Genomic DNA, 288,358 nt, shown 5'->3' on the forward strand with positions numbered 1-288,358 from the left:
AGCGTGCCCCAGATCACTCAGCTCTGAAGAAGTGGAGTTGGGATTGAAGCCCATGCAGGCCAGCTCCAGAGCCTGGGACCTCAATTTACTGTCCACATAAGGAAAGTGTCTGTTTCTTTCCACCTCTACATGAAATCCTGAGCTCTTGTTAATGGCATTGCATCTTCCTTATGAAGCTGTATATTCCTGATGAAAAGAAAAAACGGGTGATTTCATCCACTTATTTTTCATCTGACCACTTTACTGACCTTACATATTAGGTCAATTAGCTTTTTAGCTGACTCTTACTATTTGGAGGTGATGGTGGTTGTGAACACACCTTTCCTGCGATGGTGTATAATTTTGCTTCCCCTTTTTCTACAGCTATGACTCCCATTTCTGTTTGTTGCCTTACCACATTGAGTGTAATTTATGGAATAGTAAGAATGGGATTAAGTTTTAGAGTGGCTGTTGGAAGGATAAATATGAGATCAGAGTATATGGTTCAGAGTGAGCAGTTAAGAAGCTCCTGCAGTAATTTAGGTGTGACGTCATTATACCTTAGTCTAGGATAGTTGCTAGGGATGTATAAGGAAGGATATACAGGCACGATATTTTAGACAAAGAATTTACTGGACTTAGTGATGTGGGTGAACAATTAAATAAACAAACCCTACCTGAAATCTAGTATTCTACCTGATGGTGACAATCTGTAACAGATGTTGGTATTGATTGAAAACATATGTCTGGTCATCTAAAAGGGGTAAGAGGAAGGGAATGAATCACAAGTCTCAGTTTATGACAGCATTAGCAGAGATAGAGAGAGAGATTCTAGTCTATCTTTATCTATGCATCCATCCATCCATCCATTTATGTGTGGATCTGTCCACCTATCAATCTATCTAATTTTAAAAAATCAGATCTCTGTGGTTCAGTCTTCAGTCCCTGAACTATCCAGCCCCATTGCTTGTCTGACTGCTCCAGAACCACCAGCATCCTTCCCCCTCATGTCTTCTACACATTCTATTCCCTCTCCTTCCTCCCATCTTAGTTTAAATGGCACTTGCTGCGGGAGCCCTGCCCTGATCGCCCCAGCCCTCCAGCCAATACCACCACATATCCTGCACTTTTCTTTCCAAAGTACTTGCCCTGATTGCAATGCAATAGGTATTTGTGTGACTGTGAAGTCTGTTGCCCTCACTAGACCATAAGCTCCGTGAAGGCATGCACCAAGGCTGTATCTGTTCCTGCCAAATCCCTAGTGCCCAGCACAGTGCCTGGAATATAGTTCATAATCCATAATCCTCTTGCATGGATTTATGTATGACTATCAACAACATATCTTTTTTTTTTTTTTTTTTTTTTTTTGCGGTACGCGGGCCTCTCACTGTTGTGGCCTCTCCCGTTGTGGAGCACAGGCTCCGGACGCGCAGGCTCAGCGGCCATGGCTCACGGGCCTAGCCGCTCCACAGCATGTGGGATCTTCCCGGACCGGGGCACGAACCCGTGTCCCCTGCATCAGCAGGCGGACTCCCAACCATTGCACCACCAGGGAAGCCCATCAAAAACATATCTTAAATAATTTGCCCTTGTGTAGAGCTTTTCTAGTTTCTAGAGTGACATTTTGTCTGTTGTGCACCATCTGGTCTTCACACCAACCCTGTGAGACATGGGACGTTTAGCTGGCACCTTACAGGTGGACTGTATTTTCACCTGCATCATCTCATTCCGTGCTCACTTATATGCTCATCATTTACACACAAGCAGAACTGGGCTCTGAACGCAACATAATTTTTGTTTGTTTGTTTGGGGATTTTTTGGCCGTGCTGCATGGCTTGCGGGATCTTAGCTCCCCACCCAGGGGTTGAACCTGGGCCCTCAGCAGTGAAAGCTCAGACTCCTAACCACTGGACCGCCAGGGAAGCCCCCCACAATATATTCTTGACACACACAGGTCCTTCTCTCTGCTGAGCACGTCCACCCATTGTGGACTCCATTGTGCCCCACCCAGACCCCCTCTACCAGCTTGTGCTCCCCTCTCCCAGCGCTGGGAGTGTCAGCTCCTCTCTAGAGAGTTGCCTTCCTCCTAACCTGAGACAGAACCCCACACATCCAGTGACTGACCGACACGGGGGTGCAAAAGGCTACCCCCTTCCTCAAAGGGGTGCAGTTATATGCCAGAGTTCCCTGGTGGGACCAGGCTGGAGCCAGTCTCCTGTGGCCTCACCATGCCTCACTCCCCTGCTCCCCTCACTCTTTCAGAAACCACTGTCATGGGACTGCCCATCTCAGGCTTTGCTTCTGGGGAGCCCAAATCAAAACACAACTGCCTTGGACTTCCCTGGTGGCAGTGGATAAGTCTCCATGCTCCCAATGCAGGGGCCTGGGTTCGATCCCTGGTCAGGGAACTAGATCCCACATGCATGCTGCAACTAAGAGTTCACATGCCACAACTAAGGAGCCCTGGAGCCGCAACTAAGGAGCCCATGTGCTGCAACTTAGGAGCCCACCTGCCACAACTAAGACGCTGTGCAACCAAATAAATAAATATTAAAAAAAATAGACACAGCTGCCTTGTCCACCTTACACACCTCTCTTCATCCTACAAAGCATTTCCACCAGAGACAACCTTCTTCTGCCTGGAGGTGGTAAAACAGGTGAGTGCAGGCAGCGTGGTCCTCAGAGAGGCTACACCCAAGCACCGGGTGGTCCCAGCAGGCTAGCAGGTGTGGCGGGATCTCCACAGAGTCGGCATTTCTGGAAGCCACCCTGCCAGAGTCCAGGGATGAGGAAGCCAGGAAGGACCTTCCCTGTGTCACTGAGGTGCACGGTGAGTTGGCCCCCCTGGTGGGAGAGAAGCAATATCCGCTCCTCAGCCCCCCTTCCCTCACTCCTAATGCCTGAACATGGAGGAAGGGGAGTGGGTTATACACAGGAGCTTGCATTCGTGCAGCCCTGCTATCTCGAGCCCTACCACCACTGGACCCCTTGATGTCCAAGATTCCAAGCAGAGAGACTCAGCGAGAAGCTGGAGCCTTCTCCAACCTGCCTGAGGCCTGCCTCCCTCCTGGGGGTGCTGTCAGTGGAGACCCCATGCCTCTCCCACAAGGACATGGCTTTACTCTGTGAACACTGCAATTCCACTCCTCTGAAGCCCCTAATTCAGTTATTTTCCAGGTCTCTGTTTCTCTCCTAGATGGCAAACTCCAGGAAGGCAGGCACCGTGCCTTGCTTATCTTAGTAGCTCCTGTGGTAGCAAGAATATAAATGTTATTTTTGAGTTGAAAGCGTTCTTAGAGTTACATGGTATCGTTTCCTAGGACAGAGTCTTGTGATCAATCTAATTAAATGAGGGAATAAATATTTTCCTTTGATTAGGATATTCCAATAACTCAATCAAAAGTATATTATGGGGGCCTCCCTGGTGGCGCAGTGGTTGAGAGTCCGCCTGCCGATGCAGGGGATACGGGTTCGTGCCCCGGTCTGGGAGGATCCCATATGCCGCGGAGCGGCTGGGCCCGTGAGCCATGGCCGCTGGGCCTGCGCATCCGGAGCCTGTGCTCCGCAACGGGAGAGGCCACAACAGTGAGAGGCCCGCATACCGCAATAAGAAAAAAAAAAAAAAAAAAAAAAAGTATATTATGGTAGGACTTCCCTGGTGGTCCAGTGGTTAAGACTTCACCTTCCACTACAGGGGGTGTGGGGTCAATCCCTGATTGGGGAAGTTCTGCATGCCTCATGGTGTGGCAAAAAAAAAAAAAAACCAGAAGTATATTAAGGTAGATTTGCTAGTTAAGACCAATTTTTATTTATATTTTAGGGCAGGGAAGCCTATAGGTGTCCTCACTCTTTTAATTAATTATTTATTTTTTTAGGCTTTTTTTTTTTTTTTGATGTGGACCATTTTTAAAGTTTTTCTTGAATTTGTTACAGTATTGCTTTTGTTTCATGTTTTGATTTCTTGACCCTGAGGCATGTGGGATCTTAGCTCCCCAACCAGGAATGGAACCCTCACCCGCCACCCCCTCATTGGAAGGCTTCGTAACCACTGGGCCGCCAGGGGAGTCCCTCCAACTCTTTTAAATAGGAAGATGTCTTTTGTTTTTTAAGTCGATTCCTCAGGCTTACTTGACATTTTGAAAATAGGAAGAGAGTAGGCTGTGATGAGAGTCCTCCAGGCAGAATAAGAACCTTTCACACAGCAATTTGTTTTGTCCCACACGTGGAAAATCCCCAAACCATTTCTATTTCTTTTTGGAATAAAGTGAGCCAGTCTCAGGGTGCTTCTCTCTCTCTCTCTCTGGTCCTGATCCTCCTCACTTTCTGACTGCATTCTGCTCACAGATGGAGACTGCAGATAGGCACAGAGTGCATGACCCACTTTCAGATGAAAGAGAGTGAAACGTAGTCATTTTCTCAACTATACACATATTTAAAAATAAGTAAACCTCCCTCCCTCCTTCCCTCCCTTCCTCCCTGCTTCCTGTCTCCTTCCCTCCCTCGTTGTGGTAGTAAATGGCCTCCGTGTGTCCATACCTTAGTCAGCTCGGACTGCCATAACCAAACGCCACAGACTTGGGGGCTTAAACAACAAAAACTGACTTTCTCACAGTTCTGGAGGCTGGGGGGCGTCTAAGATCAATGTTCCGTCAGGGTCCGGTTGTGGTCAGAACTCTCCTTCTGGCTGCAGATGGTCACCTTCTCACTGTGTCCTCACATGGTAGAGAGAGAGAGATTTCTCTCTTCCTCTTCTTACAAGGCCACAGTCCTATCAGATTAGGACCCCACTCTTATAACCTCATTTAACCTTAATTACCTTCCCAAAGGCCCTATCTCCAGATACGGTCACATTGGAGGCTAAGGTTTCAATATATGAATTTAGGGGGACACGATTCAGTCCGTATTTACAGCCTTGCCCTGCAGCTTTGCAGTCCTCTCTCACTCTGTCTCTGGTCTCAGTCATGTGGCTTGACTTGAAGTGTGAGGCAAGCAGAGGCTTGAAAAGTACACGCACATTTGCACCTAATCTCTTACATAGCTGGGCTTGCTCACGCTACCTCGCCGTGAGAACATGCCTGGGCTGGCTTCCTGGGGTGATGGAGAGAAGTGGAGGGAAGCTTCGACCATCTTAGAACACGCTGACAGCCAGCTGATCCCCCAAATTGGGAGAGAGCCCAGCCAAGTCAGCAGAACTGTCCAGAGACTGACTCATAGACTGGAGAGACATAATCTGCAGTTGTTATTTCAGGCCACTGCAAATGAGACCCAAAGGCTGAAACTATCCATACAATCTCCATTCGGTAAGAAGGGCTATCTGTTTGGCTCTGCTATACAGTGAAGCCAAAGGGGGAGGAACAGAGAGCCCATGGAGAGAGTGATGAGTCTCTCCCATTCTATCCCTGGATTTGTATCTCACTGGTGTTTCTAACTGGGCTTAGAACTCTTCTTTCATCTGATCACTCCCCACTTAAAAACTTCCAGTGATTTCCCACTGTCAGCTGAATGCCACCCAGACACCACCACCTGTGGTCCAAGGCTCTCAGTAATCTGGCATAAACACACTTTTCCAATTTTAGTCCCCAGATGTGTCCATTCAAGTTTGCACTTCTTGTTCCCTGAAGGTACAAGTGCTTGCATGCCTGGTATTTCTGTCACTTTCAGTAGGAAGTCTGCCTCTGTACACATTTTAGGGTTTGATTTATGTTGCCCTCCCAGAAAAATTATACACATCTACCCTCCTGCCAGTAGGATAAGAGAAGGTTGCCTTCTTTGTATTCATTACAGCATTGGGTGTTATCATTCTTTGTAATTGTTGCCAGTTTAGTAGGCATTCTTTTGGTTACTAATAAGGCTGAATAGTTTTTCATGTATTTGAGGGTAATTTGTAATTCTTTTGTTTATTGGGTTTTTATTGCTCTCGGCTAGTTTTTCTATTGTGCATTACAACTGTCATATTGATTTGTAAGAATTCTTTATTAAAGATATCGACTCTGTCATATATGTTGCAAAAACCTTCCTTAGCAGGTTGTGTTATTTTATTATTGCATATGATTTTTGATGTATAAGATTTTATATTTTTATGAAGTTTAGTATGTTTCTTTTTTCCTTTGATAGTAGCCATCTTAAGGTTTTTTTCGTTGTTTGTTTAGAATGACTATTTCTCTTTTAATCTCTTTATATCTTGTCTCCCAGTTAGACTGAAGCTCTTTGAGAGAAGGGTCTCTTTCCAAAGTTGTACTCCTTGACTCTACTCTCTGCCCTATTTCAGTGTAAGTGACAAATAAGTGATGGTTAATTCATTTATTGTTGTGACAGGCAGCCTTCTAAGATGGTCCCCAATGATCCATGCCTCCTGTTATTCACACCTAAGTGTAATTCCCTCCTTTTGAAAGCATGCAGGACCTAGTGACTTACTTCTAATCAAGGAAGTATGCAAAAATGATTGGATGAGATTAAGCTATGAAAGACTGTCATTTTGGTCTTGTTTCCTCTCTCTCACTTGCTCTGATGACGTCCACTGCTCTTGAGAGGCTCACATGACAAAGAACTGAGGGTAGCCTCTGGCCAACAACCAGTGAGGAATGGGATCCTGCCAAAAAACACAAGACTGATCAGGAAATGGATCCTTCCCCAGTCTGAGCCTTGAGATGGTTGCAGCCCTGGCTGCATGAGAGAGGAAACTTGGGCCACAGGACTCAGCTAAGTGATGCCCAATTCCTGGCCCACTGTGAAATAACAAATGTTGTTTTAAGCCAGTAGGTGTGGGGGTAATTTGTTACGCAGCAGTAGATAACTAATACCATTGTTGAAAAAAAAAATGCTCTAGTCTTTGTGTACTTTTCTCTGACCTCTGTTGAACAAAACCTCATCTTATTTACTGTTTCAAAAAGTAAAGGAGAATCTCTATAGGGAACCACATCAACCTTGGAATTCACAGTCTTTATTTAACATATTTACAAGGAATTGATTTGCCAAGGATGCTGCTGTATTTCTCCACTGTGGGCAATAGGAAACGTGTTTTTATTTATTCTCCTTTCCCACAGTGTCTGAGGAGGATGGAGCTGCTGACTAGAGGAGCCCCCTGTGTTTTTCTGAGCACAGTGATAAGTTAGAGGCTGAAAGCCTGGGCCGGAGGTGGAATGCCACAGACTGATTCTGCATCAGGGAAGAACAGTGCAGGAAATGTCAGGACCTGGAGAGAGGAGTCACATGGGATGTTGGGATGGAAAAGGACCCTCTGTGATGTATGATGGAGATGGGAATTTGGAGACATGAAGTCTGTCTATTATTTATCTAGTAGTGATTTTTAAATAGTTCACTGTGGGGTGTGCAATAGAAATCCCTCATCTGGGATTCCTGTTACATTTTTAGTAAAGTTTACATTACTTCCTAAGCTTTCCTGAGAGTGGATTTTTAGAGGAACTAACAATGTTGAATTCTGTCTCCAAGTAGGGCCTGGATGAAGTTAGGCATAGTTACTGAAAGATGAGGGTGTCGTTGACATTCAGATCACACTAGGATTGGGCTGTCAGCCCGGGGAAGGGCAGAGGTGCCCATGCCTCTCACCTCCTGCATCTCAGCTCCTAACTGGGCCTGGTGCCTGGTACCTGGTTGCCAGAGCTCATTCACAGGTGGGCCCCTACCTCTTCCCCCAAGACACAAGAGTTTGGCTTTTCTCTCTCCTCTGCTCTCCCTCCTTAGACTCAGTGGTTCTCCATTGTATTTGTATTGAGCCCTGGATTTTTTTCTGCAAGAATTAATACTAAAGATTTCTAAAGATTTAATCTAGTAAAATGAATCTCAGTTGATGTGTCAGCTCCCCTAGAGAGAACAGGCTTTCTCCTTCAGATCAGCTAATGTCATGTTAAAAGGAAGTGATAGTCTTTGCTTCTTCCCCACTGAGCTGGGTTATCTGGGCCTCTTGAGGTGCTAAATTTTAAAAGACACCCTGATTTTCCATTCCATGGCAATAGGCTATTTTTTCAAGTTTTTTTTTTTTTTTTTGCAAGTTTTAAAGGGATTTTTCGACACTTTAAAAAACATTTTCACCTGTTCATTTGGTTTTTAATCTTCACTAGGGCCAGATATTTGTTGTACTTACAGGAATGGAGCTGGGCCCAGACCATCAGAAATGATTAAACCCACACGGGAACCTGCAGACCCCAGGGTTTGAGTTAACTGACTATCCCAGTGACTGCCAAAGATGGGGAGCTGATGTGAAAATTGAAGCAATTACCTAGATCACTCAGGCAGAAGGATTTCTGAGCCTTCTTTTCCTTGAACAATCCAGATAATTGCTTCAATTTACACTTCTCACTAGCAGTAGAGACTGGGATAGAAGCCGTTCTCCAGGACTGAGTGAATAGAGAAGCAGAGTGCTCCGAAAATGATTCTGATCACGCCAGAGAGAAGGGGGGATGGGGTGGGATTCACATGCCTCGATTTCTATTGGGCTCAAGCTAGTCAAAGGGAGACTGTTTATTGTTGCCTGAATGATCCAGATAATTCCTTATTCATTTTCTGCCCCATCTCAACATTGACTTTTGGGGGCCAAGCCCGTGTTGCTGGTGGAGGCGTCGGAAGAAACTGTGGCTGGGGAACTTGGAGGCTGTTTGAGGCCCTTACCCTGTGCTAGTGCGTGAATTCCTCAGTTCATTAACTGCCCTCAAAGGACCTATAAATTCCAGCTTCAAGAAGGCTTTGCTGGGTCAGGAAGGAGGGGAGTGGAGTAGGCGCTGTCCTGGAAGAGCATAGCACACCTCTTAACTTAACCATGAGCAAAAGTCAGGGCAGCAGGACTTGACCAATCCCAGAAGCAGATGATTCCTTTACTAGGACACTCAGGGATTCATTGCTGCAATGGGAAATGCACATTTGTTGAATGAATGAGTGATGCATGAACACATGAAAGACATTTATTGAGTTGCTACTTTGTGTCTAGCATTATGCCGGGCCTTGGAATAAGTCACTTTATATTATTACATACTTTTCTTTCTTCTCATGTTTTCTTGGAAGGGGTGATTCCCTCAATCTCTTCACAACCTCTCCCAGACCTTATTTCCAAGCATTTTGGCACATATTTCTCTTTCAATTCTCACTTATCCAGAAGAGATATTATTTTTAGAACCATTTCAACAGATGGTGTAAAAAAATCATTCAGAGAAGTTGAATATATTTTCTAAAGTCACAGAACTTGTTAGCAGCAGAATGAATGAAAAATGCAGGTCCAGTGGTTAGGACTCCACATTTCCAATGCAGGGGACAGGGGTTCTATCCCTGGTCAGGTAACTAAGATCCCACATGCTTGTGGTGCGGGCAAAAAAAATAAATAAAATGAAATAAAATGAACTACAAACTTCTATTTAAAAATGCATGTCCTGGGGCTTCCCTGGTGGCGCAGTGGTTGAAAGTCCACCTGCCGATGCAGGGGACACAGGTTCGTGCTCCGGTCCAGGAGGATCCCACATGCCGCGGAGCGGCTGGGCCCATGAGCCATGGCCGCTGAGCCTGCACGTGCGGAGCCTGTGCTCCGCAACGGGAGAGGCCACAACAGTGAGAGGCCCGCGTACCGCAAAAAAAAAAAAAAAAAAAAAAAAGCATGTCCGGAGCCCAAGGCTCCATCTACAATGCAAGATCATCATTTCCAGGTTCATGTATTCATTCATTTGTCCTTGCCATTATCATGATCATGATGGACACAGGCTGATCATCCAGAAAATATTTTTATCAAGCATGTAAATAATACATGATCCCCACAACATAGATAAGGGAGCAAGATGTACACACAAGACATTTAACAGAAAGAAAAATACTGTGAAGAGGAAAGAACTAGAGAACAGAACCAGGAATGTCACTGAAAGACAGCAAGTGCTCAAGTGCCAAATCAAGGGGACCGACGGCCTGAGACAGCAGAGAGCTCTGTGGACTAGAGCTGTTCAGGAAGGTTTTCTAAAAATCAATTTCTTTTTCCTTCACTGTTAATATATTTTTAAAAACTGAGATATAATTGATATATAGCATTGTATTCATATATATGTATATTGTGAAATGATCACCACAGTAAATTTAGTTAACATCCATCCCCATACATAGTTACAGTTTCTTTTTTCATGACGAGAACTTTTGAGATTTTCTCTTAGCAACTTTCAAATGTGCAATGCGGTATTATTAACTATAGTCACCATGCTGTACATGACATCTCCAGGACTTATTTATCTTATAACTAGAAGTTTGTACCATTTGACGCCCCTCTCCCTCACCCCCTACTCTGGCAACCACCAGTCTGTTCTCTGTATCTACGAGTTCGGTTTGTTTTTCTTAGATTCCACATATAAGTGAGATCATACGGTATTTGTCTTTCTCTGGCTTGTTTCACTTAGACTCTTGACATAATCTCTCATTAATTTCACTCTGGTCGCATAGGTTTTCTCGCTGTCCTGGGTATGTAAGCTTCATCTGACCTCCAGACTGTGTCACTTGCTCTCTTGCTCCCTAGATATCTTCTGGTATCACTCAATACCCTTTCAGCTGCAAGTCACAGAAAGTTGACTTGAAGAATAGGCAAGTTTACTGGCTCAAGAAAGAAATCTAGAGAAGGGTGGGTTTTGAGTTGTTGAATCTCAGTAGCTCGATGATGTGATCAAAGACCCAGGATTTTTGGTCTCTTGACTCTGTTGCCCACAGCTTGGCTTCATCCTAAGCCTTGTTCTCCATGCAGTCACAGAATGTGTCAGTAACAATTGGTGTTGAATGTCATCCTTTAGCCAAGGAGGGAAAGGTTGGGAAATAGAATCCTTTTCCAAAAATTTGGTGAACTTTTCTTTTATCTCCTTGGCTTCATCCTGCCCACCCCTGAGGATGGGATGACCTTGTTTGTTTGAGACTAACCAAAGCCCATCTCCGGAGTTGGGGATGGTTCTTCACAGCATGTTCTGGCTTCACAGAAGGGAGTGGTGGGATGGATGTCAAGGAATTAACCCCAATGACCCAATCACCTCCCTTTCCCTTTTTACTCCTTCCCCCCAACCGGGGAAATCTATTATTAATTTGTTTGTTTCTCCAGCTTTATTGTGATGTAATTGACCTATAATGTTGTATAAGTTTAAGGTATATAAACTTGTTAATTTGATACACTTATATTTTGCAAGATGATTATCACTATAGTGATAGCTAACACCTGCATCATGTCACATAATTACCATTTCTTTTTGGTAGTGAGAACATTTAAGATCTATTCTCTGAGCAACTTTCAAGTACTTGGTACAGTATCGTTAACTATAGTCACTATGCTGTAGACTACAGCCCCAGGACTTATTCATTCTGTAAGTGGAAGTTTGTACTCCTTGACCAACATCCGCCATTCCCCCCAACCAGCAGCCCTGGTAATTCTATTTTTCTTTATCTTTTAAAAAATTGAGATAAAATTGACATATGACACTGTATCAGTTTTAAGTGTACCACATTATGATTTGATATATGTATGTTGTGAAATGATTACCAGAATAAGTTTGGTTAACATCCATCACTGTACACAGTGATGAGAACTTTTAAGGTCTACTCTCTTAGCAACTTACAGATATGCAGTATGGTAGTGTTAACTATAGTCACCATGCTGTACATGACATCTCCAGGACTTGTTTATCTTATAACTAGAAGTTTGTACCTTTGACCACCTTCATTCAGTTCTCCACTCCCCCACCCCCTGCTTCTAGTAACCACAAATCTGATCTCTATATCTATGAGTTTGCTTTTTTTCAGATTCTACATATAAGTGAGGTAATACAGTATCTGTCTTTCTCTGACTTATTTCACTTAGCATAATGCCCTCAAGCTCCATCCATGTTGCTGCAGATGCAGGATTTCCTTCTTTATTATGGCTTAATAATACCCTATTGTATATATACCACATCTTCTTTATCCATTTGTCTGCAGATGGACACAACTCTTTCCATGTCTTGGCTATTGTAAATAATGCTACAGTGAACACAAGGGTACAAATATCTTTTCAAGATAGGGATTTTGTTTCCTTTGGGTAAATATCCAGAAGTGGAATTGCTAGATCATATGATAGTTCTGCTCTTATTTTTTTGAGGAAACTCCATGCTGATTTTTTTTTCTTTTTTTAATAGTGGCTGCACGAATTTACATCCCTACCAAGAGTGCACAAAGGTTTCTTTAAAAAACTGTGGTAAAATAGAGACTTCCCTGGCAGTCCAGTGGTTAAGACTCTGTGCTTCCACTGCAGGGGGCACGGGTTCAATCCCTGTTGGGGAACTAAGATCCCACATGTGGCATGGTCCAAAAAAACAGAAAACAAAAAAAACCCCAAAACAAATGGAGCTGAGTGAGCCAACCCGTGATGTCAGAAACATACCCCAAATATAGGAATCACTTAAAAAAAATTGTAGTAAAATATACTACAATAACATAAAATTCATATTATATTTTATAGCATAAAATTTACTATTTAAACCATTATTTCAGTATACAGTTCAGTGGTATTAATTACATCCACATTGTTGTGCAATCATCACCACCATCTATCTCCATTTTTCATCTTCACAAACTAAAACTCCATACCTATTAAATAATAACTCCCCATTCTCCCCTCCCCCAAGCCACTGGCAACTACCATTCTACTTTCTGTCTTTAGGAATTTGACTACTCTAAGCACCTCATTTAGATGGAATTGATGCTGTATTTGTCCTCTTGTGATTGGCTTATCTCACTTAATGTCCCCAAGGTTCATACATGTTGTAGCACGTGTCTAAATTTCCTTCCTTTTTAAGGCTGAATAATATTTCATTGTATGTATATACCACATTTTGTTTACGTATTCCCCATAGATGACTTGGACACTTGGGTTGCTTCCACGTTTCAGCTATTGAGAATAAGGCTGCTATGAACATGGGTATACACATATCTGTTTGAGCCTCTGATTTCAATTGTTTGAGGTATATACCCAGAAATGGAATTGCTGGATCATATGGTAATCTATTTCTAACCTTTTGAGGAATGGCCATATTGTTTTCCATGACAGCCACACCATTTTACATTTCAACCAACAGTGTACAGTAGTTTCAATTTTTCCATATCTTCCTGAACACTTATTTTCTTTTTTTTGATAAAAGCCTTCCTAATGGGTATGAAGTGGTATCTCATTGTGATTTTTTAAAAATTTATTTATTTTATTATTTATTTATTTTTGGCAGTGTTGGGTTTTCGTTGCTGCGTGTGGGCTTTCTCTAGTTGTGGAGATCGGGGGCTACTCTTCATTGCGATGCACAGGCTTCTCAATGCTGTGGCTTCTCTCATTGCGGCACACGGGCTCTAGGTGCACGGGCTTCAGTAGTTGTAGCGCATGGGCTCAGTAGTTGTGGCCTGCGGGCTCTAGAGTGCAGGCTCAGTAGTTGTGGTGCACGGGCTTAGTTGCTCCGCGGCATGTGGGATCTTCCCGAACCAGGGCTCAAACCCGTGTCCCCTGCATTGGCAGGCGGATTCTTAACCACTGCGCCACCAGGGAAGTCCCCTCTCGTTGTGATTTGCATTTCCCTAATGATGAGTGATGTTGAGCATCTTTTCATGTGCTTATTAGCCATTTGTGCATCTTTTTCAAAGAAAGTTCTTTTCAGGTCCTTTGCCCATTTTTAAATCATAGTTTAAAATATAGTTGATTCGTAGGAGTTCTTTATATATTCTGGATATCAATCTCTTATCAGATATATGATTTGAAAATATTTTCTCCCATCCTGTGAGTTGCCTTTTTACTCTGTGGATAGTATTGTTTGATGCATAAAAGTTTATCATTTTGATATTGTTCAGTTTATCTATTTTCTCTTTTGTTGTCTGTGCTTTGGTGTTTCTTTTTAATTTTTTTAAATCCTACCTAATCCCTCTCCTTGATTAAGCCTTCTCAGCACCACTGAGCATTGTACCTCAGTACTGACTTGTTTCTAAGTTGCCTGAGGGTGATGACTTATTTTGCAATTTCCCCTCAAGTGGGGGACCATAGTCCCCTTGAGTTCACTTAATAAACCTAAATGTATATAGTGACAGCAAATGTCATTTGTTCAATCAGTAGTTGATGGATGGATAGGTGGATGAATAAATGAAGAGTGAACCCAGGGACACACAGTCAGTTCTCTCTCACCACCCCAGGTTATCCATGTTCTGACCTTTTCAGACAAACAAGTGCGTGTGAGCTTCTAGGCATCCTCTGGTGGGCTCAGGGAAACTGGGGATTGGACTGCCCTCTCCAGTATATTGTGAAGTTGACAACTGAAGATTGTGGGTGTCTGAGCCAGAGAACTACTAAGGTGAAAATAGATGAACATGTAGCATTTGGCCTTTTAAAACCTACTTTCACTGTATCTGAGGACAGGAAGTAAAATTGGTACTGCTCACAATAGCTGACAAAAGTTTATTTCAGTAGGTGTGTCTTCTCAGCTAGGTGGAGAACCTCTATTCCCAGGTACACCTGCATTTAATCAACAGATGTGTTCCTAAAATTAACTGAGTAAATTACTTGTTTTACACTCATTTGTTCATAACTTCATCATCATCATCATCATCATCATATCTAACTTTCAGAGGTTTATATCATACATGTGTCAGGCAGCATGCTAGGTGCTTTAAAAGTATTATTTCTTCTAATTCCCTCAAAAACTCTATGAGATGGTATCATTACTCCAATGATAGAGATGAGGAAACTGAGTCTTAAGGAAATTAAATACCTTGCCATGCGTCCTACATCTGTGCTGTTTATTATGTGCTAAATGCTAGAGACATTAAGATGAGGCAGATATCATTGCCTGTGGAACTGCAGTGACAGAGGTGGACACAGGAGATAATGAGACAACAAGGAGGACCACCTACTCTCTGTCAGTGTTTAGTGAGTCAGGGAAAGCTTCCTAAGGAGGGAGGGCTCACTTAGGGCTCCTTCCTAAGGAGGGAGGGCTGAGCTGAGTCTTAGAGGAAAAGATAGCACTGGAAAGGGAGAGTGGACATCTAATTGTTCTGCCAGCCCTGCAAAATGCTCTTCTTCTGGGACTGATGTCCCTCTTCTTTCGTGTAGCTTCCGACCGTGAGATTCCTGCAGGATCTCACAAAGTCCTTGACTCTGATCGAGTTGTCTAGAGGTAGACACCAACCGAAGCCCAGGCCAATCACAGACTTGCCCTAGGGGTTTTCAAACCAAATCTCTGAACAAACATCTATCCTTATCTAATGGTAGAAATTGAAGAATGAACGCAGGGGCTGTTGGCAGCTGGGTTTCTTGACATGTTGAAGGGATGATCTAGAGGGAGAGTAAGGCCAATAAAAAGAGAGAACAGGGACCAGTGGTAGAGAGAGAGCCTTGGTAGTCTGCCTGTTCCCTGGCTTGGTTTTTCATCATTCCTTTAATAAGCCAGATCAATCTGTCTTCTTCTTTTTTTCTGTTTGTTTATTTATTTTTTCTTTTTTAATTCATCTTTATTGGAGTATAGTTGCTTCACAATACTGTGTTAGCTTCTGTTGTACAACAGAGTGAATCAACCATATGCATACATATATCCCCACATCCCCTCCCTCTTGAATCTCCCTCCCACCCTCCCTCCTTTAACTCAGTGGCTCCAGGTGGATTTCTATCACTTTCCATGGTAAGAGCCCTAATATACATACTTACTAATAGGCATGAATGCTTGACTCTGGGAGAGTAAATGCTTAAACAAAATACCAGAAGCAAGCAGAGCAAGAGGTGAATTTAAACGGAGGAAGCCACAAGTAGTTTGGTGTTTGTCAGAGTGTAAACATCAAGACAAGAAGTGGCAAGAGATGAGGCTAATAAGTAGACAGAATCTGATCACGGGACCTGGATATATTTTGCAAAGTACTTTGGACTTGATCCTGTATATATTCTGTTCATTCTACAGGGTTATAAGTAGGCATTTGGCAGAGGTTCTGTAAACTGTACAATAATTAGTAGTAATTAAGAGGCTCTTAACCTGGGAGTCACAGACAGGCTTCAGCTGTCTCCAATCCCTCTCAAATAGCATGAAAAATCTGTGGGTGTGTACAGGTTTATTTGTCTTTGTTTTTGTTATGGAAGAGGTCCCTGACTTTCATCAGATATTAAAGGAGTCCCTGACCCAAAATATGTATGAACTGCTATCTATGTACAGGCATTTTCAGGAGTTACTGACTTCAAATATTCATGCAAATCTCATTGCCCCCCTCCCTCCGATTTCCTCACGACGCTTAAAAACTGTTGAGCACAGAGAATATGCTTCATAACTGTTTGGTTGGACATTGTCTTAAGAGGGGATTTTCCTTTGGGATCATGAAACGATGTAAAGAGATGATATAGACCTGGTTATTTATAGAGATTTTAACCGGGAACACTGGATGTGACATCCATCCTGTATTGACTTGGGCAGCCAGCCAAGACCTGCAGGCTCTCGGAGGTGTCACCCGGGGCACCAACGTTGTCTCCGAAAGCCAACTCCAAGTATCCTTGTCCTTCCACCCACAGGTGCAACGACTACAAGTCCCAGGACGCTTCGCTCTTGGAGCCTGGGCGAGGGCGGGGCGGATCTCCGCAGTGACGTCACCGTCCCGGGGCGGACCGAGGGAGGGCGGGGCGAAGGGGCGGGGTGGGGAGGCGCCGGAGCGCGCTGGTGCTGATGCAGGATGGCTGAGCTCGCAGGAGCCCGGGAGGTCTGAGCCGGGAGAGGCTTGCTCCCTGCGCATCGCCTCGTCCGCCCGCCGCGTGGTCCTGGGCAGGTGGGCCCGGGACGCAGCGCAGGGCTAGGGCAAGGCCAGGGAAGGCAGGTGTGCAGCCGGACGGGCCAAAGGTTGATAGACTGCCCACCTACCGGGTCTCGGAGCGGCCAGAGCTGCCCAGCCCGCCGAGTTCGCGATGACCTGCTGAGAAGCTTCGTCGGAGGCTGCGGGAGGCGGCCTCGTTGCGGGCGGTGCGGTTCTCGACCACCTCCCTAGTTGTGCGGAACCCCGTCCCCCCGCCCATCCCCGCGCCCCTTCCCTCTGCCGCCGGCAGAGATGGCGGATCCAGCCGAATGCAGCATCAAAGTGATGTGCAGGTTCCGGCCACTCAACGAAGCTGAGATCCTCCGCGGGGACAAATTCATCCCCAAATTTAAAGGCGATGAGACCGTGGTGATCGGGGTAAGTGGCTGGGAAGTCTGGCCTCCCCTGCTGCTTCGCGCCGCAGCCCTGACGCCCCAGATCAGGCAGAGATGCTCGGGCTACCCCTTCGGACATCCCCTCGGGGCTGCCCTCTAGGGTGGACTTGACGAGAAGTCCCCTCCCCCCCCGTAGTTCCCCCCTGGGCCGGTGGAGGGTCGACTGGGGACCATGGGGCGGGCCCCAGGCGGCGGGGGTCGGGGTGGGGGGCGAGGAAGGGTTCGGCGCCGCCATTGTTATTGGGGTGCGGGCCCGAGTGGGCCCATTGTTCCCCGCCCTGGCCACACCGCGTGGGTAGTGTGTTCAGGTTACCCTCAAGCCCACGTGTAACCCACAAATGATTCCAGGCATTGGTTCAATTTATCGAACACTTGGCCTCTTCTCACGAGCTTGGTGAAAGAAAAAAGGTACTGGAAAAATCCTAGCCTCGGCGCGGAGCTCCCACAGCTGTGCAGAATTGGCTCCCCGCGGCGTTCCTCCTTGCTCTGCACGCGGAAGGCGGGGGATGGGGGAATACTGGTGGCCTTGGTGTCTCCTGCTTCCTCTCAACCCAGGCTGCCCTGGCTTGAACCTCGGTTCTGACCCTTCCGCAACAGGGCGACCCCCACCTGGTGTCCGCAGACCCTCGGGTGTGCTTCACGTTGGGTGGAGAGAAGGCTGTGCGCCCACGTCTGTGGGGCTGGGGGTCCGGAGCGCAACCAAATAGCCTCTGTGCCCAAAGAAGTTACTTTGTGTGGCTGGGGTCCCCCTCCCTCTTGGTCTCCCTTCCCACGTTACCCCTCCCCCCTTCCCTCACCTCCGCAGGCTTGGCTCTATTTCTGCAGCGGGGCTGCTGGTGGGGGGAGGGAATACCACTGGGTTTTAGTTCTTAAAGGAATATGTCAAATAAAACAAGCCAGCCTCCCCCCGCTCCACCGCCCTTCCCCCTCCGCTGTCCCCAGCGTGTGTAGCTGATGGTGCCCTCTTTGTATGCGAGTCGCGTGGGGAGGGACCGAGTTAATGGGAGCCTCCCGATCCCTGCTGACACGTTCCTGGCAGCCTGCTCGAGGCTGCTGATGCAGCCTTCCCGGCCTCAGCATTGATTAAGTGATGTCATCCCGTTTACTGAGCATGCTCCGACTAACCCCCTCCCTCCTATTTCCCCCAGTGGCTGGTGTATTTAGGTCAAGTGATTGACAGGTGACAATTTACTTAGGGTCTCTGCCTGAGTCAGCCCGGCCTTTCTTAAGCACCAGAGGCCGATATTTGCCGGCCCAAGCAGTCCCAGCATCTTCGCCAAGGTTGTGCCGCAGTCCCTGGTAAGGGACCTGGGCACTGGCAGGTGCTGGCTGAACTGGAAGACAGGCGCTCTCCGCGCGAGGGAAACAGAGGCAAGGCTCTGGCCTCAGGGCTTCATCTTGAACCTCCCCTTAGGAAGGCAGCTCCTCTTGACGCCCTCTTCTCTCCTCCCAGTTTTCACAGCCATCAGAAAACCGTGACTTCCAAATGCTACGGGGATGGTCGTTCACCCTGAGAGCTGACCTAAGAGGGCAGGAAAGAGGGGTGTTCTATCTGCTTAGTGTTAAATTGAAGAAAAGTTGTATGCTACAGTTATTGATGAGGAGGAAGATTCTATACTTAATGGCAGACATGGGATAGTGACATATCTATGACCGGTACATGGGGCAGAGGTGTTGGGATACACCTCTAAGCTAGGGTCAGCCTATAGTCTGATTTGCTATTTCCTGAGCCACGCTATGGTTTAGATAGAGTGGGAGTTACTGGGGACATCTAGTCCCTGCCTCTTGTCTTGTAACAATTTTTTAACAAGTAATTGTGTAGCCCTAGAACATGGTCTGATGGCCCTAGTTTTTCAGAGGTTTTAAAGAAAAGCTGAAGTTGTTTCTTCCCTTTTTCCTCCTTCTCCTTTTCCTTCCTCTTCCTCCTCTTCCTCCATCTTCTAAGGGTGATATACCAGGACTAATGAAGTGGAGTAATAAATCATCCCTTTGATCTGTGTGCAAGGCAGAGATCCTTAATCTTATTCCTCTTTCACTTTGACACTACTATGAGTATATATTTAATTCCCATCTACATATTCATGTTATTGAGTGAATAAAGTAAAAACAAAGTCACCATATAAAATAAGTATATTAAACAAAAGATTGTAGATGTGAATACACATGTAGCTCTTCAACTGTAAATTAGCATTTTTGATATTCTTACTATAATCCTTTTTTTAAAATTTTTTATTTATCTTTGTCTGCATTGGGTCTTCGTTGCTGCACACAGGCTTTCTCTGGTTGTGGCGAGCGGGGACTACTCTTTGTTGTGGTGCGCGGGCTTCTCATTGCGGTGGCTTCTCTTGTTGCGGAGCACGGGCTCTAGCCACGCGGGCTTCAGTAGTTGTGGCGCACGGGCTTTGTTGCTCTGTGGCATGTGGGATCTTCCCGGACCAGGGTTCAAACCCTTGTTCCCTGCATTGGCAGGCGGATGCTTAACCACTGCGCCACCAGGGAAGTTCCTTACTATAATCCTTTAATACAGCAGAGTTTTCAGTTTTCTTTAAGATAAATTTTTCTTTGAAATAAAGCATTCATATAGAAAAGTGTTTTCATAAGTGTACAGCCTGATGATTTTTTTTTTTTTATAAACACTCCCTCGTAACCACCTCTTAGACTAAGAAACAGACATTTTCAGGACTGCAGAATTCTCCCTAGCGTCCCTCCCAGTCACTGACTCCCTCTGCCTCAGGGTAACTACTATTCTGACTTCTAATGCCATAGATTAGTTTAATTTAGTTTTTTTCTAAGCTTTATCTACATAAAACCATACAGTATGTTCACTTCTGTGTGAGTTCTTGCGCTCAACATTACTCTTGTCAAATTCATCCATGTTGCGGTGCGTAGCTGCAGTTTGTTCATCCTCATTGTTCTGTAGTATCTCATTATATGAATATACCACAATTTCTTTATCTAGTAACTGTTTGGTAGTAACTGTTTCGATAGTTTCCACTTTGGGGCTCTTATGGATGGAGCTGCTATAAACACTGTTTTACACATCTTTCAGTGAGTGTGGTACAGAACAGAAGACTGCCAGATGCTGAAGGGTGCTGGGACTTCTGTTGGCATGTGCTCGGACCCTTCCCATTCCTAATTAATAATGTGTAACTAAAGGAAGTGACAGTTCTGGCAGCCTGTATCCCACTTTGTACACCAAGTAGAATGGCTCCCAAGTCAGTTCACTAGGAACCATCCCACATGGCTCAGTTGCAGGTGGAAACTGCCTTAGGTGGGCATTCCCTTCCTTGCTTGCAGGGACAGAGATTGTGGGGATGACCAAAGAAGCCCAGGGCCATCCAGAAATGTCACCTTCACTCCCAAGAGAGATGAGTGAAGAATGAATTTCTGTGCAGTTATCTGTGAGTCCAAATTCAGAATCCCAGACATTCTATTTGTTTTTGAAACTGGGGTGATTTTATTTCCTTTAAAGTCTTGTTCATTTCTTATGGAGATGTATGCTAAGAGGGAGATTTTGCAGGTGGAGTTCCTAGATTTTTCTTTTTTAAGAAATGTCCTGTCTAGGAGGGATTATCTCTACCATTCTTGCTTTTTTTTTTTCCCCCGGATCCTGTGCAGAGCTTTCTTTCCCTGACTGCTCCAGCCACAGTCTCTTCCCACTATGAACTCTTGTAGCATTTATTTTGTATATGATCTCCTGATTTTTTTGCCTTAGATTATTATTAATTTTGGTCATATGTTTAATGACATTGTAAGGCATGTGTAGAGACAAGGCCCATCCATGTTTTGCTTCTTTGTACTTCCCAGGGCCTTGCCCATAGAAGGCACTTAATAAATATTTATTGATCTCTTTGTTGAGTCTAGAAATCTTAACTCTGATGTATTTAACTGATTTCATGGACTTTTAATTGACTGTAGGCTGTCGGGGGTAGTTAAAAAATAAGTTTAAAGAGATATGCTTTTCCTTTGAGCAGGCCTGGTAAGAGAGCATATAATACACTTAAATGTTATAAGAAAATTGGGAAAGAACTGTATCCAGCTTTGTTAAAAATTAGGAGTGCTAATGACACTCACGGTGAGCTAGAAGTGGAGGGCAGGGCTAGGGACTCCACATTAATTCTTCAAAGAAAAATATTGGATTTACAGCATTTCTCAGAATACTCCTCCATTAGCTGCTAAAATTCCGCGTGAGTCAACCATTACTTTGAGCTCTGTCTATTGGTTTTGATGCATCTGTATTGATGGAACTCTGTCTTAGAGAGTTCTCAGTGAGGTTCTTTGAAATGGACTTATACCCTTCAGTTTTGGGCTTTCCTCTTGTTGGCAATCCTGGGAAAGCAGGTGTTGTTAACCATGGGTGCTTTCCTTGGGGCAATGTAAGTTTTGACTTGTTTGGAAGCCAAAGCAAAATATTAGCTATAAACCCTGAGCTGGCCTTCAGGTGGAAAGTGGCCTCAGGTTGTAGGAGCTTAGATTAGTTCTGGACAGTGGATGGGCAGGGAAGGCAGGGGCCAGGACAGAGACCAAATTCCAAGCCTGAGTTATCTTTGTGGAGATTATGGGCTGAAGATGTGAAGAAATATGGCTAGAACTTTTCTTTTTGTCCATAGCAATGGTCTTTTAAAGCAAGAGTATTTTCTTTTAAAAGTTATACAGAGTAAAGTCACTCTTTTTGGTGTATAGTTCTATTATAGGGGTGTGAAAAATACATAGAGTTGTGTAGCTATGCTCTATTAGTTTTCTGTTGCTGCTGTAACAAATTACAACAAATTTAAAGGCTTAAAATGATACAAGTTTATTATCACACAGCTTCCATAGGTCATGTGGACAAAGGATGTCGCCTGCCATTGATGGTGCACCCTGAGGGGAATTCAGGACATAGAAAAACAGAATACTGGCCCTAGATAGTTAAGATGCATATCAAAGGAATGTTTTCCTTAGCCCAGACTCTTTCATCTTCCCATACATAGAAAAGCACTAAAATCATTAACTTGAGATGTCTATTGTGATTAGCAGTAATCTTTTGATGTTCCACTACATAGTTTTGTTTTGTTTTGTGCCCCCCCACCACCGTGCAAAAACTCCTGTATATCCCGACTCCACCCTTACTTCTTTGGAACAGTCCCTCAGAGCTATCTGAGAGGCTGTCATCCCAGGCTATAGTCCTCAGTAAATGCCCTAAATAAAACATGTTTCTCAGCTTTTAGATTGTGCTTTTTTTTTTTCAGTCAACAATCAGAAGTCCATCAAGTCAGCTGGTTTCTCTGTTTAGAGTCTCACAAGGTCAAGACCAAGGTGTTGGCAGGGCCATGTTCTTTTCTGGAGGGTCTGGGAGGAAATTCATTTCTTTGCTCATTCAGGTTGTTGGCAGAATTCAGTTCCTTATGGTTTTGGACTGAGGTCCCCATTCCCTCGCTGGCTGTCAGCCTGGGCTGTTCTTAGCTTCTAGAGGCCACTCGCAGGTCCTGGCCACATGGCCCCCTTCCTCTACCTTAGGAGCCAGCAGTGGGTTGATTCCCTCTCATGCTTCCAATTTCTCCTGCCTCTTCTTCCATGGCTTGTCTCTCTCACTGACTCCTCTGCCTCCCTCTTTCACTTTTCAGGGCCCACTTGGTTACAGTGAACCCAGTCAGATAATCTGGGCTAATCTCCCTGATACAAGGGCAGCTGATTAGCAATCTTAATTCCATCTGCAAAGTTCCTTTTATCCTGTAACTTTCACATATTCACAGATTCCAGGGATTAGTGTGGACATCTTTTGAGCCATTATTCTGCCTCCACATACCATACTCAAGATACAAAGCAAAAAAAAAAAGATACAAAGCAATTTCATCACTCCAAAAAAAAAAAAAAAAGTCCTCATGCCCCCCACTCTGTAATCAAACCTTCTCCCCTCTCTTAACCCCTGGCAACCATTTATCTGTTCTTCCTCTGTATAATTTTTGCCTTTTCCAAATTGTATATATAAAAATGGAATCATAAATTTAAGTATCTTTTTGAGCTTGGGTCCTTTGAGGTTTAGGTTGTTGTTGCATATATCAATAGTTCATTCCTTTTTATTGCTTAGTGGTATTCCTTTATACAAGTTTGTCACAGTTTGTTTATCCATTCACCTGTTGAAGGACATTTGTGTTGTTTCCAATCTGGCATGATTATGAAAAAAGCTGTTATAAACCTTTGAATATAGGTTCTTGTGTGAGTATAAATTTTTTATTTCTCTTGGGTAAACACCCAGGAGTGGGATTACTACAGTAGATCATATTGCAACTATATGTTTAACTCTAAGAAATTGCCAGTTTTCCAAAGTGGTTGTACCATTTTGTGTTCCCACCTAAAAGCGGTAACGTTTTAAGCCAGACTTTTTTTTTTTTTTTTTTTTTCCCGTACGCAGGCCTCTCACTGTTGTGGCCTCTCCCGTTGCGGAGCACAGGCTCCGCGGCCATGGCTCATGGGCCCAGCTCCGTGGCATGTGGGATCCTCCCTGACCGGGGCATGAACCCGTGTCCCCTGCATCAGCAGGCAGACTCTCAACCACTGCGCCACCAGGGAAGCCCTAAGCCAGACTTTTAAAGAATGTATTCAGTCGTGTGTCTAGTGAATACTAACAGTAGTGTTCAGTAGTGTCAAGATATATCAGTCCTTCATTCTCTTGTGCCCTAAGTTCAGAGATGTTTACATGAGATGTTACATGTTTAGATGACTTAGTGGTTTCCTGTAAACCTACCCTCTGAAACCCTGGAATGAGTGAACACAGGAGAGTAGCTATAATCTGGCATGTGTCACTGGAGGCCACTCATGTTGGTGGTGAGCACACAGTCGATGCTATGTAAATGACTGGGGTTGGTAGAGGCAGTGGGGAGGGTCAGAACGGAGTGTGGATTCACTAGCTCTCTGTGGGGCCTTTTTCAAGTTGCTTAGCTTTCCTGGGCCTCAGTTTGGTCAGATTTAAGGTGGAGATAATTACTTATCTCACAGGGTCGTTGGGATGAAATGAAGTGGTCAAAACAGGGTCTAGCACAGAGAAAATGCTCAATAAATGCTAATTATCTCCCATGTTTCCTATTCCCCTTTTAATTTTCCTCATTTTCAGAATTAGTCTTGCCCCCCAAAATTACTGCCCTTAACTCTGGCTAGGCCCTGAAAGCCCTTCTTGCATCCTCATTTCCTAGGGACTGGTTCACCCCATTCTCCTGCTTGGAATAGCCACTCTTTTCCTCTTACCTGTGGAATTCCTAACCATTGGAAGGCAGAGCTCAGGTTCCATTTACTCATAGACTATATCAGCTGTTCCTATTTTCTGCAATGATCACTCATAGGTGTGTGCATGCGCATGCGCGTGTATATTCTCCTCATGTAAGTTGCAAGCTTCTGAGAAGCAGGAGCTGTTTTTTTACGTCTTTGTCCCCTTTTCTGTCATTTTCTTGTTGCTTAGTAAGTGTATCTTGATTGACAGTTCTGTCTTCCCCTGTTCCCTGCCTGGAATCAAGTCTCCCTAAATGCCAATTTCTGCATTTCCTTAAATAACTTGGGCATCACTGGGGATTTCCCTCTGCTTCCACCTGTGCTTGTCTGGCCTAACTCCCCTGTTTAATGACAGTGTTGTGCATCCTTGGCTTTTCTCCTCCCTTCAGAATAGGAAACCTCCCCCACCCTTGGGTTCTCTTTAGTACCGGCCTCAGGTTTCTCACCCGTGTCTACGTGTTACACAAGAAAAAACAAAACTACATCCTCCCTAATGGTTTCTCTTGAGTTTAAAAAAAAAAAAAAAGCTCCCTGACAGATCCAATTTCACCTGATTTCTCTCAGGTTTTCCATAGAGTCCTATTTTTGTGGCTGAGAAAGCTCCTCCCTTAACCCATTTGCTGCACATCAACCAAGTTCCTTTTAGTAGGAAGAGAGATGTTGAGTTTGTGGTTATTTGCAAATATTGCAGAGCTTGGGAGAAAATAGAGTTTTAGATTCATCTTACTATCCCCAGCACCAAACTTGGACATGAGGCAGACAGCCCAGGACCATCATTTCCCAGCTCTGCGACTTCTTAGCTTTAAGAACTTGGACAAATTGCTACACCACGCTGTTTCAGTTTCCTGGCCTGTGAAATGGGGATAATAACACTCTCCACCTTGTGACAGTTACATGAGCTAATGTGTGTAGATTGCCAAGTACAGTGCCTGGTTCAGAAAATGTACACTGTTATAAGACCCACGATGGTTATTTCTCTGCACACTTGTCAGACTGACTAATCTGGGGAAAGCCCTAGACCCTTCACAGGTGCCCTGGTACCTTCAGGCTGTGTTAAAGAAAAAATTATTCTCACACTTGTAAAGATAGTAGGGAAGACTATTGAAGTAGGGGGTCGATAGTACTGCAATAGGGAAGAGAAATCAGGCTCAATTTCAAGTACAAGTGGAGCAGGTTGGTGGGTGGGTAGGTGGATGGACAGTCACTAAGAGGGGACATGAAAGGTAAGGGGGATTCTTGCTGAACTGACCTAATAGGATTCTTGCTGCAGGCAGGCCAGATATCAACATTTTAAGATACAATTGCGGTATCGAGGGTGATTAGTTACTGACGGTGGGGGGGATTCTCTCTAAACTGCCTTAGCAGGAGTCTTGCTCAAATTGGACTCTGCAGGGACAGACATGGAAGTCCAAGGTCAAGGCCCAGTTGAGAAGAGGGCTCAGAGGAGCCTGACTAAAGTTTGATCAAGGAGAGAGTCTTGGGACTTCCCTGGTGGTCCAGCGGTTAAGACTCCACGCTTCCACTGCAGGGTTCAGTCCCTGGTTGGGGAACTAAGATCCTGCATGCCACGTGGCACGGCCAAAAAAAAAGAGAGAGAGTCTTGCTCATTTGGAACCCAGATGCTTCAGTGGGGGCATTTGAGACCTCCATCCCTCAGGCCTACCTACCTTCCTAACCTCACCCCCGACCCCATGTTACATCTGGGCTTCTGTTCCCCTAAAATATTAGGCTTCTCAGTGTCTTCCCTTCGCTGCCACAGCTGCCCACATCCCACATGCCTGGGATGACCGTCCTCAGTGTACCTGCATGGCAACATCCACTTGCCTTTAGAATCTCATCCCATGGTGCCTTTTCTGAACGCTTTTTTGACCAGCTCCTCTCCCCCTCCACCCCACCACCCTGGCCAGGTTAGATGCTTCTTCCCTGCACCCCTTGTACCACGCAGGACTCCTGTCAGACTTCCTCCACTACTGCATTTCATTTATTTGGGTATAAGTGTCCTTTCCCCAATTAGACTAAACCCCTTAGAGGGCAGGAAGTGTGTGCCATTCGTTTCCACCTGCAAGTTCTGGACTAGTAGCTGGAATAGAGTAGTTGCTCAGTACAAGATGTCTTTTGAAAGAAGTGAAAGAATGCTGACCCGCCTAGGCTGTCAGATGTCCGAGCCTGGGGGTTATTTGCTTGGATTTTTACCTTTGACCTCTGTCTAGCTCTGGTAACTTCTTTCCTGCTTTGGATATCTTCATGGTTTTGTTGTTGTTGTCTTAAAAGAAATAGCTTTTGGGCTTCCCTGGTGGCACAGCGGTTGAGAGTCCGCCTGCTGATGCAGGAGACACGGGTTCGTGACCCGGTCCAGGAAGATCCCACATGCCGCAGAGCGGCTGGGCCCGTGAGCCATGGCCGCTGAGCCTGCGCGTCCGGAGCCTGTGCTCCGCAACGGGAGAGGCCACAACAGTGAGAGGCCCGCGTACCGCAAAGAAAAAAAAAAAAAAGAAATAGCTTTTTCAGGCGTCCTGATATATGCTTACTGAAAAAACCTCAGACCATGCAGAAAAACATGAAGGAGAAGGTAAAAATCACTTTTAATTTTATGAACCAGAAAACATCATTGTTAACATCTTATTGTTTATTCCAGCTCTTTCCTATTCTATAGGAAACATACTTTGTTTTAAAATGAAGATATGACTTTATAAATCTGTTTTGAAACCCAGCATTTTACTTAACGGTATACCTCAGACATCAGCATTTTTAAAGGTTGTATATAATTCCATATGTGTCTAATCAGTACTTTAACCATTTTCTACAATGGCCATTTGTTTTTTTTCTGTTTTATTTTTCAGTTATAAACAAAGGTGTTGTAAACATCAGTGTATGCATCTCTTTGTGCTCTTGCCCAATTTTTTGTTAGAATACGTTCTTAGAATTGGGATTGCTGGGTAAAAGGATATAGATGATTTTAAGGTATCCACAGTTTTTGAGGGGGAGCAATTTAGAGATGGTGAATTGTCTTCTGTTTTATATTCTCACTTCTTTGCCCCATGGCAAACTCCATGGGGTTGGTGCCAATTTGTCTCATAAGACATCCTTTCATATCTCAGCTAAATTAAATTCTTACCAAGAGCGTGTGCTTCGTCATGCACTGTTAACCCATAGATCCAGAACATGGCAATGTCTTCAGATTTTTAATGTAAACCATAGGATTTTGTAGGCTGTCTCTTGTCAGTTTCAATATCCTAAAGGATGTTGTTTCTTGGAGGTGATCAAAAGCTAAATCTGTCTCTTGAGACAGCGAGAGATAGAGGTCAAGATTGTAGTCTTAAAGAAAACTAGGATGGATGTGTCCTTTCTTCTTGGAGCTAACAGTGAATGGCCTGTGATATCTTCCAGGCAATGGTAAGTTGAGAAGGGATATAATAGCCCTCCCAAAAAAGCCCTAGAAAGAGCTTTTTTTTTTTTTTCCTTTTCCTTTGATTACTAGGTACTCTTAAAAAAAACTTATATAAAATTTCAAGCATACACCAAAGTGGAAAGAATATCAAAATATACCCCCATGAATCTGTCAACCAGTTTTAGCTATCATCAACAAATGGGCTAATCTTATTTTTTCTATACACCCCTAACCTTATCTCCCCAAATCACTCAATTATTTTAAAGTGAAATCTCATGTCTCACATTACTCTATCCCTAAACTTTAACAGATATCTCTACAAGATCAGGACTCTTAAAACCACAATAACATTATCACAGCTAACATGTGCACAATTCCTTACTGTCAAATACCCAGACAAATTCCTCCCATTGCCTTATAAGTTTCTTCTCCAGTTGGTTTGCTCAAATCAGAATACTGGGTACTATTGATTACAAGTGTGGAGGAAAAGAAATGCTCATACGTACCAACCTTGAAACAAGAGGGAGGGAGGCTTTTGCTATAGAGTCACGTGTGGCAGTAGAAACACACACAGAGCAATCAGGGCTAATCGAGATTTCCAGCGCATCTCCCTTAACAGTAGTTATGTCCTAGTTATCCTTTTTAATAAACCAATGCCAGCATTGCAGTATCACCCACAAAAGCTCTTTAAAGAGCTATATGCTTTATAGCTTCCCTCACCACTGCATCTCCCCTTGCTTTAGTTGGCTTGCATGGACGTCAGCAAAGCAGGACATGTCACTCATTTGTCTTCTAAGCTCAGTACCCACCCTTATAAAATCGGTACCAACTACATTTAGAGCAGTTCTTTTAGGTGTGTCTTGGTGTGTTAGTATTTATTATCTTTTCAGTCAGTGCATACTCATCCTTGGTGTGAATTGAATACTGGAAAACAAATCCACAGAGCTGAAGGGAAAACATGCAGGTGAGAAGGTGAGAAGAGAATTCAGTGCAACACAATACTTTAAGGAAAAAGGTTTGTAGTTCTCTTTTTATGCATTTTCTCATAAAAAAAAAGAACCTTTGGAAGGGAGTTGAGGTTAGAAAAAAAGTGCAAATAAAAACCAAATCCCACATGATTGATGCTTTAACTTCTTTGACTGCAGAGTATCGTCGTGACAGGTGCTGGTCAGTAATGTTATTTTAGGAGCATTTTGTTTGAAGAGCTTGGTCACACAATTCCGGGCTAGCAAATCCCAGGGACTCTTCCCAGGCTCTCTCACAGAGCCGTCTCCCCACTCCCAGGTCTCATTTGTTCTCAAGGGGAAATGAAGAACAGCCTGCTTCAGTTCTCCGAGGAGGTTATATCATAGTTTTTTACTGAATGAATGGTCGGGTACCTCACTCCACAGAGATTACTGATGTTCATCTGGGAACCTGGCTAGACAACAGCTCCGTCTGACATCAGAAACTTGGGGTAGCCTTGGGAGAACGGACTTCTGCTCCTCTTTCATGGCACCTCTTGCTCCATAGAGAGGAACAAATGCCAATCTGATTGGTCAGTGTCCAAACCTCTATTGGTCCAGTAGGTGGGCAGGATCCCTTGGGAGGCGGTCAGTTCCTTCCTCTATCTGGCCTCTGTGGTAAGCTGACCCCTGCAGGGTCTGGCTTCCTGGGGTGGCTCCCGGGGGCTGGCTGTTTTTCCATCTCAGCATCATCCACTGCTGAGTGGATAAGTTCATCTGGGCCCACAGATGCGGGCCCCTGTGGGCTGGTCTTAAGGTTCAGAACAGGCTGGGCTGTAGGACGGTGGGGTGGTGAGGTGAAGAAAACAGGAAGACCACACAAGCCTCCTTGCCCAAGCCTTGGCCAATTTTGATATTGGGATAATGGGTGCTAGTGTCCTACCCAGGTGGTGCTTGGACACCTGCTGTATCCCTGTTCCTGTGTAGAGCAAACTCGCCCGCCCCGGGGGGAGAAGGGGGCTGACTGTTAGGGGAGGCTTCTGGCATTCCAGGGCCCCTGGTACTAATGTCATCACGATAGCATCGAAACTGTCTTCAAACTACTAATAGTTTGTTTACCTAATATTTGTGAAAGTAGACTTTAGAAGAGAAGTGTTTAGCTCTTCAGTAATAATTACTACACAACATAGCCTACTAATTATCTGCTCAAACAAGTGGGAAAAAAAACCCCACCTGAAGTACTGTATCCTAGAGTAACACTTGCTTGCTCATGTGTGTTGTTAAATTTTCCTTAATGAATATGCCTCTTGGAAAAGACTGGCTTGAGGATTTTTTTTGAAGTATAGTTGATTTACAATGTTGTGTTAATTTCTGCTGTACAGCAAAGTGATTCAGTTATACATATATAGACATTCTTTTTTATATTCTTTTCCATATGGTTTATCACAGGATATTGAATATAGTTCCCTGTGGAGGATGTATTTTAAACAATATTTTCTGATCTAGACATTTATCTAAACAAGTTGGTAAAGGGGAAAATATACACCTATCTAATACTCACTTCCTTCGTTCTATTAAAAACAAATATAAAGAGGTAACATATAGGTTAATGTAAAACTTTAAATGAGTTCTTTATTACTGTGAAAAATGTTTCCCTTTATAAAGAGGTGTTTTCCTGCACTGTGGACTTTTTGGAGCTTCACTGTAATACTATGCTGTCCAAAATGGTAGCCACCAGCCTCATGTGACTATTAAGCACTTGCAGTGTGATTGTCCAAATTGGGGTGTTCAGGAGACGTAAAATGTAAACTGGCTTTCAAAGGCTCTGTACCAAAAAAAAAAAAAAAAAGAATGTAAAAATATTAATTTATTCATTAATTCTTTTGGTATTCATTACATGTTGAAATGATAACATTTTGGATGTATCGGGTTAAATAACATTGATGAAATAAATTCCCCCCTTTTCTTTTCACTTTTTAAAATGTGACTACTAGAAAATTTAAAGTTACATGTGTGGCTTGCATTTTTGTCTGACATTATGTATATGCATACATATATATATATATCTTTTTTTTTTTTCTTCTTATTCTTTGGTGGTGGCATGTGGGACCTTAGTTCCCTGAGGAGGGATCGAACCCCGCCCCCTGCATTGGAAGCGAGGAGTCTTAACCACTGGACCGCCAGGGAAGTCCTGGCATTATATTTCTATTGGCAATATATTTCTGTATGACAGTGCTGCTCTAACATTTAGATGCTAGCATTCTGATTGTTTTTGCATTTATTAATTTTGGTTCCAGTTTGGCATATTGAGGGCTTATTGTATGCTAAGGTCAGTGCTAAGCACTGTGGACTTCCTGTGATAAGTAAGACCAGATCCCTGCCATCAATAACCGTGTATATAATTAATTCAATGGGCGGAAGCAAGTGAAAAAAAAAGTAGTGTGCTATGAGTGTCCGAAGAGAAGAGGAAGCACAACCTTGATGGAGTTAAAAAGAGAGAGAAAGCACATCCAGTGGTGTCCTGGGAAACCTCAGGCAGGGGGACCGTTTGATCCTCACCTCGAAGCTGGGGTAGGAATCTGCTCTGCAAATGTAAAATTTGCTTCTTTATCCTCAGTTACTTTGCAGTTCTGCGTAGCCGCTTTAGAGATTTCTGTTTTAAATATGGTTGAGAAAAAGACCTGAGAAGGGATGTGTGCTGTAGCTGGGCGTCACTCTCCTCTCGCTCTCCTCCACCCCGCCCCCCCCCCTGCACCCGCCAGGATTGTGCTCCCCCCGCATCCTGTAATTAAGTACCAGCCATTTGCAGCGGGTTTGTGATGCAGATTGTGATGCCTTTGCGTGGGTGACATTGAGAACACCAAAAGGTGACAGGGAGTCTCGTCTTGGAAAAACTGCACGATGCCCTCCTGCCGCCAGGCTCCAGCCGAAGCCTCCCTGGGGGCGGGACTCCAGCCCGCGGGCCTCGCCCTACCCCCCCGCGCTGGGTGCTGGGTCGACCTCCCCAGCCGGCGGATTTTAATTTCCAGGCAAGGAGCGCCAGGGTGATGGCAAATTTGCTGCTTACCTTGTCTCCATTCTGTCGCTAATGCTGGGAATGATGAGACCTCTTGTCCTGAAAATACATTCCCCTTTAGCGCAGGCACCTTCTAATGAGGTCCCTCCCCGCAGCGGAACAAAAGCTCCCATTACGAGGACGTCAGGGGGAGGCCGCGCTGCTGTGGGAAACCTAGGCAACGCCGCCTTTGTCGCTCACAGGTGCCTCTTCTTTGTCCTAGCATCTGGGGGAGAGGTCACCTTGCAGGTGAAGGCCACACAGCTTTCTGGAGAAGGAGCTGGAAACTTTTCCACCCGCACTTATGTCCCTGTTTGTCTGGGTTGGCACAGAATTGATTTTTCCTCCTTTGTAAATGGCAGAAAGGCTCATTCACATGATGGTAACATGAAAGAACAGCAACGGCAAAATCAGCCATAAACTTACCATCGTACATCATCCATGTTAATTATTTTGTATCCTCCTTTTTCCTCTCTTGGTTGACACTTAACATTTTGGAAAATAAATGTATACCATAGATATACAATTCTGCCTTTTTTGAAAAAACCAAATCCCGCTCCATAAATGGTTTTCCATGTTGTATAATATCTTCATGGTTATAATTTTCAGTGATGACTGAAGTGTGCTTCAGCTGATAGATCACAGTTTGCTCATTTGGATCTCGTCTCCCCTTGCTGAGGGTGATGCTTTAGCGATCATATGCGTGCACAGAGCTGTTTTCTTTTGCTGAGTTATTTCTAGACGATACATTCTCCAGAAGTTGATTTACTGGACCCAATGCTGTGAATATTTAAATTGACCCTATTCAGTATTATCCTGTTGCTTTCTATAGGGGTCTACCCATCCCTATGGCCTCTGTGGATATATGAGTATCCCATTTGGCAGGGAATTAATTTTTAAGGTAAAGGAGATAATCATTTGAGAGGGTAATTTATAGAGCAGTGGCCTGGGATTCATGTGTCTTGGGTTTTGTTCCAGGCATTTCCTCTGATTTTATATGAATTTTAAACTAAAAGTATAACTATTCAGTGATCTGTTTTACTTTGGAGTGTTGTTGTCATTGGGCACTTCTGGGGTCAGGCTGGTGAATGGGGAGCCTCCTGGGCTTTAAAGACGAAGGAAGGACTTGGAAGTGTTGGTCCACCTCCCAACATTCGTCAGAGGAATTGCTCGGAGGTGGTGATCTACACTTACGTTTAACTCAAGGCACTTCTCACATGCTTACAGATATAATTATTCATGCTATGGCATTGGATGAACTTCAGGCCTTCTGTAACCTAACAGCAGCTCACGTAGGGATACATCTTGCTGGATGACCTGGGGCATCTTGTAGGAGTCCATCCTTCCAGGAGGTATGGTGGCACCATGCAAAAGGCATGACTTCATGCTTTAGTGGTTCTATACATCCAGGCACCAGCATTCTCTTTAGTCCTGGGGTAGCCCACCAACCAGGCTTATCGTCCTGTGGGCATCACTGGCAAACCCAGCGCTGGGACACGAGAACCCAGGTAAGGTAAACAAAAAGAAAAGCAAGATGGAGGAACTCGGGCCAGGCTGAAAATGAGAGGAAAAGAGTGCTGTGGACCCCCTTACTGGGTGTCTCTATTCTCTGATCTTACTAGAGAAGACAGGACACATTTCTTTTCTTACAAAATTGCCTTTGAATACAAAGTATTGCTCTCTATTGAATAGGTTTAGTCACTTTTTTTAAAAGTTATTTATTTATTTATTGGCTGTGTTGGGTCTTCCTTGCTGCACGGGGGCTACTCTTCATTGCAGTGCATGGGCTTCTCATTGCGGTGGCTTCTCTTGTTGCATAGCACGGGCTCTAGGCGCACGGGCTTCAGTAGTTGTGGCTCACAGGCTCAGTAGTTGTGGCGCACGGGCTTCGTTGCTCCGTGGCACGTGGGATCTTCCCGGACCAGGGATGGAACCCATGTCCCCTGCATTGGCAGGCAGATTCTTAACCACTGTGCCACCAGGGAAGCCCAGGTTTAGTCACTTTTTTGGGGTGCCTTGATTATCGTGTCAAATACCACTTATTTAAGAAACTATTTCATGTGTGAAAATTTTACCTATTACTCTGATTAAATTTTAGGTTTTATAAAAGTGATAAATTAAGGCATACTCCTGGTATAAAGCTCAAAGAACACAGAAGGAGATAAAGAGAAAAGGAAGGATGAGGTAAGAATTTTTACAGGGGAGGAAAGGTATTCAATGTGATCACTGTGTGTTCAAGGACTGGAGGAAGCCTGCAAGCCACATTCAAGAGGCCTGAGGACAGAGGAGCAGCAAGGTGGTCAGATTAGAATAAAGAGGAAGGAATGAGATGTAGAGGGTCCTGAAAGGGGGCTAGAGGAATTGAAACTTGGTTTGGTTAACTGGTAACTCTTCTCTAGCCTGTAGCTGGCTCAGAAATACACAAAACATTTCTCCTTAAATCATGTATCCCTTGGCCTCAAACAACCTTTTCAGGTTCCCATGAAGCCAGGTACTGTTGGGGTTTGCTCTTCACAGCTTTATGCCTGGTGGTACAATGCAAAACATGCATGTTCTCATCTATCCCAGACGAAGTTCAACAGTTATGGTCCCTTGATCTGTCATCTAAAAGGATTAATATATCTTGTTTAACCCCAATAGTTAGGGGATGAAGGTTTTTTTCATGTGTGGATCACCAAATTTCAAGGAATTGACACACAGTAAAGTATACATAACTTAAGCCACATTTAACATAATGTTTTTCTGATGATCTAGACGTTTCCTGGAAGAATTTTGCATTGTTGGTAAGAATGGTCTAATTTGGGATATTGTGTATGTCAAAGGCTCCTTATTGTACAACAGTAGTTTCATGTCTGTTGATGTCTGTTGATCTTGCTTATTTTAAGGGAAGAGATGATAGAAAACAACCCTCTAAAGTGGCTTAATTCTGGCAGGATTTCTTCAGCACTAAATTGCATTTCAGAAGATGGAGCTTACTCTGGAAAGTGAGTGTGGGAGGTCAGAGAGAAAGTGCCTTTCAACTTGGATGCTTGGGAGAACCATATTTAGAGAAAACTTCTCAATCTTTTAAAAGTTAAGAATAGCCTGTTTTTTTATTTTCTATTTGCCTCACCCCACCCCAAACACAACTCTAGTGTTCAGTAGAAATATCAGTTGATAAGAGTGTCTCAATTACAGAACTACAGACAATCTCTGTGTTACTGCTCTTCTCAGAGACCTTTATGAACCTGTTTGACGACCAGTAATTTTCTTCTTACACCAATGAGGTTATATTCTTCCCTGCTTGCTTGCGAAATATTGTAATTCTAACAGAGTAGTGACAGCGTATCACAAAATCTGCTTGACTTAACAAACACGTAAATGCTTTACGTTTATTCAGTCATTTATTTTAATCTGCAGTACTACTCTATAAGGTAGCCACTATTGTCCTAACCCATCTCCCCATTTCCACAGATGAGAAATTTGGGACACAGGTTAAGTAACTTGCCTAAGGTCACACAAGAGTAAGTTGTAGATCTGGGATTCAAACCCAGGCACACTGGCCTCAGAGTCCTTGCTTTAAACTGTTTGCTATGTTGATTTTGCTATTTTGGTTCATACCAGGAATTGAGAATATTTGGGTGCACAGCATTTTCTAAATTCAAGTTTCTCTAGGTCACTAGTTCCTTGAGTTATTCCCTGATAAAAGGGTTTGATATCAATTAAACGTAAGAAGAGTTACCCACATTCTCTGCCTCTTGGAGATCCGAGCCCCCCAGCCCCCTCAAGCAGTCCTGCCATAAATCAGCATGCTTAGCTTTGTTTAACTTGGTGTTTTTGAGCTGAGGCATACGTTTGGGACTGCTGTAGGAGAAGGTAGCTGTAAACTAGGGCTACCCTTGAAAATGGAGGATTTTTTCTCTCTCTCTTTCTTGTCTTTGCATTGATATCAAATTATGTATGATGGTCAGAATCAGCTTCTCTGTTATTGCTGTGATTTCCATCTGAAAGGCTGTTTAGGGTATTCCATAGACTACAGTGCCACTGTTCTCAGGGTGTGGTATATTTGTTAGGAAGCCTTGTAAGCTAGACTTCTGAATGTTTCAGTCTGCTGTTAATCTACATGGATCTGTCCACAGAGGAAAGAATTATGATGCTTTTCTTATAAAACATATGTTCACCCTTCTCTTCTGTGTCTTAAAAGTGGAGAGATTTGTGACTGCTTCTTGGATTTCTAAGTCCATCTGTGTTCAACCATATTACTAAACTCTCTTTTAAAAATTGTCAGTAAATTTAAAAAGATATATCATGAAGATAATTTTTTGTCATCTTCAAATAATGTCAGTTTTGTTTCTTTCTTTCCAAAACATATACTTTTAAGTTCTTTTTTCTTGTCTTACTGTGTTGGATAGGACCTCCTTGACAGTCTGAAATAAAAACAATAATAGCAGGAATCCTTGTCTCGGTCTTGATCTTAAAGCAATGTTTGATGTAGGTTTTTAGTAGATGTCCATTATCAAGGTAAGGAAGTACCACCTATTCCTTGTTTGTTTTGTTTTGTTTTTAGTCATGAACAGGTCTTGAAGACCTTGATTGCTTCTTACTTGGATTGTAATAGTCTTGGAAAACAATCCCCTGCTTGCTCTTCCCTTCCTCTAGTCTCCTGAATATTTTTGCTAAAATATTTCTGAAGTTCCATCCAGAATGTCAATTCTCTGCTCAAAACATTTAAGGACTCTCCTTTGCTTACTAAAATAAATGTGAACTCCTCAACTTGTTCCTGCTATTCAGCAAACCCCTCCACAATATGTTCCCTTCAGCCTTTCTCAAACCTAACTGTACACTGTATGCCAAACTCAGTCTGGGCTTTCACTCTTTCAGGCCTTTGTTGATGAGGTTGCCATCTCGTGGAGTGCCATTCCCATCCTTCTGTCCTCCTGAACTTCTTGCTCACGCTAGAAACTCACAGGAGGCATTTCCTCTTGTCCTTAGTCTCTCCCTTCTTGGAATTACCCCACTTAGATGTGAGCTCCTCTCCAGGTTAGGGTTTGTATGATTAATTTTCTTTCTTTTTTTTTTTTAAACAGTTTTATTGAGGTATGATTGATATACATTGTTGGATTTATTTTCATCCTCTCAGCATATGATTCATAATGGGTGTGCAATACACAATGGGATGTATGAATGACTAACTGAAAAAAAGTATTTCTTGTGGTGTTAATGCTCATTGTTAGGATTATTTTTTGTTTCATTATGCCTCTCTTCCTCTCTCCATCAGTCCTACCTGAGGACTAAACATGCCCACATGTTTCTTTTGTGGAATTCACCATAATTGGGCCAAACTGAGAACAGGCATTCCTTAGGGTGCACGATCCATTCATCCCACCCGCAACCAACTCACTGTCTAGTAAGAGAGATAGACAGACAGACGCACACACACACACAAGTAATGGCAATGAGACTGATAAGTGATTGAATAGTACTCAAGGTGTATTGAGCATGAAACGCCTTTAAGGTTGGGGCAAATTTTGCAAAGTGGTTCCATTTTCCAAAGGAAAAAATTGTTTGTATTGAATATCCAAACTCCTTTACGTTCTGTTCATCTATTCAGTTGGTAGAGCCAAAAAGGAAAGAAATTAGAGATTCATTAAGTACAGAAAATGATTTGCTTTCAAATGATTTCCTCTTCTTCTAAAACGTAGAAGCCACACACAAAACACTCTTCTCTTGCGACTTAACTAGTCTTAAAAAATTATTTTAATATGAACTGAAAACTAGCATCATAAAGAAAGAAGGGTCCAGGAAATTGTAAATTGAAGACTTTAATATAAATGAGCCATACTTAAAATTCTATCGATAGTCCTCAGCTCTGAAAGGGAAATGTCTGTAATTTACCTAAATTGGCTTGAAAGGAAAAGAAATGAGACTTCCTTCCTTGGATGTCTGTTTCCTGGCATTTTCCTAATAACCAGGCTACAGAGTGATTGAATTATTATTATAACCCCATAGCTATTATTTTCATTTCAAAAGACTATGGGTTAATTCCAGCTGAAGCTTACCTTTCAAGTAAGTGTGTGTGTAACATATTTAATAAATCAATATGAGCCATATGGTCTGGGGATCAGAATTACTTGAGATCAACCAAGGCATTTTTCTTAAAGATGATCAGTTGTTCATCCTAGCATATTATTCGGGAAAATGGAAGCGGGGGAGGGAAGATTAAAGAAACTATGAAAGTAATTACAAGTGTTCAGTAGTTCCTTTTTACTTCTTTTAATTTTCTTGACGTTTTATTCCAAATATAAATATAATATGAATATTTCAGGACAATTGAAGAGATTCAGGGAGGTAAAATTTGTAAGGTAGAAATGCCCCCTATTCCCCTCTCCAGAATAATTACTGTTAAATGATGGGTGTTATATTATTCCAACATCTTACTTTTATAAAGTCAATTGTAAAATATTTAATATGTATAAAAAATAACAAAAATGAACTATGAGACATTCGAATAAAGTTAACACCCATGAGGTCACTGTGTACTTAATAGCATGTTACCAATGTGTGACTCTCCCTAGGTCCCAGCTGTTATCCCCTCATCCCAGAAGCAACCACTCTCCTGAATTTTGCTTTTATCACCTCCATAATATTCTTTATAGTTTTATGGCAAACATTTTTTAAAGCCCTAAATGATATATTATTTACCTTTGCTTGGCCTTCTATGTGTAAAATATTTACTACTGTGTATATTTTTCTGTGACTTGCTTTTTTCTCTTAACATTTATGTTTCAAGGTAGCTACTTAAAGTCACCATGAATTCTGATGGTAGGAAAACATAGCCTGTCCAAATCCAGTTCAGTCTAGGTGATAATAGTCTGCTTGCACTGCCATCATATAATACCACAGTCCGGGTGGTTTAAACAACAGACATTTATTTTATCACAGTCTGGAGGCTGGAAGTCCAAGATCAAGGTGCCAGCAGAGTTGGTTTCTGGGGAGATCTATCTTCCTGGTAAAGGTGACACCTTCTCACTGTGTCCTCACATGACCTCTTCCCTGTGTGTGTACGGAAAGAGAGAGATCTCTGTTGTCTCTCTTCTTCTTATATGGACACCAGTCCTGTTGGATTAGGGTCCCACCCTTGTGACCTCATTTAACCTTAATTACCTCCTTAAAGGCCCTGTCTCCAAACACAGTCACATCGGACATTAGTGCTTCAACATACGAATTTTGTGGGGACACAGTTTAGTCTGTACAGGTGGTACACACTACGGCTCTGTGACACCCCGCAGGGGGTTCAGAGATGATAAAACTCAAGCATTTCCTCTAGAGGTTATAGCCCATGGGGCGTTTCCTGGCTTTTTTCCTAATAAAACGGCTAAGGTTCCCCAGAGGAGAGCTCTTGGGGAGCCCTCCCAGAGAGTGACTTATGTGAGCATGAAAACTGTGCTGAGCTGAGCCTCCAAACAAGAGAATAGAGGGGCCAAGTAAGAGGCATGCCAGCTTCCCCAATGGGGTGCATGGTTGCACTTTGAACCCTGAGCACTGGAAGTGGCTTCCCTGAAAGCCAGATGCCTGCTGTCATAAGGGGCTCGATGACTGCGTTAGAAAAAGTCTTCTGCAGCAGTCAGACCATTTTTATAGACTTCTTCCCTTTGGGAGCATCATGATACTGACGACTCTCCTGTTTTAGTTGATGACAAAGGAGGATCCTGGACAAATGTTTTGGTAAGGGATTGAGAGTGCCCCGGAAGAGAGAATAAGGAGGTGATTCTCTTAGCATCATTTGTTATCTTGTCTTGCTGGAACTGTCTGGGACTCCGGGTGCGTGCATATGGTCAGGAGAAAAGACAATAGGAACTTGAGAAGCTAAAAATTAACAGCCATTTGGGACTAAGTTATTGTTAATTCTCACCCTATGAAAGGCTGGCCTATTCTAAAATTTTGTGATGACTAGAGCAGCAGTTTTCAATTTTTTGATCAATAGACCATGATCCATTTTACCAGGAAATCCAGAAATACATTTGATGTCACAGCTTAGCACACAGACACAAAAGCACACATCTGAAGTAAGTATTATGAAACAATACTATTAGTCCGTGTGCTGTACTGACCTTTTCTAGTCCACTCTATTTCCTTTTATGTTTTTAGATGCTAGTTATGATCTGATAAATGTGATTCTGAACCAGCACATAGTAGACTAGTGTTTCTCTACTGAGGAGGTTTTTTTTTTTTTACGAGTTTACAGTCCCCAAATCAAATTCCTTGTGTTACTTTGGAAAGGCTGGAGGACATCGAAATTTCACTCTTCACCATTTTCATGTCCTGATCAGCTCAACACTCCACCTGACAGGTATTACAAAAGTATGTGATTATTTGTGCAGCAGGTATTTTTCAAGCCCCAGCTCTGGGCCAGACACTATGTGAGGAACTAGTGAAATACATTTTCCAAACTGGTGGCATGTTTGTTAAGAGTTAGAGAATGGAATTTAAAATTGCTGTTTTTAACTTAGGTTAACTCTGTGATGTGAATGTCTGACCTTGGTGCCCCGTAAGTCACCCTAGGCCTGCTGTCCCGGTGCTCCAGGGAGAGGTGTGGCTGGTGGGGAAAGCCTGGGGTTTGGGTCCGTAGAGATGAACTGGGCCCTGGCTTTATTTCTCTGAGGGCATCATCTCGGGCAAATTGACCAGTTTAACATGTCTGCAGTGAAATGGAGATGCTGAGAAACCTGGTGGATGTGAGTGAAGAAGAGCTGATCCTGTAAGTGAAAGGAGTTTGTACAATGTACTGGCAGCGCCCGCTCCCAGCACCTTCTGCATGTGGCCCATTGTGTGAAGTCCCGCCTCTTTCCTAGGCCTCTCTTCCTACCAGACATCCTGTCCAGTCCACATAGGAATGGCGACCTTCAGGCATCTAGGCGGTGGAAAGTCCTGGACTGAGCAGCTCTTTGCAGTCAGAAGCAGCCAAAGTTTGTCAATTCCCCTGCAACGAGTAGGCAGGCTCACCTTGAAAGTCCCTATTTCTGTGGTGACTTCAGTGCATGTTGTTAAGATCACCACTAAACCATTTATTAGATACACAAGGTCCCAGGACCCTGAAATGAGTATCTCCTGAGACAATTCCCATCCCATCCGAGGAAGGCAGAATAATGGCCCCCACAGGTGTCCACTTCCTAATCCCTGGAACCTAAATCTGTTATGTTATATGACAAGGCGGGGTAAGGTTGCAGATGGAATTGAGGTTGCTAATCAGTTGACCTTAAGATAAGGAGGTTCTGGATTTTCCCTGAGAACCCAGTCTAACCACAAGGGTCCTTAAATGGGGAAGAAGGGTGCAGATGAGTCAGAACCAGACAGATGATGACGTCTTGAGAAAGACAGGACTGGACTCAGCTGGTCGTGGCTGCTTTGAAGATGGAAGGAGGGCATGAGCCAGGGAATGCGGGCGGCCTCTGAAACCTAGAAAAGTCAAGGACACGGATTCTCCCCCAGAGCCTCTAGGAAAGAAATGCAGCACTAACCTTCACGTTCGCCCAGTGAGGCCCACTGTAGACTTCTGACCCATAGAGCTGTTAAGATGATAAAGCTGTGTTGTTTTAAACCACTAAATTTGTGGTGATTTGTTACAGCAGCAATAGGAAACTAATATACCATTCCATGATTATTTAATTTTTTACAAAGAAAACTTACGTATATTTGCCAGAAATGAATTAAGATGAGAAAAACAGTAATATTTGAAGGGCCCATTTTCATATTTACAACAAAATGTTCAATATTCAAAAGGAAATTTTATATGAAATGGAGATGTGTACAATCCTTGCTTCTAAAATAAAAGAATTGTTTTAGATGCTTGCTGTATACAATATTAGTTAAATAGTATATTTTTCAGAATTCACAATTATTGACCTATATAATTCTTTTGGCAGAGAAGACTTTTTAATCTTTTTAAAAAAGATTCAGTGACAAAGCATGTATAGCTATAGCCTACTGTTCCCTTTTATTTATGTTTCAAAACTAATTGTTGCTTTTATTGTTAAAAACTCTTGGCAGTTTCAGCTTTTGGATAATAAAAAATGGAAACCAGCTGAAGTAAAGCAAATTAAAAGGGATTTCTTTTATTCTCTGAAATGAGAACATCCTAGACACACTTGGGCTTCGCATTAAAAAAGAAATGTATAATTAACACTCCACTTACCTACAGGCTCCTTAAAAGCTAGTTCAGCAGATTTCCTCAGCCAGGTCTTGGAATTTCTTCTTCCTGACTTCCTTGCGGTTGGGTCTCCCCATCTCCCCGGTAGCCTCATGTACAGCTCCTGCTTTCATGGCCAAACGTAGGACTGTCCTGGGGCACTGAGGCAGCAGGATGACTTCAGATCCTGTGGAAAACAAGTGGGCTCACAGCCACTTCATCCTGCCCTGCTTCAAGCTTTGCTCAGCCCAAGAAAATCAGCCTCTGATTTGTTTTCAACACCTTGGAAATCAACTCTGAAATGTCCGTCATTCTTTCCATCATCAGCAAAGCAGACAACTGACACAGAGACCCCTCCCTGTCTGCCTGCAGAATCCCGTGAGTGGCCCTTCCCCATCACAGGGCTGACCCACCGTTGCCTCTTTACAAGCTATCTGCCTCCTCTCTGACAGTTAACCTTAATTGTGAAGCGAAGTTTGCATTTAGCCATTTCCATAGCAACACTGGTCAGGGAATCGATATTTTTACTTTGTAATTACAACCTGCCTTGGGGAAAGGGTTTAACAAATATCTAGTTGGTGCTTTCTTAGTAGACACTGGAGAGGCATTGGTGACAAAGAATGGAGCTCATGCTTACAGACCAGGGGGAGAAAAGATCATTTTAGAGGCTATGATGGTACAGAGTTGGAGGGCAAGTACAGGTGTGGGAGCACAAGGAGGGCACCTGCTCTAGACTGGGGCAGGTGTGTGGGGCAGGGAGCTGTGTTGGAGGAGCCTTCACAGAGGGGTGAACTAGCTCATGACATTAATTTCTGGTCTCTAACAGGAACAGGATATCTTACGATCATTATGACATGCATAAAAAAGCATTGCATCATGGCAACAGAAATCAAAACTGGTGGTTATGAGGTGGGGTTGACTAAAAAGGAACACAATGGAAGTGTTGTATTATTTTGTTTTAGGTGATGGTTACACGAGGGTTCATGATTGTCAGAATCAATAGTGGAATACTTCAGATCTATGCATTTATTATATGTAAATTAAAAATAAAATTTATTGCAAGAAGGCTGTCTATGTACTAATATATGGAAAGATCTTCAATATATACTAAGTGAAAAAAACAAGGTGGACTAGTACATTTTATGACACCTGGAAGGTATAAACATGGCCATAAATTAAAAAAAAATAAGCAAGGTGGAGACAGGTGTAGATCACACACCACCTTACCACCTTTTAGGGCATAAAGAGGGAAGACTAACAATCCATGTTTGTCTGCTTCTGTATGAACAGAGAACTCAGGAAGCCAGGTGGGGAGCCGGTAGCAGTGGCTGGCCTGGGAGATGGGGAGATGGGGAGCAGCTGGCATCTGAGGGGATGGAGGGCAGGGTTGTGAGGGAGATTCTCACTGTATACCTTTTTTTATGCTTTTTGGCGTTGGAACCATGTAAACATTTTTCTTATTTGAAAAATTAAAAAGAAAACACATCGAAACGGAAGTAAGGAGGTTTTAAACAGATATAAATGGTTTTCTTATTCTTTTTTTTTTGTATTTTGAATTTTATTTATTTTTTTATACAGCAGTTTCTTATTAGTTATCCATTTTATACACATCAGTATATACATGTCAAGCCCAATCGCCAAATTCATCCCACCCCCACCCTCTGCCGCTTTCCCCCCTTGGTGTCCATACGTTTGTTCTCTACATCTGTGTCTCTATTTCTGCCCTGCAAACCGGTTCATCTGTACCATTTTTCTAAGTTCCACATATATGCGTTAATATACGAGATTTGTTTTTCTCTTTCTGACTTACTTCACTCTGTATGACAGTCTCTAGGTCCATCCACATCTCTACAAATGACCCAATTTCATTACTATTTATGGCTGAGTAATATTCCATTCTGTATATGTACCACATCTTCTTTATCCATTCGTCTGTCGATGGGCATTTAGGTTGCTTCCATGACCTGGCTGTTGTAAATAGTGCTGCAGTGAACATTAGGGTGCATGTGTCTTTTTGAATTATGGTTTTCTCTGGGTATATGCCCAGTAGTGGGATTGCTGGGTCATATGGTAATTCTATTTTTAGTTTTTTAAGGAACCTCCATACTCTTCTCCATAGTGGCTGTATCAATTCACATTCCCACCAACAGTGCAAGAGGGTTCCCTTTCCTCTAAACCCTCTCCAGCATTTGTTGTTTGTAGATTGTCTGATGATGCCCATTCTAACTGCTGTGAGGTGATACCTCATTGTAGTTTTGATATGCACTTCTCTAATAATTAGTGATGTTGAGCAGCTTTTCATGTGCTTCTTGGCCATCTGTATGTCTTCTTTGGAGAAATGTCTATTTAGGTCTTCTGCCCATTTTTGGATTAGGTTGTTTGTTTTTTTAATATTGAGCTGCATGAGCTGTTTATATATTTTGGAGATTAATCCTTTGTCCATTGATTTGTTTGCAACTATTTTCTCCCATTCTGAGGGTTGTCTTTTTGTCTTGTTTGTAGTTTCCTTTGCTTTGCAAAAGCTTTTAAGTTTCATTAGGTCCCATTTGTTTATTTTTATTTCCATTACTCTAGGAGGTGGATCAAAAAAATCTTGCTGTGATTTATGTCAGTGTTCTTCCTATGTTTTCCTCTAAGAGTTTTATAGGGTCCTGTATTACATTTAGGTCTCTAATCAATTTTTTTTTTTTTTTTTTTTTTTTTTGCAGTATGCGGGCCTCTCACTGCTGTGGCCTCTCTCGTTGCGGAGCACAGGCTCCAGACGTGCAGGCTCAGCGGCCATGGCTCACGGGCCCAGCCGCTTCGCGGTATGTGGGATCTTCCCTGACCGGGGCATGAACCCGTGTCCCCTGCATCGGCAGGCGGACTCTCAACCACTGCGCCACCAGGGAAGCCCCTCTAATCAATTTTGAGTTTATTGTTGTGTATGGTGTTAGGGAGTGTTCTAATTTCATTATTTTACATATAGTTATCCAGTTTTCCCAGCACCACTTATTGAAAAGACTGTCTTTTCTCCATTGTAGATCTTTGCCTCCTTCGTCATAGATTAGTTGACCATAGTTGTGTGGGTTTATCTCTGGGCTTTCTGTCCTGTTCCATTGAGCTATATTTCTGTCTTTGTGCCAGCACCATATTGTCTTGATTACTGTACCTTTGTAGTATAGTCTGAGGTCAGGGAGTCTGATTCCTCCACCTCCAGTTTTTTCCCTCAAGACTCCTTTGGCTATTCGGGGTCTTTTGTGTCTCCATACAAATTTTAAGATTTTTTGTTCTAGTTCTGTAAAAATGCCACTGGTAATTTGATAGGGATTGCATTGAATCTGTAGATTGCTTTGGGTAGTAGAGTCATTTTTACAATATTGATTCTTCCAATCCAAGAATATGGTGTATCTCTCCAACTGTTTGTATCATCTTTAATATCTTTCATCAGTGTTTTATAGTTTTCTGCATACAGGTCTTTTGTCTCCCTAGGTAGGTTTATTCCTAGGTATTTTATTCCTTCTGTTGCAGTGGTAAATGGGAGTGTTTCCTTAATTTCTCTTTCAGATTTTTCATCATTAGTGTATAAGAATGCAAGAGATTTCTGTCCATTAATTTTGTATACTGCAGCTTTCCCAAATTCATTGATTAGCTCTAGTAGTTTTCTGGTGGCATCTTTAGGATTCTGTATGTATAGAGGCGTGTCATCTGCAAATAGTGACAGTTTTACTTCTTCTTTTCCAATTTGTATTCACTTTAATTCTTTTTCTTCTCTGATTGCCGTGGCTAGGACTTCCAAAACTATGTTGAATAATAGTGGTAAGAGTGGACATCCTTGTCTTGTTCCTGATCTTAGAGGAAATGCTTACAGTTTTTCACCATTGAGAATGATGTTTGCTGTGGGTTTGTCATATATGGCATTTATTATGTTGAGTTAGGTTCCCTCTATGCCCACTTTCTGGAGAGTTTTTATCATAAATGGGTGTTGAATTTTGTCAAAAGCTTTTTCTGCATCTATTGAGGTGATCATATGGTTTTTATTCTTCAATTTGTTAATATGGTGTATCACATTGATTGATTTGTGTATATTGAAGAATCCTTGCCTCCATGGAATAAATCCCACTTGATCATGGTTTATGATCCTTTTCATGTGTTGTTGGATTCTGTTTGCTAGTATTTTGTTGAGGATTTTTGCATCTATGTTCATTAGTGATATTGGTCTGTAATGTTTTTTTTTGTAGTATCTTTGTCTGGTTTTGGTATCAGGGTGATAGTGGCCTCTTAGAATGAATTTGGGAGTGTTCCTTACTCTGCAGTTTTTTGGAAGCATTTGAGAAGGATGGGTGTTAGCTCTTCTCTAAATGTTTGATAGAATTCGCCTGTGAAGCCATCTGGTCCTGGAGTTTTGTTTGTTGGAAGATTTTTACTCACATTTTCAATTTCCTTACTTGAGACTGGTCTGTTCATATTTTCTATTTCTTCCTGGTTCAGTCTTGGAAGGTTATACCTTTCTAAGAATATGTCCATTTCTTCCAGGTTGTCCATTTTATTGGCATAGAGTTGCTTGTAGTAGTCTCTTAGGATGCTTTGTATTTCTGTAGTGTTTGTTGTAACTTCTCCTTTTTCTTTTCTAATTTTATGGATTTGAGACCTCTCCCTCTTTTTCTTGATGAGTCTGGCTAATGGTTTATCAATTTTGTTTATCTTCTCAAAGAACCGGCTTTTTGTTTTGTTGATCTGTGCTATTGTTTTCTTTGTTTTTATTTCATTTATTTCTGCTTTGATCTTTATGATTTCTTTCCTTCTGCTAACTTTGGGTTTTGTTTGTTCTTCTTTATCTAGTTCCTTTAGGTGTAAGGCTAGTTTGTTTATTTGAGATTTTTCTTGTTTCTTGAGGTAGGCTTGTATAGCTATAAACTTCCCTCTTAGAATTGCTTTTGCTGCATCTCATAGGTTTTGGATCGTTGTGTTTTCATTGTCATTTGTCTCAGGTATTTTTTGATTTCCTCTTTGATTTCTTCAGTGATCTCTTGGTTATTTAGTAACGTATTGTTTAGCCTCCATGTGTTTGTGTTTTCTATGTTTTTTCCCCTATAATTCATTTCTTATCTCATAGCGTTGTGGTCAGAAAAGATGCTTGATATGATTTCAATTTTCTTAAATTTACTGAGGCTTGATTTGTGACCCAAGATGTGATCTATCCTGGAGAATGTTCCGTGCGCACTTGAGAAGAAAGCGTAATCTGCTGTTTTTGGATGGAATGTCCTAAAAATATCAATTAAATCTATCTGGTCTATTGTGTCATTTAAAGTTTGTGTTTCCTTAGTAATTTTCTGTTTGGATGATCTGTCCATTAGTGTAAGTGAGGTGTTAAAATCCCCCACTATTATTGTGTTGCTGTCGATTTCCTCTTTTATAGCTGTTAGCAGTTGCCTTATGTATTGAGGTGCTCCTATGTTGGGTGCATATATATTTATAATTGTTATATCTTCTTCTTGGATTGATCCCTTGATCATTGTGTAGCATCCTTCCTTGTCTCTTGTAACATTTTTTATTTTAAAGTCTATTTTATCTGATACGAGTATTGCTACTCCAGCTTTCTTGTGATTTCCATTTGCATGGAATATCTTTTTCCATCCTCTCACTTTCCGTCTGAATGTGTCCGTAGGTCTGAAGTGGGTCTCTTGTTAGACAGTGGGCCTTGTTTTTGTATCCATTCAGCAAGCCTGTGTCTTTTGGTTGGAGCATTTAATCCATTCATGTTTAAGGTAATTATCGATATGTATGTTCCTATTACCATTTTCTTAATTGTTTTCAGATTGTTTTTGTACGTCCTTTTCTTCTTTTGTGTTTCCCACTTAGAGAAGTTCCTTTAGCATTTGTTGTAGAACTGGTTTGGTAGTGCTGAATTCTCTTAGCTTTTGCTTGTCTGTAAAGCTTTTGATTTCTCCATCGAATCTGAAGGAGATTCTTGCCTGGTAGAGTAATCTTGGTTGTAGGTTCTTCCCTTTCATCAGTTTAAATATGTCATGCCACTCCCTTCTGGCTTGTAGAGTTTCTGCTGAGAAATCAGCTGTTAACTTTATGGGAGTTCCCTTGTATGTTATTTGTCATTTTTCCCTTGCTCCTTTCAATAATTTTTCTCTGTCCTTAATTTTTGCCAATTTGATTACTGTGTGTATCGGTGTGTTTCTCCTTGGGTTTATCCTGTATGGAACTCTCTGTGCTTCCTGGACTTGGGTGGCTGTTTCCTTTCCCATGTTAGGCAAGTTTTCGACTATAATCTCTTCAAATATTTTTTTGGGTCCTTCCTCTCTCCCTTCTCCTTCTGGGACCCCCTATAATGAGAATGTTGTGTTTAATGTTGTCCCAGAGGTCTCTTAGGCTGTCTTCATTTCTTTTCATTCTTTTTTCTTTATTCTGTTCCACAGCAGTGAATTCCACCATTCTGTCTTCCAGGTCACTTATCCGTTCTTCTTTCTCAGTTACTCTGCTATTGATTTCTTCTAGTGTATTTTTCATTTCAGTTTTTGTATTGTTTTTCTCTGTTTGTTTGTTCTTTAATTCTTCTAGGTCTTTGTTAAACATTTCTTGCATCTTCTCGATCTTTGCTTCCATTCTTTTTCCGAGGTCCTGGATCATCTTCACTATCATTATTCTGAATTCTTTTTCTGGAAGGTTGCCTATCTCCACTTCATTTAGTTGTTTTTCGGGGGGTTTATCTTGTTCCTTCATCTGGTACATAGCCCTCTGCCTTTTCATCTTGTCTCTCTTTCTCTGAATGTGGTTTTTGTTCCACAGGCTGCAGGATTATAGTTCTTGTTTCTGCTGTCTGCCCTCTGGTGGAAGAGGCTACCTAAGAGGCTTGTGCAAGCTTCCTGATGGGAGGGACTGATGGTGGGTAGAGCTGGGTGTTGCTCTGGTGGGCAGAGCTCAGTGAAACTTTAATCCACTTGTCTGCTGATGGGTGGGGCTGGGTTCCCTCCCTGTTGGTTGTTTGGTCTTAGGCGACTGAGCACTGGAGACTACAGGCTCTTTAGTGGGGCTAATGGTGGACTCTGGGAGGGCTCATGCCAAGGAGTACTTCCCAGAACTTCTGCAGTCAGTGTCCTTGTCCTCACAGTGAGTCACAGCCACCCGCTGCCTCTGCAGGAGACCCTCCAACACCAGGAGGCATATCTGGTTCAGTCTCCTATGGGGTCACTGCTCCTTCCCCTGGGTCCCGATGCGCACACTACTTTGTGTGTGTCCTCCAAGAGTGGAGTCTCTGTTTCCCCCAGTCCTGTTGAAGTCCTGCAATCAAATCCTGCTAACCTTCAAAGTCTGATTCTCTAGGAATTCCTCCTCCTGTTGCCAGACCCCCAGGTTGGGAAGCCTGACGTGGGGCTCAGAGCCTTCACTCCACTGGGTGGACTTCTGTGGTATAAGTGTTCTCCAGCTTGTGAGTGACCCGTCCAGTGTTTTTGGGATTTGATTTTATTGTGATTGCTCCCCTCCTACCGTCTCATTGTGGCTTCTCCTTTGTCCTTGGATGTGGGGTATCTTTTTTGGTGAGTTCCAATGTCTTCCTGTCAATGATTGTTCAGCAGTTAGTTGTGATTTCGGTGCTCTCGCATGAGGGAGTCTGGTTTTCTTATTCTTTATAGCAGATTATTTACCAGTTGAATGTTTTAAAGCAACTTTCTCTCAGCACTGCTTGGCAAGTAGCTGGGGCATATATGCCACCCCCACGCCAGGCACACCCGTAGCAGGCTCTTATCTGCATAGTGCTCCATCCCAGCACTGCACTCCCAGGAACCTCTCCCCATCAGTCTCTTTGGCACTAAAGAGGAAACATTATTTACCATCTGGATAATGGCTTATGTGAGACTGGCCTCAGTTACAGCCTTTTTTTTTTTTTTTTAACATTTACAGAGTCAGTATGCTCTACAATATTCCATTTCTACTTTGAACAAATGTAAGCAAGGTATACTTTTTAAACAGGGTTTCTGGCTTGAATTAGGTAGGGTCTGTACTTCTTGCCTCTTGTGGGGGTGCTGTGCATGGAGGCGGCCTCTTCACTGAGCTCACTGGCTCTTTCTAACAGTCAGGATTGGACCTAGACAGAACAAAAATCCTTTCCCTCTTTCCTCTCACTTCAATGCTTCCTTTCTATATGTGGAGCCTGGGCAACACCTTTGGTTGACAGACCAGCGGAAGCCCCACTCACATTCCTGGATTCCCCTTCCTCTGGTTTGTTTCATTTATCTGGATCCTGAGCTCTCCTCCCACTGTTCCTACAGGGGACAAGGCCCAGATGGCTGCTAACTGCCAGGATATCTTTAACAAGAACCTTGCAGTCTCTGTTCCTTCACGTTTCTTACCTTTCAAATGAAGATGCTGCTAGGTCTTCTTCTGGGAGGTTGGGGAGAATGAAAACATTTCTGGAGTGCTTGTGTATTCCTATAAAAACCTTATAAAAAAGAGCATCTCATATTGCTTTTACTTCTGGGAGGTTGGGGAGAATGAAAACATTTCTGGAGTGCTTGTGTATTCCTATAAAAACCTTATAAAAAAGAGCATCTCATATTGCTTTTACCTATTATTGTTTGGATGCTCTGCATCTTTTCCCTGAAACACATACAAGATGAATTTTGTATTCTTAGCTGTTTTAAATGTAAATGTCTTATCCAAAGAACCCAAGTAAAAATAATCCTTGGACCCTGCTGAGTTTTAGTCCCATGCCTCATTCTTGGGTTGCCTGCTTATACTGTCATCCCCTAAAACTCAACGCTTATGGACTGGCAGTGGAGCACTGGTTTGAGAAGAATTGTAAGACTGTACTTGAGCTGTATTGGGCTCTGTGGGCAAGTGTGCTGTGATTGATTAGTGATGTCTGCTGTGGAACATGAGAAAGAAATGGGGCATAGGTCTAGGGACAGGCATACCTCCTAATATTGTGCTTTGTGATAAAGCACTTCACACCTTTGCATTTTTTGCAGATTGAAGGTTTGTGGCAACCTTATGTCAAGCAAGTCTATCAGTGCCATTTTTCCAACAGCATTTGTATCTGTTACATTTTGGTACTTCTAATATTTCAACCTTTTTCATTATTATTATATTTGTTATGGTGACCTGTGATCAGTGACCTTTGATGTTACTATTGCAAAAAGATTATGACTGGGCTTCCCTGGTGGCGCAGTGGTAAAGAGTCCGCCTGCCGATGCAGGGGACACGGGTTCATGCCCTGGTCTGGGAAGATCCCACATGCTGCGAAGTGGCTAGGCCCATGAGCCATGGCCGCTGAGCCTGCGCGTCTGGAGCCTGTGCTCCGCAACGGGAGAGACCACAACAGTGAGAGGCCTGCGTACCGCAAAAAAAAAAAAAAAGATTATGACTCATTGAAGGCTCAGTTGATGGTTAGCATTTTTAGCAATAAAGCGTTTTTTAATTAAGGTATATACATTGACTTTTTTAGACACAATGTTACTGCACAGTTGGAAGACTTTATGGTAGCGTAAACATAACTTTTATATGCACTGAGAAACCAAAAAATTCGTGTGACTCACTTAATTGTGATATTTGCTTTATTGCAGTGGTGTGGAACCCAACCCGTAGTATCTCCGAGGTACACCTGTATTTGCCAAGCTTGCTTTAGATGACACTATCCTAATTTTTTTTGTATCTTATATAGTGCCTAGTGGTTTTTTACTAAGTATATGTTCAATTAATATTTGCTCACATTACTTTTGTTTTTGAGTTTGCTCTTCTAGAAACATGATCACCCAAATAAACAAGTCTACCCACGAGATCATGGCAACTGACACTGATGCTCACTCCTGCAGAGTTCAAGTAGCATAATACAAGGGACGAAGGTCTGGTTTCCGTGCCCTTCTCCCTCCTTAAATGAACCTTGGCTAAACTCCTTTGCTTCATAGTTTGAGCTCCGTGTAATGGATGTTGGCCATCTCCTCTAAGAGCTCCTCAGCACATAATGCATACTTATTGCTGTTCATAGCAGCCCTGATGAGAACTTTAAAGTATTTCCAAGGCCTGTCATCCCCATGTAGCTTACTGTTTAAAGCAGTAGTATGAATGGCTAAAGGTATTGATCAGGTGTCATGTGCCCAGGTAGCATTCCAAGTATTTACATATATTAGCTCATTTAATCCTCACAAAACCCTATGAAATAGTTACTCTTATTATCTTCCCAACTCGAGCTCAGAGAGGTTAAGTAACCTGCTCAAGGTCACACAGCTGCTAAGTGAAGTCAGGTTTTTAGCTTTAGGTGGTCTGACATAAACCTGTCTAATCAGTGAGGTCTGCTGAGCACTTGACCAGGAGGCAGAGACCTGCATGTTCTTGGGAAGTTTTTTCTCTGGGCCCTGATTTCCCCATGTATAAAATGCAGGGTTGGATGGGGTGGCTAAGATCCCTCCAAGCCCTACCTTATCTGATTCTAAGTTACATATTGAAGGTATCGTTGAGCCACCCTAGTACTCACCGTGAAATCTGACCAGTGATCTATGCATGTGCTGGAGATTCACAGATCGAAGCAAAGACTTGAACATTCTCTCAGCACACACCAGAATTATAGCTTGTCAACTGCGAGAAATTTATTTTCCCAAACAATTAGAGGACACCAGTAATTATGTTTAATTACATATTGAACAGTTTTCCTGTTGTGTCAACCCATTGTCTTAATTGTGCTTAAGAGCAGCAGCAGGCTATCATTTTGAGGTTTGTGAGGTTTAAAGTTGCTTCGTGTCTGAGCATCAGGGGAGCAGAGGAGGTAAGAGCCAGGGCTCTGGAGTCAGACACACTCGGTGCAAAGCTGGGTCTGCCGCGTACTGGAAATCCTGGGCAAGTTCCTTAACATCTTTAAATGTTGGTTTCCTCACATCGGGACTAATAATGGCATCAGCTTCATAAGGGTGTTGTGAAGATCAAAGAACATATGTAGGAGGTGCGTGGTGCAGCATTTGGCATGTAAACCTTTCAGATGCTGGCTGTAGTATTGTTTCTTATGGATTGATTAGATGTTGATGACGGGCAGTCTCTGGACACATTCCAGCCTCCCGCGCTGATGGATGGCCCCGTCTGGGGTGGATCTGGGCTCTAGCCTGGATGGATTGCCGCTCTTCGGCACCAGTTCTGACATTTAAGGTGTTTGCTCTCTCTCTTGTTTCAATTTTATGTCTGTAATTTCATTTTCTAAGGACATGCAGAATGGAGCTAAGAAATATGGTCAACCGTTGAAGAAGTCACAATTGTAAGTCCCCTGGAGAGAACCATGGGGGAATAAGAGCTAATCCTAGTATTGAGTAGGGGTATTATCTTGGTAGTTGATAATTTTAAACGGTACGCAGACGTGGCCTTAGATGACATTGAATCACATGGTGAGAAGTTATTTCCTTTTCATTCCTCTTTTAATCCTTCTGATTGTGTCTGTGAGAAAGCCTCAGTGTTGTCCTAGCCTTTAATCTAGAATACTTTGGGGTTTCCCTTTTAAAGAAAGGAAAGAGCAGGTCTTAGGTTTGGAGCCCTTGGGAGGCAATGGTATCTGGCTAGAATTCATTAATATGGCATTGTGTTTTTTAATGCCTTTTATTTACAGCACTTAATACTAATGTTTCACTTATAATAGTAATATGAGAGTTTCATTGAAAGTGTATTTAAGGAAAGATGACTTGATTTAAAGAAAAACGCTAAATTAAAAGTGAGTGGGTGGTACATGGCTGCAGCAAAAATTGTGATGGTAGCGCGCAGATCTCTGAGTTGGGAAAAGATGGTTTAGAGAGGGAAGGGAGCCAAAAACCTTATCCTAGGGAAGGCCAGTGTGAAAGAAGAGAAGTCAGAGAAGTCAGAGGAGTGCCAAGAGAATGCAGAGCTGCAGGAGAAATCCTTTTGGGAGCAGGTGGTGGGCACGGGGGCAGACGCCGCAGAGAGGGCTCTACAGTGATGACAGAGGAGATGCAGCTGGGTTTGCTGATGGGACCACTGAGAGGCCTTTGCTGGTGCCTGTTTAGCACAGGGACCATCATAGACTGAGGAGTGAGTTAGAGGCAGGAAGCAGGCAGTGTTTTCTACTTTTTTCTAAGAAGCTTGGTGTGTGATGATGGCACAGAAAGTTAAGGTAGAAACAAGGTGGATGGGAGTGTTTGTTTGTTTGTTTGAGAATAGTAAAGACATGGGCATGTTCTTAGCTAATGGAGGAGGAGCCGTCAGAGACGCATGTGGGAGGGCATAGACGGAGCCAGGGCCAGGGATGCAGGAGGATGGCTTTACCTAGGAGGGAGGGAGGAAGAGCAAGACTTCCCCTGGGCCAGAGAGAAGCAGAGAGACAGAGGAGAGAGGTGGCAAGTGGCTTCTTCTCCTATCAGTAAATTCTGCAAGTAAATGGTGTAGCCAATTCTTGATGTTTCAATTATTCATTAGGAGAGGAGGGAGGAGAGCAAGCAGGAGTGCCTAAAGGGAAGGAGGTGGCTGTGAAAGTGGAGACTGAGGAGATCTAGTCAAATACCCACTCATTGATCTTTTGGAAACGCAGGGAGGGAGGTGCTTTCCCGCAGGAAGTCTTGGCGCTTAGGGCACGATGTTGCTAGAAAACTGAGGGCAGAGACTTCCGGGTAAGATGGCGGAAGAGTAAGACGTGGAGATCACCTTCCTCCCCACGGATACACCAGAGATACAGCTACACGTGGAACAACTCCTACAGAACACCTACTGAACGCTGGCAGAAGACCCCAGACCTCCCAAAAGGCAAGAAACTCCCCACATACCTGGGTAGGGCAAAGCGGAGAGATCCGCACACAGAGGATCGGTGCCGAGCGGCACTCACCAGCCCGAGAGGCTTGTCTGCTCGCCCGCCGGGGCACGCAGCGCTGGAAGCTGAGGCTCGGGCTTCGGTCAGAGCGCAGGGAGAGGACTGGGGCTGGTGGCGAGAACTCAGCCTGAAGGGGGCTAATGTGCCACAGCTAGCCGGGAGGGAGTCCGGGAAAACTCTGGAGCTGCCGAAGAGGCAAGAGACTTTTTCTTCCCTCTTGGTTTCCTGGTGCGCGAGGAGAGGGGATTAAGAGCGCTGCTTAAAGGGGCTCCACGGACGGGCGCGAGTCGCGACTGAAAGCGCGGAGCCCAGTGACAGGCGTGGGACGCTGGGGCTGCTGCTGCCGCCGCCAAGAAGCCTGTGTGCGAGCGCAGGTCACTGCCCACACCGCCCTTCCGGGAGCCTGTGCAGCCCGCCACTGCCGGGGTCCTGGGATCCAGGGGCGGCTTCCCTGGGAGAACGCACGGCGCGCCTCGGGCTGGTGCAACGTCACGCCGACCTTTGCCGCTGCAGGCTCGCCCCGCACTCCGTGCCCCTCCCTCCCTCCCGGCCTGAGTGAGCCAGAGTCCCCGAAGAGGCTGCTCCTTTAACCCTGTCCTATCTGAGCGAAGAACAGACGCCCTCCGGCGACCTACACGCAGAGGCGGGGCCAAATCCAAAGCTGAGACCTAGGAGCTGTGAGAACAAAGAAGAGAAAGGGAAACCTCTCCCAGCAGCCTCAGAAGCAGCGGATTAAAGCTCCACAATCAACTTGATGTACCCTGCATCTGTGGAATACATGAATAGACAACACATCATCCCAAATTGAGGAGCCCGGAGTCAGTGCTGTGCCTCTGAGGTGGGAGAGCCAACTTCAGGACACTGGTCCACAAGAGACCTCCCAGCTCCACATAATATCAAACGGCGAAAATCTTCCAGAGATCTCCATCTCAACACCAGCACCCAGCTTCACTCAACGACCAGCAGGCTACAGTGCTGGACACCCTAAGCCAAACAACTAGCAAGACAGGAACACAACACCACCCATTAGCAGAGAGGTGGCCTAAAATCATAAAAAGTCCACAGACACCCCAAAACACACCACCAGACGTGGACCTGCCCACCAGAAAGACAAGATCCAGCCTCATCCACCAGAACACAGGCACTAGTCCCCTCCACCAGGAAGCCTACACAACCCACTAAACCAACCTTAGCCACTGGGGACAGACACCAAAAACAACAGGAACTACGAACCTGCAGCCTGCAAAAAGGAGACCCCAAACACAGTAACATAAGCAAAATGAGAAGACAGAAAAACACACAGCAGGAGAAGGAGCAAGATAAAAACCCACCAGACCTAACAAATGAAGAGGTAATAGGCACTCTACCTGAAAAAGAATTCAGAATAATGATGGTAAAGATGATCCAAGATTCTATTTCCCAGATACAAAATCTTGGAAATAGAATAGACAAAATGCAAGAAACAGTTAACAAGGACCTAGAAGAACTAAAGATGAATCAAGCATCGATTAAAAACACAATACATGAAATAAAAAATACTCTAGATGGGATCAATAGCAGAATAACTGAGGCAGAAGAACGGATAAGTGAGGTGGAAGATAAAATAGTGGAAATAACTGCTGCAGAGCAAAATAAAAAAGAATGAAAAGAACAGAGGACAGTCTCAGAGACCTCTGGGACAACATTAAACGCACCAACATTCGAATTATAGGGGTTCCAGAAGAAGAAGAGAAAAAGAAAGGGACTGAGAAAATATTTGAAGAGATTATAGTTGAAAACTTCCCTAATATGGGAAAGGAAATAGTTAATCAAGTCCAGGAGGCACAGAGAGTCCCATACAGAATAAATCCAAGGAGAAATACGCCAAGACACATATTAATCAAACTGTCAAAAATTAAACACAAAGAAATCATATTAAAAGCAGCAAGGCAAAAACAACAAATAACACACAAGGGAATCCCCATCAGGATAACAGCTGATCTCTCAGCAGAAACTCTACAAGCCAGAAGGGAGTGGCAGGACATACTTAAAGTGATGAAGGAGAAAAACCTGCAACCAAGATTACTCTACCCAGCAAGGATCTCATTCAGATTTGATGGAGAAATTAAAACCTTTACAGACAAGCAAAAGCTGAGAGAGTTCAGCACCACCAAACCAGCTTTACAACAAATGCTAAAGGAACTTCTCTAGGCAAGAAACACAACAGAAGGAAAAGACCTACAATAATGAACCCAAAACAATTAAGAAAATGGGAATAGGAACATACATATCGATAATTACCTTAAATGTAAATGGACTAAATGCTCCCACCAAAAGACACAGAGTGGCTGAATGGATACAAAAACAAGACCCATCTATATGCTGTCTACAAGAGACCCACTTCAGACCTAGAGACACATACAGACTGAAAGTAAGGGGATGGAAAAAGATATTCCATGCAAATGGAAACCAAAAGAAAGCTGGAGTAGCAATTCTCATATCAGACAAAATAGACTTTAAAATAAAGACTACTAGAAGAGACAAAGAAGGACACTACATAATGATCAAGGGATCGATCCAAGAAGAAGATATAACAATTGTAAATATTTATGCACCCAACATAGGAGCCCCTCAATACATAAGGCAAATACTAACAGCCATAAAAGGAGAAATCGACAGTAACACACTCATAGTAGGGGACTTTAACACCCCACTTTCACCAATGGACAGATCATCCAAAATGAAAATAAATAAGGAAACACAAGCTTTAAATGATACATTAAACAAGATGGACTTAATTGATATTTATAGGACATTCCATCCAAAAACAACAGAATACACATTTTTCTCAAGTGCTCATGGAACATTCTCCAGGATAGATCATATCTTGGGTCACAAATCAAGCCTTGGTAAATTTAAGAAAATTGAAATTGTATCAAGTATCTTTTCCGACCACAATGCTATGAGACTAGATATCAATTATAGGAAAAGAGCTGTAAAAAATACAAACACATGGAGGCTAAACAATACACTACTTAATAACGAAGTGATCACTGAAGAAATCAAAGAGGAAATTAAAAAATACCTAGAAACAAATGACAATGGAGACACGACGACCCAAAACCTATGGGATGCAGCAAAAGCAGTTCTAAGAGGGAAGTTTATAGCAATACAATCCCACCTTAAGAAACAGGAAACATCTCGAATAAACAACCTAACCTTGCACCTAAAGCAATTAGAGAAAGAAGAACAAAAACATCCCAAAGTTAGCAGAAGGAAAGAAATCATAAAAATCAGATCAGAAATAAATGAAAAAGAAGGAAACGATAGCAAAGATCAATAAAACTAAAAGCTGGTTCTTTGAGAAGATAAACAAAATTGATAAACCATTAGCCAGACTCACCAAGAAAAAAAGGGAGAAGACTCAAATCAATAGAATTAGAAATGAAAAAGGAGAAGTAACAACTGACACTGCAGAAATACAAAAGATCATGAGAGATTACTATAAGCAACTCTATGCCAATAAAATGGACAACCTGGAAGAAATGGACAAATTCTTAGAAATGCACAACCTGCCAAGACTGAATCAGGAAGAAATAGAAAATATGAACAGACCAATCACAAGCACTGAAATTGAAACTGTGATAAAAAATCTTCCAACAAACAAAAGCCCAGGACCAGATGGCTTCACAGGCGAATTCTATCAAGCATTTAGAGAAGAGCTAACACCTATCCTTCTGAAACTCTTCCAAAATATAGCAGAGGGAGGAACACTCCCAAACTCATTCTACGAGGCCACCATCACCTTGATACCAAAACCAGGCAAGGATGTCACAAAGAAAGAAAACTACAGGCCAATATCACTGATGAACATAGATGCAAAAATCCTCAACAAAATACTAGCAAACAGAATCCAACAGCACATTAAAAGGATCATACACCATGATCAAGTGGGGTTTATTCCAGGAATGCAAGGATTCTTCAATATACGCAAATCAATCAACGTGATACACCATATTAACAAATTGAAGGAGAAAAACCATATGATCATCTCAATAGATGCAGAGAAAGCTTTCGACAAAATTCAACACCCATTTATGGTAAAAACCCTGCAGAAAGTAGGCATAGAGGGAACTTTCCTCAACATAATAAAGGCCATATATGACAAACCCACAGCCAGCATCGTCCTCAATGGTGAAAAACTGAAACCATTTCCACTAAGATCAGGAACTAGACAAGATTGCCCACTTTCACCACTCTTATTCAACCTAGTTTTGGAAGTTTTAGCCACAGCAATCAGAGAAGAAAAGGAAATAAAAGGAATCCAAATTGGAAAAGAAGAAGTAAAGCTGTCACTGTTTGCAGATGACATGATACTATACATAGAGAATCCTAAAGATGCTACCAGAAAACTACTAGAGTTAATCAATGAATTTGGTAAAGTTGCAGGATACAAAATTAATGCACAGAAATCTCTGGCATTCCTATATACTGATGATGAAAAATCTGAAAGTGAAATCAAGGAAACACTCCCATTTACCATTGCAACAAAAAGAATAAAATATCTAGGAATAAACCTACCTAAGGAGACAAAAGACCTGTATGCAGAAAATTATAAGACTGATGAAAGAAATTAAAGATGATACAAATAGATGGAGAGATGTACCATGTTCTTGGATTGGAAGAATCAACATTGTGAAAATGACTCTACTATCCAAAGCAATCTACAGGTTCAATGCAATCCCTATCAAACTACCACTGGCATTTTTCACAGAACTAGAACAAAAAATTTCACAATTTGTATGGAAACACAAAAGACCCCGAATAGCCAAAGCAATCTTGAGAACAAAAAATGGAGCTGGAGGAATCAGGCTCCCTGACTTCAGACTATACTACAAAGCTACAGTAATCAAGACAGTATGGTACTGGCACAAAAACAGAAAGATAGATCAATGGAACAGGATAGAAAGCCCAGAGTTAAACCCAGGGACATATGGTCACCTTATCTTTGATAAAGGAGGCAGGAATGTACAGTGGAGAAAGGACAGTCTCTTCAGTAAGTGGTGCTGGGAAAACTGGATAGGGACATGTAAAAGTATGAGATTAGATCACTCCCTAACACCATACACAAAAATAAGCTCAAAATGGATTAAAGACCTAAATGTAAGGCCAGACACTATCAAACTCTTAGAGGAAAACATAGGCAGAACACTCTATGACATAAATCACAGCAAGATCCTTTTTGACCCACCTCCTAGGGAAATGGAAATAAAGACAAAAATAAACACATGGGACCTAATGAAACTTAAAAGCTTTTGCACAGCAAAGGAAACCATAAACAAGACCAAAAGACAACCCTCAGAATGGGAGAAAATATTTGCAAATGAAGTAACTGACAAAGGATTAATCTCCAAAATTTATAAGCAGCTCATGCAGCTCAATAACAAAAAAACAAACAACCCAATCCAAAAATGGGCAGAAGACCTAAATAGACATTTCTCCACAGAAGATATACAGACTGCCAACAAACACATGAAAGGATGCTCAACATCTTTACTCATTAGAGAAATGCAAATCAAAACTACAATGAGATATCATCTCACACCAGTCAGAATGGCCATCATCAAAAAATCTAGAAACAATAAATGCTGGAGAGGGTGTGGAAAAAAGGGAACACTCTTGCACTGCTGGTGGGAATGTGAATTGGTACAGCCACTATGGAGAACGGTATGGAGGTTCCTTAAAAAACTACAAATAGAACTACCATATGACCCAGCAATCCCACTACTGGGCATATACCCTGAGAAAACCATAATTCAAAAAGAGACATGTACCAAAATGTTCATAGCAGCCCTATTTACAATAGCCCGGAGATGGAAACAACCTAAGTGTCCATCATCAGATGAATGGATAAAGAAGATGTGGCACATATATACAATGGAATATTACTCAGCCATAAAAAAAATGAAATTGAGCTATTTGTAATGAGGTGGATAGACCTAGAGTCTGTCATACAGAGTGAAGTAAGTCAGAAAGAGAAAGACAAATACTGTATGCTAACACATATATATGGAATTTAAGAAAAAAAAATGTCATGAAGAACATAGGGGTAAGACAGGAATAAAGACACAGACCTACTAGAGAATGGACTTGAGGATATGGGGAGGGGGAAGGGTAAGCTGTGACAAAGTGAAAGAGCGGCATGGACATATATACACTACCAAATGTGAGGTAGATAGCTAGTGGGAAGCAGCCGCATAGCACAGGGAGATCAGCTCGGTACTTTGTGACCGCCTGGAGGGGTGGGATAGGGAGGGTGGGAGGGAGACGCAAAAGGGAGGGGATATGGAAACATATGTATATGTATAACTGATTAAATTTGTTATAAAGCAAAAAACTTAAAAAAAAAAAAAAAACTGAGGGCAAAGAACGTTGCAGCTGCTTTCCAGACCCATCAAAGGGGGGATTAATCTAAAAGCCCTTTGGGGCCCTCTGGTGCTGCGTCTTGTGAGGCTTCTTGAATTAAGGAAGCTCGGTAGAGAGGCCTGGGACGTTTGTCCAACTGGGGCCTCTCAGCGGGCTCTCTTAGAGTAAAAGCAATGATTTCCTGTCATTTGGGTCACCTGGAGATTCAGCCCATAGACTCCAGGCCGGAAGTCCCTTCCCCGTCTCAGATCTTTCCAACCTACTCAAATGCTGTTGCTAATCATTTACATTGAAAGTTTTGGCTGGCCTGGCTTTTCTTTCATTACAGCATTGCCCTCAATCCCAGATATGGAATTGATGTGGAAAGGGCATTCTGGGGTTCAACAGCGTGGAAAGTAGACCTTTCCAGGCAGCTCAGATGGCAACTTTTAGAGCCACTATCCCCATTTGCCTTTTCCAGAGAAATGCATCAGAGACCTAGGGGGCTGGGTAAGGCCTGGCTCCTTCCCTCCAGAGAGTTGCTATTCAATTAGGGAGAAGACATAGATTCTCAAAAGAAAAAGAAAATAACCAGAGAAAAAGACTTCTCAGCAGGTGGGATGTGAAATGGTCCTTGAAGAAAGAGTAGGATTAAGAGGAAGCATTTGTGGTTTGGCAAACAATTAGAGAGGACACCAGAGCTTGTCCGGGTCCAGCAAGACCCCATTGTCTGGACATTCTTTATCTACTTCACCTGTCAGGCTGAGCGTGAGAGTCTTTTCTTTTACCCTCACAGGAGATGGGGAGCAGCTGTCTCAGTTTGTTTAAAAACGAACCTGAATTTGCTATCATGAATCACCCTCCAAGATTTCTCTCCTCCAGACAAAATAAAGCTAGGTCCATCAGTCCAGTCTCATATTTCTAATCCCTTAGTCATTGCAAAGTCCCACCCTGGCCTTAGCAGAACAGAAGGTGGGCTGAGAACACGGCCCATGTTCCATCCCACGCTTACTTACTGGGCAACCTTGTGCAGGTCCTTCCCACCCTAAGCCTCAGTTTCTCGAACTGTAAATCAGGCATCCTAATATTCTGTACTCCATGGGGCTGTCTTGGGATCCAAGGAGATGATTTCTGCTCCCCATGGTGGCTGGTTCCAGCAGCTGACCAGCAGTCTGTCTTACTACCCTTCCCAGCATTGTGCTCACCTGTCTGGTGAGGTGCTGTTCGCCCTGCTCTCATTCTGAAGGCTGCTTAAAATAGAAAAGAGTTACTTTGTCTGAGACTTTGCATTTTATAAGCTGACGCATTTTTTATTAGACAGAACTCCTACAGAATAATAAAATGGAATGAGAAGTTATCTACATAATGAGGCCAGTGTGGCACCAAAGCAGTGAAGTCCCTGAAAATATCAGCCAGCTCTCCAGTATCAGTTTAACCTTACCATTCATGGAGTTTAAAGAACCTGGGAGAGAAAAACCACCTTCCTTTCCTGCTTCTTTGCCTCCCCCATCAGACCCTGGACTGTTGGTCCTTAGGAACTGTGTCCTTCTCACTACTGACCTAGCAGGTTGCCTGACACAAGAGAACATCAATAATTATATGTTAAATAAATGGAAATATTTTTACCTAGAAAATTTTGAAAAAAATGGAGGAAACAGAAGTTAAGGAGGAGAACCCAGAGTAGTTTCAGGGGTGGGTGTTATCAACTCACAGTCGCTCCAGATACTCTGAAATTCATTGTCCCTACAGTGAAGTCTCTGGATTCTGTACGTGGTGTGGTTGGAGGAGTGTGGGCAATGGGGCCAGACAGACCTGGGCTCAATTATGGATGTGCCATGTCCCAACTGAGTGATGTTGAGGACTCTGCTGTCCCTGTCATATGGGGGGGTGTATGATAGCACCTCTTCCATGGGATCGTTGTGGGCATGAAAGATGTTGACTTGAGGTACTTGGTACCTCGGGCTCTCTCTTCACCTTGATTTCTGGACTATTTGGATGACTCTCCCGTTGGCATGCTTGAACCTGGAAGCTGAAGGAGGAGAGGCAATCTCTGAAGAGTGTTTTGAGATAAGGATGAGTGAAGCCTTCCTGGCCTGGTCAGCCTTGATGTCGAGCTGACTTGAAGTGATCTGAGGCCTGTGACTCTTGCATGGCGATCATCGTATCTGACTCATGGACATTTGCAAGAGTCCATCGTGTGGTTCTTTGTCATCCACGTTTGCAGCATGCCTCCCCACCCCTGTACCCACCCTCTTTCCACCTCCATTGCCCACTCCACCCAAGCTGCCCCCTTTCTTTGTGGACTTCTAAATGGCCTCTTAAGTGGTCTTCATGTTTCTTTTACTTCATGTTCCCTCCGCAAACACTAAGTCCCCACAGAGCATACAGAGTAATATTTTTAAAAGCAGAAGCCAAATCAGGCCATTCCTTTGCTTAAGAGTACATTACAAGGTATGATCATCTCTAGTTGCATTCGTGTTACTACAAATAGCATGATTTTGATCTTTTTTATGGCTGAGTAATATTCCATTGTATACATGGACCACATCTTCTTTATCCATTCATCTGTCAATGGACTTTTAGGTTGTTTCCATGTTTGGCTATTGTGAATAGTGCTGCTATGAACATAGGTTTGAATTAAACCACAATGGAAAAGAATATTAAGAAAATATATATGTGTATAACTGAGTCACTTTGCTGTACAGCAGAAATTAGCACAACATTGTAAATTAACTATACTTCAATAAAAAAAAAAGAGTACATTACAAGGATGTACTACAGGGCTTTCTAGCTTCTGCCTGGCTCTTCCCCTATCGTCTCATACTACCCTGCTCCTTGCTCTCCAAACACATCAACACTTTCCAGCAAACTGAGTGCCTGCTAACTCAAGCCTGCACTGTCTTGGTTGCCTCTATCCGGAGTACCCTGCCCCTCATCCTTCCCGTGGCTCACAAGCCTCCAAGCCTCCACTCTGATGTCACATGCTCTGAGCCGTCCTCCTGACCCTCTGTATTTCCATCACGTCAGAACACTAGCAGAAAGGATCTCTGTTAGGACTTCATTGCTTATTGCCTGTCTCCTCCCACTCCATTCAAATAAAAGCCCCATAAAGGCAGGGAACTCATATCTCATCACCACTACATTCCCAGTGTCTAGAACAGTGCCTGGCACATGAAGGAGTCTGTTAATATTTGTTGAATAAAGCAGTGAGAAGAGAAACTCTGAATCTGTGACTATATGAAATACGTCCAGCTGTGTGGTAATATTGAGGGGAATCTGAGAGGGGGCTCTCAGTGCTTGTGGGTATAAGAGAGAAAAAATGTTTCTGTGCTCCTAAGGGATGGGAATCATCTCTGATGCAGAAACATTGGTGGATTGTGTTGGTGTTTAGGTGAACTGGATCTTTGTGATTGGGAGTCTGGAATGGGGGGAATCGTGAGCTTTGAAATCTGACCCTCCTTCTTCTGCTCCTTTATAGTTGTGTGATTGTTCCTGATTGTCTCTAAACTCTGATTTCCCCACCTGTTAAATGGGACAGTAATACCAGCCTTCCAGCCTTGCTGTGGAGATTAGAGATGGTCTATGTCTGGCACACACACCTGCTCAATAAATGGCAACTTTTATTTTGGAGTGAAAACTTTCAAAATACTGTTAATTCAAGACATGGCACCTGAAATCCCATTTAATTAAGCAAATATTTAAGCACTTTTAATAATTATTATAAATATTGCCAGGAATCCAAAGATGGGTAAGATAGAAAACGTGCCCTTAAATAATTAAAAGTCTATAGAAGGGTAATATAGGTTATAACGCTGATAACAAATATGTGTACAATACTTTGCAATTTGTAAAGTGATTTTGTATGCTTTTTATTAGTTGGTTCTTACTGATACCATGTGAAGCAAATATAATACAGGCTTTGTGACCCTGTGCAAGTCAGGGACCTCTCTGAACCTGACCTTGTCACTTGTAAAATGAAAGGAGTGATAGTTACATTAGAGAGTAATTGTGAGAAATCTATGTGATGGCCCAGGCGAAGCATAGGGTTTGGCAGGTGAGAGTCACTCAAATAAGTTCTCTCTCTCTCACCCTAATCTCAGACCCTGGATCCTGCTTTCTTATAACATAGTGCTTCTGGGTGACTATAATATGAAGTAGCTTGTGATCTGAGATCAGAGTCCTCCTGGAAGCATATGAAAGTGCCATGGAAGTTCAAAGGAGAGAGAAAGAGAGAGAGAGAGGGAGGGAAAAGGAGAGATATGAAGTGTGAGAGAGAGCGAGCATCTACTTGAGAGGCTCAAGAAAAGGCTTCATCTTGGGAGAGATAACATTTGAATCTTAGAGAACAGGTAGTGCTTTGACAGATAACAAGGTAAAGGTATCAGGTTGTTATTCCAGTTAAAGGGAACAGTTGCAGCAGTGAGGTGGATGCAGGGAAGTTGCTGTGAGCACGTCACTGGAGTGTTGGGTAGGGAAGGACCCACCTCTGAGTTGGTCCCGCATTGTGGAAAGCATCAACCTTATGTATAGTAGGTCATCCTAGCAAGTAATTGAGTGTCATCTTTTAGGAGCTGGGCCAAAGGTAGATGGATTTGGCAAAGGATGTAGAATGCACTGTAGGGAGGTGAGACAAGTAGACCACCTAGAAGGCTCTTGCACAAGTGTAGGCAAAAAGTAATAAGGATAGCTGAGATGCAAAGCAAGAGATAGGCCAAAGAAATGAACCACTGCTCTGTGGCAATGGTCTGGTGCCAGTGGTGAGGGAGAGCTGTGGGCAAGATGACTCTGAGCTTTTCAGTTTAGATAATTGGGGACAGTGGTAGAAAAGGGGGTGGGGAGAAGATGAGGAGGAAGAAGGCAATGAATTCTCTCGTCAGCATCCATTGTATAGGGTATTTGGGGACCTCTAGTTGGAGGTTTTAATCAAACAGTTGGTAACATGGGTGAGAGGCTCAGAGTTAGGAGGGGACTTTTGTGAGGCTTTTGCACACAACTTATGGTTGAAACTATGGAAGTGATTGAGCTCTCCCATGGGAGAGAGTACAGAAGAGGAGGGTGCAAAGGAGAAGGGAAGAGGTCCAGTGAGAGAGCTGGGGACATTTTTTTTTTTTTTTTTTGCGGTACGCGGGCCTCTCACTGCTGTGGCCTCTCCCGTTGCGGAGCACAGGCTCCGGACGCGCAGGCTCAGCGGCCATGGCTCACGGGCCCAGCCACTCCGCGGCATGTGGGATCTTCCCGGACCGGGGCACGAACCCGTGTCCCCTGCATCGGCAGGCGGACTCTCAACCACTGCGCCACAAGGGAAGCCCCTAAAAAGCTATTTCTAACAGCCTTCTGGAACCATACTGGTTTCTCTTGTTGTCTGATCCATTAATGGTTCACATGGTGGAACTTCAAGTCAGGAGGAGCGGCGTGGGCAGGCAGAAGGAAGTGTTGGGAGACTTTGCTCTTTAAATCCCAACTTGTTTGTGGTCACCCAGACCTTCCAGTGCCTTAAGTGCTGACAAATATGGTGCCCTATCCTCCAAGTAAAATTTAAATTTTTTAAAAGATGCAAGCCTTCTGTGTCCACTGCACTTAAAACAGCTTTCTTTTAGGCTTGCTGAATACAAAATTGTGGCTGAATTCAGTAACACTGAATCTTTAAAACAACAAAACTTTTTTTTTTTTTTTTTTGGTGTGTCCCAAGTACCTCATTTGCTAACTGGGTAAGTCTGCTTCCATGGGTCAAACTTCTGTTCTCCTAGATGAGGATATAGTTTCATTAGACTGGGATGCATGAGCCTTATGCATCCTGAGTTCCAGCCCATCCATTCTAGGCTTTGCTGGATGTGGAAGATCTAATGAGCTTGCGTGGAGCAGCTCGCCTTTATAGTGCTAATGCTCTCTGATCCAATGGGGCTGGCGCCCTAGATGCCCACTGTGACATAGCTACCCCAAACTTAATGACTGGTGCTGGTTTTGGTTAATGTAAGCATTCTATTTTGTGGGACATTTTTTTCTGTAATGTATGGGAGTCGTTTTTTCAGTAATATGTAAAAGCAAGCCTTATACTGCATTAAAAGCAAGGTTAAAACCTTAAAAGCAAGGTTACACTGCGTTCTAAACTCAAATGTGTGGAATTCTTAGAAAATCTGTAGCTGGAGACTCACTATGTTCTTGGAGGATCAATGACGAGATGCAATATGGTGTTATGGGAAGAAGGCTTGGCTGGGAACCAGGAATTCTGGATCCCAGTCTCAGCTCAAATTGTTGCTTTGCATATGGTCATGGGAAGTTATTCTTCAGAAAGGGAAGCTAATATTCCTGCCCAGCCACCAAAATCATGTGGAAGAAATGGAGATGAGGGACCTGAATATACCGTAAAAGCAAAATTGCTGTCCAATGCATGGGAAAATTACAATTATGTAAGCTGTTTCTGAAGAGTGAAAAATTAGTAGAATATTAGTTCTATTTGTAGTAAATATTTGCCGTGCACGTTTACCAGAAGTCCCTGTGCGCCCCATACCTAGTCAAGCGCAGGTCTGGGGAAAAGTTTTTGTATTTCATTTTTTAACTAGAGGGACAAGAACATGTATGTGTTAACCATGTGGCTTCCATGTTATTGGAGCTGCCACCGGGAGCCTTGGCATCACTGGGAGAGGTTTGCAGAGTGGCAGTTGGACTGGATTGCCCAGTGCCTCACGAGGAAGCTGCCACCAGGGCAGCGTGCCCCAGAAAGAAGACTCAGAGTCATTTTTGCTCTCTTTCATTTGGCAAAATAAACCCTCCCTTCAATGAAATAGCTTTTCACCTTCTCTCCAGTGAGAAAGGTTTGATTTTTTTTTCTTCCGAATTGACCTGGCAGAAAACCAGATCTCCTGAAACAACTACAGCAGCCACTTTTATTCATTTCTCCAAGTATATATAGAACATTGAGCTCACTCCAGTTTAAAGATTACCTCCTCTCATGCCCTATGTGGTCAAGACAGAAGCCACTCTTACAGGGAAAAATTCCAGAACCCCTGTGGTCCTTATTACTATTAAAACATGTTAGAGCTGGAAACAGCCAATCTTTCACTTGTCAGAGAGGAAGAGACCCAGAAAATATAGGTAAATTGTTTAAGGTCACAAAGTATGTGTGGGACGAGGTCCTAGAGTAGAATCAATTCCTCTGACTCTCTCCTAATCTCTACGTCTTGATAGATTAGGGTACAAAACAGCTGAAGGGCAAAGACTGGGGGGAGTTCATTGTATTTTGATAAGAACTGAAAATCACATACAAATAAGAACCTTATTTTTCAAACACATATCCCATTAATTTCTCTCACAAAAGTAACGCTTCTGTCTTCATTTTGTCCATTAGCCAGGCATTAATTCGGAATTTCTTCATTGCCACTTGGGCAGTTTGCCTTCCCAGGGTGTTTTTCATAGCTGTCTGCGACCTTGACAGTGCTTGTGTGTCCATGCAGCAGGACTTTTGGCAGAAAGGAAAGAATTTGAGGCTGGTTCCCTACAGGAAGAAGGCTTACAAGATTCATGCTTGTGTGTTGCCTTTGTTCATTCTCAAGACGTGCAGAGGTTGGCATTGCCTTGGCAACTCCAGTGGAAACCAATTGCTTCCACTGGCTTCATGGACGTCAGTTTTATTGCAGGCTCTCCTGGGAACAGCCTTGGCTTTGGCCAGAACTGGCACCAAGCTCCTTCCCTGGGGCACAGAGCCAGTGTGGGGCGGGAGATGGGAATGTCTGGGCCCAGCTCTGGCTTAGCATTTCTATCCCTGGTCACAGAGTCATCCCAGCGTAGATGGGGACAGGCAATGGAGTGGCGACGAGAAGATGGAGCTGGAGGGTTCAGCGGATGGGAACAATCAGGCTGATTGGCCTCAGGGTCTCCTTGTGAGGCTACATTTGCAGATTGGTGGACCCAGGAGAGGATGTAACAGTGATGGGAAAGAGCTGGTCACTGCTGGGTATGGGATGCTTTGGCACAGTGAGGTTTCCTTTCTGCTTTGGGAATTTGCAGGCCAGTTCCAGATACACGGGAAGGTAGGTGATGGGGTAAAGAGGAGTAAAGGGATGCAGAAAAAGATAGGGCAGCTCCATGACTGCTAAAATCTTGGAGGTGGGGGACGAGTATGGTCAGTAACAACTGATGTTTCTGATACTCTGGAGAGAGACAATGAGTATGGATTCCGTCCCTCCCTCCAGCACCCCGGCACCATTTCATGGTGTCCTGGCACCCTGCATGCTCATCTGCAGGCAATAGTCATCATCATCAGCAGCAGAATTTTATTGAGCACCTACCCTGTACCGCTATGTACAAGACACTCTGCTAGGTCAGGACCTTCAGGAGCCTGGAGCCCTCATTTGTGTAGGCAAGAAATTGGTAATCCTCTGGGCAGATGTGGCCCCATGGACCCAAGGCTTGGCAAGTGACCAGCACCTTTTGATGAAGAAAAAGTCACCTCCTTTTCTAGGACAGTGTCCCATACTCACACCCTGTTAAATTTTAATAAGGATTTCAATTTCCACTTACCCACCACCCCCTCCCTGGTCTGGACATCAACAAAATGTGATGGCTCCATATTTGACAGTGATTCAACAAACCCCAAATCTCTTAGGACCTACTTACTGATTGAAAGAGCAAAAATGTCTGGGATTTTGCCTTACTTTGAACCTTCCCAGAAGCAGACACTGAGAAGGGATTCAAATTCAAGTTTCTTTGGGAAGTGATTCCTGGACACACTGATGAAGAGTGGAGAAGTGAGACAGGGAAGAGAAGGAAACCAACAGAGAGCGTGTCATCACGCGGGTTACCACCACGTGCAATGGGAGTTCCATCCCAGTGGGGAACCCTGGGAGCCAGTTTGGAATACCTGCCTCAGAGTCACTCTCCCCTCCCCTTCCACCCCTGGGTGAGGGAGCTGAAGTGTTTACCTCAACTCCTGTCAGTCATTGGTTGAACACTGCTGGGCTGGTGCTGGGGAGGTCCTTCTGGCCTCAAGTCACTCTCCCCTCCCCTTCCACCCCTGGGTGAGGGAGCTGAAGTGTTTACCTCAACTCCTGTCAGTCATTGGTTGAACACCGCTGGGCTGGTGCTGGGGAGGTCCTTCTGGCCTGCTGCGGGTGACAGAGAGGGCTACAGCGCCAGAAAAGCCCTCAGGCAGAGATGCAGATGCCAGTGTGCGTGGAAATAGTGAAGATTGAGGGGATATGGTCAGGACCCTGGAAGCATCTGCTTTAGGTTTGCCGTTGGTATAATCACAGATGTTTCCAGGAGGGTCCACATCTGTAATAGCAAAGCTGGCGAGTCTACAGGTGCCTGTACCAGACACAGCTCCTCTGCTTTCCTGAACAAGCGTTAGGACTGAACATGGAACTTCTATTTAGTTTTAAAGAGTGTAGGAGATGGCCTTAGAACAGAGTAATGTTTTCGAGGACCCCTGGAAATTAAGTAGCCCCCCTGCTCTGTGGAGCAGAGCTCACGAGTCGCAGACCTGGGGGCCTGATGCCTGAGGTGTGATTTGGCACTTGGGTGTGGTACGGGCACCGGCATGCCAAGTCTCGGAGCTGGTACATTATGAATGATTATCACTTATTAGCATCCCTTCCTTTAAAGGGTCACTGCTGAGTAAGTTTGCAATACAAATGCCCGGTGAAAGTTGGCTCAAATGTTTCGTAACAGAATAACACTGACCATGTCTTGAGCATCTTCTATAACACCAGGCACTGCCCTAGATCCTTTACTTGCGTGAGCACATCTAATCCTCACAGGAGGCCTGAATTGTGGATAATATTGTCTCTGTTTTACAGACAAGGAAACTGAGCCTCAGAGAAATGGGAATTATACCCAAGTGTACTTGGGTTCATTTCCACCATATTTTGGTAGGCAGCCTTCTTTGGGCAACATTAAGTATTGGCTACTGGAGTGAGGAGTACAGAAACACTACTATAAATCCCTTTATAAGTCCCCTCTTCCTGGTCCACTGTTCTCTTTCTTAAAGCATGTGGATGTGTATAACTTATAGTTTTCATAAGATGATTCATTCTGGGCCATTTTATAAATGTTTACATAACAGCACAACAATGTGTTACAATGCCTGGGAACACCTCTGTGTCCATAATATATATTAATATAAATTTTATGACGTAAGTGTCAATTTAAAAACTTCTCCCGATATCACCAAGAAATGCCACTGCCTGCCCACTAGGATGGCTATAATAAAGAAAACAGATAATTACAAGTGTTGACAAGGATGTGGAGAAATTAGAACCCTGATATGCTGCTGGTGGGAATGTAAAATGGTATAGCCACTTTGGAAAACAATTTGTCAGTTCTTCAAAAAGTTAAACATAGACTTACTATATCACCCAGAAATTCCACTCCTAGTTACATAACCAGGAGAAACGAAAATATATGTCTACATAAAAACTTCTACATGAATGTTCATAGCAGGACTCATAATAGCCAAAAACTGGAAACAACCCAAATGTCCATCAATTGGTGAATGGATACATGAAATGTGGTAAATGCATACAGTGGAATTTTATTCAGTCATGAAAGTGAATGAAGTGGTTCATTCTACAGCATGGATGAACCTCGAAAACATTATAAGTAAAAGAAGCCTGTCACAAAAAGCTACATATCATATGATTCCAGGACAGGCAAATCTGTAAAGACAGGAAGTAGATTAGTGGTTGCCCAGGGCAGGGGGAATTGAGAGGCTGGGGAGTGACTGTTAATGTGTACAGAGTTTCTCTTTAGGGGGATGAAAATGCTCTGGAATTAGACAGAGGTGATGGTTGCACAACCTTGTGGATGTTCTGACAACCACTGAATTGTACTTTCTTATTAAAGGGGTGAATTTCATGGTATGTGAGTTGTATTTCAATAAACAACACAAAACAAAACTTCTTCTGGCAGAATGTTTGTGTCAATAAAAAAATGAGTATCAACATTAACCCAAAGGCTTCCTGCTTTTTAGTTAATGTTTTAGAAACATTCTTTCAGATTGTTTGCCAAGCCCTGGACAGTTTATGAGTTTATCTTATTTGATTTATTCTTGTGCAAACTAATATAACGTTTTACTGATGTCTTAACCTTGGACATCTTTGGAGTCCTTCAATTCAAGACAAATCCATACACCTTTCTGGAAGGAAGCACATCTGCCTTTCTCTCTCAGAGAATAGAGATTTGGATGTTGAACACTTAGCTCCCAAAGTGAAAAAAAACTGCCATGTAAATGTAGGCCAAGAGCCTTGGTCTGTCTTGTTCTGGAGGACAGCGCCAGGTCTAATGCTTCAGGGAGGCCGATTTTAAATCAATACAAGAACACAACTTTCTAACAATTGGAGCTAGTTGAGTTTCGAGCAGGTTCCCTGCTGCTTCGCAGGGCTGTGGAGATGAGAGCTGTGCATTGAGAGGGCATTGGATGGGCTGACTCTCAAGTTCCTGTTAACTCTGAGAGGCCATGATGCTAATTCTCCTGCTGTACTGCTCTAGCTCTCATAGCAAGAACTCTTTGTTGAACTAATCAATTGTATATTTGGAAATAATTTAGAATTGATGGGGAAGAAAGCAGGGGAAAAAAGGACCAGAGGCTCATGCTTGTTTCCTTGATGTTCAGAGAGAGCAATTGATTCTAAAGCCAGAACTCTCAGGGCATGAGACAGGGAGCCAGGAGGTCTGGCTTCTAGGCACAGACCTGCTAGCCGCCTAATTGGCTGGGTGACTTTCTGCAGGTCATCTACCCTCTCCCAATCTCGTTTGTTTGTTTGTAAAACACAATGCTGGGTTTGGACCAAGGACGTTTTGGCTCTGAAAAATTTTAGAATTTTTCTTAATAACTCCTTTTCATAACACGTCGTACATCTGCCTTTTCCTTGCCTCTGGTTGGCTTTCGCCTGTTTCTAATTCCTTCTGTTGCCAGGAAGCCTTGCCGTGTGCTGCCCACCGTGTTTCTCGCCGGTCTTGTCCTTCTTTCCTGATCTTAAGCCCTTCTTTCCTCATTGGGTTCCTGTCAATCCCCACTTCATGGTTACCACTGTCTCGACTTCTGTAGGCTATGGTAGGGCTCTCTGTCTTTTGTTGCCTCATTAATCGCTTGGCTTCAATCTTTCATGTTAGTCCTAACATCTGCTGTTCCATGTGTCTCCTACTTTTCCAATAAATCATTAGCTACCTAGGAAAACAGCATGATGTAAAGGAAGAACACTTGAAATTAGAGACTTAATTTCCCCAAAGTAATAGAGCTGATGATGTGACTGGGCCTTAGTTTTCCAGTTTGTGAAATGGAGATAATAATACCTACCTCATGGAGTTACTGTGAGAATTAAAAGAGATAAAATATAAAAGGATTTGGATCACAGTGGTTGGTGGTGGTGTTGGTGGACAGTAGTGAGAAGGTGGTCAGCACAGGAAGAACTTGTCATATTCTGTACTTTCAGGAGTGAAGTCACACAAACAGCTGGGATGGAGAGGTTAGTGATATTCTCAGTAATCACTTCCTCTACTCAGTGTCTGAAGATAATCCCACAGAGTGAGTTTAAATCTTGTTGTGGAAATTTAAGTCTTTTTTTCCTGTTTCTTTCTTTCTTAATAAAGATAGAAGAAAAATCATTTAAATCATTGGCCCCCTTTGGTCACAACACTTGGTTGGTCTCAGAGACTGTTATTAGATTACCTCTTGATTATCTCTCCTTGGGCATAATTAATTTCAATTTCCTTAACCTCTCTCCTGGTGCCCATTTTCTAAAACTTTAAGTGGGTCTTTTGCTTTCTTCTGTCTCCCAGAGTAATATTCCTTCCAGGATGGGGAACAGTTGTTGGGTAACAGGTCAAATGTATTAACAGACAGGCCATATGGTTCACAGACACTTTGCTCTCAATAACTTGATAGGAATTCTGGTGGTTTGACTTTTTTTTTTTAAATTTTAACTATAAACATGTAAGAACCACCTACTGTTATTTTTTTGTATGTGATCCTGGTAAGTTATTTAGCTACACCGCTCTCATGCAATTAGCACTGCTCTGCAAGAGACTTTCATGGCAAAGCTGGGTTACCTTATTTTCAGTTGTAATGTATGTGGAGTGTGTGTCCCATCCAGATTCCTTTCATAAATTGCAGCAGGTTTGCATAACATGCAATTAGGTCTTGGCATTTATATGGCTTCTGTCTTAGCCGGTTAGATGCTTTAATAGTAGTGGTCCATTTGATTGGTTGAGAATGGGTCACATAGTAATTTCTGTGGAGCAAACCAAATAGGGTAATGTAATAGAAAGTGATGTCAGGGTGGGGTGGGGCTGCTTTAGTTTAGGGTCACGGAAGCCCTCAAAGGAGGAGAAGTTGGAGTTGACATCTGGCAGGGGATGCAGAGACAGCCAAATGAAGACCTGTGGTGAGCCAAGTGAAGATCTGCAATGAGAGAATTCCAAGAAGGTGGAAGCGTTAAGAGCAAAGGCTCTGAGCCAAAGAATAAGTACGGTACTGAAGGAAGTCCAGTGGGCTACGCTGTAGTAAGATGGAGGAGAATGCAGGGAGCTGAGGGTGGAGAGGGTCTAGTCTAAGTATAATAGGAGCCACTGGAGAATTTTAAGAGGAATGATATCATTTGATTTATAGTTCTAGAAAGCTCACTCTGACTGCTAAGTGAAGATTGGATTGTTAGGAGCAAGAATGGAGGCAGGGAGACCAGTCAGGAGACTGTAGCTGTTGTCTTGATGAGAAACGATGGTGGCTTGGACTGGGGTTATGTGGTGTAGATGGTGAGAAGTGATAGAATTTGGGATATATTTTGGATTTGGAATCTATGGGACATGATGAATGATCTTGGCCTGAGTACTAGGTGATTGGTGGTACAATTCTTACTCAGACATAGAGGGCTTGATGGTTCTTTTTTGTCCAGTCAAGTTTGAGACGGCTAATGGACATCCAAGTGGAAATGTCTAGCAGGCGATTGAGTATTTGAATCTGGAGCTTGGGTGAGATTTGAAGGCTGACATGTTCATTTGAATGACAGAGAGGAGGCTGAGGTCTGAGGACACACTGTCACTCAGAAGTCTGGAAGAGACATCAGCAAAGGTCACGGAGAGAGTGGCCAGAGAGGTCTCAGAGGACCATGTGCTGAATAGGTGCCTGGAAAGGAAAGTGTCTCCGGAAGGAGTAACTGGTGACCTCATCATTCAGTTTCAAATGTTAGCCGCCAGCACCCATATTAAAATGTAAATCCAAACATTTATTCTGCAGCTGCAAATGTAGTGACAACTAGAGCAAGCTGGGCCCATTGCCTGCCCACAGAAACCCTCAGCCACAGTGGGATCAGAAACAGGGAGACTCTTGTCTCCTGGGGGGTCTTTGCTGCAGTCTCGACCAGGATTTGTGAGATTCGCATTTCTTTACCAAAACAGCAGAGAGTGATGAGTTCGTTGTTGTTATTTTTGCTTAAATGGCAGTTGTATATACAGCTGGCACACTATGCCACAAGTCAGTTCTTGAAAATAAAAGCCTATGACCGCCTCAGTGCATGAAAAGACACATAAAAATGCTTACATTTTTAACTAATTTATGTTCTAATCCTGACAAGATAAGTCTCATAACAAATCATTTTCTAAATTTTTCTTTTCTCGAAGGCAGTTTCTGTTTGGGAATTAACTTCAGCGTATGGAAAATTGTTGTATTATGCGTTTGTCACTTGGTAAATGTGATATTATTGAAATGAAGAGTAGAGAGTTCTTGGTTTCTACGTCTCTTAAAGTGAAAGCAGGGCTTCCCTGGTGGCGCAGTGGTTGAGAGTCCACCTGCCGATGCAGGGGACACGGGTTCGTGTCCCAGTCCGGGAAGATCTCACATGCTGCAGAGCGGCTGGGCCCGTGAGCCATGACTGCTGAGCCTGCGCGTCCGGAGCCTGTGCTCCACACGGGAGAGGCCACAGCAGTGAGAGGCCCGCGTACCGCAAAAAAAAAAAAGAAAGAAAGAAAAAAAAAAAAAGTGAAAGCATAGCACACTCCAACAAACATTTTAAATTAAAGGGCAAAATTGGGGAGTCCTATTTTTTGTACCATATACTATAATTTAATAGGTCCTTTCCCCTGCTGTGTCAAGTGCATTTTCTCTAAAACCTAAAGCAGGATCATGCTGTACACAAGACGGTTTATTTTGGTGATTCTCATCAAGTTTGGAGAAATAATGGATTTGTTTTAAATTAAGCAAAGCTGCATTTTCTTTCCAGAAGGTTCAGTGGACGACAAATACTTAGGCAAACTCTGTAAATGTTTATTCTAACCTTTTACACTACTGACATTTAGTTGAATTTTACAAATAGATAAAGCTGCTAAGAATATGGTGGGCTGATCATTGGCAATAGACTGCAGTGAGGAGTATAATCGTGGTTATTCAGCCAAATACTAGATTTACTGATTGAATGAGACTTGCTGGGAACAAAACATCAGGAAATAATCCCTTTCCAGAATTTTAACAGAATGAATGGTTCTGCTGCTTTGTATAAAAACAAAATTTGATCGTACCTGAAAATTCTCCATTTTTTTCTAAAACCAAGCTGGAAGTAGCTTGTTTACCTGGTTGACGCAATCTTGTTTTTTAAAGACTAAAGCTCGAGAGCACAGCCCTAACGCGTAGCCTCACCTACGTGTGGCTTTACCATAGACATAGAGGAGTGAAACGTTAAGCCGGTCTGACAGCTGTGTGCTTCCTTTTGTGTGAAGGTTATAGGATGTAACAAGCCTTGTCCTTGGATCCCCCATGAGCGGTTATCTTTTTGAGGTGTCAGACTGTCCTTGGGTGGTTCCCCGTGTCCAGAGCCACGTGCAGGAGGTGCAGGGTGGGAGGGAAGGAGGCTCTGGGCTCTCTCCTCTCCTCCCTTCTCTTCTCCTGCCCTCCCCTCTGCACTTGGGGAAAATGAAGGTGAAGGGGCCGGGGGAGGACCACCCCTTGCCTGGGTGGTAATCGGTGGGGAAGAGGTGCTGTGATGGGGGGTTCTACCGGGGAAGAGGCTGTGTCTGTCTTCCCTACCCGCTTCCCCAGTATGCAGCACCGGGCACGGAAACGCCCAGTAACTGCTTGTTGAACGCTGAGTGGTGGAGTGTCAGGGCTCTGCACCTCAGGAGTCAGTAGCACCTCAGCAGAACCTCTTCCCTTCCCTCCGGCAGTTCCCTCCTCCAATCGCACACAGCCCAGTGTCGGGCCAAATCCCCAGAGCCCACACCTGGGGAGAGCACTTGATTTATATATTTATGAATATATTTATGTAGAGGCCCCCCTTTATCTCCAAAGCCGCCACCCAGTTAAGACACCACTTATGCATGTGAAGAAAACACTAGAGTAATCTAGGACACAGAGCAATAATATCTGGCTATTAAGAGCAGCTTCTTAAATCAGATCATGGCATCTTCCCATTGAATAAAATCCAAGTGCGTTACCTTGGCTAATTTCCTTTCCCATCTCCTCTTGTACACCCTCTAGTTCCTTGAGCACCCTAGACCCCTTCCTGTCTGCTCCACCCTTTGCCTGGAATGTTCTTCCACGGTTCTTCACATGCCTCAACCCTTCTGATCTTTTAAAGATCCACTTAACTGGTACTGCTTCACGGAGGTCTTCTTTGGCCTTCTCTCATCCCCTCTGTCCCTTTACGGTATACCTAGGCACGTTGCATTTTCCTGCGTGTTTGCTTTCTCGCTCATTATAGCTGTCACACTTGATTGACTGCTCTCCAGGCAGGACTGTCTTCTGATTTGGTTATCATCTAGTCTATGCCTGGCTCAGAAGAAACTCTCAGTGACTAAATATTTGTTTAAATGCGTGAATGACGTGTCAACCTACATTTCCTCAGAAAAGGTGCTTCAAGTAGAAAAAAAAATGTTTTTCTTCTTTCTCCTTTCCGATTCTCAACATAGAGCACACACACACAAACAGTATATTCTCAACATACAGTACACACACACAAACGTGGTTTATGTTAGAAAATTTCCCTAGCCTTGGGCTTCCCTGGTGGCACAGTGGTTAAGAATCCGCCTGCCAATGCAGGGGACATGGGTTTGTGCCCTGGTCCGGGAAGATCCCACATGCTGCAGAGCAACTAAGCCCGTGTGCCACAACTACTGAGCCTGGGCTCTAGAGCCCGTGAGCCACAACTACTGAGCCCGAGTGCTACAACTACTGAAGCCCGCGTGCCTAGAGCCCGTGCTCTGCAACAAGGGAAGCCACCGCAATGAGAAGCCTGCACACTGCAACAAAGAGTAGTCCCCGCTCACCGCGCTTAGCCTGCGCACAGCAACGAAGACCCAATGCAGCCAAAAAAAAAATAATAATAAATAAATTTATTTTAAAAAACAAGAAAGAAAATTTCCCTAGTCTTGGCAAGGAACTGCCTTAAAGAGTGGGCTTGGGCTTCCCTGGTGGCGCAGTGGGTGAGAGTCCGCCTGCCGATGCAGGGGACGCGGGTTCGTTCTCCGGTCTGGGAGGATCCCACATGCCGCGGAGCGGCTGGGTCCGTGCGCCATGGCCGCTGAGCCTGCGCATCCGGAGCCTGTGCTCCGCAACGGGAGAGGCCACAGCAGTGAGAAGCCCGCGTACCGCCAAAAAAAAAAAAAAAAAAAAAAGAGTGGGCTTGGTGACTTGGTGCCCACCGTCTGACTAGTGCTCTTAGTGCCTTTTCTTCCCAAGCGTCTAATGTGCTTTGCCGTTTCCTTCTAGCAAGGAAAGCCATATGTGTTCGACAGAGTGCTGCCTCCCACCACGACCCAAGAACAGGTTTACAACGCGTGTGCAAAGCAAATTGTCAGAGGTAAGTGCTAACTCTTCATTTCCTCGGGGCGCTTCAGAGTAATGGAGGACAGTAAGTGGTATTCGCAGCCTAGGAATCAATACCCCTTGACCATAAGCAGAGGCCTGCTAATTGGAAACACTGAATTATAGCGAGTTCTGGCCCCGATTTGCTGTGATGTCAGGCAAGTTATTTAACGCCTCAATACCTCCTTTCCAAGGAGATTTCTTTATTTCTTTTGCCACCTTTTGGACAGAGTTATTCTGTCTCCCAGAAGCTTAAAAGCAAGGTAAGCTATAGTCACGCTATTTCTGTAATGGTTCTAAAATATTGCTGAAGGTATAGTACCTCCTCAGGAGAAAAATATCTATGCTGAGACTCCAGCTGTGTATTTTTGGTTGATTTATTTTGTGCATCTGTCTCTTCAGAAAGAAGCTTTTTTTTTCTTTTTTAATTTTAAATTTTTTTATTGGGGTATAATTGATTTACAATGTTGTGTTAGTTTCAGGTGTACAGCAAAGTGAATCTGTTATACATATATCTACATCTACTCATTTTTAGCTTCTTTTCCCATATAGGCCACTACAGAGTACTGAGTAGAGTTCTCTGTGCTATACAGCTATCTATTTATATATAGTAGTACGTATGTGTCAGTAGAAATGATCCCTGAAAGTATAGTCTTCAGGAAGAAGCTTTAAATGTGGAAAATTCTTGGGCGTCAAGGAATTGTCTACAGCATCCTGAGATCACATTACCTTGCTGGTTGGTGAGTTGTTCTTGCTGGTCAGCATTCCTCAATTATACTTTCATCTAACCCACTTTCAAGCGTGCCACCCAGATCCTGACATTTGTTCTTCCACATAGGCAGCCTGAAGCCTGAATTTGTGTCTTAGAGATCCATCCTATTCTCTGGGACTGGCCTTGGTCCTGAAGGATCTGTGTCAAAATAACAGCAGGGAGACAAAGCAATTTACACGTTGCTCTACCTTGCCCTTTTAAATCAGGGACAGGATGGAGCTTGCCTTTGGGGAGCTCGCCATCTGGACAGAGCTGAGGGGCCTCTCCTGCTACTTCGCTTTTCATCATTAAATCCTTGCCTTCAAATTTGAATCTGCAGCAATTGTGCTTTCAAATGTCTCGATGCTACCCCTGTTATAGGCAGTGCTAGATTCAAAGAGTGAAAAGTAAAAAAAAAAAAACAAAAAAAACCCAAACACCTTGTCATATGAGATCCACTTATTTTTAGAAGCTGAGCTGACTCACCTACCTACTTGAAATGCGTGAAAATCAGCCCTGGGTACATCTGTTAGATTCATTCTGACCCTGGACACCTGCGTGGGAGATGCCCATCAGTATGTAATGTTCCTTGCTGAGGTGTATGGTTATTCACATTCTTGTTGCAGACATCAATTAAATTAGACGGTCTTCACAGTAAGACTATTATAGAAAATTGAAGAGAAAAAAAAAGCCTGAATATGAGCTTTTTTTGAATTAATAGTTTAGGCCTGTATCTGGTGGCAATTTTTGTCTTCTTTCTACTTCTACTCTTTTGCTTCTCTTTCTATCTAAACATATTTGCTCTTTCTTTCTGGAATATGTAGTTCTAGTTTGCTTCTAGTCAGCCCTCCTTCCCCTCTATTATCAGACTCTTTCATATTTTTATTAAAGTAAGATTAATCACATATGAGCCAGAATTTCCTTCTTTTTCTCTCCTCCTTCATTATCAGATCTAAATAGCATTTACCACGTGCTATGCTAAGCGTTAGGGCCATTTAAACACATACCTGCCCTAAGTTGACATTGTAATTAGAGATGGATATGCTCTGTTTTTCAAAAATCCTGTGATGAACAAACAATAATAATAATCTTTGAGTCTTTATTTACTAGATACGTTTGGGTCCTTTCAGTGCTTGGAATTCTCTATAATATATGAAATGTCAGAAATGGGCAATCCCTGGGGGGTTCCTGTGGACACCCTAATTACGGATAACTTGAGGCCCAAATATATAGTGAGCCACAAAGAAAACTATTTAGAATAAAATCGGGACTTCCCTGGTGGCGCAGTGATTGGGAATCTGCCTGCCAATGCAGGGGACACAGGTTCGATCCCTGGTCCGGGAGGATTGGATCCCACATGCCGCGGAGCAACTGGGCCCGTGTGTCACAACTGCTGGGCCTGTGCTCTGGAGTCTGTGTGCCACAACTGGTGAGCCCGCGTGCCACAGCTACTGAAGCCCGCATGCCTGGAGCCCATGCTCTGCAACAAGAGAGGCCACCGCAGTGAGAGGCCTGCGCGTCGCAGTGAGGAGTGGCTCCCGCACTCTGCAGCTAGAGAGAGCCCACGCGCAGCAATGAAGGCCCAACGCAGCCAATAATTAATTAGTTAATTAATTAAAAAAAAATAATAATAATAGAATAAAATCAGGCTCTGACATGATATAGTAAACAGACATTTCTTGGGCACCATACATATAACACGAACATACTAATTTTGTAGCAATAAAGAGTATCTTATTCTCCCTTGAAAGAAAATTATTAGGGGCATAATGAAGACGAAATTCAACTTTTTTTAATATCCACTGAGGCTAGTGTGAGGGGAAGTGGCTGTGTATTTCTGCATCAGCAAGATAAAATGTAGGTATATAAGAAGGAACTGCTTGGAATAGATTGCCAGGTACAGCTGAGGCATCTGTGGCCATGACAAGCCCTATTTACATCAAGAATGGAAGGTGGTGCAGTGGGGGTCTTTTTTTTCTAGAGGCCAAGCATTGAATCAAATGACTTCTAAAGGAAGTTTAAATCACAGTCTCTGTGATTCATGGTAATGTAGTGGACTGGTGAGCTTTCCTTTCAAGTCTATCTAAACCCTTAATGCTTTTGAGATCAGGAAGACTCCTTTTAACTGGACAGCTTTATTCTCTCTCAGTCTTTTTATTCCCTTCAACTTCACTGAATTAAAAAAAAATATTTCGAACATTTGATTGTAGAATCCTGGCATCTCCCACGCTCCCCTTGTTATCTGGTGTGTATTTCTCAAAACATCATCTGAAAGAGTCTGTAGAATCTCTTGCAATTCTTCTAGAAGAGGTTATAGGGTTTGTGAGTACCAACGTGGTAAATAGAAAGGTTCCTGTGGATGCCCTAGGAATTAAAAACCATGGTTACTGGACACTATTACTGAAATAAGAATAACTGCGTCCCAGCCTACAGAAGCCACCCCTGGCATTTGCCTTCCAAATTAACTGGATGTAGACCATCCAGTGCTAGAGGAGATGGTTTCTTGTTTTCCAGTTCTAATTTCTTTAAATTGCATTCATTTGGTTCTTTCTTTCATTCATATTTTTATGAAAGTATATTAGGTATTTGCCATGTAGTAAGTACTGCTAGGGACTGGAGTCACCAAGATACATAAGACTGTGAGGATCTTTGAGTATAGGGAAAGAGACAGATGCATGCCCAATTATCATACACGTGGGGATTATGTGCTTTAGGATGGGTGTGTGCAAAATGCTATGGGAGCACAGAAGAAAGTCACTACTGGTTTTGGTGGGTAGAGAGGAGGATTGGAGAATTAAGGCTTCTTGAAAAGGTTGGGTTCTGAGGAGCATAGAAAATGCAGGGTGGTACAAGCAGAAGGAATAGCAAAAGCAAAAGCATAAAGACCCAAATTATATGGGCAGCTTAGAATGGTACAGGGTGCATGGCTATGAGACCTAAAAAGTTAGACTGGACCAGAATTTGATAGAAATTGAAGGGCTTTATCTTATAGGTGATGTGGACCCGTTGAAGAGTTACAAGCTTAGGATATTATCAGATCTATTTTATTATTCTATTATATATGACTCTTAAGAAGAATTATATTTATTTAGCTGCTGTTATCTGTCAGGCACCCTCTATGCATTTTACATAGGTTATTGCATTTTAAATCTTTATAACTTTATGAGGTGTGAGCCTTATTATTCCCTTTGTACTAAAGAGGAAATTGAGGTGAAGTAACTTGGCCAGGTCATTTAGGGAGTAGTGAAGCGAGACTGGGCCTTGAATCTGAGTTCATCGGACTTAGTTGAATTTTACTATCCTGCCCCCACTTTTCTGGTGGGCCCATAATGAGCATCTGATAATTATTTTATGAGTTGTTCCTTTTCCATCAGGCCATATGGACCACATTGCAAAATGACAGGGGTAGGAATGGTGGTGGGGAAGGGGAGAGAGGAGAGAACGGAGACTGGGTTCCAGAGCTGAAGGGTGGTGCTGGCTGTCTGCCGATAGTGAGATATACTTCCATTCTGAAGACGCTGCACGCCCTCACCTGGGCACAGTGGCTGTCCTCGACTGGTGGGGCCAGTATCCTGGTTGGCCTCTGGCATTCGGCAGAACAGTCTCTGCATTCTCTGGGCACTGTCTGCCTGAGTAGTGTGGTTGGCTGGCAAGAGCCTTAGGATTCCAAGCCAGGGATGAGTTGCAGCCACTATTGCCAGGGGCTCTGGTGCCACGACCAGGCCACTGTTTCACCTGGAGGGTCGATAGGAGGCCCCAGCAGCCTCCTTAGGCACCCTGGTGTGTAGGTGTGATTATGTCTTCCCCAGATTCCTACCTGATAATGGAACTAACTCTTCTGCTGCAGCAAGACCTAGACTCAGAACTAATAAAACCTAGGATGGAAAGCTTGGGTCTGAAGGCTGCACCGGGAAGCAGCAAGTATTTTCAAGGACCCCGTTCCACTCCTCCCTCCCAGGGCTCTTCCCACCCGCTGTGGACTCTCTCTTTTGGGTTTGCTTGGCCGCTGGATGGATGTGTGCTGTGCTCGTGGGGCGCCACTGGCTGTGTGGTGTGAGCTGAGGTCACATCACGCCAGACCCCATCACAAAGAAAGGTTCTGTCCAGCTTGGCTGGTTCCTGGCTCTGTGGCTGTTGTATAGAAACAGTCATTCTGTTATGGTGGAGACTCTGAAACAAATGCTCTCCTCGGCCCCAGGACCTGTCCCTCAGCGTGATGAAAGTGCCTTTCTGTGGGCTGTTTCTGTGAGAGGCAGGTGGGTTGGTTGTGTGTCTCAGTGGCACCGAGCACAGGCCTGTTCCCTCATCTCTCTGTTTGGCGGGTGTCCATCTCCCCGCATCTCAGTGGTCCAGCCCCAGATGCACTTCTGTGCTGCTCCCCCCTCCTGGCCTCTCCTCTCCTCTCATAAGCAAATACAGACTCAACACAAACAAACTCCCCCAGACCTGGAGTTTGGAAGAAAGTAGAGAACACTGGGTTTGAAGAGTTTTCTGTTTTCTTTTAAAATTACCTTCTGATTCAGAATCCAGTTGATAGAGGGTGGCATCAGCCCTGTTCAACCTTGAGCACCAGAGGTAGGTTCTCCAACAACAAATTAATTGTAACATGATTCTGAACACTTTGCAGGCCACACGGGGGAGGGGGAAGGGTAAGCTGGGACGAAGTGAGAGAGTGGCATGGACATATATACACTACCAAATGTAAAACAGATAGCTAGTGGGAAGCAGCCGCATAGCACAGGGAGATCAGCTCGGTGCTTTGGGACCACCTAGAGGGGTGGGAGAGGGAGGGAGGTGCAAGAGGGAGGGGATATGGGGATATATGTGTACGTATAGCTGATTCACTTTGTTATACAGCAGAAACTAGCACAGCATTGTAAAGCAACTATACTCCAATAAAGATGTTTAAAAAAAAAAAAAAAAAGGCCACACGAAGTTTGTCCTAATGGTCTTCTCTTATGTGTTCTCTTCTTCTTAAAAAAAAAGAAACTAAGAAATTGCCCACAGTGTTGAAATAGCAGCAGCAAAGAATCAGGGATTCTCCAAGTAAGAGTCTCATGTGCCTCTCAGCTCTCTACCCCAAACAAGCGATGCTGTCCATGAGCTCTTGTTTGCATATATGTGCCCCAGTGCTTAACCTGAGGGAGTTTGGTGAGCAGTGACTCACTAGGAGTTAGGAGGATTGTGCATTCTCTTAGTGAGGGTGGATTTAGAGGGGTGGACTGAGCCTGGGGGTTGTCTACGGGGCAGAATTCAGATGCCTTGGTCCCATTGCTTCCTGGCGGAGGAAGAAGCAAGTTCTGGGTTTCCTCCCGTCTGCAGAGCTGGGTTCTGAGCTGAGGTTTCTTCAGGGTGGGGCAGTTGTTCAGGGCCGCCTCTGTGTGCAGGTGAATGAGTAGGGTGGCCAGCGGCTGCGATGAGGAACCGAGGGAGCTGGACCCCTGGCCTTGGCTGCTTTCTTCCTGTCCCAGCACCTGAGGTAAGGGGTCGGTCCCAGGCTACTTCCTCCACAGGGACTTAAGATAAGAAAGAAAGCCCTTTCAGTGTGGGGGGAGAGGTTTAGTCTCTAATAAAAAGGAGCTTTAGCGCTGGGATTGTGGCTGGCATTCTCATTGTCTGGAGTTGTTTGTGCCGTGGATATGTAGAATTTTAAAACAACAACCAAGGGTGGAGACCACTTTCTTTGGGTCCCTGAAAGCCTGTCACATTTGTGGTTGTGTAGAAGCTCTCCACTCCGGCCACCATTTTCAGACTGTAGAAATCCTTTCTCTGGGCAAGTTGGCATTTTTGAGAAAACTGAAGCTTGAACCTCCAACCCTTACCCTGTAGTCTTCAAGTTTTTGCTTCCCCCGTTACCAGGGAAACCATTACCAGAAGTTGGATATACGTGTGAACATTTTCTCTCTCTCAATATAGCTTGACACAAACTCTTGAGGGCTGCCAGGATTAAAAAAAAAAAATCCTGCCACTTAGGTTTTCTTTTTTTAGCTACCCGAGGAAAAATCCTGCTTTCTTTTCTGATCCCAGTTCACACTCCAAAACCTCAGACCAGTACAATGTGTATTAAAATTTTTTTAAAAGAACCAACAAAACAACAGAAACTAACCAGTGTCATAAAGTTGAGAGAGACCAAAAAAGCAAACAAACCAACCTAATCAGGGCCTGAAATAGATGGAGCTGATTGCCTGGCTTGATTTTTCTGTAAATGGCCTTGGAGAGAACACCCCCTTATGGGGCTCCTGTCCCCACCCCTCTGTGCTTTTAGGAATGAGGACTTCCTCCCTTTATATAGAGATGGTGGGTCAGGGAATATTAATTATGCATCATTCCGCTTTCAGTGATGTTTATGTGGATGAAGTAGGATCGAGGGAAATGAGCACTAAATATATTTTAATCACCTTTGCTGCTTTGAAAGAGTTCCCACAGATAGACGTCAGCTCATAGCAGCGTCAGTCCATCTGTCCACACGCCTCCCCTCATCCCTGGGTGAGAGAGAGGGAAGTGGCCTGCAGCGTGTGGCACAGTCTGATTCTTGTGTAACTAAAAGAAATTCCCGATGCTCTGGGGCCAGGGTCATCTTGCTAGCACAGTCACTGAAAAAACAGAGGCCCTAAATTCTAGTCAGGGCCCAGTTGGTTTCTGGGCTGATCGGATTGTCACCATGTGTCTCAGTTTACAGAGTGGGACCCTGTTGCCCCAGCTGTGGCGTAGCTCTGCTCTGAAGGGGCTTAGCGCGGCCTTCTCAAGAAACCTCCCCAAGGAGCCCGACTGGGCCAGGGTTTAAACCGACCCAAATCAGATCTTCAGGAGAGAAATCCTATTCTACACCTCACTCCAGAGACTCAGGGCACGATAATGTTTTGGGTTTTTTTTTCCCACCTCAACTGATCTGAAGAGATCAACGTGGAGAAGAAAACTCAAGTACCTTTCTACTAAAAAGAAAGTATACTGCTCGATACGTGTTTCGATTTTGATATTACCAGCAGAAAGTGTGTCTGCCTCCTTCTTCATTAATATATTCTGTAGCCATGTGAGTCCATTTCTTTTTATTTTGTGGAGTAGTGGAGGCCCTCATTCCTGCTTTTATCTCACAATTCTACTTAAAGTGCAAATGGAGTTGAAATACATAATTTGTGTGAAAAATGAGATGGGCCATTTGGAAAATGTAATTCGAAAACAGGCAACCAGCACTAGCATGCAATCAAAGTAATGAGTTAATCTTAATTTTTTTTCTTGCTCACAGATGTCCTTGAGGGTTATAATGGGACGATTTTTGCGTATGGACAGACATCATCAGGAAAAACGCACACCATGGAGGTAAGGTTGCAGCGTGCTGTTTACACACGTCGTCTCTGAGATGACTGAACGGAACTGGTGCTTTCAGCAAAATGCAAGGTGCATGCGGCGTTTTGACTGGGTAGTAGATGGTTAAGGGATGGTTATGTTTGTGTCACAATTGTTTATGTCTTTGAGAGTTTTAAAAAATATTGTTGAGTAATAAAATCTCAGTAGTTCAGTATTTTAAAAAATCCTTTGTTGATAGCTCTGACAAAATAGGAATAATAAATTCTATTTAAAATAATCATCGATAAGCTAAACAGTGGTGTGAGTATCCCTGTGGACTGCCGCCCCAATCTTACTGAGAAAGTCTGCTGTGAAAACCACTTAGTCTAAGAAGGGCCTCTGGGGAGGCGAGTCTCTTCTGAATAAATAAAAAATGGTAGGTCAGAGGTTGAGAGAAGTTGGCTTGTGGACCAAATGCAGCCCACAGACATATTTTTGTTTGATCTGCACAGTGTTTTTTGGGGGGGTTTTTTGTTTGTTTGTTTGTTTTTAATTGCAGGCAGTATTTAAAATGGGATGGTTTCAAACAATTCTAAGTGTCCAACTTTGGTTGAAAATGCTGAAGATCTAGCAACTCTGGGTGAAATTTCACCATAATATCAAGTATAAGCTTCACTGGAGCAGTGCTGTTCATTGTCTTGTTCACCTTTATACTCACATTGCTATTGTGTGGGACCGTGGTCGTCACCTAGGAAGGCTTCAATCAAGTATTTGTGAAAATGATAGCCTCATGGTGACCCTGGCTGACCCATGTTTGTGGGGCTGGGCCCTCCAGTGTACCCTAGTCCCCTCCACACACATTGTGAGCAAGTGTTCAGCATCCTTCCTCGCAGACTTACACACCTGGCTTCTCTGTGCACTTGGGGGTGTGACACCAGCTCTAACTGTTAGCCCCGGAGCTCTGTGGCTCCAGGCTGTCTTCCAGACAAGGCGCGCCTGCAGACAGAATTGGTCCCCTTTCCCTCTTCTTTTCCTGCTTTTTGCCATGGATCGGACTCCTATATGGCCTTTGGGGCTGGATAATTCTTCTGAAGGCTGGGCCCACCTGACAGGTGAGGAGAGGTGAAGAGCAGTTATTATAAGAAACGACACAGAGGAAGTTTGGGGAATTCAGCTTACAAGCAGCAGGGTAAGATGAATCCTTAATCCTTCAAGCTTATGTTTTTCATTTACCGTCCCCTCTTGGGAATGTCACTGAGACGCTGCTGCAGAATTGGTTTAGCTTATGAATCATTGCTATTGAAGAAGAGATTTCAAAGGCTCGAGGCTAAAATCCTCAGGGCTCTGATGTTCTGCTCACACCGATTTCAAGTGTGGGGTGTGCCTCTGGGGATCTCATTCCTGTTGTGTTGACTCGCTTCCCCCCACCCCCACCATTTTGCTGGAGACAGAGTGGTTCAGAGATTGTGTGGATTAAAAGAAGAACGAGGTTTATTTGCCACCTTTTCTAGACGGAGCAGGACTGTTTCCTAACACCTGAGCCTTTCCGTCTCTCTTCTCGGCATCTCACATCATACTGCAGTACTCCTTGGAAATGGTGGTACAGGCACGGCCGTCCCCACTCTCCGGCTCTGGCCCCTCGCCTGCCTCTCCTCCTGGGCCCCAGACCCTTAACCTTCTAGGCGCTAGAAAAGCCGCAGTGATATACATTTCCTAAGTTCCACCCACTTCAGTAACCATGGACAGAACCTTCTTCATGGGTCATAAGGCATGGGACAGAGAGAGAGAGAGAGAGAGGGAGAGGGAGAGGGAGAGAGAGAGAGAGATTAAGAGATGGCTTCTCATGAGGAAATCATTCCTTAGTTCTTTGGAAAATTACCAAACAATATACAATACAAAAAATGCAATATTTAAAATCCCCCCACATCTTACAAAATTGCCTCTACGAGTGACCTTTTAAGCTTTGGGATTAATTCGTCTTTGGGAAATACAAAGTGTTTGCTAAATGTCAGAAATTTAAATTGTAAACTATCAAAGGAGAGACCTGTCCCCAGAGTAAAACCTTAGTTTGTGTTTTGTGTGTATGGCAGGGATAGGTGGGTGTGAGGAGATGGCAAAGAGGTATGCCAGCTCTTTCACACTAAAATTGGAGATGTCTTATTAAAAGAGGGCATCGCCAGCCCTCTGTGACTCACGGTGTCAGCCACGCAACTCCTGGAGCAGTGCTGTGGGTCCAGAGGGAACCACGGGACCTAAAGGGAATGGGATTCTGTGCGGGCCACTCTAAAAGTTGCCTAAATTCTGTCTCCTTTCCATCCTTGTCAGTTTTAAAAGGTTGCTAGTAATGAGCTGCTTTTCTTTATCGTGACTTTGAAGGATCACATGCTTAGGCCCACAGGAGGAAGGAGAGGGGTGGCTGTGGGTCCTTTCCAGCACCTTCTCACCCCCTACACACACTTCATCTGGCTCTTTCTGTTGGGTGATTTTAGGTTGGAGAAAAGGTAGGGGATATTTTAGAGGAAAACAGAGGAAAGGAGGAACCCCAAGCTGAAATCCAGAGACTGTAGGAGACCAGGAAACCCAAGATCCTGAAATGCAATTAAATTAAAAAAAACCCCGCAGGGCTCTCACCATCTGAAAGGAGGATTTTCTGTATTCGGCATTACACATTGTGATCCTTTAAAGGCTTTTTGCAAGGGGCTGTTAACTCCCTGAATGGACAGCGCTGTCACATTTAAAAGCTGTTTTTCATTTTAATCCCCTCCGTTTTGGGTCTGACATCTAATGGTGATTCCATACCTTCTCCTGAGGGGAACAAACAGATGAGCCGACATAAAATTGGAAACATTAGCTTCTGAAAATGGCGCGTTTCAGGCGGATTTTCACTGCAAAGAGGAAATACTTGGCAGTGTTGGTGCTAAGCTCCATAGGACCCTTGGTGCACTGGGCCCTGGCTGGGCTCTGGTGGGCAGCGCTCAGGGGAGGGTTGGAAGAGAGGTCCCTGGGTGCCGGCTGCCCGGGGAAGAGAGGGCTGGGCCTTTGTTCAGCGCGGGAGGCTGGGAAGGGCTTCTCTCGGCCCCGTGCCTCACTTTGTGGCCCTCTTCTGCACACGGATTTAGATGGATGGAGACACGCAGTGTTTTTCCTTCTGCCCAAAGGGACACCTGGAGGCCCTGGAAGGGTGCAGGCTGCCCTGGTGCGAGGAGTTGCCAAGTGATTTTTAATGAGCCTGTCTGAGTGCATTGGTGCTCTTGCGCTGACAGGCCCCCTGCTCTCCCATCTTAAGTGTTTCAGGAAACCCTGTCCTGCTTGGGAGGCTGAGGCGGCCACTGGGGCTGGAACAAAGGGAGTCTTGTTCCATGGCCAGTGGCCTGGGTCTGCTTTCTGCTTTCACATGTGCTCCGAGAAGGCCACCTTCAGAAGTGGGAAAAGTTGGTTTTTTTGTTTTTTTGTTTTTGCAGTACGTGGGCCTCTCACTGTTGTGGCCTCTTCCGTTGAGGAGCACAGGCTCCGGACGCGCAGGCTCAGCGGCCATGGCTCACGGGCCCAGCCGCTCCGCGGCATGTGGGATCTTCCCAGACCGGGACACGAACCCGCGTCCCCTGCATCGGCAGGCAGACTCTCAACCACTGCGCCACCAGGGAAGCCTGGGGAAAGTTTTTGAAGAGGATTATACAGGATGCAGGCATTAAAATGTCTCTTCTTTTTGCTTTATGGGAGAAACAAGATGATGGAGTTGGACATTCCACTTGAGTCCATCCCTGATCCTCCAGCTGACTAAACCTGTCGTTGTTCTCTCAGTTCCTACCTTTGTTCTGTTACTCCCATCTCCTCTCCTCTACCCACATCCTCTTTGTCCATCCTTAATCTTACTCATCCCTCAGGATTTGGTGTCTCTCAAGGAAGCCATCCGTACGTATCACCCCAGCTGGAAGGGACTTTTCTGTTCTCTGAGTTTCTATAGCTCTTTGCCTCCTGACCACCTTTTATTGCCTGAGGTGACTGTTTATTGTATGTGTACATGTGCATTTCATTTGCAAAGCAGTCAACATAGATGCAGTGAAGACCTTTCTGGAATACCTCTCTGTCCCATACACACACCACACACATCCGTCCTCACCACACACATACCCCACACCCCTCCACGCCACACACCCACCACACATCGACAGCCCTGCACACACATCCACATGCCACTCACACCCACACACTGCACACACCACGTATACTGCAGATACACACACTACATGAACACACAGCCACAGCACACCCAAACTACATATATCACCACCACAGAAATCAGCACTACACACACCTACATGACACACATCCACACCACACACCACACATCCACACACTACACACCATGTACATTAACCCTCCCCCCCCCACACACACAGATTGTTTTGGCAGCCTTGGTTTACTGAGCATAAAGGCCCTCACCACTCTTGGGGTTATGAGCTAGAGCAAGCATCCCAGCCCCTAAACCTGGGGTAGACTTGGGCGTCACTCTGTCACTGCGGGGATGGGGTATTATTAGGTGTTCTCCAAATGAACGTGTGCTCCTTCTCACGTGATTTTCGGGTTGGGTCTTCAGGGCAACAAAACAGGAAGTGTCCAGATTCATCCTGGCTCTGCCTTGATTCTTACCCTGCCAGAGGCAAACAAGGGATGTCAATACTTGTGTACACCCAGAATCAATTGGAAGATAAATCCGTTGAAAGGGAAAGCATCTAGGGAAACAGATTTGAGTCAATTATAAATGATTTTTAGATTATTGATCATTCTTCTTTGGCTGTGGGCCACTGAAGAGAAGCTAAAGGATTATGATGAATTATTAAAGAGCTCTGGGTGGCAGTGTAGAGGGCACACTTTGGACCCTCTTGAGTCAGATTGGCCCAGTCATGTCGCATTTGACTGTTTTCACTGTAGGTACCATTTCTGCCAGCAAATTCCATAGTCCAGAGCAGGTGGGGTCCAATATTTGATTTGTTACTTTTTTTTTTTTTTTTTGCGCTACGCGGGCCTCTCAGTGTTGTGGCCTCTCCCGTTGTGGAGCACAGGCTCCGGACGTGCAGGCTTAGTGGACATGGCTCACGGGCCCAGCCGTTCCGCGGCATGTGGGAGCTTCCCAGACCGGGGCACGAACCCGTGTCCCCTGCATCGGCAGGCGGACTCTCAACCACTGCGCCACCAGGGAAGCTCCATTAGAGATATATATTAATGGTTTGGGGTGGAAACATGTTTTCAGACTCTTCAAGTCAAGTAAACCCCAGCAGCTTCTTGCGAGAATGTATCATGAGCTGAATAATAACATTTATTGTCACTAAGCACATTATATATACTGTGTAATTTAAATTCTACAGTAATTCTATGCAGTAGATACTATACCAAGTATCATAAGCAGTGGGAGGAAATACATATGCACTGGCCACCCTGCCTTTAGGGATTGTACAGTTAAACTAAAAAACAATAGAAACACATCAAATGATTTAGGGTCCTTAGCAGATGAGGCATTCCAGAAGAGTACCTGTTTTCTGAGTAAGAGCCAGAGGCCAGATGTGTCTGAATTCGGCTTTTCTCTTGCTTTGAACAGAGTGGAAGGTCGGGAATCAGGTGCGTGAAGGAGGACTCATAATGGAAAGTGCTTTGTGGCCTGTAGTCAGTGCCAGGGTTCATGCAACTTCTTGCTTTTGGTGACTCAAATGTTGGCTCAGAAGTCATCTTGTTAGAGAAGCACCAGGCAGTGAACCTCTGAAAGAAAAAGAGGACTTGATTGAGGAAAACAAAGCAGATCTTGCAGGTATTGGGCAGATTTTGAACAAAGATGTATGAGTCAAAGTTGTAAAGGCTGTTGAGCATCCCTGGAAAACTAAAGAGCAGACTGGCTTTGCTTCCAGTTCCATTTCTTCCTAGAGTTTTAGAACTTCTGAAAGGCATGTGTAATTCTCTGGGGAGACAGTTGCTGGCAATCACTTTAGACGTGTGTTTGTATGCCAACGGGTTGTTTAACCTGTGATGGAACTTCTAAGTGTTCCTTTGGTGTGGGCATGAAGAAGGGTCTCTGAGAGTTGTGCACCGAGGTCCTTGCTAAGCCTGTTGCTTGAAACACTTCTAGAACTCTTCTTTAGGAATTGCTTTCAGGTCCTATGCTGTCTCTTTTTGAAGCTCTTCAGAGGTGGCAAATTCTGGATCTTGAAAATGGATTTAGTGATAGTCCAAATAACAGAAACATTCACCTATCCATCCACACCTTAGGTAAAATGAATAGAAATGGAAAAAGGCAGGGAAAGAATAAGAGAATATTTTATAAGCAGATTTATGTATTAGAAACAGTCAAAAATTATTTGGAACAGTTTGGGCTGGGAATTACAGATTTTAAAAAGAAATTGATAAAATGGATTTTCTTGATTGGTGTGTAAAGTGCTACTGAAGGTATTTCCAGAATAAGTTTCTTAGAAATTTTTGAGCAATGATGATGTGAATGAAACTGTATTTATCAGCTCTCAAGGTGATTTCATTAAGGCAGATTAACTTGGATTTGTAGGTTCTGGTCAGTTTGTAAAATTTCCAAAACAAAGCCCACATTTAGTATGTTACAGTCACACATGTAACCTCATTCTTTCTCCCTTTCTCTCCTTCCTACCCTCCTTCCTACCCACACACTCGCCCACATACACACTGATCTGCTGCCCGCAGTGACAGCACGAGGGGATATTGGGGGACTTCAAGGCCAGCAGGACATGCTCTCCCCTGCCTGGTTGAGTTACGCTAACTGTTGGTCTGTTGGCAGGTCGGGTAGATCTCCTAGGGAGCAGGCAGTCCTGCGTGGTGCTCCCTGTTCCACGGAGTCCTGTTTAAGAAGCCCAGGTTCGGTCCCTTCTCTCTCTCTCACGTGTCGCCCAGCACTCTTTAGCTCCCTGTGTTTGTCTTTTTCACTCACTAGGGGAAGCTACATGACCCTCAACTCATGGGCATCATCCCAAGGATCGCACACGACATCTTTGACCATATCTATTCCATGGACGAAAACCTGGAGTTCCACATCAAGGTAAGTGCTATTATTGAGTCCCAAGAGAAGAAACTGAGCCCCAAATCATGTTTCTTTGCTTTTCTCTTTTATGTATACATAGAAGATTTTATCTAATTTAAATGACATTCCTGTGATCAGCAGAACCATATTTATTAGTTAATGACTCAGGCTAATACTGAGGAAATACTGAGATAAGTAAAAGCCCTTTTTAGGATGGGATCATCTTGGTAGTTGTCTGAATTCTACCCTTTACCCTGTGGATTTCTGTAGGTCTGACTGGCCTGTGTCCATGATTGGGTGAGGACAGCATTTCTCAAAGTGTGTTCCATGGAATACAATCCCTCATGTTATTACTCAGTGGGCTACAATGGAAAAGGCGTATGTGGTCAAATTAGCTGGGAAAATGCTTTGTTGAACAATGTTAAACTTAGCCCAAGCTTAAATATGCTAATGTGTACTGCAGTTCTGCAAAGTGGACATGTACTATATTACATTTCCTATCTCATTTGACTGTGGACATACTTTACCCTTCTTGGAGGATGACAGACTAGTATTTTGAGGAGCGCATTCTGAGAAATGTTAGGAAAGGGAATTCTTTTCCTCCTTGTTTTTGTTTTTCAAACCTATGTTCTGGCTTAAATTTGAATTGAAAGAGATTTCTACTCTCAACTATAGCTGTGAATTCATAACATTTGGTAGAAGGGGTATATTCATTGGAACGCCTTTGTTTGCAAGTGACTGAAAGCTACTTGTTTAAGCAAATAGAGGAAGTTGTTATAAGATACAGAATCTGACAGCAGGCATGGGGGCGGGGAGTTGTGGAGAAGTAAGAAATCCAGGCTCTGCTTTTCCTATTTTTTTTTAACTTAAAAAAAATTGCGATATAGTTCACATACCATAAATTTAACCTTTTTAAAGTGTACAGTTTGATGGTTTTTAGTATATTTTCAAAATTGTACAACCATGATCACTATTTACTTCCAGAACATTTTCATTACCCCCAAAAGAAACTCCATCTCCATTACAGTCCCCACGTTTCTTAATTTCTTTAATCCCCACCCTCTTGCTTAATTTCTTTCCCTTGTTCCAGACCATCTTTCTCTTTTCTGTGTATGGGAAAGAGGGTGCATGGCAGCTTCTGCTCTACATTCCCTTATTTCCAATTCCTCATTCCCCTGGGGAGGGGCCCATTGGCCCAGCCTCCAGTAGGTACCCCCCGCCCCCAGCTCCGATGAGCTGTGTCCAGGATGCACGTGGCTGGTAGGGTCCCCGCCACAGTGACTGGGGACGGGGTTCACAAGGAGGTGGAGGAGAAAGGGGCAGTTAGCAGACTTGGAGGTGAGCAGATCAACCAAGAGGCTGATCATCCTTGAAGGCTGGGACCCAAGTGCCTAGGCCCATCATTTTAGAGGTGAGAAACTAAAGTTCAAAGATATAGAGCCAGATGGCCAGAGTGACATGTCCTCGGCAGAGTTGAGATTTATTGATTTAATTAATTAATTTTTGGCTGCGTTGGGTCTCCGTTGCTGTGCGCGGGCTTTCTCTAGTTGCGGTGAGCGGGGCTACTCTTTGTTGCAGTGCGCGGGCTTCTCACTGCGGTGGCTTCTCTTGTTGCAGAGCACGGGCTCTAAGCGCACGGGCTTCAGTAGTTGTGGCTCGCGGGCTCTAGAGCGCAGGCTCAGTAGTTGTGGCACGTGGGCTGTGTTGCTCTGTGGCATGTGGGATCTTCCCGGACCAGGGCTTGAACCCGTGTCCCCTGCATTGGCAGGTGGATTCTTAACCACTGCGCCACCAGGGAAGCCCCAGAGTTGAGATTTAGATTCTTGATCTGACCAACCCCACGTGCAGTACCTGTTCCATTATATTAAATTTCCACCTTTACTTATTTCTGCTGTGTACCTTCCCCAAATTATATTTAAACAAGTCAGAAACTGTTTGCCCAATTATAAAGTACATCCAGCAAATCTTTTTCTTTACAGCTCCTTTTGTTGGCTGAAGCCAGCTTCTCCTCCTTGCTAGAGTTTTTTATATCTGAGGATACAGACACTTGTTGCTTTGATGGGATCAAGATTTAGGAGCTTAGTGCATCTTTAAGGCTGTTTGCATAGAAATACCTTAAACCACTATAGGGCTCTTATGGGATAATCCTGGAGTAAGATGTTAAACCAATTATTGCCCTCAAAATAAGGTCTCATATTAGAATCTTATTAAGATAAAAATAGCCCCAGCATGAAGGGGAAGGAGAGGAGGAACAATACTGACGTCTAGGGTTGAATTTTACAGTCCAGTTTCCTGTCCTGCATTTGTAGTTAGGCTGTCTTATTTCACAAATAATAATTGTAAATGAGCAAGTTAGTTATTGACTGCTTCTTATTTTGAACTGAGTAGTGACAGGCTTAATCAAGAAAAAGAGGTTTGATTAAGGCAATATTGAAAATCTGTTCCTTAAAGTGAGTCTCACAGAGGCTTTATTTATTTATACATATTTATTGGAGTATAATTGATTTACAGTGTTGTGTTAGTTTCTGCTGTACAACAAAGTGAATCAGCTATATGCATACATATATCCCCATATCCCCTCCCTCTTGCATCTCCCTCCCACCCTCCATATCCCACCCCTCTAGGAGGTCACAAAGCACCAAGCTAATCTCCTGTGCTATGCAGCAGCTTCCCACTAGCTATCTGTTTTACATTTGGTAGTGTATATATGTCCATGCCACTCTCTCACTTCGTCCCAGCTTACCCTTTCCCCCACCCTTACCCCTGCACCACCCCCCGCCCCCATGCCGTGTTCTCAAGTCCATTCTCTATGTCTGCGTCTTTATTCCTGTCCTGCCCCTAGGTTCTTCATAACCATTTTTTTTAAGATTCCATATATATGTTAGCATACAGTATTTGTTTTTCTCTTTCTGACTTACTTCTCTCTGTATGACAGTCTCTAGGTCCATCCACCTCACTACAAATAACTCAATTTCATTTCTTTTTATGGCTGAGTAATATTCCGTTGTATATACGTGCCACATCTTCTTTATCCATTCATCTGTCGATGGACACTTAGGTTGCTTCCATGTCCTGGCTATTGTAAATAATGCTGCAATGAACACTGTGGTACATGACTCTTTGAATTATGGTTTTCTCAGGGTATATGCCCAGTAGTGGGATTGCTGGGTTATATGGTGGCTCTGTTTGTAGTTTTTTAAGGAGCCTCCATACTGTTCTCCATAGTGGCTGTATCAATTTACATTCCCACCAACAGTGCAAAAGGGTTCCCTTTTCTTCACACCCTCTCCAGCATGTATTGTTTGTAGATTTTTTGATGATGGCCATTCTGAGCGGTCTCACCGAGGTTTTAAATATTATTTCTGAACATGCTTTCTCCTAGTGCCAAACAATGCTTATTTATTTTTCTTCCATCTAGTTTTACAAAGTACTTGAGGTGATAAAAATAACAAAATTCAACCCCCCACCCCAAAGCAACCACTATCTGCTATGGTAAAAAGAAACTAATAAATCAGAATTCTCTTTCTACTTATATTAGATTATAGATTATTAGATTCTAATTGCCAGATTTCCTAATATCTAGTTCACAACCGGTCTTTGGATGTCATTAATTTTCTCTGTAACCTATGGAAATAAGGGCACAAGCTTAAGATCTCAAAGATAACAGGAAAGTCTTAATGAAGACCAGACAATTCTGAAATACATAGAATGGGTTGGAACCAGGGTTGAGTGGGCTGCAGAAGGGCTGGGTTAGAAATGTCTAAGGTTAGAGGCCAAGCAGACCCTAGGATTCCAGCCACAGGGAGAGGTTTCCAGAGCAGTAGGTCTTGCAAAGGTCAGGTAGTTGTATCTATGACAGAGAGGGTCAGTGACAGGGCTGTTTGACAGACATTCAAGGATGCAGAGGTTGTTAGGGAGAGGATGCTCAGCTACAGATTCCAGGGTTTGAAGCCAGGACCCCAGATCTCAGAGAAACGAGGCACCAGGATGTTCCAGGCTGAGACACGGACAAAAGATAATGAAACAGGGCTGAGCAGGGTTGGGACTAGTGCTGGGTTAGGGAGTGTTCACCTTCCCCTGCCTCGAGGCAGGGCTGGTCCAGAGCTGGGATGTAGGGGTGAGATTTCACAGGTAGAGTTACATCCCAACTTTACAACTACTTTTCAACTTTTAAAACACCTTTTTGGCTCAATCCTCTGTTTACATTTCAAAAAAAAAACAAAAACCCATGAACTCGAGGGAGAGGACAGTTGATCTGGTCTGCAGAAGGCAAGTGTAGACAGTACAGAATCCTAGAGGGAATTTTTGATATCATCACATTGAATGGCTTCATTTGACAGATGGGAACGTTGAGGTCTAGGGTCTTGGTTACTTGTGAATTAAATCTCCAAGATCACGTATCCAGTTAAAGTTGTTCTCAGATATCAGGCTGAGATAAGATAAGAATCACCTGGGGAGTTTAGAAGCGGATTCCTAAATCCTATTCTTGGAGATTCTGATTCAGGAGGATTGCAGTAGGGTTCAGGGCAATTTAAACAGACGCTATGGGAGATGCTGATATAGGCAGTGCTGGGACTGAAGTTTGAGAATAACTAATTGGAAGGCGTCCTTTCCCTCTCACAGTCTAGTTGTGTTTCATTAAATTGCGTTTTGTTCAAATCCTTCCTGGACTCCCCAAAGCTGGCCACTATCACCAGCTCTCTCCCTGTTACTGTTCTGTAGTTCCAAGCAAACTGCCCTTATCCCCCTCCCCACCTTCTTCATGTGAATGTTTGGAACATGCTCCCTCCCTGGTCTGAAGAGGCTGTTAATGTCATGCCTGAGGTGAGGTCTACTGATTTTTGACAGTTACTTGCAAAGGACATGTTCTGTTCTAGCTGTTGTCATACCTAGAAGTTTGCTTGGTGCTCATCTAAGGTCAAAAGGTAGAGTCTTCCTATAAGGCTGTCTAGCACAGGATGTAAATAACACCTGGCTGGAAGTGAAGGGAACTCTGATGTGGGGATGGAGAGTGGCCCATTGAGCAGGGACTTGTAGAGCAAGCTGACAAGCAGGAAGCAGGAGGCCAGGGGAGTGGGCTGGAGCTCTGCCCTCTAGACTCTGAATCTTCACTTTGTAGACCTCTTCTTACTCTTCGTGGCATAACAAAAAGCTTTTACAAGTTCTAATAATGATGTTTTTGAAATACAGGGTGGCATTTCTGTTTCAAAATCAATTTGTTTTTAATCAGGTTTCCTATTTTGAAATCTACCTGGACAAAATCAGGGACTTACTCGATGGTGAGTAACCCGAATTCTTGTCTTTTATTTGTTCTGTAACTAAAGTCCAGAAAGGTTGGCATGATTTACAGCACTTCTGCTTAAGGAATTTATAGGGATGTTCTATTGCCTTCAGGCTATCTGCTTATTCTCAGCCAAAGCTTTAACTTGAGTCATTGCAAAGTGATTAGATTTACCTATCTTCTCTAACAATTTCTATTTTTTCTCCAATACAGGGTCTTTAACTTTTGTTTTCTTCTTTGCATGTCATCATCATGATCTCTGTAGTATCCAAGACAAACTTGGCTGTTCATGAAGATAAAAACAGAGTCCCGTACGTAAAGGTATGAGGAAAACTTGATTGATGATGCAATTGATTTCTCTCCAGTCACTGTCATAATTATTACATAAGATGCCCAGAATATTACCTAAAAAGTGCATATAGATATTTAATCATGTTCCTTATATTTAATATTCATCTGGTTAAAAAAACTGACTTTTAATTTCTTCAGTTATTTCTATGTAAGTATATCACAGATGTCAAATCACATGAGGTAAGAACTGGAGAACTGAACATTTATTATTCACATTTAAAGAGGCTCTGGCATTGAGTACATTTGTTCATACTTTGCACTTAGGAGAAACCTGTCATAGCGTTATGTCTACGACTTCAGTATCTAATTAAAGTTGGTGGCTAGATTGAAAGGCAAAGCAAGATTTCATCCATTTCTTTTTCCGTCATTGGTTTCCTTCTTTATTTTCTGTCTCCACTGCTGATGAGTATGGATATGTACTTAAAATCTGGCATTTATTTTATGGTTTACTTCTGTGTTTCCTAGCGTTTGCTCAGACTTCTTTTTAATGTACACTGCAAAGCCTAGGTGAGGAGGAAAAGTTGTTGGGTCTACAGTGCAGCCTTTCTCTGGATTGACAGCTCTAGAAGAGAAGTGGGAAAATGTCTAGCTGTTTCAAAGTCATGTTGCTTTTCAGTTTTTCCATGACCAACCTGATCTGGCTGTCTTGCAGGGGTGCACCGAGCGGTTTGTGTCAAGCCCGGAGGAGGTCATGGACGTGATAGATGAAGGCAAAGCAAACCGCCACGTGGCTGTAACGAGTAAGCCTGGGGTGCTGTTTCCTCCCCTCTAACTTAGGACACAAACGTCTGCCAACCAACCAGGTTGGGTGGGGGTAATGAGGTCCAAATGGAATAATGCAGGGGAAGGCGGTTGTAAAGCAGTTTCTGGCACTCAAAACACAGGGGTGTAAGCAGTACCAGCGGGCCTGGGCAGGTCCTGGGAAACAGCGCCTCCTGCTGTCCAGGGGCCTGTTGGAAATGTCTGGTGACACTCACTGACTGGGCCCTGGTAACAGCCTAAGCCTGAACACTGGGGTAAACAACCAACCAACCAACTAAAGGGGGAAGAAAGTAAGCTTCTAAGTTCATTTATTTTAACTATGTTATTGTTTAAAAAAATCCAAACCAACAGATTCTATAGGCCAGTCATACGCATGGAAAGAAACCATGTTAGATTTCTGCCCTTTGTAAACAAGGAAAAGAAAGACATGGAGGAACGGGAGCTTGACTGTAAACTTTGTGATGCCTTGTTGGTAACAAACATAGGTCAGCTGGTTTACCTTGCGATGTCTTCCTCGGCCCGTCTCAGGGAAGCAGGTCACATGGTGTTAGAGCAGCAGAGTTTCCATGAAAAGATGGGGGCTATCTGTCTTTTTCAGATGAGATGTGCACAGATGAGAGTGAGTTCATGTGAAGAGGACTTGAAAGAATGAAGGATTTCTAACTTTTTTTTTTAATACTTATTTATTTGGCTGCGCCGGGTCTTAGTTGCGGCAGGTGAGATCTTTTAGTTGCGGCATGCAGGCTCTCAGTTGCAGCACGCGGGATCTAGTTCCCTGACCAGGGATCGAACCCAGGCCTCCTGCATTGGGAGCACGGAGTCTTAGCCACTGGACCACCAGGGAAGTCCCTGAAGGATTTCTAGCTTTGAAGAGAGAAAAATGTCTGGGGAGGGCATGTGGGCAATGCAGTGTTTCTTAACATATTTTTCATAATATCTTCAAGGTGCTGACATTAAGAAAGAGAGTCAGCTTGCTTTGTTTGATCTGAATGAGTAGACCACCCAAGATTGTTGAAGCTACATGGAGGCAGATTTTAACCTTTCACAAGAAGAACTCTAGTCCCTAATGCTGCCCCAAGTAAAGCCTGCTACCTGGGGAGGTAGTGAGTTCCCCGCATGGTGTAGAAGAGATTCAAGCTTTGCTTGGTTGACTGGTGCTATGATCCTTTGATCCAGAACTGTAATTCTCAACTGTTTCCCTACCCCCACAAATGTATCAGATGATATTCATATACATGGCAAGTTTCATAGGTGAGCCTAGACCTGTATACAGTGTAGGTTAAACTCTACTTCTTTCTCTTCTGCTTATGCGCATATAGGAAAGAATGTAAGACTGATATTCTTATACTAATAGCATCTCTCATTTGTAAAGAAGTTTTTCACTGTTTCTTAAGTTACTGTTAGTTATGAATTATTCATGACATACCTGAAAGTCCATCTTGGCCCCCTGGTTCAGAACTGTTGGTCCAGAACATTACTATCTTTCTTATCATTCTGGTAAGTTTTTTTTTTTATTTTGTTACATTATGCATAACATAAAATTTACCATTTTAACCACTTTTAAGTGTACAATTTAGTGGCATTAAGTACATTCACAATATTTGCAACCATCACCACTTCCTATTTCCAGAATTTTTTTTCCAGAATTTTTAATTATCCCAAAGCAAAACTCCATATCCATTGAATAATAACCCTCCATACTCCCTCCTCCCAACCCCTGGTAACTACCACCCTACTTCCTGTCTCAGTGAATTTGACAACTCTAGGTACTTCATATAAGTGGAATGATACAAGTCCTTTTGTGACGTGCATGTTTCACTCAGCATAATGTCCTAAAGATTCATCCATGTAGCATATGTCAGAATTTCCTTCCTTTTTAAGGCTGAATAATGTTCCATTGTATACATAGACCACATTTTGTTTTCCATTCATCCACAGATAGACATTGTGTTGCTTCTACCTTTTGGCTATTGTGAATGATGTTGCTATGAACATGGAGGTATTTATAAATATCTGTTCAAGTTCCTGCTTTCAGTTCTTTTGGGTAAATACCCAGAAGTAGAAGTAGAATTGCTGGATCATACGGTAATTCTCCTTTTAATTTTTTAAGGAACAGCCAGACTGTTTTCCATAGCAGGTGCACCATTTTATATTCCCACCAACAGTGTGCAAGAGTTTTAATTTCTCCATATCCTTGCCAACACTTCTTATTTTCTGGTTTTTTTTTTTTCTTTTTAATCATCATACTAATGGGTGTGAAGTGCTATCTCATTGAGATTTTGATTTGCATTTCCCTAATGATTAGTGATGTTTAGCATTTTTTCATATGCTTATTGGCCATTTGTGCATCTTCCTTGTAGAAGTGCTATTCAAGTCCTTGGCCCATTTTTTAAAAATTGGGTTGTTTGGCTTTTTGCTGTTTTTTATTTGTAGGAGTTCTTTATATATTCTGGATCTCAATCCCTTATCAGATATATGATGTACAAATATTTTCTATTCTGTGGGTTACCTTTTCACTGTTGATAGTGTCCTTTCACACACAAAAGTTTTTATTTATATATATATATATATATTTGTGTGTGTGTGTGTGTGCGTGTGTGTGTGTGTGTGTGTGTGTGGTACGCGGGCCTCTCACTGCTGTGGCCTCTCCCGTTGTGGAGCATAGGCTCCGGACGCGCAGGCTCAGCGGCCATGGCTCAACGGGCCCAGCCGCTCCGCGGCACGTGGGATCTTCCCGGACCGGGGCACGAACCCGTGTCCCCTGCATCGGCAGGCGGACTCTCAACCACTGCGCCACCAGGGAAGCCCAGGCTCTGTTCTTTTTAAGGATTGTTTTGGCTATTCAGGGACCCTTGAGATTCATCTGAATTTTAGGATGGACTTTTCTATTTCTGCAAAAAACGTCATTGTGATTTTGATAGAGATGACATTGAATCTGTTGGTAGTATGGACATCTTAATAATATTAAGTCTTTTAATCCAAGAACAAGGATTATTCTTCCATTTATTTGTGTATTCTTTAACTTCTTTTAGCAACATTTTATAGTTTTCAGTGTATGCCTCTCACTTCCTTGGTTAAGTTTATTCCTAAGTATCTTATTCTTTTTGTTCTTATTTTAAATGGAATTGTTTTCTTAATTTCCTTTTTGGATTGTTCATTATTGTTATATATAATGCAACTGATTTTTTTTTTTTTTTTTTTTTGCGGTATGCGGGCCTCTCACTGCTGTGGCCTCTCCCGTTGCGGAGCACAGGCTCTGGACGCGCAGACTCAGTGGCCATGGCCCACGGGCCCAGCCGCTCTGCGGCATGTGGGATCTTCCCGGACCGGGGCACGAACCCGTGCCCCCTGCATCAGCAGGCGGACTCTCAACCACTGTGCCACCAGGGAAGCCCAATGCAACTGATTTTTATGTATTGCATTTGTATCCTGCAACTTTGCCAAATTCACTAGTTCTAACATTTTTGTGGAATCTTTTAGGGTTTTTTCCCACATAATCCGGTTAGATAGTTTTGAGAAATAATTGCTAGTGGGGTTGAGTAAAACAGTCACTGGGGTCTCTGCCTGCCTGGTGAGCAAAGACCAGGGTCCAAGAAGATTTTTATTTTTGGTGCTTGGTCCTAATGAAGCATATTTCATCTTTGAGAACTTCTCTTTGCCTAGCATGGGTTATAGAAGAAATGTATGTCTTAATCCTTCCTTAAGAAAGTCATAATTCTTCCTTAAGAAAGCTTATGATATCACTGATAAGGCAAGGCTTACACACATGAAGAAGATGGAATACATCAGGTACTAGTCAAAATGATAAAGGCTGAGGGACTTAAAATGAGGCAGGGGAGGAAGGCTTGAGCTCTTCAAGGAGAGAGGTAGGCTGGATTGGCGTGTTGGAGGATGGCGGCTTCAGGCAGAGCTCGAGACTCTGTTGTCTTAAACCACTGACCACGATTTTTAGATTAATTTCTTTGCCACGTGAAAATATTTTAAATCTTTCATTTCTAGAGTGAGCATTGTTTTGCAGGAGAAGAGGTCTCAGGTAATTTTTTAAATTGAGTGGACTTACAAAAAAAGGAGCTATTAGGCATGATTTGTTGTGTTTTTTATTGAGATGCTTGCAACCTAAATTTATATGTTCATTGTAGAGCAGTAAACTGTTTTCCTTTTCAGACATGAATGAACACAGCTCTAGAAGTCACAGTATCTTCCTGATTAATATTAAACAAGAGAATGTAGAGACTGAAAAAAAACTCAGTGGGAAGCTTTATCTAGTTGATTTGGCTGGGAGCGAAAAGGTAATTGGTTCTTTATTTGTATTATCCACAGTTTCCCCGTTATTTGCTTCAGTGTGCAATGGGATAATTTTTATGTCTTTCTATTCCCTGGTTTTAAAGAGCTTTTAAAGTTTCTGATGTTGTGCTAAGGTGTTATTAAATTTAACCTTCATTTCTCTGCTCTTTCTTTTCTGGCCCTGAAGTCCCCTACTCATGTCACAGGAGGTGTTTTGAATGCCAACCTGATTTATGCCTAATAGACCCTGATGATGACATGAGGCAAGTGTTGGTGTGAACTTAGCCTGGCAAAGGCAGCGGCACAAATGCTGGAGGGACGTGAACTTCTGAGAACAGGAAAGATCTCTGTGTTTTGACAGATTCAAATAGGCCAGGAAGGGGCTCTGACGCTGGAATGTGGCAGGCCTGCCTCTGCAGGTTTGTTTGCTGATAGAAGATCTGGAAAGTGGGGCTCTCCCTGCCTTCCTGGCTTCTCTCTGCAGGAGGCGTGAACTGACCGTGTTCTGTGTGGGCAGCCTCACTCCATTCAGTCTACGAGGTCTGGAGCCAGTGTTTTAGCCACAAGCCCTGACCCTTCTCTGATTTTGTGAGGGTTTTCTTTTGGCATCTGTACCCTGTCTATGCTCTCCCAGGCACTGGCTGAGGCCATACTCCAGACTGAATAGGCTTCCCAGAAACTCCCCTCTGCCCTCCCAGCCTCACTTCCATAGCACCACCAGAGGCTCCTGCTGCCAGACCCCGGATGGGGGCACTGCCCACCTCGGACGACGTCACAGAGCAAGTCTCTGTGCACAATGCCATGTGGCCTCCCTCATCTCTGATGTCGTGCTGACTGTCCCCATCAGGGCCGGCCCTGAAGCTCAGTCAGTCTCCCAAACCGTGTCATTGATCCCCACTTACTGCTTCCACCACTGAGTTGCTGGACGCCAAGTTACGGCCACTGACATCCGTGTGATTAATGGCTACTTGGATTGTCCTCCTGTCCGCGTTTGTCCAGCCTTGAGCAGATCACATGTATCTTCCTAGTTGGCAGTCAAAAATCGAACTGGTCCAGGCTTGTAACTTTAAACAGATGCCCACCAGAATGGGAGTAGAGAGCAGCACTGCTCACTTCTAGACCGGCCATTAGCAACTAGCATCTGCTTTGCTGCCGCACCTGTTGTATGGGTCCAGACAAAGCTCCTAGTGACCCCTTCCCTCTTCCCAAGCTTGCCCCCTTTCGCTTTAGAGCACAGAGATGAGTACTTAAGGCCTAAATGCAGCTGAAAAGTGCTTAATGCAGGCAGTTGAGAGTGGAGGCCTGCACAGCGTCAGTGGTTATTACTTATGATATGTATGAGGCATTTTAAAGTTGTGGTCCTGCACGTCATTTCCTGTGCTAACATCTGTTTTCCTTGCCCTGGATGTGTCCGCATGAATGTAGCAGTGTGATCTAGTAGAACAGAGCTCTGGGTCTTAGTCCTGTCTTTCTTAAATGGTGTTCCTCCCTTGGGTGGGCAATTTGACATCCCTGGAGCTCAAAATTTTCTTGTCTGTAAAAGGAAGCTGATTGTACTTGTCGCGCATATTTCATGGAGCTAAGATGCTCAAGTGTGAAAGCACCTTAAACAACACCTTGTGAATAGACTGTTACTATTAATACTTGTGACACAGCAGCTCTGTGATTTCTTCATCTGTAAGCAGGGGACCCACACATGATTTCCAGAGAAATCTTTGAATTTTTCTTTGGAAAAAACCTCCCCTTGGACATGCATTCATCTCTATTATCGGGAGTTTCTCCTTTATACAGAATTGAAATCCATCTTCGCACAGTTTAAAATCATTTCCCTGCTTTTCTTTCTTTCTTCAGAGCGCAGCCGCTCCCCGCCGTGTCGTTTGTCCAGTCAGCAGAGCTATGAATCATGTTGAGTTCCCTTTTTTCTAGCATCTGTGAACTGCTTTCTACCTAGAGCAAATGCTGTAAATAGGAAATTACCAGTAATAACACAGCCGAGGAGGAATGGTGCATGGTCCCTCTAACTGCAGAGGAAAAAAGACAAATTCACTATGTAATATATATTTTCTTGCCTTACATGCCTTGTCGAGTATTCTTCCTTTTAGATGATTGTTCCTTTTTCTTTTCTTGCTATGGGAATAAGTAGGGAAGGAGCAGAGAGTCCGGATAACCATCCCTGCCACTTCTTGTCCTTTGCTTGAAGTTGGAGCTTGTAATCTACACTTTCCCAATAGTGCATTCATTGTGGCTGGAACCGTGTTTTCTCTTAATGCTTCCTGGGCATGGAGACTGTGGTTCAGTCTCGCAGGACCCCAGCCTTTCTGTAGTGACAGCATTTTTGGAGCCTGGTGTCCCTGGACAGATGTCCCCTGGGAAGCATCCTCAGCTCTACACTTGAGGCATCTCAGCTGTTCCCCCTAAAACCTAGTTGAGAGGAAAATGACAACAAGAGAGAACAAATCCCCAGCCTCAGGCACAAGGGAAGGTTCTATCACCGTGATTCTTACTTACTTTTATTTCCCCCTGCGTTCTAGGAGGATTCACATCAGTCCCTTCCTCCCCGCTTGCCCTCCTGTGAATTGGAATTTTCTCCTCTGTGCTTTTGCTGTCCTGTGCAGCTCACTGTTTTCTCTTCTCTCTGGTAGGTCAGCAAAACTGGTGCTGAGGGAGCTGTTCTCGATGAAGCTAAAAATATCAATAAGTCTTTGTCTGCTCTTGGAAACGTGATCTCTGCCTTGGCAGAAGGGACAGTAAGTGACCCTGTCCCCATCTAGTAAATGATATTATGAGAAGTCACCTTTTGGGTTCGTGTACTCTCTTTGCCACACACCCCAGAGATTCATTTGTTTTTGTTCAGAAAGGGACAGGGGGAATCCTGGCTTTGGACACCCTGCTTGCTAGGAAATCTAGCCCATTAAAATGTGTGAATGGTGATGCTAATTTCATATGACCCGGGTGGTCCCAGAATGGGCATTCCAAACTTTGGCAAGATCCAAAGACCAGGCAACAGATTTTTATTTCACATGTTTCTAAGCCCAGTTCCCATCACTAACTTGCTTGCCTCTGTATTTTCTCTTTGAATGGGCTGTAACAGCCAATATTTTTTCTTTTCCTAAACAGAAAACACACGTGCCATACCGGGACAGCAAGATGACTCGGATTCTTCAGGACTCTCTGGGTGGGAACTGTAGAACCACCATCGTGATTTGCTGTTCTCCCTCGGTATTCAATGAAGCTGAGACCAAGTCAACGCTAATGTTTGGACAAAGGTGGGCATGGCCTCTCGTAACCTACGCTCTGAGCTGGGTCTTAGGTGTTAGGAGTGAGTGGTGAGGGGCTAGGGTCAGAGAGGGAACAGAGCGAGGAAGCAAGCAGCCTGTTAGTAAATTGCATCTAGCAGGTGACCTGTAAACTTGAGGCATCATTTATTGAGGCCAAAGGAACAATTATGTTTTAAAATAATGGGTAGGAATATGCTTATCAAAGGTATGATGCTGAAAAAAACAACTCAAGCTTATTATAGATGTGATTGTTGGTTATTCAGTGGAGTGTTACTTTTGTTCGTCATGGAATTAAGTCTCTCAGGTTCACAGGATTTCAAGTGTCTATAACTCGACTGGTAACTACCAGTCTTAGTAGTATGGTTAGTGGTACCACTGCTACCAGTAATTACTTCAGTATTTGGGATCCACTGCAAATTTGCTGATAGAATAACTGAAACGTAGGTGATTGTAGAGCAGTTGCATAAATATAAAAGGGTGGGGAGAAGAAATACTGATACTCACCCTGGGGGTAGGAGATGCAGCATGTATGTTGAGGAAAGGGGAGGATGGCAGCCCTCTTCTCACCTTCAAAAATGTCCAAAGGGGCTTCCCTGGTGGCGCAGTGGTTGAGAGTCCGCCTGCCGATGCAGGGGACACAGGTTCGTGCCCCGGTCCGGGAAGATCCCACATGCCGCGGAGCGGCTGGGCCCGTGAGCCATGGCCGCTGAGCCTGTGCGTCCGGAGCCTGTGCTCCACAACGGGAGAGGCCACAGCAGTGAGAGGCCCGCGTACCGCAAAAAAAAAAAAAAAAAAAAAAAAAATGTCCGAAGGAGATTTCCTAGATGTCTGAGAATTTTACTAGGTAGGTAGCAAGGACAGTCAGTAATCCTACAACAACGTTCTTGGGTATGGGTTAGTTCATCCCTTCCTTTCTTGATCTTCAGTAATGGCCTGTCAGTTTCAGGTGTTGAGCCCCATCCTCCCTGCATGGCTGCCTCAGGTGCTAGTTCCCAGAGTGCTGGGGTGTTGTGGCTTGGGGCAATCTGAGCATCTTCCATGCTCAATGGGCTGAGCCTGAACCTGAGGTTGGGAGTTGTGGATTCTACTGCTGGCATTCCCTTCAAACAACTGTGTGATCTTTAGACAAGTTACCAGTTCTCTGCGGGCTCCAGCTGCCTTTTGCACGGAGCACTCCCTCTGCCTTCCTCCTGGGAGTGTGTTGTGTGGTTATGCCTGAGAAATCGTTTAAGATGCCTAGCGGAAGGCCAGATGGTGGTCGGCATTCTGAATGGGAGATCGTTACGGCTTGTTTAAACTTCATTAAACCCCAGTCATTTCCTGAACCCTCAACAGAACATAGAATTACCCAGTCATGGCACCTGTGGGATGTCTAAATAAATAATAATTACACTGAACGGTTGTAGAACTAATATATCTTTTAAATTGGATTTGGGTCCTTTACTTCCTCTCAGATCACTTCCTTGATTAGCACAATGCTTAGGTCAATGGATTGCAGTAGGATAACACCTACTTTTTCTTAAGGGTACCGAATACCTATAAACCTGTATCTGTTTATGGGAAACATAGAGTACTGTGGTGATCATCCTGCTTGCCCCATCTCTCCTGGTTTCTTAAACTTGAGCTTTAACAGTTTCCTCTGAAGACATGTTTGAGGAAACCAGCACTGAATGCGTTTATAAAGGGAACATCTCTTAAAAAAAATTCTCATCCACAAAGCAAAGATAATCTGAATCTTTGCAAGCCAGAGTCTTCCTGGGGCATGGGCTTTGTCTCAAGGCTGCTGCTCTTGGTAGGCATTTGCAGCTGTCTATAGGAAGAGTTTTAGGTGTAAGTCTGAACGATGATTATCTTTCTTCTGATCTCAGTGAAGCCATCATCAGTATCATCATTATCATCAGCACTTTTTTAAAGGAACTACTGTGTGCCAGGCATGTCAAAATCCTTATAGAAATTCTATCAGGTAGGCATCTCTCCCCTTTGTGCAGAGGATGAAATTGAGGCTTTGGCTCCAAGCCATTAGGTCCTGCCCCTGAGACCACACAGCCAGTAAATAACTAAATGTGCGGGATGTTATAGGACCGAGACTATATCATTTGACCCACAGCCTCTTCCATGTGGGCTGCTTGATCAGGGACCTTGATGAGCACAGCCCTCTGGGGTCAGTTACTCCAGCTTTGAAGCTAAGCTCTGCTTCTCACCCATTTTTTTCTCTCATTTCCTTCTCTTGGAGCCTGAATCTCCTTGCCTATAGGAAGAAATATAATAACACCTACTTCTGATAATTATTGGGAGGATTAAATGAGTTGCTTCAGTTTTTACGTAGCACAAGGGCTGGCACAGAATAAGGTGTCCAGTGATTGCAAGTCCCCCCTTTCCTCCATCTTTCAACAGGCTTGAGAAGTCATGGCCATGCATGGGACTGGACTGAACGTGACATAATGTACAAGGATATGGGTGTAATATAAGGATCAGGACTGAATGAAGTAGGAGTAGAATTAAATTTCTGGAATGAATGATTAAAGAAATGCTGCTGAAGAAAACCTAAATAGACATTTCTCCAAAGAAGATAAACAGATGGCCAACAAACACATGAAAGGATGCTCAACATCACTAATCATTAGAGAAATGCAAATCAAAACTACAGTGAGGTATCACCTCACACCAGTCAGAATGGCCATCATCAAAAATCTACAAACAGTAAATGCTGGAGAGGGTGTAGAGAAAGGGAACCCTCTTGCACTGTTGGTGGGAATGTAAATTGATACAGCCACTATAGAGAGAACAGTGTGGAGGTTCCTTAAAAAACTAAAAATAGAACTACCATACGACCCAGCAATCCCACTACTGGGCATATATCCTGAGAAAACCATAATTCCAAGAGTCATGTACCACAATGTTCATTGCAACACTGTTTACAATAGCCAGGGCATGGAAGCAACCTAAGTGTCCATCGACAGATGAATGGATCAAAAGGATGTGACACGTATATACAATAAAAGAAACGAAACTGAGTTATTTGTAGTGAGGTGGATGGACCTAGAATCCGTCATACAGACTGAAGTAAGTCAGAAAGAGAAAAATAAATACTGTATTTATGGTATCTATATATAGATATATGGAGTCTAAAAAAATAAAAAAGGTTCTGATGAACCTAGGGGCAGCACAGGAATAAAGACGCAGATGTAGAGAATGGACTTGAGGACACAGGGAGGGGGAAGGGTAAGCTGGGACAAAGTGAGAGAGTAGCATTGACATATACACTGCCACATGTAAAATAGATAGCTAGTGGGAAGCAGCTGCATGGCACAGGGAGATCAGCTCGGTGCTTTGTGTCTACCTAGAAGGGTGGGATAGGGAGGGTGGGAGGGAGACGCAAGAGGAAGTGGATATGGGGATATATGTATACATATAGCTGATTCACTTTGTTATACAGCAGAAACTAACACAACATTGTAAAGCAGTTATACTCCAATAAAGATGTTAATAAAAATAAAAAATAAAAAGACCCTTAGTATGCATATTAAAAAAATAAGAAATCCTGCTGATAATTTAGGATTCCAGGAAATAAATAGTATGTCAATTATATTTTCAAATGAAATAGGTTGGTCTATAATCTTTAGTCAGAGTCATCTGGGTACTAGGCTCCATGAGGACAAGGACTAGTTTATTACCAGCCTCAGTTGTCCCAACAAGCACCTAGGACAACTAGGACAGCGTAGGTGGTCAACAGACAAATGTTATCAAGATGAATGAACAGAGGAACCTAATGCTTATTATGTAGGAATCCCGAGAACATTAGAGCGGGTGCTGAACTATGACACCATTATGTCCAGAAATTTGGTTGGGTTTCGATCTGGTTTGTTTTCCTGCCCTTAATTAGAAATGTGTGAAATTTTGTTCCCTTTCCTCCATCTTCGAGTTAGTTAATGGGTTCTCCAAAGACATCTAACTTCTCTGTGGGGCCAGTACCCGCTTTATTGTTAACTTCACACATTGAACCCAATGACATGCAGACATGAGTCTGAACATCAGATTAGACATGGTATCTGATAGCTAATGAGATTAAGCAGTATGAACTCAGAAGAGACTGCCGGGAGTCTCCCAAATTCAGTATGACGAGTGTTCATGATATTCTTGTTGCAGGGGTGGCCAAACCTAAGGGCAGCATGAAGTTACTTAGTTCTTGCCACGTGGTTCTTTCAAGGACACGAAGAAAGTCCATGTTTGTTGCTAGGCTATACTGTATTGATGTTCTGAATAAAACAGTAGTAGGTCCTTTGATGCAGTAGAAACATGACAGAGTATATAGATGCCTGAGGGCAGCAGAGAGTCAAAAAGCCGTCCTCTGTCAGGAAGCTGAACACTTCCTGCTTTAAGGGATGGGGACTCAAATTAGAGCACTTTCACTAATTTTTCTTTTTCATCTGGCTCCCAGAGTTTCATTTTTTAGTCTTTAATTACTCTTCCGAAGTACTTTTTTTTTTTTTTTTTGCGGTATACGGGCCTCTCACTTTTGGGGCCTGTCCCGCCGCGGACCACAGGCTCCGGACATGCAGGCCCAGCGGCCACGGCCCACGGGCCCAGCCGCTCCACGGCACGTGGGACCCTCCCGGACCGGGGCACGAACCCACGTCCCCTGCATCAGCAGGCGGACGTTCAACCACTGCGCCATCAGGGAAGCCCCGAAGTACTTTTTAAAAAAATAAATAAATTTATTTATTTATTTATTTATTTTTATTTGCGTTGGGTCTTCGTTTCTGTGTGAGGGCTTTCTCTAGTTGTGGCGAGTGGGGGCCACTCTTCATTGCGGTGCGCAGGGCCTCTCACTATCGTGGCCTCCCTTGTTGCGGAGCACAAGCTCCAGACGCACAGGCTCAGTAGTTGTGGCTCACGGGCCCAGTTGCTCCGTGGCATGTGGGATCTTCCTAGACCAGGGCTCAAACCCGTGTCCCCTGCATTGGCAGGCAGATTCTCAACCAATGCGCCACCAGAGAAGCCCCCTTTTTTTTTCTTTTAAATGAAGTGCTGTCAGGCATACTGAAACCTTTGGAGGAAAGGTAATGCGTTCTTTTTTTTTTTAATCTTAATAAATTTATTTATTTATTTATTTATTTGGTGCATTGGGTCTTCATTTCTGCGCTCAGGCTTTCTCTAGTTGTAGTGAGCAGGGGCTACTCTTTGTTGTGGTGCATGGCCTTCTCATTGCAGTGGTGTCTCTTGATCCGGAACACGGGCTCTAGGCACGTGGGCTTCAGTAGTTGTGGCGCACGGGCTCAGTAGTTGTGGCTTGTGGGCTCTAGAGCACAGGCTCAGCAGTCGTGGTGCACGGGCTTAGTTGCTCCGTGGCATGTGGGATCTTCCCGGACCAGGGCTTGAACCTGTATCTCCTGCATTGGCAGGTGGATTCTTAACCACTGTGCCCAGGGAAGTCCCCAAAGTACTTTTATAGCACTATTCAAAAAGGTTATTTTTAAGTTTTAGAAGTGTGAAAAGCACCCAGTTATCAATTATCAAATCACCCAATCATGGAAGCCTATTTAATGTACCTTGATTTGTTATGGTAATGAGGGAAAGGTGGGTCCCCAGGGGGCAGACCAATCAGTTTAGAAAAAGCCTGAATCAGCACATTGTTGACACCAAGAATTTGATTGATCCAGCATGAATAATTTAAAGGCTTTATTTATATGTTAAATGTGAAAGGAGAATGGATAGTTTAGGAAAAGTAATATTCTTTTTTCTTTTTCCAATATGCACTTTTTGAAAAAAAATGGTGCCATTCACGCTCGATTTAATGGCAGCTGGATTAGGCAGAGCCTGAGTGGTGTGTGTGCAAAATGCATGTCCCCAGAGCATAAGAACAAGTTCCCTGCGGGACTAGAGCAAGCACTTTGGCCAAGGGAGATGCTTGGCTGCATGTTTGACATAGGATGGAGAAAGAATCAAATCACTCCCTGTTGGAGGGCTTGTTGCCAAACACCAGTAGGGTTAATTCTTGCTCTTGGAGGAGGAAACGCTGTGGATGACAGTTAGTTTAACCAGATGCCAAATCTTTATCCAAGCTGGTCATTTCTTGTTTTTTTGCGGTACGCGGGCCTCTCACTGCTGTGGCCTCTCCTGTTGTGGAGCACAGGCTCCAGACACGCAGGCCCAGCAGCCATGGCTCATGGGCCCAGCTGCTCCGCGGCATGTAGGATCTTCCCGGACCGGAACACGAACCCACGTCCTTTGCATCGGCAGGCAGACTCTCAACCACTGTGCCACCAGGGAAGCCCCCAAAGCTGGTCATTTCTTAATGTTTCTCCGGAGATTAAAATTTTTCAAAAGACAAAATTTAAAGCTTTTAATTCCTCCTTCCCTACATCCCCGACTCATGGGCAGGGAAATGGCCTTACCGGGAAATGGGAAGGTGCTTTGCGGCAATCATGTGTCCAGAAGAAGGTTAGGTGTTTTATATGGGAACTAGGACCCAGAGCAGATAGAAGGTGTGATCGTTTTATGACCAGGCTGTAGTAGCCAATTATTTAATCAAACACTAACCTAGGTGTTGCTGTGAAATTTTTTTGTGGATGTGGTTACCATCTACCATCAGTTGACTTTAAGTAAAACACATTATCCTCCATAATACGGGTGAGCCTCATCCAATCAGATGAAGGCGTTAAGAGCAAAAACTGAGGTTTTCTGGAGAAGAAACTCTGCCTCAAGACTATAGCATCGATTTCTGCCTGAGTTTCCAGTGAGCCAATTTCAATAGATGATAGATAGATAGATAGATATCCTCTCTGATATATGATATCAGATATATAAGATCTCCCTCTCTCTCCCTCTCTCCCTCCCTCCTCCCTCTCCCTCTCCCCCTCCCTCCCCTGTTGGTTCTGTTTCTCTGGAGAACCCTGACTGATAGAGAGGGATGCTGGGCTACCCTCTTTCACCCCACAATGAGAGGATCTCAGTCTCTTTATCTCTCTCTCATGCACACCATTCACCATGTGGAATCATACATTATAGATTTATTCTATGCATCGAAGGTGTGGGTTTATCTAGAGCTCCTTGTTCAAATGCCACTACTATCCTAGAGAGGGAAAGAAAATGCTGAAAACAAGAGATAGGAAGGTACCAAGAACAAACATCTTCCTGGCTGTTCCAGGGGAGGCCGAGGTAATTTGAAGAAACTCCAACAGTATGTAGTTTCTCTATCATTTAGAACTGATCTTGGCCAGAAAGTACAAATATAGGCAATTATTCAGGAAATAGGTGGGGATGGGATTTAACAGGACATAGAGTGATGTGAACCAGTGGTTCTACGACTTCCTCTCTTCAACAAGGGTTTGATGCAAGTGCCAAATAATGGTGACATCACATATGGGGGCTTAATGCAGGTGGTAGAAATGCACATGATCAGTAATCTTGGAAGCCTGGGCATGTGGTTCTGAACAAGTAAATTGCGAGTTCAGCGACAGAGTAACTTAGAGGTGCTGAGGAGGACATAACAGAACACGTGGGGACAGAGGGGTGGAATCTTCCTCTTTCCACCCTTCAGTGGAATATGTCAGTGTATCCTTTTCTGACGGAACTGTCTTTGTACGGAGATCTAGGTGGAATATGTACTGTGGCCTCTGCTCTCTGTCTGCTATGCTTGGTCTGCCTTCTCCAAAAATGGTTAACATTCGTTAGCTTTGAGATCTTTTAAAAACCGGATCCTGGTTCCCTCCCTATGGGGAGAAGAGATATTATATCTGGTGCAGGCCTAGATCATATTATTTAAGTGGTGCTTAACTCTCTAAAGAAAGCTGAAGCAAAGAAAAACTGCAAAACAGAAACCCTGATCATTGTACCTTTAAGATTTGGCTCATTCCTGCTAAGTAGGTCTTGCTATTAAGTTGTAAACTTAATATTAATTAAGCTTCTTCCCCTAACTAGCCTTTGGTTAGGATTTTGCTCAGTGTCTGCTATGGTCATAGCTTGTGGAACAGGCATTTATTTCTGTATACAGCTTAGGGGATCTGGTTGAAAAACCAAACTGAGGATCTTTGAAAGTGAAGACCCAAGATACTTTTGTGCTCCCTTGTGAGTGATGAGGTCACACTGGATCAATCATATGTTAGCAGAGTGAGATTGACCCATAAAGATGATGAATGAGCAGTAAGTTCATGGCTATGGTAAGGCTCCCATGGATTACTGGGGTTTTTTCCTGTATCAAGGAGGTGATGTCCCAAAACTATAGGGCTGGGTGGTATTGCTATTGCTATATAGCTTCAGCTAGAAAAAATGATAAAACCTGCCTTAAGAGCATTTCTTAATTTCTGCTATCCCATCAATTTTATGTTTCCTTGTTAGCTACCTGAAATTCTTTTGCAAACCAGGCTGAGCAGGAAATGCTCATGGGTCCTGGCACTGTGTCCTGAGTGCCCAGGATCCGTGTTTATTCACTGTGTTTGAACAGAGGGTCCAGATGTAACACTGCTTAGTGTGATTGACAGCTAGCACGTATGTGGAAAATACCAAAATAAAAGAGCAAAGAGTATGAGAGCTGGAAGACACTTGGACATGCTCTACAGTGAACAAGGCAAAAACAAAACAAAACAAAACAAAACTCATCAGACCACTAGCTAATCCACACTGGCGGCAAAATTAGATAGAACCTAATCATTAGGCCCTTTTACTCTGTAGATTTTCCTAAAGTTCATGGTAAGAAGCAAAAAGAGATTATAGATGTTCATCATTCTTTTATTCTAGGTCTCTTGTGGGAACAAGGGACCAAGACACTCTTTATTTCCATTTTGCAAGGTTGGTTTCAACCTCCTAGATAGGAGAATATTTGTTCTATTAAAAAGAAATAAATCCAGGCACAGAAGTTCAGTATCTCTCTTAGTAACTCTTGTTTCTTCCACAATCTAGAAATTCTTGTATCTGACTTGATTTCTTTCCACATCAGTTTATTTTTCTTAACTTATTTTTGTTGAATATAACATACATATAGTAAAATACATTTAAGTATGCAACTCAGTAAAAATTTAAATATACATGTATATTCACATGTAACCACCACCTGGCATCTTAGAAGCCTCTCTTTGAACCTTCCCAGTTGGTACCCAACTCTCATGGGTAAGTGTCATCCTGACTTCTGTCAACTTAGATTACTGTTTGCTGTCTTTGAACTTGATACAAATAAAAACATGCAGTATTATTTTGTATCTGGCTTCTTTTATGCAACATTGTATCTTTGAAGTACACTACATTGTTAGGTGTAGGAGTAGTTTAGTTTTCATAGTTATAATATTTTGTTGTATGAATATAGCATGTATGTATCCATTCTACTGTTGATGGTTATTTGGATTGTTTTCATCTTGCGGCTATTATAAATGAAGTTGCTATGACATTGGTTGTCATGTCTTTAGGTGAATGTATGTCCTCATTTCTGTCGGTTATATTCCTATGAGTGGAATTGCTAGCTCATAGGATATAAGATATTTAGTTTTAATAGATAGTACCGGGCTTCCCTGGTGGCGCAGTGGTTGAGAGTCCACCTGCCGATGCAGGGGACGTGCGTTCGTGCCCCGGTCCGGGAAGATCCCACATGCCGCAGAGCGGCTGGGCCCGTGAGCCATGGCCGCTGAGCCTGCGTGTCCGGAGACTGTGCCCCGCAACGGGAGAGGCCGCAACAGTGAGAGGCCCACGTACCGCAAAAAAAAAAAAAAAAGATAGTACCAAAAAGTTTTCTAAAATGATTGGAATAGCTTATACTCCCTCTAGTAGCAATTGAGTATTATAGTCACTGCACATCCTCATCAACACTTGGTATTATCAGTTTAACAATTTTTAACCATCCTATTGGGTGTGTAAAAGTATCTTACTGTCATTTTATTTTGCATTTCCCTGAAGGCTAATGTTGTTTGGCACCCTTTGTGGGTGGTATTTATTGGCACTTCTTTTGTGAAGTTCCTACTCAGATCTTTGCCCAGTGTTTGCACCAGTTGTCTGCTTTTTTCTGATTGATTTATAGGGATTATTCTGGATAAGTCCTTTGGCAGATATATGGATTGTTTATATCTTCTCTCACTTTGCAGCTTATGTTTTAATGCTTTTAATGGTGACTTTTAATGAAGAGAGGGTTTTACATTTTTATGAAGTCAAATTTATCTTTTCTTTCTATTCTATTTAAGAAATTAATTTTTGCCTACCCCAAGGTCTTAAAGATACTCTCTTTTCTTCTAGCAGCTTTATTGTTTTACCTTTCACATTTATGCATGTGATTACCTGAAATAGAATTTTTTATATGTTATTGGGGGAGTTGATAAAGATCGTCACCTCCACCCCGGCCCCAGCACCGGGTACTGAAAGGAGCATCCCTTCCCTCTGTGCTATATGTACACCTTTGTTGTAAACCAAATGGCTACATAGCTGAGTGTCTGTTTCTGGATAATCTGTTCTGTTTCTATTCTAAAGTTTCTGGACTATTTAATCAGTTTTAATTACTGTGGCTTTATAATGTGTTGATATTCCATCCTCCAGCTTTGTCCTTCAAAACTGTCTTTGCTCTTCTTGGCCCTCTTTATTTTTATTATAAATCTTAGAATCAGGTTGTCAATTTCTACAGACACATGCAAAACTCCTGAGATTTTATTTCAGATTGTTTTAAATCTGTAGAACACTTTTGGGATAATTAATCTCTCTCCCAATCAGTGTTAGCTGATTTCTTCATGTTCTACCTTTAGCGGATGGAGAGGCATGATGTTTTTGCCTCATTGGGGACTGAATGGAGTCTGTCTAGGACAGCAGGAGCCATGGTTTCCCCCCATTGTTCTCAGTTCCAAATGGATTTGGGTTGTATATCTTCCATCTGCTCCTCTGGATTGTTTCTGTACCATCTCTGCTCTGCTCTGTGCCCTGGGACAGTGACCAGTCTGGACAGCTACAATGGGCTCCCTTGCCTCTGGCTTCCAGTTAGTTTCCACCATGGGGAAGGAACATGGGCATGCAGTCATAAGGAGAGAAGAGAGTGAGGTCAGTGTATTAATTTCTTGACTCCTTCCCTGAAGGGTCACTTTGGGTTGGCTGTGTTCTTAGACCAAAGGCTGTTACACCTTCTACTGGGAAGCCTTCTTCTTTTTTATAAGGGTTAAAAATTTTTTTTAATTTGTACTCTTTTTTAAAAATTGAAGTATAGTTGATGTACAATATTATATAATTACAGGTGTACAATACAGTGCTTCACAATTTTTAAAGGTTATACTCCATTTATAGTTATTATAAAATATGAACTATATTCCCTGTGCTATACAATATATCCTTGTAGCATATTTATTTTATGCATTGTGGTTTGTACCTCTTAATCCCCTACCTCTATCTTGCCCCTCCCCACTTCCCTCTCCCCACTGGTAACCACTAGTTCATCCTCTGTATCTGTGAGTATGGACAACCTTCTTCTTATAGCTCCCTCCCTCTGGGACCCCTTTAGCCTAAGGGTGGTAATGGCACCCCCATCACTAATGTGGGGTACCCATTATGCCTTGTTATTTCCCATCACCCATCCCATACCTTTGTTAAGCTCTTCCCAATTTGAGTAGACTATCTCTTGCCAGGACTCAGATTACTACAGAAGTGGGAGAAAAAGAATTTTCTCAACAACTTAAAAGAACTTTGAGAATGAGGTTCAGCTATACGAGGGATAACCTTGTTGGATCTGCTCACAAAATTGGACTTCTGGCTAAACCTGCCTGAGTATAGCATAAAGGCTCTACTCTTCTCTTTCTAGTATCACTGGAAATCAAGAGACTCTTTATGATGTAAAAAGTAAGATTAGTAGCCTTGGACTTCCCTGGTGGTGCAGTGGTTAAGAATCTGCCCGCCAATGCAGGGGACACAGGTTTGAGCCCTGGTCCGGGAAGATCCCACATGCTGCGGAGCAACTAAGCCCGTGCACCACAACTACTGAACCTGCGCTCTAGATCCCGCAAGCCACAACTACTGAAGCTGCGTGCCACAACTACTGAAGCCCGCACACCTGGAGCCCGTGCTCCACAACAAGAGAAGCCACCGCAGTGAGAAGCCTGCGCACCACAACAAAGAGCAGCCCCTGCCCGCCACAACTAGAGAAAGCCCGTGTGCAGCAGCAGACCCAACGCAGAAATAAAGGAAGAGAGGGAGGGAGGGAGGGAGGGAGGAAGGAAGGAAGGAAGGAAGAAAGAAATGTTAAAAAAAAAAAAGATTAGTAGCCTCAAAGTATACCCTTAAATGTCCACAAGCATTTCAGCCATAGGTTATTGTTCACTTTCTTACTAAACTAAGTTGATAATGGATGCTGCAGTGTTTGTGCTTGTATCTGAGAAACACCCACGACACTGCCTGAGGATGTTAGAAGGTGAGGTGAAAGTGTCAAATTGGCCTAGACTTTAAAGTAGCAGTAAGATTGCTGTTATTTGAAAAATTAGAGTTGAAGCACTTCTGGGGACAGCAGCCTTAAGCTACAGTGAGTGAGGGAGAATTACACTGAAATGATTACATTGAAATCACTTAACTCCTCTTTTGACAGTTGGGTTATTTAGTTGTCTGCTTTAGGAATTAATTTTTGGAATGACGTCTGCAGCACTGGTGAGGACTGCTGACTTTCTTTCACTGAAATAGAAATCATGTCCAAAATGTCATTTCATGACAACAGTAATTAACCTGAATCACACATCAGATAGTGCCAGCAAATGTGACAGGACAAGAACTGGTGGGAGTTTAAAATGAAAAAGTCGATAGCAAATAAAACAGGATATCACATATTTTTAAATGAAGTTTTTACTTCAGAAGTATGCAATAAGTGGAATTCTGCCATCGTCAATTTACTTTTTTTTTTTTTTCGGTACGCGGGCCTCTCACTGTTGTGGCCTCTGCCGTTGCGGAGCACAGGCTCCGGACGCGCAGGCTCAGCGGCCATGGCTCACGGGCCCAGCCGCTCCGCGGCATGTGGGATCTTCCCAGACCGGGGCACAAACCCGTATCCCCTGCATCGGCAGGTGGACTCTCAACCACTGCACCACCAGGGAAGCCCTACATTTATTTTTTTTTTAAACATCTTTATTGGAGTATAATTGCTTTACAATGGTGTGTTAGTTTCTGCTTTATAACAAAGTGAATCAGTTATACATATACATATATCCCCATATCCCCTCCCTCTTGCATCTCCCTCCGTCAATTTACTTTTTAATTGGACAAATCTGCTTATGTGTTCATTTTTGTACATAAGTCGGTGAATCATGTATTTGATTTTCATTACTGGCTGGAGCCCCCAGTGCCTTAGCTCTCACCTCTTGCTCCCTTGAGATACTGTCCAAAAATCCACTGTGGCATCACACTCCCCCCAGGCCATCCATTCTAGGAGGCCACTCCATCTCTTATACCCCAAGTGGCAAAATGGTGTCCATTAGACATGTTTGTTTGTCCCACACATCATTCTGAAGGATTGTCTTAAACTGGGAGATACAAATAAAAATCTTAATTTCTGACTTTTCTTGAGAAAAGTGGGCCCTCCACTCGTACTTAGTGACAGTTGCCTGGGTGGTGGGGAAGGATGTGCCCGGCAGGGAGCCACGGTCTCACCTGGCCAGGCTGAGTTCATAAAGTGACCCACCTGTCTCGGGTGTCATGTGTTGGCATGTGTTAAAACACATCAGGGATGATTCTAGGTACCACATATGAGTAAGAGAAACAGCTATATTTATTGGTATATTTATTGGTATGAGAAACTGTAAGCTCCAAGGTCAGAGACCTTGTCTCGTTTGTCTTGGTATATCCCCAGTGTTTCATAGTTAACTGAATTGAAAGAAAGCTCTACTTGGGCAGATGAATCTGGCAGTGGTATGTAAGATGCTTAAAGGAGGATGCTGAATGTTTGAAAAAGGCTATAACCATAAGTTGTTACTGAGAACATAGACCAAGATGGTGGCAGAGGGAATAGAGAAAGACCCCAAGAGATAATTTGAATGAAAATCCTGGGACTTCCCTGATGGCGCAGTGGTTAAGAATCTGCCTGCCAGTGCAGGGGACACGGGTTTGAGCCCAGGTCCGGGAAGATATCCCACATGCCGTGGAGCAACTAAGCCCGTGCGCCACAACTACTGAAGCCCGCGCACCTAGAGCCTGTGCTCCGCAACAAGAGAAGCCACCGCAATGAGAAGCCCGCGTACCACAACGAAGAGCAGCCCCCGCTCGCCGCAACTAGAGAGAGCCCGTGTGCCGCAACTAGAGAAAACCCGTGTGCAGCAACGAAGACCCAACGTAGCCATAAATAAATAAATAAATTCATTTAAAAAAAAAAGAAAGAAAAATATAAAAATAAAAAAAATAAAGAAAATCCCATTGGATCTAGAGACTGGCAGGAAGTAAAGGAGAAGTAAAAACGGAAAGGTGAGTTTAGAGCCTTAGGAATAGTGGTGCCATTAATACAGCTAGGAGGGTGATAGGTAAAAGTTCTAGGGTCCCTCATGCTCCCCAAGTCCCAATCTTCTGGCGTGAAAGGAATTTGAGGCTTAATTATATTCATGATTTAACGAATGCTAGTAGCTATGCTCAGAATTTTTCCCTTATGTTTTTCACCCCAGGGCTAAGACCATCAAGAATACAGTCTCTGTGAACCTGGAGCTGACAGCAGAAGAATGGAAGAAGAAGTATGAAAAAGAGAAAGAGAAAAACAAGACTTTGAAGAATGTTCTCCAGCATCTGGAGATGGAGCTAAACAGGTGGAGAAATGGTAAGGACGAATGAGGCACGAGCGTGTGCTTTTTTTCCCCCTACAACTGTTGGCATCCTGGGGCACTTGGGAAAGAGTGGATGATGGTGGAGCTTGGTCCTGCCTTGCAACCACCCATGTGAACAAGCAGATGTTGTCTTATTCCCTAGCACTCATCCCCACCCCACCCCATCACTTGGCTGACATACATTCTTTTTTTTTTTTTTTTTTTTTTTTTGACCCAAACTCCCTGATGGCTTTCGGGGGGAAGGGTTTTTTAAATTTTTTTAATTTTTAAAATTTATTTTTAATAAATAAATTTTGGGTGCGTTGGGTCTTCGTTGCTGCACGTGGGCTTTCTCTATTTGTGGTGAGCGGGGGCTACTCTTCGTTGCGGTGCGCAGGCTGCTCGTTGCGGTGGCTTCTCTTGTTGCAGAGCACGGGCTCTAGGTGTGCGGGCTTCAGTAGTTGTGGCTCGCGGGCTCTAGAGCGCAGGCTCAGTAGTCGTGGCGCATGGGCTTAGTTGATCCACGGCATGTGGGATCTTCCCGGGGGACTCGAACCCGTGTCCCCTGCATTGGAAGGCAGATTCTTAACCACTGCACCACCAGGGAAGCCCCTGACATATACATTCTTAGTGTGGGCAAGTGACTGTTTACAAGGTTCCCTTAATCTATTTGCAATGAGATACGCCTCTGTCTATTACTGTAATTCACTCCCTGGTAGTCATATTTGAGGTTTAGAGGGCAGTGCCCAAGACTTTGGGGGCTCTGATTCCTTTTGATTAAATGAAAAATATCATTCTCTCCTATGTGAGTCTTATAATCGATTTGGGGTTAAAAGTCACCGCTGGCAAATATTTGCATTTTTATTTGCCCAATTCATCTTCATGCTCTGCTTCTTCAGAGCCAGAAATAGAGGATTCTGAAGAAACTCTGTCCTAAAATGGAGCCTTAAAGGCTTGTTTCGTGACTCATTTTTCTTTTTCCCTGAAACATTCTCTTTGGTTTGTTCTGCTCAAAGAAAACATCTCGGAGGGCTGACATGCAGTGGTGGGTGGGTTGTGGGCGAGGTGCTGAAGAAGGGTTTCCAGATCCAGGCTCAGACAGATTATTTTAATGGTTTTCGCTTGGTGACGAAGGTTAGAAGGTAGAAGGCCCCCTTTTTTTTTTCACTGAAACAAGGCAGCTTGGTGTGTGTGTAGGGGAATAGTGGATAGTTGGAGGTTGTTCTTCAGATTCTCTGCTGCCGCATTTGGTACTTACTTCAGGTGCTGCATCAGATCTCAGTCTTGGGTAAGTGCGGGAGCCTAGGGACGGCTGTGCAGGTTTGGCAGGTAACCTGCCTGCTTATAACTGCAGAGTTAGCAGCAGATCGTCTTGTGATTATATGTTTGCCACTGTTTTTGCTAGGAAGGGTAGGGTGTCCATGAGCTACTGTTCAATTGAAAAAACAATTACGTGACCAACCAGGATTCAAGAGAGGTTCAAGAAATGACCTAGTAGCCTAAATAACACGATTCTTTTCTTTTGGGGAGATTTTCTAGCTGCACAAGTGTTTTGAAAGCTGCTAGAATTATTGAATAATTCAGCACCTGCGGCTGGTGGATGATTCCTTTCAATTTGGCAGGAGTAGGAGAGTGGGGAGGAGTGCTTGGCAAGGCAGGGAGTGGCTGTATGGAATTTTGTTCTATTTCTGGGATTCTCTTGGGTCACTTCTCTGCTGGGCAACTGGAACATTCAGTAAAGCCTTTTGACAAGGGGGGAGGAACTGGCCTTAGAAACACTGTGATGTGGGCAACTAACCTTGTTTTTTTCTTTTCTTTCCTGTCCTTTGCAAAGCTCCAACCCTCCAATTCTCCATCCCTCAGTCAGCTGTCCTCTGGGGTCTGCTCACTGCACTGTTTGCCTAACCCACGCTCATGCCTTGCATCTCTTTTGGTCGCTCTCCCCTGCTCTTGGATTTTTCACTTGGCATCATTTTAATTCTTTGTCCCACCTTGCAGATCCACTCAGAAATTTACTGTTTTCCATGCCCTATAGGGTGAGATCCTACCTAAGCCCTTAACTTACATAATTCAGGAGAACTAATGTATGGTTTCTGACACGTGATAGACTTTCATAAACGTCTGTTAAGTAAGCATGTGTTTAATGCAGTGCTGGAGGTTAAAGGGTGAGCGGTTAGGCATGGTCTCTGCCCTCACGGAGCTTACAGGCTGGTGGGGGAGATAGGCTTCAACCGCGATGAATAACCGTGTGAAGCTAGTCTGTGCTGTCCATCAAGAAGGGAAAGTATAAGGTGCTAAGAGTTATTACAGCAGAGGGCTCTGAGCTTGACACAAGTCAGCAAAGATTTCCCCCAATAAGTGACCTAAGGAATAAGGTCTGAGAGAAACAGAGCAGTTAGCTGAGCAAAATAGGTGAGGGTGGAAGTGCGGGTAGGGTGGGAGGAGCCAGGTTTACAGTGACCCTGACGGGCGGGAGCGAAGGCCAGTGTGGAGATCTGGGGCTGGGTGAGACCGGCTGAGATGGATGAGAGAAGGACAGGCAGGCCCGTACAGGGCTTTGTAGTCCTTGTTCAGGATTTTGGTCATTATCTTGGAAGCAGTGAGAAGCCATTCAAGGTTATTCAGCTGCGGATCGTATGATGAGATTTGCTTTTTTTTTTTTTACGGTACGCGGGCCTCTCACTGTTGTGGCCTCTCCCGTTGCGGAGCACAGGCTCCGGACGTGCAGGCTCAGCGGCCATGGCTCACGGGCCCAGCGGCTCTGCGGCATGTGGGATCTTCCCGGACCGGGGCACGAACCCGTGTCCCCTGCATTGGCAGGCGGACTCTCAACCACTGCGCCACCAGGGAAGCCCCGGACCGGGGCATGAACCCGTGTCCCCTGCATTGGCAGGCGGACTCTCAACCACTGCGCCACCAGGGAAGCCCTGAGATTTGCATTTTTGAAGATACATTGGTTGTGTTGGAGGATGGACTGGAGGGTGTGGGAGGAGGGCTAGGACCTGGGGTGGTCTTCCAGGGATGAGATTATAGTCGTTGAATTGAGAGACAGGGCAGTGGAAAGGGAGAGAGATGGACGGACCGGAGACGTATTTAGGAGGTGAAATCAGCAGGGCTTGATGAGGAGTAGGCCGTAGGGAGAGAGAGTGTCAGGTTTTCTAGCTTGCTGAGTTGGATGGAGGGCAGAAGTGCTCCCTGAGACAAGAAACACAGGAGAACCAGAAGGGAGGCAAGGGAGGTGAGGAGGGGAGTTTGAGGTGCCCACGCAACATCCAGGTGAAAATGCCAAATAAGAAGCTAGGTCTGGGGCTTCCCTGGTGGTGCAGTGGTTGAGAGTCCACCTGCCGATGCAGGGGACACGGGTTCGTGCCCCGGTCCGGGAGGATCCCACATGTCGCGGAGCGGCTGGGCCCGTGAGCCACGGCTGCTGAGCCTGCGCGTCCGGAGCCTGTGCTCCACAACGGGAGAAGCCACAGCACTGAGAGGCCCGCGTACCAGCAAAAAAAAAAAAAAAAAAAAAAAAAAGAAGTTAGGTCTGGAGCTCAGGGGAGCTGCCATGGATCTTTTGGAGGTAATTGAAGGCATAGGTAGGGGTGAGGTCCTCTATAGACTCCTGAAGAGAGGAGAGGGAAGAGAAGAGGGAGGGTCTTGAGAGACCCCTCCACTCACCCCCACCATTACCATGTAATCACTGAGTGATTAAGAGTAGGGAGATCGATGGAGCTCTCCTGTCCGGCAAGCTAACACTTTTTTTTTCTGGAAGCAAAAGTTTTCAAATCTAGAGAACCTACTGTAGTGGTATAAAAATGTCAGGCAGGAAAGGAGACAGGTGGAGGCATGGTGGAGTGGTCCTTTGACCAGGTATGAATGAAGAACTATTTTAAGGATTAACTGCACATCCAACAAAACCCAGAGGCTTTCTGTCCTGTTCCGAGACTAGGCGTTTAATCCTCCAGCAGCCCTTGAGGCAGGATAGGAGACTCGCCCAAGGTGACTCCACAGGGCACCTGACTCCTGAATTCATTCTCTTTCCCTTGTGGGTGCAGCCTGAGTGCAGCCCTGGTGGTTTGTGTTTAGGCCACGGAGATGAGTGTGAAAAGAAGGGACTGGAATTCCTTCTGTGGTGTCCCGTGCACCCTGATTCCTCACGGTCACGAGGGCACGGCTGGGATGTGTCAGCTAGAGAGCAGGGATTTTGAAAGGTGGAGTGGAGAGAAGAGGCAGTGCCCTCCACTACAACCCAAGTGGCAGGATATTTCCAACTTTCTTCTGAAATTTGGTACGCACATTTGTTCTAAACTTGTGGGAGGGCAGCCGCTGAGTTCACTGCAGTGACGGCTGCACATGGATATTCCCAGGTTGCAGTCAGAACGTGATAAAGGAGCGTTGTCAGCTGTGTGCACCCTCCCTAGGGAAAGAGATTTCTTTCCTCGCACAGTGTTTATAATTTAAAAATTTGGCTGCTCCACCCCAGCAGTAAGAGAGCAGGAGAGGAGGAGTGTAGCAGGGAAAAGCATGCATATGTGTGCATGCCTGTGCTTTTGCCTGTTTGCTGTTATACAGAATGAGGTAGGAATACAAAGGAGTAGGAAAGGCAAAATAATATGATGTCTCATTGGCCAGTTGGGCCCAGGCAGATACTGTAAATAAGTGAAGAGCGGTACGTCTGATACAGTTGGCCACAGGAGAGAGCGTTCCCTGCCCAAAGTCATTCAAAAGCCATGAAATACTATCCTATTACGTGCCTAGGCTGGTCCTCAACCCATCCCCACCTATATTCTTATAGCTTAATGGGCTACTTCCGATGCGAGCCTGGCGGTTTTCTCCACTGGGTGTAGTAGAACATTGATTCTCAGAACATGGCCTGGGACTCGTAGTAATGCACATACCACACCAAACCTTAATTCATTTCTGTCACTGCCATTCAGGCAGCGTGGCCCAGGGCATGTGCGTGGGAGCTTAAGGGGGGTGGTGTCACACCTTGTTTTTACAAAGCAGGAGTGGGGAGAACCCTCCACTCTCCTGGCTCCATTCCCCACTGGGCCAGTGAAGGTCCTGCCAGCTTAAACAAAAAGAGGAAGCAGGGAACTACATTCAGTATCTTGTAATAACCTATAATGGAAAAGAATCTGAAAAAGAATAGACGTGTATGTATAACTGAATCACTTTGGTGTATGCCTGAAACTAACACAACGTTGTAAATCAGCTATTCTTCAATTAAAAAAAAAAAAAGAAGGCTATGAGTGACTCACAGAACCGAAAGAACAGCTGAGGAACTGGGCTTATAAGGGGCCACGCCTGGAGTGGATCCCCTCTAAATGTGTTTCCATCCTTGTCTCGTGCGTTGGAGACTCAGAGGCCCTGGAGAGACGGAGGATACTGCGCTGGGTGGTGTGCTTTGTCTGGGGCAGGACAGGACACCCTGAAGTGTTGTCTGACCAAGACTACATGCACTGGAGGGGGCAGTTCCTCACAAGGCAGTCAAGGTGCTGTTGTGAGAATGGCTGTTGAGTGTCTGAAAAACAACACATGTCCACCACAATCTCCTAGTGACATCTTGTGGGCTAAAATCAACAGGCGGTCTTTCTGCAAATCTGGAGGCTCTGTTGGCAACTTTAGCCTCATGGAAATTTGTTCAGCCTACTTGCTTAAGGACAGATAGAGGGAGTGGGCAGCTGTCAGAAATAGGATCTTTCTTTTTTTCCAGCTCTGTTGCTTGTTGATCATATGTACAGAAAGGATTCGAACCATCCTGTAAGTGGGGATAGATTTAGGTGGTTCAGCTTCCAGTTCACCGCTGCCCCCTCCTCCTCAATCCATCAAAAAGACTCTAGACAAGAGGATGGGGAAGGAGGGCTGAAGGCCCAGGGGCATGATGCTTAGAGAGGGGTTGAGTCCATAGTTCCCAGTCTCTGCCAGGTCAGTCTTTACACATGTCCTCTTCTCTGGTACTTCTTTGAATTTTGTTCTTTAAAAAAATGATAACTTTTTACAAGGGCTTCAGTCAGAAAAAGAGGCCCTGAATATCCAGGTGTCAGAAGTGCAGGGAAATGACCTGATGAAACTGCATATCTGCAGCATCTCTTGCATAATATAATATTTTCTAACAGAGGATGGAGATTTACCCCATCTGCTGAAGTCATGCAAAGAAATTATTTCATCACAATCTGAGAAGCTGTGGAAAAATCAGCAATCTCTAGAGCAGATTTGTTCTCCAGACTTAAAACCTGCCAGGCCAGCAGGCTTGGTTCTCTAAGTAGCTAAATCTGTAAACTTGAGGCTGATGGAGGCTCTGTGGAACTGTGCAGCCTCCGTAGTTCGGACACATTTTGCTTTTTTGGCATTAAATATGTAGAAGATGCTGGCCCCCCTCTCAGACTCATGATTATTGTAGAACTTCAGAAGTTAGCATTTCATTTGAGAGGTCTAATTTGTTAGGCCCTCTTCCTTATTTTGAGAGCACAACGAAACACTAATAGAAATACTGATCGCTAGGAGAATGGTGTGGCCTGTTTAAGAAGAATGTAAAGAGGATGCTGAGTCCTGGGTGACCAGTTTATTAGAAAATTACTGTAGAAAGGATTAGAGAATGTCTTAAGCTTCTTACAATATTTTGAGGAAATAGGGTAAAAGATGCTCTTTGAGTGCAAAATAATCCCATAAAGGAATGGTTTTTTTTAAACCTCCCATTTATATAATGACATCTTGTATCCAGCTGCTTTTACCCATCTGGCAACTTAAAGATTTCCTTTTCGTTTCTTTGATATAGAAATTACCTGCCATTAGGTCTGCCACTGGGCCTGTTTAATTGGTATTAAAAGAGAGTGCCTCCTTTGCCAGATCTGATCTGGTTTCTGGCGGAAGCTGTGAGTGACCAGCCAGTCTTTGCCCTGGAGCTGCAGAGAGAAGCCAATTACCTTACTATATGTTCTCCAGAGGCTTTAGGGACTCAACTTATGAAAAGGATAACTAGCTTGTTGCTACTTCATGTGTGAAATTTTAATGAATTACTGGCAGCCTAGTGGTTTTCTTTCTTTCCTTCTTTCTTTTTTTTTTTTGAAAAAACAAAACCCCAAAAAGCCTGTTTTAGCACTTTTTAACTAATAGCACTAACAAGAATTTTTGATTAGTCTGTCATTCTTGTTTATTGCAATTGATGGATTTCTGCTTTTTGTGGAAATGTTATTTATGCCCTCTGGGGGGGTCTTCATTTTATAATTAAAGTGCTCCGCAACCTTATAGGTATACTCCAACTGAATGCTCCTGTCTACACACAAATCCTTTTAGTCCTTAAAGATAATTACATCTGACAATAGGAAATTAGGAAATGCCAGAATGCTTATGTAAAAAAGGGAAATGTTTCTTGGGGGGGTGGGAGGTGGAGTTTTCATTCTAAAATATCAGATGCTTTACAATATTATAAGCTCTTTCCTTATAGACAGCAGGTATAAATTCTCAAGGGATAAACTAAGAGAAATTTGCTCTTCATGCAAAGGAGAATAAAAATAAAAATAGATGCTAATCTTCATTTGTGATCCTTTTCTTGTTCTCCTACCTCCAGATTTTAGGGCATTATTTCTCCAGGGTTTGTTTGCAGCTGTCTTCTGTGTTACAATCAGTTATTCCGTGATCACCTCATGGGGGCTTCTCCGGAGACCCCATCCACTGCATTGCAGGGAGTATTCTCCATTAATGCTGTGAGATTGCCATGGAGACAGATTGCCTAGTGTCAGGTCCTGCATGGTGCTGGGAATTTACAATCCCCAGACGTGTCTGTGAGCTGGACAGTGTACTTACCAGGGACACTTCTGGAAGTCATTTCCTCGGTCCTTGGAAGGGCAGCGGTGTTTGGGAAAACCTGTTCTTCGTTCCTCTGTGGGCAGGAGCTGTGCTGTCCCCCAGACACCCTCTGCTTTTGTTCCTGCGTGTTACTGCTTTGTTCTTCTCGGCCTGAACGGCTGCTGCAAAAAATAATCCTGACTGCCTGACCTTTAGAATAAAAACTGGGATGGGCTCGCTGTTTAGATGTAGTTTTGTGGGGGACATGTTGATGCTTCGCTTCAGAGAATTGTTCAAGGGAAACCAGAAAACCTGCTATAGGTTTCAAATACTGTTTTCACAATAATAAAAATAAACCCGAGCTAGTGGGAAGCAGCGGCACAGCACAGTGAGATCAGCTTGGTGCTTTGTGACCACCTAGAGGGGTGGGATAGGGAGGGTGGGAGGGAGATGCAAGAGAGAGGGGATATGGGGATATATGTGTACGTATAGCTGATTCACTGTGTTATGCAGCAGAAACTAACACAACATTGTAAAGCAGTTATACTCCAATAAAGATGTTAAGAATAAAAATAAATCCTAAAGGCACTCGTATGGCTGTATTGTATTTTTTGGGGGAACTGAGCTCTAACTACCAAAGGTATTGTGAAGACCCCAGAAACACTAACCTCAGGATAAGTAAAAATGATATTTTATCTGCAAAACCTAAAAAGTTGACAATTCGTCAGGAAGAGGAGGGGATAAGAGATGGACTTTTGTGTTTTTTACATATACTAGTTTAATTAATCTTTAGAACAGTGCTGTGTTAAAGGCATTGTTATTTCCTCGCCTTTACAAAAAGCAAGAAGTTAAGCAGGAAATGGCTTGATAGTAGCTAGATCTGTAGAAGGTGCAGGGGGTGCTTAGTGTCCCGCTTTGGCACTGACCATGTTTATGCAGTGTCTGTTGGTCACTTTCAGGTGCCTCAGAGCAGTGTTGGCTAGCTTGTCGAACCTCTCTAAACTGGGACAACTCTGGAACTTTGTAATGCTATAACTTCTCAGTGGAAGAAGAGGGCAGCTTTAGGGGTAGTCAAGCCTGTGACTTTTGGTTAGAGCAGGTCACCCACTGCTAGGTTGTGGGATTCATCCCTGACTCCTGCCCACCCAGACAAATGGAAATACGCACTGGGCAACTCCTTAGCTCACCCCAACCTCACGATATCACTGCCTCTGTGGCCGTTTGGAACCAAAGAATGCAGGGAATATGTCCTTTTCAGATGTTTTTGTATCTTACCTCTGGACTTGGGCTGAATTGGCCTGTGGGCAATCTGACTATATTCTGGCTGGTTTCTGGTCTAGTGCAGTTATGAATTTCATCTTCATTATGCTTTAGCTGGAAGATCAATTCATACTGCACTGGATTGCCCTGTTCACAAATTTCAGAAGCTAGGATTGAAAAATTAGAGATACAGTCATGATCCAAGTGGGGGAAGGACATTTACCAAAGTGTTAGTGGTGAAATTCTGTAGAGAAGGAACAGAGTTGGGAGGTAGAGGAGAAGGAGGGCTTTCAAGTTTTAGTATATACTCTATGGTTAAAAAAAGATATTTACATATATATTTTTATAATTTTATATATATATATATATATATAATGTTTTGAAGCACACACACACACACACAAATCCTTAGGAACTAGAACACGGTACTGCTTTTATAGCCCATGGACATAGCAGGCTCTAGATAATATAGATCCTTTAATTGGATGAAATCCAGTCTTCACACTAAGGTTGTTGATGGATGCTTCAAACCAGGAATTGGAACTGAATGAGATAATGATTTGGTTCAGATTCAATTCAAAGGCTACTCAGCTATTCTGGTTTTGTTTCAGGTCAATAATTTTAGAAAAAGGCTTAGGTACAGTACAGTGTAGTTGAGCTTCAGAAGAAAAAAAGGTTGGCTCAGTTTTTTATTCAGCAAAGTAATCATTTATTTCAGGCTTTGCTTCAAGTTGCTGCTTCAAATGGAGCTGTGATACCAAGGTGAAATCAGTGAATGTTAATTATATTTGACATGGAGGCCTATGGTACCGTTTTGTGATTATCAAGTGAGTTAATGGAGTCTTAAGCAGCAAAGCTAACCCATCACAAAGTGCTTTGTTTACATTGAGATAAATGTACACAATCAGTGTTCAGGTGGGTTTCTTGAGACTTGATATATACTGTTCATGAAGCCATGGATTAGTTCAGTTCTCTCCTTTGTTTTGGGGTGTCTTTTTTTTTTTTTTTTTGTGAGAAATTCCCTCTGGCTCAGGACAGTTTTCCTGGGGAATTTCCACAGAATGCATTTTACGGGCTGAGAACTGGGTGAGGCTTGGAACGTTGCAGACACTCACTGATTGTAGCAAACTGAGTGTGAAACTGATGGTAAACATTGTGATGGAAAAGTATGTTTGGTTTTGGTTTGCTTTCCAAGAAGATATTTAAAAGACACAGTTGAGCCACACGGTTTTCATAGACTCCTTTTTATGCAGTCTGTCTTTGCAAGGTGGTTTTCTTGTTGGGGATAGCCCTTGACCAGCTTTCACCTTTTCCTTCAATTTGCGTGGTCACATTTGGTACTACTTCCTTCGAAGGCCCCATAAATGTTCCTCTGCAGACCGAGAAGCAGTATGCGGAGTGTCTGCATGATATTCTAGATGGGCTGCTTTTTCTTTCCTGGGTTTACCTGGTATCACAAGAAATTATTCTATTTGAACTCTCCAGTTGAGACAATTAATTCTGACTTCCTGGGGGAGAGAGTGGTAGTGGGATGTGTGTTTGTGTGATGTCAGTCAGAGTTCCCGGGTCCAGGGCTACCCTGACTTCCTGTTTCAGAGTGAGGAGATTCTCAGAGTCTGAGGATTTGGGCCCTACGGTGTTCTATTAACAATGGCGAATTTGTTCCTTGATTTGGCTGTTTCTATTAATGAAACAGTAACCTAATTAATTGTAATTAGGATGCCTCAGAGGTCTGTTTCCCTTTGAATCAATCGCTAGAGAGAATATGATTCTAGTAAAGCCCTAGCATATTCCTCAACAAAGAAAATTGTGTGCAAAATTTCTGGGTATCGCTGCAAAGTTGGAGACCTTGTGTGGTTGATGGAACCAGTTTACTTCAGTGATGCATCATGGGGGAGGGAGCGTTACATAGGCTCCTTCTTCCTTAGGCCCATTTTGGTCAATTCACTGCGACCTTTCTTGTCAAATAGAAAGAACACAGGCTATAACTCTATGCAACAACTCCTTATTGTGTCCTCTGTGTCTTTTTCAAGGGAGTGACTATTTCTGGACCTCTTCCTGGAGGGCTGCATGCTGAATTTCTTCAGTCCCTAACTCCTCTCGGCTGTGCTTTGCAGGAGAAGCTGTGCCCGAGGATGAACAGATCAGTGCTAAGGACCAGAAGCCCCTGGAGCCCTGTGATAACACCCCCATCATAGACAACATTGTTCCTGTGGTTGCTGGCATCTCTGCAGAGGAAAAGGAGAAGTATGATGAGGAGATCTCCAGTCTCTACCGACAACTGGATGATAAGGTCTGTAGTACAAAAACTAAAAGTAGCAGGTCCTAGATTTACTGGCTGGAAGCAGCTCAAGCCCCACAGAACTGATGTAGGGCTGCAGCCTGATGTTTGTGCCTGTCTTCCTGGTATTTACCCTAGCTCTTCATTGGGCAGACTCAAGGAACTGGATTCATGTGGAATGGAAACTTGATTGGAAGAGTGGAGCGTTGACCTGGGTAGACAGAGTCTTCACGTCTAGAAATTGGATGGGGCCTTATCACTGCATGAGAGTGGAGGCTGCGTGATCTTTCTTTAATTGTCCCTTGTTTTCTTCTCTGGGCCTGTCCATCACCTCTTGGAAATTCCAGCAGTGTCCCAGCTATAGGGGCAAAGGTGGTAGCTCCCAAAACTCAGGTGTGTACTTTAATTATGTAGCTCTAAGACCCTGGAATGAGGAGCCAGTGGTAGCAGCAGCAGTGAGGCTGTTTTCAGGGGCATCCTCTTGAACGAAGTAGTTTGGACTTGCTGGGATGTCTAACTTCATGGCAAACTTTTGGCACTCAAAAGAACCATGTCAGTGCACAAATTGGAATAAAGGAAAAGAGACCTTGGAGAGCACTGTATCATTCATTCCCAAAGAAGGCCGGGTTAGGAATCCCAGAGGCAAAGGAAATTAAATGGATGTTTCACGTGATCTTGGCATATCGCCCCTGGAATATCTAAATCCTTTCCGTTCATTTCATCAAGGTTGCTGATATTTTTAGTCTGATTTAATCTTTTCTGCTGTGGCTCAGCTCAGAGTGCTTGGGGACACCTCTGGCTTGGATGAAACAGCTTTGTTATGTTAACGTTGTCATTAATCTTACAGGCCTGTCTCTTCTGAATAAAGCTCAGAGTCTGGTATCACCTTCACAAGGGAAATGTGACTGGTTGCCATAAGGAAGCTGGTTCTCTTTGTGCTCATGACTCTGGGGGTTTGCATTATAACTGCAGTGTTAAACCGGGGTCACCCTACCCTTTGGGTAACATTTAATAAGATATTCACACCGTGAGAGCTGGGTTAATTACTCTTTAGGCACTAGACATAGTTACCCTTCCATTTCTACCCAGGTGTTTTATGTAAAACCTCAAACAGAATGAGAGAAAAGGGAGATCAGTAAGTTAGTGAATAGTGTCTGTGGATTTCTCGATTTCTCCAAAGAAATGCTATTGTTTAATAGCATTTAGAATTGATGGTTCATTTTTAGTATCCCCAAAAGAATCCTGGATGCGGGGTGATAACCTGATGCTGCTCTCTATTCTCTAGGAATAGAAGCCCGCAGTGATTGGAATGGGGATCTTTTACCTTGGCAGCATGAGGATTTCTCTTTGCTCTGAGGGAGACTTTAGGGTCTTGAATCCAGCTCCTGAAGTGTAGGAAATGCCAGGCCTTGGCAGTTCTCAGTTGGTAGCTGGCAGAGCTGACTCTAGAGCCTCTGCCCCCTGATGACCAACCTAGGACACTTTCTGTTACATCATTTTCCTTTAGCGTGTCTTTTGAAAACCCTGTGAAGCACACATTTTGAGATTAGCATGTGTGGTCCATCACAGGGTGATGCTGAGAGATCTGGGAGAGGACTGAGCCCCAGAGCCTCAGCCTGGGGAGGGGGGCCCCAAAGCTAGTGGTTTGACCTTCATATCTCTACCCATGGATGGCCTGATCATGACTTGTCAGCTGTCATTCTTATTTGTCCTCCTCTTAAAGGTCCTAGGAGCTATTTCGTGCTTCTGATGAGGTAGGTGGTGTGATACTTTTGAGAATGCATGAGTCGGGATAGGGCACCTTCATAGATTTTTAGTGGCAGCGCTGAAAGTATCTAAGTCTAGGTGAGAGGCTAGCCCAGGGTGGTTAGATGACTTACGTCACCTGTAGTTGGCAGAGCTGCAGTGAGATTACACATCTTCTGACTCCCAGTCCAGTGCTCACCCCATTTTGGCCTTAGCCCTTGAAGTGAGGAACTTTTCAGCACTAATGAATTTGTCTAGAATGCGGTGGGAGAAAGACTATGTGGTCTCCTCCCGCTGCCCCCTCTGTCCCTCCGTGCTGCCCCTCCAGGGGTCTAAGGACAGGTGCTCTTCCAGGGCAGCTCTGTGTGATGGAAAAGCATGCACTTTATTATTTTTTTTTAATACTTAATTTTTTTTTTTTTACAGAAGTATAGCTGATTTACAGTGTAGTGCCAATCTCTGCTGTACAGCAAAGTGACTCAGTTATACATGTATAGACATTCTTTTTTTTTTTTTTTTTTTTTTTTTTGTGGTACGCGGGCCTCTCACTGTTGTGGCCTCTCCCGTTGAGGAGCACAGGCTCCAGACACGCAGGCTCAGCGGCCATGGCTCACGGGCCCAGCCGCTCTGTGGCATGTGGGATCCTCCCGGACCGGGGCACGAACCCGTGTCCCCTGCATCGGCAGGTGGACTCTCAACCACTGCACCACCAGGGAAGCCCTAGACATTCTTTTTTTTTTTCTCCTTTTCCATTATGGTTTATCACAGGATATTGAATATAGTTCCCTGTGCTATACAGTAGGACCTTGTTGTTTACCCATCCTATATATAATAGTTTATATCTGCTAATCCCAAACTTCCAGTCCTTCCCCCACCCCCACCTTGGCAACCACAAGTCTGTTCTCTATGTCTGTGAGTCTATTTCTGTTTTGTAGATAGGTTTATCTGTGCCATATTTTAGATTCCACATACAAGTGATATCATATGGTATTTGTCTTTCTCTTTCTGACTTACTTCACTTAGTATGATAATCTCTAGTTGCATCCACATTGCTGCAAATGGCATTATTTCATTCTTTTTGTGGCTGAGTAGTATTCCACTGCATATATACGTATCACATCTTCTTTATCCATTCATCTGTCGATGGACATTTAGGTTGTTTCCAAAAAGCATGTACTTTAGAGTCAGACCTGTGAATTAACAATGCTGAGACCTGGGCCGATGACCCACCTGCTGAAGATGTTTTTCTCATCTGCAACATGGAGTTCGCATCTGTTACTTTATTTGTTTTATTTTATTTAATTTATTTTTTTTTGCTGAACGCGGGCCTCTCACTGTTGAGGCCTCTCCCCTTGTGGAGCACAGGCTCCGGACGTGCAGGCTCAGTGGCCATGGCTCACGGGCCCAGCCGCTCTGTGGCATGTGGGATCTTCCCGGACCGGGGCACGAACCCGTGTCCCCTGCATCGGCAGGCGGAGACTCTACCACTGCGCCATCAGGGAAGCCCCGCATCTGTTACTTTAAAAGGTTTCATTGGGGAGTAAAAGTTTCTAAGACATAGCAGATGCTCAATAAATATTGGTTTCTTTCTTTCTTTTCTGTCTTCTCCCTTTGTTTGCTTAAGGGAGAAGCCACATTATATATGGTATCAGAGGGGTGGTGGTGCAGAGGTGGGCTGAAAGCAGAGTTGTAAGATAGGCAGCTCAGCACTGGCACTGTCTCTCTTATTCCCCATCACCTCTCCAGAGCGTCTGTACTGTTGGAGTTGTAAGAGAGGAATCAAGTGTAAATAGAAGTAGAAGTTGAACCTCATTTCACTGATTACCACTGCAACAAAAACATCTTTATAATTAAAGGTGACCAGTGACCTGTTGATGGCTCACTTATTTTATTTCAAATACCAGAATATTTTTTGTAAGGTGCATGGAAAACCATTATCCATAGACAGATCTTAACAGTTGGCTTCAGAGTGAGCCTGTGTAAACATTTTCTAAGAAATGCACTTGAATGTATAGATATAGACTGCACAGCACATCTTACTCTGAAAGCTTTGTAAATTAAAAAAAAAATCACAGTAGACTGTGCTAATTCCTTAGAGAAGTTTCCTTAAGAAAGGGTAAGTGTAGTTTTGGAAATGTCTCTGATATAAGTGATTCGTGATTCGTCTCCTTATAATGTAATCCTTGTTCTTCATCCTTCCCAGATGGGCTAAGGGCCCTTAGTTTCTCACGGTACCTCAAAAATCACTGCATCGCAGCCCTTCACCTGTCAGGAGCAAGCCTGCGTCTCAGGCTTTGGAATGAACACAGTATAAGAACAAAGCACTTGCACTACTGTTTTGCTTCTCTTGTGATTTATATCACTTGTAGCTGTTGCTCATACGTCCCAGGGGAAGAGATGGTAGCTCCCCCATGTTAAAGTTCTTGAGTTTTTTATGTTAAGATGTTTAATATTTATGTGCGGAGGGACATAAGCACAAAATTGTTCCTGGTAAATGACATTCTAAGTTTATAAAGTAGAAGAGAAAATATACCCAACATACAGTCTTCTCACTGTGGAAGTACCATTTTTGGGGGGAGGTTTCACTCTGCTATAACTTCCCTAATTCTTCTGCCAGAAATCTGACTTGAAGTATGTTTTAGAAGCATTAAAGAATTTTAACTTGTAAAACAATTTTCAAAACTTCAGAGTAAGATGTGCTGTGCAGTCTATATCTGCACATTCAAGTGCATCTCTTAGAACATGTTTACACAGGCTTGATGCCAGCTGTTAAGATCTAGTCCGTGGATAATAGGTTTCTGAGCACTTTTCAGAAAATATTCTGGTATTTGAATTTTCTTATACATAAAATAGGTGAGTTGGTGTAAAAAGTTCAGTAGAAACAGGATCTCCCTGAGCAGAGAAATAAGCCCCAAAGATGTTCTACACAAAGGAAAAGGAGATGCAGATCTCATAATATTGATGTTAGAATTTTCTTGCTCCATGGAAAGCATCAAGTTGTGATTTAATAGATCTTTACCTTTAATCTGATTTAAATGGATGCACAGACACGACCAAACAGGCAGGAAAATATCCCGTGGGAAACTGAGGTTCTGCCACCTAGGCCCTTGAGTTTACCCTCTTCCCTCCCCGCCCCGGAAAAGGCAGAAAGCACAGTGCAGGTTTCTTATGGGCTGCACGTGGAAACATCTGGGCAGCTCCTGGCACGAGGACAGACACAGTAACACTGAACTGGATCCGACTCTGCTTGGGATTTAGACCCCAGAAGCGTCACCACAGAGGATTTCCTCCTGTTCCTAAGGGACATGTGAAGCCAAGCTGTCACAGGCTGTGCTTCACAATTTCGTTTGAACTCATGAAAATCTTCGTAACCAAGACCGAGCCTCGTGTGGTTAGGCGCCGTCTGCCTGCTGCTTTCCGCACTGGGTGGACCGCATCTAGGGAGGGGAGAGGCAGAGATGCCTGCACGGGGCGCGAGAGGCCGCAGTTCTGGCTTTTGGGCAGCAACACCTAGTGGCAGAAGTTGAGAGTGAGAAGAGTGAACTTGCCTGTGGGGAGATCCTTTCCCACTTCAGTGGCCAGAAAGGAAGCAATCGTGTTTCTGCACACCAGCTTCCTTGAGGTTTTTTCAGACTGGTAAGAAAATTAGCTCCTAATCAAAGGGAGCTCTGTAATGCCAAAGATTAATGCTCTAGTAACTGTTTTCCAGTTTCTCCAAGTAAGAGGTTTGAAGTGGAAATACTGGTCTCTTCTACCTATCAAATGGCAGTGTTCCCGGTCACAGATGTGTTTAACAAGATTTGGGACATGTATGTATTACAGTGCAGGTGGTTAGAAATTCACTTCCTTATTTTTTGAGCTAGGAGTTCACTGTTAACATCTTTAAGCTGGAGGGATAGCTCCAAAGTTCCTTTCGGTTCCCAAGCCCTTCATCACCGATTTCTGGATGAGCAGGAATTGAGTTGAATGTGTAGATATTGTATTTCCCAGAATATCCAGATGTTTCATTGGCCGAGCAAGGTGGGCAAAGTGGTATTTTAACCAATCTCTCTTCTGCGGGGAAGCACCACACCATTTCCTTCATCTTATCAGCCAGCTTATAGCTGGCATCCTGGTATCCAACGGTCATCCGCTGAGAAACCAGGATAGCAAAAATGACATAACTAACCACAAAAAATTAAATATGGTATTTCGTTTCAGGATGATGAAATTAACCAGCAGAGCCAGCTGGCTGAAAAGCTAAAGCAACAGATGTTGGACCAGGATGAGGTAAAGAATGCAATAAAAATTTTTTTTACCAAGTTCTTTTATGACTCTGTTGTTGATGTTTGTTCCAGACATTTAATTCGCAAAGAGGTTTTTTTAAATCACTGCATCATGTGAAAATTTCTTGGAAGATTTCCTTTCAGTGCCTGCTGAAAGCTGATTTTAGGGGAATTTAGAAAATAAATGTGACTTCGTAGAACTCTAGGGTTTTGAGAGTGCGTAGCTGGCTGCTACACAGTCTGTGAAGGGTAGAAATAGAGGGGCTTGGAGGTCGGGCAAGGATGATCCTCCTTCCTCATACTCAGGGCCCAGCACTCCTGGTTTGTGCCACTTCCGCCTTTCTTCGGCTTTGCAAATCAGACAGCTCAGGTCTTTGATATATACCATGTTCTTGTGCTGTCTTGTAGGGAAAAAAAAAATAGCCCAAAAACAAAAGTAGAAGGTAGAGGAGAGGAAAGCAAAGAAGATGGGGGTCCAAGTGCGGCGTTAGAATATATGTGATACGGTAACGAGGAGGGAAATTTTTTTCAGTCTCTTCCTGGATGGCATTCAATTCTCCAGTAAATGTCTCTATTGTATTGTGTTTTGCCAAGCACTTTACAAATAGGAACCTAAGCAAAGAACAGATAGCCAATCTATCAAACACAGATGATTCGTAATTCTCTTACTGAGGACATCTAAGTATGTTTTCTCTTTTGTGCTTTAGGGTGCTTTCTGCTTTGTTGCTAAAATGCTGTGAGTTGGATCATATGATGCAATTATAGCAAGTGGCTTAAGTTCATGGCCCCAGTCCCAGCCCTCTCGTAGACATAACTCCCTCTCTAACAATCTTTTTCTCTTCCTCTTTGTTGTCCTTCATCTCTCCAGGACAATGATTATGCCCTCTGCCCAAACACTTCCCTTGGCAGGAACCATGTTTAACTGATTCCCCTTTTAACTAGAGTTGAGTCTTCCATTTGCTTTGTGTTTCCTGTCCTCTTCCTCCCATTCTGTTGCTTTTCATCTCCAACTTGGTACAACTGCCTGTGATAACCTTTCCTTTTTGTTACAGTTAAAACTCTTAATATTTTTTTTCTCTACTATCAAGGCAATATCTGTTCATTACAGGAAAATCAGAAAATACAGTAAGCACAAAAATAATGAAAGTATCCATAAGCTCAGTCATTTACTTTTAACTAGTGTTAATGTTTGGGGTATATTCTTCTATAATCCATGATGAATATTAAGAAAAATTAGTGACTGCCCTTTTATACTGTTTTGGTTGACTCTGAAATCGACCTGTTTACAATGTGAAATAATGATAATAGTAAAAAGCCATGTAAGTATTATTATAGTCCTTGGAAATTATTCCTCCTCGTCCTCTGTTCAACTTGTGGAATAGCCAGCCAGCTACAAAGTGTGGTGATTTTTTTTTTTTTTTTTTTTTTTTTTTTTTTTTTTTGCGGTATGCGGGCCTCTCACTGCTGTGGCCTCCCCCGCCGCGGAGCACAGGCTCCGGACGCGCAGGCCCAGCGGCCATGGCTCACGGGCCCAGCCGCTCCGCGGCACATGGGATCCTCCCAGACCGGGGCACGAACCCGTATCCCCTGCATCGGCAGGCGGACCCTCAACCACTGCGCCACCAGGGAGGCCCAAGTGTGGTGATTTTTGATGTGTAATCAATTCTTGGAGTTAAGCCTATGTAGCTTTAAATAAGAAAGAAAGAAAATTTAAGAAAGAAAGAAAGAAAAACAGATTTTCAAAACAATATGCTATTTTCTCAGTTAGCATCTGGATTTATAGTAGCATTTCTAGTTATCCTGAGCTTTTCAACTTATTTTCTTTTATCAGTTTTTTTTTTTTAATTACTTTATTTTGGATAGAGCACAGAGCATAAACTTTTGAACATTAGATTCACCAGTTCCATGCCATCTCATTTCCCCAGCTTTTAGCTTCTACAAGAAGAGACTATGAGAAGATTCAGGAGGAGCTAACACGTCTCCAGATTGAAAATGAGGCAGCCAAAGATGAGGTGAAAGAAGTTCTCCAGGCCCTGGAGGAGCTGGCTGTCAATTACGACCAGAAGTCACAGGAAGTGGAGGACAAGACCAGGGCCAATGAGCAGCTGACAGATGAGCTGGCCCAGAAAACGGTTGGAGCATTTGTGTGTAGGGGGCAGGACTTCCTCAGCAGCCAATCGTGTACTTATATTAATGTTTGCTGTCAGACACTGTATATAGCAAGGCAGTTGGCTGAGCGGTTTTTCAGTGTTAGGCATAGATGCATTCTTTGAAATCCTCCAATTATTGAAATACTTTGTGTAAGTGACTTGTCCATTCCCCCTGGAACTGCGTGTCAGAACTGTTTATATCTAGGGGATTTGTAACACCAGCAGGGATGCCTTGTAGGATAGTCAAGAGAGCGCAGACTTTGGAGCCAGAAAAATCCTAGCTAAAAATTTGACTTTACAACTATTAGGCCTTAGTCGAGACATTTAAACTTGAGTATTCATTTCCTTATCTGTAAAAATGGCAATAATAACATGTTCCTTTCAGGGCATGAGAATTAGTGACAGTTTACATAAAGCACTTAGCACGGACCTGTGCATATGCTACAATCTTAGCAAATAAATCTCAAAATATTATATTAACAGAGGAGAGTGGGTGACCTGTGGAAGGTCTGGATTTCACTCTCCTTGTTTACACCCTCCTGAATGCAGTCCATTCCTTCCCCAGAGCTTCTTGTCCTCGCCTAGGACCAAGCTGTCCTGGTTTGTCTGTTGTCCTGTTTTCAGCCAGTGTTTCAGTCTTCACATTCCTAATTTTCAGATTCTCCCAGCGAAAGATGCTGCAGGTTCTGCTCAGTGAGCTAGTGGCAGAGGGCCAGTGAACATTTGGTGAGGTGGCTGGTGGTGGGATGTGTCCATTTTGTCTCTTTCTACTCGGAAGATGTGTGGTGGGAAGCCGAGTGGCTGTAACTGGCTGCCCTTGGCACTTCGGCCTGATGGCCTGGTGTCATGGGATTGTGCCCAGCCTGCTTTGTGGAAAACAGCCAGTCCTCCCAGGCAAGGGGAAGTAGCAGATGGCGCAGGAAAGCTCTGATCTGCTGACCATAGAGCTGATAGAAAATGCTCCTTACTCCATACATTCAGCTGCACGAAGGAAGGCTTTTTAATGTTTCCCAAGATGGGAACTACTGCTTCTGTGGATTTTAAAAACAAAATGAAATAAGCAGTGGCAATGCCAAAATAAAAACAAAAACAAGAACCAGAGAAACAAACCAGAAGTCATGTAGGAAAGAAGGAGACTTAGATTTTCTCTGCTTATTTTCTGCAAGATTCTTTAACTAGTCCTTGGTATTAGTTTCTTCCCAAAACAATGAAATGTTTTCCATGATACAAGTTTTATTTTCTGTCAAACCAAAGTACTGCTAGACTGGTTTAGAGTGCTATTTTTAGTTGTATCATTAAAAGTCCTCTAGTAAAATAGCTGCATATGGAAAAATTACATAAATGTCTTTGCATTAACCTCTACAACTCCATAATTTAGGGAAATTATTTTCTTTGTTGGCTGAGTTAGTACCAAGACACCAAAAGATGGCTATTCTGTTGATGTGGAGAGTTTGTTAATTAAAAATATATACATTTGGGGCTTCCCTGGTGGCGCAGTAGTTGAGAGTCCGCCTGCCGATGCAGGGGACACGGGTTTGCACCCCGGTCTGGGAAGATCCCACATGCCGCGGAGCGGCTGGGCCCGTGAGCCATGGCCGCTGAGCCTGCGTGTCCGGAGCCTGTGCTCTGCAGCGGGGGAGGCCACAGCAGTGAGAGGCCCGCGTACTGAAAGAAAAAAAAAAAAAATATATATATATATATATATATATACACACACACACACATTTGGGTAACATACATGAAGGATGGTAAAGGTGGATTTGTTCGTGTTTGGCAGTAAAATAGATCATCTGCTATATATTAAGAAGCCATCTCCAGTTGAACCAGACCAATTTTGAAACGAGGTGAAGTGTTCAATTCAGCTTCACCGTGAAGATTTAAAAGACTTTTTCTAGGTTGTTTTCGAGACTCACTAATGTCCCTTTGGCCCTTCCAGACCCATCTATTTTGAAGCCAGATGGGAATTTGGAAGTGGTCCCAGGGAGCAGGTTTGTTTGAAAGTGGAGGTGGGGATGCTTGCAGGTATGTTTAGACCCTGGAGGATGTGGACTGAAACAGAACATTTGGTAGGTAGAACGATATGATTACACATTACAAACGTAAGGATTCCTTTTGGGCTTTATTTATTTTTAATAACTTATTTAATAACTGACCTGGAAATTGTTGTCTTATATGCAGACAAATGACATATCAGGCCAAGACAAATTCCTTTTCTTATCGGAGAATGCAGTGCTATACTATAGTCTGACTTAAAAGGACTCTTGTGTTGAAATCACATGAAATGCTAAAAGAACTCTATCCTACATTATGTTGTTATTCTTTGCAATGCCATGTGTATGAAATTGGTGAGTGACCCTTTTAATTTGTTGTTAAAATGTGTTTTGCAGACTACATTGACAACCACACAAAGAGAGCTGAGCCAGCTGCAAGAGCTTAGCAATCACCAGAAAAAGAGGGCTACCGAGATCCTGAATTTGCTGCTGAAGGATCTGGGGGAGATAGGAGGAATTATTGGCACCAATGATGTGAAGACGGTAAGCCAGCCTTTTTTTTTATCCTCTTTACCTGCTCTTATAAGTGCATGATTCTAAGCAAGCAGGGGCTGTGTTTTATTCTCCTGAGTATCCAGTGCTTAGCACAGTGTTTTGCATCTGCTATGTGCTTGATAACATTTGAATGAATGAACGAAGGGCTGATTGAATGACTAAGTAAATGATTGGTTAAGGAGGAGAAAAAAATTTACCTTTCAGTTATAGGAAATGTCCTCAAATCTTGGTTGGCCTTATGTAAGTTGGCTTATTCCTCAAAATTGCATACCAGTGTCACAGAGGTTTGGGACTGGATACATTAAGCAAAAGTTCTACCCTCAGAAACGTTTCTCCTTTTCTATGAGAATCCAACAGAGTGAAAATCCCCAACCAATCAGTATGAATTAGGAGAGCTTTCAGCTGGAAGTAATAGGATTCTAACAGTGGCTTAAAAAAATAAAGCCACATTTAATTATTCACAATATGAGAAGTCTAGAATCTTGTTATTCAGGCTGTGATCTGCATTCACCTGGGAACTTGTTTGAGCTATAGACTCTCAGGCCCACCTCAGAACTAATGAATTAGAATTTTCATTTTAACAAGATTCCCCAGGTCATTCTTATGCTTCTTGAAGTTTTAGAAGCAAAATTTGGTTTGTTGCAGTATCTCAACAATGTCAGGCATCCAGGCCTTTTCATTATTTTCTTTCTGCTTTCCTCAGCCTATTGCCTTTTCACATCTATAGATTTTTATCTCAAGGTAGCAAGATAGCTTCTATAACACCAATCATCACATCCCCACACAACCACATCCAAAGCAGGATGGGCTGCAAAGGCAGCCAGCTTTCATCCAGGAGGAAACTATAATCCCAGAAATCCCCAATAGACATCCCCTTATACTTTATAAAGGCCAGAATTGGGTGACACGGTCACCCCAAACTTCAAGGGAAGCTGGGAAAGCAAAGAGAAATAGTATTACTGTAATGGGCTTAAACTAACCATGATTAACCCCTTGGGTGGTGCACATTGGTGTAGTAAGGATGTAAGGGAGATGGGGAGAAAGAGGGTGATATAACGTTGTCTATGAGAGAATAGAGAGAAAAGAGAGTAAACGATGTTATCATCTAAGAACAATTAACAATTTGCCACAATATAGAGAGGACATTGGAAAATAAGATAGTGACATTAAACAAAATAGCTTTATTGAGGTATAACTGATGTAAAGTAAGCTGCACATATTTAAAGTATACAGTTTGAGAAGTTTTGACATATGTATACACTCATGAAACCATCCCCACAATAAGATAATGAGCATGTCTGCCACCTCCAGAAGTGTGTAGGGCTATTTCTGGTCTCTCTAGTCTATTTCAGTGATCTAATCTTTATGCTGTACCACACTGTTTTGATTACCATAGTTTTATATGAACTCAGCCCCTTCTGTGGAGTAGCCATTGATTAAACGTGTGTGGATTTTATCAAGCCATGGAATAGTGTTATAGTATTCAGCTTCCTCACAGGTCACTAAAACCAAATTCTTGGAGTTTAGCCCTTCAGCCTTTAAAAAGCCAAATTCTACATCAGTCTGCTCTGTGGGAACACTCAGGTTTTGAGCTGAGATTGTTAAATACTAGAGAAACCTCCCCAAATTACTTTCGTTTATTGACATTTCTGGGAAGCATTGAGAGTCCTCTTTCGATGGTATAACAGATCTAGGTTTAGAGTATATGACTTCTTTTAAACCCAATCATTCTTGCATGGAACCTCTACTGTAACTGAATATTTCATGAATCTTTGCAAATGAATCTAATTTTAGTGTAGAATTCTTAGGTACTATAAGATTAATCCTTTCCAGTTTAGTGATTTTGTATTTGAGGATTTATTTTTAGAAGCATATGTTGGTGTTGAGCTATAAACTTCTGAGGTTGGGGTGATTAAATGGCCCTTGCAATATGAAGGTACAGTTGATTTATGGGAAGTTGGCGCCTGCTGCTGATAACGATAAAGGAAGATATTTTTATGCTAAGTTCTAAAATAGAGCTGATGAAAAATGCTAATGAAATCAAGGAGTGTCTGGGTGCTTTGGAATTAAAAAAAAAAAAGAGTCCTTACCTTTGGGATATGAAGTATGATTGAGATTATTTTTAAATACTTTTAATGTTTTTAAGTTATTTTTGGATTTCAGAAATTGGATGCCCTAGTTAATTTCATTGGTAACTAATTTCATTGATAACTTTCACTTATATAGCATCATATTCTTAATTGTTCTGTTTTTTTTTCTTACAATTATGATTTAATCATTAGGGCAATGAGAGCTAAAGGGGAGGAAATATGTGACTTTGGGCAAATTACTTTACTACTCTGGGTTTCATTTTCCTAATTTGTAAAATGACAAGATGAGGGGCTTCTCTGGTGGCACAGTGGTTAAGAATCTGCCTGCCAATGCAAGGGACATGGGTTCGAGCCCTGGCCCGGGAAGATCCCACATGCCGCGGAGTAACTAAGTCCATGTGCCACAACTTCTGAACCTGTGCTCAAGAGCCCGCAAGCCACAACTACTGAGCCCACGTGCCACAACTACTGAAGCCTGCGTGCCTAGAGCCCATGCTCCGCAACAAGAGAAGCCACAACAATGAGAAGCTCGCGTACCACAACGAAGAGTAGCCCCCTCTCGCCGCAACTAGAGAAAGCCCGTGCGCAGCAACGAAGACCCAACGTGGCCAAAAATAGAAACAAACAAATAAATTAAAAAAAAAAAAAAAGGCAAGATGAGTCCAGATTATCTTGAAGGTTGTCAGCTCAGGAATTGCATGGGTTATGTGTATATTTCTTAGATCTATCATTGTGGATACAGATACTTTTCTTACTGATTATGAGTATTCAACTGATATAATTCTTTTGATCTAAAAAACGAGATCAAGGCAATCTTTTTCGGTGATCTTGTATTTTTATTCCTCAAATGTTGTTCAGTCCCCACAAGTTCCCTCCTGATAGTGCTCTGGGGTGAGAGGGAAAGATAGGTGTTGGAGTCTCCCTCAGCCATCAGTTCCAGGATATGACGGGCCTCAACAGCAAGGCAACGGAAGAACCCATGTTTCTCCAGCTCCATCACATCTGGAAACATTTTCAGAGCCCAGGCAATACTTTAAGTCAACAAAACAAGATGAGAGCAGCAGATGACAAGATGAGCCTAGTGTTGACTTTATTCAGGTTTATTAGCGAGCCTCCCCTTCCTTTCATGTTCCGATGTCACCGGTCTTTCTTTTTTTTTTTTTTTTTTTTTTTTTTTTTTTGCGGTATGCGGGCCTCTCACTGTTGTGGCCTCCCCCGTTGCGGAGCACAGGCTCCGGATGCGCAGGCCCAGCGGCCATGGCTCACGGGCCCAGCCGCTCCGCGGCATATGGGATCCTCCCAGACCGGGGCACGAACCCGTATCCCCTGCATCGGCAGGCGGACTCTCAACCACTGCGCCACCAGGGAGGCCCCCGGTCTTTCTTTAAAACGAAGATTTCCAGATTCCTAGCCACAAGCAGAATAGCAGGTTGAGGTAGAGTAAACGAGATGCATTGGATTAGCTGCCTAATTTTCTTTCGACCTCAGGTCTGGCTGAGGTGGAGGTGAAGAAGTTCAAGCAGGTGACACAGACCCTGGGCCCTGGCTCCATCAGGAACCTGACTATGGGTGGACCAGAGGTGCAGATAAAACTGCCCCAGATCCTGGGTCTGAAGTCAGTCCTCATCACAAACAGCTCCCTTTCCATCAACTTCTTCAACACAGCTTGGGGTCTGCTGGGGCTGGGGTCTGAGGTCCAGTCCCCAGCCAGAAGGGTGACTGGGGTCCCCACCCCCAGGAAGGCTTGCTTCTTCAGTCCCCTCTTGCCCCTCAAGCTCTTGGAAGCAACTGTGTCATACCTTAGCTCTGTACTGCACTTATAAATGAACCTGGCAATTCTGAGCACTTTTTTTTTTTTTTTTTTTGGTGGTACGCGGGCCTCTCACTGCCGTGGCCTCTCCCGTTGCGGAACACAGGCTCCGGATGCACAGGCCCAGCGGCCATGGCCCACGGGCCCAGCCGCTCCGCGGCATGTGGGATCCTCCCAGACCGGGGGACGAACCCGTGTCCCCTGCATCGGCAGGCAGACTCCCAACCACTGTGCCACCAGGGAAGCCCCCTGAGCACTTTTTTTAAGAAGGATTTTTTAAAGTCCCATTATGACTTTTAGGTCTTAGAATGTGAACAGTCACCTCACTTACCTTTTACTTGACCTAGAAATGGCACCTTGCTCAGCTGCTCCATGCTCTAGAGTCATGGGGTGGCCGTGGGGGGTGACTCCTTCCGTACAGGCAAGACGGAAAGAGAGGCAGCCTCTTCTGCTGGATTAGTCATCCATACTGGATCGCACAGTCCAGTACGTACAGTGGAGACACTGTCAGACCCAGGGGAGAGTTATGAAATAATAGTGCAGCAGCAAACTCTGATTCTTCTTTTTGAAATAACAGTATATACTGGAATTACTGAAAACTCTGAACTAAACATGACTAAATATATGAACTCATAAGTTGTAAGAAACCTTACAGTTAAAACCATTTGTTTGGAGTATTGTTTTTTTCCATCAGGTGTGGATTCAAAATCTCCTTTTAGACCTCCTAGGACAAGTGTAGGCTTCAGAAGTTATGGTTCTGGTTTGGGGGAAGAAATATCCAGCTCTCACTTTGGAGGAAGCCCATTATTGTACATTTTTTTCACTCTTCCCCGATTCACATGGGACCTGGGCATAACATACAAAGTGTCCTCATCTAAGGAGAGCCTTAGAGGAGGAGGTGTTTGTTCCCTTCTCATGATGCTCTACCTCTTGGTTCAGCAATGTTTTCCCACCAGGAGATGGTGTAGGTTGTGAATTCCACATGAAAAAGGTGATGTCCCCTTACCTTTATACAGAAAGACAATATGCAGGCACACCTGGTCAGGCTAAAGAATGAGTTTCTCATCTCTGTTCCACGTTGGGCTAGTCACAAAGGCAGAAGAACAAAACTGAACTTAAAGATGGAGGGATTTTCTCACCCGTTACCTCCATAGTATTGGATTATAAAAGGAATGTAATGAGGAGTGGTGTTGGTAGGCAAATCGTTGGCAGTCAGAAATGTAACTAACTGATTAGCAAGAACCTCCATCAAAGTAAGATGGAGTCAGATATTGATGCTCGTGGATTTTCTTGCTGTTAACATAGATTCTGCATTGTGTTGATGGACACTGGAGTCATTTAACAAATACTGTTGTGGAATTTTTAGGGGAAGGTTGACACCAAATTACAGGCACTCATCACTGTCTAGCGTACTTCCTATCTGCTACCAATTTTCCGGTTGATACACGATTCCATATTCCTAGCTCTTAAATGTTTACTGAAAAAATAGTCATACGATGAGTTAATGATGGCAATAATGACAAAAGTGGGCAGTGAACTGTGGAACATCAAAAAACCATAGTTGGAATCATTGTCTTAGAACCAACTGAAGCCTCTGTTCACTGGCTGGGTACTGGACAGGGCTCTTGTTTTCTCCTGAGGGGCTAGGATGCCCTCTGGTGGTGAAACAAAATATGCACACAGTTGCTTTGCTCATGTGGTCAGTTGCCCTTCAGGACCATCTCTGCATCTCAGCAAATGGGTTTTTATCCCAAGTAGCTTGCTGCAGTGTTTGTTTCCAGTAGAACTCTGAAAATTAGACAACAAACATGAGATGGTACAGGAATGCTGGTTGTCAGAATCTTTTCTTCTAAAGGTGGATTTACATTGTTATTCCTTTTTTTTTTCTTTTTTTTGTGCGGTACGCAGGCCTCTCACTGTTGTGGCCTCTCCCGTTGCGGAGCACAGGCTCCGGACGCGCAGGCTCAGCAGCCATGGCTCACGGGCCCAGCCGCTCTGCGGCATGTGGGATCTTCCCGGACCGGGGCACGAACCGGTGTCCCCTGCATCAGCAGGCGGACTCTCAACCACTGTGCCACCAGGGAAGCCCAACATTGTTATTCTTAGGTGATCTAGATTCCTGTGTGCTTGGAATGGACAGTTGCGTAGAGGCAGGGAAAAAGATGGGTAGTAATGAGAAGTTATGCAGGAAAATTTTCATCCAGAGGTACTTTTGGTAGTAGCACATTCTTAGTCATTAGATTTTTTGTTTAATTGAAGACTACATAGAAAATCCTTTTTATTTCAACCCTTGCTTATGGAAACATATTCAAGCTATTAGACTGCTTGCCTCTCTGGATAGCAGATTATAGAGAACATAATTGAAATTTTGATTTGACTTCTTATGGGGACTCAGTCACCTTAGGAACACTGGGCTTTGCTGCTCTTCCAGAAATGTAAGGTGTAAGACATTGAATGGAACAGCTCTTCAGAGTTATCTCTTTTTAAAATTCAGTGTCTTTTTCTTCTATCATCTCTTTTATCCTAAAAATCAGTTGTAATGAAAAACCTGGTTAATTGAAGATTATGTTAGTAGAGGTTTTTTTTTCTTTTTAATAAATTTATTTATTTATTTATTTATGTCTGCGTTGGGTCTTGTTGCTGCGCGTGGGCTTTCTCTAGTTGTGGTGAGCGGGAGCTACTCTTGGTTGCAGTGCGTGGGCTTCTCATTGCGGAGGCTTCTCTTTGTTGCGGAGCATGGGCTCTAGGTGCGTGGGCTTCAGTAGTTGTGGCTCACGGGCTCTAGAGTACAGGCTCGGTAGTTGTGGCGCACGGACTTAGTTGCTGCGTGGCTTTTGGGATCTTCCTGGACGAGGGCTCGAACCTGTGTCCCCTGCATTGACAGGCGGATTCTTAATGACTGCACCACCAGGGAAGCCCGCAGTAGAGGTTTTTAATTGAAAGTTTTACCCGAGGTTTCAGAGAACTTGGCGTTGAACGTATAGTACTTTTTAGAGAAAAATTATCAGCTTGTGGTCCTACAATTAGGGTTTCTTAACCAGAAATCCACAGACATCTTGAGTTCCCATGGACAGGTTTCAGGGCCCCCATGAACCTCTGGAAATTGTAGGCATAGTTGAGTGTGTTCCCTCCTGTGCTCAGTTGGCAGATGTGAATGGAGTCATTGAGGAGGAATTCACCATGGCCCGGCTGTACATCAGCAAGATGAAGTCGGAGGTTAAATCTCTGGTGAACCGCAGTAAACAGCTCGAGAGCGCCCAGATGGACTCCAACAGGAAGATGAATGCCAGTGAGCGGGAGCTGGCCGCCTGCCAGCTGCTCATCTCCCAGGTAGGCCACGCCTTTCTTCCTCATTTCACACCCTTGTGCTCTGGAAAATCTGCTTCCTTTGTGCTCTTACTGGGGCCGATGGTGCATAACAGGGATAGCTGATGGACTTTGCTTTCCATAAGACTTGTCCATGGCCTCCTAGGCAATGGCAGCCCAGGCTTATTTCTTAAGGCTAGGTTTAGTTGTGTGAATTCCATAGATTACCTTCAGTCCCTGTTTAAAGGATGTGTCTATATATCTTTATCTAGCTAAGTAGGTAGGTAGGTAGGATAGATAGAGATATGTAAAGAATGGACAAGACTGGGTGGCATCTAAAACTCCTAGCGGCTAAGGCAACACTCTCCCATCTTCCCATCTCTGCCACAGGTCCAGTGTGAGATGGGTCAACAGGAACCACCACCACTACTACTGCCGTCGATGGTAGTGGCACGTAACCTTTCACTGAGCGCTTACCACGCACCATAGACTGTTAAGCGCTTTACGTGCACTCTCTCGCGTGACCTGTAAAAAATTCCTGATGGGCAGGTTTTATTATTATTATTTTATTATTATTATTATTATTATTATTTGCTGTACGCGGGCCTCTCACTGCTGTGGCCTCTCCCGTTGCGGAGCACAGGCTCCGGACGCGCAGGCCCAGTGGCCATGGCCCACGGGCCCAGCCGCTCCGCGGCACGCGGGATCCCCCCGGACCGGGGCACGAACCCGCGCCCCCCGCATCGGCAGGTGGACTCCCAACCACTGCGCCACCAGGGAAGCCCGCAGGTTTTATTATTGTTCCTGTTTTTTTAAATAAGGAAAATGAGACTTGAAAGATTAAATATACCGTCCAAACTCATATAGCCAGTGAAAGGCGGAGCTGGGACTCAAACCAAACTATGTGTGAACTCAAAAGCATTGAAGGGATCTTCAAGCTCCTGGAGTACATGTCATTCTCTCAAAGAGTAAGGCTACTCTTCTTCCATTGGAAGGGTATTTTCATTTTAGTAAGGTGGTTTCAGAAAATAGCAGCCTCGTTTCTGAGCTGCCACTGATACCTGAGCATGGTGTTTGGGCTTGAGGCTTCTGTGACTGGCCCAGTGTGTGCTACTCACTGCCTTAGTCCAGGCATTAAAACAGCTAAAGTCATTTGGGGTAAACAGATACCAGTATGGAATGGCGCATCAGACAGTGCTGAGAAAGACAAAAGCATACTTCATCCTGTACGCTTTTAAACATAGGGATGTGTCATCATAGAACCATCTCCTTGTTCCTACCATAATCATCTAAGGGATGCAAATTAAAATATCAAGTTTCCATTTTATAAATAACATAATAAGCAAAGATGTATTAATATTTAAGAGATTATTCAGTGCTGGTGTGTGATAGTGAAATCTATTGAGAAAAGTATAATTTGGTCAGTCCTTTTGGAAAGGACCTTGGGAATCAAAAACCATAAAAATGTAAGTATACTTTGGTCCAGTAATTTCGCTTATAGCATTTTTCATTGATAATGAAAATGAAAGTTTTTCATTTCATATGGTATTATCATTCCCTGATTAAAAATATTAGCATTTATATGGAAGATGTTTAGTGCAGTATTACTTTCATTTTAATTAAATAAAATAGGCAACTATCTATTGAGAGACTAATAACATAAAGTGACATGGAAGGATTTATGAAGCTCTTACAAAAAATTGATAAAACCCAGCCATTTGGAAAGTATAATTATATAAAGTTAAGTAAAAATGAAAATGCTGAGTTACAGATCTATGCTATGCCTTGCAACTTGGTAAAACATGCATTCATATAGATAAGACCAGGAATACAGGGGGAAATGGTTAATAAATTAGAGTGGTTAATGGGTGAAATTTATACTACTTTTTCTGTATTTGCTTTACTGTTTGACATTTTTATAATTTGTGAAAGTTGAGAGGGAAAACACTAAACATTACGACATAGTACACCTCAAGTCTGATTTCCAGATCACCTGTTACGCTGAGAGCATGTGCTTCTGGAGGCCCCTAATATTTGGAGGCCAAGGCAAGAGCACAGACAGAGGCCCTGCGGCCTGCAGCCCAGTGTCTCTCCTTCCATCTGGATGTACCAGCCTCCATGTCCAAGTCGAGTCCCTTCTGCACGTTCTGTGAACTGATGGAAGTGTGTAACCGTGTCAGCTGTAATATATGTAAATGGATGATGGGAGCCACACTTCTGGTCCTGGGAGTGGCCTTAGGGCCATTGGAGTAAGGAGTTTCGAGGTTCCCAGACTCACTGTGGTCTAGAAGAGGATGTGGGCTCCAGGTGGGCACGCTCCCTTGGCATATGAACTTTGTGCAGTGGACTGGGATGCAGCCAGAGGACCGCCCAAAGTGGGGTGCTCTAAAGTGTAGGGCCCAGGACAGTTGCCCAGATCTTAGAGTGACACTCACTCAGGATATATGAGATCGGAGTCAAGAATATTAGGATGGTTTTAGTTAGACAGTGCTTTCTGCATTAGCAACAAATACAGTTTTCCATTAGGTGCTATTTTGTACTCTGCTACAATTTACGTAAAGCCAAAGATTCAGTCATAATTGCCTGGGGTTCAAAAGTAAGAGAAATCTTGGCTCTTTATTTTCTGACATGATCTAAGGAATCTGACAAAATATTTCCAGCTAAAATGCTGTTATCTCCTTTGTTTACACTCATCCTTGTCACCAAAAGCTATGCTTGTAAAACAACTGCTCCAACAGGGTCCCATTTCCCAGAGGTTATTTCATTAGATTAGAGCTCAGTCTCCAGAGTGTTCTGCCGAAATATGAGCCCTGTAGATCTGGAGGGGGGAGTGTTTGCATATTTCCATCTGCCTAGAAGTGACTACTGTCCCTATTCAGTCACGAGCTCTCATTCATTCATTCACACCATTATTATTTATTAACTCTCTATTTTCATGGAACTAACAAGTAGAAAAAAGATAGATTAATCAAGCAGAAGTTAGGTGCTATAAGAAAATGTTGGGGTCTTAGTGATAAGGATCCAGCCTGGACCATGTCTGGGAGGGTGCTGGGGAGAGCTTCCTAGGGAGAGGAAAATGTAAATGCAAAGTCCCCGAGACAGGAATTGGTGTGTTTGAGAGACAGAAAAAGAAAAGACATAATATTTGAGTTCCAAAGAAGAAATCCAGAGGTGCAGTTTCAAAGAACAAAGCCCTCAGCCTTGACATTTTCCCAGTCCCTTTCTCTCCAGCACACTCTGTTTTCTGTAAAGAGGAAAAGCAGCTTGGGCTTTGGTATCTCACTTAAGAGGACGGTGAGGAAGGGCACGGCCATGAGTGGGTCTGTGGGGAACGAAGCAGAGAAGCTCATGGAAGAAAAAGGACAGATCCCAAACAAAGGGTAGAATATGCACCATTTGGGTGCTGGGACTCAAAAAAAGGACTCAAGAACTCTTCCTCTCTTGCGTTGTCCCATCAGACAGTCCCGGGCGAGCCAGGATGGCCACTTGCTAGTCATTCACTGCTCCCTTTTATCTGTTCGCTTGTTTAAAGCATGAAGCCAAGATCAAATCCCTGACAGACTACATGCAGAACATGGACCAGAAGAGGAGGCAGCTGGAAGAGTCCCAGGACTCGCTCAGTGAAGAGTTGGCCAAGCTCCGAGCCCAAGGTGAGTAAGTGACCACTTTGCAGGTGTCTGACTCTCAGCCTAAATCAGACACTCTCTAGTTGGCTGGACTCATGATGTTTAATTTTGCTCGCTTAAAGCATTTCTAGGTCTACTGAAAACAATGGCATAATTGGGCGGGGGTGGGGGTGGGGAGAGAAACGTCTAGAAGACTGCCCCCACCCCATATCTGCTCCTCTTCCCATTTTCCCTCAGTCCACCCTGCTGCCCAAGTCAGAATCCTCTCCCTTCTTTACCTCCTGTATCCAGTCTGTCCCCAAGGCCTGTGCATTCGACCTGCCAGGTGCTTCTCTGGTTCTGCTCTTCTCCGTCCTCACTGTCGCTGTCCTTAATCCTAGTTAAGAATTGTGGCCACATCCATCTACCGAGGAGCTCATCTCCAGTCTGCTCTAGGCTGACCACTGTGCTGTATTCCAAAGGAGGATTCCAAAATCAAATTCTACCTCGTGTCCAACCCCAGGCCTCTGACCCTTCCCTGGTGTCCTGTTGCTCTTAATATAAAGCGTGAACTTGCACCCATGGCTTACCTGCATCCCCCATCCTTTTTTTTTTTTTTTTTTTTTTTTTACGGTACGTGGGCCTCTCACTGTTGTGGTCTCTCCCGTTGCGGAGCACAGGCTCCAGACGCGCAGGCTCAGCGGCCATGGCTCACGGGCCCAGCCGCTCCGCGGCACGTGGGATCTTCCCTGACCGGGGCACAAACCCGTGTCCCCTGCATCGGCAGGCGGGCCCTCAACCACTGTGCCACCAGGGAAGCCCCATCCCCCATCCTTTGAACAAGCTCTTCCTTTGCCAGGCAGTCTCCTGACCCCCTTTGTGGAGTGAAGTGCCCAACACATAGGAAGCACTCAATAAATGTGAATAAATAGAAGAGATTTGAGAGAAATGACTAGAAATGTAGAAATCAGAACAGGATTAAGAATGTAGGTGTTGTGGTGAAAGGGAACACACAGATCATATTATGAGTTGCAAAGAAAACTGGTAGAGTCCCTTTGGAAAGCATTTTGAAAATACATATTAATAATTCCAACACTTCTCATACCTTTTGCTCCTCAAATCTCATATATTCATTGCAGAATTACTTATATTAGTGAAAAAAAAAAGGAAAGGAAGCCACCTAAATGTCCAACAGTTAAATGAACTATGGAATGTTGTTTAAAAGAACAATTTTCTTCATCTTGGAGATGAAGTACATGAAGGCCATGCAGCAATGCTTACAGTGCATTAGATTAAACATCATAATATGTAATTTCATCTTTACTGTGGTTATACCATTTAAAAATCAATAGATGCTTATGTTCCAAGGCCTGTAAATTAATATTTGAAAGGAAATGGTTTTGATAGGGTAATAGGATTGGCGATGATGCCATCCTTTTTAACTTTCTTTTTTTTTTTTTTTTTCCTTTTTGCGGTATGCGGGCCTCTCACTGCTGTGGCCTCTCCCGTTGCGGAGCACAGGCTCCGGACGCGCAGGCCCAGCGGCCACGGCCCACGGGCCCAGCCGCTCCGCGGCATATGGGATCCTCCCAGACCGGGGCACGAACCCGTATCCCCTGCATCGGCAGGCGGACTCTCAACCACTGCGCCACCAGGGAGGCCCTAACTTTCTTTATTGTTGTATAGTCATTTGCTCAGTGAATGCATTTTGCTTCAAATGCCAAGGTAAATTAACAATGAAAGAGAGCACAACCACCCCCGCTTTGACCTTGTAAGGTTTTCTTTCTGTGCTAATGGGTGTTAGGAACAGAATGCTCCGTCCAAAACTTGACACGGAAAAGAACTTTTCCCTCTGGTAAATGGCTTCTGCAGTGGTGCCACTGAGTGGCAATGAAATCAAAGCAAGAAGAGCTGAAATAAAGTGAAACAGACTAGAGAGAATGCGTAATGACTTGAACGTCATTGTCCGAAACGCTTTTGCTCCCTCCACCTCAGGCTGACCATTGCCACTGACCAAGAATAGGATGGGACTGGTCCCTCGCTCCCAGAGGTGTGCCACAGAACAGCCCTGCCCCCAGTACGAGGCATGGCCTTCCTGTTTAGTCTGGAGAGTGTTATTTTATATTTCTATTTTCTTTGTGCCTATCCTTAGATTGTTTTCCTGCTCCAGATTCTTAGAGAATACCCATGGGAGGTAAATTAGCTCTTTCCGAAACTCTGATAGTGGCACAAATCCAAACACCACTAATATTCGCAGAGTGCATTACCATTGACAAAGCCCGTTTATGTGTGCTGCCCAGGAGTAGCTCACCAGGCCTGGCGGGGAACCAGTCCTCCGAGGCGTGAGGTGACACCTAGGTCAGCTGCAGCGTGACCACTCCAAGTTAGCACTTCCCCTCCAATCGCCATTGTCCCCGAAGGACTTCGATAATCTCCCAGGAGAGATCAGCCTTGATTTAAAAAGCCAGAAGTCCTCCTTCAGAGGCACGTTCCTTTATACCATGGTTGTAATTGGTAAGATAAGCTGATGTTTCACCCCATTCTTTTTTTGTTTTCTAATTTTTACTTTTGGGTGTGAGTCTTGCCAGTTAAATCTTAAATCATCATTTAAAATCCAAAACAGAAAAAATGCATGAAGTCAGCTTCCAGGATAAAGAAAAGGAACATCTGACCCGGCTGCAGGATGCTGAGGAAATGAAGGTGTGTACGCAGCCCCTTCCTGGAGCCCAGCACGTGCTTGGACTGGATTTCCTTGATCTAGGAAAATCCAACTCCTTCAGAGATGTGTGTGGCAGGGTAGGAGGGGTGCGGGTTGGGACCGGGACTGGACATCAGAGCTGCTCGCAGAGTGTGGCTGGGCTTAGCAATGAGATGCAGGTGGAGGTGTCCAGGAATCCCGAGGTGTCTGTAGATAGTAGTTATGTTGTGTTGGTACATTTCTCTTCCCGTTCATGACCAGGAAGGAGGGAGCACACCTTCCAGTCACTGCATGGCGCCACTCGGCACAACTTCTGCAGAAATGGTCGCCCCTTCTTTGAATGGAAGGAAACATCTCTCCCCTCTGTCTTTTAAAGAAACAGCCCAAATTTGAATTTTCATCTTAAACATAGAGATCTTTATTTTTGGTCACATTCTAAACAGAAAAGGAAAAGTGGGGAAGATGATTGGGAAATAAGATTTTTAGGTGGATACAATGAGATAGGAGAAAATGTGGAACTTTTGATTAGCTTTAGGCAAACCCCTCTCCTGGGTCTGCATCACTTTGGTGGAAAGGTCTCCTTTGACTATCACTGTAAATCCATGCTGTGGGCAGGGCCGGGAAATTATCTACATTTTATGCTGAGGAAGTGCAACTCCCACAGGTTCCATGGCTTGTCTGAGGTCACCCAGGTGGTAAGAGGTCCATGCCCTCTGACTGACCTGGCGAGAGAAGCCATGTGGCTCAGATGAGCTATAGAAGGTCAGGGGGAGACCCTTTACTCATGGAATGGGCTAATTTGCCCGTAGGGACCACTCAGTTTGATAACAGATCCTTGAGTTTTGTTGTCCCTGTAAAGCACGGTGGGTTCTGAGGGCCCCGGTTTGGGGATCTGACAGCTGAGGGATACGGGGTAGGAGATAGCGAACAAGGGCTTTGTCACAGAGCCGGCTGAGAGCCAACGAGCGGCTGATACATTTCTCCCGGCCTGGGTTGCAGAAGGCGCTGGAGCAGCAGATGGAGAGCCACCGGGAAGCTCATCAGAAGCAGCTGTCCAGACTCCGAGATGAAATCGAGGAGAAGCAGAAAATCATCGATGAGATTCGGGAGTGAGTTGGCCTGGGGGCTCGTGGGGCGTTGGGGCAGACACGGCCCCTGGGCCAGCCTGGAGGCCTCTGCTTTCCCTGCCCCATGGACCCTGGGCTCTGCCCTGGTGCCTCAGCGAGCTGGACGTGATGCTTCTGCGGTCTGTTCCCCATCTGGAGCCGAGCCTCCGGGGGCTCTGGTGGGCAGGTGGCAGGCGGGCCCAGCTGCCCTGCCTGGTCCCTGCGGAGCAGGGGCACGTTGGTGATTCAGCTGGGCAGACACATACCTCAGAAGGTGGGGATGTTGTTCCTATGAGAGGATGAAAAAAAAACCCCAAAAAACCTGAATTGGTTCTGATTCAGGGTTTCTGATGGGTTAAGAAATGCTCCAGAGAAGACAGTCAGCTCCCCCTGCCTCAGCCCAACACATACCTGAACACTGCATGCCCCAGAGCCACCTGCTCGCAGGGGCACACTCCTTAGGGACCCGTGCTGTTGTGTGTCTGTCTTTGCTCGAGGGCATTGCAGCTGGTCTCAAGGCCATTCTCCTGTTGTAGCTGCTGAAGAGCCCCCTGCTCAGTAGTTACCCCTCCCCACTCCTCTCACTTTCCCGCCTCATCAACACAAGTCCCCAGGCTGTGTTTAAATGCCCCAAATTAAAGACAGAAAAACAAAGAAAACCAATTATATTGAAATACACTTCCACCCACTGACACCCTCCTCTCCTGTCCTCCTCCTCCCCGCCACCCCAGGTCTAGACTAAAGGTTCCCTCCTCTCTGTTTCTATAGATGAAGAAACATTTCTATATGGGAAGCAAGATTAAATGATTTACTTAGGGTCACACTGCTAAACAGGAATCAAACTGGAGTTGGAGTTTAATTCTCTCTCAATGTCACGTGAACAGCTCACACAGCACATTTGCATTTTAAAAGCAAAAATGTAAGTGATGTGATGGGGCTCTGTGCACAGTCTACCTAGGAAAGCACTGAGCATCGCCTCTCCCCTTCTTTTGGTCCACCCCCATGCTCCCACTTATGTCCAGCTTTCCCCTTTAAGTGTGACTCTTATTTGTTATGCTGATGAATCAGATTGTTCAACTGGAAGGGGAGGGGAGGGAAGGAAGGTGAGAGAGATGGAGGGTCTCTGAATGAGTTGACAAGTGGGGACATTTCCTTGGCCTTTGCGTTTCACATGGGTTTTCCTTCAGAGAGTGTATAATCTGTTGTCTACAGTCATGTAGGCATGGCCGTATGAAAGGTTTTATAAGGACCGGGCTGATATAAATGGTGACCAAATACCCCCAACCGGATGGTGAGTTTCTCTTTTGCAACAGCTCCTGGACTTTCTTTGTGTTTCCCCTCTCTGACCACTGCCCCCTTTCGCCCCCAAGACTTCACAGAACAGAACTGTCCCTATGTCAGCTAGGGATTTGGATGTAGGGGATGTTTTTGGAGCATCAGACCAGAGAGGAAGGGAAGGTCCAAGTGGCCAAATAAGGTTCTGGGAGTGCGTATGTACCATCTGTAGGGCAGAAAAGCAGAATTCTTACTGGGCTCTGTTTTTCTGTTTTAAAATATCGGCCCCTTTCCCATCTCATTATTTTCCCTCCCAAAGCTCTTGCACAAGCCAACTATAAATACATTATTAAAGCCTTATGTTTCATGCCTCTTAGATGTTCCCAGAAATTCGTTTTCACTTGGGCAGGGAGGAAGCTGTGAGGTTGTTCTCTGAACCCTCCAAATCTTCCAGAATTGCCGCCTTTATTGCACAGGGCTAATGGGGTTAGAACGGAACCACGTCTTTAGCAGCATGACTCAGAATTTCAGGCTGATGTGGAATGTATTGCTTTTTCCTCTCCATTTCAGTTTGAATCAGAAACTGCAACTGGAACAGGAGAAGCTCAGTTCTGATTATAACAAGCTGAAAATAGAGGACCAAGAGAGAGAAATGAAACTGGAAAAGCTCTTGTGAGTGTGCTTTAAATATTTCCTCTGTTTTCTCTCATCCTCTCGAAGTTTTTTTTTTTTTTTTTGGCCAACTGCACGGCACGCGGGATCTTAGTTCCCTGACCAGGGACCGGACCCATGCCCCCTGCAGTGGAAGCGCAGAGTCTTAACCACTGGACTGCCAGGGAAGTCCCCCCACCACCCTGCAAAGTGTTAAAAAGTCTACTTTGGTGATTCAGATACCCAAATATTCAGGTTAAGTCAGGCCAATTTAAAAACAGACCATGGCCATTTGGATGAGTTGGTTTGTTTTGTTGACTTATCTGCAGATGCAAATGGTATCTGTGAGAATCTCTGATGCCCCTTTGGTGGTTCACAGTTCCTTTCTGTTTTTTAGATTGCTCAATGATAAAAGAGAACAAGCCAGAGAGGACCTCAAAGGGCTGGAGGAGACAGTGGTATGTTGACACGTTTCCCAACTCATTTTAGTCTCAAAAACCAGATTGATTTATGATCTTTTGAATTTGTTTCTTCTAAAATTTTATTTGTGCATGTCTTTCTTGAATATCATTTTAAACATAAAACTTCCTATGGAAACATGAGAGCTGTAGAATTTATTCCCCTGGTCTTAACAGAGTGACCGACCATCCATCCATCCATCCATCCTTAAGACTGTAACCATGGAGCCCTGACTGAGATTTAAACTCAAATCAGTGCCTGCAATTTTACAGCCTCTGTATGTTGTGACTTACTTCCATGCAACAATCAATGGATATTTATTGATCACCTACTGAGGGCTGGCATGCTTTTAGGTGCTTGAGTTGCATCAGTACAAAACAGAGTTAAGATGCTGGCCCTTGTGAAGCTGTCTTTCACCTGGGGGAGACAGACAGTGAGAAATAAGGATGTAGATCATGACATCCATTAGATGGTTATAGAAAGTGCAGGGGGTACTGGTTTGGGGTGGCCCCACTGGGAGGTGACATTTGAGCAGGAACTTGAAGCAGGTAAAAGAAGGAGCCATGGGGATGTCCGGGGGAGGAGCCTTCCAGGAGAGGCAACAGCCAGTGCCAAGGCCCTGAGGTCAGCCCATGGCAGGCATGTTGGGGGACAACAGGGAGATCAATGTGTATGTGACCAAGAGAAGGGGGGAGGGCAGGAGGTAGGCACAGAGAGGTCAAGGCCAGAGGAGGTGCAGGCCAGGTAGGGCCTTGGGACCTGCAGGGTTTGGGGCAGAAGAGTGACAGATGTACTTCCCTTTGGACGAAGGGCTCACCATCTGAGATCCTGGTTAGTTTTCTCTGTCCTTTCATTGGGTTTGTCTCCTCTGGTCAACTTCTGTCTCAGTTGCCCTGGGGGGTAGCTGCCTGGCTCCGAGGGCTCTCAAGAGCCCTTCAAAATGCCACGCAGCCTGTGTTTGAAGACAGACACCCCAAATAGTCTCTCAATTTGGTGAAAACATGTCAAGTCATTTCACATAACATGACAACAGAGAGAAACTGTTGTTTAGATACAGTCATGCATTTTGATTTCATTCCCATGTCATGTGAATTTATGTGGGACTGAGCCTGGATCCAAGAACTCGGTGACCCCAGACTGGAGGCAAGTGGTTGATCAGGGCTGGACCCGAGGCTGCATTCTGGCCCCTGGGCCAGTGTTAGCTGCTCCTCAAAGCCAGGTGTGGGCTCGGAGGGCACGAGCCATTCAGGACAGAAGTAGGATGACTGTTCACGGGAAGTTGGGCCTTTTGAGCCTGGTGGAGAAGACGGTGGACAGGGCGGCTGGAGGGGAAACGGAAATGAAGCCATGAAGTTGCTTCCTCCCCGTCTGTTTTCCTGGAGAAGTGGTACCCATAATCATAGATAATTATAACAATTCAGAAATATATTGAACATTAAAATGTCACTGTATTCTGACCAGCCAGAGATCAATATTTCAGTATCTTTTCTTCCTTTACACCCTTGCACTCTCTCATGCACACTCTCACCCAACATACACACCTTCCATGCCCACACCCAGAAGCTCACTCTTCACCTCTCTCTCACGGCCTCACCCACACTCAGGCACAATCACTTATTCTTTCTCACACACACATCTTCACGCACACTCACACCCACAGGCCCTCACATTCACATTCTCACGCCTGTGTTCATCCACTCACAAGTTCTTACACACTCACCCAGCACACCCCATAACATGCTGACACACACATTCACACTCATTAGTGACCATCCACACTTTCTCACTGGCACACTCACACTTTTGCTCATTCACTGTCACACCCTCCATCACGTCCACTCACACACACTCACCCCACGTGCTGACTCTCTCCCAGACTCACAAGCTTTCTGTCTTTCACACTCACTCATGAGCATGTTCTTTTGCCCTTTCGAATGTTTTTTTGTTTTGTTTTGGCCTCACTGAGCGGCATGTGGGATCTTAGTTCCCTGACCAGGGATCGAACCCATGCCCCGTGCAGTGGAAGCATGGAGCCCTAAGCACTGGACCTCCAGGGAAGTCCACTGAATACATATTTATTTATTTATATTTTTGGCTGTGTTGAGGTCTTCGATGCTGCACGCGGATTTCTCTAGTTGCAGCGAGCGGGGGCCACTCCTCGCCGCAGCGCGCAGGCTTCTCGTTGAGGTGCCTCTCTTGTTGCGGAGCACAGGCTCCAGGCACACAGGCTTCAGCAGTTGTGGCACACAGGCTCTAGAGTGCAGGCTCAGTAGTTGTGGCACACACACCTAGTTGCTCCACGGCATGTGGGATCCTCCCGGACCAGGGCTTGAACCCGTGTCCCCTGCATTGGCAGGCGGATTCTTAACCACTGTGCCACCAGGGAAGTCCATTGAATACATTTTTAACAACACATTTTCCTCACTAGCCTCCTCCACTCGTTCTCCCTCCCCCGCCTCTCCCCCCAGCCCACTCACCTATGTTCCCACCCTCACATCCATTCTCCCCGACCCCCCTACCATACACACATGCTCACACAACACACTTGGTCCCTCACACGTGGACGGACCCACTGACACAGCCTCCCACGTTCCCTCTGCAGCCCTCACTGCCCGTCCACACACATCACGCACACACACGCTTTCAATTCCCAAACTGGAACCCCGCGGTCTGTGCCATTCCAGACGTGGGTGTTTTTACTTATCCTTCCATCACATCCTCCCCAGGCTGTCAGTGTTCCTCAGGGGCAGGTCTGCTGTCCTTGGCTGACCCTTCCTGAGCCCTCCTTAGCTCTAGGCCTGCACTGCCTCCTTGACTGTCTGGACAGGGCCGGGGTGGGACCTGCCGCCCAGGGGTTGGGGTCTGTGAGCCCACTCCAGGGGGCGATGTTGGGAAAGGCCAGCCAGCCAGTGGGGACCTCTCTGGGGTCCCAGGCAGCCATCTGGCTTTAATAGGACACTTTGTGTGGGCTCTGGGGCTGGACCTCTCCTCCTGCTGCGTTGATGGGCCTTGTGTCCCCACCTCTCTGGTCCCACCCTCGCTGTCCCCTGTGACAGGAAGCTGAGCCCTGAGCTTTCACACAGAGGGCAACGTCCGTGCCAGGAAAGGCTTGTGACTTACTTCACAAGGGAAGGGAATCGGGGTGGGTGAAGGAATGATAATGGATACGATGGAGGAAAATTCATTGCCCCAGGAAGCCAAAATGGGGTTACGCAAGCATTCATGTGCAACTTATCAACTGTTTCCAAGGTCTTGAAATGCCCCTCCTAAACTGTTTATTGAAGTTACCTAAAAACAAACAATAATGAGAGAAAGTCGCCAAACTCCGGGCTCTGGATTATTTGGTGCTTGGCCTGGCAGAATCGCCTGGCCCTTTGACGAGACACCCGGGTCTTCTCTTCTCGTGTCCCTGCAGGGTGGTGGTGTTTTTTATGGAAAGTATTTGCTGTGATTATAGTTCAATCAGTGATGAAATCCCTGAAGCGGGAGAGAGAGCTCGCAGAGCAGGGGGCCGAGGCCGAGCTCCCTTGGGCAGGGGCACAGGCAGCACAGCTACATCACTGAGAGCTCGGAGCAGCCCCCCTGCACCTGCCGGCCGGTGGCTGAGCTCTGGGCAAGCACCGCGTGCACGGCGTTCCTAACAGCAGGCCCGCTTGGCCTCCTGCAGAAAGTAATTTGCCTCATCTGAGGAATCAATTAACTTCAGGTGCTTTTTATTTCAACACAATTATGGAATTGGACCCAGTAATATGACCTTAAATTAACATGGAACCTTTATTCAAGAAACTTATTATTTCCATGGCTTTAGAGCCTGTTTCTTCCTTTTTTCTGTGAGCTTGCGTGAGCTCCATCCCTTGACATTCTGTGTTAGAGTAGGTCAATTTAGACAAACTGAAAAACATAAATGCAAGTGTATTTCTCTCCTTACGGGAAAATATTTTTTAAGGGAACTAGTCGTACGTCCTGTGGTAAATACACGGAGACTTGAAGGAAATATTTTGGTTTTCTGATTTTGTTAACAGAGGTCACCAGATTTGACTTAGACCTTTGTCTTAGCAGTCTAATTCCTAAGGGTTCATTAGTAGAAAAGACTCTAAAATGAAGAAAAAAAATGCCCCCAAGAAGTTAATTTCATGAAAGTTATAACAACAACCAAAGGAAGCAGTAAAAGTCTAATGAAGAAATGGCTGTCAAATATGATGCATCGGGCTTCCCTGGTGGCGCAGTGGTTGAGAGTCCGCCTGCCGATGCAGGGGCTGTGGGTTCGGGCCCCGGTCTGGGAAGATGCCACATGCCGCGGAGCGGCTGGGCCCGTGAGCCATGGCCGCTGAGCCTGCGCGTCCGGAGCCTGTGCTCCGCAACGGGAGAGGCCGCAACAGTGAGAGGCCTGTGTACCGCAAAAAAAAAAAAAAAAAAAAAAATGATGCATCAATACATTAATACTGGCTAATATTTATTGAATGCTTACTATGTGCCAGAAACGGTTGTAAGAGTTTTATAAGGATCATCTCATAGAAGATTGATAACAGCAGCTATGAGGCAACTACTATTTTTATCCTCATGTTACAAATAAGAAAGCTGAGGAACAGAAAGGTTAGATAAGTTGCCCAGGGTCACCCAGGTGGAAGGTCCATAAGCTCAGTGATGTAAAGCAAAAGGAACATATGGACCACGGCCAGAGGGGTGTGGAAACATGAAAAATGTCGGTCAGTTAGGGTGGGAGAAACTGGCTAACTTTTCATTTAAATTTGTTGGCATTTTGTATAACATGTACACAATAAGTTAGAGGAAAAAAAGAGTCCATTCTGGTACAACACAGCCCTCCAGGAATTTTTATGAGAAAACTTTTGAATTTTTGTGGTTGAAGGGGAAAAAAGGTTCTATTTAAAATACAGCAAATGAGCAGGCTTTGTTCTAGTTTACACTTCATTGTTTGAGTTCCCAGTCTCTGAACCTTGGGGTGCCCCTGAGAAGATGCCAGGTGGAGGGGGAGGATATGAGTGGTGGGCAGGTCGGAGGAAGTGGGGAGCCCCATGGCCTCGATGGTTGGCTTACAGAGCTTTATGGAGATGTCTGGGGTTGATGGTCTGGTGCCAGCTGTGTCATAAATTCAGCATGTTCCCTCATTTAAGTGGCATTTTAACAATCTTCTCTTCCAGTCTCGAGAACTACAGACTCTGCACAACCTCCGTAAACTCTTCGTCCAGGATCTGACCGCCCGGGTTAAAAAAGTGAGTTCTAGTTTGTGTGAATGGGACTGAGAAGAAAAGTTGGCCAGAACGAGTCATTTTCAGTTGAAGTATCACTTGCTTAAATCGGGGCTGGTTATGCTTAAAAATTAATTACTTCATGCCAGAGAATGTGATTAAAAGAATGTGCTGCAGGGGGAAAAAATACTTGGGAACATTTTTCCATCTGATTTTTCCTTCTTAGTAAAAGGAAGTTATATTGGGTTGGCCAGAGAAGTTCGTTTGGGTTTTTCCTGTAACATTTTATGGAAAAACCCGAACGAACATTTTTGGCCAACCCAATATCCTTTCAAACGAACACATATTTATCTGGCCGCAGTGTGAAAACCTCTGAGTGATGCAGGGAAAACCCAGAGGGGTCTCATCAGACAGCGTGGCCCTGAAGCCTGGTGAACGATGTCAGGGACGTGGAAGTCAGGGGCTAGAGCCTCATCTTTGCTTGTTAAGGCCATGAGGGGCCAGGTCAGAGTGTACGAAGCACTTTAACATCCGGCGTCTTGTTTGCTCTCCCCAGGAGCCATGTAAGTGGTTCTTAGTGTTCTGTTTTGCAGCTGTGGAGATGGGCTCAGAGGTTGCGTGACCTCCCGAGATCACACAGCTGGGGAGAGCCAGAGATGGGATTGTAATCCAGGTCTGTGTGACTCCAGAGTCTGAGCTTCTTTGGTCCTTGTGCCACACACAGTGACAGTGGTCTTGGGAGTCACTGAACCACTGTTCAGAGCAGCTAGCAGAGGTTTCAGGAGGGGGGAGGGGGAGGGGGAAACAGCAAGGGGGCTACGCTTTAAAGATATTTGAAAGTGATGGATGAGGAGCAGTGGGCATACCCAGAGGTATGACAGGATGGACGGAAGGTATATTTAAGAAAAGTGTGTGCATGGGGGTCTGTGTGAAGGAGCCAAGGAAAAGGGATGAAATATATTATAAGAAAAAGAGGAGGTGACTGATGGAGTCGGATCTGAGAAGACAGAATGGACAGTATAGGGGAATGTATTAGGCTTGGTAGATGGAAAGGGCCCACTTTCCCAGAGAGGAGACGTGGAGAAGCCAAGATGGAGACATTCGTAGGGAAATACATGACAGTGGGAAGAGATGCATCTGAAGACTTTGACCTTCTCAATTAATGTGGAGAGGAAGGTGCTCAATGGAGAAGAAGGAAGAGAATGGGAAGCCCACGGAGACTAGAGGAGGCTCAGGCAGCTGTGGGGGATTTGCTGAGGATGAACAAAAGGATGCTGAACAGTGTGGGAGTGTCCAGCTGAGGGTCAGAGCACGGATTTGTCGTGGCACCTGACAACACAATTCTAGTGAGTTTGGAGGCCTGGAAATAAAAACAAGGAAAGAGGGTGGAGAATGATGGGAGGTTTCAAGGTGGCACTGGTCAGGCGGTAGGTAGTGATCACCATCATCAAAATAGAAGTGACTGGAGGACCTGGACCAGGGAGGAGAGAGAAGCCAGAGCAGAGGTCATGGAGACAGAGACTAGAGAGGTTATGACCAGAACCAAAAAGGCTCAGTCGGAGGGAGGAGGTGTTCCGAGGAGGGTGCAGAGCTTGAGATCAGACTTCCCTGACTTCACGATATAAAACTCTCTGGGAAGAACCTATTCCTAGACCAGTGGTTCTAAAAGTGTGGCCACCTGGCCAGCAGCACTAACGTCACCTGGGAACTTGCTAGAGGTGCAAATTCTCAGACCCACACTGGATCCACTGACTCAGAGACGAGGGTAGGGCTCAGCAATCTGAGTTTTAACAAATCCTCTTCTGGGTTTGAGAACCCCGGATTTAGATCAAAGAGACAGGTTTGAGTTGTTCATACAGACATCACGTCTCAGAAAGAGAAGGGTGATGATCTCTTCTATAATGAGACAAAACAAGCGTGCTTTGCCATTTTTGGACTCCAGGATGTGTTTCTACATGTATTTCCCAACTTATCTGGCCACTCAGCTTGGCAGTGCTGGGAGAACAGTGTTTTTATCCATCTCAAGATCTGATAAATTTCGAGAGTTGATCCAGCACAGCACGCAGATGCCGTGACTAGTCTGAGATGGATTCATTAAGTAATTTCATGGAATTGGATGCTGAAGGGACAAGCAGAGGCCATTGAGACTTCCCAGTGGGACCACAGACACTTTCCCACAGCTTGATGACTTGTTATCTCACTTGTGATGTTTGAAATGAAACTTGGGTCTTGGGTTTATGTGTTTTTTTTTTTAACATCTTTATTGGAGTATAATTGCTTTACATTGTTGTGTTAGTTGCTGCTGTATAACAAAGCGAATCAGCTATACGTATACATATATCCCCATATCCCCTCCCTCTTGCGTCTCCCTCCCACCCTCCCTATCCCACCTCTAGGTGGTCACAAAACACTGAGCTGATCTCCCTGTGCTGTGCAGCTGCTTCCCCCTAGCTATCTATTTTACATTTGGTAGTGTATATATGTCAGTGCCACTCTCTCACTTCGTCCCAGCTTCCCCTTCCCCCTCCCCGTGTCCTCAAGTCCATTCTCTACATCTGTGTCTTTATTCCTGTCCTGTTGGGCTTATGTTTTCACACTAGTTCTTCTTAATGAGTTTTGGAACACTTCCTTTTGAAAAGAAAAGCCTCTATTTACCTGCATGCAAGGGAGAGGTATATTTCACAAAGAGAGCTGTATCTAATCTGAATCCCTCAAAAAAAGATTTGAAGTTTTTTTGTCAGCTGTCCAAAGAAAGAACACTTTTGATACCGATCAAGGAAATTAATTGGGAAGAAGGTCAAGTCTAAACTTTTAGAACCACTCTTCATTTTCACTTTCAGAATAACCTTTAGTAAGATTGGGGGTTTTCTTTCAAATGGCTCATCCACATGATGTTGGGACTGGGGGTGGGCAGTGTGGAGGCCTGTCCCGCTGACCCCTTGGTGTTGATGCAGAGTGTAGAGCTGGACAGCGACGAGGGAGGAGGCAGTGCCGCCCAGAAGCAGAAAATTTCCTTCCTGGAGAATAACCTGGAGCAGCTCACTAAGGTCCACAAACAGGTAGGAGGGTTGCGTCATCTTCCTCCTGCTTCTCTTTCTCTCCTGGAGAGAAGCCCTGCTGGATTTGGCCCTAGTGAGGGAGGTGACTCTGATATAGAAGGTAAAAGGACAGTACATCACTAGGGAACATCAGTGCTGGAAGGGACCTGGCACTCTTTTAGTCTTCAGTGACTTCCTTTGTATAGAAAATACCTTTTTTTTTTTTTTTTTTTTTTTAATTTTATGTTTTGGTCGTGCCGCCTGGCATGCGGGATCTTAGTTCCCCGACCAAGGATCGAACCTGCACCCCCTGCAGTGGAAGCGCAGAGTCTTAACCACTGGACCACCAGGGAAGTCCTAAAATACTTTCTTTGATGGAAGCCAAATATAAGGAATTGAGTGTGAGCTCTCTGGGGCTTGGGGAGCAGGGTGTTCAGTCGTGTCTTTTCATCCTGCCTCCCGTCCCAACCTCCAACCCCAGCTGGCCTCAGTGTCTCCCGTGATGCTTTTCAGGACCTTCTGTGGACCCAAAGACGCCACAGAATGCAAAGTGGATGCCACTGAGCTGGGTCAGGCTCCCTCTTTTTTTTTTTTTTTTTTTTTTTTTTTTTGCAGTACGCGGGCCTCTCACTGCTGCGGCCTCTCCCGTCGCGGAGCACAGGCTCCGGACGCGCAGGCCCAGCGGCCACGGCCCACGGGCCCAGCCACTCCGCAGCACGCAGGACCCTCCCGGACTGGGGCACGAACCCGTGTCCCCTGCATCGGCAGGCGGACTCTCAACCACTGCGCCACCAGGGAAGCCCCAGGCTCCCTCTTTTTATAGATGAGGAAACAGCCTGGGCGAGGAAGCCACTGGCTTCATCCCACATGTGGGAGCACTGGGGCTGGAACCAGCCCCCTCTCTGCACTGTCGCCCTATTTCTTGGGCATCCTCTCAGTTTCCTGCAACACCCTGGAGTTTGTCTAGAGTGACAGAGAGCAATAACCATGTCCAAACCTACCGGTGACTTAGGCAGATTATTTGTCTCCTTTCTGTTTAAATGCTGGAATGTTCATGACGGTTTTCCCTAAATCCTCAAGATTTGGGATCTGATAAAAATGGTCCAATGTTTTGGACCCCATGGCCGAGGGGAGGTCATTTCTCTTTGACTTGTTACATCCTCTTCAACATTACTGATGATGGCATTTTCCCCCAAAGGGAGGATGACAGATTCAACATGGTTGAAGACATTCAAGCAAATTGTTGATGAGAAATAGAAAAGCAGAAACTACCAGGGAACTTGAAATAGAGCTCTGAAATTCATTAATTATTTTATTCATGAATTCAATGAATATTTATTAAAAACCTACTCTCTGCCGGGCACTGGAGATGGTGCTGGGTGGGGATACAGGAGTAAAGAAAACAGGTGTAGACCCAGCAATAGTTCAACCTTTGTTTAGCACTTAAGATTCTCAAAACTTTTCCTGATCCATTTGGATTCCCACAATGATCCTATTTATGTAGCATGTAGACTTCGAGTGGTTGAGTGACTCACACCTGGTCAGATGGCCAGGCAGTAACAGATCTGGCTCTTGAGCCCATTCTTAACCCAGGGCGAGCCTGTTCCTTCTTAACTGAGGGTCTTAGGTAATGAAAGAATGAGCAGTATCCCTGAGTTACCCGTTAGCCTCTGGATATGTTGCAAAGTGGGGTCCAAACCCAGTGCTGGTGTAGACAATGTGTCCTGGCTTGGAAGGAGGCCTTCAGAGAGCTCTAGAACATGAATGCCTTTCACTGAGCGTGTCTGAACTGGCTTCACATTTCTTATCTTCCACATGCCAATGTCCAAGTAGTCAATTTTCTCTGGCAAGTCCCCCCCCTCACCCCTCAAACAAAAGAGGCAGTAAATCCCACCCAAGCCTGAAAGTTTCCTACAGCTGGAAATGGCTTTTTTTTTTTTGCGGTACGCGGGCCTCTCACTGTTGTGGCCTCTCCCGTTGCGGAGCGCAGGCTCAGCGGCCATGGCTCACGGGCCCAGCCACTCCGCGGCATGTGAGATCTTCCCGGACCGGGGCACGAACCCGTGTCCCCTGCATCAGCAGGGACTGCGCCACCAGGGAAGCCCTGGAAATGGCTTTTGATTCTATCGTACACCTCTCCCCGCTTTCTCGTACCCGTGAATCCTGTGTTTGGCAAATTGGAGCCTCAGGGTATGGGATTTTTATTCCCGTTGGTCCCATCGTTTATGGTCTTATGGACTCTCCAAGACGGCCCTGGTGGGGCGCGCGGGTGGTGGTTCTAGCTGCTCTCCTGACACCTTCTCAGGCCCCGCAGTGCGTCTGCCCCCCACCCCCACCCCCCCGCCGTAACTCCCCACCTCTCCCTCCCGCCGCAGCTGGTCCGGGACAACGCAGACCTGCGCTGTGAACTGCCCAAGCTGGAGAAGCGCCTGCGTGCCACGGCCGAGCGCGTCAAGGCGCTGGAGAGCGCGCTGAAGGAGGCCAAGGAGAACGCCATGCGGGACCGCAAGCGCTACCAGCAGGAGGTGGACCGCATCAAGGAGGCTGTGCGAGCCAAGAACATGGCCAGGAGGGCCCACTCGGCCCAGATCGGTACGTGTGCCCTCACCCGGGCCCTTGATAGAAAGCGAGGGATCCTCTGGCCGGAAGCTCTGGGCGGGGCGGCCCGGCCCCTCCCGGACCCAGCGTCCATCCTGGGAGGATGGGATGGCCAGGCGTGTGCTTCCTTACACTGAGAGATTGTGGGGGACCTTGTGATGGTCAAAGCTATTGAGCTGAGCAGAGAAGGCGGCCAGCCCTGGCTGCAGGCAGAGGTGTTTGGCTGTAAACAGATAGAGGTATACTTTCTCCGGAATACCGGAATATATGGCTTGCTCAGGAAAGCCTGAAGGCCCCTTCTGTTCTGCACCCGGCAGAACCATGAAGGAGCGACGTGTAGCCAGAAGCCTCAGGGAGAGTGCTTGCAAGCACAGCCTTGGAAGTACTCTGGAGAGAGCCAGGCCTGGCATCAGTGAGTGCAGGGGACCTGGACATCCAGCCCCTTCAAGACCTGGATTTGGACCCACGCAAAGAATGAGAGTGTGCATATTGAGTCATAGTTCTTGGGATAGTGCCGTGAGAGTAGAAGGGATTTAAGGATGTTCTCTAGAGAGTTTCTTTCTTTCTTTCTTTCTTTCTTTCTCTCTTTCTTTCTTTCTTTCTTTCTTTCCTTTCTTTTCTTTCTTTCTTTTCTTTCTTTCTTTCCTTTTCTTTTCTTTTTATTTTTTAAATTGAAACATCTCCAATAACATGTAATATTATTTCTCATCAGATATTGCTATGCAGTTGTTACATAAACCAGCAACTTCATGTTTCTAGTTTTAAGATCATAACTTACATTAGTGGTTCATTGCATTTATTGGGTCTTATATCCTTGGACTATCTACTGAAAACTGTGAACCTTCTCCCTCTAAAATGCATCACAGACAGAATTCTGCATCCAGTTTCAGGGAGATGCTGTTGGAACCCATTGGGACCCACGGATCTGCCTCAGATAAAACTGAAAGTCCTCTGTTTCTCATTTTCCTTGATAAGAATTGAAATAATTGATACGCAAGGTCTCTCTGTCCCCTAAACACTGGGTGCCTTGGATTAACTAACTGTACTAATCGGAGGGCAAACCTCCTGCTTTCAGAAAGTTCTGGTGATTGATAAGAATTGTAATGTCGATAAAAAGTGTGCCTCTTGGTTTTCGCACGTGACCTGGAGGTATCTCGGCGCGGCTGTTTAAGCCCTTTCTGAATGTCTCTTCTCTCTTTTCTGTCGGTTGGATACAGCCAAGCCCATCCGCCCTGGACACTACCCAGCATCGTCTCCAACGGCCGTCCACGCCATCCGAGGGGGAGGAGGCAGCTCTTCAAACTCCACTCACTACCAGAAATAAACACAAAGTGAGTCCCTAGTGTCAGGGGTGGCTTCCGTCCGGGGCAGCTCTGGGGCTCTCCCTGCTTCTGCCTGGCCCTCAGCCATGTGTGTGTGGATCTGCAGTGGAGAGGAAAGAGTGCAGCTCTACCCCAGCACAGGCCCTGGGGCTTCAGGCTATCAGGGTCCTGCGTCTACCTTCAACTCAGTCTAGGGCCTCAGGGTCTTCCAGCTAAGGTCACCTGGTGCCAGGGACCCTCCAGGGACGGGGAGGGTGTGGTGAATGATTCATCCGAGCTTTCTTTTGTCTGTGGGACTCCCCTCTGTAGCTGGCATCCAAAAGGGCATTACCTGTTTGTCAACTGCTTTTACCCAGAGCAGGCAGATGTGGGTGACTGCTTTAAGTCTCAGGAACTGAATATAAAGAAAGAGCCAGATAATAGAAAGTCACATTTTTATAATTACTATCTGAACGCAACAAATGGAGTCTTTAAGAATTGTGCAGATTGGGCTTCCCTGGTGGCACAGTGGTTGAGAGTCCGCCTGCCGATGCAGGGGACACGGGTTCGTGCCCTGGTCCGGGAAGATCCCACATGCCGCGGAGTGGCTGGGCCCGTGAGCCATGGCCGCTGAGCCTGCGCGTCCGGAGCCTGTGCTCTGCAACAGGAGAGGCCACAACAGTGAGAGGCCTGCGAACCGCAGGAAAAAAAAAAAAAAAAAGAATTGTGCAGATTTATGTCTAGTTAGGTCCAGACCACTTTTTTCTTTGAGATGGTGGTCTGAAAACTTCTCTTCCCACTCTCCACGTGCCTGACATTGCTGTACCAGCACAAAGGAAAAAGTGATGTCCTTTAGAAAAGAGAAGGAGAGAGCACAAGCCTGTCGTCTTGTACTTGAGATAAAGAGTTTACTGGTTGGGCAGGGCAGACAGCTAGGTGGCCAGAAAACTCTGTTTAGAGAAACTCTGACTCTGGGCCAGTAACTTGTAGATGGGAGGAGGTGGATCCTAATGTTGACCTTGGAGTCTTAGTCCTCACTAGGGAAGCTTGTGAGCTTGACAGCAAAGCCGCAGTGATCAGGGGCAACTCAGGAGAGCGGTGGTACCTCACCCAGTCCTTTTTGCATCAAGGTAAGGAAAGTGAATATGAGGGGCTGTAGACCCTACTCAGGGGGTACGACAGTATTGCTAAGGCTCAGACTAAAACTTCCAAGGTGGAAGCTTGGTGGCTGCACCCAGGCAACTTTCACCTGCCCTGCCCCAGGCAGCACGTCAAGGAGCGGGACAGGTCGAGGCAGGCCACGGACGGGCAGCGTGCCCACCACCTTCTGCCGTATGCTGGGAGGGTGGATGCAGAGTTATCTTGGCTGTGGGCCACCCTATTCAGATGCGATCTCTGCTTTCAATCGGAAATAAAGTAAAGCTGGATGTTATAAAATTGCTTCTGACTGCACGTTATCAGTGTTGGGGATGCCACTTGAAGGGAACTGTAAGAACAAATTGGGCCGCTTAGAACAGAAAGCCTAAAGCAGTGGTTCTCGAACTTTGGTGGGTGTCAGCATCATCTAGCACACCCAGACACCCAGGCTCCTTGAAGTAGCATAGGCCCAGAGCCTTTGTATTTTTACCAAGTACCCCAGGTGATTTTGCTAGCCACCTAAGTTTGAGACCTGCTAGCCTAAAATATCCTGAAGTGGCTGATACAGGATGGACGTTTATTTCTTTGTCACATAAAGGACATTTGAGGGTGGTCTGTCTGTGGCTGGTAGAAAAACTCTACAGTGACAACAGAAAGCTAGCCTCTTAAATTTAGACTCACTGTCCTCAGCAAGTACCTTCCTTGCTGGTCTCCTAAATGACTTCCTCAAGCTCGCCTAAATGACTTCTGCAGTTCTAGCTATCGTGCCTGTGTGTTGCGTGTTCAGCAAGCAGAGAGGAAGCTGGGGAGAGGCAACAGCAGCTCTTACAGCTGAATGAGCTTCTTTTAAGTAGCCTTCCCAGAAGTCCCATCCAACTCTGATGCCTGCATCCCTCTGGCCAGAATTGAAACACGTGGCCACATCTAGCTTCAAGGGAGGCTGGAGAAGGTAGTCTTTAGCTGGGCAGATCACCGCCCCAAACAAGAGTAGTGTTCTATTGCCTAGGACAAGGAGATGGAGGTTGGGTGGGCAAGCAGCACTCTACTTGTTGAACACCTGATCTGCAGCGGCACTGTACTAGATGTAATATCTACATCACCCCATTTGATGGAAGCACCGGGTTAGTGTGTACGCTTGGCTCCCAGCAAGCTTTTAATGGCTATACCGGCCCAGGGATTCCGGGGTCAGAGACTGTGCAGTGGACAGTTCCTCTCCTCGTGCATGCCCATAAAGGCCTGTCAGACCCACGTTTTATGGAGGGTGCGTACAACCAGATGTTGGCCAGGCCTCACCCATATATCCCCTTCTCACTCTGAAGACCGAAAATCAATAGGTCTGGTGAGACTTCGAAGACCTTCAACGTATGGAACCACCCTCACCTGTCATGGCCGTTCATTTCTTTCTCTAACTCAGAGTGTTATGAGTGGTTTTGATGATTTTATCTGAAATTGGAACCTCTACCACCCACCTTATCTATTCACATGACTCCTGTAACTTCGTGTCACCAAAGAAACAGGCCCCATCCCGGTGTCGGGATGGTGGTAGGGTCGAAGGGCCTGACTTTGGACGAGCGACCCGGGTCAGGTGTCAGGTCTTCCACTGCCTTCGAGTTACTTAACCTCACGGTCGGTTTCCTTGTCTGTGAAACGGGGAGAATCCTTGCCCTGGGCCACGGGCATTGATTTGAGGACTACATGAGGTCATACTTCTGAGCTACTTGGCACATAACACGTGCTCAAGAAAATGTCAGCTGTAGGAGAGGCCTAGCACTGCAAGCTTGGCACACAGTGGGTGGTCCATGAATGCTGGCTTATATTCTCTTCTAATTCTCATGGTTGTTACAAAATAGTTTTTAGTCTGTAGCAATTGATCATAACCACAGCAGGGAAGGCCCATGTCTAAGTATCCTATTTGGTGCTATGACCAGATATAAGGGGTTTTAAAGATACTATCATTTATTTATCCAAAAGTTATGAACAGCAACATTGACTATTTTTATGAAAATAACTGGGCATTGGTCAGTGGAGGTTAGAAAAAGGATGATAATCAGTGGAGTAGGGAATTATAATTGGAAGTGAGGAAATGCTTATTAAAAAATAAGCTTATTAAAAAAATTAGAAATATGGAATTAATTGCTTAGATGAGATTCAGAGTTTTTTGAGATGATCTTTCCTGCTCTTTGGATTCTCGTTCTGAAGTGTGTCTGTCCTGTAGAAATGATCTCAACTGCTGACTCTTCCCAGCCCTCCTTTTGGAGCCAGAGCGGCACATTCATACTTGGGCAGCATCTGGGTACCTTTGGGATTTCTTTCTGCTTCATTTCAGGATTCAAGGAATATAGTCACAATGAGTCTTTCGGTTTATGCTCAAAGTTTCAGAGCAACCGAAGATGCCAACATATAGAAATCAAAAGAACCCAGGACATTGCCAGCTTTTATCTCATCTCATTCAAATCTGGGGCGTGGGCTGCATCAGGAGGAGGGGCCCATCTTTTTCAACCCCCAAAGCTGGACATGGGGCAGTACAGTGCAGTAAGCTGACACCACGGGATATGGGATTGGCCAGATGTGGGTTCCAGCCCTGTCCTTGGCTCTATTCCTGTGTGACATTGGGCAAATTGCTTGAGTATTTTTAGCCTCAGTTTCTTCATCTGCCAAATGGGATCAGGCATTTTGTACTTGCTCTGTACTTGGTTTAACAGTAAAGAGACAAAGAAGACTCTGTTCTTGTGTACTGACACGCTTGTCGGGGGGAGATAGACAGCAAATAAAGACAGTAACTGCAAATAGTGTTAAGTGTTCTGAAGAAAATAAGAACAGGTTAATGAAAAAGAGATGGGGGACACTTATTTAGAAGAGGGGGTGACATTTGAGCTGAGAACTAAGTGATGAGAAATGCCAGCCCCGCAATGACATGGGCACAGACACTTGCTGGAAGGTGAGTCCAGACTGTGGCATATTTGAGGAACCACAGGAAGGCTGATAAGGCTGGAGAACAGGGGAGACCATCATAACTAGGAATGTTGGGGAGGGAGATGGGACCAGATAAATGAGGCCTTTGAGGCTGAGGTGAGCAGTTCAGAGTGTAAGCTAGGCGTGTAGGGCCAGTGGGGGCTTTGGGCATGGGAGTGCTGGGACTCAGTTCCTGATTAGGAGAGGTCTGCCTGGGCTGGACTCTGGAGGAAGGAGGGGGGTGGGGTGAGTGTAAGAGCAGGGGGCTCCCTTGGGGGCTATTGCGGGTGGCCACTTTGGGGGGAGTAGCACTGAGCCAGGGTGACTGCAGCAAGTGGTCAGAGTCAGCCTGTGTTGGAGAGCTGAGGGTGGAGGGGAGAGAAGGAGGGCTGGGTGGGAATCAAAGGTGGTTCCTAGGCTGGGGCCCTAGCAACCAGGTCAATACAGGTACCTTTTAGCCATGACTGGGAAAACTGGGCAATGAACAGATTTTATGGAAAAACAGAGTTTGGTTGATTATGAGATGCCTCTTAGACAATCCAACCTAGTTCACCATCCAAGCGGGTATGTTGAGTAGGCGGTGGGACCCATAAGCTCGGGAGAAAGATCAGGGCTGAGATCATAGAGAATTGTAGCCCGTAGATGGTGTTTAAGGCCGTGGAGTAGAGGAGATGATCTGGAGAAAGGTGGATAGAGGCAGAGGGTGGGGAGAGTCAGGCCAGGCCTGGGGACTGGCCAATGGAAAGGTCAGAAAAAGGAGGTAGCACCAGTAAAGGGGTCTGAGGGGGCAAGAATGTGATGTTTGGGGAGGTGAAGTGGAGCCCTGCTTCCTAAGGGGAGGTCCTCAGCTGCGCCAAAGGCTGCTCAGAGCTCCAGGAGGATAACCACAGGGACTGAGGGCAGTGCCCTCAGCTTCAGCACGAGGGGGAAGCATGGACCAGAGAGCATGGGGGTGGGGAAATAGAGCCAGTCACTGCACGCAGCTTGAAGTTTTGTTCGAAGGAGCAGAGGAATGGAGGGATGTGGGGTTAAGACGGGATTTGCATTTCTTTTTTAAGGTAGGAGCCATTACAGCTTATTTGTACGCTGATGGTAATGATCCAGCTGGGAAGGGAAATTGATAACTTAGGAGACAGGAGAATTACAGTAGAGAGTATTGGCTTTCTGAGAGGTGCTGTGATCCAGAACATAAGCAGAGGCAACACTGCACTCAAGGTGACAGGAAGGCAGAGCAGAAAGTACAGATGCTGGTGGCTGGTAGATGGGGGTGCTGGTAGAGCCATCCAGTAAGATGGATCCCATCTTAGCGCCTGTTTTCTCATGCAAGTAAGAAGCCAGGTTACCAGCTGAGAGGGTAGGGGGAGACCGTCTTGCAGGCTGAAGAGAGAAGGCATGAAATAGGTCTCTCAGGCAGTGCTGAGTGCTTACTTGAGGCCCCACATTGAAGGTAGACAGCATTTAAATACGTGTTCAGCTCCCTGGTTCTGAGGGCCCTGGAGTACGGCGGTGCCCGTGGGCACTGGTTCGAATGTGCCCACCAGATGGCGCCAGTGGGGCATTGCTGAAACCTGTTTTCTGACCGGCTTTGGGGCAGAATTGTGTTCTCTTCGTTTTCCTATCTGTAGACTGTTATTTCTCAAACTTGAGTAGTAAATCGAATACTTTTAGGGAAATAAAATTCTCACAGATTCCTGGAGTTTAAATTATAAAATAATTATAAAATATTTAAATTATTTTATTATAATACTCAAGTATTTGCACATTAAAAACAGTGTACACTCCCTAAACTTAACAGATCTTCCACAACTATCAAGTTGAAACAAATTTAGAAAATAGATTTAAAAAGTCAAAAATCCAAATCACCAACCTTTACTAAGCTTTACTAATTTAACGAATGACAATCTTTCGCTGAAAATAAAGAGGTGCGTGTGCAGTGTGACTCTGGTATGCATTGCTTCTGGTCAAGTTTGGCTTATGTGTCAAGACATGACAATTCTTTCACCCTCTTTCTCTGTTAAAAACCACTGCAGAGGGCTTCCCTGGTGGCGCAGTGGTTGAGAATCTGCCTGCTAATGCAGGGGATACAGGTTCGAGCCCTGGTCTGGGAGGATCCCACATGCCACGGAGCAACTGGGCCCGTGAGCCACAACTACTGAGCCTACGCGTCTGGAGCCTGTGCTCCACAGCAAGAGAGGCTGCGATAGTGAGAGGCCCACGCACCGCGATGAAGAGTGGCCCCCGCTTGCCACAACTAGAGAAAGCCCTTACACAGAAACGAAGACCCAACACAGCAAAAATAAATAAATTAATTAATAAACTCCTACCCCCATCATCTTCAAAAAAAAGCTGCTATTAAAAAAAAAAAAAAAAAAACCACTGCAGAGTCCCAGCGTGCTTTCAAGTCATTTTGTCTTCTGTGGCTGGAACGCATCATTTTCCCATTGCCCAGCTTTAGCCTGAAGATGATGAAAGTTGTGAGGAGAAGCGCCAACTTGGTGTTGGCATAAAGCAAGTGCGGTGCTGAAGTTGGTTACAGGTGGTCCGCTAGATAATCTAGAATACACACATGTTAACGCTTCAGATTTTCATGGCAAGAAAAGCATAAAATTGAAAATATTGTGAAATGAACCAAAGACTGAGGATGCCTTTCGCTTTGTTGATATAGATGAAGACTGATATTTTGAGAACTGTACTTTTATTAGAAACCATATATATCAAGTCTAGAAATCATATTCTATTTAATAAAGTTTGGATACACTTTAATAAAATATTAGACAAAATCACAGTGGCGGAGCTGGAAGGGCCTCACTTCACTGGCCTCTTACAGTACATTTGAAGAAGCATTTTTTTTTAACACTGTGATTTCATGTTTTGAGGCATAAAGAAAAGAGCTCTGGAAAAGCACTTCTGCAGTTTATAGCAGGGTCACCCAGGTGAACGTAACTCCAGGAAGCCATCAAAGGAGCCCAGGAGTCTGTCGTGACCCCTGTGTCATGTTTTATGTGACATTCCGTGGGTCACTAACAGTCACTGTAGGATGGCTCTGTCTCCGGTTTTACTACTTCAGGAGCTTATTGTGACTATATTTGCTCATTGTTTTCTTCTTTTTTTAAGTTTATGTCGAAGTGTTTTAGTTTTTTTTAATTTAATTTTTATTTTATATTAGAGTAGAGTTGATTTACGATGTTGTGTTAGTTTTAGGTGCACAGCAAAGTGATTCAGTTATACATATACCTATATCCATTCTTTTTCAGATTCTTTTCCCATATATTAATCAAAATAATATCTTTAACTCCTTAAATGGTGGGATGGAGGCACATGCATAACAAAGATTTATGGGCTTTCACCACCCTTTCCTTTTGCTGCCATGATGGTCATCTGTGCCTGGGGGTCTGAATTCCTGGACCCCATGTTGCCCGTGTGCCTGCTGCTGTCAGGATCTTCAGCCTATCATACTTGGCCCAGAACGCACAAATGACTTTCTTTTGCAAGCAGTCTTCTCACAGTAAGCTACATCCAAACAGGGAAATTCCAAGTGTGCATCAAAGACAGGAAACCCAGTATTTTCTAGCCTCGCACGTAAACCTCAGATTTCCTTGACTTTGCTCTTTTTTTTTTTTTTTTCCGGTACGTGGGCCTCTCACTGTTGTGGCCTCTCCCGTCGCGGAGCACAGGCTCCGGACGCGCAGGCTCAGCGGCCATGGCTCACGGGCCCAGCTGCTCCGCGGCACGTGGGATCTTCCCGGACCGGGGCACGAACCCGTGTCCCCTGCCTCGGCAGGCGGACTCTCAACCACTGCGCCACCAGGGAAGCCCAGATTTCCTTGACTTTAAATGCCCCTGGCCATTTCCTCCTATTCACCACTCTCGGCTGAAGCCCTAAACATAAAGTCCACTTGAGCTGCTGGCTCTTCTTTCTTTGTATTGAGAGAGTTCCACCTTCTCTGAAGCCCCACCTCACCCTTCTCCCTTAACTGCTTCCCTCACCCACCCCAGGCAGAATGGAGTTTTCTCTCTAATCTTTTGACTATTGGAACAACAAGGCTGTTTCTGGCTGGTCCTTGGTATATCCTTAGGTCCAGGCTGAGCTTCCCAAAATGGCATCTGCTCATTTATACTCTATTTGCTTTTCTGACACACTCTGTCTTTCCTTCTTTTTTTCTTTTCTTTTTTTTTTAAACATCTTTATTGGAGTATAGTTGCTTTACAATGTTGTGTTAGTTTCTGCTGTATAACAAAGTGGATCAACAATATGTATACATATATCCGCTTATCCCCTCCCTCTTGTGTCTTTCCTTCTTATTACTCTTCTCTCTGTCCTGAATTCCTGCATCCAGCCTATCTTGCACCATTGTTGGGGTTCATCTTGACCTTTCTCCTGTTCTTGATACCCTAATCACAAATAAGAAGTATAGCGGCATAAGATGCACAGGTTGACTTCTGGCCACAGCAGAAATGGGTTCACTCCACACGTGGAGGGTGGGAGAGCTGCTGCTTTGGGATTTAGCCCTTTGAAGCCGAAAAGCTTCATTTACAGTAGGTCGTGAAGCCACACATGTGGTCTGCATCAAAACCACTGGGCTGTTCAACTTGCTACTGCTGTTAGAAAATCCTAGCAATTAAATGAGTAGCATGTATGTGCATGCAGAGAGGGACCCTTTGCTACAGGCAGGGTAGCTGGATGGTTGTGGGCTCAGGATCTGGAGCTGGACTTCCTGGGGTTGAATCCCAGCTTGGACATGTCCTGGGATAATTACCTCATTTCTCTGGGCCTCAGTGTCCTCCTCTGTAAAACGTGGTCAGATAGCCCCTACTCATAGGGTGGCTGTGAGGATTAGATACCTGAGTATCTTAGGGCTTAGCTGAGTGCCTGGCACAGAGCAAGCTCTCACTAATCGCTGTTGTGGTCATGATGGATTCCAGCTTCACTCAACATGCTACACGGAGGCAGAGGGAACTGTCATGATCTTAACAACTTGCTAGTGGTAGATCCTGGTCTAAGAGCTCTGATCTGCTCTGCAGCAGTTCTCAGGGTTCCTGACCTTGGGACCTTTGACATTCTTAAAAAGTATCAACATCAAAAAGCTTTTCTATTTCTGGGTTGTATCTATCAATAGGTATTACGTTAGAAATTGAAACATTTAAAATAGTAATTCTATTAACAAATGCCATTTTTGGACTTCCCTGGTGGCGTGGTGGTTAAGAATCCACCTGCCAACACAGGGGACACGGGTTTGAGCCCTGGTCTGGGAAGATTCCACATGCTGCGGAGCAACTAAGCCCATGCGCCACAACTACTGAGCCTGCGCTCTAGAGCCCGCGAGCCACAACTACTGAGCCTGCGTGCCACAACTACTGAAGCCTGCGCGCCTAGAGCCCGTGCTCCGCAACAAGAGAAGCCACCGCAACGAGAAGCCCGCGCACCGCAACGAAGAGTTGCCCCCGCTCGCCACAACTAGAGAAAGCCCACGCGCATCAATGAAGACCCAACGCAGCCAAAACTAAATTAACTAATTAATTTTTTAAATGCCATTTTTAATGAAACATAATTATTTTACAAAACAAAAAAACTTAGAATGGCACTCTTATGGTTTCACAAATCTCTTTACTATTTAGCTTGATAAACGACAACTGGATTCTCATATCTGCTGCTGCCTTCTGTCCGCTGCAGTGGGTTGTTTTAGTTCAAGTATATGAAGCAAACCCAACCTCTTCCCTCCAGAAAAGGTTCTTGGCCATTTAACAGCTAAGAAAACTGTGGCATGGAGAAGTTATGATCATAGTACCTTCATCACAGGTTTGTGCTGGGAATTGAGCAAGACAATGTGAAAGGAGAGTGAAAAGTCATAGAAGAATGCCTGGTAAAAATCTGGCCCTGACAAGTATTCTCCAGTGTTACGGTGGTTTCATGGGGACAGGCCTAAAAGGAGTAGACGAAGCAGGACCTCAGGAAGAGAGGAAAGAAATGACTGCAGACGGGCACTGCTGGGACCTGGGATGGGACGTAGAAACTGGCATTGTGAATTCAAAGGGAGGGATCACAGAGGGACCCTTACTTCATTTCCGGCGCAGTCAGCTGCTGGACCTAATTCTCCTTAATGGCATGGTTCTCAGAGTTATGAATTCAGAGCAAGTAAAATTGTCCCTCTACAGTAGATTGCACAAATGCCCCTGTAAGATAAATCCACTTCTGTTCAGCAACGATATGTCCAGTGCAGTTGGTAATTCTTATAATGTGGGGATTGAATTGTAGAAAGGCAAAGGCAAGATAAAACTATGTACTGTTTGGATTAAGCGTAAATCCACTGCAGGCAATTGCAAAAGCCAAGGTTGGGGGGAAAACATCTCTGATTACTTCTTGCAAAACCCACATAAAATTAGCTTCCTTCTTCAACCTTCCCCATCCCTTCTAAAGAAAGGTGATTTTATTTCCTTCTCAGTCAGTCACACGTTGCCACTCTGCAGTACCATCTCCAGTTGGGCAGAGGCCCAGGGACAGTCCAGGAGCGGGTCACTTGGTTTCAGTACCTGGCTTTTGGGAGAGTGAGCGGCTCCTGTCAACCATCTAAGGATGGTCAACAGAACTGGGTTTTAAATGTTCTCGAGATGCACCAGACTCTCTGGATTGTCAGTCTATTTGATCGGAACAGTCAGAAATGTTTTTTCTAGGGGCTCACCTATTTACCTCTATACGTTATATCCATTTTCTCCCCAGAATTTGTCAAAGGAGGTGAACTTCCAGAAGGTTGGGGGATGGATGAGAATATCCTAGTTAAATCCATTCTTGGGCCTGCTGGAAAGACTGCTGTGGCAGACATGTTTGTAAAGATCTTTAACTCAGGATGAAAAAGAAGCACCTCTAGATAATAAGGGATGTTTTCTTGGTGTTTTCCTTTCAGAGCCCCTCACAAAATCTCAGTTCTCTCTTGCCCTCCTGGAGGTGGTTAAACTAAGCAGATTGGGCCCCCTTTGTGGCCCTCTGTTTCTTCCAAACTATTAGCTAAAATGTGCAGAATCTCACACGTTGGGGGAAGGGGGGATTTGAATGGAAGGCCTTCTGTGGAAATCGTGTCACTTTGTGGTTGGCTGGAGCTGTTGAGGCTACCCTGTTGAGTCTGTGTGCCTAGCGCTTGGCTGTCAGCATGGGTTGGCTGCAGTCATCATGTCAGGCCATAACCCTACAATTTAAGGTAGGGGCTCGCACCTCCCTGCCTCCAGGTGTGTAGGACGGCTGTCTCATCTGACCTGGGTGACCCATAAGTGATTCTGAGATCGTGTGCTTGGAAAAATGAACCTGGAAGGACAGTGAAATGGGCATTTCAAAGGGAGTATGCAGAAAGCATTCCTGAGCCTCTTGGTTTTCAGCTCAAAATGGATTTGAATGACAACTGTGACTATGCTGTCTTAGGTTTTTCATTTCTGGTCCTAATAATAATCACAGAATCTCAGCAGAAAGTCTCAACAGTACAGAGGCCCCTCCCAAAGGCAAGTCTCTCTCTCTCTCCCCCTCTCTCTGGGACTTCTTAAAGTGACAGGAATATACGGTTGCTTTTACCATGTTTAATTGAGCAGCTTTGTAATTGCAAGTGATTGCGCTATTGGAGCAAGAAATGGTAGTTATCAGATGAGCTCCCTGAATATGTATTTTTTGAGTTGGGGAAAAGGTAGTATTTTGTATTTTTCTTTTTAGATCTTTTAACATCTTTATTGGAGTATAATTGCTTTACAATGGTGTGTTACTTTCTGCTTTATAACAAAGTGAATCAGTTATGCATTATACATATGTTCCCATATCCCCTCCCTCTTGCGTCTCTCTTCCATCCTCCCTATCCCACCCCTCTAGGTGGTCACAAAGCACTGAGCTGATCTCCCTGTGCTATGCGGCTGCTTCCCACTATCTATCTACCTTATGTTTGGTAGTGTGTATATGTCCATGCCACTCTCTCACTTTGTCACAGCTTACCCTTCCCCCTCCCTATATCCTCAAGTCCATTCTCTAGTAGGTCTGTGTCTTTATTCCCGTCTTACCCCTAGGTTCTTCATGACCATTTTTTTTTCTTATATTCCATATATATGTGTTAGCATACGGTATTTGCTTTTCTCTTTCTGACTTACTTCACTCTGTATGACAGACTCTAGGTCCATCCATCTCACTACAAATAACTCAATTTTGTTTCTTTTTATGGCTGACTAATATTCCATTGTATACATGTGCCACATCTTCTTTATCCATTCATCTATCCATGGACACTTAGGTTGCTTCCATGTCCTGGCTATTGTAAATAGAGCTGCAATGAACATTGTGGTACATGACTCTTTTTGAATTATGGTTTTCTCAGGGTGTATGCCCAGTAGTGGGATTGCTGGGTCATATGGTAGTTCTAGTTTTAGTTTTTTAAGGACCCTCCATACTGTTCTCCATAGTGGCTGTATCAATTTACATTCCCACCAGCAGTGCAAGAGAGTTCCCTTTTCTCCACACCCTCTCCAGCATTTATTGTTTGTAGATTTTTTGATGATGGCCATTCTGACCGGTGTGAGATGGTATCTCATTGTAGTTTTGGTTTACATTTCTCTAATGATTTGTGATGTTGAGCATTCTTTCATGTGTTTGTTGGCAATCTGGATATCTTCTTTGGAGAAATGTCTATTTAGGTCTTCTGCCCGTTTTTGGATTGGGTTGTTTGTTTTTTTGATATTGAGCTGCATGAAGAGGTAGTATTCTAAAAAGGAATGTGTTCTCTTTTTTTTCTACTCAATTTTTGTTCTTTATTCCTTTTTTTCCCTCATCCACTTTGCTTTTATCTACTTTTAAAATCCCTTTCCACACTCTGAAATTTTTCTATTATAATTTATATCCTGCTTATTTATACAAAAATATGTGAGATTGCTTACAGTATTATAACACATAAATCAGGAGAGTGAAGCCAAAAAAAAATTAGAGAGGGAGAGAGCACTGTAGCAGGAACCACAGTCAAGCACTAAATTTGAATGTAAGCCTTCTAGGGGCAAAAACAGCATGAGGTGTTGAGTTGGAGTTCTTTTCTTTATTGAGGTGTAGTTGATTTACAATATTACATTAGTTTCAGGTGTACAACATAGTTATTTTAAAATTTTCTAGATTATACTCCATTTATTGTTCTTATAAAATATTGGCTGTATTCCCTGTGCTGTGCAATATATCCTTGTAGCTTATTTACTTTATACATAGTAGTTTGTACCTCTTAATCCCCTACCCCTGTCTTGCCCCTCTCCCCTTCCCTCCCCCGCCATTGATAACCACTAGTTTGTTCTCTATATCCATGAGCGTGTTTCTTTTTTGTTATATTCACTTGTTTGTTTTATCTTTTTAGATTCCACATATAAGTGGTAGCATACAGTATCTGTCTTTCTCTGCCTGAACTGTTTCACTTAGCATAATGTCCTCTAAGTCCATCCATGTTGTTGCAAATGGCAAAATTTCATTCTTGTTTGTGGCTGAGTAGTATTCTGTTATATCTCTGTACAGAGTTCTTTTTAAAATCAGAAGAGCAGGTGGGTCTTTCTTCGTATCTGTCACATTTCCTGTGCCTGGCAGTCCCCATGTGTTTCTCAAGGATGAGCCTCCACCTAGCTCTCTTGTCACCCACTCCCCACCCCAGAAGCACCGTGAGCTCTGCACATAACCCACAGGCAGGATCACAGACAGACCCAGGGCTTCCAGCTGATGTGAGGAAGTTGAGCCTTTACATTTCTTCCTGAAAGTTGAGTTCATTAGAGTTGGTCCAAAGGCTGATAAAGGGCTGGCCTCTGAGTCAGGACTAGTCGCCTTTCATCCTGGAGACTTGATGGTGATCAGGGGAACATCTGCTGGGACGTGGAGTGAAATCATAGGGGGCGCCCTACTGAGTAACGTCATCACGCTGAGGAGGTGAAACACACCTTTCAGGACTGGGAGCCTCCTTCTTGAGAGAGCCTGGCTAAGGGGGTGTGTCTGACCTGCCTGGGTATCTTAAAGTGCTGGCAAGTGAGAAATGATGTTTGGGTTCCCTGGAGGAATGAGAAAATGTGTTACATTTCTCCAAATATCTATAGTTTCAGTAGGCATGGCTTTGGGAAGAGACAGTTGTCAGGGCTAAATACTTAGAGCAAAAGCAGTAAATAGGAGGCTGTACTGTCCAGTAGGCTAGCCACTAGCCACAGTGACTACTGAGCACTTGAAATGTGGCCAAGTCTACACTGAGATGCGTGGAAAATGCAAAATACACACCAGATGGCAAACACTGTGGGGAAAAAAGACTGAACTATCTTAGTAGTAATATTGTAATGGAAAATATCTCAATCTCTACTACTTGATTACATGTTGAAATGATAATATTGAGTATATTGGGTTAAATAAAATGTATTATTCAAGTTAATCTTACCCGTTGCTTTTCACTGCTTAATGTGGCCACTTGAACATTTAAAATTAAATGCGTGGCTCACATGGTATTTCTATTGGGGCAGCTCTGGTCTAAATATCTAAAATTAAAAGTTTTTTTTGTTTTTCTTCCTGAGGAGTGAATTTCCATTGTGTTCTCTAACTCCTGTGTTCTCTCTTTGGTTCTCTTTCAACAGATATGACTCTCCACGTAGCATGTCAAGGACTACATTAATCACCAATTCCTTTACTTTTTTTCCCCACCTACACAATTTCCATTTTCTTTTATACTTGCTCACCCCAGCCATCTGCAGTACACCAGTTTCAGATATTTGAGCTGTGTAGAGTTTCTGTGTACAGATGTGTGCTTGGACTTTTCTCTTCCCGAGAAATCTGAAGGGGGCAATTACAGAAGATCCACTTACTCCTGGGATCTGTTGCTGTGGCCCTGGGCTTGGAGCATTGGGTGGTCCCTGGGTGGTCCTTGGAGACTCCTTCTCTGCAGCCACGTCCCAGCAAATACCATTCCCTGGAGGGGAACAACCAAGTGCCGTGGAGGCAGCAGCTTCTGCTTCGCCGCCGCAACTGTCTGGTTTCCTGTAAAATAAACACATTACTTTATATTTTTAGGGAACACAAAAGTGCTGCTATAGGGCTCAAAATTTTCATTCTGGACGCTTTTCCAAAACAAATCACCCCAAAGACGTATTTTGAATATCCTGGTTGCATCTTTGGATCTGTAAAATACACCTATTAGTATGGCACCCGTTAAAATGCAAAGCAAATTTCTTCGAGGCAGAAAAACAATGACAGTAGCAATGTAGAAATCGTTCACTCAGACACATCTGTGTAAATGCGAAAAGTCATAGCATTCACCTCTGAGTTGCTTGCTATTGAACCTGCAGTGACTAGTCTCAGCCAGCCCAGGTAGAACATCATTCCTTCAGAAGTGTTGAAAATGCTGCAAAGTTGGATGAGTGGAAGTGCGGCTGCCCCCCTCCTTGCTTCCTCTTCCCTCATCCTACTGGAGCTTGCATCAGGGACGGCCTCTTTCTCTACGGAACCATCTTGAGCCTGGTGGGGGTATTGCTGATGAAATCCAGGATCATTCCAGCAGTTGAAAAAGGAAGCCCTAGGGGGAAAGCAATTGACATATTTTTGTGCCTATGAATAAGTTGCCATGAATAATTTGTTATATTAACCCATCCTTGCCTACCATTTAGTTGAGTTCTCTCCTTGGCATCAAATAGATAGGTTTCCTCTTAGGCAGAATTAGAAGAAATCAGTGTGGATGGATTTTTTACATTCGGCTATTGTTTTATTCAAATACCTGAATCTAAAGCTGAATCAACTCTTATTTCCAGTTGTACATATTAAAATGATCGAATTCCAAGTAGTAAAGTTTTCAGGGAAACTGACAAGGATTCAATTAAGTTAGTCTTGTGTGCTGCTACTTGTTTTGATAAATTTGAGGGTTAAGTCAATGATAACCAAACCAGTCTCAGTGAAAGCACCCATCCTATGGTTGTGTCAGCCCAGGATGAGTGAGCTGGTACTGTCCCTGCTGCCGTCACCACTGGAATGAAATTTTGCCAGAAGAGACATTGCGTTTTCTCATTGCTGGTGGGTGAAAGATAGTTCAAATGTGTGTGTGTGTGTGTGTGTGTGTGTGTGTGTGTGTGTGTGTCTGTCTGTCTGTCTGTCTGTCTGTCTGTGGATAAAGCACTAAAGACTGAATTGACTTCTAGACTTTTCTTGTATAAAATTTCCCTAACCAAGCAAAGCTGCTTTGACTTAATTTATTTGTTAAATGTTGCACTTTGTTTATGTGTGGATTTTTTTTGGGGGGGCAGCTAGTAAGTAGAGAGAAGAGGACGAATTCTACTGACGTATTTATTTAGTAAAAATGACAATTTTGCATTCATTTACGTTTTAAAAATTCTGTTTGATTTTTTTTTTTTACATTGTTGCTAGTGCTCGCCCAACATAACTGCTCCAATGCTATTTGCCGTCTGACAGAAGGATCCTTGTAGGGCAGGCTTTGCAAACCTTATCAGGTAATAACATATGCCACAGATTATAACCTTGCTGTTAAGATGTTTGCCTCCTATTTTAGAAGTTAAAACCGGCCTTTGAGAAGATCGCCAAATAATAAATTGTCATACCACTGCTATCTGTTATACAACTGTGTAACTGCATAGTTGGAAATTGAACAAAGGTTAGGAGCTCTTTCCTTTGAGCTCTCTTGTTAACAGATTATTTTAGATTTTTTCCGAAGTAAGTTTTCCCTGGGCACCCCTTTTCTAATTCTAAAGAAGTGTTTGGCCCTTTCATGTTTCAAAAAGAAACATTCACTTGTAGTTCCATATTTCTTGATCTCTATAAAGGACTCACAAAATTCAGTTTACTTTTATTCACAGAGAAAGTTGGCTTTGATGTCTCTTAAAGATAATTCTGCTAGTTGCTGATCAGCCAGTCAGTTCACCTAGCTTCAATCTTTATAGGACCTCTAAACTAATTTTCCTACACTGTGACTAAAAGGTAGGCAGATCATGGGAATGGATTATACAGTATATTCAAATGGATCCCTAATATTTCTTTGTTTAATAAGGTAATATCAGGGGCTTCCCTGGTTGCGCAGTGGTTGAGAGTCCGCCTGCCGATGCAGGGGAAACGGGTTCGTGCCCCGGTCTGGGAAGATCCCACATGCCGCGGAGCGGCTGGGCCCGTGAGCCATGGCCGCTGGGCCTGTGCATCCGGAGCCTGTGCTCCGCAGCGGGAGAGATCACAACAGTGAGAGGCCCACATACCGCAAAAAAAAAAAAGTAATATCAGGACCACATATTCTGTAGGCCTCTTTTGTTAAAAGCCACATTTATGCAATTTTCACTTTTTTTAGGCTATTGTTCCTTTACATTTGTACTCCAGGTGTAAAAACCACATTTGTGAATGGCTGAGCCTATGATTATATTTTTGGTTGTATGCTGCTTTTTGCTAGTGTGTGTGTGCTTGCGTGTGTGTGTTTCTCTTCTCTGAATAATTTTATATTTCATGCTACTTCTTGAAAGTTTACTCTTTGATGCTAAAAGGGAATAACCAGATGATTTCTAAAAATAATGTCTCCCTGCAGGATGGTGGATTGTTAAATTAGAGGAATGCTGTTTGCTATATCAACATTTATGGTCAGAGACTAAAATATATTAATGCCAAGTGTGTTTTGGTCAATAACTGGAGAATTCTGTTTAAATGCATCATCTCTTCCAATGTTTTACAGTTTGCCATGTGGAATGGCAGGTAGTAGGGAGAAAAATAAGTGTGGATTAAGACTTTTAAAGGAAATAGTATCATATGATTAAGAAAATTAGAATTCGTAGAAATATTGGGATAAGTGAAGAAATAAAAACGTCTGTCTAGAATGTAGCATCTAGAGAGTTTTTGGAAGCCCTACCTTCACATGAGGGCGTGATATTCCTGTCCAAAGCCAGACTAAGCCATCAGCAAGACTCATGAGGGGATTATTACCTCTCCTTTCCTAGAGGAATAGCCAAAAGCAAATAAAAATTCTTAACAGTCCCCTCTTTGAAGTGTATTTTTTAAGCAGGGTGGAAAACATTTAGACTCTGGCTTTATGACACATTAGGGAAGTTGTTTGTCAGCAGGGGGCAGGAGGTGGGGGACCCGGAGGATTTCACTTATAGATTGTCTCACCCGCATATTGTGAGCAAGCTAAAGGCACCATCACAGTCTAAAATGCCTTCATTGAACAATAACAGTTTAGACTTTTTAGAAAGTATTGAATAAGGGTCAGGGAACAGCCGAAGGCAGTACCGGTCCGTGAAGTCTGCTTACACATTTACAAATTGTCCATCCGTTTAAAATACTTTTCACCGTGTGCAGATATAAGGGGAATAGGGCACTCTGTAGAATTATACATGTCTAGTTTGTAAAGTATGTCGTGTGTACTGCAGATGTATGTTCTCTGGGCTTTGTGTATCTGTACAGTAGCTTTCATTAAAAAAAAATTGTGGACTAACTTGTTTTGGTGGTGTGAGGGGGAGAAGGGCAATTTATATCAAGTAACGATGCTGTAATATAGTACATGTAACAAAAGATCTGGAGTAACCCTTCCCTGGCCCATGGAAAATTTTGGTTATCTTCTAGGTTCTAAAATGAAGATGTATGGATACTCTGGCGGACTGCATGTTGTATAATTTGAAAAATACTAAAAGTGGAAAATAAAATTGAATTAAACTTTGGCTGGTCTGTTTTTTCTTAGAGTCATCTTAAAGGCACTCTCCTTGAAGGCCTCAATGCCATTGTGAGGATGGGCCATTTTCTGGCCTTGAAGGAGTTCATTTCGGTGAGCAGCTGCTTGAATTCAAAGCCTGAGCAAGGTCAACCATGACCTTTCTGTCTTTTACTTTGCTTGAATATCTGTATTTAAAATTTTCCTTCATTGAGGACCCAAGAAAACCTGACATTTGTTCCTTCAGCACTGAAAAGACAACCACCTATGTCAATAAGTGTCTTAACTTTTTAAAAAGTAGGATCGAGTTAAGGTGCAATAGACCAGTGTATTAGCTGAATTTCTGAATTTCTCTTGTCCAGGAAGGGCACTTCTTCTAATAATAGGTTTTAGCTCATTGGCATTCTTCAACTAATGCCTTGGACCTCTGCATATATTGAAAGGTTATTGGCATCTTTTGAGAAGTGTTGAGGTGTTTGTATTCCTGTTTAGCTTACTGATTATTATTATTAATGTACAGGTCTGAGATCTTGTGAGAGGATGCCAGAGTGTGAAGCCGTTGGAGAATAACAAATGGTGGGACACAGGATTATTTTTATCTGCTCTCTTAGCAAGGAGACTTCCCTACCTCAGGTCACTGAAATCCTGTGGCCACGCACGGCCTTGTGTATGTAAAACACCCTCATTCTCGTTCTTGGTTTGGTTAATGTTGCATGGGAGTCAGACAGTAAACTGCCTTCATCAATTAAAAGTGGAAAGATGGATGCCAAATAAAGATTTTAGAAGTGGAATTGAGGACACTGCAAATGATGTGCTTTTATGATGTCGTATCCATCTCCTTGAATTTGTTATTCTCCAAAGAACTTGGAAGAGGCAGTTACCAAATATCAGATTGTTAAAAGTGACTTAGGTAGTAAAACTTCAAACACCGTGGATGAATATTTAGGCTGAAGCCTGTTCATTTAAGATGGGAAAGCAGTCCTTTGAAAGGACCTGATGACAAAGCACATTTCAGTATCACTGAGAAGTGACCCTATAGGTTCCAGGACAAGCAGCTCTGCAGTGCAGTAGGTCTGCACTAACCCCCACTGTTCCCCGGGTTCCTGTGAGCCTTTCCCGAGGTTTCCTGTTCTCTTGAGCTCTGAATGGTGCTCGGGCTATGCCTTGGAAGTACTACAGAGCTAGAGCAACTGTAGTAGAATGTGGAATGGAAGCTATAATCTGCCGAGGCAATTACCGGTGACGTGTGTATTTGCAGGTTTAATTCTAGCCTTTGTGACAGGTTATATCTTGTGATTTGTCTCATGTACATAATAAATTGAACAGGAGTGGGAGGTATCTCTTGGGTGACACATCAGATGAAAATATGTGGGCTCACTTGACAAATGCATCCTGAGCCATGGGATTTTTACTTTCCCTTTGGCATTTGGTGGTTCTTCAGCCAATCTGCAGAGAAAACACCAATTTCTGTGTGGTTAGCTGGGCTCAAAATAAAAGACTTGCAGGTAATCCCTGTGGATCTTTCCACTTGTGGTGCACCATGGATGCAAAGGCTGGACTCCTCCACCTGCTTTGCTTCCCCAGTGCTGAAGGAGGTTCTGTTTGGAGCCCCTCTCACTTTCTGGGACCCTTCAGACCCTCACTCCTCCACGTGACCAGACTGCAAATCATTCTCATAGGATAGCTTTTCAAAAAATTCACTTAAAAAGATACTTTACTCCTTCAGAATGTATACCCGAAATGAGAGAAATTGGCAGACTTGTTCCTGATGACGTGTACCAGCACCAGAACCTCGTAACGCTTGGAAAGCTTCAGTAGGCAGTGCATTAAGGTGAGAGACTATCCTGGCAGTGTGCCAGACACTGTATTACGTGCTTTACATGTATTAGTCCATCTAATCCTCCTGATAACTCCATGAGGTAGGCACCAGTATCTCCACTTTGGCAGGGAGTAAACGGGCACAGAGAGGTTAGTTAACTTGCCCAAGGTCTCACAGCTGGGAGGAGAAGCCAAGATTGAAACCCGGGAAGACTGGTCCTAAGGTGTGTGCTCTCCACAGCTGGTAACACTGCTGCTCAGAACAGTGCTGCGTGTGTGTGTGTGTGTGTGCGTGTGTGTGTGTGTAGTGATAACCAGCAAGCAGCCTCAAAAATCCTTTTGTAAAGAATTCATACAAAGTGTTCTTCCTTTGCAACTTTTCTGTGTTTTCTCCTTTCATAGGAATCTGAGACCTTGTTTTTTGAATTATTTTAAGCAATCAAAAGCATCTAGGAAAGAATCATCAAAATAATAACAGAGATGCCTCACAGCAGGGGGGCCTGATAACATACAACTGCAGGGCTTCTGGAGGAAGGCTGCCTGCAGGAGCGCAGTGCTTAGAATCTTTTTCATACATAGCGGACACTTAGAAAGTGTAGCAATCACTTGTGTCACGGTTTTCAAACTGTGTGTAGTAAGAATTTCACTTATCCATGTTGACGTTTTTTTCTCTTTAGGACACTAATTTTCTCTGCTTGCATTTTAAAATGTATAACCTATATTCCTCAGCTTCTCAAGCTAAAAATAAAGCAGGGTTCTCTTGTCCCAGCTGAGCCGGCTCTAAGGGAGAGTCTGAGGGGGCACTGGGTGGGTTCCCTCATCCCACCCAGATCTGTGTGAGGCCTCGGAGAAGACTCTCAGGGAGCTGTGCTGATAATAGCTGCCCGGTACCTAACCTCCAGCCCTGTCATGATGATTAATAGGATCTCACTTTAGTGCTTTAAGTTTTAGAAAAAGTAAACATGCCAATCATACCACACATGCATGTGCACATCCAACTACAGAAAGGGGCAGGAACAGCACAAGTGGGGTTCCCTCTGAGCCCCCTACTTTACCACAGACTCCCTTTACCTGTGCTTCTCCTGTCTGAGGATGCTTCTGATGGGCTACTGCAGGGTTGGGAGGGACAGGCTGATGGTAGGTGTGTCTAGGCCACAGGATGCTAATTCCTTCAGCTAGTGGCACCCTGGCTGCCTGCAAGCCAGACCCCAACCAGCAGCCCAGGTGTCCTTGCTGCCCTGCAATGCCCCCTTCTGGGACATGTACACAGCGGCAAAATACCCCTGGAGCACTGGCCATCAAGCAGTGATGCTACTCAGTCATCCTAAATGGAAAGAATGAGGGACTTGGGGCCTGGATCTGACTCCACTTCCCATGGACCAACTGTGGGGTGTGGTCAAGTTGTTTATCTGTGTAGCATCTCAATGACCTCATCTCCATACCTGAATGATGGAGATTTGTAGCCCACTGCCCTCCACTCTTTGGTTTGTTGTGAGGATCAGATGAGAAATGGTGTGCAAGCATCTTATAAAAGTGCTACTCAAATGGAAGGGATTGTTACGTTGAAAAATAAAATTCAACGGAGTAAATCTTAAAGATCTTATTTGGCTTTATTCAGTGATCCATAAATTGGGCAGCATCCAATCTAGCAGATAGAAAGAAGCTCGGAGGAGCTGTACAAAATGAAAGATTTTATAGGCAGGAACAAAGGGGCAAAAAGCAGGTTGGTTATTGCAAGGTCAGTTTCCTTTAGGGAATGGCAGGGGTCTGTAAGGCAGATGACCTAACCAGGGCCGATCAGGCGATTCCCTATTGCCTGGTTTAAGATTCCGTTTCTGGGAGAGCCGAAACTGTAATTCAGTCTCGTCTCAGTTTGGTGACATGGGGCTTAGCATAAGTGACTCCATTTGGGGCCTGTTGCCTTGTTTTTAATAGTTATTATCAAATACTTCCCAGGAGAAGGTATTTTTGCCTTGGACCCCAACTATACCTTCACTTAGCATGACAGATACTTAGAGTAAGAGAGAAGGCTGTGAGGAGACCCCAGGAGTCATCTGATTCTACCAGTGAAATGGAATTTCACGGGAGCTCTCCATTTAGGGTCCTCCCTCTTCCCAACGCTCCACCCTCTTCTCTGGGCGAAAGTCTGCTCTTAGGCTGTTTCATGGGGAGAGAAAGTGCTCTCCCTTCTGAGAACTGCAGTGAGCAGTGTTTAGGGCTAGTTTCCACCTCTGTGCCTGGTGGCTGTTCATACTGAGGGCTCCCGCAAATGCTCCCCACTCAACGCCCTGACGCTAGATCATGAATCAAGTCTATTCAGATTCCCAATAATTACAGCTAGTGCTGAGAGCCTACAGCCCAGCAGCATCTTTGTAGGAGCTTAACAAGTTCCCCAAAGTGAGCTCGGGGATGCTCAAGGAGTCATTTAGCCAAGCTGGAACACAAAAGCACACAGCATCTGGAAACAAGCTGTCTGCTCCCTCTGCTAGAAAGTGCCTGGGATCCGAAAGCTCCCCTCCTGCCACCACATGCACTATAGGCAGGAACTGACCGCACAGTGCAGGCCAGGTCTGCTCTCTGTGCCTGGCCTGCCGCTCATAAACAAGACAGGGCTGTGGCCATGGTCTCTGCTTTATACCCACCTCCTTCCAGACCTTACACCCAGGAGAAAACCAAAATCCCCAGAGTTCAAGTAACTTGTCCGAGGTCACATGGTTTGTTTGGGCTCTAGAGCTCCGATTCCTTTCTATTTCAGTCCTCTGCATGCCAATGCAGGGGACATGGGTTCGAGCCCTGGTCCAGGAAGATCCCACATGCTGTGGAGCAACTAACCCTGTGAGCCACAACTACTGAAGTCCACGCGCCTACAGCCCATGCTCCTCAACAAGAGAAGCCACCACAACGAGAAGCCTGCGCACCGCAATGAAAGAATAGCCCCCGCTCGTCACAACTAGAGAAAGCCCGTGCGCAGCAACAAAGACCCAAAGCAGCCAAAAATAAATAAATTTATTTAAAAAAAAGTTTCTGCCATTCCCAATTTTCCCTGTGAGCTGTTGTAAATGAATAGTGCCTTTTAAAAAAATTGAAGTATAGTTGATTTACAGTGTAATGCCAATCTCTGCTGTACAGCAAAGTGACTCAGTTATACACATATATACGTTCTTCTTTTATATTCTTTTCCATTATAGTTTATCACAGGATACTGAATATAGTTGCCCCATGCTATACATTAGGACCTTGTCGTTAGTGACTTTTAAAGTGGATTACACTTTACTATATTGGGCCCAAAAGTTGGGGTGTTCTTGGAAGAAATACAGATCCATCACTAACAGAGTGGAAGAGAAGCCTATGAAGGACGTCGGGACACATTGGGCTCTACCCAGAGAGGTTACACGACTCCCCTCACCTCACACTTGGAGAGCCCGAGCCCAGAGCACCTCACTCTACTCAGGGTTCACTCTGCTGCACCAACCGCTGGCCCGCAAAGACGAAGCTAGTCACAACCACTCTGATGGCAGCGGACGCCTCTCTGACATGAGGTCAAGCCTGGCTTGAGGTCAGTTGTGTGGAAATGTTTTGCCACAGTCATTTGTTGTGTGTGTATTATGTACCAGGACCCTGGTGATCAAGAGTGGACTTCAGCAGCTTCTGGACCAGAGTTCCAGTAGCTCCCACTCTTCTCTGGACTACCTGAGTGCCAGGATTACCTAACCTCTCTGTGAAGCACTTGGCACCATGCCTGGCTCGTGGTGATAGCCTGTCCTGCATGTGCATTATGGAATCTCTTCACCAGCAATGGATGAGGTGCTGCTGTTATTCTCCCCACAGGAAGATGTGGTGAGGTGTGGAGAGGTGAAGTGAGTTGTCCAACATCACAGAGCTAGGAAGTGGTGGAGCTGCTCCAGAGCCCATGTTCTTTTTGTTTTTTTTTTCATTTTTTTGGGCCACGCTGTGAGGCATTTGGGATCTTAGTTATCCGACCAGGGATCGAACCTGTGTCCCCTGCGTTGGGAGCATGGAGTCTTAACCACTAAACTGAAGGGAAGTCCACAGAGCCCACAATCTTAACCAGGAAGCTAAACTCTCCCAGGGTCACATGGCTGCTGAGGAGCATAGAGAGACTGAGCTGAAATCCTGCTTTACTCCTAGACCAGAGCTTATTCCCAGGCCTAAGGAATGTACAGGAGCAGCTGACATCTCCATGTGTTGCACTCAGCCTGCTGCAAAAGTGTGAGCATTCATCAGGATTCCCACAAAGATTTGAGCACCTGCTTTGTACTCAGCATTGTTTTTTTGAGCTGGGGAGAGGTGGTAAATAAGATAAAGTGTTCATTTTCTTAGAGGCAAATTATGAACCAGTGACCAACACTTCCTAAAATGATTCAGTACATTTAAGTGCTATGAAGAAAACAGAACAGGCTGCTGTGATACTACATGGCTTGGGTGGTCAGGGAAGGCCTCTGTGAATGATTGAAGGAGGCAGGCTTGCAAAGATCTGGAGAGAGTTCCAAGCAGAAGGAACAGTAAGTGCAAAAGTCCTGAGGCAGATTTTGCTTGGTGTGTTCATGATACTAGAACTCTGATTTTACACAAAGAATTTTCTCCACACGGGTATTTCAGTTCCTCATTGACTTAGCAAATTAAAAAGATGATAAGTATGTTTGTGTTGCCTTCGAAAGTAAGAGTAAATTTGGAATAACGAAGAGTTTCTTCCTGGATTTACAAATACAGCAACAAAGGCATTTGGGCATTTTTGTAGCCAACAACTTTGTAAGCAGACCCATGCATTTGTAGTCCATGCTTCTGTGCTCACTCTGAAACCAAGCAAAAGAGGGCAAGCCCATCCCTGGCTGATGTGTTTTAGACAGCCAAGCAAATTCACACTGATCCATAGTCCTCGTGAGGGTAAAAGATGATACTGAGGGATAAATATGGAAAAGCTGATTTGCTGCCCATCCTCAGGGTCAAGCACAGGGCTGAGGGGGCCAGCTGCATCTTTTTATAGTCTTCTTCTCAGGGAAATGGTACTGCTACAGCATGCCACCTTGGAAATTTTTCCTGCTTGCCTTGGGAGAGGTTTGCTCAACTCACTTTGGGAAGGTTATTTCAACTTGCTGCTGCACCAGGACTTTGTGAGTGGTGAACACCAAAACCTCAAAGACACACATGCATCCTTGGCTGCCCTTGGTAAGCACGAAGAGAATCTCACCAGTTAAAAAGGGAATATTCTGGATTTTGCCTGATAATTCTTGGGTTGACATTTTTGGGCATCCCTGAAACAACCACTCTTGCTGCAGCTGCTGCCTGCCCTGTTCTTGCTTCAGACTCAGTTCTTGCCAAGATCTGCCTGGAAAGAAGTGTTTCCCACTGTGGGCCTCACACAGTGAAATGGCATCAGACCGAAGTCCTCTGTTTCAGGGTCTAATTAGCCTGTAGCTTTAGGAAGTGGAACAAAACATCTACATTTTTGTAGGATGTCACTTGAAAGTGTTAGCTGAATAGCCTCAGCTGTTCAAATAGTAGAGCTAGATACGGTGGGGTATGTGGAGGGGGATGGGCCGGGCTGAGGGGCGTGGGTACCAGAGAGGGAGGTATCCGTAGTTCTGGCAAGAACGGTCCAGGCTTCTTTGAGATTTAAAGGGCTAACCCAGAGGTAGCTGCGCATTTTATTTCCCTCTTGAAAGAAGCCTGTTTTTTTTTTGCTAAGTGCTCCTTGTGTGAAGCTGCGTTGTGGAGAGAGAAACATTTCTTTCCCTTGCTTCAGGTGGGGTGAGGGCTTCACTTGGAAGGGAGGCTCCTTGGCAGGTGCGGGCTGGAAGGTGATTCCAAGTGAACTGATCCCTAGGCCTGTTACCTCGCCTGAGAAATGAGAAGTTTGGATGAGATCAGTTTCCTAGGCTCACCTGTCAGTGAATTGCACCTGAAGTGCTTATCCCCAAACCACTCCGCTCTCCAGAATCGGAATTCTCGGGAGCAGTGATCTGCGTGTTGGGCAGGCTTCCCGGTGATCTTTATTCTCAAGGATGTTTGGCCTGTGTGATCTCTCACAAGTCTGGCGGCTCTAAAACTGTTGGCTAAGTCTGGAAGGCAGTGATTCCTAACTAGTCTTGAGACCCAAGGCTTTTTGCAAATCTAAGGACAGCTGTGGATGCTCTCTTTAGGAAAAAAATGTGTGTAGGCAGAATGCGGAATCCAGTTTCAAGGTGATCCTTGATGAAGAATTCCTACTCTAAAGTCAACTCAAAAGAGAACCTAAGCACCTGGAATCGTGGATAGCACAAAGTAGCTGCTCACTGAAGGTAGGCTATTCTTTTTATGTCCCCCAGCTTTTTCTTGGGATATACTAGTATTATCTTCATTTTTTAGATGAGGAAACTGGGGCATAGAGAGATGAACATACCTTGTAAGTGGGGAATGGATTGTAACCTAAATGATCTGATTCCAGAACAAGTGAACTTAAAATTCTGGGTTACCTAATAAAGTGGGGTGTGTGAAGTGGGGATGGGGGAGGGTGGAACGGTCGGAAAAGGCCTTTCTGAGCTCTTCCAGTTCTGAACTAACTTGCCCCTGGCCCCATCATTTTCACCCTGAGGGTCTCGGTTCTCGGTTTCTACAGCCCACAAAGAAAGGGGCTGGCCTCCCCTCTTCCTGCTCAGCGGGGTCCGACTCCCACGCTCTGCGATCCACTTCCCCAGCGGGCCAGGCTGTGTGGAAACAGGCCGGGCCCTGGCTGCCCGCCGCTTGCCAAGGACTAACCGTCCCAGGTGTCCCTTATTACGCGGCCGCCGGGGCCTCCCTTCCACCCAATGGAGAATTCCCTAAGAGCCCGAGGCCCGGGCTGCTCGCGGCGGGCGGGGCCCACCTATATTGGCCTTGTCACGCCCCTTCACGGGCGTCCCAGGTGGCTCGGGGCGGGGAGGAGCCGCACCAACGCCAGCCAGCCGCCAGTAAGCTGCTAGCCGGGACCGGGAGCAGGGAGCAGGGAGCCGGCCGGACGCGCGGACGGGCCAGGAGGGCGCGGCGGCGCTGGTGAGCCGGGCGGGCACAGCGGGCTGGGGGCGGCGGTCGGCGGGGGACGGCGGGCCCTGCGCCCGGGTCCTGCGGGGCCGAGCGGCTGCGGCGGGGAGTGCGGGGCTCCCCTGCCTGGCGCGCCGGGGGAGCGAGCGCGCCGGGGTCGCGGCACAGCGGAGGGGTCGGGGTCCCGTAGCTGCCTGGGGGCGAACAGCTGCGACCCTTTGCACCGGGCTGGAGATGGGGGCGGGGGCGGGCGCGGGGCCAGAGCCGGGGCCAGGGCCGGGGCTGCGTGGGTCTCTGAGCGGCCCGGGCGGCGCGGAGGCGCTCTGTCCGCGGCGCTGTTGGGGAGAGGGGAGGCTGGGGGCCCCACTCCTGCGGACAGCGCGGAGCTGCGCGGGGGGCTCAGGCCCGCGGGGGAGACCCGAGCGAGCTCCCGCCTCTCCCTCTGCGGCGCTTCCCAGGGGCCGGCTCAGGTGCAGCTGCTCCCTCTGCTCGGCGCTTTACTTTTGGTGCTGGTGTTGAGTGTCCGACATACACCTGAGTTAGTTACCTGGGGCTTCCAAAAAACTGGGTATGCAAGGCTGCTCTGACTCCAGGGGTCTGCGCTTGTAAGGCTCCATCCAAGTCTGTGTATCCTGCGGCGCTGTCGGGGGTTGGGGTGGAGGCGGTGGGTGCGCTGCATCTCCCAGGCCCTGGCCGTCGGTGTGATAAAGTGGAAAAAGTCTAGAATTTAAATTCTAGTTATCAGCTGTGTGACCTTGAGCAAGTTGCTTAACTTCGCTGATTCTCAGTTTGCTCAAAGGTAAAAAGGGTATTATAATCATTACAACGGCCTTAAGTTATACGATGTTCATAAAGCCTATAGCACGTTGCTTGATGAAAGTTCTCTCCATTTTTTTCCCTATATGTTAATGTAACACTTCATGCCTTCCAGAGGTCCCCACTCCTTTCTGAACAGAAGGGAGATCCAGGAGGCTCAGAGTACCCTCCTTTAGGAGGGAAGGTGGCGGTGTGTGTTTTGGGGGGTGGCATTTTTTCCATTCTAACTTGTTCATGGGTAGGCCTCCTCCAGGCAGTTTTACTTCCTGACACCATTCTAGAAGCCAGGTTTGAGAGGTGACAGTGCACAGGTCTTGAGTATAGAAGGGATGTTATCGGCTTGCTTTCATCATTACTGACTGTATTTGTCAGAATTCTTTTCTTTGGGTTGGGTTTGGTCACTTGAAAATTGCTTTATGCAGCATAGAAATTGATTGGGTCACATAAATGAAAAGACTGAGGGTTTTAGCTTTAGGCATAGCTTGATCCAGGGGCTCACATAGGGTTGCCGGGCTTGTTCTCTCTCTTTTTCCTTCTGTGTTGACTGTTTTTAGTATGGAGTGATAAAAAGCACTGGCACCTTAAGGCTTATCTGTTCCTTTAGAGAGAGGGGGGGATAGGAGGGATCGCTCTTCTTCCATCACCTCTATCCTTAGAGCAAACCTTATTGATACACTAGACCAAAGCGGCGCCAAGCCATCTCAGTGGACAGGGAGTGGGTTTCCACCATAGCAGTGGGTACTTTGCTCAGGTGCCACTGTGTTAGTTAATCCCACCCCAGGTGCCGGGGATTGGGCAGGGACAGTTCCTAATGAGAGGTCTGATTTCTGGGCAGATAAAATAGGACCAGTTCATTGCACTCTCTCTGCCTTTGCTCACCACCGCCTAAAGGAAGTCTTTAGTAGAGTGTAGACTGCCCCCAGGCAGTCTACATGTCTACACCATGTTCCATCTGTCAATTGTCAAGTCTTATCCCAGGCAAGGAAGGCATCCTGCACGTTCCTCCTTTGATTCCTTGTTGTTTGCTTTTTTGGTTGATTCATTCATTCAGCATTTAATAAATGCCCAGCATACACCAGGGCCTCTGCCAAGGGTGAACATGTTTGCTTTTGAGAAGCTCACGGTCTAGTTGGAGAGGCAGATGTGCAGAGAACAGAGTCTGGGACTGTGTAACCGTCTGGGGACAAGCAAAGACTTCCCAAGGAAACTGTACTTGAGCTCTAAATTGGAGATAGCAGGGGATAGTAGGAGGAAAAGTTGCAGGGACTTCCCAGGCCAAGCGGTGTGGTGTGGTAGGGTACTTTCTGTTGTAAGTAACACTAGTTAGGTTACTTTACTGTCTTGCTTAAGAAGTCTAGAGGTAGGTGGTTCAAAGTGGCCACAGTTCTGGGTTGGCTTCTTGAAGATTCTCTGGGTTTTCCCTGCCCTGCCACAGGGTGACTGGAGCTCCATCACGCCTTCACGTGATAACATCTAGAGCAAAAAGGGAGGGAGATGGCTTGCTTCACAGTGATTCTCTAGATAACAAAGGTCAGAATTTCTCAGAGGTTCCCTGTGTCACTGGCCAGAGTGGCCATACGCCCGTGCTGAGCCAGTCCCTGGCAAAGGAGGAGAGGGTGGCTGTGATTGTCGTGGCCCAGCCGTGTTCTGGAGCGGGGGGAGGGGTCACCTTCCCTGAGCACTGTTTCTGCCCCCATCCGAAAGTCGGAATTCTGTTCACAAGGCAGAAGGCGAGACTGCCCTGCCTGTCGGGCTGTTAGGTAGCCGGTCACCCGTGTCTCCTGCAGGTGGTGACAGATGATGAAAGACATGGCCTTACGGGCAAGCAGGAGAGAAGCTCAGGAGAAGAGTGTAGGGTGTGGCTGAGGGGAGGAAAGGAGCTGAGGGTGGAGGCGCAGGTAGAGACAGGAAAACCCTGTGTTAGATGCCCTCTGGATATCACTAAGAAGCCTAAATCTCGGTCCCTTTCCTCAAAGAGCTTACACTCAAAACCTGGGAAAGTTTTTCTGGGTCTGTCACACTCCCATAGTAACAGCAACAGTGGCTCACTCTGTGGGGGTAACTGTGCGGGGATTAGGGTGGAGGAGTTTAGGGACGGGCCGTGTGTAGTTTGAAGAAGCCTCACAGCTGGTTCTGCCGTGCCTCCCACTCCCCAGTGCCCCCTTCACCTCTCCCCTGCCCCTTATTGAGAACATTTGCTCTAAATCATGTCTTTGTTTCGGCGTCCTTACCTGTCTTCAAGCTAACAGGCTGGGACTTGGAGAAGATGCAGTTAGTGGTAGATCCTGGACTAGAAAACAATTCTCCTGATGGTAGTCCAGCGGGTGAATACTATATAATCGTGTTCAGTAGGGAACCAGCCTCCACTGTCTACTGCTTTTAAAGCATTTAGCCTGTTTTCATTTGAAGTATGAAGTGAGAGCTGCTTTTTGTTTGCATTTGACGTGGTGGACATGGGTGGGCATTTGGTGTTAGATTGGGCAACCAGGATACTACTTCTCATATTCCTCCATCCTCAATATGTACTTAGCACAGAAATTGGCAGAAAGATCTAGTCACTAATCCTGGAAGAAAGGAGGGAGTGGAGGACAACATATCTTGTTGTTTCCCTCAACAGTCCTGCCCAGGGCTGCCCAGGCAGAGTGTGAGGGAATGAGGTAGAGAGTTGCCTTGGGCAGTCATTCATTCACAAATATTTATTGAACACCTACTGGATGGCAGACACTGCCCTGGAGTTAAAAGGAATATATAAGAACATTAAAATCTCTGTTCTCATTGGAGCTTACAGTCTACTGGAAGGGGACCTATTTATGTTTTGTCTCCTATGTCAGGTGATAAGAAGTACTATAATGAAAAATAAGGCAGGTTAAGAGAAGCCTGCAGTAGTTGGAAACAAGCTGGACATAGTGCTAGAAATCTTCAAGGTTTAGTCTGTCTCTGGTCTCCAGCAGAGAAATATGGCCTAAGCAGGTATGGTACTGGCCAAAAAAGGCATTCCCTTGGAGGAAGAGGATCACATATTAAATAACTTGATCTTAAAGAATTTCTTTCATGCGGAATCTTTTCCTTTGTTTGTTCTACTGTCCCTCACATTGTTACCAAACGTGATTTACAATGACTTACAAAACATGGTGCCAGGTGATGAGAAATAAATGAAGAAATATGAGCAAAGGGAAAATAAGGGTCATTTATTTCATCATTGTGTTCCAGAATTGTTTAGATTTGGTAGCAGGGGAAGAAGGAAGTATGGTGATTAAAAATGTGGTGATTCATGCTCAGGCTTCATTATTTAAAAGGTGACAATGTAAAGTTTTGATGTCTCAGATGTTTATAACTTATTTGGGTGTGTGTGTAAAGAGCCAGTTTTATTTGATAGGAAAAAATAGTCTGAGTTCAAAGAAAACTACTAGTATTATTTTTTTAGGTCAGTACAAAGTGCACCAAAGGTTAACAGAGATCAAAAGCCTAATTCCAGAGTCAAAATAATATGGTATAAATAAAAAATTAGTGAGAAGGTGAGTTTGGACTCATAACTGGCTGGGAAAAATACACAAATTCAAATAAAAATTTGCAGCATAGATGTGTTACACAAAGGTAATTTTGATTACCTATTTTTATTGAGTTGTTTGTTTTCTTATTGTTGAGTTTTGAGAGTTCTTTAAATAACCTGGATATATGTCCTGTGTCAGAAATGTGATTTTCAAATCAGTTCTCTCAGTCTGTGCCTTATCTTTTTATTCCCATAGCAGTGTCTTTCTCAGGGCAAAAGTTTTTTAACTTTGGTAAACTAATTTATCAATCTACTTATGGATCAGAATTTTGTTGTTGTACCTAAGAATTCTTTGCCTAACTAAAAGTCTTGAAATTTTTCTACATTTTCTTCGAGAAATTTCATAGTTCTATATTTTACACTTAGGTTTATGATTCATTTTGGGTTAATTTTTATGTAAGGTGTAAACTGTGAGTCAGGAATTTTTTTTTTTTTTGCATGTGGAATTCCAGTTGTTTCAGCACCATTTGTTGAGAAGACTATCCTTTCCCTGTTGATTTATCTTGACATTTTTGTTGAAAATCAATTGGCCATAATTGTAAGGGTTTATTTTTGGATTCTCAATTTTATTCCATTGATCTAGAGGCCTACTTTATGTCAACACTACACTGTCTTGATACTGTGACTTTATAATAAATTTTGAAAGCAAGTAGTATAAATCTCCCAATTTTATTCCTTTTCAAACTCGTTATGGCTCTCCTAGTTCCTTTGCCTTTTCATGTAAGTTGTAGAGTCAGCTTGTCAATATCTGTGAAAAATTCTGCTGGGATTTTGAATGGATTGCATTGAATCTATAGATTCGTTTAGGAAGAATTAACATCTTTACAATACTGAGTATTCCAATCCATGAACACAGTATGGCCTATCTCTTTATTTCTGCTTTCATTTTTCTATCAGCATTTGGTAGTTTTCAGGATATAGAACTTCCACATGTTTTGTTAGATTTATACTTAAGTATTTCATTTTGGGGGTTGCTCTTATTGCTTTTGTATAGAAATACAATTGATTTTTGATTATTGACGTTGTATTCTGTTACCTTGTTAAAGTCAATTATTGTTCTAGGAGGTTTATTTATAGATTCTTCAGAATTTTCTACATAGTCATGTCAGCTGTGAATAAAGACAGCTTTATTTCTTCCTTTCCAATGGGATGCATTTTTATTTTTTTAACATCTTTATTGGAGTATAATTGCTTTAAAATGGTGTGTTAGTTTCTGTTTTATAACAAAGTGAATCAGCTATACATATATCCCCATATCTCACCCTCTTGAGTCTCCCTGCCTCCCACCCTCCCTATCCCATCCCTCTAGGTGGTCTCAAAGCACCCAGCTGATATCCCTGTGCTATGCAGCTGCTTCCCACTAGCTATCGATTTTATATTTAGTAGTGTATATATGTCCATGCCACTCTCTCACTTTGTCCCAGCTTACCCTTCCACCTCCCCGTGTCCTCAAGTCCATTCTCTAGTAGGTCTGCGTCTTTATTCCCATCCTGCTCCTAGGTTTTTCATAACCATTTTTTTTTTTAGATTCCATATATATGTGTTAGCATACAGTATTTGTTTTTCTCTTTCTGACTTACTTCACTCTGTATGACAGACTCTAGGTACATCCACCTTACTACAAATAACTCAGTTTCGTTTCTTTTTATGGCTGAGTAATATTCCATTGTATACATGTGCCATATCTTCTTTATCCATTCATCTGTCGATGGACACTTAGGTTGCTTCCATGTCCTGGCTATTGTAAATAGAGCTGCAATGAACATTTTGGTACATGACTCTTTTTGAATTATGGTTTTCTCAGGTTATATGCCCAGTAATGGGATTGCTCATATGGTAGTTTTATTTGTAGTTTTGTTTGTTTGTTTGTTTTTTTGCGGTACACAGGCCTCTCACTGTTGTGGCCTCTCCCGTTGCGGAGCACAGGCTCCAGTCGCGCAGGCTCAGCGGCCATGGCTCACGGGCCCAGCCGCTCCGCGGCACGTGGGATCTTCCCAAACCGGGGCACGAACCCATGTCCCCTGCATCGGCAGGCGGACTCTCAACCACTGCGCCACCAGGGAAGCCCTATTTGTAGTTTTTTAAGGAACCTCCATACTGTTCTCCATAGTGGCTGTATCAATTTACATTCCCACCAACAGTGCAGGAGTGTTCCATCTTCTCCACACCCTCTCCAGCATTTATTGTTTCTAGAGTTTTGGATGATGGCCATTCTGACAGGTGTGAGATGATATCTCATTGTAGTTTTGATTTGCATTTCTCTAATGATTAGTGATGTTGAGCATCCTTTCATGTGTTTGTTGGCAGTCTGTATATCTTCTTTGGAGAAATGTCTATTTAGGCCTTCTGCCCATTTTTGGATTGGGTTGTTTGTTTTTTTGTTATTGAGCTGCATGAGCTGCTTGTAAATTTTGGAGATTAATCCTTTGTCAGTTGCTTCATTTGCAAATATTTTCTCCCATTCTAAGGGTTGTTTTTTGGTCTTGTTTATGGTTTCCTTTGCTGTGCAAAAGCTTTTAAGTTTCATTAGGTCCCATTTGTTTATTTTTGTTTTTATTTCCATTTCTCTAGGAGGTGGGTCAAAAAGGATCTTGCTGTGATTTATGTCAGAGTGTTCTGCCTATGTTTTCCTCTAAGAGTTTGATAGTGTCTGGCCTTACATTTAGGTCTTTAATCCATTTTGAGTTTATTTTTGTGTATGGTGTTAGGGAGTGTTCTAATTTCATACTTTTACATGTACCTGTCCAGTTTTCCCAGCACCACTTATTGAAGAGGCTGTCTTTTCTCCACTGTATATTCTTGCCTCCTTTATCAAAGATAAGGTGACCGGGCCTCCCTGGTGGCGCAGTGGTTGAGAGTCCGCCTGCCGATGCAGGGGATACGGGTTCGTGCCCCGGTCTGGGAGGATCCCATATGCCGCGGAGCGGCTGGGCCCGTGAGCCATGGCCGCTGGGCCTGCACATCCGGAGCCTGTGCTCCGCAACGGGAGAGGCCACAACAGTGAGAGGCCCGCATACCGCAAAAAGAAAAAAAAAAAAAAAAAAAAAAAAGATAAGGTGACCATATGTGTGTAGGTTTATCTCTGGGCTTTCTGTCCTGTTCCATTGATCTATATTTCTGTTTTTGTGCCAGTACTATACTGTCTTGATTACTGTAGCTTTGTAGTATAGTCTGAAGTTAGGGAGCCTGGTTCCTCCAGCTCCATTTTTCGCTTTCAAGATTGCTTTGGCTATTCTGGGTCTTTCGTGTTTCTATCCAAATTGTGAAATTTTTTGTTCTACTTTTGTAAAAAATGCCAATGGTAGTTTGATAGGGATTGCATTGAATCTGTAGATTGCTTTGGGTAGTAGAGTCATTTTCACAATGTTGATTCTTCCAATCCAGGAGCATGGTATATCTCTCCATCTATTTGTATCATCTTTAATTTCTTTCATCAGTGTCTTATAATTTTCTGCATACAGGTCTTTTGTCTCCTTAGGTAGCTTTATTCCTAGATATTTTATTCTTTTTGTTGTAGTGATAAATGGGAGTATTTTCTTAATTTCACTTTCAGATTTTTCATCATTAGTGTATAAGAATGCAAGAGATTTCTGTGCATTAATTTTGTATCCTGCTACTTTACCAAATTCATTGATTAACTCTAGTAGTTTTCTGGTAGCATCTTTAGGATTCTCTGTATAGTATCATGTCATCTGCAAACAGTGACAGCTTTACTTCTTCTTTTCCAATTTGGATTCCTTTTCTTTTTCTTCTCTGATTGCTGTGGCTAAAACTTCCAAAACTATGTTGAATAAGAGTGGTGAGAGTGGGCAACCTTGTCTTGTTCCTGATCTTAGTGGAAATGGTTTCAGTTTTTCACCATTGAGGACAATGTTGGCTGTGGGTTTGTCATATATGGCCTGTATTATGTTGAGGAAAGTTCCCTCTATGCCTAGTTTCTGGAGGGTTTTTATCATAAATGGGTGTTGAATTTTGTTGAAAGCTTTCTCTGCATCTATTGAGATGATCATATGGTTTTTCTCCTTCAATTTGTTAACATGATGTATCACGTTGATTGATTTGAGTAATTGAAGAATCCTTGCATTCCTGGAATAAACCCCACTTGATCATGGTGTATGATCCTTTTAATGTGCTGTTGGATTCTGTTTGCTAGTATTTTGTTGAGGATTTTTGCATCTATGTTAATCAGTGATATTGGCCTGTAGTTTTCTTTCTTTGTGACATGTTTGTCTGGTTTTGGTATCAGGGTGATGGTGGCCTCATAGAATGAGTTTGGCAGTGTTCCTCCCTCTGCTATATTTTGGAAGAGTTTGAGAAGGATAGGTGTTAGCTCTTCTCTAAATGTTTGATAGAATTTGCCTGTGAAGCCATTTGGTCCTGGGCTTTTGTTTGTTGGAAGATTTTTAATCACAATTTCAATTTCAGTGCTTGTGACTGGTTTGTTCATATTTTCTATTTCTTTCTGGTTCATTCTTGGCAGGTTGTGCATTTCTAAAAATTTGTCCATTTTTTCCAGGTTGTCCATTTTATTGGCATAGAGTTGCTTGTAGTAATCTCTCATGATCTTTTGTATTTCTACAGTGTCAGTTGTTACTTCTCCTTTTTCATTTCTAGTTTGTATTGATTTGAGTCTTCTCCCTTTTTTTCTTGATGAGTCTGGCTAATGGTTTATCAATTTTGTTTATCTTCTCAAAGAACCAGTGCTTAGTTTTACTGATCTTTGCTATCGTTTCCTTCATTTCTTTTTCATTTATTTCTGATCTGATCTTTATGATTTCTTCTGCTAAATTTGGCAGTTCTTTGTTCTTTCTCTAATTGCTTTAGGTGCGAGGTTAGGTTGTTTATTTGAAATGTTTCCTTTTTCTTAAGGTAGGATTGTATTGCTATAAACTTCCCTCTTAGAACTGCTTTTGCTGCATCTCATAGGTTTTGGGTCATCGTGTCTCCATTGTCATTTGTTTCTAAGTATTTTTTGATTTCCTCTTTGATTTCTTCAGTGATCACTTCGTTATTAAGTAGTGTATTGTTTAGCCTCTACGTGTTTGTATTTTTTACAGATCTTTTCCTGTAGTTGATATTTAGTCTCCTAGCGTTGAGTTCAGAAAAGATACTTGATACGATTTCAATTTTCTTAAATTTACCAAGGCTAGATTTGTGACCCAAGATATGATCTATCCTGGAGAATGTTCCATGAGCACTTGAGAAAAATGTGTATTCTGTTGTTTTTGTATGGAATATCCTATAAATATCAATCAAGTCCATCTTGTTTAATGTATCATTTAAAGCTTGTGTTTCCTTATTTATTTTCATTTTGGATGATCTGTCCATTGGTGAAAGTGGGGTGTTAAAGTCCCCTACTATGATTGTGTTATTGCGGATTTCCCCTTTTATGGCTGTTAGTATTTGCCTTATGTATTGAGGTGCTCCTATGTTGGGTGCATAAATATTTACAATTGTTATATCTTCTTCTTGGATCGATCCCTTGATCATTATGTAGTGTCCTTCTTTGTCTCTTCTAATAGTCTTTATTTTAAAGTCTATTTTGTCTGATATGAGAATTGCTACTCCAGCTTTCTTCTGATTTCCATTTGCATGGAATATCTTTTTACATCCCCTCACTTTCAGTCTGTATGTGTCCCTAGGTCTGAAGTGGGTCTCTTGTAGACAGCATATATATGGGTCTTGTTTCTGTATCCATTCAGGCAGCCTGCGTCTTTTGGTGGGAACATTTAATCCATTTACAATTAAGGTAATTATTGATATGTATGTTCGTATTCCCATTTACTTAACTGTTTTGGGTTTGTTATTGTAGGTCTTTTCCTTCTCTTGTGTTTCTTGCCTAGAGAAGTTCCTTTAGCATTTGTTGTAAAGCTGGTTTGGTGGTGCTGAACTCTCTCAGCTTTTGCTTGTCTGTAAAGGTTTTAATTTCTCCATCAAATCTGAATGAGATCCTTGCTGGGTAGAGTAATCTTGGTTGTAGGTTTTTCTCCTTCATCACTTTAAATATGTCCTGCCACTCCCTTGTGGCTTGCAGAGTTTCTGCTGAAAGATCAGCTGCTAACCTTATGGGGATTCCCTTGTGTGTTATGTGTTGTTTTTCCCTTGCTGCTTTTAATATGTTTTCTTTGTATTTAATTTCTTTTTTCTTTCTTTCTTTTTTTTTTTTTTTTTTTTTTGCAGTACACAGGCCTCTCACTCTTGTGGCCTCTCCCATTGAGGAGCACAGGCTCCACACGCGCAGGCTCAGCGGCCATGGCTTACGGGCCCAGCCGCTCCGTGGCATGTGGGATCCTCCTGGACCGGGGCACGAACCTGTGTCCCCTGCATCAGCAGGTGGACTCTCAACCACTGTGCCACCAAGGAAGCCCTGTATTTAATTTTTGATAGTTTGATTAGTATGTGTCTTGGCGTGTTTCTCCTTGGATTTATCCTGTATGGGACTCTCTGTGCTTCCTGGACTTGATTGACTATTTCCTTTCCCATATTAGGGAAGTTTTCAACTATAATCTCTTCAAATATTTTCTCAGTCCCTTTCTTTTTCTCTTCTTCTTCTGGAACCCTTATAATTCGAATGTTGGTGTGTTTAATGTTGTCCCAGAGGTCTCTGAGACTGTCCTCTGTTCTTTTCATTCTTTTTTCTTTATTTTGCTCTGCATCAGTTATTTCCATTATTTTATCTTCCAGGTCACTTATCCATTCTTCTGCCTCAGTTATTCTGCTATTGATCCCTTTTAGAGTATTTTTAATTTCATTTATTGTGTTGTTCATCATTGCTTATTTCCTCTTTAGTTCTTCTAGGTCCTTGTTAAATGTTTCTTTCATTTTGTCTATTCTATTTCCAAGATTTTGGATCATCTTTGCTATCATTATTCTGAATTCTTTTTAAGGTAGACTGCCTATTTCCTCTTCATTTACCAATTTTTAATTGGGTTATTTGTCTTTTATTTTAGAGTTGTAAGAGTTCTTTTTATATTATGGATACAATACCCTTATCAGATATATGATTTACAAATATATTTTCTCATTCTGTAGGTTGTCTTTTCACTTCCTTGCTTGTTAGTATCCCTTGAAACACCAAAGATTTAATTTTGATAACATCCAGTTTATGTATATTTTTTCTTTTTTCACTTGTGCTTTTGGTGTCATATCTGAGAAAACAGTGCCTAATCAAAAGTCACAAAGGTTTATTTCTAAGAGTTTTATAATTTTAACTCTTCTATTTAAGTATTTGATCTATTTTGAGTTAATTTTTGTATATGGTGTGAGTCAGGGGTCCAAATTTATTCTTTCGCATGTAACTATCCAGTTGTCCCAGCACCATTTGTTGAAAAGAGTATTCTTCCCCCCATTGATGTCACAGCACCCTTGTCAAAAATCAATTGGCCATAAATATATACAATTACTTCTGTGCTCTGAATTCTGGTCATTGAACTATATATCTATCCTTATGCCAGTACCACACGATCTTGATTGTTTTTGTTTTGCTGTGGTTTTGAATTCCGGAAGTGTAAGTCTTTCAACTTTGTTCTTCTTTTTTATTTTCAAGATGACTTTGGTTATTCTAGGTCCCTTATATTTCTATACAAATTTAGGATTAGTAGGTTAATTTCTTCAGTGAATGCAGTGGGAATTTTGATAGGGATTACATTGAATCTGGAGATCAATTTGAGGATTAATGCATTTTAACAGTATTGTCTTCCAGTCATGAACCCAGGATGTTTTTCCAGTTATTTAGGTTTTCTGTAATTTCTTTCAATGATATTGTTATTTTTCAGTGTTCAAGTATTGCACTTCTTTTGTTAGATTTATTACTGAGCATTTTATTCTTTCTGCTGCAGTGTAAATGAAATTGTCTCAATTTTATTTTTGGATTTTCTATTGGTAGTGCCTAGAAATACAATTGATTCTTGTGTTTTGATTGTGTATTCTGATACCTTGTTGAACCCATTGATCAGCTCTAATGGTTTTTTAGTGAATTCATTAGAATTTTCAATATACAAGATCATCTAAAAATGGAGATAGTTAAACTTCTTTCCAACATAGATTCCTTTAATTTCTTTTTCTTGCCTAACTACCTTGGCTAGAAGTGACAGTACAGTGTTGAATAGAAGTGATGAGAGCAGACATCTTTCTCTTGTTCCTGTCTAATGTTCCTGGTTAATGAGATGGCCAATATTATTTATGCTATTTTTTGATGACTGTTTTTATACTCTAAGAATCTGAGTGATGGGGCAGGAGTCGCTGCTTGGTTCTTCCAAGGGAAGGAGTAATAATAGACAATCAAACAATAAAATCAAACAACAAAAACTCCCTTTGTCCTATGCATTGGAGGCTTTGTGTAATAGTTACCAGAAAAGAAACATTTTAATGGAGGAATCTATTCATGTAACATGTAGGTACCAAGGAGTTTGATTAACATCTTCTAATATGTAAGTGTTCATTATTTAAAAATAAAACAAATTGTCCTTACTAATTTTTCCACCCTTTCTATATTTTTGATTTCCCACTGTATGCTTCCAGGTACCATGTGGGATCACAGAGATGAATTAAACACAGGGTATGCCCTTAGGGTGCTTGTTGAAAAGTCTTTTAAGGAAGATAGGAAACAGGAGGTTTAATATTTGGGCAAGTGGTTCCCATCAAAGGGTAACCGGTCAGAAGGGATGGGCTTCACCCTTAGAATTTTTGAATCTCAGTCTGCTGATGGAACATTCACTTTTTACCCCCATAGAATCAAAGAATTTTAGAACTAGAGGCTTGGAATTCCTTTTATCCGACCCCACATTTTTCATAGGAGGAGCCTCTTACCTTATTCAACAATTCCTGTTGTCTCTCATCAGCACCTCTTCTTTCTCTGAAATGTTTTATCACACACACAAACATGCACACAGACAACACACATGGATGTACACATGTACAATATTTTCCATAGAGAGGCAATCCATGTTCAGTCCACATCCTGGCTCCATTTGTTATGTCTGGTTGGGGTAATATAACACCAGCCCCCGTGTTCATCTTCAGTATGACTTGTCTAGGATTCCTGCTTCACTTCACCCTTGAAGACTACTCAGTGTTGTCCTTCTGATAGGTGCTTCTGATGTGGAGCTGACAAGGACAGGGATGTTATCTGACTCCAAATCTGAGTTACCCAGACGCTGTGGGAGGCTTCCTGTTCTGTTTAATTGTACGTTCAACTTTCTTTGTAAAGAGCACACTCCATCCATTTTAAACTTGTCAATTCGGAGGATTAAATAGGAGGCATATAAAGACATACCTGTGTGCTTACTGTAAAGTTGTCTTTCTAGAAAAGAACGAAAGTGGTATTAACAAAAACAATTAGATACACGCCTTAAAAATGTTTACAGCGGCTTTTTAAAAATAAGTCAATTCAGAATTGTATGGAACATGTGTTTCCATTTTTACTTTCCTATTTAAAAGAAACCCTTTATTCTAGCTTTGTTATGTATTATTTATTATTACGATTAAAATAACATCAGGTTACTTTTTATCATCCCACTAGTAAAATGGAATGCAAACCTTATGGTATTAAGCTACAAAAGGAAATGAATCGTCCCAACAAACCTTTCAAATTTAATTAACTTTTAAACAAATATGAAGTTCTAGTTTCCCTTTTTCTTTTTTATTACAATGCGTTTTTTCTTTTGATTATGTGAGGGGTGAGATAAGGATGCAAAAGTGCTTTCTGGTTCACACTGTTACGGCATATGATACAGCAGCCAATTCGATCAAAAGGGAAATAGGAAAATAACTACTCTATTTGTGCCTCGTAAGCCGTTTGTAAAGTCCCCTCCAGTCCCTACAATTAAATGTTGGCAGCTGTCCTTGCAGGCTGCTAAAATGAAATTAAAAAGTGGAGCAAACAGCATTTTAAAATCAAACACATATACTGTGTAGAGACAAACCCAGCAAATTGAAGAATCACAGCATTGCCGGCAATCATTTGACTCAGTGCTGTAAGAAATGCTACAGAAAGGGAACGGGCCTGGGGCAGGGGATCCTGAGAAAGTTCCAAGTCATTGAAAGGCTCTGCTGAGTTGCCCATGTTGGGGGTCAGTTGGGGTGGGGAGTGGAGGGGATGGGTTGGTAAAAAGCAGAGCTTTCCCTATTGTGTGTGATAAATGCGTCAGTAAAATATACTGTCACTAAGTTACTCTTTACCTTAGTCTGAGCCCTGGAGTGGGCCTGGAACTTGCTCACGGGGAGGGAGGGTGTGGAGGGCTGTTACTACAAAAGGGGGTGGCACCGTTTAGAGGAAAGCGTGTTTGGACCAGCAGTCAGGAACTTGAGTCCTGTTCTTGGTCCTTCTGACTGTGTGACCTTGGATGAGTCACCTTACCCTTCTGACTGTGTGACCTTGGATGAGTCACCTTACCCTCCCTGGGCTATGGTTTCCATACTGCAAAATGCAGGCTTGGGCTAAATGCATGATTTCCAAACCAAATTCCCAAGCCTCCATCAAGCCAGCTCAGAGGTTGTCCCTGTACCGACAACTGGGGTTCCTGGCTCCTGCCTGCCGAAGGGAGCAGCCTCAGTCTCTTCTGTGGTATTTATGCTTCTGCAAGCTGTTGTTTGAACAAAGCAGTCACTAGAAAGTGAAAATTATTAGGTGGCCTGATCTCAAAGACCTTCTGGTTCTTACATTCCAGCTGTCTATAACTCTGACATCCCATCCAAGGATCAGGAACACCCATTATCCCAACCTCTCCCCGTCTTTCCCAGGAAGCACCGGGGACGAGCGTCTTTAGCATCAGAAACTGCTCATCAGTGGCCGTGAAGCTGCAGTGGGAAAAGGAACCTGCGTTTATAGGGTTTCAGCCTCTGATTCTGGAACAGAGCATTTCACTCTCATGGGATATAGTTGCCCCTTTGCTCCAAGCTTGGGGCCCAGCTATTGGAAGTGGTCTGGAAGCCATGTAATTTTGAGGGCTGCTGTAGCCTCCATCCCGTGGCCCTAGTCAGCTTTCCACACGTGCTGTCAGGCTGCTGAGTCCTGAACTTTTACTGGGTGTCTCTGAGGTTAAGGCAGTAATGACCACCTGTCAGCTGCAAGCTGGGATTCTGAGCGCTGGGCCTCTCCCAAGAGTCACTTGCTAGTTGGTGTTAAAGAAGCTTTTGCTGCCCCACGTCAAGGTATCACTTATCTGGTGCCTGTCTTGGAAATCTTTTCCTTTCACTCCTTAATAATGTGCCTTCTTGTGCCACAGACGTTCCTCCATCCCTTCTGAAATCGTAGTACGTGTACTCTGGTGTTGCCAGGAGTGAACGTTTAGGAAGTAGGCCTTCAGTTTCCCTGCTGCTTGAAGCAAATATAGTGCCTTTTGTTACGTGTCCCAAGACGCCCTGGTGAACACAGAAGCCTGCGAGGAAGGTTTGGCAGAGGAAACCATCATGAAAGACCTATTTTAATTGAGGAATATATAGCTGGAGACCCAGGGGTGTTGAGCAGTTTAATTAATGGTGATGAGAAATGAAGACTTGCTGTTTAAAAATGAAAATGCAGACCTCCTGTCTCCATATCCATTTCTCCATCATGTCGTTGTTCCTTTCACCTGCTTTGTGATTTAGCAAACTTTCCTGGAATGCCCACGATGAGACCAGGCACCTTGCTGAACACGGGGCTGCCAGAGGGGAACAAGCCCAGGCCTTGCCCTCAAGGGGCGTGTGGCCCGGCTCAGGAAGGAGCTAAGCAGTGACAGCCCGAAGTGGTCGGTGCACGTCAGGAAGGTCCTGGGAGTGGGGCACTCGGGGTGAGCAGCCATGTGCTCCTGGCGGGGGCCGGAAGTGTTCCTGCAGGAGGTACCCCAGGGGGATGACCTAGAGGTGCTCCAGAAAGGGGGGAGGGCGTTCCGGCGGGGGGCGTGAGGGACTTGGTGGGTTTTGTCTAGTGTCGGAGCTCAGAGTCGCTGTTGGGTCCGACCTTGAGGGAGAGAGGAGGAGGGAGCGGGGGCCTGGACGGGATATGCAGGATCAGGCTGGGAGGACCTGGAATACTTTACAGCTGCGCTTGTCAGTTTGGGTTTTACCCCAAGGGCGTGGGGACCCGCAGCAGAATTTGGGGCAGATTGGGAGGTATGGGAGGAGGTTTGCAAGGCTGCTGAGCATGGGGTTGATAAGCAGGGGCTCCGGGTGCATGTGTCTGGGGTTTGAATCTTGCCTTTACTGTCTTCCAGCTGTGGGCATGTTACTTAACTGTGCCTCTGTTGCCTCATCTTTAAAATAGGGATGAAAACCCTCCTTGTCTTATAGTGTTCTTGTGAGGAAAAAATATATCCACCTAAAGCTCTTACAAAAATGAGTCCAAGATAAGCACTTATTAAAATTTAGTTATTGTATTTTGGGCAGGGGGGCATATCGCATTTTCCATGAGCAGTCTCTTAGACTGTGTATCACTTAGCTGTTGGCATAATAATGCTGGGTAAAAAATACTCGAAAATGCAGCAGCTTAGAGCAATGGTTTATGGTTGCTTTTGCAGCTGTGGGTTGGCAGTGGGGCTTGGCTGCTCCACGTTGGGCTTAACTGAGCAGCCGAGCTTCAGGCAGTGGCCCTGGCTGGGCCCACGGGTTGGGTTCCCGTCCGCTCCATGTGGGTCCAGGCTGAGGGCAGCAGCCGTCCCGGGGCAGCTCCTGCAAAGGCCGTGGCAGAGCTGGAAGGGGTAAGAGGAAATCTGCAAGGCTTCATCGGGCCTGGGTTCCCTGCGGCCAAAGCAAGTCACAGGCCAGCAAGCCCAGGGTCAAGGGGCCAGGGGATGATTCTGACCCCCTTTAGTGGGAGGAGCTGCAGAGTCTCTTGGTAAAGGCCATGCATACAGGTAGGGGGACAGGTTGGGGCCACCAGTGAGGTACCATGGGCTGCGCTGGCATTTCCTCCAACTACAGCTTCTAGAGGGGAGTTTCCTTGAGGGGTGGAGCCAACACTCACCTGGCCAAGCGTGAACCCAGGGTCTGGCTTCAGTTAGCGCCCTTCCTGGTTTGTCCCAGCGCTGACCTTTACACTTTGCAAATGCGTGCTTTCTCCTGCTTCTCGGAGGCTTAGGGGGAGACTGCACATTTCAGGGGAAAATGTACTGGTGTGGGTTTGAATCTTCGAAGTGGGGACGAGAACAGACTCTATAATGATCCTCACTGGAAAGATGGGAGAGTAGCCGAGGTGTTGCTGCAGGAATGCTCGACAGCCTCTCACAGACTCAACAGGCTGCAGTGACAGTGAACGTGTCGGCAGATGTGAACTCCACGAGAAGACTTACGGTTTAAATCCACGAGTAAAATGTCTCTGCTTACATGTATTTTTAGATGCCTTTCTCCCAGTACAGTTGAGGAATTGCATTTTTTTCTGGGCTCCCTGGCATTTGCTTTCTACTCCCTGGGAACCTCCTGTGAGACGTGCCAGGCTCCCGAGTGGCCACCCCTAGGCAAGTGCTGGCAGAGAGGTGAGGGAGAGGCAGCTTGGGTGGGATTTATCAGTAGGTAACTCTGCCTCTCGTCCTCCCAGCCTCCTCGGGTCTTGGGAGTAGGATGGGGACAGTGCCGGGAGGAGCCGAACACTCCGGCTTGGCTTTGCCAGCACGTACGGTCATCTCTCTCCTCTTCCCTGGCCTCCTTATGCTGCGTGAGAAATGTATCCATTCTTCTCCAGCAGAAAAGAGAGAAGCAGGGAACGGGAGGGCATTCTTATAGGTTAGGCTTTTCTATTTTATGTACGAGACTATTCTGTGAAATGAAATGGCACATTACTTAACATGCTAGTCATGTATTAGATTTAAAAATTCAGCAAGATCTCTAAAATTACGCTCAGTAATTAAGCATGATATTAAATTGAGCAGTTTTTTCAGAGATCGGGAGGAAATACATTCTAGAATTTTTTTGGTAACAAAAACAGCATCAGATATAACAAGTGAAACGTTTAGCAGTGTGAGTGGCATACATAAGATACTGAGTAAATTGTACCATTGATGGCGATGACGATGGTGCTCTCTCTGGTCCGTTTGTTGGTGAGGGGATTAAAAGCAGAGAATACCAGGCTGAGCACTGCCATCCAGTGCCTTCGTCCAGAGGAACCTCTCTCAGCCATTCCCTACTGACCTGGAAAAGCAGCAGGAAAAGGAACCAGAAAAGCTCAGATTCTCAAACCAAGCCGTGTATATACCTTAGAAGTTACCATTTTTTTCTTAAAGTGGTTGCTTGTAAAAGACAATTGAAAACAGTCACTCCAAGAATAGACATGCTGAAATCCTAATGGTGCAATTCGATTTTGTTGAGTCAAAAAAATAGGCCTGGATAATGATGAGTCGTAGCTATGCAAATGAAAAGAAAGATCATCATGTCTTGTGCTTCAAGGTGTGAATTGTTGGCAAAAATCTGTCCATATTACTTACTAGGGGAGATGAGTTTGGATGAAAGCATTCAGTGATATATGTTCTTCTTTTTTTCTTTAAGCATCACTTACAGCTGAGATGCTAGAATAGTTGGTCCATTGGCAGCGTTTCCTGAGTGTCCACTGTGGGCAAGGCTCACAAAGGCACGTGAGTCCTTCCTTCCTCCCTTCATTATCTAATAGACACAGCCTTTGCTTTCTAGGAGCTTATATCTTAATGGGGATGGCAAGATGCAGACATTAGAAACCTAAAAAACAAGGGCAAATTTACATAGTACATACTGTCTATGGTAGGCTTCTACTAGATCTGGAGGAAAAAACTCAATGGAGTGAAAATCATGGTTCTAAATCTTGACCAAATTAAACAGTGAACTCTTTGACTTCTTTTGTTTTTTACAGGGCAAGGGATGTTATTTCCAGGTGTGTCAGGGGTAGAATAACATTGCCACCTAAGAAGTAGTCTCTCCCCATAAAATAAGAGAATTCAAACTGTTGGTGACTCAGCTACCATACACTTATATACCCTACAGTTACATTCTCAAAGGCTTCTGCTGAATAGGAAGAACTGTTTGTGAACAGGAATTATTGTTAAGTTGACTGGTGCCGCACTGAGGATGAAATGGCGTGATCATGATTTGATTTGCTCATAATCTCTTACTGAGATTTCTTATAGAACTATTATGTATATTTGGATTTTTACTTTGAGGTTCTTGTACTTTATATTTAAAAAGTAAATTGGAATAATTTCATAACTATATATAACATGTGCTAAATTTTCAAAATAAGGCCATGAGGAAGGATTATTTAATTATTTTATAAATGGTTTGGACATAATATATCAATTTGGACCCACACCAAACATACCATGCCCCAAATATAAACTTCAGAGAGTTGAATATTGCAAATCAAACAATAGAAATACTAGCAGAAAACATCATATTTATTAGGTCTGCATAGAAATGACAATTTTCATGACTTTAAAGCAAGAGAAGCAACCAATGAAGAAAAAATGATCAGATTTGATAATATGAAAAATTTAAAACTTTTATGCAAATGGAGAGACAGCATACTGGGAAAATAGCATTAAATTTGTGACACACAAATGATTACTGTGTGTTATAACTTTAATATATGGCTCATGCAAATGTATTAGAAAAGAACTGGGGCCCTAATAGATAAATGTAAAATACAGTACAGTCGCTCCCATTTATTGAATATTTTTCTATGTCCACATAGATTTTAAAAAAATCAGATGATACTGATTGTTCTGTACACAGAATGTTGTGTAACCAGCTTTACTCACATGCCCATACTGTTATTACTAACTAGTCTTCTAAATCACGGTCTCAAGGGCTTGCAAAGTATTTCATTGGTCAGGAAATACAGCTCAATATTACTTCACTGAGTTTTCAGTGCTGTATGTGAAGGTTACAGAAATCTAAGGTGATGTTTCTACTGTCTCTTCTACTTATGAAACCGTGGTCTGCTGTTAAAATTACAGTTATGGAAAAATACATCACATTGTACTTTACAAAGAAGCACATTCAATATTGTTTTTATCAACAATTTTATAGGTAGCGTTTGCCACTGAAACCTGTTTTAGCGAAAGAGGAAATATCTTTTGAGATCCTATGCTTTTCACAACGTGTCATCAGTTACCTTTAGAGGCCTTAGTAAAAGGAACACGTTAATTACCATCCCTGTGAGCATTTCTAGGGTAGTGATGACTGTAATGTTATATGAGGGCACTTGTCAAGCATGTCATTCCCTTATCTTGCTTTTATAGCAGAGGAAATAAAGGCACTAGAGAAATGTCTTTGAGGTCACACAACAAGTTAACAGCAGATAAACATTAGAACTGGCAGCTCCAGAATTCCCACTGTGTATAATTAGTTCACTGCAGGCGGGAAATGGCAGCATGGGGGATAAATGGCAAATGTGGTGTTTGGGGACCTAGAGGCTGGTGGGAATTCTCTGTGCTCTTGTGAATCGTTCATTAAGTTAGTTTCTTTCTGAGGTTCTCATTGCGTAGAACTTGGAGCCCTCTCAGCCAGGTACCTTATTCCTTAGGATGAAAGGAAACACTACGGTCACCCTCTAGAACCTTGATGGGCTAGCGAGATGGAGGATATTGGCTGTGGGCCTCAGTATTTTCTTGGGCATTGCAATATCTTCCTGAGGTTTTTGGAGTTCGAGTGTGGTTCTGTACTTAGCTCCTGATGGACCCCCGAGGTGGCTGGGGGGAGTGAAAGGGCAGGAACTATTTGACTGTTTACAAGTTCACCCTCCTTCCCAGCAACTCCAGGGTCCAGAGTCACCTGCTAAGCACTCGGTCAGCTCATGGAGTGCATGCTTGCCTTTTTTTTTTTTTAACTTTTTTTGGTCTCCTTATGAATGATACATATGGAATTGGTGGACTGCCTCCTATTCTTAGGCATCTGACAAAATCATTGTAGGAAACAAGGTGGTGTTTGAAAGATGCATCAAGAGATTTGATTTGGAGAATTCTAGAGAGTACAGAGGCAGTCTGCCAAGTTGGAATCAAAGGCTGGCTCCATCTGATGCTCTAACAAGCTCATTAGATTCTGGCATCATGATTATCTTAATTTCATTGGCCCCCTTTTAAGGACATGACCAAGTATTTAGTCACCAAGGGCTGATTGGAGAGAGAGGAATCTGCCTCTGCTTTAGAACTTTCAAAAGAAGGTGGGATTTGGAGTTCAGCTTCTCTTCTGTCCACTCTCAAAGGAGCTTGGCAGCCTTCACGAGGCTCTACTAACTTCCCCTTGCATCCATCCTGGCTACTCAAAGCGAGGTGCATTGATTGGCAGCAACAGTATCCCCTGAGAGCTCGTTAGAACTGCTCAGGTCCCATCACTGTGCTCTCACACACCCTTCAGGTGGTTCTTCCACCTCCTCAAGTTTGAGAAGCACTGGTATGTAAGGTGTAAATTGTTTGACTCTGAAAGGTGGTTTGATCAGTGGCAAAAGCTTTCTTCCTGATTATATTTTGTGTTTATACATTTATGATCCTTAATAAATACTTTAGCCCTTTGACATTTTAATAATTTAAACAGCTTTTTAAAAGGATGTTTTCATTGTAAATTGCTACATTCTCATTCTAAAAGCTTCAGAAAATACAGAAAAGTGAAAAGTAAAGAGCAACTTACCCCTCAAGTATACTTATTCATAACATTTTAAGTGTACATTTTCTTTCTGTCTTTTCTGTGCATAACTTTGAAAAACTACGTTTTTTCCTGATTGTAGACATAATATATGATTCTTGTAGAAAATCAAGAAACTAGGAGAAAGCATAAAACAGAGAATGGAAACCATTCTATATATTTAGGTTTTGGGATTTTACCTAGTGTTATAAAGTGGTGCTTCATAGTCTTTGTGTCTTTCCTTTGATTTTAGAGGATCCTCTCAGATAAAAACATTTGTTTCTAGTTCTTATACTACTTAAAGGTCCTGTTTCTTATTTAAATTTGATATGATTTTAAAAGATTCTGGTGTAATCATCAATGTCTCAAATATTTTATTTTGTGGTCTGAATGGAGGATTTATTATCCTTTATGTGCAGTTGAGAAATTTAATTGACTCCCCACCAGTAGGGCATATTCTATATTATGTATGAATCTTCTTTGACCAGAAACTTCCCAGAGGGTAGAAAAGGCTTCCCTGTTGAAGGATGCATGACAACACTTCTCTCCACTTGCCTGATAGGTTGTCTTCTGGAGGGGAAAAGAGGGACTGGTTAGATTGCTGATCCCTAGAGAAAGTCCTTTTTTCTTGGGTCTACTGCTTAGAAACTTCCAGATGATTGGAGAACACCACTGCAAGGAAGCAGGTTTTTGTTACCTGGGCTCTTGGCTGAGACTGGAAGAATACAAGAGAATGAATCTTTGCCCAAATCTCTGGGTTTTTTAGGTAGTTTGAGAGAAATCTAGCATGTGATTTTGAACATCTGTAGAATAACTGGCTTCAGTGTTTGAGGCAGGTAGGGGGCATCTGGTTGTGATTTTCCCTGTGACAACTTTGCCAGGCTTTGTTTTGGAATACGTCATTGCCCTCAATAATGCAGAATGCATTCCATTAAGCGAATAATTCACCGCATTTTTTTTTATGTCTGTGGATTAGACTCTTTGCTCAAGTCTAGTTGTTCCAAGAGTAGTTGATGCAATTTACCATCCAGAGGAACACAGTTCAGAAACTGAAGTAACAGGTATCCAAACTTCAAACTTTACTTGCCTCTGCCAGAGAACAGTAAGAAAAGATTCAATGTATATTTCCAAAAATTGTAAGTAACATCTCTAAAAGTTCTCTCCTTTCTCTCCTGCCTCACACTTCTGGTTCACCTCTCCTCAAAACTCATTTTCATTCCTCTGATCCACACCTGTTTGAAGTTCTAGTCACTTCTTCCCTTGTAGTTCTTCACTCTATGGGTCACTTTAGCCCCACTGACTTCTTTTCTTTGAAAGAAGTTCTTTTGAAAACTTCTAACCAAGGAGGATCATGAAATAAGCCAGCAACAGGAATCAGGAATTTGTCCATTTTGTGGGTGTGGCCTCAGCAGAACCTGATGGGGAAGGATTGTGGCTACTTAGTTATTAATTATAATAGCTCTTCTTGGTTTTTTTTGGTGTGTGTGTTACACAGGCTTCAGGTGTGCCCTGTACTCCATGCTTGTTGCCTTGGTGACGCTGTGTGTTCTTCGGAACGGTGGAGTCACTCCAGTGAGTTGTGCAGAATTTGTTATGAGTATTTGCTCATTGGAAAACTGAGTATGTGATGCATGAAACTGGGCTGATCAGGACTGAATGGAATTGGAAGGTAGCAGATCCGAAGGCACCACACCCAGACACTGCTGTTGCAGATCTTGGCTGAGAGCATCTTACCGAGAAGCTGGTTGGGCAGGAAGGGCTTGTGGTCTGGATATTGCATTACCCAGCTTGGCATTTAAATTAGCCAAAGAGTTTGACATATTGCACCATTTACAAAAATGTCCCTGTGGTAAATTTCAACGCTTCAGCCTCCTGTAATTCTGCATGTTATTCTTTTTAACCAGCTTGACATCTCTTTATAGCATCATTGCATGTCCAGTCACCCGTGGTGCTGAGCTGTGTTCTCTATTGTGACTCCTGGTCCCAATCCTATAGAAGCTTACACTGAAAGCCACAAACTGTTTCCATTTTTATTAATAGAAGCTTAGGATTTTTCCTCAGGCAAATATCTTGGCTCGCTGTATAATTTTTTTTCTTTTTGTAGAGGGCTGGTTGTTCTCTTGAATTATGGAGATAGAACTTCTTGGAAAAATAACCACTAGAGAGATTTGAGTAAGTGAAAATTAGGTAGATGGGTGGTCTTTCTATGCCTGATAAAAAGGCATATGTTTTGAAAGCAAGGTTCTGTATGCTCCTGTTCCCTGCTCCCCTAGGATCTTACTTCTTCCATCTCTCCCTGTGAATGTTAGGCTCCAGCCACACTGGGCTCCGTGATGCCTCCCCCAGAACCACGCTTTGCCACAGAACCTGGCATTGGTGTCACCTTTGCCGGAAGTCCTCTTCTCCGCTGATCTGCTGGCCGGACTCCCTTACTCCCTTTAGATTCAACTATGAGCATCTCACCAAGGACATCACTGGCCACCCATCTGTAATTTCACTCCCTCCCTTCAGCCCTTCGACAGTTCATAGCCAGCCTCCCTGTTTTGTTTTTTGTGTCCTCCCCATCTTCTCCTTAGCACTTGTCAATACCTAATACAGTATACATGTTGCTTATTTCTCTTGTTGATCTCTGTGTCTCTGTCACTTGAATAACCTTCCTGAGGGGATGGTAGGGTGTTTCCCTCTGGTATTCTGGTGCTTAGATCAGTGTCTGGACCATCGTATAAATATGATGTCATCGTATAAATATGTCATCATATAAATATGTCATCATATAAATATGATGTCATCATATAAAGTGCTCAATAAATAATGGCTGATAGACGGCGGGAAGGAACAGAGGTTGTGAATAACTCTTGTTGGCTTCTACCTGTCATAATTGTTCTCGCCCACGTTTTAGACAACCCAGTGTAAGCTAGCCCACTCCCTGCACAGAACAGTCTGTGATTTCGAGGTGCATCTGGAGGCTCCCTGTTCTGGCAGGCTTCACAGTCCGTAACCATAGGAAGTAAACACTCATCAGTATTTGGTGTGTACAGACATGTCCTGTGACACTGTAAATGCCTCTCTCTCTACATGGTTCTACTATTTCATACATTTCCAAGAAGTCAACAGGTAGGAACAGATGCAGCCTGATTGATTTCTGGGAGGGTAAAGACAGCATATTTGCTGTGGGATAGGTAAATGGAATCTTTGGCACTGGGATTCCTTTATCGTTTGTCCGTGGATACAAAGTGTATGACTGACTTATCATTTAATCCCACACCCAACATTAGCAGTGGTGCTAGGTGAGGGGTATGAGGAGAGGGACTTACAAAAAGTGATAAGATGGCGGGAATGTAAAACTTGGCTTGGCAGGGTCTGCCTGGGATTTTGCTGAGTCCATAGCAGCACTTAATTAACTGCGCAAACATTCTATTCAAGATAAGACTATAACGGTTGCCTGGGGGAAAATTCTTTTGAGTCAGTATTTGATCTTTTTTATAGTATTTTGGCTCTGCTGTTCAAACTCTAGCAAAGTTGCTATAATAAATGCCATTTCCAGGGATTTGCTGTATTTACACACAAGGTCAGTCCTGGAAGAGGTAAAGGATTGGAATCACTGTCTAAACAGAGGTTCTAAGGGGTCTCAAATGAATCTTTAAACATGGAGATCCTTTGTTTCAATCAGTTGACAAATAATTATTAAACATCTGTAGTAAGTACTCCGGGAGAAAATTCAAAAATACAGGGTAAGATGTTTGCCCTCAATTTGCTTATAATCCAGCTGTGGAAATGAAGCTTTAATCAGTATACGTGATACAAGATACTTATACTAAATAACAGTCATAATGGCTCTGACTTATTGGCTAATAAACAGCACCACACGGTCCTAGTACTTTCCTAAGCATGAGCTGACATGCTCCGTCCTCCCAGTTAGGCAGGCGCTGTTGGTTAGTGTGGAGTTCGCCTGGAACGGACAACGCTGTGGGAGTTTGGAGAAAGGTGAGAGGGGAGCAGAAGAGACGTGAAGGAAAACCCTAAGGAAGAGGTCTCTCAATCCAGATCTGAAAGACTGGGAAGCAACAGGACCTACTGTATAGCACAGGGAACTATACTCAGTATCTTGTATAACCTATAATGGAAAAGAATCTGAAAAAGAATGTATATGTGTGTGTGTGTATAAATAAACCACTTTGCTGTACACCTGAAACTAACACAACACTGTAAATGAACTATACTTCAATTAAAAAAAGATACAGATAAAAAATAGTTACAAATTTTGCTCTAAAAAAATATTGGGGGGCCTCCCTGGTGGCGCAGTGGTTGAAAGTCCGCCTGCCGATGCAGGGGATACGGGTTCGTGCCCCGGTCTGGGAGGATCCCATATGCCGCGGAGCGGCTGGGCCCGTGAGCCATGGCCGCTGGGCCTGCGCATCCGGAGCCTGTGCTCCGCAACGGGAGAGGCCACAACAGTGAGAGGCCCGCATACCGCCAAAAAAAAAAAAAAAAAAAAAATATTGGGAAGCAGACGGCTGTGTCATGGGAAGAAGGAAAAGGCCATGATGGGCATTTGTTGTTTTTCCTTGTAATACTGATACCTTCTGTCACTCTGGAAAGTTGTTTTACCCTTCCTTGACTCGCAGCACATGTGCTTTTGGTGAAGGGGACAATAAACAAATACAGAAAGAAAACATATGGAATGTCAGTGTGATAAGTGCTGTGAAGAAGAAGAAATACAGGAAAAGGAAAGGATGCTGAGGTGGTGGAGGAGGGGATTTATGATTTAAAAGGGTGGTCACGGAAGGCTGATTAAGGCACTTGGGTGAATATTAAAGGAGGAGAGAGAAAGAGCTATGAAGGTACCTATGGGAAGAGGCTTCTAGGCAGAGGGAACAGCAAGTGCAAAGGCCCTGAGGTGGCAACTTACCTAGTCTGTTCTAGGATCATCAAAGAGGCCAGAGAGGCCGGAGAATGGTAGCAGGTGATGCCTGCCCAGTTGCTGCTTGTTTTGATGAGGAGGATGGTGGTGATGATGTAGGAGGAGCTCTTGAGAGTTTCTGAGTGAGGGGAATTGCAGTTGGGCAGCCGTACCTGCTTCCTCCATCCCGGTGCGGCTGTAGCTTCTCGTGGGCAGAGGCACTTCGGCAGCGTCACATCCATCACCTGGCAGGTAGGAAACCGGCGATATAGCTCAAGCCCTGGGCGAGAGCCCCCGCGTGAGCTGAACGGCCCCCTCACCTCAATCCTCACCGTGTTTTCTTGGCCTGCAATTCTGAGTTTTTCCTTTGATTTCCTGCTTGGCACCGATGTTCCTTCTGGAACAGCCACCCTGGCCTGAACTGCAGCCTCTTGGCTGGGTCCTTGGCTCCACCTGCTCCTACCCCTCCAAACCCACTGCCGTGTTGCCGGGGGTCAGTGCTGGTTCTGGGCCGTATCTGTAGTTATCTGGGGGTCTGTGCTGAGTAGAGAGTTAGGAAGATGCTCTGTGCTGCTGGGGCCTCCTTTTTTTTTTTTTTTTTGCGGTACACGGGCCTCTCACTGTTGTGGCCTCTCCCGTTGTGGAGCACAGGCTCGGGACGCGCAGGCTCAGCGGCCGTGGCTCACGGGCCCAGCCGCTCCGCGGCATGTAGGATCTTCCCGGACCGGGCATGAACCCGCATCCCCTGCATTGGCAGGTGGACTCTCAACCACTGCGCCACCAGGGAAGCCCTTGCTGGGGCCTCCTTTTCCCCCACCCCAATGTTTTTGGTTATCTCCCCACCACTGCGTGTCTCCTTGGATAACAGACAGGGAAACTGGAATTAGCTCAGTGGCCGTTGCTTCTTTAGACACACGTGCTGGACGGTTGCCAGAGTCCTTGGAGCAGGGCTGTGTCGCGTGGATTCCCTCCAGCCTGGGTTTGCCTGTCTCTGATCCTTTCCCTTTAGCCCCTGCAGCTGATCCACTCAGTTATAAGCATAGGCTGTAGCAGAGAGGGTGGAGACCTGGGGTGGGGATGGGGACCCAGACCAGGCAGTGCGAATGGAGGAGGAGGGCGGACGTGGGGATTTGAAGAAGCCTCAACAACACGGTAAGGTCTGCTCTAAGGCGACATGGTAAAAAGCAGAACCAAAACAAGCATTTAAGGCTTTAAGGATGAATATTAATTCACAAGCTGCAAACGTGACAAGCACTTTCACAGAGTCTTATAGGTGAGTCATGACCAAGTTATGTAAAGAAGAATGTGTCTGCCTTGGAGACCCTGTGAGGGTACAGGTGGGGCTGGGTCCACATGGGTTAAGTTCAGATCAGACGGTTGAACTAATATTTGCTCAGCCATAGGGTCACTTGTGTGAGGACACACTCATGCACACACACATACACGCACATTCTCACGCATTCCGTCATTTGGTTTCTGTTTTCAGTTGCTGTTACTTCTGTGTAGATCTAAAACTCCAACGTGAATGCTGTTAATAGGAACAATTTCAGTGCCAAGGGGCCCAGTTTTGAAAAATACAGACAAGAGGCTGAGGTACTGGGAAGTTCTCTGCAGTGAGAGCCTGACTCACTAGAGGTGCACGTAGACGCTTTTTCGAATTTCCTGTGACTCAGGGCTTGCTATTGGGTCCTTGTGGTGCTGGAGAAGAGTAATGGGGTTGGAAATGTTATCATAATGAAAATATAATATTGGCGTGATCCTAGGAGGTGGTTAAACTAAGGCATGTTCCCTCTGTGAAGAAAAATGCTAACTTAAAGTAAGTGGTCTCCCCGGCCCGACCACTTACTTTCCTGGGAAATGGATTAATTTAACACTTAGTCAACTTCCAGAATATCCTATGAAATGTTTTAAAATGTTAAAATACAATTTATTTTTTGAATAGGTAATTGACTCACGTGACGCAATATTTAAAAACTGCAGAAGAATATTCAGTGAAAACCCTTCTTCCTCTCCCTCCTCCTCCAGGTTGGCTGGTTCCTTCCTCAAGGCAACCCAGGTTACCAGTTTCTGATCTATTTTCTTAATATACAGTAGAATGCGCTCTACCTGTGTTAATATTAAGGAAAAATAAGGTGGCTTTTCTCTCTCTCTCTTTTTTTTTTTTTTTGCGGTATGTGGGCCTCTCACTGCTGTGGCCTCTCCCGTTGCGGAGCACAGGCTCTGGACGCGCAGGCTCAACGGCCACGGCTCACGGGCCTAGCTGCTCCGCGGCATGTGGGATCTTCCTGGACCGGGGCGTGAACCCGTGTCCCCTGCATCGGCAGGCGGACTCTCAACCACTGCACCACCAGGGAAGCCCTGCTTTTCTCTTTTTAAGAAACTTCTATGTAATAAAACGAAGTGAGCCAATCAATCATTTATAGCTGTATTCTGGAAACTTTTGTTATAAGTCCAGTAATTACAAAGTTCTTAGGTATTGAAGTCTGTATATTTGCTACTCAGTTTTTTGGTCCTCAGACTAGCAGTAGTAACAAGCTCCTGCTAGCTTGTTAGAAAGTATTGATAAACTCTCCGGTCCTACCCCAAACCTCCTTGATCAGAGTCGGCATTTCATGCACGCACAGGTGATGCTGAGGCATCTGAAGGTTTGAGCAGGCACTGCTGTGTCTCATTTTCACAGCATTGGCCGCAGGTTCCAGAGGAAGAAAAGGTCTGTATGGAATGAAGAAAGTGAGAGATGGTCCTGGATTAGAGCCCTGCTCCTTACCTCATTCCGAGGGCTCTTGTTTGTTGCTGAAGTTACATGATGCTGATCTTTTCTTAATTTGCAACCAGAAGGTACTAGGTAAACTGTCTGTGATTCTGATTTTAAATTTTTAAAAATTTATTTCTTATTTATTTTATCATTTATTTTGATGTTTTGGCTGTGCTGTGCAGCTTGTGGGATCTTAGTTCCCCAACCAGGGATTGAACCCAGGCCCTCAGCAGTGAAAGCACGGAGTCCTAACCACTGGACTTCAAGGGAATTCCCTGATTTTGATTTTTAAATCCAGAAATCTTCCTCCTTTTCTCCTTCCCTTCCTTATGAATTGTTCTTAAACCTTTGGCACTTGGTGTTTGTTGCTTCCTTATGGGGCCGTGCTGAGCTAAGTGAATAAGTAATAAGCAAATGTTAATAGGAAAATGTAGAAATAGCCAATCAGATATAGATCGATAGTTTCTGGTTTGATGGATACATATGTTTATGGTTGTGGTTTTATATTACATTTGGCGGTGTGTTTGTACATCTTATTAAATTTCACATTTCTGAGCAATTTAGACTTACTGTATATGTTTGTGCTAACATCAGTGTGATGGAACTAAATAAATAGTTAATGGGATTCTGAAAAAAATTTAAATTTCTTAAAAGTTGTCAAACTTGTCTTGGAGGAAAGAAAGAAGGAAACTTTTTTGTTTTGTGTAAATGGAGGAGAAGAGGGCAGAAATTACTGAAAGCCCGGTGTTGGGTGAACATGTAAACTAGTGCAAATAATTTGAATTTAACAAGGAATTTGTGGAAAATTTACAAAAAGGAAATTAGATAGTAGATTATAGGACTATATTGTGGGTTTTTTGATGTTGTTAAATGCTTAAAAAATGTTTCTAATCACTAAAGGGTTCGCCTTCTATAAAACAGGTAAGATAAATATGTGATCCACATGATTTAAAAACGAATGCGTATGGAATAATCTTTTGAGTGTGCTGTGGCAGGGTTGGAGGATGAGTGAAACAGAAACAAGAGCAAATTCATAACAAAACCCTGCCTTCTTAAAAGTGAGACACTTAAGCCTAAGAAACTGGGGCGAGTTCTACTAGTGCTGGAGAAGGAGGCCTAAGGGAGGGAAGAGGCCAGTCCAGGAGAGAGGGCTCCAGAGAAGAGTGGTTTAGGGGAGAAAGGCTGCTGAATACGGGGAAGTGAAATGTCAGGATTCAACACGGAAATGAGACCCCTTTTGCCAGTGGGACAGTGAAAACTTTAAAATTATTTGCACATTTGGGTAATTACTCACACCTGGAGTAATTCTAATGCTAGAAATCTATTTTCAAGGGAATGTCTGAAATTAAAAAAAAAACTTTGGTGTAAAAATGTTCTTTAAAGTGAAATTTATAATAGAAATGGAAAGTGAGTTAGTTTTCTAACAAGAAGGGAATAGATAAGTAAATTGTAGTACATCCATAGGATGGGTCATTTTACAGCTAAAATAATACTTATGATATGTTCTAAATTAGGTATGAAGCGGGATAAAAATAGTTTGGAAAAATGACGGAAGGAATTTTGATGGTGGTTATGTATATGTGACGGGGTTGTTAAAAAACCATTGTGGATCTGATAAATAGGCTGTAGAGTAGGGATATATTACTTGAAAAGGATTCAGAGAAATCCTTATTCTAATTAAAAAACAAAGGTTGAAATGGACAGAAATTTGGTTGCCTTTATTTAGTGGAGGATATTACCACGAATGTTTTAAATCTGAGGTGTTCAAGGCATTTCTGTAAATTGCTTAGCAATGTACTGTCAAGGCTAAGATGTACTGGGGTTGGAGTTGGCTTTATAGGGAGGAGAGGGGAGGAAGGAACTCTCAGTAGAGAGAAGTAAGACATTCCTAACCTGGAATTCCCATAGTTTACAGGTTTCCCCCACTGTGTATGTGAGGCATTTGTAATTTGTGGAGATGACAATCAGTGCCTCTGGCTATAGATGGCCAAGCTGCTGGCTGCCTGGAATGAACAGATGGCCACGGACGACTTAGTGACCAGTGTTGTGTTAAATGCCACAGGACGCCCTGGTAGCTCGTATCTGATTCTCGGGAAGTCCCTTGCAACTTTGAAAAGATAAGGCAAGAAATCCTACTGGGGGTGCACCCCGAGCATAAGCAGCCTCAGTGATGTCTGCAGGAAGCTCTGGAGACAGTGAAACTTACCAGCTTTCCAGCAACCCAGGGAGGTGAGGGGTTTGGTTTTTAGCATGGTTTAAATAGCCATCTGGACATAATAGATTAACTCTGAAAAATATGTTCCCTTTGTATTTGGACTCTATTGTATTTCTATACGTTTTGATTTTTCTTAAAAACAATGTGACATGTAGTAAGAAGTGGTAACTACAATTAAAACAAAATTTCCTTAGGACTGTGCTGGAGCAGCTCCCAAAGGTTTTTAAAGTGATTTGAAGGGAGTGGCTTTTAAGGTTTTTGTCCTTTTCATGAATCTTATTCTTTAAAGTTGGTGAGTTGAGTACATCCACATGAATGCATGCAATTATAATTTTGAGCTCAGCTGTGCCACAGTGAAAGATCCACATTTCGTTGAGAAAGAAGGTAAGTTGGAATGGCATCAAGTCCCAACAGCGTAGCTTTGGGCTAAAACTGAGTTGCTGCTCCTTGAAGCAAGTGCTGCTCCTTCAGGAGGAGCTGACGTTAAAGGGGCTGCTCTGAACTGCTTGGTCCTCAATAGGAAAGGGCAGTGGTGGAATTCACACAAGGATGTGACTGTCAGTGATATTAGTTTGCCTGAGGCTGAGACTGTCAGGTCACAGTGCCACGAGGTCAGGCCAGAGGAGGGTCCTTGAAGGCCTGAGGGCATCCCATATGTAGGGTGGTATGAATGCTCCTGGCACCCCTGCCTCCCCTGGGAAAGTGCCATGATGACTGGACGGAGGCCTGTTTCCTGCCATAACCAGATCTTCCTCTGTGTTGGCTTTGCTTCCCTCTCAGTTCATGAAATGCTTTACCCAGATCCCCTCTGAGTATGCTGGAGGGCAGATTCCTTTCTATAAACCAATGATTTGAAATGTGGACTTGTCAGCCAAGATAATAAGTGCAGTTTCTTGAAGTTACCTGGTCCTATGAAGATTAAATCAGTGACCTTGGCTTTTTCAGGCTACCCATGGGTCCTCTTTTGAAGCTGGCATGCACACGAAGGGGAACGCTCCTCCCAGGCACTGTCCTGAGAGCAGCCCAGAGCCCAGCCTCTGGTACTAATTTCACTGATAGTCATGGAGGCCTGGTTAATTTTAAAACTGAGAAGAACAAATAGAAAATTCTAAGATAGTTGTCACTACAATTTCTCCTTTAAAGACCAGCAAATTTGCGTTACCTCTGGACTCCCATTTGAGAGCTTCACTCTAAACTCCATGAGGGCTTTAGACAGGGCTGATGTCTATTTTATTCACCCCTGGACCTGACTTTCAGTGTGTGGACTGGCATACAGCATGTAGCTCGATTAATATTTCTTAATGTGTGGCTTTCCATTTCATAAAATCGAACTCTTGCTATACTGTTCCAGCTAATATTAAATGTAATCTAGATATTACTGATGTTTGCTGTAGTTTAGATTTTAGCCATAGCTGGCACACGCCAGAGATCAATTCATAAAACCCACCCTAACATTGATTGCTTTTAGAGGTTCATTTGTATTTTTCTGTGGCTGCATTTGAAATGGACACCCTTGTGCAGGCTCTTTTCTGGACTGATGCTTTTGGAAGATGATGTAGATGAATTCTATGTTAAGTTTCGGAAGTGACTCTGAACGTCTAGCTTCCCTTGAAGTCTTATTACTTACTAAAATGCCATTTGTATTCACTCCTTTTTTCTTGCCTCATTTTTAGTAGCTACATTCTTTTTAGCAGATTCAGGCCTTTGAAAAGTAATGCATTCCCGTAGTGGGAATTACAAGTCTTGGGGCAGGTGTGCTGTGTTGGCTTAGATTTGTAGTGGTGGAAGCACCTTCTCTATAGACAGGGCCACCCCAGGCTCTCCCAGACAGGAGTTAGCAGGCCTCCAGGAAAGGAGAATTTGCCATTTCTTTCATGCTTTTACTTCTTACAGCTTTTTGCAGCAAATTTTTTTCTTGATCCCTGAGGTTTTTTTTTTTTTTTTGCAGTACACGGGCCTCTCACTGTTGTGGCCTCTCCCGTTGCGCAGCACAGGCTCTGGACGCGCAGGCTCAGCGGCCATGGCTCACGGGCCCAGCCGCTCTGCGGCACGCAGGATCCTCCCGGACTGGGGCATGAACCCGTGTCCCCTGCATCAGCAGGCGGACTCTCAACCACCGCTCCACCAGGGAAGTCCCTTGATCCCTGAGTTTTAATCTTGGTCAGTGGGGGCTTTGTGACTTACAGCAGTATACCTTATTTCTCTGTACTTGTTTCTTCATCTCTAAGATAAGGATAGAAGTCCTTGTTCACCAACATTGCCAGACCTGGGCCATGTAGATGTATTAGTTTGCTAGGGCTGCCACGACAAAGCACTAGCCCAAACTGAGGACCTTAAACAGCAGAAATGTATCTTTTCACAGTTCTGGAGGCTGAGAGTCTGAGATGGGCAGGGGTCAGCAGGTCCATGCTGCCTTGGAAGGCACTAAGGAAGGATGTGTTCCAGGTCTCTCTCCAGGTTCTGGTACTTCCTTATGGCAGTGGGACTCCAGTCTTCACATGGTGTGTGTGTGCATGCACGTGCACCCAAATTTTTCTTATAAGGACCAGTCGTGTTGGACTCGGGCCCACCCTACTCCAGTATGACCGCATCTTAACTGATCACATCTACAATCACGCTATTTCCAAATAAAGTGAATCTGAGGACTGGGGGCTAGGACTTCAGCATACAAATTTTGGGGGGACACAATTCAACCCACAACAGTAGGCAAGAAGGTCAAATAGAATTGGGAGGTTTGAAGTAACAGACTGTGCTGTTTCTCTCAAGTTCTCTGTTCTTTGCTTTTAAAGAATCTAATATATTAGGAAAAATGCCAACCTGGGACATACAGATTTGCTGTCTGATTGGGATCCTTCTTATAAGGACCAGATAGAAGTTAACTTATGTGGAGTTTTGACCTAATGTTTTTATATCAGGGCATTAGTAACACCTAGGCCTTTTCCTGATTTCAGCTGCTCCCATGCAGAGGTGCAGGATCTGGGGCTGCTGCTGTAAACAGATGAAGACACAGTTGCCTTTGTCAGTGCACTGCTGGGCCTTGTTTGTTTGCTGGCTTCTTTGAGATCCCAGATAGAAGATATAATAGATCAAAGGCCTCTGTAATTACTCCCCCCCAGCAGTTCTTGCTAATGCCTGCAGAGTTATTTGTACAGCTATTGCAGGGACTGTGTCTAATTTCACTTTACATATGGACTTAGATGTTGATTCCTAATTACCTTGAGCTCTCACTTTCTTTAAGTGGATGATTTTATATAACACCGCCATTTCTGAGGTTGTTTCAAAAGTAGAAATCAGAGATCTCTTGGTATAGAAATATTAAATTGTCTTCATATTTATTTATGAAAACATGTAATTGACATACAATATTATATTAGCTTCAGGTGTACAGCATGATGATACAGTATTTGTATATATTGCGAAACTGATCACCACAATAGTTAACATCTGTCCCCATACACAGTTACAGAATTTTTTCTTGTGATAAGAAACTTTTAAGATTTACTTTCAGCAGCTTTCAAATATACAATATAGTATTATTAACTATAGTCACCATGCTGTACATTACATCCCCAAGACTTATTTATAACTGGAAGTTTGTATTTTTTGACTCCCTTTAACCCATTTCGCTCACTCCTACCTAAGACAACTGCCAGTCTTTTTTCTGTATCTGTGAGCTTGCTTGTTTTTTAGATTCCACATATAAGTGAGATCATATAGTATTTGTCTTTCTGTCTGAGTTACTTTACTTAGCATAATGCCCTCAAGGTCCATCCATGTCGCAAATGGCAAGATTTCATTCTTTTTAATGGCTGAATAATATTCCATTATATATGTATGTATATATGTGTGTGTGTGTATATAAAATCTCACATTTTCTTTATTCAGCCATCCATCAGTGAATACACAGATTATTTTCATATCTTGGCTGTTGTTAATAATGCTGCATTTAATATGGGGGTGGGTGTAGGTATCTCTTCAAGAAGTGATTTCATTTCCTTTGGATATGAATATATACCCAGTGTGGAATTGCTGAATCATACGGTAGTTCTAGTTTTAATTTTTTGAGGAACCACCATCCTGTTTTCCATAGTGGCTGCACCAGTTTACATTCCAGTCACAGCTTTGCTGTGCACCTGAAACTATCACAACATTGTTAACTGGCTATACTCCAATATAAAATTAAAAATAAAAAAAAAACAGTGCATAAGGGTTCCTTTTTCTCCAAATCTTCACCAAATCTTTTGTTTTTTAATAACCACTCTAACAGATGTGAGGTGATATCTCATTGTGGTTGATTGTTTTCACATTTTAAATTAAATTTTTGAAGTGTAACATATAGGGAAGGTACCCAAAGAAGAGTACAGTTTAATGAATTTTCATGTGCAGAGCAGACCTGTGTAACCAACACCGACATGAAGAAATAGAACCTCACCAGCCCCCAGAGACACTCCCTACCCATGGTGCCCCTTCCTAGTTACTGCTCTCTTCAGAAGTTACCACTATCCTGAATTCTAACAGCATTAATCATTTTTGCTTTGTTTAAATTTTATTCTATAAACATATTTAAAATATATTATAAAAATTAGAATTTTTTATTTGAATAAATTATACAAATAAGTTATATATAGTCATAGTATGTACTTTTTAGTGTCTGGCTTCTTTTGTTCAACATTATATGAGATTTGATCCATACTGTTGCCTGTAGTGTGTCCCATTTATTCTGTAGGGGAGGAAGAAGAATTTTCCCTTCTCCCTTCTGAGTTCTTAGCTGAGACCCCTGTACTAAAAGATTAACAAGAGAAAAACAAGTTTTTTAACATGCATACCTCATATATACATGGGTGATACCAAGGAAAAATTAGTAACTCCCCCAGGTGGCTGAGAATTCAGGATTAAAGAGCATCTTAATAGGGAAAGGGGAGAGAGATAGAAGCCTCTTAGGGGAGAGTAAATGATTTTTAGGAAGGATGAATGGGCCCTTGAAGAACGTGTCAACTTCTGGTCTCCTCTCTTGTGATAACAGTCAGTCTTCCCTAGTTGATGAAACTCCCAGGGAGGGGATTTATGACAGTTCAGTTGTTTTTGGAAGCTCTGTCTTTAAGCATATAGAGGAGTTTGGAGGAAGCCTTTCCCCACTTTTGCTGTTTTTCAAGTGCCTACAACTCAAAATAATCAATATTCCCAAGTGGCATGCTTTGGAGTGGCATGTCCTGAGCTCCTGTGGTCTTATTTTGGGGTGGTATATTCTGCTACCCTTCAATTCCAATTGCTGTGTGATATTCCAGTGCAGCCTTCCTATTGTATGAGTAAAAACTTACTGTCTTCTGTATAGTTACCAGGTAGTTAAATACTGGAGTCAGTTGCTAAATGGTTGGCCACACTTCTATTTTTGTCTGTGTTCATGTAATTTAGCTGCCGACTTCCAAGATTTGAATGCCTGCCTAACTTCCTTGATGTTTGCAGGTGTTTTTTCCCCTTTATTCTATCCCCAAGGGATATTTGAAGCTTCATTTTCCCCACCCTTAATAACTGTCTGCAGTAACTTTGAGGAGGGAGACATCTGCTCTAGTCTTTAGAATTTTCTAACGCTAATGTGTGAAAAGAGTTGTGAGCAATGGCAAGTGGCCGAAGAGCGATGGCCCGGGAGGAACAACTGGGTTAGGTGATACATCTTTGCTTCTCTTGCTTTGATTGCGGACATCAGGAAGCAAGCTGTGATTTTTGATTGTGGTACATTCCTTCCATAATAAATGGTTATAGATGCCGAGACTTGCAGGAGTTTGAAGGGTGATTCGCATTAATGGTTTTTAGGAAAGAAATACTGAACCTCCTCCCACCTCCAGTATCAGTTCCCATTTTTCCAAGCCAAGGTGACTTAGCCTTCTGAATGTGAATATTATTACAAATTACTTTTTAGCCTTTGTCTACAATGAGGGTTTCAGTCAGTCCTGGATGGTGGTACTTAATGATAATATGGTAAAGCTTGACCGCTCCTGTAAATCCATACATTAGGATACATAAAGCACTTAGAATGGTGTCTGGTACTTAGTAAGTACTCAAGAACCATGGTTGTCGTTGCTATTATTGGAAACTATTTGGAACTTTTCTTGTGCCAGCAGAGGGCCCAGGCTGGCTGGACTCTGTTGTGTGGTTAATAATTACCATGCTGTTAGGCAGTCGGAAAAGCTTGTCAGCTGAACCTGGCTGGGTTCAGCCATAATTCAGGCCTCCCTTTCTACCTCACTGCGTGTAGGAAATAAGGAATTCAGGGTGTGGAACAGCTTTCTCCCTGCCTGCCTGTGTGCTCCTAGCTGTGCCTCCATAAAGGAAAGCCAGCTCCAGCACACAGAGCAGAGGCTCCTGCTGTCAGATGAGAAAGCCAGTGCAGAACGCCACGTCCCTGGGCTGGAGTCTGGAGATGCCGGACCAAGTACCCACGAATGGGAGTAACATGGCACAGTAGGGCGTGACTGCAGAGCAGTTCTCTTACAAAAGAAAAGCGCTTCCTGTGTGCCCTGCCAGTACGCTGCACCAGCAAACAGTATTTCACTATATCTGCTCTTAAGTTTCAGACATCAGAGCATTTCACCCTTAAATACTTCAGAATGCATCTCCTAACAATAAGGACATTTCCCCTTCATTACAGTAATACAGTAGTACACCTAAGAAAATTAACAGTGGTTGTTTTTACCATCAAATATCCAGTGTTTTCAAATTTCCGTGCTTATTTGAAAAATGCCTTGTAGTGTTTTTTCAACATTAGGATTCAAGATTCCTGAATTGCATTTGTTTTTGTTTTTTTTTTATCCGTTTTAACAGCCTCCACACCTCCTTTTAACTTTTTGTAGAGTCTAGGCTTGTTGTCTTGGAGGATGTCCCACATTATGGGTTTCTGGATGGTTTCCGCATGTATCATTTACTTATTCTTTAGCATGTGTATTTCCTGTAAACTGGAAGTTAGTTTTAGAAGTGTGAGTAGATTCAGGTTAAACATTATCTTAGTCCACTTAGGGTGCTGTAACACAAATACTATAGACTGGGTGGCTTATAAACAATAGAAATTTATTTCTCACAGATTTGGAGGCTGAAGTCTGAGATCAGGGTGCCCGTGTGGCTGGGTGAGGGCCCCCTTCTGGGTTGTACTAGGCCTCCTTGTACCCTCACATGGCAGAAGGGGCAAAGGAACTCTTTCATAAGGGCACTAATCCCATTCATGAGGGTTATGCTCTCATGATCTAATCATCTCCCAAAGGCCTTACCTCCAGATACCATCGCGCTGGGGATTAGGTCTCAGCATAGGAATTTTGGGTGCGGGGCACAGACACTTCAGTCTAAAACAGACATTTTTGCCAAAACTACTTCATAGGCGATGCTGTGAATTTCATATCGCACAATGTCCAGCTGTCTCAGTATTACTGATGCAGAGCCAATGACTCCTGGGTCTTTCCACCAGAAAAGTACCTTTTCCTTTGTAATTAGTAAGAATTTGTGGGCTGATTTTTGGCAAAGTGCAAATATCCTGTTTCCTAACAACTTTTCAACCAAGTTTTTCCCTTCCTTTGATCCCTGCCTGAATCAGCTATTACATTGGAAGTACTAAATGGAGATTTTGTAATTCTTGTATTGCTTCTATGTTGAGCTGCTGGCATTCATCTGTAAAGAGTTTCCTCACTCACCCTTTTCTTTTTTTTTTTTTTTTTTTTTTTTTTTTTTTTTTTACTCACCCTTTTCTGAGTGTCACTGTAGATTTGTGGATTTTTTTATGGCTGTTATTCTTTTTGATCCTCTGGATGACCTTCATGTTGAAGGATAATAGGAAATTGAGTTAGCTGACAAGTTCTGCTTGTGTAAGAGTGATAGTGGTGTGGTTTAAAGTAGTTTCTTAACTGTAGGCAACTGGCTTAAAAGTTGGTATTTAGAATGCTCCAGCAATGGGGGTTGATTTGTGGGGGGTTAGTTCTCTTTAACATCCAGCTTCATTTGAGACAGTTATAAAACTGTAGAACCAAAGAAAGGATTTGATGCTGAGTATTGCTATAGCAAGGAGGAGAGTGAGGAATTCATCTAGTAACTTTTATGCTAAGGTAACTTAAGCTTTTTTTTTTCTGATTTGAAGCATTTTCCTTTATCCAACTTTTCTGTCACTAATATGGAAGAAGAATGATCAAAGACTAGTGAGACAGGATAGGAAGGTAGCCCTGTCCAGAGGACTCATCAGTGAGGACTGGAATCTCTCCAAAGAGGAAGTTGGGCTATCGGTGCCTCTCGGTTACTGTAGGCAGCGGGAGAAAGGTCCATTAAAAACAGCTCCATCAAAATCCAAGATGTTGCCAGGAAGTTGTTCTCAGATGGAGGGCCTGGACCTTTTGAATGCACAGGTGCACCTTAGGGGAGGTGCTTTGATGAGGGTGGATGAAAATGAAATGTTTCCAGAATATACTCCCCCACCTCCGTACACATAAACGCCTCTCCAGTGTTAAACAGCCTACCCATCTGTGTGTACATTTAATAATTGTAAAACCAGAGGAGGCGACATCTAGAAAATGGAAAGGAGGTGTCAGTTCTCTCCCTACTAAGAAAGGCAAGGAGGGAGCTAGTTGGTTTTGGGTTTGTGGATCTTGACCTTCTTTCCTCGCAGCCCTCACCTCCCCCGTCGGCTCCTTCAGAGCCAGGAGGGGAAGAGGAGCCACAGGAGATGAACAGTAGTGGTGCCATGAGCTTCAAGCATCCCAAAGTGATAAGTTGTTGAACATCTGGTGCTTCATTCTCTCCTTCCTTTTTCTTAGAGTGTCAGCTCCGAGCACGGCCTGCCTCCTTTCAGAACTAGGACAAGTACATGCCTAAGGAAGGTATTGGATGAGATAGGATTGCCTTGCTTTTTATACGAGTAGATGTGTTAGTTTGGGAAGCCTGCCATCACAGTGTACCGCAGACTGGGGGGACTAAACGACCACCCAGGTTTCTTCTGAAGCCTCTCTCCTTGGCTTGTAGATGGCCGCCTTCTCCCTGTGTCTTTATGTCATCTTCCCTCTGTGTCTGTGTCCAAATTTTGTCCTCTTATAAGGACACCAGTCCTACTGGATTAAGGCCTACCCTACTGACCTCATTTTACCTAATCGCCTCTTTAAAGACCCTATTTCCAAATATAGTCACATTCTGAGGGACTGGGGCTTTGGACTTCAGCATATGAATATGTATATGAATTTTATATCCCATAACAGGAGACATGGAAACACATCCTAGTATTTGATTTGAATATTAGAAATCATCAGTATATTTGTAACTTAAAAGCAAGCTTCTGAATGCTGCTTTAGTGTGCAACTTGTCCTTTTCCCTTCCCCCAACAAAAAATACCAGAAATAAGAACAAGAACACAGTCATCTATAATAGAGTTTAGTGAAAAAAGTACTTAACTGATGCTTTTCTTTATTTCTGCATCTCTTACTGTGTATTCAATTTTTAGGTGTGTAAGGAAAGGAGAAATCAGTTATGACAGTACTCTTTAATAGTTCTAATAGATTTCTCTGAGCAGATTGTATATTTCTTGTGAAGGTCCTCCATACCTGTGGAAACCTTGCCGAGGTCTTGCTCACCCACTAAGAAGTCTTCACAGTCACATGGTGGCATCTTTTAAAATTGGGACCTAGTGCCCAAAGGAATTTCTGTAGCCTCTCAATATAGTACCATCTGCATCAGAATCACATGTGATGCTTTTAAAAATGCTCATCTGTGGGCACTACACCATACCTAGTGCATCAGTGTCTTTGCAAACAGGGCCTAGGAATATGCATTTTAACACATGAATTGGGAAATTCTCAGGCAGATAGAATTGGGGAACTACTGTGCTGTTGGCAGGACTTGCAGATCTGCACCACCATGAAGTGGTGACAGTCATTTTACTTCTTAGAAGCCACTGTTTATAGGGAAACAATTTAATGCTTTGGCTCCCAGCCCCTCTCATCTCCCCTCCACATTTGGTCTTCATTAGAACAGGGTTGTTATCTCCTTGTCCCCACATCCCCACTTTCTGCCTTTGGAATTATTATGTTTATTTAGTGCCAGGTGTCTCCTGGGTTCATGCTTCTCTGTGATGGTGTGTAGCTTCTAGAACCTTCCAAAACATCTAGAAATCACACTAACCATGTACTTCCAGAGGTTTTCTTTGAAATTCTTAGGACCAAGGTTATTCAGAGACACTTTTCTAATTACTGTGGCCTGTGTTCAGTGTGGGCTAGATTATACCATCCCAGAATATGGTTAACCTAGCAGGGTGAATAAAATATGAACAGATAAATTAATAGATGTTCTTTTGTTGAAAGTTGATCTTTTAGTTTCCAATTTTAATTATGTGAGCATGTTGTCTTTTAGGTTTGATCATTTCTTCTTTGGATCATTGATTCTTTGGAAAATTCTGATGTCCAGGAGCAAATCCCAGCCACATTGCCTTCCCTCCTGCTTCTTGGTGGTGACACCCATTCCCCTTTTAACAGCCTAAGGACATGATCACTATGGTCAGCTCTACCACACACGTCCCTCTTAAAAGTTTGTCTTCTAGGTGGAGGAGTTTTTCTAAGCAGTAGTCCGTTTTGCACAGTGCATAAAGTAATATTAATAATACATGAATTGAACATTTAATGTTTAGGACCATGTGCAGTGGTTAAACGAAGTGTAGTGGAGTTGACAGTTTAGGGGATTTTCACAGTTATTAACTTTGTCAGGACCAGCACGCTAGGATGAAGACTGTGACATTCTCCTGTTGAAGGGCAGTAGTTGCATCAAATAGACAGTCTGAGCCTTTGAGAAGAAAAGGAGAGACAGTATAGTGTGGTGGCTAAGAGCAGTTCTAGGGATGAGAACTGAACAGACCTCCCACATACTTCCTGGGTGTACTTAGAGGAGCTGTTTTATTCTCAAAGGCTGTTTCCACTCTTTAAAATGGCAATAACAACAGTTCCTAACATAGTGAAGATCAAAAGATACAGTGCATGTAGTATAGTGCCCCGCATATTATAAGTCCATTTGTGTGCATTTTTAGATCCTATGAATGTTATTTTTAATATTGAGATAGCTATGTGGCATAACAAGTGTGGGTAGAGAACATTCTAGTTTACCTTCAGTTGTATGTAAATCTATTATGAATCCAGTTTGGAGTTGGCTAATACAATTTATTACAGGTTGAAAGGGGCTGATTGTCAAGCTGGGTTGAGGATGGTGAGGCTGTTTCTGGATGCCATGGGAAGTGCTGGGATGCCTGTACAGGTTCTAGAGGGAAGACTGGAGACATGCATGCCATGGGTTTGCCAGTCCTCTAACTCATAGCTAAGCTCTTTGATCAGTAATGTTTTCTTCTATTCCTTTTTATACTTGGTAGGAACAACTGGTTTTATAAGATAATTAAAATAGTTAAATCTGATGTTAATATTTTTCCCCTATGATCATCCATACTATATGTATTTATGGTTTGGATATATTATGCTTCAATGGATGTACTAGAAAATTTAAGGAAAGTATCATTTTGCATAAGTAGAGGAAGTAAATTAACTTCTGCTGTTTATTAACAATTCCTGTTTGTTTTGTTTGTTTGTTAGGTGGTTGGTTTTAGTTGTTGCTGTGCAGTCTTGCCTGTCCTGTAGCTTCTGAGACTTTTGAAATGTGTATTTCAAATATTTAAGTGGCTTAATAAAACAATGAAAAAGTAAATCTATTTAAAAATGAAAATTGCTTAATTGTGCAGAGGCTGGGTGGGTGTGTATTTGGAACACTGTTGCTGCAGCCAATCATGTTTATCTTTCATAGATGGGGTAGAAATCTTAGCCCTTTGTGCTTATATCCTACCTCACTTTATTCCTCCACAAAATGCATCTAATAGTGTGTGGTAGGGATGGAGATGACCTATTCTGGGAACACAAAATCTGTGAGTCTGCATTGATGTGTATATTGGAAGGGCCAGGGAATTTTGTGGTTCTTCTCTGCATATATTCTCATTGTTCCATTGTGATGAGGATTTTGTGTCATTATAAGATGTTGAATTAATAATAACAGGTGATATCCTGAAAAAAAGGACTTTATATTTCAGAGATTTATGTCCTTCAAAGGGTGAATTTGTATATCCAGCCTAAGGTACTAATATAACATAGACTCACATGCAATTAAATAGGCTTTTTAGCAAATGGACTGATTTTCTGAGAACGGTATAATTCAGATATAATTTCCAACATCCCAGTGGGTCATAATGATTTACATGACAAATGAAATCAATGTGGGCTTAAGTAATATGATTAAACCGGTTTTTCTGGATCATTCCTTTTCATTTTAGACTTTTTCCCTCAAGCCAGAAGTCAGAGGTATTTACAGAATATTAGGAGTGGAAATGATCCTTATCGATATTGTTAGTACTTCTTCATGCAGGATTGTTCATATTAAACCAGACTTAAATTCTATATGTAAGACTTACATAGAGGAGATCAAGATGGCAGAGTAGAGGGGTGTGGAGTTCACTTCCTCCCACAAATATCTCAAAAATACATCTACACGTAGACCAATTCTCACAGAATACCTACTGAGAGCTTGCAGAAGATCTCATACGACCAGTGCTGCCAAAAGATCCCCATATTACCAGTAGGTTGAAGGGAAAAGGGAGAAAAGGAGGTACTGGGAGGGAAGCTGTACTCTTGGAAGGGAACTGTGAAAGAGGAAAGTTTCCCTCACCCTGGGAACCTTCTTTACTGGCTGGGAGGTCTTCCAGCACCCAGCATAGGGAGCTTCAGAGGCTGGAGAAGAGAGTGTGGGAGCTGACCTGCAGCCTGGCAGGGTAGAGAAACACCAACACTGATGGTCCTGGCCACATCACTGCACTTCCCAGCATGAAATGCTTGCTTGCTGGTGTGTGCAGCGATCGGGAGCTGAAACTTGGGCTTCAGTGGACAGACCCAGGAAGGGGACTGGACTCAGTTTGTCAGTGCAGAGACAGTCCACTGGGCCTAGAGTGTGGCCCAGGCTGCAACTGGGGACACGTGCAGGTTGGAGTATGGGTCTGCCGTAGGAGTCCCATTGTCAGCGTGGGAGGGGAGAGGCATGCGTCTGCCATAGCCTCGTTGGTGTGCTCGCAGTGGGGCATGGCTCTGGCCCTGAGGGTTCTGTGAAATTCATAGGCTCACACATGTTGAAGGGAGGCTGAAATCTGAACCAATTACTGGCAATCCCACTGCAGCTGCCAGGATGTGGCTCCCAGTGCGTTCTCACTCTGGCGGATTTGGGGACTGGGACTGCACAGGTGTGCCTAAGGCTCTCCTGATCCAATTTTCTACAGGCTTGGGACGTGGCTCCTGTGGCTTTACATGCCAGTGGCTTTGTGAGTGTGCGTGTATGCTTAAGGGACCTCCTAGTCAGTTACAAGAGCCTGCAAGCAGAGGTCACCACCAAGGGTGGTGCTACCAACAGTGATCTTTGTGGGCATGCACACCAGGTGGCAGGCAGTGTCACAGAATTGCACGCCCCAGCGGACAGCTCCTGGGGAAGAATGTGCAGTGGCTCCTTTCCCAGTGGGACCCCTCCAGTCCTGCGTACCTCACACTGCAGCTTAGAATCAGATCTGGGGCTTCTACTCCAATAACTGGAGAGCAGACCCTGTCCCTGACAGGGAGACAGTAACTAGAGAGCAAAGCGAAAGGCCCTGCCCAACATCCAGTGCAGGCTTTGGTCACCACAACACCAATCCATACCCGTTATCAAGGGGATAATGGCCAACACACCCTGAGGAAAGACGTGGCATGCATCCATACCAAAAACAGCCCATGCACCAAAAATATTGGACTCAAGCAGGCTATGTAGGGATCCTCCTACATAGAAACAGCCCTTCAAGGCCAGAGTAGATAACTATTTCTCCTAAATTCATAGAGAAATAAAAGAAAAATGAAAAAGCAGAGGAACCACTCGCAATTACAAGAACAAGACAAATCCCCTGAAAGAACAAGCAATGAAACAGACCTCTCCAGTCTACCAGATCCCAAGTTCAAAAAGGAGGTAGTAAAAATATTGAAGGGATTAAGAAAGGCTATTGATAGAAATGCAGATCACTGTAACAAGGAACTAGAAACTATAAAGAGGATTCAGTCAAAATTAGACAACTCAATTGCTGAGATGAAAATCGAGCAAAAGGCAATAAATAGCCAGCTAAACAATGCAGAAAAACAAATAAGTGATCTGAAAGATAGAATAATGGAAATCACCCAATCAGAAAAGCAGACAAAGACAGATGAAAAAAAATGAAAGCAACATGTGAGATCTGTGGGGTAATATAAAGTGTGCCAATCTATGCATAATAGGGATCCCAGAAGGAGAAGAAAGGGGGATCAAAAGTGTATTTGAAGAAATTATGACTGAAAACTTACCAAACCTAAAGAAGGAAACAGATATCCAGGTACAGGAAGCACAGAGAGTCCCAAACAAGACAAACCCAAACAGACGTACAGCAAGACATAACTAAATGGCAAAAGTTAAAGATAAAGAGAGGATTCTAAAGGCAGCAAGAAAAAACCAGTTACAAGTGAACCCCCATAAAGCAATCAGTTGATTTCTCTTCTCTACAGAAATTTTGTAGGCCAGAAGGGAGTGGCAAGATGTATTCAAAGTCTGGAAAGGGAAAAGCATGCAACCTAGGATACTCTACCCAGCAAGGTTATCATTTACAATAGAAGGAAAGATAAAGAACTTCTCAGACAAGCAATAGTAAACATATCCAAAAACAAATATTGAATAGTCTTCTCTAAATAGAAAAGAAGCAAGAATCTGTAGGGATGCCAAATCACAGTAGGAAAGTTAAATATATAGAAGGATTGAGGATCACTTAAATAAGTCAATACATAGATTAAAAAACAATCAAAATTCTGTGAAAGCGATTATAATGAGCAGCAAAGGGATAAATGTGAAGATGTAAAATAGGACATCAGAATCACCAAATGTGGGGGAGGAGAGTATAAACATGTAGATCTTTTAGAATGTGTTTTAGCTCATATGACTGCTAGTCTAAAGCAACTAGATATAGTTATAGGTTAACTTGCTTGAAAACCAGGGTAACCACAAATGAAAAACATTTAATAGATTGACAAAAACTAAAAAGAAAGGAACACAAGCATAATACAAAAAGCCATCAAACTGCAAAAGGAAAAACAAAAAGAAGAAAGGAACAAAGAAGAAGTACAAAATCACCTGGAAAACAAAGTTTAAAATGGCAATAAATCAATAAAAGGAATATCAATAATTTCTTTAAATGTCAATGGACTAAATGCTCTGATCAGAAGACACAGAGTGGCAGATTGGTTAGTCAAACAAGAATCTACAATATGCTGCCTACAGGAGACCCATTTTAGGGTAAAAGACACTTATAGATTAAAAGTGAGGGGATGGAAAAAGATATTTCATGCAAATGGAAATGGCAAGAAAGCAAAGGTAGCAATACTCATATCAGACAAAATACTTTAAAACAAAGACCATAAGGAAAGATAAAGAAGGATATCATATCATAATAAAAGGACCAATGCAAGAAGAGGATATCGCACTTGTTAACATATATGCACCCAATGTGGGAGCACCTAAATACATAAAACAAATACTGACAAACATAAAGGGAGAAATTGATGGGAATACAATAATAGTAGGGGAATTTAATACTCCACTGACATCAATGGACAAATCTTCCAGACAGAAGATCAATAAGGCAACAGAGATTCTGAATGACACAATAGAACAGTTAGACTTAATTGATACCTACAGGACACTGCATCCTAAAAAGCCAGAATATACATTCTTTTCAAGTGCACATGGAACATTCTCTAGGATTGACCAAATGCTAGGACACAAAACAATCCTCAACAGATTTAAGAGGATAGAAATAATTTCGAGCATCTTTTCTGACCACAATGGCATGAAACTAGAAATCAGCCACAGAAAAAGAAATGAGAAAAAAATGATTACATGGAGACTAAACCACATGCTAAGAAACTAATGGGTCAACAGTGAAATCAAAGAGGAAATTAAAAAGTACCTCGAGACAAATGACAATGAAAACACAACCATACAAAATCTATGGGATGCAGCAAAAGCAGTTCTAAGAGGGAAGTTCATAGTGATACAGGCCTTCCCCCCAAAACAAAAAAATCTCAAATAAACAGCCTAACCTACCACCTAAAGAATTAGAAAAAGAAGAATAAACAAAACCTAAAGTCAGCAGAAGGGAAGAAATAATAAAGATGAGAGAGGAAATAAATAAAATAGAGATTTAAAAAATAGAAAAAAATTAAACTAAGAGTTGGTTTTTTGAAAGGATAACCCAAATCGACAAACCTCTGGACAGGCTCACCAAGGAGAAGAGAGAGGATCCAAATAAAGTAAGAAATGAAAGAGGATAATTAACAACCTATACTACAGAAATACAAAATGCCATAAGAAAACATTATGAAAAGTTATATGCCAACAAAATGGACAACCTAGAAGAAATGGAGAAATTTCTAGGAATATACAGCCTGCTAAAACCGAATCAAGAAAAAACAGATAATTTGAACAGACCAATCACTAGAAGTGAAATGAAATCTGTAATTTAAAAAAAGCTCCCTGCAAACAAAAGTCCAGGACCAGATGACTTCACTGAGGAATTCTACCAAACATACAAAGAGGAACTTACACCTATCCTCCTCAAACTCTTACAAAAGACTGAAAAGGAGGGAACACTCCTGAAGTCTTTCTAGAAGCCACCATTATCCTGATACCAAACCAGACAAAGACACTACCAAAGAAGAAAATTACAGACCAATATCTTTGAGTATAGGTGCAAAAATCCACAACAAAATATTAGCAAACCAAATTCAACAACACATAAAAAGGATCACACACCATGACCAAGTTGGATTCATTCCAGGATCACATGAATGGTTTAATATATGCAAATCAATCAATGTGATACACCACATCAGCAAAAAAAAAAGACAAAAACCACATGATCATCTCAATAGATGCAGAAAAATCATTTGATAAAATTTGACATCTATTCATCATAAAAACTCTCACTAAAGTGGGTATAGAAGGAACAAAGCTCAACATAATAAAAGCCATTTATGATGACCCGCCCCCCAACCAACATAATACATAATGATGAAAAGCTGCAAACCTTCTTGCTAAATTCAGGAACAAGACAAGGATGCCCACTCTCACCACCTATATTCAACATAGTTTTGGAAGTCCTAGCCACAACAATTGGACAAGAAAAAGAAATAAAAGGTATCCAGATTGGAAGGGAGGAGGTAGAGTTGTCATTATATGCAGATGACATGATACTATACACAGAAAACCCTAAGGACTGCACATAAAAACCCTAAAGACTGCACATAAAACTACTAGAACTGATAACTGAATTCAGCAAGGTAGCAGGATACAAGATTAACATACAACAATCTGTTGCATTTCTTTACACTATAAATGAAATATCAGAATGAGAAAGCAAAAAAAAAAAATTCTGTTTAAAATCATATAAAAAAGGGTTTCCCTGGTGGCGCAGTGGTTGAGAGTCTGCCTGCCAATGCAGGGGACGCGGGTTCGTGCCCTGGTCTGGGAAGATCCTACATGCCGCCGAGCGGCTGGGCCTGTGAGCCATGGCTGCTGAGCCTGCACGTCCGGAGCCTGTGCTCCTCAACAGGAGAGGCCACAACAGTGAGAGGCCCGCGTACCGCAAAAAAAAAAAAAAAAAAAAGCAAACAAAAAATCACGTAAAAAAGTACTTAGGAATAAACCTGACCAAGGAGGTGAAAGACTTACATGCTGAGAACTATAAAACATTAATAAAGGAAATTGAAGATGATTCAAAGAAGTGGAAAGACATCCCATGCTCTTGGATTAGAAGAGTTAATATAGTTAAAATGGCCATACTACCCAAAGCAATCTATACATTTAATGCAATCCCTATCAAATTACCCATGACATTTTTCACAGAACTGGAACAAATAATCTTAAATTTTATATGGAACCACAAAAGACACAGAATTGCCAAAGCAATCCTGAGGAAAAAGAACAAAGCTGGAGGCACAACCCTCCCTGACCTCAGATAATACTACAAAGCTACAGTAATCAAAACAGTGTGGTATTGGCACAAATACAGATATATGGATCAATGGAACAGAATAGAGCACCCAGAAATATACCCACACACCTACGGTCAATTAATCTTCAACAAGGGAGGCAAGAATAGACAATGGAGAAAAGATAGTCTCTTTAGCAAGTAATGTTGGGAAAGCTGGACAGCCACATGTAAATTAATGAAGTTAGAACACTCCCTCACACCATACACAAAAATAAACTCAAAATGGCTTAAAGATTTAAATAAAAGACATGACACCATAAGACTCCTAGAAGAGAACATAGGCAAAACATTCTCTGACATAAATCGTAGCAGTGTTTTCTTAGCTCATTCTCCCAAGGCAATAGAAATAAAAGCAATAATAAACAAATGGGACCTAGTCAAATTTACAAGCTTTATGTACAGCAAAGGAAACCATCAACAAAACAGAAAAACAACCTAAGGAATGGGAGAAAATATTTGCAAATGATGTAACTGACAAGGGCTTAATTTCCAAAATATACAAACAGCTCATACAGCTCAAAAACAACAAGAAAATCCAATCAAAAAATGGGCAGAAGACCTAAATAGACATTTCTCCAAAGAAGACATACAGATGGCCAAGAGGCACATGAAAAAGATTCTCAACATCACTAATTATTAGAGAATGCAAATCAAAACTACAATGAGATATCATCTCACACTGGTCAGACTGGCCATCATCAAGAAGTCTACAAATAATAAATGCTAGAGAGGGTATGGAGAAAAAGGAATCCTCCTACACTGTTGGTTGGAATGTATTGAATAAATAGGTGCAGCCACTATGGAGAACACTATGGAGGGTCCTTGAAAAAAACTAAAAATGGAGTTACCATATGAGCCAGCAATCCCACTACTGGGCATGTATCCAGAAAAGACAAAAGCTATAATTAGAAAAGATACATACACTTCAGTGTTCATAGTGGCACTATTTACAATAGCCAAGACATGGAAGCAACCTAAGTGTCCGTCAACATGAATGGATAAAGAAGATGTGGTGTGTGTGTATATATATACACACACACACACACACACACACACACATACATACATACATGCATACATACATACGTACATACATACAATGGAATCTTAGCTGTAAAAAAGAATGAAATAATGCCATTTGCAGCAACATGGATGGACCTAGAGATTATCATACTAAGTGAAGTAAGACAGAAAGACATATGATATCACTTATATGTGGAATCTAAAAAAAATGGTACAAATGAACTTATTTACAAAACAAAGAGACTCACAGACACAGAACACATGGTTACCAAAGGAGGGGGGATATACACTGGGAGTATGGGATTAACAGGTGTACCCCATCATATATAAGATAAACAACAAGGATTTACTGTATAGCACAGGGAACTATGTTCAGTATCTTGTAATAACCTCTAATGGAAAAAATTCTGCAAAAGAATATATATGTATGTGCAACTGAATCACTTTGTTGTACACCAGAAACTAACACAACATTGTACATCAACTATATTTCAACACAAATTTTTTTTAAAAAGGAAGTACAGGTGGACTGTCTGTCACTCTGGGACAATCCCTGGTGGTTCCTGATGATCCCACGCTTCAAGTGCTAGTGGGTCACCTCTTTAAAGATCAAGTTCAAGCACGTTTCCTTGGATTTGATAGTTTGAGCTGCACGTGGCTAGTGAGGATTCGTAATCTAGACAAGACTGGATCTCTTTTTCTTCTTTCTCTCTTTCTACACGTATGTTCTAACATCACATTTTCTTCATTATCCAAGGCTCTTACAATTTGTGATTTTCTTTCCCCTAGAACATTTTTACATTTCTTGCATTTATTGTGAATCTGCATTTTGTTTTACTTCTTCAGCTCTTATCTGTGAATAATTTGTTTTTTCCCAACTTATGATGGTTACTATTTTTTCACATTTACTCTCAGCTACACTAGTTTGGTGATCTGTTTCCTCCTTCAGTTGTGACTCTTATCACTTTGAGACTACTTTACATCAACTTTGTCTTTCTAGTTATATTAAAATAAGAGTTTTGTTTTTGCTCCTGTTGTATTCTAATGGAACATTACTTTGGTATCAAGGAGTTGATATAAAGTTGTAGAGCAATAAATGGGTAATATAAACATGTATAATTGAATAAGATTTCCTCTAGCAAATAAGAAAATAATTATCTACTTAATTATCTGATTTAATTATTTTTGGTCCCTGTGTGTAAATGAATAGACATAATAAATAGTACATAGGTCAAATCTTCTTTGTCTTCCATTTTAAATGCTCAAGCAGAGATTTGAATACCAGCATGCAATTTCACTAAATTTGTGTGAATGACGTTTGGACAAAGGAATGATTGGACTCTGGCTCCCATGAGGAAAAATTGAGTAAAGCCTTGTAACTTCACTTCTGGAATGCCAGGCACATAATATAATCTGGGAGACATATTTTGTCTATAAAGATCATCATTAGATTTGCTGAACCAACTATCCAAAAGATTGTCTGAAAAATACTCCTGAACCTCAGGCAGGAAGAAAGGAATCGTTAGGAGACTGCTACCCTGGGGTTAACCACTTAGGGGGTAAGTTTTGCATATGCTGCCTATAAGAACAGGAGAGTAATTACGCATTTCGGAATTCTTAGAGAGTACTCATTAAGTCACAGATTCTTCTTTGAAAGGAAGAATGAATAAAATTAGATTTTACTTTAAACTTAAGTTATTTTAAATGAAACAATAAGAACATAAGCACCATTTGCATTCCCTATTTTCATGTCTGATCCTTGCCAGTAGACAGACTGAACTTAGTTGTAATGAGGGGGCTTCAAACCACTACCATATTGTGGTTGCTTTGTTCATTTGGCATTGCTTAGCCACCTGTCAAAGGACTTTTAAGGAGGATGGGGATTATCAAGTAGCAACTCCAAAAATACCTACCAGACGATGAGAAATTATTAATATCTTATGTCATTATTCTGGCTGCTGGTGTGACTTTTAATGCTCAAGAATTTTTGTTTTAGAAGATTATGATGTGACACCATAGCTGATATATTAAGATAAAGACAATAGTTGAACGGACCTTTTTCTTTTTTATGCCATCCCATATGATCCCATGCTCCCAGATAAATACAGTTGAAGGGATTTCATTCTGACAGTGAAAATTAGTGTGTGTGTGTGGGGGGGCCTGGGCTTTTTCCCCCCAAATGGGAGTATGGTTAAGCTCAGTCGTGCTGAGTGATTTGTATGCACTTGGGTTGAACAATGAAAATGGTTTACTCTTAGCTATCTGGTTGATTATTGCTCTGTGTTTGATGTTTCAGACTTTAGATTCTGTGAGGTGGGTGAGAGGGACTGAGAGCAGAAACATGAACCGGGGCTTCCCTGGTGGCGGGAGGGACCGCAGCGGTGAGAGGCCCGTGTACCGCAAAGGGGGAAAAAAAACAAAACAAAAAAACATGAACGGGGCCATGCGAGAGAGCACAAGTCAGAGCAAGGGATGTGAGGGAAGTGAAAGGGAGAAGACAGTGCGACAGTGAGGGGGTGAGAAAGTGATCAATGGGGGGTGTCAAGAGGAGAAAGAGAGACACACACAGACACAGGGAGAGGGAGGGAGGGAAAGAGAGAAAGAGAATATGCAAGAACAAGCACCAGGGAGGGAGGGAATGGAGAGAGAGATAATGGAAGGTTGGGAGTCAAGTCTGAGAGGTCTTGTTTGTTATGACCCTTGGTAACTTCCTGAATTCCCTCTTGGTGAGTGATTGTGGAGCAATTACAAGTTTATCGTGTGCCATTTAATAAACGGAAAATCACTTGAGAGACAAGTAGCAAGCTTACCCCTCTGGGTTAAATTTCTTTGGTTTCCACTAAGTCCATGCTTTCAGAGCCTGAACTTGGGTCCTGAGCTGTGTTAATCATTACTTAATATTTATATGGAAATGAGGTTACCCTGTTGCAAGACCCAGTTTCAATCAGTAAGTAATTATGAAAACTAGTCTTAAAGATGCTGTGATAGGGTCTTGCTTTCCAGGCAGTAATTAAACCTCTCAGCTATCCTCGGGGGTTGATTTTTTTTCTTCTAGTTATTTTTTCTCCCTAAACTTAGTTTCTTCAGGTGGGAAAAGATACCGAGTTGCTGCCGAATGAGGGATTCATTAGTTTAAGTAAAGGTTTTATCAAGAGAAGGAGGGAATGAACAGGATACCTTAAAGCTGCAGAAAAGAAAAAGAATATCTGCTTTCTTCTGGCCCCAAAGAAAGAATTTTTTAAAAAGTGTGAACAGAACCTTTAAAACTCAGGTGTTTTCATAAGAGTATTTTTGAGTCACATCCCAAAACGTGGAGCTAAATCTCCATCTTCAGTGGGAGCCAACCAGAAATGCTTGCCAATTTCAGTTTTTTGGCATTTAGTAAGCAGGTGCTCAAAAATAGCAACACATAATAATAATTATTATTATTATCAGCATCCACAAAGTGCCATGGGGCTGAGCATTATTACAGAAGTGGAGGCTGTAAGAATTGTAGGCACGCTGCTCTGGTGGCACCAGGCCCCATTGCCGCCTGTTTTCTCCTCCCTCCCCCCAAAAGAGAACCTCTCCTGCTGGAAGAGCTGGGCAAAACCACATCAGAAGTCCTTAAAATATGAAGGTTTATGGTGTAGATGCAGGCACTATTCTTTTTTTTTTTTTTTTTTTTGTGGTACGCGGGCCTCTCACTGCTGTGGCCTCTCCCGTTGCGGAGCACAGGCTCCGGACACGCAGGCCCAGCGGCCATGGCTCACAGGCCCAGCTGCTCCGCGGCACGTGGGATCCTCCCGGACCGGGGCACGAACCCGTGTCCTCTGCATTGGCAGGCGGACTCCCAACCACTGTGGCACCAGGGAAGCCCCCAGGCACTATTCTTTAGCTTCACATATGTGAAAGCTGCAGTCTCAACAGGATGTTAGAAAGGAGGCTCTTCAAGTGCACACCATACACAGGAACTCACAGTGGAGGGAGGTAGGGTTGCCAGGTAAAATACAGGATGCCCAGTTACACTTGAATTTCAGATAAACAATGAATACAACGTTATTCGTTGGTTATCTGAAATTCAAATTTCAGCTGCCTGTGTTTTTATTTGCTAAACTGGCAACCCAGGTTGCATCACCTCTGTTGGGGAGTGCTGGACCCTAACAACCCCAGCTGGGCAGTGATATCGAGCCTGTTAATTCCCAGGGCTGTAATGTGTTTATCTCTTCTAAGATTCTTGTGCCTTCTTCCAGAAGCTAGCGTAGATTTAACTGGGAATAATTGTAAAAGGAATCAGGCAGAGTTTTTGGATCACATATCATCAGAGATTTATAAAAGTTAGAGTAGGCAATAAAACAAGCCTCTTATATAAATTAGGCTGTTACTGACTTTGGGAGAAGTCAATGGCTGTTGATCCATCAGTAAGAAATACAAGTGAGCTTAAATCTAAACATCAGCAGTTTTCTTGGATTATTTGGTCATTTCATCATGTACCCTACATGATTTTTAACGCATAGACGCAAGATTTATTTAATGAGGAAATAGGAGGGAGTCTAATTTTTAAAAAAAATCGTTAAGTCAAATACTGCATTTTTGATTACTTTTAAGCAGTATCGTTTAAAGATCTTGCCAAGAAAAATTGTAATTGCTTACTTGTTATAACTTTGCCTTTTGTTCACTTTTTGAGGGTATTAGCATAGAGTGGTGGAAAATCTTGGGAGTTAAGGGACCTAGTCTCGGTGCTGTCTCTGAATTATTTCCTTTGTGAGCAGGTACCAGTGAGTATACATGCTGAGTTTCATTCTGAATTCCTGAGACTTAAATTTTCCGAGGTTTCCCTAACTTTTATGATCTCAATCTGATGTGGATCCATGTTGCTGAAAGCTGTTTTCCTTGCGTGAGTTGTATGGGACATGACCAAGGAAATTTTAAAAATAAGTTTGATTTCTTGCATTGCTTTTGTAAATTAAGCTTATCTATCATATAAGTACACAAAACTTTGAGTTATCTCTCGATTCATCATTGATACGTATATAGATATACATATATCTAGCTATAGATATATAGATTATTTTTTAATCATGCTGCTTTAAGAGTGGAAAGTTTAAGACAAATGAGATGATGGGACTTTGATGCATTGCCACATCCTGCACTTTTAGAAGGTTCCAAAATGCCTTTCCCACATATTGAACTGTCACAGCAATGATCAGTGGCTTAGAATGCCTCCTGAGTTCCTGACCCGTTGCCAAAACAAGTGCTGAAGTAAATGTTTCCTGATGTCCAGTGACCATTAATGCCCCCCATATCCAACTGGTTATGAGCTGAGATTTTGAAGGTGTACTGCCTGTACTTTAGGGAAATCTATAAAGAAGCTTTGCTATTGTGGTCCATTGGACTAGGGAGGGCAAGTAAAGCCCTTCAGAGGGACAGAAGCACTTCTCTTATATCTGTTTCTTCAGAGACCAGAGTGGGTCTCTGAACTGCCTGATGACTCTCATGGGAGGATCACACCAGTGCCAGCAGGAGACAAGCCATGTTCTAAGATTCCCCCCAGACTTCGAACCCAGTAGAACCCTAAGACTGTTAGATACCATATCTCTGAATAATGACGTGAGCTCTGGTAACCTGGATGTAGTGGGGCCCATTTCAGGCTTCCCACAGTTCTCCAAAGCTCTGTGTGTGGCACCAGGGGCAATGCCTAGTCTAGGATCAATTGCCTTCTTTTATTGTGGCTGATCTTCAGGAATATAAGTCTTAAACCCACGCACTTGTAAAACTTTATTTTCCCAAAGACTGAAAGGAAAGCTAGCATTCAAGGTGAGACCCCCCCGGATGGCCCAGCATTAGAGCTAGACCACTTGTAAGCTTGTTAGCACAGCAGCGTGATATTTAATAGATAGGTGGCCAGGGGCTTTGGTCAGGGGCTACTTCTTAGATTCATGCAGGCTGTCTAGAGCCATTCTCACCAGTGGTCCCTCTACTGTTTTAGTGCTGTTCTGAATGAGGGTTTGTCCTCATTCTGTTCAGTGTGAGGAATTTCATATTTTTTCTCTAAAGAGAACCATTTATACCCATTTGTTTCCTGTTAGGAAAAAATTGATTACTGATGTTTGCCAGGGGCTGCTGGAGAGGGATGGGGTGTGGCGGAGTAAGTCACAGTCTAAACTGGATGATGCCGTATTTTAAAGTTACCCTGAAGTTATAGCCTCTTCTCCTTGGGGCCCACGTGTGATCCCGGAATGCTTCTCAACTTAGTGTTCCAAGCAGTCACTGCTAATCAGTTGGCTTTGATTCATGAGGTGATGCCAGTTTACCACTTCTGTTTTAGGAGGATTATTTTCTCTGTTTCCTTCTCTAGAAATTTGTATTCAAAAGCAGCTTTTTGGGTCTTTTAAAAACAGGTCTTAGGTTGGTGTGCCTTGGCAGAAAAAAGGGCCAGGGCTGGAGACAGCAGGGATTTTGATAGGGGTTGGGCATAGGAACCCTTGCTTTTTCCCCTTAAGTCCCCCTGCCTTGTCACCAAAGGGCAGTGGGTCCTTGGACTAGGCTAGAGGACCTCTTAGGAGGCTTACCTTCAAGGAGATCAAACTGGTCAATATGTCTTCTTCTTGGACAAGTTTAATTCCTTCTCACTACCCTCTCCCATGGGGCTTTATGGACCCTTATTATTATTTTTTTTGAAGGATGGGATAAAGCATTTTAAAAAACCATATATTATAAAGGACTTGAATCCAGAAAATATAAATAATCCTTATAAATCAATAATCTTTTAAAAGAAAACTCAGTTTTTTTTTTGTTTTTTGTTTTTTGTTTTTGCGGTACACGGGCTTCTCACTGCTGTGGCCTCTCCCGTTGCGGAGCACAGGCTCCGGACCCGCAGGCTTGGCGGCCATGGCTCACGGGCCCAGCCGCTCTGCGGCATGTGGGATCCTCCCGGACGGGGGCACGAACCCGTGTCCCCTGCATCGGCAGGCGGACTCTCAACCACTGCGCCACCAGGGGAGCCCCGAAAACTCAGTTTTTTTAATGGACAAAATATTTGAAAAGACACTTCACCAAGAAGATGACATGAAAAATGCACAACATCATAAGTCATTAGAGAAATGCAAATTAAGGTCACAATATATACTGCTACACACCTACTAGAATGGCTAAAATTAAAAAGACTGCCAATACCAGAGCTGGCAAAGATGAGAAGCAAATGTATATCTCACATATTTGCTAGTGAAAATGAAAACTGGTACAGCCACTTTACAAAACATCTTGGAAATTTCTTATAAAGTTAAACATACACCCACCCTATGACCCAGCATTTCCACTCCTTAGATATTTACCCAGGAGAAATGAAAGTATATGTCCACATAGAGACCTATATTCAAATGTTCATGGAGGCCTTATTCATGACAGTCAGAAACTGAAAACAACTCAAATGTCCATCAACAGGTGAACAGATAAACAATTTGTGATACCATAATACTTGATGGACGCTTATTTATACTTTAAAAAGGGTGGCTTTGTGTAAACTATTGTAAAAGGCTAAATGAATCCATCTTTGAGCTTAACGTTTTAGAATCTTCCTTTCAAAATTACCATGCAGGCTGGGCTGTGAGTTACCCAGAATTTGGAGTGTAAACAATGAAACAAATATAAATCCGCTTCCTGTCTGTGCCCGTACTAAGCCAGACCCCTCTTGCCTCGTAGCTCTTTGTGGCGTTTTTTGTTTTTTGTTTTTTTTCTTTTGCGGTATGCGGAGCACAGGCTCCGGACGTGGAGGCTCAGCGGCCATGGCTCACGGGCCCAGCAGCTCCGCGGCATGTGGGATCTTCCCGGACCGGGGCACGAACCCTTGTCCGTTGCATCGGCAGGTGGACTCTCAACCACTGCGCCACCAGGGAAGCCTCTTTGTGGCGTTTTTAATCAGCACTTTTATTGCTTGAACCAGCGCTTGTCGGTGTTGTAATCTTGCAGAGCAGAGCTGTATCTTCAGACAAAACCCACTTGCTCAAACAATAGACCCTCTTGTCACTTCTGTTGCTTTCAAGAATTTGCCTTGACTTGATGTTCATTAGTGTGGGCCGTTGGCAAAAGAGCATACCTCCAAACTCGGCTAATTACTCCGCTATTCAGTAGCAGCATGACTGAAAAGAGCCTGGCCATCTCCACAAAGGGGTGCTTCTCTGCCAGAGCCAGCCTCGAATGTAGCAGGTGGCAGGGACAGGGCTAGCACTGATGAACCCAAACCAGAGGAAATGTGGAACGTTCAAGGGAACTGTTAGTGCCTCCTTTTTTCCCAATATATTCCCCTTCCACATCCCCGTGGAAGTACTGCTGAGCCACTGCACAGCCCAAAGGCTGGAAATTAAAAGGAACTGGGATAGAGTGGGGGCAGGAGGGACATCAGAGAGCCCTGGAAAGTCAGCCACTGAATTATGAATTCAGTAGTAACTGGTGGAAATGTTGAGGCTTAAGTAATGCTTGGCAAACCATCAAGTATAGTTGTGCCTGTTGTTCATTGCACAAGGGCACTGAGCCAGAGGGTTAAGTGGGGTCAAAGTCCGACCCTCGCTCTGTCTGGCAGAAAGCCATTGTTGGCCTGGAGAAAAGGAGGCCTTTTTCCAACACTCGCACAGACAACGTCCTCTTACCACGCCACGCACCAGCATAGGGCTCGGCTCATCTGCTCAGGGTGGGCGCCTTTCCCTAACTTCCTTAAAGGTGCTAGATGGGCTAGTAGAAGCCTTAATGCTTATCCACAGTCTTCAGAGTAGGTCAGACCTGTATGTGAATTCTGCATCCATCCTGGCCTAGTGGCTCTCCTGAGGAGATGGGCTCTCAGAGATCCTACAGGGCAGGAACTCCATGGCATAAGATGATTTCAGGGTGCACATGACAACACGTATCTCTTTCAGTCCTGCTCCCTAGTCAGGAAAAAGGTATCGGAGTGTTAAAAAGCACTGCCAGCAAGTGCTACAGATGCCGGGTTAGCTACCCAGCCCCGTGAGATCTAAACTTAGACCCAGAGACCTTCACTCATGGCTTTAGCATTTGTCATATTTACGTTTACAATATTCTTCTATCTATGCCAAGGGATACTGGTTTTCTACTTAAAGAAGTGAAGTAGCATTTAAAATATAAGTAAATATATAAAAGAAATGAATTGATTTCTTCATTATTTTAGTCAAATCCAAGTCGTCACTGGCATGGAGTGAATTTAGGAAACATAGATTAAGTGTGAAGAGATGAAATGTGAGAGGGAATTATTTGGGTGTGAAGAAGAGAGGCCTTCACAGTAATACAGGTTTCTGACAATTTCTGCTAACAAGAGAGTAGAAGGAAGCATTTTTACTGTTGTTGGAGAGATTTGGGTTCAAATGTGCAACGTGTGTTTATGTGTACTTGTTCCATAAAGGAAAGCTGAGAGGTTGTAGACTGAATTTCTGAGGGTGGGACTAGAATATGTGGGATAGGCTGGAGCTCTTTAGAAGTCAAGCAACTGACCCCACATTTTTATGGAGGCAAGAAAGCCAGAAAGTTCCAGAAGGGAAGCACAGCTATTAATTGATATTTGACTCAAGATCTCCCTTCCTGTGTCCCTCTCCTTCATTCTCTGTCTCAGTCCTTCTCACATACGAATCCACTCATAGATATACACACACCCAATCCACCAGGGATTCAAATCTGCCGTCTCCCTTGTAGGAGAATTTCCTGTAGAAGCCACAATGTAAAGTAACAGGCATGACATGGGGAACTATAAAAGCATTGTTCTTAGACCTCTTCAGGTGAAAAAAACATTCAGCTCTTGGCATGAACATGGTTGAGATGACGGCAGTAAAAGTACTGTTTTGCATCCAGTGGCACCAGTAATTTATGTTTACATAAAGAAAAAAAAGTGTCCTCTGATACGATCTCAGAAAACTGCCACCACAGGCTTTTGAAACGATTAGTTTAGACTATTTCACAGAGCATTAAGCTTAACAATGTTAGTTCGTTCCTAAATGCTCTTCAAGAAAATTTTTGCAATGAGGTCAAAATTTAGGTTAGCAAAAGAGCAACCTCGAATAGGCAATCTCATCCTTTTTTTAAAAAAAACAGCTTTTTTGAGATATAATTGACCTAAAATAAACTGCACATATTTAAAGTGTACAGTTTGCTCCGTTTGACATGTATATATCATGAAACAATCACCATAATCAAGAAGATGAACACATTAATCACCCCCAAATGCTTTCCTGTGCCCCTTGGTAATCCCCACCTCGCACCCCTGCTCTGTGCACCCCCTTCACAGGCAGGGAAGTGCCTCTGTCACTGTAGATTACCTTGCACTTTCTAGAATTTTATATTAAGAGTACAGTATATACTCATTTTTATCTGGCTTCTTTCAGCATAATTATTTTGAGATTCATATACATTGTATTGCATATCATTAGTTCATTCCATTTTACTACTGAATAACATTCCATTGTATAGTTATGCCACAATCTGTTTATCCATTCACCTGTTGATGGCCCTTTGGGTTGTTTGTAGCTTTGGGCTATTACAAATAAAGCTACTATGAAGATGCGTGTACAAGTCTTCGTATGGATATATATTTTCTTTTCCCTTCATGTAAAGCTAGAAGTGCAGTGGCTGGATCACGTGGTGGTTGTATGACTAACGAATAAACTATCACAATGTTTTCCAAAGAGTTGCACCATTTTAGTTCCTCACCAAAACGAGAGTTCTGTTTCCTGTGTATGAGAGTTCCAATTCCTCTGCATCCTCGTGAACACTTGGCATGTTAGCTATTTTATCTCTTTGAAGTTTTAATTTGCATTTCCTAACTGAGTAATGATATTGAGTATCCCTCGTGTACTATTTACCATTTGTATATCTTCTTTGATGAAGTGTCTGCATATTTTTAAAAATTGGGCTGTTTTCTCATTTTTTTTTAATTTTTAAATTTTATTTTTTTTTTATACAGCAGGTTCTTATTAGTCATCAGTTTTATACACATTAGTGTATACATGTCAATCCCAATTGCCCAATTCATCACACCACCACCCCTACCCCCCACCGCTTTCCCCCCTTGGTGACCATACATTTGTTCTCTACATCTGTGTCTCGACTTCTGCCCAGCAAACCAGTTCATCTGTACCATTTTTCTAGATTCCACATACATGCGTTAATATACGATATTTCTTTTTCTCTTTCTGACTTACTTCACTCAATATGACAGTCTCTAGATCCATCCACATCTCAACAAATGACCCAATTTCCTTCCTTTTTATGGCTGAGTAATATTCCATTGTATATATGTACCACATCTTCTTTATCCATTCGTCTGTCAGTGGGCATTTAGGTTGCTTCCATGACCTGGCTATTGTAAATAGTGCTGCAGTGAACACTGGGGTGCATGTGTCTTTTTGAATTATGGCTTTCTCTGGGTATATGCCCAGCAGTGGGATTGCTGGGTCATATGGTAGTTCTATTTTTAGTTTTTTAAGGAACCTCCATACTGTTCTCCATAGTGGCTGTACCAATTTACATTCCCACCAACAGTGCAAGAGGGTTCCCTTTTCTCCACACCCTCTCCAGCATTTGTTGTTTGTAGATTTTCTGATGACGCCCATTCTAACTGGTGTGAGGTGATACCTCATTGTAGTTTGATTTGCATTTGTCTAATAATTAGTGATGTTGAGCAGCTTTTCATGTGCTTCTTGGCAATCTGTATATCTTCTTTAGAGAAATGTCTATTTAGGTCTTCTGCCCATTTTTGGATTGGGTTGTTTGTTTTTTTAATATTGAGCTGCATGAGCTGTTTATATATTTTGGAGATTAATCCTTTGTCCGTTGCTTCACTTGCAGCTATTTTCTCCCATCCTGAGGGTTGTCTTTTTGTCTTGTTTATGGTTTCCTTTGCTGTGCAAAAGCTTTTAAGTTTCATTAGGTCCCATTTGTTTATTTTTGTTTTTATTTCCATTACTCTAGGAGGTGGATCAAAAACAATCTTGCTGGGATTTATGTCATAGAGTGTTCTTCCTATGTTTTCCGTAAGAGTTTTATAGTGTCTGGTCTTATATTTAGGTCTCTAATCCATTTTGAGTTTATTTTTGTGTATGGTGTTAGGGAGTGTCCTAATTTCATTCTTTTACATGTAGCTGTCCAGTTTTCCCAGCACCACTCATTGAAGAAACTGTTTTCTCCATTGTATATCTTGCCTCCTTTGTCACAGATTTGTTGAACATAGGTGCATGGGTTTATTTGTGGGCTTTCTACCTTGTTCCATTGATCTATGTTTCTGTTTTTGTGCCAGTACCATACTGTCTTGATTACTGTAGCTTTGTAGTATAGTCTGAAGTCAGGGAGCCTGATTCCTCCAGCTCCATTTTTTTCCCTCAAGACTGCTTTGGCTATTCAGGGTCTTTTGTGTCTCCATACAAATTGTAAATTTTTTGTTCTAGTTCCATAAAAAATACCATTGGTAATTTGATAGGGATTGCATTGAATCTGTAGATTGCTTTGGGTTGTATAGTCATTTTCACAATATTGATTCTTCCAATCCAAGAACATGGTATATCTCTCCATCTATTTGTATCATCTTTAATTTCTTTCATCAGTGTCTTAGTTTTCTGCATACAGGTTTTTTGTCTCCCTAGGTAGGTTTATTCCTAGGTATTATATTCTTTTTTTTGCAGTGGTAAATGGGAGTGTTTCCTTAATATCTCTTTCAGATTTTTCATCATTAGTGTATAGGAATGCAAGAGATTTCTATGCATTAATTTTGTATCCTGCAACTTTACCAAATTCATTGATTAGCTCTAGTAGTTTTCTGGTGGCATCTTTAGGATTCTCTATGTATAGTATCATGTTATCTGCAAGCAGTGACAGTTTTACTTGTTCTTTTCCATTTTGTATTCCTTTTATTTCTTTTTATTCTCTGATTGCCACGGCTAGAACTTCCAAAACTATATTGAATAATAGTGGTGAGAATGGACATCCTTGTCTTGTTCTTCATCTTAGAGGAAATGCTTTCAGTTTTTCACCATTGAGAATGGTGTTTGCTGTGGGTTTGTCATATATGGCCTTTATTATGTTGAGGTAGGTTCCCTCTATGCCCACTTTCTGGAGAGTTTTTATCATAAATGGGTGTTGAATTTTGTCAAAAGCTTTTTCTGCATCTATTGAGATGATTGTATGGTTTTTATTCTTAAATTTGTTAATATGGTGTATCACATTGATTGATATGCATATACTGAAGAATCCTTGCATCCCTAGGATAAATCCCACTTGATCATGGTGTATGATCCTTTTCATGTGTTGTTGGATTCTGTTTGCTAGTATTTTGTTGAGGATTTTTGCATCTATATTCATTGGTGATATGGGTCTGTACTTTTCTTTTTTTGTACTATCTTTGTCTCGTTTCGGTATCACGGTGATGGTGGCTTCATAGAATGTGTTTGGGAGTGTTCCTTCCTCTGCAATTTTTTGGAATAGTTTGAGAGGATGGTTGTTAGCTCTTCTCAAAATGTTTGATAGAATTCACCTGTGAAGCCATCTGGTCCTGGGCTTCTTTTTGTTGGAAGATTTTTAATCACAGTTGCAATTTCATTACTTGTGATTGGTCTGTTCATATTTTCTATTCTTGGTTCAGTCTTGGAAGGTTATATACCTGTCTAAGAATTTGTCGATTTCTTCCAGGTTGTCCATTATATTGGCATAGAGTTACTCATAGTAGTCTCTTAATATGCTTTGTATTTCTGTGGTGTCTTTTGTAACTTCTTTTTCATTTCTAACTTTATTGATTTGAGTCATCTCCCTCTTTTTCTTGATGAGTCTGGCTAATCGTTTATCAGTCTTGTTTATCTTCTCAGAGAACAAGATTTTAGTTTTATTGATCTTTACAGTTGTTTTCTTTGTTTGTATTTCATTAATTTCTGCTCTGATCTTTATGATTTCTTTCCTTCTGCCGACTTCGGGTTTTGTTTGTTCTTCTTTCTCTAGGTCGCCTAAGTGTAAGGTTAGATTGTTTATTTGAGATTTTTCTTGTTTCTTGAGGTTGGCTTGTATAGCTATAAACTTCCCTCTTAGAACTGCTTTTGCTGTATCCCATAGGTTTTGGATTGTCGTGTTTTCATTGTCATTTGTCGCTAGGTATTTTTTGATTTCCTCTTTGATTTGTTCAGTGATCTCTTGGTTATTTAGTAGCGTATTGTTTAGCCTCCATGTGTTTGTGTTTTTTATGGTTTTTTCCCTGTAATTCATTTCTAATCTCATAGCGCTGTGGTCAGAAAAGATGCTTGATATGATTTCAATTTTCTTAAATTTACTGAGGCTTGGTTTGTGACCCAAGATGTGATCTGTCCTGGAAAATGTTCCATGCGCACTTGAGAAGATAGTGTAATCTGCTGTTTTGGGATGGAATGTCCAAAAAATATCAATTAAATCTATCTGGTCTGTTGTGTCATTTAAAGCTTCTGTTTCCTTATTTATTTTCATTTTGGATAATCTGTCCATTGGTGTAAGTGAGGTGTTAAAATACCCCACTATTATTGTGTTACTGTCTGTTTCCTGTTTTATAGCTGTTAGCAGTTGCCTTATGTATTGAGGTGCTCCTATGTTGGGTGCATATATATTTATAATTGTTATATCTTCTTCTTGGATTGATCCCTTGATCATTATGTAGTGTCCTTCCTTTTCTCTTGCAACATTCTTTATTTTAAAGTCTATTTTATCTGATATGAGTATTGCTACTCCAGGTTTCTTTCAATTTCCATTTGCATGGAATATCTTTTTCCATCCCCTCACTTTCAGTCTGAATGTGTCCCTGGGTCTGAAGTGGGTCTCTTGTAGACAGCATATATATGGGTCTTGTTTTTGTATCCATTCATCGAGCCTGTGTCTTTTGGTTAGAGCATTTAATCCATTCATGTTTAAGGTAATTATCAGTATGTATGTTCCTATGACCATTTTCTTAATTGTTTTGGGTTTGTTTTTGTAGGTCCTTCTCTTCTCTTGTGTTTCCCACTTAGAGAAGTTCCTTTAGCATTTGTTGTAGAGCTGGTTTGGTGGTGCTGAATTCTCTTAGCTTTTGCTTGTCTGTAAAGCTTTTGATTTCTCCTTTGAATCTGAATGAGATCCTTGCTGGGTAGAGTAATCTTGATTGTAGGTTTTTCCCTTTCATCACTTTAAATATGTCCTGCCACTCCCTTTTGGCTTGCAGAGTTTCTACTGAAAGATCAGCTGTTAACCTTTTGGGGATTCCCTTATATGTTATTTGTTGCTTTTCCCTTGCTGCTTTAAATATTTTTTCCTTGTATTTAATTTTTGGTAGTTTGATTAATATATGTCTTGGCACGTTTCTCCTTGGATTTATCCTGTATGGGACTCTCGGCACTTCCTGGACTTGATTGACTATTTCCCCCCATATCAGGGAAGTTTTCAACTATAATCCCTTCAAATATTTTCTCATTCCCTTTCTTTTTCTCTTCTTTTTCTGGGACCGCTATAATTCGAATGTTTGTGCCTTTAATGTTGTCCCAGAGGTCTCTGCAACTGTCCTCAATTCTTTTCATTCTTCATTCTTTATTCTGCTCTGCAGTAGTTATTTCCACTCTTTTATCTTCCTGGCCACTTATCCATTCTTCTGCCTCAGTTTTTGTGCTATAGATTCCTTCTAGAGAGTTTTTTATTTCGTTTATTGTGTTGTTCATCATTATTTGTTTGCTGTTTAGTTCTTCTTGGTCCTTGTTAAATGTTTCTTGTATTTTCTACATTGTATTTCCAAGATTTTGGATTATCTTTACTATCATTACTCCGAATTCTTTTTCAGGTAGACTGCCTATTTCTTCTTCATTTGTTTGGTCTCATGGGTTTTTACCTTGCTCCTTCATCTGCTGTGTATTTTTCTGTCTTCTCATTTTGCTTAATTTAATGTGTTTGGGGTCTCCTTTTCACAGGCTGCAGGTTCGTAGTTCCCATTGTTTTTGGTGTCTGCCCCCAGTTGGTAATGTTGGTTCACTGGGTTGTGCCTCCTGGTGGAGGGGAGTGGTCCCTGTGTTCTGATGGATGAGGCTGGATCTTGTCTTTCTGGTGGGCCAGACCATGTCTGGTGGTGTGTTTTGGGGTGTCTGTGAACTTATGATTTCAGGCAGCCTCTCTGCTAATGGGTGGGGTTGTGTTCCTGTCTTGCTAGTTGTTTGACATGGGGTGTACTGCACTGGAGCTTGCTGGTCGTTGAGTGGAGCTGTGTCTTAGCGTTGAGATGGAGATCTCTGTGAGAGCTGTCACCGATTGATATTATGAGGGGCTGGGAGTTCTCTGGTGGGCCAGTGTCCTAAACTCAGCTCTCCTATCTCAGAGGCTCAGGCCTGACATCTGCCCAGAGCACCAAGGCCCTGTCAGCCACACGGCCAGGTACGTGGGTATTTTCTTGCCTTTTGGTAAGTCTGAGGTTTTCTGCCAGTGTTCAGGTGCTGTTCTGTAGGAGTTGTTCCACATGTAGACTTATTTTTAATGTATTTGTGGGGAGGAAGGTGATCTCCACATCTTATTCCTCTGCCATCTTCAGATGGATCAATGTCATTCACAGTTTCAGTGCTTTCAACTTTACATCCTCCAAGTTCAGCAAAAATCAGTTTCAGTGGAAACCCACTGCACAATCGCTTAGGATTATTTTCTGTTGTCTGAAACTCTTCTTATACAGGTTTTTTTGGGCTGCTGCATAGAGCCTACTTCCATCTCAGTGGAAAGCCCATTCTAGACTCTCTTGTGACTCACATCACAGGCCTCTGACTTCTCCTAGAAAGCATTTAAAGAATAGCCTGGGTGAGATCACCTAGGGAGTAAGTATAGATGGAGAATGAAACAGGGCTGAAGACTGGGGTTATCCAACATTTGGATGTCAGGAAGTTGAAGAGCCATTAAAGGAGATTGAGAAGGAATGGCTAAAGCGGCAGGGTGTTGTCTGGGAGAGTGAAGTCCTAGGAGCCATGAGAAGAAGTGTTTCAAGAAAGAGAACACAGTATACTCTGTCAATCTGTATTCAAAGTTGAGGAAAATGAAGCCTTAGAATTGACTTTGGGATTTGGCAATGTGGAGGACATCAGTGACTTTGATAAGTTCAGTCTTGTTGAAGCAGTGGGAATGAAAGTCTGATTGGAGGTATCGCAAGAGAGATTGGAAGAGAGTAAGTGGCAACCATGAGCGTGGATGGTCTTTGTAATCATGTTGTAAAATGGAACACAGGAATGGAGTGTAAGCAGATACATATGCCTGACATGATGAGATGTTTTAAAGGAGAAACATGAAAGAGTTCCATATGGTTACCTCTGAGAGATTGAGTGGACCTGGGTATAGAGGAGATAGAGAAAAATTTTGCTTTCTCCTTTATAATTCTATTACTGTTTAATATTTCCCCCCCATCAAGCTTGTGTTGCTCTTATTAAGAAGCAATCTTCACAAGGTGTATGTTAATATGTAAAAATACGTATAAAATATGGTATATATAATACGATTACTTTAAACAGAAAACTGCAGAGAAAAAACAAGAAAAAGCATAAAGTATTTATAATATTATATAGTACAAATTGAATGAACTTTGGAATCTGGAAGTACTTGGGACTGAAATCTGCCTCCCATACAAATCACTTAATGTCTCTTAGCCTTGATTTTCTTATTTGTAATATGTGTATAAAAATACTACCATCATCAAGAAGGAAGTTTATAGTGATAATAAACCGACCTCCAGAAAGAAAGATCTCAACCTAAGCTTACCCATAAAGGAACTAGAAAAAGAACAACAAACAGAGCCCAAAGTTAGTAGAAGGATAGAAATAATAAAAATCAGAGCAGAAATAAATGAAATAGAGACTAAAGGATCATAAGAAATGACTATGAGCACTTATATGCCAATAACATGGACAGCTTAGAAGAAATGGACAAATTCCTAGAAACGTACAATCTTCCAAGACTGAATCAGAAGTAACTAGAACATATGAACAGACCAATTAACCATCAGTAATGAAATTTAATCAGTAGTAAAAAAAACTCCCAACAAACCAAAGTATAGGACCCGGCAGCTTCACAGGTGAATTCTTTCAAACATAGAAAAGTATTAACACCTATCCTTCTGAAACTATTCCAAAAAAATTGCAGAGGAAGGAACATTTCCAACTCACTCTGTGAGGCCAGCATCACCCTAATACCAAAACCAGATAATGTTGTCACAAAAAAAGAAACTTACAGGCAAATATCGCTGATGAACATAGATGGAAAAATTCTCAACAAAATATTAGCTAACAGAGTTCCAACAATGTGTTAGAAGGATTATACAGGCTACCACTGCTGCCTGAGCAGCTGAACCAAATGTTTATAACTTAATTGAAGACTCAGGAACTACATTTGGAGAGAGCAGCCAATATAGTGGAGTAGAAAGACCCGGAGCTCACCTCCTCTCACAAGCACACCAAAATCACAGCTATCTGCAGGACAACCATTGATGAAAAAGACTGGAACCTACCAGAAAAGATCTTCTACAACTAAAGACATAAAGAAGGAACCACAACCAGATGGGTAGGAGGGGAGGACTCACAATATAATCAACTCCCATACCCCCCCCACAAGTGGGCAACCCACAAACTGGAGAATAATTCTATTGCAGCGATTTCTCCCACAAGAGTGAGAGCTCTGGGCCCCATGTCAGGCTTCTCAGCCTAGGGTTCCCTCACCGGGAAGATGAGCCCCCAGAGCATTCAGCTTTGAAGGCCAGTAGGGCTTAATTTTAGGAGCCTCACAGAACTGGGGGAGATAGAGACTTCCCTCTTAAGGGGTGCATACAAAATCTCATAAACATTGGGACCCAGGATAAAAGCAGTAATTTGATAGAATCCTAGGCCAGACCTACTTTGCTGGTCTTGGAGAGTCTCCTGGAGAAATGGGGGTGGGGGCAGCTGTAGCTCACCATGGGGACATAGACATTGGTGGCAGACATAGACATTGGTGGCAGACAGATTTAGGAGTATTCAGCCTCATGAACACTGCTGCTGGCAGCCAATATCTTGGTTCATTACCACCAAGACCTGGCCCCACCCAATAGCCTGTGGGAGACAGTGCTGGGATGCCTCAGGCCAAACAACTAACTGGGGAGGGACGCAGCCCCACCCATCAGCAGACTGTCTAAAGACTTCCTAAGCCCACAGCTGCCTATAGACACACCCCTAGACATGGCCTTGCCCACCAGAGGGCCAGGACCCAGCACTACCCACCAGTGGGCAGGCACTGGCCCTTCCCACAGGAAGCTTGCACTAGCCTCTAGACCTACCTCACCCACAGGGGGCAGACACCAGAAGCAAGAAAAGTACAGCCCCACAACCACAACCTGCAGAACAAGTTCACCAACACAGGCCAGACCCCATCCTGGGACAGGCTGGGCCCTGGCCCTGCGCACTCGCAGGCCAACAGAACCTTCGGAAAACCCTGGATCCCATACCCAACTGTGTCAGGAACTGCACCCCCCCTTTACCCCCTGTACAAATGATCTGAAATGAGCTCTGGGAAGATTCCTTTACAAATTATAAATAGGACTGCATATGATCCAGCAAGTCCACTCCTGGGTATTTATCCAAAGAAAACAAAAACACTAGTTAGAGAAGATATATGCACCCCTATGTTCAGCCTTATTTACAATAGCCAAGAAATAGAAGCAACCTAAGTGTCCGTTGATGGATGAATGAAGAAGTTGTGGTGTATGTATGTGTATATATATGTGTGTATATATATACACATACACACATGTATATATATATATGTGGCATGTGTATGTATACACACACAATGGAGTATTACTCAGCCGTAAAGAGTGATATCTTGCCATTTGCAACATGGATGGACCTAGGGTTTCATGCTAAGTGAAATAAGTCAGACAGAAAAAGACAAATATTGTATGATTTGATTCGTGTAGAATCTAAAAAAGAAAACAATGAAGAAACATAACTAAACATAAACAGAGTTACAGATACATTGAACAAACAAGTAGTTGCCAGAGAGAAGGGAGGTAGGGGGAAGAGAGAAATATCTGCGATTAAGAGGTATAAACTTTCAGTTACAAAATAAATGAGTCACAGTTACGAAATGTACAATGTGGGGAATATAGGCAGTAATTATGTAACATCTTTATATGGTGACAGATGACAACTAGACTTATCTTGGTGATCATTTTGAAGTGTAGAGAAGTATCATATCACTTTGTTGTGTACCAGGAACTAACCTAGTTTTGTTGGTCAATTATACTTCAAAAACAAACAAACCCATAGAAAAAGAGATCAGATTTGTGGTTACCAGAGGGAGGGGGTGGGAGGAGGGAGAACTGGATGAAGGTGGTCAAAAGGTAACAACTTGCAGTTATAAGATAAGTACCAGGGATGTTATGTACAACATGATAAATATAATTAACACTGCTGTATGATATATAAGTTGAGAATAAATCCTAAGAGTTCTCTTCACAAGAAAAAAATGTATTCTATTTCTTTCATGTTGTATGTATATGAGATGATGGATGTCCACTAAACTTGTGATAATCATTTCATGATGTAAGTCATATCATTACGCTGTACACCTTAAACTTAAGGCAGTGCTGCATGTCAATTATATCTCAATAAAACTGGAAGAAAAAAATTACTATGGGACTTCCCTGGTGGCGCAGTGGTTAAGAATCTGCTTGCCAATTCAGGGGACATGGGTTGAATCCCTGGTCTGGGAAGATCCCACATGCCTTGGAGCAGCTAAGCCCATGTGCCACAACTACTGAGCCAGTGCTCTAGAACCCTCGAGCCACAACTACTGAACCCACATGCCACAACTTCTGAAGCCTGCGTGCCCTAGAGTCTGTGCTCTGAAACAAGAGAAGCCACTGCAGTGAGAAGCCTGTGCATCACAATGAAGAGTAGCTCCCGCTTGCTGCAACTGGAGGAAATCCGCGTGCAGCAACGAGACCCAACGCAGCCAAAAAAAAAAAAAAAAATACTACAAGTGTTAGTGTGAAACTTCAGTGGAGGAATAGCGTATGTTAAGTGCCTGAAATTAGTAGGTTCTTAGTCCATTATTATCATTCCTCTTAACTTTCCATGTTTTCCAATGTTTTAAGAGGGACAAAATATTCACATATTACTTGTGTCATTAAAAGTTAGAACTGCTGGCAACAGACTGGAGCAACAGACCAAAGGCTTGTAAAGAAGAGGGTGGTGTTTGTCCTGGTGTCATTATTTAGAGTCTCCTTTCACTTTCAGAAGTGTCCCAGTGTGGATGATAAATTATATGATCCCCGTATTTGAGGGATATGGAACCTTTCAGTGTTTTCACAGGACTCTACAGTGCTCTTGGATGGTTTTGCATAAAGATTTGTATATCAGGTTGGGGAATAGGATGGTGGTCCAATGAGATTAAAAGGATATCAAGGTCAACGTCCAGAGTTAAATTCTGCCATGAAGTTAAGATAAATAACATTTGGGATGGAAAGACAGACCCCCACAGTGAAGTTTTCTGTCCTGGATAGGTGGGCAGTGTAAGTATAGGCCAGCGGGAGCAATATCAAGTAAAATATGTTGCAGGGCTTCCCTGGTGGCGCAGTGGTTGAGAGTCCACCTGCCGATGCAGGGAACACGGGTTTGTGCCCCGGTCCGGGAAGATCCCACATGCCGCGGAGCGGCTGGGCCCGTGAGCCATGGGCACTGAGCCTGCGCGTCCGGAGCCTGTGCTCCGCAACGGGAGAGGCCACAACAATGAGAGGCCTGCGTACCGCAAAAAAAAAAAAATGTTGCAAACTCTAAGACTCTATTCAAGTATAGAGTCCTTTCATGTGTATTGTCCCATTTGAATCTCAACATATCTCTCGTGGTTTTTTTTTTTTTTAATACATAGGGAAATAGCTAGTAACTGATCTGGGAATAAAACTATCTCCTCATGCTCTTTACATTATAACACACATCTGGGAGTCTTCTCCACTCTTGGGGTAGGGATTTTTCTGACTAGGACAAAAAGTGAGTTTAGGTGGCTTCCTGGAGTGAACTGCACGGTTACTTTTTTAGGAGACCAAGTTAGCTTTACTGTATAAAGTGTTGTTGCTACATAAGCTATTGAGAAGATGTAGAGTTTTGGACTAAAAAATCCTTGTCCGTTTTCAAGATGGAATAGTAACTGGTTGACTACTGTCCGATTTGGATATGTGCCATTTTTCTCGATGTTGGAAATTTGATTCCTTTCTCTTTCCCTCAGAAAGTCCAGTAAAGCAGAGGGAAGGAAAGCTGTGGACAGAGCAGTTCAAAGAGCTTCAAGGGGCTGACCTGATAGCATTTGAGGCTCTTGCTTAGTACTTCACTCACATACCAACTTCTGAATCAAGGCTTACAGTATGGAACTTAAGAATTGAAAGAAAAAAATAACAGCTTATGGCTAATTGCTCTTTCAACTCTTTTTCTGAATATATAGTCTTTGGAGAAAAGTCTTATTATAAGTAATTCTTTTATCTTAATGCCAGGTGATATTTCATTTTGATCTAGGAAGCCAGGGTTTGGCTATGTATTTCTTTTTGAAAAATGTTAGCATTTTGTGCTGCTGAATTAAGTAACTACTTAAAGATAAAGAGAAGCCCCAAAAAAGCTCTTCCCTGCTGTCCTAAAACCATATCAAGACCCCACATAGCTGAGAGAAGGAAACTGTACCTTAAGGCTTAACACAGAAGTCATCAAGGCTGTTGTCTGTTGAAGTTCAGCTGTCAGCAGCCTGGAAATTAGGACTATAGGGAATGTTGAAATTTAAAGTTTATGTTTAACATGAAGGGAGTTCACACAGTGCTATTCTGAGGGCTAATCTTTAGTGATAGATGCAGAGAAAGGAGCCTGAAGTGTTATTAGGAAAACCCAAGCCTTCCATCCTAAGTAAGCCCTGTTGACTTGCATTTTAGGTGTCAATCAAGAACATGTCTGAAGGGACTGATCCCAGCTATTTCAAAGGGCCACCTTTTGTGTAAGGTACTTAGAGAATCATGTAGTGTTGTACTCTGTGGTATATTTTATGTATACCATAATGACCACAAATATCAGTGATGCTAATGGGTTTTTTCCCCAAATTAAGCATGGACTTGTGGAAAGAAAGCTCATCTTGTTGGGAGGCAGTCCTTACTACAATGATTTAAATTATATGTTACCACTAATTAGATAAGTTCTTTAAACTGTTACTTTATTTTACTATTTTTTTTTGATGTGGACCATTTTTAAAGTCTTTATTGAATTTGTTACAATATTGCTTCTGGTTTTTTTATGTGTTTGGTTTTTTGGCCACTAGGCATGTGGGATCTTAGCTCCCCGACCAGGGATTGAACCGCACCCCCTGCATTGGAAGGTGAAGTCTTAACCACTGCACCGCCAGGCAAGTCCCAAGTTGTTTAAAATTTTATTGTCCCCATTTTCACATCTATAAATGGAGCTTCTAATAACTTCTCTCTCTACTTTGTTGGGATGTTTTCATGGTCAAAAGGATGATTAGATGTCAAATCCTTTGAGAAACCAGAGTTCTGATTGTGGTATAATGCTTATATCACTTACAATGGTATAACAAGTAATACTCACCTATATCTAGTTCATCTTCATGAAAAAAAATTCCTTTTCCTGGCTCCCCTTGCAACTCGGCAGGTCCTGTGGCTCTTTCTGGCCAATGGGTTGTAGTTGAACATGAGTCAATCCCCGGCCAGGCTATTTAATTGCTGGCATGAGATCCTTTAGGGCTCTCTTCCCCTGCTGTGGTGATTGTGGAAATTTGTTTCACATTTAGAGTTATCTGGAATGCTAAGACAACACATGGAAATAGTTATCCGAGAGAGGTGCCTGGACCCATAGTGGGCTTTGAGTCAGCAAGAAATAGACTTATACTGTATCAGATCACTGTGATTGAGGGGTTGTTTGTTATGGCAGCATAATTTAGCCTATCCAGACTGCTCTAGATGTAAAGAAGTCAAATTATTACTGTTATTAATAGTCAGAAGTCTCCCAGATATCTCCTAAGATTTACCACTAGTTTGCTGGTGTACCATTTTCTGACAGCTTAATAGGTTTGAATCTGACTGTTTTGACTCTCTTCCCATTCCCCTACCCCCAAGAATCTCTAATGCCCTTTTGAATGTAACTTGAAGGGACAATCTGCGTTGGCAGTCATAATGTACTGGCAGTTACAACACAAAAGGAGTTAAGTTCAAGAAGTAGTACTGTATCTGGTGTGTAATGGGTACCCCACAAACATTTACTGACAATAGGAAGAGAAATTCGGTGATGTGGCTGTTACCAGTGACTCATGTGGCAAAATCTAGTAGTCAGCCTTCAGCTCTCATCTTACTTGACCTCACAAGTAGGGTTGGCACACTTGATCACTTTCCTTCTTGAAATCCTTTTTGATCCTGGCTTCCTGGACACTGGAATCTTCTAGAAGGTTTTCCTCCTGTCCTAGTGGCCACTGCTTTGCTGAATCCTCTTCTTCCCTATATCTAAATACTGGAGTGCCTTAGAGATCCATCTTTGGACCTCTTCTCTTTTATTTGAATCTTCTCAGTCATACCTGCTTTCTGTTCTTTTGAGTGATTTCTTTTTATTGTTTTATGCATTATCTTTTCTAGAGAGAGTATTAACCCTCTGTCTATCCTACATTGCTGATAATTTTCCTCATTTGTCATTAAATTTTACTTAGTTTTTCCATATAGGCATTTTACATTTTTATGTAATCAATTGGGTCATTTTTTTGAGGCTTTTGAAGTTAGTGTGAGATTTTGGAGATTAGCTAATGATGTGTGATGTGATGATTCTTAAAATGTGAAAGTGGTGTCTGTTTTAAAGCCACTTTCCCCTGCATGGCAGGACCGTGTTGTTCATCTACATGATCTCTGGATTATGTAGCTATACGGTGAAGGGGTCATGTTATGCCAATCCACGTTCTTGCCAAATTACCCTTGTCACTGTAATAATAATCTACGGCAGTGTAACAAAGCACTCCAAAAATGAGTTACTTAAAACACCAGCAATCATTTATTATCTCTCATGGTTTCTGTGCTTTAGGAATTCAGAGGTGGCTTGGCTGGGCGATTCCGGGTCAGAGTTTCTCAGGACGGTGTAGTCTGATGTTGGCCAGGGCTGCAGTCATCTGAAGGCTTGACTGGTGCTGGAGGATTTATGTCTAAGGTGACTCACATGGCTGACAGTTGGTGCTGGCAAATTGGTCCCTTTCCATGTGGGTCTCTCATGGGACGACTTAAGTGTCCTCACAACACGTGCTTGGCTTTGCCCAGAGCAAGCGATCCTAGAGACCAAGGCAGAAACTCCAATGTTTTTTTATGACATATCCTTAGGAGTCATATATCATCATTTTCACCTAATTCTACTGGTTGTATAATAAACCAGCCCTGGTTCAGTGTGTGTGTGTGTGTGTGTGTGTGTGTGTGTGTTGGGGGTAGGGGAGGGCACTGTTAAGGGTATGACTACCAGGAGGTGAGATCATCAGGGGCCATTGTGGAGGCTAGCTCCCACAGGACCAAAGAGCATTTTTTATTTGAGTATATACTTTTATTTATTTATTAAAGGTTTTTTTAAAGTCTTTATTGAATTTGTTACAGTATTGCTTCTGTTTTATGTTTTGGTTTTTTGGCCACAAGGCATGTGGGATCTTAGCTCCCTGAGCAGGGATCAAATCTGCACCCCTTGCACTGGAAGGAGAAGTCTTAACCTCTGGACCATCAGAGAAGTCCTGTACTCCAGTATATACTTTTAAACTTAGAATACTGGAATGCCAACTGATTAGTACTGGGGTTTATCCAAAGTACTGTTAACCTTACACTCAAATAGAAAAGAGATGGATGGGTTTTTGCAGACTGTTGGCTGGGATAGAGCCCTCCATACAGAAAGTGTCCGAGATTGCACTGATGTAGTACTTCTGGTATACTTTCCGGGACTGCTTTGTTATTCTTGATTTTCTACTTCCTCTGTATTTCTCTGAATCCAAATATTTTGAAGAAAATAAATCAGGGGCAAGAAAATGTTCGACAGAGTAGAATAGCTGCTAATAATAACACAGCAACTTTATTTATTGTGTGCCTGATGTATGTCAGACTCTTTTTTTTGTAAATTACATCTTATTTAAATAGTCCTTCCGATAGCCATTGATGGAAGGTGATATTATCCCCATTGTATATATGACAAAACTGATGCTCATAGTAATTCGTCCAAGATCATGTAGTAGGTTGTTAAGCTGAGACTTGAACCCAGGTCTATCTCTCTGTAAAGGCTGTGGTTATTTTACTGCCTCTCACCGTATCCATTGACATAAACACATACGTACATAAAATGTTTGGGTATGAGAGAGTTGAAAAACTCTAGAGTTGTGTGTTATCTGGAAGGATTTGTCAAAGGTAAAAGATCTAGGAAAATGTAATTCCAGATACAAAAGCACTTAGGAAATGAAAAGTGCTTTATAAATGTAAGGTGGCAGTGTTATTAATATTATTCAGCTCAGAGAAATAAGAAAACGAATCATGTATAATTTCTCTATTTCTTCTTCATTGAAATTATAGCAGAACACCTGCCCATTAATCCTTACCCTGTTAAAACAATAACTGCCTCTGCAGGTAATACATTGGAATTAATGTATAATTAAAGAAAATTATCATCCACTCGGCTATGAAATAGGAATGGCAGTATTTCAAGTTGATATATATTCTGGACTGATAAATGTTTTAGATTAGGAAACTGCGAAAATGTATAATTTAGGAAGATATCAAATCATCAGCTTAAAATTAAAGCATAAAAGAGCTTTACGCCTGTAACAGCATTTTGTTGTAATGTTGATATGGTGTCATATTTGTCTCCAGTACAAAGACATTGTCTTTTTGACAACCACTGTTTAATGAAAATAAGCCTTGGGAATGGGGAAACCATGTTTCTCTTGGATTTCCCCTCTTTTGACATATTTGTTGGTGGTATGAACACATTAACAGTGAGCTGAGATGATAGTCTTTCAGGGTGGGGGATGATATGCAGCCCTCATTACAGCACCTTGGCACCCTGCCCACAGATACCAGCAGCAAGAGCCCTGACTTCATTGTGAAAGAAGTTAGAAGAATGTGAAGAAGGTCACAGCCATCAATCTGTTATCACTCTGCTAGATAGAATCTCTTTAAGGAGGAGCATGAAACATATTTTAAAACCTCCAGTGAAGGCCCCCAGATGACGATGTTCATCTTACCACTTTCTAATGAAACTGCTCAGTCTCTAAAGCAGAGCTCACAAGCCCTGCACCACAAAATTTGTCTAAGAAAACGCCTTCGTTTTAAATTGTCCCAGCTAGAGTCAGCATATACAGTCACTATATACAGGGAGGCAGGTACAGGAAAGCAAAAAAATATTTTTCAGTCCTGTTAGGTTTCATTAACTTTACATTCTTGTGAGTGGGTCAGTAGTCAATCCTACTGCAGAGGGAAAAAATGGAGACTGAAGTTAAATGTCCTGCTTAAGGCTGCTTATCGATTGGAGGGCAGGATATAGTCTGGAGGAGCCTTAATCTCCCAGAATGCACCTCTCCTATCACTGGCTATAGCCATGAGTCTCTGAATATTATGCCCTTTGTTTTATTTCTTTTGTTTCATTTTTAAGGATATTTTAGAAAAGAAATAAATAGCAATTAGAATTTGAGTCATCCAACATGGGATTTAGTTTTGTGAACTTTTATCTAATGTTTAGGTGCATGTATATTTGTTCTTACATAATTAAAATTCTAATGTATGTTCAAAATATGTTCAAATCTGTTTTACTTACTATTATTATTTGCTACTACAAAATCTTTTAATAACTTTTTTTTTCAATTTTTAACAAATTTATTTATTTATTTTTGGCTGCATTGTAGCTTTGTTGCTGTGCACAGGCTTTCTCTAGTTGCGCTGAGCGGGGCTACTCTTCGTAGCGGTGTGCGGGCCTCTCATTGCAGTGGCTTCTCTTGCTGCAGAGCATGGACTCTAGGCATGCGGCTTCAGTAGTTGTGGCTCACGGGCTCTAGAGCACAGGCTCGGTAGTTGCGGTGTGCGGGCTTCGTTGCTCCGCAGCACGTGGGATCTTCCCAGACCAGGGATCGAACCCATGTCCCCTGCATTGGCAGGCGGATTCTTAACTAGTGCGCCACCAGGGAAGCCCCCAAATCTTAACTATAATAATATTTCATGGTAACATCATAATCCATCATGTTCATATGTCATAATTTAACTATTCCATTACTGTTAGACATCTAGTGTTGTTTCCAAAATTTCCTTCGCTATAGATGACAGTGTAATAAACTTTGTCTTGAATATATCTTTTTTCCCCCTAAATTATTGTTTTTATTAAGCTGAAATTTTTACAATGGACTTAGAAGTTGAAGGCCAGTTGTACTGTTTACGTGATTATCTTCCTGATAGATGGTGAGTGCTTCTCTCATAGATGGTGTGGTTTTTCTTTGCATTGTTAATTTTTGAGAGTCTAATCTGCACCTAGGAGTTCATACAGTACTGATTTGTCTGACCAAATTTGATGATTGTATCAGTAATGGTCCCAGCAGGACACACAGAATTCACCTCGTTGGTTTGAATGAAGAGAATTAAGTGAAGGGCTACCCATAGAAGTGTGTGTGAGGTGAGAGAACAAACAAACAAACAGTGGGAAGCCATGGCCAGCCCTGGACTGAAGGGACAAGGGAAGGAAATAGTGTCTTGTGAGCACTCAGAGCTGCAGTGGAGGAAGCAAATGCCTGCTGAGTCTGTGGATGGATGCAGCTTCCACCAGTGATGATGAGCTGAAGCATGTGGGGAGTGGGAGAAAACACCCCAACTTCCCTTTCCCCCCTTGCTCTAATCTCCTATCAGGGCCTCCATTGACCAAACCCAGCGAGAAGTCAGCTGGCGCAGGAACCTGGGTGATGCAGTCTACAGGGGTCACCCTCCCAGGCCACAGAACAGCACAGATGGTAGATCTCAGGCTGGTGGAGGTGAAGGGGCAAATGACTAAAAACTAACACAAAAATGGGAAGTTTGTTTCAATGGCAGTACAGGGCCTATTTTGTAGAATCTCAAGTTTGGATGGTATTTCATATTTCTCTAGTTTCTGAGAAAGACCTTAGATACTATATTTCCTTTATTATGAAAACTAGGTCACAGTTAGAGAGCAGGGGACTCAGAAAGGGCACTCAGCACTGATGAGAACAAGTCACGTGTCTGCTGGGCTGTGTATTTGCTTCTTGGCAATCTTTGTAGTTGTCTTATGTCAGCTCTGATTTTATCCTATATCCTAGCTGTTCCACATCTCCTCTAGCTCCTAACCTCACCCCACAGGGTTCTGATCCAAGTATGTTCTTAGCTTCAAGGACACATTAAGAGCAGATTATTTGTAAGAACCTGGTCACAGCATTCCACAGGGCAGTTTCTCACATTGGGAGGTGAGTCTGAGCATTTGTGGACTTTGGGGATTTGTGATTCTTCTTTAGGAATTTTTAAATGTTGCTTTCATTTGGATGGCAGTAAAAATTTAATCTAGACATATTCTGGATCTTTGGATAACTGTCTTATAACCGAGCACTGTGACATGATTTGTGTCTGTACCTGCATTTAGGTTTGTGGTTTGTGTTCAAATTAGTGTCAAGTCAAACCAGTTTAAATGTGGAGGGTTCTTAAGAAAAATCAGAGTAGAATTAATTTGATGCCAAAGCAGTATTTACTTTTAAAGACCAAATGCTGACAGAGCAGGCTGATGAAGAAAGGTTTCACAGTAGTTCCAGTAGGGAAAGTGGTGGGAGATTCCAGTCCTTACATTGAATGTGGAAGTAAATGCTTGCTGATCTCAAAAGGGCCCCCATGCCATAGCAATCAGTGACCAGTACCATATAAGTCTTCATTTGGGCAGCAATGTGGTTTCAGCAGAACATCATGTAGCATGTTTTATTCATGTTATTTGGATGCTATTGGTTTTATTTATTTATTTATTTTTATTGAAGTGTAGTTGATTTACAATGTTGTGTTAGTTTCTGGTGTACAGCAAAGTAATTCAGATATGTATATATATATTATTATTTTTCATATTCTTTTCCATTATAGTTTATTACAAGATACTGAATATAGTTCCCTGTGCTATACAGTAGGTCTTCGTTGTTTGTCTATTTTATATATAGTAGTGTGTGTCTGTTAATCCTAAACTCCTGATTTATCCCTACCACCCTCCTTTCCCCTTTGGTAACCATAAGTTTGTTTTCTATGTCTGTGAGTCTCTCTGTTTTGTAAATAAGTTCATTTATATCATTGTTTTAGATTCCACGTATAAGCGTTATCGTATATGTCTTTGCCTGACTTGCTTCACTTAGTATGATAATCTCTAGGTCCCTCCATGTTGCTGCAAACGTCATTATTTCATTCTTTTTTATGGCTGAGTAATATTCCAACATATGTATCACATCTTTCTCCATCTGTCAACTGGCATTTAGGTAGCTTCCTTGTCTTGGCTATTGTAAATAGTGCTTGGGTGCTATTGGTTTTATAGTTCGGATTGTATTTAATTACACATGTGCTTTGGTTTGTATAGGTTAAGAGTAATACATCTAAGGATTTTGTACCTGGTTTTATTTTGGTTGTTTACTAAAAAACACACTAAAAACAATCATTAACACTGGGGGATTTGAGGAAACATTTTTTCTTTAAAAAGAGGACAGTTGTTCATGTTTCTGCTGTAACCAAGTAGCATGGTGAAATCTTGTAAATTTATGCTGACTGATTTTCTAAAGTATTGATTTCATTGGTTGAAAACATTAAAGAATATCTCTTTAATTCCTCACTGCGCTGCCACTTCAATAATGTGGGGTTTCAATGCAGCACTTTTTGGGGGATACCAGTACATAGTCCTCTTTGGGGCTGGGAAAAATACCTTGTAATTTCAGTGACAGTATTTTCACTGGGCGTTTTCTTCTCTGTGCGCATAGCAGATGATTTATATTAACACTCAAGGCAACTACATGCAAGTGGGAAAACCAGGAAATGGTATGTTTGGTATTAAGTACATAGTTCTCTCCTTTAGGCAGGGGTTATAAAACACATTGTGTAACTGAGGGATCATATGATACCATGAACAGGTGTGTATGCTGGAGTAGCCCGCTAGTCTCAGCTAGGCAACACCTTTTGTCCTTTGCAACTCTCGGGAGTAGAATCACTTCTCATGCTTCTGAAGTTGTGGTAACCAGGCAGTTATTAACTATTGTCACCACTCACTAATTCTTCTAATGGAGTTTATCAGAGGGAGAGATAATCTGAATAATAGATAGTTCATAAATAATTTGGAACTGGCATTGAAATGAGTCCTGCAGTTTCTTCCTTGTCTATTGACCTTTCTCCTGTTTGCTTTAGGAGTATGTGAAAGGGAACCTGCATTCTACAAGTTAGAGTTCCACTTACAGTGCTGTTCCTCCCCAGTTGCCTTCCCACCTCCTTCTCCCCATTCAAACCCCAATGCCCAAGTTATCAAGAAAAGTGATGAAAAAATGACTGCAGGAAGCTTCTTTGGGTCATTTTCCTGAAGGCCAACCCTAATACTGAAGAAGACCTGGACTCAGTAACCAAGTTGCAAGGAAGCCTTTGAAGAAGGAAGGTCTTTTTAAATTTTTTTTTTGAAGAAGGAAGGTCTTGGCTATGATTTTTATTTTTCCGTGAGGAAAGTTGATGGGGGTTGATGATGAGGTCAGACTGCATCTAACAGAAACATCCCAGGAGGAAATTGGGCTTTCCCAGTCAAACATAAAGTTTTCATGTCATATCTTCTTGGCCACCCCATACCTCTTGATTGGCAAGGCCCAGAAACTCAAATGCATCCTCACCTACCAGTCCATGCAGTGACTTTACAAATCACTAATCTCCAAGCCTGTTTGCTAAAGTCAAACAATGCCTAGCCCCAACAAAGCCCTCCACAAACATAGCCACACCTAGCCTGCAAGTTAGGATAAGTAGATTAATTTCTAGACACAGCTGAAAGTTTGGCTGCCAAAACTCTGCCTTTCCTTCTCCAAGCCTTTTCTTTGCTCAGGGCTCTTCCTCCTCTCTCAGTGAATCCACCCAGAATCCCATTCTGTCAGGAAATGCATCAGATCTGGTGGTCTCGTCCACGGCCCCTTCTGGCCTGGATTACAGCTAGGGAGGGCAGGTCTGGGGTGGGAGGGAAAGTGGTGAGTCCAGGTGCTGTTCAGGTGGATTAGGGTTATGCTGCTGTTTCCCCCACTGAGAATGGAGTTAATTGGTATCATGACCTGTTCTCCAAACGACACAGCGCCTTGGAGTGTTGTAACTTATCAGCCTCTCTCTCTTTTTTTTTTTTTGAGAGATAATTGACATATAACACTATATTAGTTTCAAGTGTACAACATAATGATTGGATATTTGTATATTTTGTGAAATGATCATCGCAGTAAGTCTAGTTAACGTCTGTCCCCATACATAGTTATAAATTTTTTTTCCCCTGTGATGAGAACTTTTAAGGTCTACTCTGTCAGCAACTTACAGATATGCAATATGGTATTGTTAACTGTAGTCACCATGCTGTACATGGCATTCCCAGGACTTATTTGTTTTATAACTGGAAGTTTGTACCTTTTAACCACCTTCATCCAATTCTGCCATCCCCTCACTCTGTACCTCTGGTAACCACCAATCTGCTCTCTGTATCTGTGAGTTTGGTTTCCCACCCCCCCACCCCACGTATAAGTGAGATCATGTGGTATTTGTCTTTCTCTTTTCGACTCATTTCACTTAGCATAATGCCCTCAAGATCCATCCATGTCATCACAAGTGGCAGGATTTCCTTCTTTTTTATGGCCGAATAATATTCCATTGTATATATATATACCACAATTTCTTTTTTCATTTGTCCACTGATAGACACTTAGGTTGCTCCCAAGTCTTGGCTATTGTAATGAACATAGGGGCAATGAACATAGGGGTGCATATATTTTTTTGAGTTAGTTTTTTCATTTTCTTCAGATAAATACTACCCAAAAGTGGAATTGCTAGATCACGTGGTAGTTCTGTTTTTACCCTCTTACGAATTATATGCTATTGTTGTCTAATATTTTAGTTCTGACTTCTTTTACCGCCACAAGATATACTTTAGTTTTATCATTATTTTACAGAGACAGTTAAAAATACCTGAATAAAATTATCACCATATTTACCAACTTTTCTGCTCATCATTTCTTGCATTTCAGCTATTCCTCTGGGTTCATTTTCTTCTTCCCTAAAGTACATCCTTTAGACATTTCTTTAGTGAAGTTATGTTGATAGTAAAGTCTCTCAGTTTTTATTTATAAGAAAATGCATTTATTTCATTCTCATTCTTAAAAAATAGCTTCACTGTGTCTTCTAGTTGTTTTCTCCTAGCACTTGGAAGATAACTTCTGTCATCTGACTTCAGTTGTCACTATTTAGAGATCTGCTTTCAGTCTAATTGTTGATTTTTTTGTGTGTGGCTGTTTTTTATAATATTATTATTGTCTTTGGCACTATACACTATTACTTCAGTTATCTAGATGTGGAATATTTTTTACTCCATATCTTATTACATGAAATATTTTATATATAGAATTATTCTGTATCTAAGAATGCTAAATATTTGGTAATAGAGGGTATAATTCTGTTGTTTATTGTTTCTAGCAACTCTTATTTATGTTGCTTTGTGTTTTGCATTGTGGGTTTTTTTTTGTTTTTTTTTTTGCGTTACTTGGGCCTTCCACTGCTGTGGCCTCTCCCATTGCGGAGCACAGGCTCCGGACGCACAGGCTTATGGGCCATGGCTCACAGGCCCAGCCGCTCCGCGGCATGTGGGATCTTCCCAGACCAGGGCACGAACCCGCGTCCCCTGCATTGGCAGGCGGACTCCCAACCACTGCTCCACCAGGGAAGCCCTGCGTTGTGTTTTGAGGATTTTTTTGAGAGCTTATATTTTGATTAAATTTAATTTATAATAGTATTAAGGGCTTAAATTGAGAGCTTTTCTCCAGAGAAGATGTGCATTTCTTGTGTCCTGGAACTTGGGGACAGGACTGACCTGGTACTGCATTAGCAACCTTCAAGGGTTCCAGCTTAATGCACAAGCCACAGGTTCAGCTACCCCATCATGTGAATGACGCAGAGTTCAGTCTCTGATGCCAGAGACTGAGCAGCATCTGCTCCCAGAGCAACCTTGACTGATATATGTGCTTGCCACTTACGTTTTTGAATTTATCTTAAATTTCTTCCTCCTTCCTCCCTCTCTCCCTTTTCTTTTTACTCCTTTCGAATATTTTCTCTACTTTTTTTTTGATGGTCAAGGTGCATTATAAAGTTTGCTTTTTCCATTTATCTAGGATCTTGTTATATTGTAGCAGGAAGGCCTCTCAAAATATGGGCTAGCCAGAGATAAACTCACGCACGTATGGTCAACTTAGCCTTGACAAAGGAGGCAAGAATATACAGTGGAGAAAAAACAGCCTCTTCCATAAGTGGTGCTGGAAAAACTGGACAGCTACATGTAAAAGAATGAAATTAGAACACTCCCTAACACCATACACAAAAATAAACTCAAAATGGATCAAAGACCTAAATGTGAGGCCAGACACTATAAAACTCTCAGAGGAAAACATAGGCAGAACACTCTGTGACATAAATCACAGCAAGATCCTTTTTGACCCACCTCCTAGAGAAATGGAAATGAAAACAAAAATAAACAAATGGGACCTAATGAAACTTAAAAGCTTTTGCACAGCAAAGGAAACCATTAACAAGATGAAAAGACAACCCTCAGAATGGGAGAAAATATTTTCAAGTGAAGCAACTGAGAAAGGATTAATCTCCAAAATATACAAGCAGCTCATGCAGCTCAATATCAAAAAAACAAACAACGCAATCCAAAAATGGGCAGAAGACCTAAACAGACATTTCTCCAAAGAAGATATACAGATTGCCAACAAACACATGAAAGGATGCTCAACATCACTAATCATTAGAGAAATGCAAATCAAAAACATAATGAGGTATCACCCTACACTGGTCAGAATGGCCATCATCAAAAAATCTACAAACAATAAATTCTGTAGAGGGTGTGGAGAAAAGGGAACCCTCTTGCACTGTTGGTGGGAATGTAAATTGATACAGCCACTATGGAGAACAGTATGGAAGTTCCTTAAAAAACTAAAAATAGAATTACCATATGACCCAGCAATCCCAGTACTGGGCATATACCCTGAGAAAACCATAATTGAAAAAGAGACATGCACCACAATGTTCATTGCAGCACTATTTACAATAGCCAGGACATGGAAGCAACATAGGTGTCCATCAACAGATGAATGGATAAAGAAGATGTGGCACATATATACAATGGAATATTACTTAGCCATTAAAAGAAACAAAATTGAACTATTTGTAGTGAGGTGGATGGACCTAGAGTCTGTCATACAGAGTGAAGTAAGTCAGAAAAGGAAAAACAAATACCGTATGCTAACACATATATGTGGAATCTAAAAAAAAATGGTTCTGATGAACCTAGGGGCAGGACAGGAATAAAGATGCAGAGGTAGAGAATGGACTTGAGGACACGGGGAGGGGAAGGGTAAGCTGGGATGAAGTGAAAGTGTAGCATTGACATATATACACTACCAAATGTAAAATAGATAGCTAGTGGGAAGCAGCCGCATAGCACAGGGAGATCACCTCCGTGCTTTGTGACCACCTAGTGGCGTGTGTTAGGGAGAGTGGGAGGGAGATGCAAGAGGGAGGGGATATGGGGATATATGTATGCATATAGCTGATTCACTTTGTTATACAGCAGAAACTAACACACCATTGTAAAGCAATTATACTCCAATAAAGATGTTAAAAAAATATATTGGCTAGAAGTAGAAAATTTGTGCAGTCTCTTCAGAGGATGCCCCAGTTCCTTGTGTCCTCTCAGTTACAGCTAACATGTGCCTAAGTATAGGCTGAGCCATGGAACTACTTTTGGTTTATGAGGTAT

General features: G+C 43.3%; 1 protein-coding gene across 1 annotated transcript; it reads left to right on the top strand.

Annotated features, from left to right (window-relative positions):
* Positions 1 to 17,016: 17,016 nt before the first annotated feature.
* KIF5C (kinesin family member 5C) lies at positions 17,017 to 192,565 on the top strand (the record flags this gene model as incomplete). The annotated part of the gene is made up of 27 exons (XM_082630257.1): positions 17,017 to 17,142; positions 78,811 to 78,901; positions 86,901 to 86,974; positions 93,888 to 93,992; positions 99,205 to 99,253; positions 99,521 to 99,576; positions 100,259 to 100,346; positions 104,533 to 104,657; positions 107,295 to 107,399; positions 107,770 to 107,918; positions 122,516 to 122,664; positions 133,807 to 133,982; positions 139,917 to 139,985; positions 141,907 to 142,113; positions 144,519 to 144,665; positions 151,719 to 151,907; positions 155,416 to 155,533; positions 158,112 to 158,188; positions 159,186 to 159,295; positions 161,138 to 161,239; positions 161,616 to 161,676; positions 166,837 to 166,908; positions 169,839 to 169,943; positions 172,298 to 172,514; positions 173,738 to 173,851; positions 188,507 to 189,990; positions 190,033 to 192,565. 25 exons carry the CDS (start codon positions 17,017 to 17,019, stop codon positions 173,842 to 173,844), a joined length of 2,874 nt encoding a protein of 957 aa, XP_082486383.1. The 3' UTR covers positions 173,845 to 173,851; positions 188,507 to 189,990; positions 190,033 to 192,565.
* Between the last annotated feature and the right edge of the window lie 95,793 nt (positions 192,566 to 288,358).

The sequence above is a fragment of the Mesoplodon mirus genome, assembly GCF_964341445.2.
Source record: "Mesoplodon mirus genome assembly, chromosome: 8".
NCBI classification, from domain to species: domain Eukaryota; kingdom Metazoa; phylum Chordata; class Mammalia; order Artiodactyla; family Ziphiidae; genus Mesoplodon; species Mesoplodon mirus.